Here is a 256,796-nt window from a genome sequence, read left to right as displayed (position 1 = left end):
CACAGGGTGGTTCAGGCTGGAAGGGACCTCTTGAGCTTTTCCAGGCCATCTCCTCTGCCTAAACAGGGTCAGGTACAGCAGGTTGCCCAGGGCTTTGTCTGGTTGGGGTTTGAACATCTCCAGCAATGGTCACTCCATAACCCCTCCAGCTGTTCCAGCTGCCCTCCAGACTGCCCTCACAGCCAAAAAGTCTTCTCTTGTCTGCACCATTGTGCCCACAAATAGCTCTCTATTAACCTAGGACTAGGAGGATATGCACAAGTTGTAGTTTTTCCATTGTTTACTTCTGTCCCATGGAGCCAGTTTGTCTCTGAAACAAACTTTAAAGAAAGAGATTATTAAAAAATCTCTTTGTGTTCATGTCTGATGAGGGTTGAAAGTCCTCTGGCACTCACACAAGTATCTGTGACTATGAAACCTTTGTTTTATTTCCTTTTCTTCTGCCTTTCATCGTGGGACATGTTTATTCTGTTTGGAAAATTCCCTTTTAAAAGATTCCCCTCACAAGTTACCAGCACACATGGGTGAAGAGAAGGGCAGTGTGGCAGAGAAAAGAGATTCCAAATTGGCTGAGGGCAAAATCTTCAAGGAGCCCTTCAGCCCCTGCTTTGCCAGACCCCCAAGACACAGCACAAACCCTCAGTATAAATATTTCACACACAGCACCAATGAGTAGGACACAGAAAACACCAGGGGAGTGTCGGGAGTTTAGTTCAAGCATGGCTTAAAGAAAAAGGCCACGAAGCCATGCAGCTGAGAGAAAAGTAACAGGTAGCTGTGAAGCAGTTTCAAAGCAGTTTCTAGCCTGACTTCTATAAACAATTAGTCTCTCTCAGGCATCCTTGTATAAGCAATAAAGTTCTCAGGCAGTCTTCCCATAACAAAGGTAACATCCTCTCTGGGAAAAGATGGCACCCTGGGAACAGTTATGGAAGTTTTGGGAACCGTTCGTATCACAGTGAGAACACTGATTTTGTTTGATGTAAACAATCAACGGTATTGTAAAACAAAAGGAGTGGTTAGAGTTTTCTCTGTTAGCCTATCGTAAACCTGGATTTTGGAATATGCATGAAGTTAATTAACACTATTATTTAAGGTGACGGATCGATCAATAAAGTTGGAGTTCGATGCATTATAGGATGGTCGTTCTCCCCTTCACTTCAACAGGGGAGCATTTCTCATGCTGGAGATGCCTTTGCAGTGAAATGCTACACTTTGATATATATTTCTCTTAAAAACAAACCCAACAACTTGTCTGTCAAGGCTTGGGGAGCTATTAGGGCTGAACACCAGCATGGCAATGCAGAGCTGGCTGGGAATGATGAAATCAGTCACTGGATGTGCTGCATCCAGCTCAGCCAGGTGTCAGAACAGCTTCTGCTGCTGGCAGGAGGTCCCTTCCTTACCCTACTGCAGGGGACAAAATTGAGTGAGTTTGATGTCAAACAAAGACAATGATGACCAGAATAATTCTTGAAAATGCTGAGAAATAACCTGTGAGCCAGCTTTCAGAGGGGTGAGAGAAGCTAACATCTCCACTCCCAAAGCAACACCTGCTGAGAGCTCTAAATGGCACAAAGCCACCATGTTCCAGGCTCACAGATTCTGGAGGGGAATTGTCCCCATCTGGGCACAGTGTGTGTCCATCTGCACTCAAAACATGTCATGAACCTTTTCACTTCTTTCTTTTCCTTCCTTCTTTCCTCTCCTTCCTGTGTTCTTTCTCTCCATTCCCAGCTCCAACCTGCAAAACCAAACTCCCAAAGTGTTAAAAATGCATCCTTTACTACAGAGAGACTTTTCATAGTTGGACCTGTCTCAAACTGCCATGAGTGCTGTTGGCTTCTTGGGAACAAGCTCCTTAAGATTACAAATCGCCTTGTCACCACAAAAAGTCACATTTCTATCCTTGTTCAGTCCAACAGCACTTTTGTGAGCAGGGAAATGCTGAGTTTGAGGGAGGAAAACAAAGCAGAGCAGGATGAGTAATGCCATTAGTAATGAAGTAAGTGTCTGATCAGAGTTAACACCTGACTCTTGTCAAGGCCAGTTCGGTGTTGTAATTCAAAACGAGAATTTCTGAGCACGGTGGGGAATGGAACCAGAACTCATCCTACATCTGTCAGCCTGGACTGAGTTGGCAGCTGCTGCTCAGACTGATAGATGTTTGCAGAGAGAGACAGCAGGGTCTGAATATGAAGGTGTGAAATCCGTGTGCAGCTGCTACCAACCGTGCTGGAAGCATTTTGCCGCATGGAGGAGTGAATGTTAGAGCTCTGTTGAAAAGGTACCCATTAAATTTGGTACTCCATCAGGCAGTGGTTTAAGAGGCAAGGCTGGCTTTTTGTTTCTAATTCTCTTAATGGCAGCAAGCAGTGTGGGTTAGGAGTGAGAAAGAGAGATTTGGGAAGGACTAAAACATTTCTAATCAAAGCCACTTCTGTTCCCAGGCAGATGGAAGGCAGAGCAGCTGTAGAGAAATGAGCTGGGTTTCTCTGGGCCGTGGTGCAAGCTGTGGCACAGTGTGCTCCTTCACACTCCATCAGGCTTCACAAAACTTCAGGTCACTAAGAAATGAGATGGGGAGGGTTTAAGCCCATTTGTGGAGTCCATGGATATCTCCAGAGCTACCACCAGGTTCTCATGTGAGGAGAACTACAAATGTCAGCTCACTCGCTTCCTGCAGGAACTCATTGGTAACCTCATGTAATATTTAACACACTTCCTGGGCTAATTAGGCATATTACTTTATATAGTAACTAACATATCTCTAATATGTATCAAAATTTAATTCAGTTTAATTCATTATCGCTGCTCAACGTGGGCCCAGTTCTATTTCCCCTTACAAAGATGCAAATCCATTAATTCTTTGTGTGCATCAGGGAGGATGATGGAGCCCTGGGTGCACCAGATACCTTCCACACACAAACATAGACAACTTTGTTGTTGTCTCTGCCCAACTTAACTGGACCAAAAGAGTTTCTTCTGAGTCATGCCCAGGCAGTTGAGAGCAGAAGCTGTCCCCAGAGGCTCCCATCAGGTGTCTTACAAGCTGGAGGGTCCTTCAGGCACAGTATTTGAGGGATTTAAGCAAAAGCTTGTCTTTTCTGTATGACTCTTCTTCCCCAAGCATATGTGGCTGTATAAACAGCATGGAATAGAAGGAAACACATTTCTCTGGAGAGTAGAGGGCAAACAAATCTCTGTGTCTGAGATTAGGAGAATCAGCAGTCTAGCTGACTTTATCTTGTTTGTTTGGGCATTTGGCTTCTGTGAAAATGAAAACTGGTGTCCCCAGGTGCTGGGCAGTGTTAGAGGGACAGTGTTTAGCCAAGAGGGTCTGAAGCTTGTTGTTATTCTCCCCCTCTCCAGTGGCTCCTGTGAAATGATGCAGCAGCATCTGCCCAGGCAGCACTCCTTCACCATCTCTGTTTTCTCTCTGGAGATGCTGCCATCTCAGGCAGGAATTTCAAGTGTTTGTGTCTCTAAAAGCTCTCTCGAGGTTGAGGGTCCAGCACTGAAGTGTCAGTTATCAAGTGCATTTTCTCCAGAGAAAGGTGCCCTTCCTAGGGAGAGGGTAACCCATCCCTCTGTCCTTCCAGCCCCTGCCACCTCTGCCAAGTTCCCTGTCTCACCCCTGTCAGCCACTGTGGCCACTTCTCCATTTCTGCAGGGGCTGGATTCTGTTCAGCTCCCTGGTTTGAATTTGCTGCCAGGGGGATTCTGCTGCCCTTGCCTGCCCATTGCCTTCCAAAGCCTGCCCCACACTCTCCAGATCACTCTAATTCAGAAAGACCTTCATCTGTACAAGGATTTTCCCTAACTCCTGGCTTTTCTCATAAAAAACCCCATGTCTCAAGCCCATCTCTGTCTGCCTGAGACAATGACAAGCCTGCCCTTGGATCTGTAGCAAAGGCAGATGGAGAATGTATTTCCTATTGAGCTGTGGTGTGCCTAATGTATTCCCTTCTATTAGTGATTGCTCTGGGTCCTGATCTCCAATTCATCATCTTTTCATTCTTTTGATGTTCATTACAAGGCACAGAGACTAACAGAGTGTGTCAGGCATCCAACTACAAAGGCATGGGGAAGAGGAGTGAAAAGGGACAGTGACAGGGGGAAGGTGAAGCATTTAGGAAGCATCAGCTCACTGCAGGCAAAGCTGCAATGATGCTCAGGGTGTTTCTGTAACAGCTTTCTGTTATCTATTGTCTTCCAAATCCATGTTGCTGAAGCTAGTTTGACCTCTAGAAAGATCATTTGGAGTCAGATTTGTGTAAAGATAGTACAGGGCAAAGGAAACAGAGCCCTCCTGGGTCTGGAGAACTGAGACCTCCAGCAGGTCTCTTTATTGGTCTGGCTTGCAGCAAACAGGGTTTTAGCAAATAAATCCATCTCATCAGCCACCCTGGGCTTTGCTGAGGCTTGTGGCCTGAAGAGAGGAGGTTTGCTGTGGCTGTAAGTAACAGGATTCTCTTTTATCTGACTGTGATGATGAGAGGGCTCCGCTTGTGAAAGCCGCCCTGGGTGACTCCAAACACTGCAGAGCTGCCATGGATGTCACAGCTGCTGTGATCTGAGTTCAGACCATCCTGGAACAAAAAAAAAAAAAAAAAAAAGGGAAAAAGAAGAACTGAAAGTCCTTCCCTCTCCAATGAGTAATCATGTCCTGCTGGCTCTGACCTGTGCTTAGCCACAGTGCAGCCGTGCTGGAGGGAGAAGGTGAGGACAAGGAACATTAATCACTTTCAGTGGAATTCAAGGGACTGAATAACACAGGAGCTGTAGAAAACAAGATGTGCAGGTGCTGGGTCATCCTCCTGAAGGGTGTTTGCTGCCATCCCCCTGGCTGTTCTGTGCCTCAGCACAGCAGGGTCACGGCTCAGATCCAACCCCTCCAGAGGGTGATGGTCACGCAGGGAATTTCCTGCATGGTGAAGAAAGAATTTGGGGGATGTAGAAGTCAGATCTCCTTTCAGTCTGCATAAAAAACTCATCCCAAAACCAGTGGCCACAGAAACTCCTCTTACCCCTTTGCTTCACACACATCCTCCCTGTGGAGGCTGAGAAACATCACCCTAGCAGGGGGGGGATGCATGAAATCATTCCCACCTCTTTCCTTTCTTTGCCAGGGCCTACAAGGTGCTGTGAAGCTGGGAAATGAATGTCAACCACACAAAAATCCCTGCCTTAAAACTTTTGCAGGCAGTATTATGCAATGAAGGCTGGGTTGGTGCTTGGTGGGTGGAGGATTCCTCAGTAATTTGCTTGGGAAGAGAGAAGAGCAGCAAAAATAGGAATGAGATGCAGATCTGAGCATGGAGTGAGGATGCCAAGGGTTCCAGAGGTTACACAGCTGCACTGGAGCCCAGGGGTGTCTCTGGTCACTGCAAAGAGGAGTTTTCCTACTTTCCAAGCAGATGTTGAAGGACACAAAAAGCAATGATGCCCCATGGGCACAAAGGTTCTCCTGGAGCTGTGGCTGGAAAAGCAGAGCCAGGACAGCTGGGAATAGAGCAGGGGACCCAACTGCAGCCAGGTACCATCAGCATCTTCTGGTAGGTAAAGGTTTGGGCAGTAGGTGAGGAACTGGAACATTTACCCTCCCCACAGGGACCCAGGCCCCACCACTCTGCCATCCCTCCCACGGTGCAATTTCTCTTTTAATATCTCCTTGTTCTGCTCTGCTTTAACTCTGTGAGTGAGGTGCTTTGTGGGAAGGCTCTGCCTGTCATTTCAGGTGCTATTTCCCTTTGCAGCTGCTATTTTCCCTTTTCCCTTCCCTTGCTTTATGCTGTCCATCAGCGTTGTCTGACAGCACGACATGGTTCATTAAAAAAGGGAAGGATCAGGTGCAAGATTAATTTTCTAAATAATTCTGCAAACGACTGCATGTAGAGGCACAGAAGAGCTTTCTGAAATAGAATTAATAATTCCAGTTGTTAATAATGCACCACTCACAGCTGATGCTGCTCCCAGCACCCACGGCCAGGCAGTGCTGATCCCACTTGTTTGCAGGCAGGTTGGGAAGGAGAGAGAAGTGATTCTGAATAATATTTCATGTGACATCTGGCATTTAAGAATATTATGGCATTGTTTTACAACTCTTCACAATCCTGCCAGAGATTGCATGTACAAAAATGTGCTTATTTGTTTCTATAGGTTGACTTTATACATGTGGTCTCCTCAGCTTGTCACAGCATTTTTTGAGCATTGGGACACACCACAGACTTCCCCAAATTAATTGTGCAAAGCGCAGGGTGTTTTGAAAAACAGTTCCTAAATAGATACTGGGTATTGAGCAAGAAAGGTGAGTAATTGGGAAAGCACATGAGTTGCTATTTGCAGCAGCTGGATTTCAAAAGGTTTTAACGAGCACAACCCCTCTTGAGAACAAGCAGGAAATATTCCACAATATTCCTTTAATTCAATTATCATGATTAAGTTGGGGCTTTTTAATGACACTACTTTTAGCAGCTCAGACCACCTGAAGTGGACCTCCTGCTCGCTGCCCTGGCCAGCAGGGCTGCAGAAACATGAAGGGATGATCAGGGCTCATGGTGCTTCAAAGAGCTTCTTTATTACTCTGCTCATCATCTTCAGAGCTCTGCTTGCTGTGTCAGGCTCTCAGCAAGTGTGGAACAGTGGAGAAAACAGAGCAAGGACAAGGAAGAGGGAAGATTGTGTCTGTAATCGCTGGCCTGTAGCTCTGCCATTGTGCATTCTGTCGCTGCCCCTCATTAGCACAGAGTGTTAATTGCAGTCCGTGGTTATCTGCGAGCGGAGCAGCGAGCGCAGCCTCTGGGGCTCAGGCAGTGATGATCGGCCCTGGTGGGGCTGGGAGGGGCAGCGGGGCACAGCTGCTGCAGATCGAGAGGCAGAATACAAATCAGGGGTGCTGGGCTCCAGGCTGGGGTTATCCAAGTGCTGCCATGAGCAGGCTGCTCTCTCTTCTTTCCTCTGATCACTGGGTGGTGGCAGAGGCCCACATCCCACTCAGCATCCCAGTGTGAGGCTGATTCTCCAAAGCATCCACGGCTGGCTGTGGGGACAGGGATTTAGGATTGCACCCTCCTGGCCGTGCCTCACCATCCTGTCCTGTGTGCAGTCATTGAACTGAAATTCAGCCCTGGGGTCGCACAAGGGCAGCGGCTGCCTGGAGAGGAGAGGAGAGGGGGGAACAGAGTTGTGTGAGGAGGAGTGAGGCTGAAGAATGCACTGAAGTCAAGCCATGACTTGCAGCACAGAGGCTCTGCAGCAGTGAGATGTACCTGGCCACAACTCACTTTGTGGGGGACAAGATGAATTTGAGTCGCTCTGAGCGGAGCAGCCAGAAGTGGAGGGAAAACTCTCAGACTTGACCTTCAGTGTGTCCTGCAGCACAGGGGGAGATGCTCAAGCTGTCCCTCCCTCAGTCCCTGTTCCTGTCACCTGGGCTGGGAGCTCAGTGTTCACCCAGGTGAGTGGAGCCTGCTGAGCTGGCTCAGGCTGGGGGCACACAGCTGGGTACCAGGGGATCCCAGAGAGCTCTCTGTGCCACAAAATGAGGGGTACCAGGGGATCCCAGAGAGCTCTCTGTGCCACAAAATGAGGGGTACCAGGGGATCCCAGAGAGCTCTTGGTGCCACAGAGTGGGGGGTACCAGGGGGTCCCAGAGAGCTCTCTGTGCCACATTTGTGCCACAAAGTGAGGGGTGTATTTCAAACCAATGCTCTCTGCTCTCAGCTGCCCTCTTCCCTGCAGGAAAAGGAGTTTTTCAATGGCCTGGCTGGATCTGTGCTCGGGAGCTGATCTGACCAGTGGAGAGGATAAAATCAACACTGCTACTTTGGCATGTTATCCTGAACATCCAAATCACCACACAGCTCTGCAGCCACCTCATCTCCTGCTCCCACTCCCACAGCCTCTGTGCTGGTGCCCTGAAACTCTGCCACCAGCATCAGACATAACAGCAGGCTTAATTAAAGGGTGGCAGCCTGCCAGCATCCAAGAGGCAGAGCTGAGCTGGCTGCACTGCTTTCAAAGGGATATTGGAAAAAAAACCACACTGGGAAATAGCAGGGCAAGCCTTGTCACACTGATGCTGCTGTGGGTCAAGCATCTGCTCTGCCTCAGGTCCAGCCCTTGGGAAGAAGATTTGAGTAGGGGGCTCAAGTGTGGCTGACCCCAGTCCCAGGATGCTCAAAGGGACCTTCCCAGTGGGGTGCACAGAGTGGGGCTGAGTCACAGCTCCATCCTGCCCTGCTGGAGAGGGAGATGGAAAAGTGCAGGCTGGGCTGGAGCTCAGGAATTTATTCCTTTCTTTCACAAAATGAGATGGCACAATGTATTTCCATGGTTATCAGAGATCTCAACACCTCCCCAGAGACCCCAGCAGGAGAGAGGGATGGTGACCACCTGAGCTGTGTCCCAGCCCTGCTGTGGAGTTTTCATGGCATCTCCTCCTCCTGATGGTCTCAGTGCAATCTGGAAGCTGGAGGATCCCCATGGATGGATACTGACAACCCCTCCTAGAGGAGAAAAAGCACTTTTGCATCTGGAAGCAGCTGCACAAAAGCAGGACAAGGACAGAGGCACAGTGGGAGGAGGAAGGTGCAGCCCTGGGTACCACTGTGCAGCAGGCAGGTCCCTGTGGCACATGAGCTGCTCGGCTCCAGGCAGATAACAGACAATGCCCTGATTATTGGAATGCATTTAGCACTGTGCAGTGCCTGCCTAAAGAATAGCTCTTCCAACAAAAAAAAAAAAAAAGAAACGACCAGAGAAAAAGAAATCAGCCTTCAGCTTCTGAGTCGTCACTTTGCTTCACCCTCAAGATTTGGTCTGCTGTGTGTCCAGCATAATTATTAAGCAAGTTCTGATGGAAGAATTTTATTTACTCAACCTCAGAAAGGAAGAAAGGAATCCTTAATAGTGGATTAGATCAAAAAAACCATAATTTATTTTTCAATAAGTGCTTCAGATGTAAGATCAATGGCTCGAGGCTGATTGATAGGAGCTGTTTGCAAAGACCTCAGATCTAATTGTACCCAGGCAATCACACAGACCTTTTCTTTGACCAGCACTAGACACCATCCCTCCTGTGCAGATGGGGGAAGGGACCAGAAAATAGCAATACTTTGCATTGGAGAGTTGCTCAGCAACTGCCCCATATTATTTTTGAGTTATTCTTGAGCACAGCCTCTTTTCTCTTTGATCTTCACGCAATTTTTGTTGCTGTTACCTCTCAAAAATACAATGTTTTAAAAGAATTGCATCTCCATTTGCCACAATATTTTTTTAAAATATTTTTTCCCTCCAGCACAACCAAAGCCTGATGACATCAGGAACAGCAATGCATTACTTTGCAGAGGAGAGGAGATTAATGTCCACCTACTCTGCTGGAGCCTTTCACAGGGCACGGGAGACAGAGGTTTAGCAGCTTTTTCTCTACATGGTTCACAGATGGTATTCAGAGGCAAAATAACTCCTGTGTTTAATTCCTGCCACCAAGCAGCCACTGAGCTGGGTTTGGGAGGCAAGGTGGTGTTGGAGCTCCCATTTTGGCAGCCTTTGATCAAGAAATGGCAGTGGGGAGATTTATCAAGGGAGGAGAGTGCAGGGCTGGGATTTCTCACCAGACTGTAATTCCAGACAGAGCTTGGCATGGAGAACATTACCCTACAGCCCTCCTTTGGAAGGAGCACCACATCTCACGCATCAGTTATGATGAGCCCTGCTGATAAATGCCTTTATGTGACACAAAAAGTGATGAAACCCTGAGCTGCTCAGCCTGAACCAGAGCTGCCTCCATGCTCTGGGCGTCACAGATCCCTCGTGGGGCCCAGCAGAATGGAGCTTCTGATTATTGGGGTGCATCTGATCCTTTTCTCTCTCATTCATTTTCTGCTATTGCCACACACAGAGGGAAACAAGTTCTGCACTGCTTTGGTCTCTCCTTGGTACCACACAGAGAAGAAAACAAGTAAAACACCAAGTCCCTGAAACAGATTAAAAAACAACCAAAACCCTTAAGAAACATAGTGAAGAAAATAGCCCAAGATTTTAAATGCCATTTGCAAATATGAGTCAGGAGCATCTCCTGTGAAACTGCTGCGAGCTCCACGGACCAATGATGGAAAGATTCCAGCCCAGCCCCTGCTCAGGGAGAACACAGCCACTCCTGAGCCAGGTTCCAGCCCAGCCAGGGGATGTTCTCAGAGGAAAAACCAATTTCATCACTCCTCTGCCTCAGAGTAACCCTGTTAGGCAATCCCTCGCCCAGGCAGAGCTGGGGATTTCTTCTTGCCCTCCTTCCCCCCAAAGCAGCTTCTTTGTTTTGCTGCTTTCAGGTTTGACCCCCTGAAGGACAGAAAAACAAAACCCTGAAACTTTGCACGCAAATTAACCCCTGAGGCAGCGGGAGGGAGCAAATTTCTACATCTTGTAAAAATCTCAGCTGCAAAGAGCTAAAAATAGGGGGTTTTGCCTGGGGAATTCTAGCCTTGCCTTGTGAGTCGTGGTGCTGCAGATTATTGCATTCATAATTTAAATGTTGGATGGGTATAAAATTACTGGTGTGGGAGTTATTCAATTTCTGGTGAGTACATTTACATCAAATAGTGGCTGCACACACAAAAGATAGGAAAAAGTCCTTCCACTTGTGTTTGCCTGAAGCACTGAGAGCATATGAAGCCTTGCAAGGCTGCTCTTGTGATCAGATAATGTTTTTTTTTCCCGCTAAAAACCTGTAATAGTTCACTCTGGCTGAAAGAGCACTTGTGTCTCCTCTCTTGGCATGGGGCTGCTCCAGGCTCATCCCTCTCCAGGTTAGAGGAACTCCCAGGGCTGATGTGAGCGCTGCCAAGGGTGGGTGATGCTTTGGAACTAAAGAAGGATTGATTCGGTGTAGATATTAGGGAAGAAAATTTTAAAAATTACAATTAGGGGAAAAAAAATTATAAATATAGATTCAGTGTAGATATTAGGGGAAAAATTATAATTGCAAGAGGTATTAGGGAAAAAAAATTACAATGAAAAAAATTACAAAAAAATTAGAGTGGTAAAATACCAGAACAGAAATGATGGATGTCCCATCCCTGGAGGTGTTCAAGGTGAGCTTGGACAGGGCTCTCTCTGAGCCTGGTCTGCTTCAAGGTGTCCCTGCCTATTGCAGGGGGAATGGACCAAAACTTCTACCCCAAACCATCCTATAATTCTATGACTAATCTGAGGAAATCCTATGATTTTGTGACTAATCTGAGGAAATGTGAGGCTCATTGGTTCCTTCCTCACCCCATTCCTTCCTGCCTCACTCTTCACTCCTTCTGGCTCCACACTCCCACAGAAAGGCTGCTATTCCTCACCTGTGCAAAGCCACTTCCAAAAAAAACCAGCTGGCTGCATCTGGAGAGCCATTGCTGACCCTGCTGGGGCTGCATGTGAGGGGCTGAGCAGCTCCAGCCCAGCTGCACTGCAGCAAGCAGCCCTGGCCACCCCACAGCAGCACAGCAAGGCTCCTGGGGCACCTGATAGCCAGGCAGCCTGGGGGTCTCAGTGATTTATTTATTTTTATTTTTTAGTGATGCTGTTTTAACTCAGAGAGTGTGAGCCTCCCAATGAATCACACCATGGTCAGTTAGAAGTTTCCTGTCAGTTGTGCCCTCTTGGACATTATTCCTGGCTGTGATGGTGTTCACAGGGGTTCTTGGATGAGGGAAGAGATGAGGATCTGACTCCATGTTTCAGAAGGCTTGATTTATTATTTTACAATATATATTATATTAAAACTATAATAAAAGAATAGAAGAAAGGATTTCATCAGAAGGCTGGCTAAGCTAAGAATAGAATAGCAAAGAATGATAACAAAGGTTTGTGTCTTGGCTCTCTGTCTGAGCCAGCTGACTGTGACTGGCCATTAATTAGAAACAACCACATGAGACCAATCACAGATGCACCTGTTGCATTCCACAGCAGCAGATAACCATTGTTTACATTTTGTTCCTGAGGCCTCTCAGCTTCTCAGGAGGAAAAGTCCCAAGGAAAGGATTTTCCATAAAAGATGTCTGCGACACCCGGCGGTGTAAATTCCACGCTTGGGGCCAAAACTGAGCTCTGACAGCCAGGGAGAAACCCTCACTTGGTGCAAATGAGGAGAGAGGACCTGCAAAATGCCCTTCAGAATGGCAGGGCTGGAAAATACAATAGTGCTTTGCCTCCAGAGCAGCTGTGCACAGGTAGAGCAGCTTCTCCTCCCTCCAGGCTCCCATCCCTGGGTCCATGGGGATGTGGAAGCGGCCCTGGGCAGCGCTCCCTCGGGAGGCTGAGCAGTGTGCCAGCTGGCAGGGCTCCTTCCTGCTGCCGTGGGGCTCTCCATGGCCAGCCCAGCCTGGCAGGAGCTGCCCTGCCAGAGCTCAGGGCCTGGATCTGCACCCCTGCTCCAGGGCTGTGCCCTGGGCTCAGGGCAGCCTTGATTTGGCACGGAAATGAGGACAAGCGGGGATTTGTGCCATCAGGGTCAGCTGCAATTTCCACCAACCTGCCTTCATCGTTAGAGATGTCTGATTTGACATTTAGCTTAGTTAGTTTAGCTTTAGTAAAAAGGTCAATTTTTTCAGACTGAATCCACCTCATTCTTCTGATACCCAATATACAAACACGAAACCAAAATTATTCATGGCACTTTAATACAAAATAAAACAAACTCCTTCCTCCACAACAGGGTCCTTTCTTTCCCTCTGACAGCCATTCTTCCACCTCATCACTTGTTTTCTCCCGTTTTCTGAAAGGGCTTCCTGGACAAAAATAATGCTGATCATGTAAGAAAGCATTGTGAATATCAATGAAGGTTTCTCTTCTTTTCCTTCTGCTCCCAGTTCCTTCTCTGGGCAAAAAGTAGAGTCAGCTGTAGCTGACACAGAAGCTGACAAGGGAGGCACATTAGTTTGTCCGCCTGTCGGGGATTTCTTGTGTAGCAGCCTTCAGATCCAGAGCCAAACTTCCAACTCCATCTGGGACAGGATCTGGGACAGGATCTGATTTTTTCCTTTTTGTTCATGCTCAAATATCTTATTTACTTCATTACCATTTTTTTTTTTGGTGGAATTTCATGATGAGACCTTTTTAAAACCAGTCTGTAGATTAGAATAATTTAATTTTTAACCACAGAAAATACAGAGGCACCATAAAATTAACCTGGATCTTGTTTTGATGCATATGTGTGAATTTGTAATTACTAATTAATTTGTTCTAGTGGCTGCCTAGGGACTAGTGGACAGGACTGTTATAAAGTACAGGAGACCATTCCAGCAAGTAATATTTGCATATAAATATTTGCTGGATCAAAGGTGCTAATTTTACTGAGCTAGGGAAAATTACAAGCTAAACCAATCCATGGTGTATCAGTAAACACAGCTGGCAGTTTGCTTTATACAGAGCTTTTTTATTTTTTCCTGCTTTTATTTATTTTTTTTCTTTTCTTAGGTGTTGTCACAAGTCATGGGGTTAAAATCCAGGGATTTTTTTGCAAAATTGCAGGGCAGAACTGTGCTGAGCCCATTCCTGGGGTCAATATGCATCGTGAGGAGGTGCCAGCCTGGGTGCCAGGGCAGATCTGCCAGGGGGGCACAGCGCAGATATGTCACCAGGAACACTTGGAAAATGCATGTGCATGCCACAGAGAACATTTCATTGCTGTGCCTTCATCCACAAAGCTGCAGAATGGAGAGGGAGCTGGTGCTGCCTCGGGGAAAGGCTGTGCTGCTGAAACAACAGCATTGAATTTGGTGAAAAATGAGGTTAAATTAGCCAACACCAGTCACATCTAACCTGGGCAGCAGGAATCTGGCAAAGGGAATAAGGAAATATCCCTTCCCCTGGTGCCTGTGAGGAGTTTTCCTGCCCACCCTCCCTGCTCATTCCTCCTCTGAGTGACATCCTGGTGGCACAGGGAAGTTACCAAGGAAGCACTCAGGTTAAATTTTACTCCCACGTCATTTCTGACCTTGCATCAATAAGTATAATTAACTTCTATTGACTTGAGTTTCCAGAAAGAAGCCTCACATGAGCTGCTGGATTGATTCTCTGCCGCCATAGAGGGAACTGTGTCCCAAGAGAACAGGGGTCACTTGCCTCACGTGCAGCTAAACCCACATGTGGGAATTAATTCTAAATAAGATGCTTCTGTGGCTAAGTTTGACAAATGAACACCTATTAGTGTATAAAGCATCACTGACTGAAGGCAGATCAGCTGGCAGCAGTGGTGCACAGGCATTGGTAAAATCAAATTCCTTCAGATCTGCTCCTGGAGCTCAGGAGCAGCTCACGTGTACCAGCCCTTGTTGGGAGGGAGTTCCTAAAAGTCAGGTTCCACAGCATCCCCCTAAGGAGCTTCCCAAATCCTACACAGGTGTGTGAAGGGTTCAAGTTGTGAGTTAAATCTCATCTATCCCATCTTCCCTCCCAAAAACCCCATGGACTCCCATCCCAGGGAAGATGATGTATGAATGTGAGCTACTTTGGCCCAAATATTTTTATCCTGAGAAAATTCTCCTGCTCATCTGTACTCAGCTCCAGGAAGAGGATTTTCCAGCACCAGAAGTCACACAGGGAACTGGGAGAATTCAGGGTTCAGCAGAGGGGTACATCATATATTCCAAAACCTGTGGATATGGCACTTGAGAAAATGTTTTAATGCTGACAGTTGGATTTGTGACCTAAAGGTTCTTTCCAACCTTAACAACGCTGTGATTCTGTGCTTGTGTCTAGACTTTGTGAGAAAAGATGTTTTTAATAAGCTTTCTGGCTTCCTGCAGAAAGCCCCTTGCACTCTCAGGTTTTTAAGCTTTCACAACTTTGACCACAGAGATTCTCAAAACTTTATTTTACATTGAATGGAAGCGGCTCAGCCCCTGAATCGCCCTCAGCTGAATGGGTGCAGCTCCCAGGGAAATTATCACTGAAGCGGAGGATCCAGCCCGTTGTGCCTTTTCCTTTCCATGCCACCACAAAGAACATGCTTATTCAGCCTTTTAACAGGCTGCCTATTTCTACTTATTCAGCTTTTGCCATGTTCCTCATTATTTACAGATTCCTTTTCCTCTTGAATTGCTTTTCTTCAAGGTACTGGTTAAAATTCATGTGGTTTCAGCATTACCACGTTTTTCATTACAGCCTTATCAGTCTTACCAATGTCTGATTTTTAATATTTTCTTATATTAAATAAATTTCTGTGACGGTAGCTCTTTCACACTATCTTCCCTTTTTCAGTGCTAGCAGCTCAAAACAATCTATTACTGCCAATAGAACTCAAAATTACTGTCTTTTAAAATGAGCTAGACTACAGGAGGAAATCTTTATTTTTCAGATTATGGAAAATTTATTTGTTTCCCATTTTGCAGAGCTGTGTCAGGCTCACTCCTATAGGCATGCAGGAAGACACAGACCTTGAAAACCCTCCCATCAACTGCTTTGATAACCTGGGGCTTTTTTGCCCAGAGATATTTTGGGATTCCCATTCTGCTTTCAGTTCCCACTGTCCCTCAATCCAAACAATCTTTCAAGTGTGGACAAGCCCCTCACTCCTCTAAGGTGTGGGTGCTCAGGAGGGCTGGGGGCATTTCCATGTGGACAGAGCTGTGAGGACTCTGCTGGGCAGGAGCAGGGCTGGGAATTCCAGCCTGGAGCAGGGACAGGAGCACCGAGCTGGAGCTGCTGGAGCCTTCACTGAACAAATGGGTTTGGTTCTGAAACTCCCTGGCGAGGAGCCAAGGACTAAAAGGAGCTTCCCAGAGCTGGACAACTTGCCTGAACACGTTGGGACTGAGTGACTGCTTTGGCTGCTGGAAGGTTTGGAGGAGGAGGAGGGAAGAGGCCTTTGTGTCCATGGGTGATGGATGGGCTGCTGACAATCAGCATTTCTGCTGCAACATTTCCTTGAAATATTTCTACATCAACATCTCTAGGTTTTTTGTTTTCCGTTCTGCCCTTGTATCACCATTTAGGATTCCCAAACCTGCTGCAGTGACAAGGGATCAGTTTTCTAAGGGGATTGTGTTTCTCCACAGGAGGGAAGCACTTGGGATTATTGTAGGTGGAGCTGATGGTTGCACCTATGCCTGAGACAGTTGCCCAACACTTTCCCCTCTAAACCCTCTGTTTAATTACTTTACCATTGCAAAACTTTGCCAACAAGGCAAAATTTCCCTGCCATCTCCTTTAGGAGGTAACTGCTCTCCTCCCTCAATGCCAATGCAGAAGGGAGACAAATACAGAGTTAAATTCTTCTCCCTGTTCAATTTTGGGGTTTTATGGAGTTAGATTGCTAGAGAATAGCCCATGAATATTTATAAAAGGAAGAAATTGTCAATTATCCTCATTTTTGCTAAGCATGGAAATCTAGCTGAAATGCTTACAAACTTGCTTGGAGAAGGATGCCCATGCCTTCAATTAAGAACCAGAAAAAGCTACAAAAATTCATTATATCTTGGTCATCTAATCAGTGGATTTGTCTTGCTGTGGTCCTTTTGGAGAACTCTTCCAGATCAGCTGCTCAGTCATGACAAAGGCCTGCACTGTCAGAAAATAATAATAATAATTTAAATTCCTGATTACTTTCTGTTTGTGGGGCTTTGCTTAAAAGCTGCAGCAGAAATATTTCTGTGCTTCATGTTGGGACTTCTAAGGTTGAGCAATCCAAGAGGGGTGGCTGAATTGGAGCTTATGGGGAAAAAATGTATTACTGGGCAAATAAGGAAAACATTATGAACATATTTGGAGTGATCCAAATTATCCTTTAGTCCCCAAGGTTTGTACTCCTTAAAGATGGGTAAATAAAGGGGTGAAATAACATGTGGGTATGGCAAGACCAGGCTGAGAAGGACCAAGAGGCATCCTTGGAGGCAGCTGTGCCCACCCAAAACACTCAATCCCAGGGTGTGTGAGAAATCCCCCTGGGGATTTCACTGAATGTTTACACTTGTGCCAGAGCAAGGAGCATTATCACAGGTAATTTGTGTCTCCTGCATTGTCAGCACGTGGCTGAGGGCCAGGAGCTGCCAGCCTGTTTGGGGGTGAGCAACACTCCAGAATCAACAGTAGAAGTATTTGGGGATAGCCAGAGGGAGCTCTGCAGCAAAGGGGCGGTTCAGATTTTGTGATGACTTTTGGTTCAGATCTTGTGATGATTTTTGGTTCAGATTTGCCCCGCTGCCCTTGCAGCCATTCCCTTGTTAGAGAACATCTGCATCCACCTCTGATGAGCGAGCTGCAGAGTTAATCTGCTCATCCCTCTGCTTGCTTTGCACTGAGAGCTGAATCAACAAGAGAAGATAATTTTGAGGATAAGTATTTGTGCCTCATCTCCCTCTTTCGCTCCCCACCATTTCACACTCATAGATGTCTCCGTGGACCATTTCTCTGGGGGTATCATTGGACCCACTCATAGATGTCTCAGTGGACCATTTTGAGGTGTCATTGAGCTGCTGTGAGTGACAGGACATGGAGGAGGTTGATGGGATGAAGGAATGGACAACCACAGGGATGATGGTTTATAAGTTATATAACCTCACAAACCTGCTTGATTTCATGTTAGCCCTTATCTAGTTACAGCATCTACAGGTAAATTTGCAGCTGGAGACCCCTGCCCTGATAAATTATCCAAAGACTGATGAAAGAAGGGGTTTTTAAATCTAATCTCTGTTTGAGAATGCCATATTTTCCTGCAAGGTTATGGCGAGCCAAACCTGCACTGTGGGATAACCTCCCAGTTAAAATGCCCTACAAATCCCAGAGGTGAGAGCAGCCACAAGGTGTTCATTCTTCCCGGGAGAACCCAAAAATCCTCTGGGAACTCGCTCGGGGAGGCGTCCCCGGCCGCGGGGACTGCCGGTACCGCCTTATCTGCATAACCACGCCCTTATTTGCATATGCCCTGCGCCATTGGCCAGCGGTCTCCCCAGCGGTGGCGCGGCCCGGGGCGGTCAGGCTCGGTGCCTCATTAGCATTCGCCCTGCCTCCCAGCGGGGAACGGGGAGCTGATTCGTCGTCTTGGCAACGGCGGGGCGCGGTCGCGCTCTGCGATTGGCGATGGCGCCTGTCAATCAACCGCGGCCAGGGCCGCACTTCCGCCTCGGTGTCCGCTGTGCCGTCGCTGGAGCCGGTGCAGGTAACGCCGCGGGCCGGGCCCGGGGCCGCCGCGCCGCGCTCCGCGTTCCGCTACCCCGGGGCTCCGCTCCCCTCGCCGGCCCCAACGCCCCCACGGCCCCGCTCGGGCCCGGCTCGGCGGTCCCGTCCCGTCCTCAGCGGGCCGCGGGCCGCGCTGTCAGTGCGGCGGGGGCGGGCGGTGGGGCGGCCGCCTCAACGCTTCTCTCCCGTCCCGGCGGCCCGGGGGGCCTTTATCTGCCGGGGTGTCTCGGGGCGCTGCGGGCCGCAGGCCCGACCTGCAGCGTGGGCAGCGCTGGGCTGAGGTGCTGAGCCCTGCCCGGTGCTGCGAATCCTGCCCGGTGCTGAGCCGTGCCCGTGCAGAGCCGTCCGCGGTGCTGTGAGTCCTGCCCAGTGCAGAGCCATGCCCGGCACCGCGATTTAACCCAGTACCGTGATTTAACCCAGTACTGTGATTTCCCCCGGTACCGTGATTTAACCCAGTACCGTGATTTAACCCAGTACTGTGATTTCCCCCGGTACCGTGATTTAACCCAGTACCGCGATTTAACCCAGTACCGTGATTTAACCCAGTACTGTGATTTCCCCCGGTACCGTAATTTAACCCGGTACCGTGATTTCCCCCGGTACCGTGATTTAACCCGGTACCGTGATTTCCCCCAGTACCGTGATTCCCCCCGTGCCGCGATCCCGTCCCGGCCCAGCCCTGCCCCGTGCCCCCATCCCGGGGCCGTGCAGAGGCCGCGGTCAGTGCCGCTCTGGCAGCCCCAGCCTTGGGATATTTCTGATTTTCCCAGATTTTTCCGATCGCTTTCGCAGCTGGGTGTTGAGCAAAGGAGGCTCCGGCGCCCCGCTCCCCAGAGGAATGTGCTGGGCTCGCTTTCAGCACATTGCAGAGCCTCAAGGGGCCTTTTAGGTCACAGCTGAAGCAGTTAGGGTTTATTTGGGGTTGGTTTTTTATTTTTAATTTTGTTTTTCAGTTACCTACTCGATGTTTCTCTTACAGAGAACAAGAAAAGCAAGATGGGAAAAATAGGAGGAAAAAAGGCTTTTTTTTAAATAACATGCCACCAGAACTTCTGCATGGTAATAAAGGTACAAGATGCCATTTGTTTAATTTGGTTATTGATCATGTTTGTGCTCTCTGTATGTTTGTGTTCAGGACTTCTTTTGGAAGCAGTTTGTTACTGTGCAGCACTTGCAGGCCAGAATTTCAAATGTAGTTTCAAAATCACCTCCTGGCTTTTATGTGTGCAATAACTTCGTGTTTCCTCTCAGAAGTAGCTGCCAAAGCGTGTTGAGTGCAAGCAGATACTTCTTCCATTTACTGTGAATTTTCTCAGAATTACATAGCCTTCATTTGAGATTCCAGGAAAGCAAAAAGGAAGCGTGGTAGATCTGCAGTGTTGATTTGCACCACTCTTCCCATAGTGTTTCCTTTTCTAAAGCTTTGCGTGCAAGGAAAAATAAATTTGGTCTTTCCAGCTTAACCTTCTGCAGTTCTATAAATCCACATTCATTTTGCCATCTGGGGGCAACCACATGTGTTATCAGCTTAACAAACTTTACACCAGCGTGCTCAGGGACTTCTGAAACCTCAGGGTAATTTCTGGAAGCAGTGACTTGGGTCACTTCCAAACATCAGGCGCTGTGCCGTGGGATGGGACCAGGAGAACTGGCTAAACTAGCATGGAAGCAAGAAATTCCAAGTGCTGATTTTCCCCTGAATAACCCCTTGGGTTTTCAGTTACAGTAAACACAGCTTTTTCTTAAAATAGTTGTGGAGCCATACACATGTTTGACCACATGACAGAGAGCTGAGGGCAGTCAGGGAGAGGACCAGCAGTGATTCTCATTGTTGCTTTCCTGAACCAACAGCACCTCATGATGAGCTTGTAACTTCAGGAAGTCCTCAAAAGGAAATGCTGAGATGTCTGCTGTCCAGGAAAAAATATGGCATTTTTCATCCAGAACTGGCTCTTCAGCCATGCCAAAATTATCTGAGAAACAGAAGGCAAAATTTGGAGATAGAAAATGGTGATAAGCCAACAAACCCTACAGACAGTTAGGGACTAGATGGGCTGAAGGTTTCAGTTGGTGCAACATTGAAAAGCAGAGTGGTTATTTGTTATTTGTTTGCTGACACATTTTGGTAACTGATCACAGAAGATCGTTTCCACCCTCGGATGGTTTTTTTTAAGTCACTTTCAGTACTGTTACTGCTTTCCATGATAGGTACTTGCTGGTAGATCTTATGACTGGAGCTGGTATTTCTTTCAGTCTTTCTTCTTGTGAATTCTGCTGTGTGAACTTCACATATGCTGACCTAGAACAAAGGTGGAAAGCTTTGCTTTCTGTTATCTCAGTCTTGGCTGGAAAACGTCCCAATCAGGCTTCTTTTGCTTTGATAAGGCTATATTTTTAAATCACTGTTTGTAGTGCCAGTCAGATGATTTTTTTTTTGTTTTGCTGTTGTTTGAAAGCAAGATTAGCCTGCAACTACGCTGAATTTTTAAGCAGTTAATTTATAACCTTTGATATTTGAAGTAGCTTGTCCTTGAACAAATGCAATGTTACATCATGCTGTTCATATCTAGGCCTTCTGTTTATGAGGTGCCATTTTTCTAGTCCTTCATTCAGCATCAATTTTGTCACCTGTCTCATGGAAATATAAGAAATCTCTGTATTTGACACTGATATGATGTTGTAAAATGCTTAGTGTTTAGTCTCTTCTTTGTGAAGCAACTAAAATGTTTGGTTCTTACAATTCTTGGAAGAAATGCACAAAATGAGGCATGCAAAGAATATGTGTTAAATTAGGAGTGCTCAAGAACTGGAATGTTGTTGCTGAGCTTGCAGATGTGCAGCTGATCACATGGATATCTTCTCCAAGCTGAATAAATTGGAAAGTGGGAGCAAGGAACAAATTGGTCACTCTGTGTCTGCCACTTTGGAGATAGGGGACTTTGATGTTCTTTCTGTTGCAAAAAAAAAAAAAATAGAAGTTATGCTTTATGGCAAATCTTTAATGAGTTTCATTATTTTATGGAATAGACCACCACAGAACTTGGAATTCAAGAATTCATTATCTCAGTCCTTGCATCTTAATAATTACTGTGCAGACAAACGTATGATGATGTAATTATTTACTTTGTATCTTTAAAGGTTTGTAAAAGCAAATTGCAGGAGAGAGCAACAAGCAATTAGATTGTGTCAAATGTGGCTTACCATAACTTTCAGTTATACTCTTTAAAAATGTATTGTTGATTCAGTGCACAAAGATAATGTCTTCATTTTCAGGATCAATAAGTTACAAGAATAGGCTAAGCTTACTTAAACTTGATTTTTTTTTTTTCTTTACTTAAATACAGTTACAATTGGAAATTCATTTGCTGGTCTAGACAGATCATTTAGATTAATTCAGTTTATTTTATTATGCACATGATTTAATGAGACAGGTTTGTAGTAGATTGCAGCAGCTCTCCATTCAGAAAATGCAGAGGCTGCAGAGTGTTGTGTTCCTGGCCTTGTTTGTCCATCTGCTGGGAGGGAGGGTTCACAAAAGGTGAATTGTCCCTGCAGCTGCAGAAGCAGAGCTGGACTTTTCAGTCTTGGCCCTCTTGGTTCTGCAGTCCCAAACTTGGGCTGTCTCTGCTCTGTTGGACACAGAGTGGCTGTGCTTGGTGTTAGACCAGAGTGCTCTCTGCTGTTCCTGCTCCAGTCCAGTTCCTTTGCTGTGCTGGCCAGTTTTGGATGAGATAAAGGCTCTTGGGGTGCTCTGAACCTCTGGGGTGTTGTAAAGTTTGTGTGCTTAGGTTATTTGTCAGGAAATGTGTTTTCGTGACTGGATAAATAATGTCATTATATTTTTATGAGTGTTATTTTTACACTTCTGAGTAAATTCTTTTAGGACTCCCGAAAGAATCTGTTAGTAGATCTCACAGTGTTTTGATTCTAGTGATAGTTACAGGCAGTGGAGGTTGAAGGTGGGTGAAGTGTGAGAATTCTGAGGTGTCTGTGGTTCACATCCCTGTTCAGCTCAGTAAATCACTAACCAGCTCCTCTGCTCCCTACAGCATGTCAGGGCAGCCAGGTGAGGATCAGAATCCCTTTAGTAGCTCTCAGTGATGAATCCTGTGTGTGTTAAGGCTGCAGAGAAATTCCCTCTCCCTCCTGTACCTCAGGGGCCCTTCAGCAGCCTGTGCTGGCTGAAAGGAAAACTTATCCAGGAGAGCAGAACTGCCCCATGCATGGATTCTTTCTGGGCTGTGCACTTGAACAGTGAAACTGCTGAGTGGTTGTTCAATAGTGGAACAGAAATGTTGCCCATCTTCAGAGGTGTAAATAACTTTGTTTACATGCTTTTGTTTTAAACAAAGTGCTAAACTTGTTACCCAGGTGGGTTAATGTTACTGAGCACATAGCTGGGTGGGTTCTTCATTAAAACTGGGCTCTAAATGGAGATAAATTATCCTGTTTTGAGGAGTCAAAGTTAATTTTGTTTCATTTTAAAGCAAAGAGAATGGCAACCTTATCCTGGAATCCAGTAGGTATTTACTGTAAATGCAGCTTTAAAGGAAATTCAATCATAGCATAAAATCTGACTTCTTAAAACCCCCTTCAGAAATTGTCTGTTAGCTGTGTGCAGGTGCTCATGCTGTGGAATCTGTGTGTGTGAGGAGTTGGTGGTAGGCATAAAAATATGATTTCTTCTACTGTAGGGCTTTGCACTGGGTTAGTCACTCTCATCCTCCTGCTTTATTTGCAATATAATTGCTGCCATAATTGTCTAAGAGTTTCTGTGAAAATTATTTCCAAAGTACCTTGTGCAGAGTGAATGTAAACCTGCATCTGCCTGGAGAGAATCCACAGAGACAAAGCTGCCTTTGAGGAGGAAGATCTATGAACTTACACATAGAACTATTTTTGCTGTTCTAGGGGTTTTCTCCAGTGATATTTTATGCTGAAACTGTCTTCATGTTCATAAGCTTTAGTGATCAATTTGCAGGGGTGGTTGCATTATGATGAGAAATACCCAAGCATTCTTAATTTAATCTTCAAAGAAGTGTTCCTAAATGATTAATGATGTATCCACTGACACTTGTGTGCAAAGCCACTGTGCTTGGAGTTATTGATTACTTCCCACCTTCTCTCTTGCAAGTAAGATAAAACAGATCCCCAGGAAACAACTAAGAAATAACTAGTTGTACAATACAGTATTGAATGATTTATTTTTGAACAGTGTGGCTAGAAATGAGCTGATTTATCACTCCTGATCAAACCTAGCATTATGCATCATAATGCTAGAGGTATGGAGAACAGAATTCTGTCATCTTTTACAGTCATGGGCCATGAAATAGTTTCCAAGGGAAGGTTGCAGAGTCTGAAAAATGCTGTATCAGATGCTCTCAGGTGGAAAAATGTCTCTGATATTGACGTAGTGTTAAGAAAGGAGAGCATTTACAGAATTCTGTATGAATTTCAATGAAGTGTTTTGTATAAAATTATTAATCTGCTGGAATCAAATTTCTTTGATCTGTTTGTTACACTGAGGGAAGTTCTGCAAGCCAATATCCTTGGCTATGGAACAGAACTTTTGGTGAAGTGAAAGTGTGGAATAGCCATTGATTCCATAGGTAATTGAGATTATTCTGGGAGGATTTTTTTCTGTCCAGATTCATCTTTACAATTTTTATGCTAAATAAATAATGCTTGTGGTAGCAGCACTGGAGCTTTGGGCTGGGACAGTGATTAATGTGTGGGACAGTTACTGTCATTTGTTCTGATGCAGAAACAGGTTTTGTGGCATTTGCTCCTTTGAAAGCCAGACTTGTAGTGTTCCAGTTGTCTCTTAATTCCTGTGAAGCATCACCAAAAATTGGTATTTCTGAGAGAACAGAATGTGATTCTGCCTGTCATAAATGGCTCAGCTCATTTGTTCAAAGCCAACCTCTCAGATGTTCAGTTTGTTGTCACCATTGTTTCAAGTGCTGGCACTGAAATGTCCCCAGGCCATTTAATAACTCCCAACTACATAAAAGCCTGTGGTAGGGACAGCTGCAATCTCCCAAGAAATGGAAAAGTGACAGTGGCCTGAGTGTTCAGCTGATCTCCTCCCTCAGCCTCTCTGCACTTTATTTAACAGATTTGAGAAGGAAGTTGCCCTTGTCTTGCTGTGGTTGCAGAGAACTTTATCCTGCCAAGACATCTGGCAGATAGTATTGCATTCAAACTTTGGACTAAAACAAATCTCACTTGGTAAAGAAAATCCTCTCCTGGGTTCTGCTGTCTGTGTGTGGCTGTTCTCTGGCTGAAGAGAACTGAAGTATGTAACAGTTCATCTAAATTGCCAATTAAATTTGCTTCTTGGCTAATTTTTGTGGATGTTTTAGATCCAGTGTTGCTGGTAACCTAATTTCATGAGTCAATTAAGATTCATCTTTGCTGAAGCTTTCATTCAGAGATGAAACGCTGCAGTTTGATGTTTTCAGGAGATGTGTATGAATTAAACACACATGAATATTTATCTGTTAGTTCAAGTTATTTATTCCTGTCCCTTGAAGTACTACAGCAATGTTTTATTTCAGCTGGCAACTCAAGAGATGATGGGGTTGGCTCTTATTCCAGCAGTCATGTTGTACACTGGGGGATTTTGTTCTTTTTTTTTCCCCATTTCTTATTTTTGCTGTTATTATGAAGGATGTGGATGTTTGATCTTCTTTTGGCTCTTTGGGAGTCTCTTTCTGGACAGAAGGTACATCCTGAACTGAGGATGTCACAGAATCACAGAATTTTTTGGGTTGGGAGGGACCTTAAAGCTCATCTCATTCCATCTCCTTCCATGGGCAGGGACACCTTCCACTGTCCCAGGTGCTCCAAGCCCTGTCCAGCCTGGCCCTGGGCACTGCCAGGGATCCAGGGGCAGCCACAGCTTCCCTGTGCCAGGGCCTCCCCACCCTCACATGGAAGAATTTCATTCTAATATAAAATGTAAACCTGCCCTCTGTCAGTTTAAAAAGTCACGTTCTCCCTTGTCCTTTTCATATCAAAGTAATGAAAATGTTTTTCATGAGGAAGGTCCCAAGTGACTTTTTTTTCCTTCTTCCTTTTTCTTAATTACTTGTGATTTTTCTCTTTTTATGTTAAGAAACTCAAATGATTTTAAAATTTTCTGTGGACATGCACACCTAACGAAACCTTGATAGGCATGTGAAAAAGCTGATGAATGTGCTAGTTCATGAATTCTTTGGTGGCACTCTCAATTCCAGGGAATTGAACTCCTACCACCCTACCTGCTCGTGCTGGTGAACCTCTGGGGTTATTTTAATGACTGCTTATTGATTCTCTACTTCCTTTTACTTAAAGGCTTCTGGATTTCACAAGTAGATTCAATATCTGTGTAATGAGCAGAACCAAGTGTTTTAATATATATCATGTAGAGCTAGAACATGTGATTTCAAAGCAAAAAAAAAAAAAAAGGATTTTTAATTTAGCAGGGTGATGTCAGCAAAGCTTTCCAGAACTGCTGCATGATGAGAAATTTCAGCTTGAGGTCTGGAGCAAAAAGGCACTGCAGCTGTCCCCAGTCAGCTTCAAACCTGAGCTTGCTGAGCCACATTCCAGCCCTGTGAGCCACTCATTGTAAATGCTGCTCTTTCTATAGAAATGTAAATGTTTCTTTAAGGAGGAGTAACTTTTGCTTATCCAGCTGGGTCTTTGTTGAGGATTAACCTGGAAGAACAAGTTAGGATAGAGGAACTAGTCAGTCAGATTAATTTAGGGTAGTTACAGGTTGAAATTTTTACAGGGATACAAATTTTTGGGGTTCTTTAATTGATGTATAAGTTCCTAGGATCCAGGAACATGGTTGAAATAATTTGGTTGTTTTTGTTACTTTTCTCCTGAAAAATGAAATTTGACAGGGAACAAGCCTACGAAATGACAAATTTGAGGGATTACTAATTTCCCAAGATAAAGGCAGTGTGTTCCCACACACTGGTTTTGGAAGCAGCCCTGAAGGTGGAATGTGCATCTCCTCACAGAAATGCTCACATGCACGTCACAGAATGCCTGGAGCACGTTAGGCAGTTTATCAAGTGATTTATAAAGTGATTTGCAAAGTCTTGCACTTTTGTTGTCCTGGTTTTAAAATAAGTTCAAGTGGGAGGAAATGGTTTAAAATAGGACTTGTGCAGAGTCTGGGACTGGTGTATTTCTGGAAGGGAATTTGTGTGCCTTCTGCTGCTGGGGACTGTGACCTTGTAGGGGACACTGTGACCTGCGGAGAGCTTTGCATGCAGAGCGTGTTATTGGCAGCCACATCAGCTGGGGCTTGTCACTGCCGAGTGACAGGTTCAGCTCTGTGCCTGACAGAGCACTTTGTGGGACATTATTCACCACCACTTTGTTCTTCCTTGCTCGTGGGCCCTGGCTGGGACTGTGGCTGGTGGGAATAGTTTGTTACATGCTCTGCATCCAGGCTGTGGAGAAGAGAGTTTACTCCTGAGCTCCTCCTGGGACCTGGCTGGTGTTTGGGAACTGCCCTTTCTGTTTGTCCCCTCTCCTGTGACAGATCTAGTTCTGGAAGGCAGGAATTCTGGAATTCTGAGTCATCTCTCCCCTCTGTAGAACCTATTTCAAGGTGTGCTGTGGATGTGTTCCTGCAGTTTTTACTTCAGCTGCATGCTTTGTTTTGTCCTTTGCATTTGCAAAATCCTCATGTCCTTTAAGAAAGGGGCTATCCATGGTCATCAGTCAGGAATGTGTGATGAACTATGAGAATTTAAAGGGGTTTTAATGTTATCACAGTGCCATAGGATGGTTTGGGTTGGAAAGGGCCTTAAAGCTCATCTCATTCCATCTCCTGCCATGGAACATAATAAATAAATTCATACCAATCCATTAGCCATAAAATATGAGGAAGTAGATAAGCTTTGTTGCTTATCCTGTTAACCATCCTGGTTGTGGCCAGGGGTGTGTTGGCATCATTAAATGAGGATTTTCCAGTTCTCTTAAGGTGCCTGTACTTGCAACTTTTCTCTGTTATTGATAAGATGGTTTGGTGGGTGCAGGTGGGCTGAGATCCCCTAAGAAAAGCACATTTCTGGGTGTCTGTCTCTCAGCTGGGCTGAGATCCCCTAAGAAAAGCACATTTCTGGGTGTCTGTGTCTCTCAGCTGGGCTGAGGGCTGAGATCCCCTAAAGAAAAGCACATTTTTGGATATCTCTGTCTTGGGCACCCAGGCCCAGCCCCTTGGCCCTGCCTGGAAAGTGAAGCCCCCTGAGATAATTTTAGCCTGTAAAGCAGCAAACCTCAGCTGCTGAAAGTGTTCTCTCAACAAGTGGAATCTGTGTGGAAACCTGTTTGTTACATTCCTGTTGATTACTGTGTATGCAGGAAAATTTCCAAGCTTTGTGTTCCTTGTGCTCTGTAGCACTGAAAGGTGAGACCATGACAGGATGTTTATCTGTGTGGAATATTTTCCAGGAGAGCAGCTGGGCCTGGGCTCCTGAAGGTCTGTCTGACACAGGAGTGGTGCACTCTTCTTTCAATGGCAATTTTGATAAAAGCTGCCCACCACCCTTGCTGGTGTGCAGGTAAATTCTTCTGGGAACATCAGGGAATGGAAGAGGAAATACATATTGCATATACTGAATATGAGGCCACCAGAATGTTTTTGTCTTCTGGTATTTCAGCCTAGTTAAAAGTAACTTTTGCTGTTACTCTTAGTAAGAGAACAGGATTTAATCCCATTGTTTTGGCTCATGAAAGCTGAATGCTGTTATCACTGTGTGTTCAGCTACATGCAAATTCATGTTACTCTCTGCTGTATAAAAGAACTGAATGTAAAAGAAGTGATGCAAGTGGGAAGTTATTCCTAGTTTAACTCAGCAAAGTACATACTTTTTTTTCTTTTTTAAAATGTTCCTAACACTTTAGGAAAATTTGTAACTGTAATTATTTAAAGTGATTTCAGTGTATATTTTGTATATAACTTACAGGTTATGATTGAATTTTCAAAGAGCAGTGAGCTTCAGGTGTAGTGTGAGGTAGATGTCAGGACAGCACAAGATAACTTTGCTTTTCATTTGTCTCTGATTCTGGTCACTTCATTTGTACTTGGTGAGTGTTTTTATAGGAAAGCTTTGTTGTCTCTGCAGTGAAACTGTGGGATGTAGTTCCACTTCACAAGGCCTTTTGTAATGCAATTATTATTGTGCAGGACAGGGGAGAGGAGAAACTGGCATTCATCTGTATGATCTTATTTATTCAAGGCTCTTAATGATATATGACAGTTTTGTAAATCATAATTTTTATTTCTTAATGCCTTCTATACAAGACTAAACAGAAGAAGGGAAGATGCAAGAAACCATGGAGAAAATAATGTAGTTGTAGTCCTGATCATGAGAGGGCTGTGTCTTGTACATATATGTTTCCTTTTGGAAATATTGCCAGCTGTTTTGCTAGAAGGATGCAGTGCTTGCAGACAATTGAAAGCATAAATGTCTTGCTTCTTCAAAGACACTTGGAGGGTGAGGACTTGTAAATATGATATTGCTGGTGCAGAGATTGATATAAAATCCTGTAGTAGCAAGGAGATGGGAGGTTCCTAAGGGAAAAGTGACAAACTGAAATACCTATCCTTGAAAGACATTAACCACTTCAAGGCAAACATAAATTCATTAATTTAGATGAGTCTCATAATGGGCTGGTTTAGCTCCTCCCTCTGAATGGACAGTTAGAAGAACTGAATGTATGAGACATTCAAACAGCTTTTGTTTTGGGCAGTGAGGGGAAAAAGACTTGAAACACAGTCTGGTTTCTTGCAGAGAAAAAGAAGGAATTGGCTTCAAACATGGTACACTCTTCTCCTAGGAGCAGAGTGCACTTCTGCCTTTGTTTCTCTTAATTGGAATGGAATTGTGCAATTATAATTACTCTGGAGAAAAAACTGTCACAAAAGCAGTGGAATCTTCAGGATCAGAAAAAATTGAGAGTGACAGATTGAGGTTGTTTTGGGGGAGATATTGATAGCATTGCCATACTGTCATTTATTGCTGTGTACTTGGCTCATTCTTGGAACCTGGCGGACGTTTGTAAGAATGAAAACAAAATTTTCTCATTCTTCTCCTTAAACTAAAATTGGGTGAGGTAAAAATATTTGCATTACACCATTGTCAACCATCTGGAAAAAAATCTAATTTAGTTCATCCATAAAGTAAAGGTGGAATGCTACATAAATCTGTAAGTTATTTGCAGAGTGCGTGGTTCTATTGAGGAAGAGTTTGTTGGTTCTTTACATTCCTTTTAAAGGGAAAAATCTCCAGTTTTCTCTTGGAGAGTGCATAGCAGTAGCCTGACAGAACTTCTCCCAGGGTCTCTACATATTGATTGCATGATGTAGAGTCAGGCCCAGCATTTTCATGCAGTGGTCAGACTTTGAGATACCAAGGTTCTTGTTCCCAGCTTTCTTGGTTAGAGATGCAGTAAGGCTTATCCTCCTGCTAAGGAGAATTTTTGGTTTGCCAGCTGGCTTTTTCTTCTCTCACTTCTCTGCTCCTTCTAGCTGCACTTGCCTGAAATTTAACTTGCTGTAAATAAGATACATTTTGCAGTAATGTGTGTGAAGTATTTATACAGAGAGAAGTGTGACACAGTAAATCAGCTGTTCTTGTGGCAGGTAGTAGTTGTCTTCAAAATTACTGTGGTTATCAAAGAAAGCTGTTTACTTATGAATGCAGAAATCCATCTTTTGCCATGGGAAGAAACAGGAAAATTAGTGTTTGTCAAGTGTGAGCGTTTGTACACAGGAGAAATGTGGAAGCTGCTAATTCTGTTTCCCTGTCTTGTCAAATAGATCATCTGAAGCAGCTGGATATTTGCAAAAGAAGACCCTGACAGCACTCAGATACTTTAAATCAAGTTCAAGGATGCATTAGAGAGCACTGCAGTGGCTGCACCAGATTTCACCCTGAAGGATGAACAGTGAAGAGGAGTTTTATGATGCCGTTACGGGTGAGTGGTGGGCACGGTGCCAAGGGGATAAAACCCCTATAAATTGCATTGTCTGTGTGGTGGGGGGCTGGTAATGTATGGCTGTTAATAATAAATCAAAAGTGAACTTGGGTTGGTAAAACTTGTAGTGCTGTCTTCTGAAAAGCAGAAAATTGTAGCTCGTGTTCAGGCTTGGAAATGAGGGGGTTTTTTGTTAAAGCTTAATGCCAGTTATTATTTCATCACTATAACAGTCTTTTAGTGGCCAGGTCTTGCTTTTATTTTCTGTGAAAATCAATTTGATAGCAGCTTGAGTAGTGGGCCCTTTGAAAGGTGAAGTATTTCCTGTGGGTTGTTTTTATTGTTATTGTATTTATTTTTTTATTTTAATGGAAAACTTATCCTAAAGAATTGAAGTAGAAAATGTTTTTCTAGTCAGAAACAATTTGCTGTAAAAGTATGTTTTCAAGATAGGGAGCCAAAAGTCTTTGCAATCCTATTTTCTCTAAAAAAGCAAACATGAATCACTTCACACTTGAGCAGTGTATCAAATAGTACTTTGCTTTCAACTAATGAGAATGAATAGTTATTTATAAGAGCTTTAGATGGTTTTAGTGGTGAAATAAAATGCTTGAAGTATTTTAATAAAGAAAAAGGAAATCCTCTTAAAGATTTCAAACAATTTTAAAGATTTCCACTGAAATGTCCCTCAAGAAATCCTGTAGCAGAGGTGAAATGAGAAATACTGAGTGCACAGTAGTTAATATAAAATCACAGGAAGGAAAAGAGAATAATGGTAAGTGTGAAAGCTGTAGGAATGGAAGTAGCGTGGTAGATAGAAGTGGGTAAGGTAGACTTAGACATGGTTGGTTGGAAATTCATGTGAGGAATAAACAGAGGGGGCTGGGTGAAGCAGTGTGACTGACAGCAGACTGTACAGGACTTGTCACAACTATGTCACAGAGGAGAGAGGAAATTTGGTTTGCATTCATGCCAGCTGGGAGTGATGGGGACTAGTACTCCAAATTCATCTGTAAAATCAAACCATTGTACCATTTCTGTGTGTCATTAATAATGGTGAGCTCAGGGTTACTGCCATAAACGAGCTAGATTTTTTTTTACACTGAAAAAGATGTGAAAAGAAATGTACCTCTAAACATGAGGTCTGTGTTGTTGATGGTGATGCATTCCTTTGTCCCTTGCTGCAGAACTGCACAGCCCTTGGTGTTTGGCTCATCTGCATTTAGACTCTCTGGTTTTGTCCTTTTTCGTCTTCTTCCTCTTTTTCCTCCCACTGGGGTGTTGTCTATCAGTTCTGTGAGCACTCCTTGTTCCATCCTCATCTTATTCTTCCACAGGGGTGAATGTGCTGGCAAGAGATAAGTTTATATCTATATGTATATATGTGTATATATGTATATATATATGTATATGTATATATGTTATATGTGTTTTTTGGAGCCTGGTACTTGGTTTAAGAGGAGTGCTAGGTTTGGAATACTTTGCTTCAGATTGGTTCTCCCTCAGGACTGTCTGTCTTTAAGGACAGATGCTCAATGCCTTTCTCCAGCTGCGTGCTTTAGGAGATGCTGACAGTTTGATGAGTTATTTGCACAGACCTAGTGAGGTCAGACCTGGTTCTTTGTGGCTCTGTCTTGTCCAGGTCATTCAGAAATGTGACACTAAGAACCACTGTGAATGGGCCTCTCTGCATTCATGTTCCCTGGCTGCTGATGTCTGTGGTAATTCTCTGCTCCTGTTAGCACTGTGGATCTTTCACGTGGTGCTTTAGTGAATTTTTAGGTGTAAATGGGGCCTGGTAGTGCCTGCCTGTCTCTTAGTTTTGTAATGGTCTGGACATGGCAGGTGTAGGTGCAGTACTCCTAGGAGATCAAGTCCACAATCACAATCCTTTCTGAGCCAAGGTGAGCTTCCAGGTTTCCCAGTGAAAACTTCAGGATCTGAGGTTCCAAATTCTGATTTAAAAAAAAATGAAATTCCCTTGGCAGGCTCCTCAGTCTGCTCTTTCCAAGGATGCTCTCCTTGTTTTTAGGTCAGATCAGTGGAAGGGCAGAAGCTGCCTTCAGATGTACTTAATCTGCTCAAAGTCTAGGGTTGGGATGTGGCTGCCAGGAATGAGCAGATTTTCCAGCTGTGTTTTAGTGTTGAGATGAAAACAGTGTGTGCACCATACTTTTCTCTTGCTCCTGCTGCATCCTAGGCCCTGCTTTCCCCAGAAGGAGCTGCAGTGTGTTCCCACAGTTCACTGGTTTTAGGAATTGGGTGCTGGCATTTGTTTCCTGTACCAGGCTTAAAGCATTTAAACTGTGTGGGAGTCACTCCAGAATTCTGCAGCACACTCAGCAGCAGCCCAGATAGTTTCCTGCCTCCTTTAAGGTAGTATGGACTCACTCCTTGAGGAAGTCTCAGCTTTTCCATAGTTATTAATTAATGACATCCACTTGGAGAATACAAATGTCTCCTAAGGAGACCCCTGATTTTTGTAGTGCTGGATTTAACCCCTTGGCTGAGAAGTTTCCTGTTTCTGACACTCCATCTCATCCAAAGGACATGGTCGTGGAGGGCATTGTGTGCTGTGTGCTTGGGAATCATCCTCCTGGCACATGGTTTGTCCCTGACAGGATGATGATGGCACCTGGGGAGCTGCAGCATGGACTGGGGTGTTGATGAATCAAGGGGATGGATCAGTTGGTGACAAAGTTTCATGGGGAGAAGTTTCTTTGCAGTCAGAGGTTATTAGCATTGCTGACACCTGACAGCCTCCCCTGGTGAATGAGTCCTCCCCTAGGGAATGTTTCCTGTGATCTCAGTTCATTCCAGACATCACAGCTGCCAAGATCCTGCTTTTTCTCAAATTCCAGTGGCCACCTTCTCTGAGGCTGGATCAGGATAAAGGTGGTCAATCCTTAGATTAATTTCAAATTCTTTGAGGTTTTCTGTGAGACAAGGTGCATATAGCTTTGCTCTCTGTCACCTTGGGTGTGTTAATGCCATTACAGACTTTGTAAAGACTGTATGCCAGCAGGGACCTCTTTTGAGCTGTATCCTTCATTAACATTGTCAGGTATCTTTTTGCCAAAGTGTTTTGTGGAAGTGTTGCCACAAAGCAGGAAAATACCTGGCTGTTTAGCAGGGTAATTTATTTTTGAGAACACAAATAATTTAATTTTGCTTTTTTAAATATTAGCCTGCAGTTCCACAGAAATGTGTTCTGTGCCCATGAGGCTCAGCTGGTTCATCCAGCCAGGTGTATTTGTGAGGGTGTTGTTGCTCTCAGGTGGGGAGGAGGAAGTGAGGCTATCTGCCAAACTGATATATTTTCCTTCTGTCTGGATCAGACTGAATCAATGCCTGTGTAAGAACTGCAGATGTGAAAGGCCAACCTGCCTCCATCAGCTACAGCTTGTGACAATGGGCTTATTTTGGAAAGGGGAGAATGGTTAATTTCTGGCAAAGAAAAACAATCCCTCTTGCTCCACTTGCTGTCTGCATTCCAGCATGTTTATCCCTATTCCTTTTTTATATCTGAGGGCTCTCAATGCCCAGGTGTTTTGATTCCCCTTCTGCCCTGGCTGACAATAATTATTGCTCAGGGAAGTTGCTGGGTGTCCCAAGGGGAGGTGATGTCCCTGCCCATGACTCAAGCAGGGCCTCTGCTGCCTTGGCTCATGGGCAGCACACTCTGAGTGGACTCAGTTCATTTGCAGGATGTGGAAGAGGAAGGCCAAGAGAACTAAAGTTACTGGCAAGTCATTTTTCTTTAAGCTCTTGAAATAGATTTATGTTGGCACCCAACTTAAGTATTTTACTTTGAAAGTTTAAGACTTTTTAAAAGCTTTTATTTCACTCTTAACACATGTAAGTGGGACTTCTGATTAAGCTAATTGTATTTCTGTCTCTGGTTCCCATCCTCCTTTTAAATCTCCATTTTTATCCTCACTCCCAGTGGCTTTTCAGTATGAAAACTGTCCTGTAAGTAACTCTAACCTACTTAGTTTCTCAGCTTCAAAGCTTTATTGGCAGCTGGTGTAAGGCTCTTTTTGCAACTTAGAAAAACTACAACAATCACTTCTGTTTTTCTTCCAGATCTACTCCCTCTGCATAAAACAGTGTCTGGATAGTTCTTAATAGAGCTATAATACCTAGAACTTCATTGAGAAGCACCTTCCTAATCTTTCTCTATGGGCTTGCAGTGGATAAGTCATGTAATGCCAAGGTGGAAAGTGCAGCTGCAAGTCTGTGATTATCTGGCTATGTACCACTGTGGTTTTGGTTTGGTGTTTTTTTAAAGTAATTAGGTGGAAGTGCAGTCTAATAAAAGTAGACTTACCCTTCTGATGTACTTCCTTTTCTGGAGCAGGGATTTAATTTTTGTTGTTTGTCTCCAAGACACTCATTTGAGTTGGCATTTATTTACTTACCAATGACATATTGTTGTCCATAAAAATATATATACTCCAAATTCCTCTTGTGCTTTACAGGAACAGAACAAACCAATTCTGAATCATAGGAAGCAAACACTAATGTGGATAACACAATGAGCATTTGATAGGATTAGCAGGGTTTCAGGTGCAGTATAAAGAGTGAAATTACAGTAATCTTTTTCAGAACTATTCCTCTATAAGCCAGTGGACTATCCCTGTTGTGAAGCTTTACTTTTACATTTAGGTGTGCTAATCTCATTGAAGTGATGCTGTTCCTTGTTGTTGTGTGACCTTGATCAGTTTTTTGGGTGAGGGTATTGTACCAAAAAGCTTTTTTTTTTCCAACTTATAGTTAAGCTGATAATTTTGCTGCGTGTACTGTAACAGGTTCCAAAAAAATCTAATATGATTAAAAATACTAGTTTAAAATCAGAACTATTTTGTTGTCAGTTGACTGAAGGTTTTTTTAAGACAGGTGTTTCAGGGCAGTCCTCATTTTAATGACCTGAATCTATATGTGACTGTCATGCTTCCCAGTTGAGTACTAAGAGTACCAAGGTGTGGTTATTGCTGTGTAATTACATTCTTGTGACACAAAATGTAGGAGACAGGGCAAGACATGACATCACCCATTGCACCTGCTGTTTACCAAATAAGATCATATCACTGAGACTTCCTGGTGCAGTTCTGGATGTTATTGCCCTGGTCTTGATCCCTGAAAAAAGTGCAGCTTTTTGTTTCTGGAGTGTGTGCCTTGCATGAATTGCTCTAATACAGCAAAAGCAGCCATTGGAAGGTTAAAATAAAGTTGAAGTACTGCTTTGTAAAAAAGTTAATGGCAGAAGACAGCATTTAGTCTATTTAAAATGGAAGGAAAAGTACATAACTGCAACAAATTACTGTAATTACAGTGCAGCTCTGGAAAAGAGAAAATGCAGCTAATCTCATTAGGAGCTACTCAAGAACTTTTAAGATTCTAAATTAGTATTATATTCAGCAGTGTGAAGATGATAATTCTTGATTCTAATGCAATAATTGGCTCTTAATACTCCTGGAAATTAGGTCACTTAATAAGGGTCTTCACTCTGCTACTCTTTGGAATAAACTAACCTAGTCTAAGTGTACTTCAGGTGTGACACTTGCAAAATGTGAGTGGCACTCTGTGGCATGGTAAGGCTCCTTAGAAAACTGTTGCCTTTTGGTTTTTATACAGGCTTTGATTCTGACAATTCTTCAGGAGAGTTTTCAGAAGCAAATCATAAATGTCCAGAAGTGCTTGATCTAGAGCCACACCAAAGCAATAAGACTGAAAAGCATAATGGAGAAACAGAGATACAAGAAAATGGGATTAAGAGACACAGGTAAACACTGAGAGCTGCAGAGGAGATGGGAGTGGAGCATGGGCTGGCTCACACCTTTGGGGCATTGCTGTTCTCATGGGAGAGGGTGATCCTCTGGGCCTGGAACCTCATTTCACATGTCTGCTTCCTCTGCCAAGCCTGGGGTGATGCTTTGCTTCCTTTAGAAGTTGCTTCAATGGAAAAGAAAAAGGTTTGTTGTTTAGTGGGCTCATAATGACAGCTGGATTTTTTTTTTCCCATTATAGGACATCATTACCTGCCCCAATGTTTTCTAGAAGTGATTTTAGTGTGTGGAGCATATTAAAAAAATGCATTGGACTGGTAAGTTGGCTTGAATGAAGCATCTGTATTAGGTCTCCTAATGTCAGCTGATTAATTTTATTGCTTAAACATCAAGACACAAAATAACATATGGTGCATTTTCCTTTTTTTAACTAGGAAACAACAACTCCCAAAATCTCAACATTTATTTATTTACAGTACTATTTCCATATCTTCTTTAGGTGTTATAGTATGTGGATTGCATTTCTGAGACTGTCCTATAAGAACTAGACTAAAGCCATTAAAATATAATCAAATATGTTTGATTGACACAATGCTCTCTTACCTGCTCTTTTTTTTTTTATTCTTTACTCAACAAAAGATGTTTTAGGAGTTTGTTTTATTAATTCATATGATCTAGGAGATACAGTTGTTCTCTCAACACTCCTTTTGGTGGGATGAGTGACCTATCTACTCAAACTTTTGCTTGGACCAAATCAGTTGCAGTCAGTTAAGGTTAACATTTTTCTCCCCTTCCTTGTGCCAAAGTGAGGAAAATGTTGCATTAACTTCATCTGGTGGCATTCTGCTTTCTGATAATTTTTAAGCACTTACATAGCTGTTTTAATGCCCATGAGTGCAACTTTAATCAAACAGCCAAATTTGCTTGGGTGTAGTAAAAGACCTGGGGAGTTGGAAATCTCTGTGTGAACTTCGTGTCCGTCTTTATCCACACAGGGAACCAGAAATGGTCTGACACAAATAACAGGCTGCTTAAATAAACCACTAAAATCTGTTAGAGCAATTCAAGTGCTATTCTCTATGTAAATGTTCCTTTAAAAAAATAATTTGTGGTTGCTGCAGTGAAATAGATAGATTTTATGCAAATAAGCAGGTGAGGTTTTCTAAGGAGTGTGTGGCACTTCAGTATCAGCACGGAGCTGCTTGGCACATTATTGTTGCTACCTAGGGAAATTTAACCTCTTCTGCTTTACACAGAGCACAGCAGAGAAGGTAACATTCTCTGTGAATTCATTAGGTTAGCTGGATCAATGTTTTAAGTTGTTATTTCAGATTGCAAGTGGGGTTCTGCAGTTCTTTCAGCTGTAGTACTTAGAGGTCTGTATCAGGCTTGCCAAATATCCTTTGAGGAATACTATAAATAAACTCACCCACAACATTTTTCCAAAATTCTTGTTGTTGCCAGTTGTTTACTTAGTGTTGTGTCTAAGAAATCAACCTGCCCTTTGGTTATGTAGGAGCTGTCCAAGATCACAATGCCCATTGTCTTCAACGAGCCCTTGAGTTTCCTTCAAAGGATAACAGAATATATGGAGCATATATACCTCATCAATAAGGCTTGTAGTCACACAGATCCCCTGGAAAGAATGCAGGTAAGAATCCCCACCACCTTTTGGGTAATTCACAATTTTTTTTTTCTCCCAGTCTTTGATTTTAAGACAGTTTCTCATTTGAGTGTATCTCTTTCTCAGGGGCTATGGTAAGAATATCCAGTTTGTGTGTCTAGATGAGTTTCTTCTTTCATAGTGGCTGTGTCAAATATTTGTGACACTTTGACCCTTCATGCATGCACAGAGTTTAAAAGGAAAGTGCCACAACTGACCATGCCTAAGGATTTCAACTCATTTCTTTAACTGTAACTTTTTTGTGGTTTTATGTGTTGTGAGGATGAAATCTTGGCTTCATGTCACTTTAAATTGGTTTGTTGAGTGGCCTCATGATTTGAAAGTTCCTGGATGAAAAATTCTTGTGAGAGAGACAAATTTACCACAATTTTCTTCTCTACAACTGGTTGTTATTGCCTTGCTCTCACACCAAGGCAGTGAACATGGTGACACCTGTGTGCATCAGGTTGTGCTGGTGTTGCTCACAGCTCTGCTTTTACTGGAGTGTAATGGAGAGTTTCTCTTGGCTCCTGTGTTTGTGTGTTCCAAACCTCCATTTCCCAGCCTGCAGGAGCTCCTCAGTGGCACCTGAACCTGCTGGCCTGGCTCAGGAAGTCTCATCTGTGCTAGAAATGGTTCTTTCCTGGCACTAGTTAAGTGAGGCTCTGTTCCCAGTGATCTGAAGATGAGGGCAGTTAAAGTTGGGGGAAAGTAGATTTCAAAAACCAGGCTGATCTTGTAGAAGTAGGTGAGGCAAAGTATAATCTGGCAGAATTTAGCACAGACAATAATTCCTGTTGGAAATGAGATTCTTAACAAGTGCTTATATTTCCCCATTTCTCTGTCATTTATTCTATGGCTTACAAATGGTTTTGCCTTAAGAAATAAATATAAAGCAATTCCTTTTTGGAATAATAAATAATGTAATGTGCAACAAATAAAGTACAATAAACTTAGAGTTTTAATGCACTATTCTCATAACAATGTGTTCTTAATTTGCTTACAGGCTGTAGCTGCTTTTGCAGTTTCTGCTGTAGCTTCTCAGTGGGAGAGAACTGGCAAACCCTTTAACCCACTGTTAGGAGAAACCTATGAATTAACCAGGTAGTAATTACTTTAATTTGGGAGCTGGGGCTGTTTGTGTTCTTGAGTTAGCAGACTCTCACACTGGTCTGGTTGTAGTAAAATACCACTAAAGTAGATTCCTGAGTATAGGTAAAATTCTTTTCCTCAAACTATCTCAGAATTTCTGAGAAGTTGATATAAAAGCAAATAATTTTATTTCTAAGTCTAGGCAGAATATTCTTTGAATTATTTAGAGAAAAATTGGTTCATGTTCTTCTACCAAAGATGCTTCCTGAGCAGACTCTATTAATTAATTTAAATATTGTTTTGTTGATCATGTCAGATAGAGAAATTAGTCTGAAGGACTTTGAGATTTCTCAAAGAAATGGGTGATGTCTGCAGTAAAGAATTTTCAGTCAGACCTTTTCATGTTGCCCAAAGGGTTTCTGTATTTTCATGAGTTATTTCAGTGAAACTTCTTCTGAGGCTTTTCTGGGTAGAAATCTGGTTAGGGGTATAAAAAGAAAGTGTTCAGAGTAGAAATCCTTTCATTTCATTAATTGTAAATGTGTCACAGAACTAGAAAAGGAAAAGTCTCACCTTCAGTTTAATCTAAAAATACTTCACTTTTTTTAAAGTATCACCTCTTTTCTCTTGCAATATTAAAAATGTGCTTACTGTTTAATGCTCTTTTTTTGTTGTTGCCAGGGAGGACTTAGGATTTAGGTTTATATCTGAGCAAGTCAGCCACCACCCACCTATTAGTGCATTTTATTCTGAAGGCCTCAATAAGGATTTCATATTTCATGGATCAATCTATCCCAAACTAAAATTCTGGGGGAAGAGTATAGAAGCAGAGCCTCGGGGAACAATTACCTTGGAGCTTCTGAAGTGAGTATGAGAAGTAAATAACGTTTTTTTTTTTACTTTTTGTAATAACCCAGAGGTGATTACCTGAAAACCCCTTGCTGAAGAGGTTGGAAGAATTGATTTACAAGTTCATTTTCATTGCTTAATTTCAGAACTGGGTTTTTTTGTGTTATGTTTCCATAGCTGTAGCAATTTGACCCAGTTTTTCCATCATGAAAATTAGCATTTCTTACATATTGGTTGCTACTGAAAGCTACTTCTGTGAAGGCATTTAAAATTTAAATATAGAGATAAAATTCTCTTACTGGGCTGTTCACGCTCATCTCAATTTTCAGTATTGCTGTTGGTTTTGGTGGTTTGTGTGGAAAGAGCTGCATCTCACAGTAACTGTTTGTGTGGTCAGGGAACAGGAGGAACTTGTCAGGATTGCCACTTCCAGAGCAGGATCAGGCTCTTGCTGAAATCAGGAATGCCTCTCCAGCCTGCTCCAGGCCTGTCCCTCAGGAATTACGTGATGTCCCACGAGTTGTTTTGTGTCCTGGTGGCACAAAGACTCTGCAGCTTTTCCAAGTGGGACATGAGGATGCACTAGAACAGTTGCAAATAAAGTATTCTGCATTTGGTGCTTTTAGAAAAGCCTTTCTGAGACCTAACTCTGAGGTGGTTTTGAAATGTTGACTTAAAAAAGTGCTAGACATTTGGTTTCAATAAAAACCAACTTGCTTTGCATAGCAGGCAGTGACTTTACTTTCTTTGGGAAGTAGTTTAATTTTTCAGCTGTTGGTATCTAATATTCCAAAGTTCATAAAAGTATGAACTGGTCTTGGAGATTAATGATGATGGAAATAATGGAAATTTCTTCTGAATGTAGAAGGAAGCGTGAATATTAGTGCAGAATGCAAGTGTTACTAAAATAATGTTTGTTCCTCAAGAGCCTTTCTTTAGAGGACTATTAAAACTCTTGTTGAACCTAATCAAGGCTGAGATTTAAACTGGAATATAAACAGTTAAAGCATTTATTTTACATAATTGCTTCAAGTTAGCAGCAGAAGTTGAAATCAAATTTTGAGCCTCTCAGTGTTGTGATTCAGACCATTCTGTTGCTTTGAGGAGTCTGAGAACTGCTCAAAGCCTAAGTGAACAAGGAGCTGTTTGGGAAGCAAAGCTGTGAGTCAGTATTAAATTGTGCCTTTATATTAACCATGACTGTTTTTTCAGAGCATTAGAAGACACTTTTCTCTCACTTCTCCAGCACAAAAAGTGCTTCAATTCATCAGCCCTGACCACAAGTGCTTTGTGTTGTGTTTTGGTTTATGCTGTAAAGCTTGTGGTGTCAGAATAGTTCAGGAATAAAACTATGTTTAAATAAAGGCTAGGGGATGAATTGGAGGGATTCTGATTTTCTTTCCCCCAGCTGAAGAGTAATTATTGTTCTAAAGACTCCTTGAAGAAAAGGAGCTGTGGGAAATAGTGAGACTTCAAAATGATCTGTTATTTCTCTGTACTGGAAAATGACAGATGGGTTGGAAATGTGACATGGGAGTGTTCTCTCCACACTCACTGGAAGTAGAAATACAAGGCACTTTTTACAGACACTGCTTTTTCTCTGTTTTCTGTTAAAACAGAGTTTACAAACTTTTTTAAGATAGACTGATTGCCTACCAAGTAACTTCAGTATTTCCCTTACCAACATGAAAAGATGACTGTGAATAGATAGCTTTGATTTCGCTAGTGATAGTAGGAATCCTGTTGTTTAACTTTTTGATCAATTGTAGAATAATGTCTTTTAAGGATTTAGAATCTGTAAACTCACTTTTAAAGCTTTTCACAAAACAACAAGCCAAAAATAAAGCCAAGTGGAAAATCAATTCTAGAATCTTTGGGGAAAGGATGGAATTGAGTTGTGAACTGAATTTTAAAATGTCACGTTTGTGGAGCTTGCAATTGTGCTGTTGTGTCCCAGTGGTGTTGAACAACCAAATAAAAAGAAGCCAAAACCACTCACACCTCCAAAATTACCTTCAGTGGCACTGGAACAGGTTGCAAATACAGATGAGAAAACTTGTGGCATGTTTGTGGAAACCACTTGTGCAATTTACTGCTGCTGCAGCAATTGAATAGCAGACACTGTTAGGCATTAGTTGGTTAGTCTGGTTTCCTGCAAATACTCTATTTTATCACTTAAAACTAAAAAATGCAAATGAAAAAGATGAATTCCTGCACTGCTCTTTATGTTGGGCTGAAGTTTGTAATCCAGAGCACAGCAACTGTAAAACTCATGTGAGAAGGGAGAAGAATAAGGACAATATCACTTCATTAACTTGCACTAATGCTTGGATCCAACACATGGTTGGCTTGTAAAGAAAAGCCTGTTTCTCTTCTGTTTTGAAGCTGAGTGCTGGCTGTTCAGAGGAGTGCTAAATATTTTGCCTTGCCATGAACAGAATTGAAAGCAGGCTTCCATCTCAAGCTCAAGAAAATGATTTCTTTCTCTCATTTCCTTGACAGGCACAATGAAGCTTACACATGGACAAATCCAACCTGTTGTGTACATAATGTAATTATTGGTAAACTGTGGTTAGAACAGTATGGAGTGGTAGAAATCATAAATCACAGGTAATGCTGATCATGAACCCAGGGGCTGTAGGAATTGTTGTGGTCATTTGTGTTACAGAGCAGATTTTGATTTTTGTCAGACACACAGGAAGCTTTGTTTTGTAGCCCCAAAGTCTTCTGGGAGATTTTTGTCTTTTTGTGGGGTTGTTTTTTGGTTTTTTTTTTCTTCTCCTGACAAACTCAAACTCTTCCTAGGCCTGGGATTATTATCATAATATTATTAATGAAAAGGCACAAAGCCAGATGGCCTATGGAGAGCAAAGGTTTTATATTTATGAGTTACCCATCCAAATTCAGCACCATTGCCAGAGAACAGAAATTAAATTTAACTCCAGAACCATTCAATGGAATAATTGTCAGAGGCAGGTTGGACCTCCATTGTGTTGATTGTAATTTGTCACTTTTTAAAGTTTAGATAATGGACAGTGTCTTAAACTGAGGGCACAGCACAGAAAAATGACTGCAGAGTTGGAGAACTTGGAGAGTGTCAACTGCTCTGCCAACTGCCTGTATCAAAGCTTTTTACTTACATAAAATAAATTACCTTCTAAATGATGAGTGAAAGAATTTTGTGAGCAGCATTACTCCTGCACACATTGCTCTGTCAGTAAATGAGGGTTTCAATCCAACAAGCTACTGTTTGATACTTCTCATAGTATCAAATCTGTAACCCTGTCTCTGTACAGGATTTGTTAGTTCTGTGGAATTTTAGAATTTTTGTGCCCTTTTTCATGTCCTGGTCAGATAATAAACCATAGTTAAATCAAAATAATTATATATATATATAACTAACCAACAGCTAACTGTAACTATATTAAAAAAGCTAAACAAGGTAAAATAAATTTTCTGATATATTTAGGGGCTGGCTTTTCTAAGCATGTATTTATTTCCTCCACAGTACTGGAGATAAATGTGTCCTTAATTTTAAACCATGTGGACTGTTTGGGAAGGAGCTTCACAGGGTAGAGGGATACATCCAGGACAAGAAGTAAGTGAGAAAAGCCTCTTGGTCTCTCTATTTTTAACACTGGGGCATTTCTTTTGCTGGAAATGTAGTTTGTAACCCATTCTTGTTCTCTGTGTCATTTTTAAACCCCGTGATTCCAGGATGATAATTTTTAAGCATTATTAGAAAAACTCTCCAGTCCAGGTTTTGGAAATAAAGGGAAAATGCAGAGTAGCTGCAACTGATTTACTATTGTACAGTCATAATTCCAGTCTTCAGTTTAAAATAATGAGAATGTGGTTGTTAAAAGTTTTTAATTAACCCAGACCTGTTTTGTGACTCTGAGTTTCTGTATTAAAATTGGCTTTGATGTACCCACATTCATTTAACAGTGGCAAAAGCATGTGACTGTCATGAGGATCTGCTCTGGAGAGCTGCAATGAGCTGAAACTTTTTCTTTGCCTATCAAACATCTGTGTTTTCTGAGAATCACCCATTCTGTGATTGTGTGAAATCTGCAAATAGAAACATAAAACGCAGCGAAGTAGGAAGCAGAGTATTTAATGTAGATCAGAATCTGCAAGGCTTGGCTTAGCAGGCTCACTCTGAAGGAAGAACTCAGTGTCCTTTGCTTTCTTTGCAGCAGGAAGAAGCTGTGTGTGATCTATGGCAAGTGGACAGAATGTCTGTGGTGTACTCACCCCACCACATATGAGACCTACAAGAAGAATGAGAAGAGGGGCAGTGAGCCGAAGAAGAAGTCGGTAAGGTGAAGGATTCTTTAGGGAGAAAAGATTCTGAAATGTCCAAAATTAAATCAAAACGTCTTAGTTAGGTGAATGGAGGATAAAAGCTGTCATTTGGTAAAGGTTGGATGGAGCAGTGAGAAGGCACCTGGCACTTGTAGTGTGAGCTGCTGGCATGGAAGGGAGCTCGTAGGAATGGTGTCTGCTGGAGATTGGTCAGAGAAATTATCAAATATCAACCCCCAAGCTGATGTTGTCCAGTCCTTGAATGAGGAAAGTGGCTCTACTGCCAACTCCAGCTGTAAAAATAGTAGGATTTGGGAGTAAAAACAATAACAATTTTGTTTAAGTCAGATATGCTTTTTGGTGATGCAGATTTTCAGAATTTAGGATGTAGAAAGTCTTTACAAAAAAGAGGTCTGGAAACATGCAGGGTTTTTACTTCACATGTAAGCAGTGTCAGGGAAGTTGCTGCCAAGACCTCCTTATGGAAAATGGGAAATGTTGTATGGTGCAGCAGAGGACTTTGGGTTTCCTTATGTCAACAGTTACTCCCTGAAAATGAAAAGTTAAACAGAAGCTAATCACTCTTGATGTTATGAGTCTCAAACTTTAAAAGTATTCACATCAGAAGAATCTAGAGCAACAACAGGCCTTGCTTTTGGCTCTGGATTCCATCATGGTAGAGGCTTATATTTTGACTCTTAAAAAAAAAAAAAGGTTCTGTTCATCTTAAGAAAATCAACTCTTTCTTTCCTTCCTTCCTTCCTTCCTTCCTTCCTGTTGAGATTATTTTTAGATGGGGAACTGTCTAACAGTAAACCAGATGTTGACATGGAAAGTAGCCTAGAACTGTCTTTTTAAATAATGAATACTCAAACCAAATGATTGAAATTAGACTCTTAACCATATGGAGCTGTTTTCTGGTGTATAAAACAGGCTCTGTTTAACCTAGTAGGGTATTTGTGATTGAAACAAATGAGCCATGTCAAAGAGGGCAGAAAGAAAATAGAAAAGGGGTGGGAGTGGGGAAAATTGTTACTGTCACTCCAGGATGTTATTGCCTCAAACTTCCCTTCTGGTTGTTGTGGTTTTAAATGGGTTCTCATGGTGAAATCCTCTGAAATTCCACAGTGCTGCTGTGTGTGTCCTGCAGCAGTCAGATTGTCTCAGATTCTGAGAGCAGCCCCCTGAACCATTGGAGTTTTACATGTGCAGCACAGCAGTGCAGCTGGTAACAAAGGAAACTTTGAAGGAAAGTCACTGCATTCATAAACTTAAGGACACAGTCTTCACTGTGAGAAAACTGTGATAATTGTGATTGGATCAGACTGAAATGAGGGCCTGTCTTTTTTTTAACCACACATCTGAATGTTTTGCAAATGGTGAAGCAATATCCAAAACCAGGTGTGCCCTATTTATGACTTAAGAACTAACTTGGGAACTGGTTTAAATTTCAGTCTTGGCTCTTTTGCATGACCATTATTTGTAGAAATAATGGTCATGTGAGGTGAAATTAAGCTATGGCATAGGAGAGAAAGGAAAATTCGAGAAAACATTTCTGAAAGACATTCATTTATAATTATTACTATTACTGTTTTTTAAACAGATATTCAAGTTTTATTTAAGTGTTGGGAGACTATTCAGGGATATCAGGAGCAAAACATGATAAAAATGAGAGAGGCTGTGTACAGAGAAGCAAACAGGAGGGGTGAGGCAGAAGTACAGGGGTGTTCAGTATCTCAAATGTGAACAGATTCTTCAACAGTCACTGTAGAACCTGAGATGAAACCATCCAATGTTCCTTTGTTCCTCTGCCAAATGTTATCTCTGTTTCAGAGTGAAGAAGATCTTAAATCTGAAAATGATGAGGCTGATGATATGCCAGAGGTTCAAGACTCAGTGCAGTTCATACCAGGCAGTAAATTGCTTTGGAGAATAAACTGTAGGCCACCAAACTCATCACAGGTAACTGTTTCAATCTGCTTTGCTCTTGCTGGTGCCTTGTCCAGGAGAACACCAGGAATGGTCCAGGGACCCTTGTTGAGTGTCACTGCTTGGCACAGGAGCAGGCTCTGGCAGTTCTTGCTGCTCTGAAATTCTACTCCAGCAAGCTGTGCTTTGGTCCTGTGCTGAGAGCAGCCCTGCTGTGCCTGAGCTGGCACAGGGAATGTGTGCTCAGAGTGCACCTGGAACACGGGGACTCAGCTTAACCTGTCTGGGAGATCTTTGCACTGAGAGTGCTGAAATATGGATACACATACCCTTCTGCTGGCCGTGCTGTTCCAAGGCAAGCTGCCACAGGGTGCAGTAACTGGGCAGCAGGATATTAATTTCCATAGTTTCAGCAAGACTTTTTGGTCTTTTAGGTGTGGGTGGTTTTGATTTTTTCTAAAAATGATGATGTTAAATATCAATATCATAGGAAATCTGTCTTAATCCTCACAAGCAAAGACTGCTTAAAAAATGAAAGCTGTGATTTCTATCCCCATCTGCCTTTTCTTGTTCTTCCCCTCCAACAAAAAATCCAGCTGGTGTTGTATGAACCTAACCTTGCCTTCAGGGCAGCCAGCAGGGGTTTGACTCAGCAATTTCTGTTGGAAGTTTTGTATCCATTCATTGTAATGGACTCAGCACTGCTTTGCTGCAATAACTTGTGTGTTCTCTTCCATTTGCTTTTCAGATGTACAATTTCACCAGTTTTGCTGTGAGCCTCAATGAGCTGGAGAAGGGCATGGAGGCAATCCTGGCTCCCACGGACTGCCGGCTGCGGCCGGACATCAGGAACATGGAGAATGGGAACATGGGTACGTGTGTGCTGCAGGGAATATGGCACTGCTCTGAGATTTGGGAGGGCTTGCTGAAGGGAGGTTGATGCAGGAAACACTCTTCAGTTTCTCATTTTCAGAGCAGCCTTAACTCTTTTTCATCCTGTGCACTGAACATGCTTTTGAACAGTGTATGATGTCTGTTTTCTCCCAGAGAGCAGATGCATCCCAGGGCTGCTGTTCTGTGTTGTGATGTGTTTGCATGTTTGTTAGCTTGGGAGGAGCTGCAGATGTGCTCCACTTGCTCTGGGGTTTGTCTGGAGAGACATGTGGTGAGCAGACATGCTTTGCTGCTCTGGTGTTTGTCAGAGGAAACACAGGGCCAAATAGTGAAAAAAATCACTCTCTCTGTTATTGCCTAATCTCAGTTCTTCCCTGCTGTCTCAGTGCAGTGTTTCTGAAAGAAGATAAAACCCCAACATTTCATTTCAGCCCTGTGTAGCAGCAACTTCGCTGAAATGAGTTTTAGGGTTTTGTTGTTAAAGACTGTGTACAGCAAATGCTTTCTCATGCTTAAATGAATTCTATTTGATTTCTCTGGTCTTTCCTGTGTTTTCATCATCTTTGTTTCTTTTTTGCTAAATTACCAATTTCTCTTGAAACATTGGCTAGATGTGGCAAGCAGAGAGAAGGAGAGACTGGAAGAGAAACAGAGAGCTGCTCGCAAGGAGCGTGCGAAGGACGAGGTGGAGTGGCACACACGGTAAGGGGCAAGGAGGAGCAATTTGTTTAAGCCTTCAAGTAGGTTGGGTACACTGCTTGAATTGTTTTAATTCAGGACAGCATGTGTCTGATTGCTTCCATGACAGCACAATTTGTAGTGTCACTTAAAGCATTGCTGGGTCAACAATTAAATGTGTAGCCTGAAGCCAAAATCGCTGATAAGTCTGTCCTGGAAAAAATATCTAACAAGAAATGCTGAAACCTGTCATAATTAACTACTGTGGTAATGCTGGATTTATTCTTTTTTTTAACCTACAGAGGTCATGTTTTTGTTAGAATGAATGTTAAAATGTTGACTGTCATCCTCCTTTAACCAATTCCTGTCCAGCTTTTGGTAGTTGAGCAAGACAATGTGGCCCTCTAGGACCTTTTATTTTCAAACTCTTTGGATTTCTTGGCTTGGATACTTCAGAAATTGCTTTTTTGATTGCATATTCAAGTGATTTCCGAGTCACAGAGTGCATCAGGGAGTGATGTGTGATTTGGCTGCTGCTCCCACAGGGTGCTTTTCACAGCTGCCAGTGCTGTGCACTCAAGTGTGTGCTCATGGCCAGTTGCTTCCTTCAAAGGCAAGAACTTTGGGATGCTCCATGATTTTATGAAATTCAGAAAAGAAAGCATTCTTTTCCCAATGCCTGGAGGAATAGCTACAGATTAATTCCAGTTAATGCTTTGAAAAATCTCTTCCAGAGAATATAAAATTGGTTTTGGTTAATGTGGTTAAAAGTAAGCAGCTGTTGATGTTCTGTGCAGGGCACAGCTCCATAGAACAGAAACTGTTTCCCCTTGGGAGAAATTTCCCAAAATGATTGTGTAACCGATTTGGCATTCTTTTAAAGTAAAAATTAATATATATAATCTAGAGTGTCAGTGTTATTTTTACTTGGAATAGGACAGGAATTTTAAAATCCATTTAATTCTCCTAGACTTTATGCTAAAATAAAAGGTGCTCTACAAGGTGATGATAATTGTGTCGGAAGTTCAATTATTTTCATGTTCAGAATATTTCCTAAGAATTTTTTAATAAGAAATACCAGTGTATTTTTAGAATGTTTTGTGTAAGAAGCAACACTGGGTTTTTTCCCTGTTAATAACTATTCATTCTATTTGCTTTTTTTTCTTTTATTGTTTCTCTTCTTTTTTTGTTTTACAGATGGTTTCATCAAGGCACTAACCCATACACTGGGACTCCAGATTGGCTGTACTCAGGTGGCTATTTTGATAGAAATTTCTCAGACTGTCCAGACATATACTGAAATTCCAGAAGCAATTGCTCATCTCATCCGGACATCTAGTTACTAGATTTCATTCCAAGCCAGTTACTCTGGTTTTGTTGATAGCAAAAACCAGCTTTTCAAAGTAAATTTTAACAGAAATTCTGTAAGTCAACAATCAATGATTTAATTCCCACTAACTTTGGATTGCCAAATATTTAAATACTGTTGTGCTTATTCTGTAAAGCTGCACCTGAAATCATCAAGTTTTCACTAATTTTCAGAGGGACCTTTGGTTCTCCATTTACTCCCCTAGTTTCTTTGCCAGGAGGATATGCTGTATCTGTAGAACACATAACATCCTTGAAAACTACATAACTTAAATAAACTAGAGATAATATCCTTGATATTTAGTACAATAGAGAAGCAGCTGAAGTTTTTGGCACTCGGAGCAGGGATGAAAAGCCAACATGGTACCAACAGGATCAATCCCAGTCCTGTCACACTCCCATACTGTATGTAGCACTCCCTGGGGACAGGAGCTCCTGGCCCCACTCTCAACAATTCCATAACTGAGAGCCTTGGGATCACAAAACCCAGCCTGGGGCTCTCACACTGTAGTTGTCTGTTACAGAGTCTTCACAACTTTGGGACACTGTGAGCATTAAACTGTATACCTGTGATAAATCCCATAGAGCATACCTTAGGAGAGGGGAAGGGCACACCCCAAATGTGCTTTTCCTCAGGTCAAATGCTGTTAAATGCTGTTCTTACCATAGGAGAAGCTTTGGAAGCAATAGCAGGAATGTCGAGGTGGTTCCAATGTACAGTATATTGCTTGCTACCACTTGGAGGCTTAACTCTTGTGCACTACCTTTGGCAGCTTTGGCACTGTGTATGCTTCTAGACTAAACTTTCCTTTGGAAGCACTTCCGTGTGTGTGTCCACGCAGGTTCATGTTTGGGGAAGTTTTGGTTTGCATGTTTCTCATTATTAGGTCATGTCTGTTTTGTATGTTGTGAAAAAGCAGAATCAATTTAAAGCTTTGGCAGAGTTATACCTATTACAAGTTTCCTGTGAGCACGTGATGTCAAAAAGTGGGATTTTTTTTAAATTTCTTTTTGTTCCATATGAAACCATCAAAGCCATATAATACTGGAAATAATCAATTACTGAACTGATGCATTCATTTTCTTTCAAGTGGTATACTTCAGGGGCCAGGGTGTGGAGAGAGGCTTGAAAAATTTGGTCCAGTAATTAAAATTGATCCTTATGTTGCTGCTTCTTTTATGAAAGTTTTTAATTGAGTAACCAGGCAAAAAATGGAGAGTGGCTGTGGTGCTGTGAAGTTTACAGTAATTTAGAAATTGTTGGTGTTAAGTGCCAGTAACATGAGCAGTTCAAGAAAGAATTGGTCTGATTTGTGTCCAAAACATCTGTGATTTCATTCAGAAAGTGGATTTTTGAAGTGTTTCTCTCTCAGAGGATTAAAAAGCAAAAGAAAATGTATTCATAGAGAAATTCTTCCAGCAAATCATGTGTGCAACAATTGGATTACATTTGGGGAAAATTTAGTTGTCTTCATTGGAAAAATAAGAGGAGCTGTAAAACTTCAAGACAGTAAGGAAGGGCACAATCTGACTCTTGTTCATGGCAACTGGATTCTGGTGCCAAAAATTGTAATTTGTGTGGATGGAAGTCCTCAGAATTTGAGGTGGACTTAGTGGCACAGTGGGGTTGTGTTTGTTCCTGGTATGGGCACAGACACTTCTGAAAAGACACTGCTGATTCTCATGGAACAGCATAAAAACAGTTTTTATAAAAACCTGAGCTTTAATGACAGTGTCAGGCACTGTTAACCCCTTTCCAAACGTGCTGCACGTGCCATAGGGAATTTTTTTTGTTAGGTGAGGATTGAAATGAATCACATATTTAGACCAGTGGGAGTTTAAAACTTACTTTAATTACATAGTGTGTTCAATGCTGGAGTGATGTTTTTAAAACAATGCATATAAATAGAAATTGCCTGAATGGAAGAAACTGTACAGATGTTCTAAGAGGAGGTGTACAGGTTAGCATCCCTTTTGTCTAAGCCAGGATTTAAATTCAAAGACCTAAAGCCTTGTCATTATGTGAAAGCATGAAACAATTGTACCAATGTGTTTAATCCAAACTTCAGTATAGAATCTTCATGGGATATAAAAAGAAACTGGGAACATTTCCAGTGTAAGAACACTTCAGTAGTTACATCTTCACCCCCGTCTTCCTTTCCTTTCGTCTGAAGTTTTCAGAAAAATTTCAGATTAGTTCCAAACCCATTCTTTTAATTTATTATTCTTCATTGGCAACACTTTCAGAACCCTTTCCCTGCGCTGCCGACACCGCTCTGCTTGGCCAGCCCTGGCATTCCTAATGCTCTCAAAGTCCAAAAGTTTTTATTTTCAATGCAGATCTCGCCTCAGTAGTTTACGTGTCAAAACATTAATAACTTTGCACCTTTTGAAAGAATGTCACTTTTATAACTTGATTAAACACTGTATATAAGATAACTGTGTTAGTATATGTTAATACAGCTACATAGAGAAACCAGCTAGAAAGAAATTATAATAAATACTTAATAAATAAATATCCTTTGGGCCTCTGGATGGTGACAGATTTTTGTGAGACCCGTACAGAGCAGCCTGGTGGGGGGAAAGGAGGGCTTTGGCTTTGCTCAGCCAGCTGTGGGGCTGTACCTTGATTTCATTGTGATGGCCACAGGACAAAGATGATTTGAATTGGAGCTTTGGACACCTCCAGCCGTGGGTGGAGGTGCTGGGTGGGAATTGTCAGCGGGAAGAGCTCGGGAGCGCTCCCAGCTCTGACCTCACCTTGTGTGATGGATGATGGTGATGGAGAGGCCAGGTGTGAGCTGGAGCTGGGGAGAGAGTGGGCTTTGGTAAAAAATATTATCAATGTGAAAGTTCACTTGGTAGTTGCTGATAGCATTTGTATCTTCGAGGTGATGTCCTGCTGTAAACGGGGAGCAGCTTTTCACACATCCTGCATTTATAGAACTCTTGGCACCTAGATTAACGAGGACAGAGATTAACGAGGACATCTATCCTAGAAGAGACCTAATGAGAACTATTTATTCTTGTTCAATAATTTAAAACAATTTCCCAATAAATTTTTCGCCCAAAACCGCTTTTAAAAAGCCAACCCAAGACTTCACCCAGCGCTGCTGTTGGGAACACACCTCCATTGGCTCTTTGCAAACACCTGAGATTTGGGTCAGGGAAGCAATGCTGAAATACTGTGAGGCAACCCTGGCTTTGGCCATGAGCCCTGCGTGCCTTTCGTGGAAGGATTTATTTTTGTAACCATTCCCAGGAATAGAGGTGCTGTTGGAGACGCGCTGGGCTGAGGGAGGGGATGGGGCCGGGGGAGTCATGAGGGCCTGGGGGGAGTGAGGGGGGAGCGCCGCCATGTTCCGTGACACAGCAGGGGCGCCTGGCCCCGCCCCCCTTGATTGACAGCCGCGCCAGCCAATAGCGCGGAGCCGCGGCGGCGCGCGCCCCGCGCGGGGCGGGGTTCCGGCGCGCGGGGCAGGAAGAGCTGAGGCGGCGGCGGAGGAGGAGGAGGCTGAAGGCTGAAGGTACCGCTCGGGACCCGCCGGGCACCCCCGGGACCGCGCGCCCAGCGGAGCCCGGGCTGGGGGTCTCCTGCCGGGGGAAGCCGCGGGGAAGGCGGCACGGCGGCATCGGGGGGCCCGGCAGAAGATCGCGGCCTCTGGGCGGGTGGGGGGTGGCCGCGCCGGGCCGGACCGGACCGCGAGCCCCCCCTTTCCGTCCCGGCTGGGCTCGGAGTGTTTGCCCGGCGGCGGGGCCGGGGCCGGCCGGGCTGGGAGCGCAGCGCCGCCCCGGAACAGCCGCACAGCCCCGCGGGGCCGGCCGGGCCCGGCAGCGCCGCCAGGCCCGCGGCTCGGTCAGTGCGGGAGGGGGCCGCGGTCACCGTGAGGGCCGGTGGAGCACGGGGCAGCCTGCGGCGCTCTGCGGGGTCTGGAGCCGCAGTCTGAAGGTACAACAGCGCTTTCTGCTTTGAAACATGGCTCGAACTGAAGAAGGAAGCGCCGGGGCACGGTGGCTTCATTTTCGAGTGCCTCAACACACAGGCTGTCCTTTATTAGTGGAGGGCTGTGTAGAGCCTCCTCTCTGCATCCAAGGTTCTGCTTTAGCTCAGTTGAATCACCCTGGAATTCTGTAGAACAGATTGCTTTTGTGAAGCCACCTGGTAAAGGTTGAAATTTGATACTGGAAAGAAAGGATATGGGGAGGTTTTTTATCACACCTGCTGCTCCCTCTTTCCAGGATGTCTTCAGGTGCATTATTTCCAAGCCTGGTGCCAGGCTCTCGTGGTTCCTCAAGCAAATACCTGGTGGAATTTCGGGCAGGGAAGATGTCCCTGAAAGGCAGCACCGTAACTCCAGACAAGAGAAAAGGCCTCGTTTACATCCAGCAGACTGATGATTCCCTCATTCACTTCTGCTGGAAGGACAGGACTTCAGGCAATGTGGAGGATGTGAGTATGAGCTGGTGTTTCAGTGCTGAGGTGTTATGTCATGTTCTCATCTGCTGGCACTGCAGGAAGAGTTCCTCCAGGACAAATTAGGGTGAGAATGTCACTGACAGACCTGCACTTCCACATGCTCTCTGCTCTGAGGAGCTGATGGAAGAAAGTTTGTGGAGGAGGGCAGAGGGATTTGGGAGGCGAAAAGAAATAATATTGATGTATTTTCTCAAACATTTGTTTCTTCTGACACACTTTCCAGGATTTGATTATTTTTCCTGACGACTGTGAGTTCAAGAGAGTCCCACAGTGCACCACAGGCCGTGTGTATGTATTGAAGTTCAAGGCAGGATCCAAACGACTCTTCTTCTGGATGCAGGTTGGTGGGAAGCCAAAGACAAAGGTCTTGGTTCAAAATCCCCCCAGCATGACTCACACCAAGAGCAATTCTCTTGCAGGAGCCCAAGACAGACAAGGATGAGGAGCACTGCCGTAAGGTGAATGAGTATCTCAACAACCCCCCCATGCCAGGGGCACTGGGTGGCAATGCCAGCGGAGGCCACGAGCTCTCAGCACTGGGAGGTACAGTCCATTCTCTGCTCCTTCATGTCAGAGGCTTTTTTTTTCTTTTTAAATTTATGTCTAGACTAAGCCCCTAGAGTTCCCTAGGAAGAAATCCCTGATGGCTGTGGAGGGTGAGCTGGGGACAATGTTAATACCAGAAGCGTAAATGTGCTTTTAGCAGAATAAACTGTGCTGTTAAATAGGTGTAGGCTGGAAGTTAAGACTGCCAGGAGAAATCTCTTTGTTTCCAGTAGATTCTCTGGAGTCTTACCTCTTTGTGAAACCAAGTTACATTTATCTTTTATGAAGATCATGAATCAGTAAACACTTGAAACTGTTTTTCCGTACAGAATGTGATGCCAATTAATCTCCTGCTGTTTGAGCCGGAGTGCTGTGAAAAAACCATGTGAATATGTTGTGTTTCAGAATGTTTTTGTTTTTAGGTGAGGGTGGCTTGCAAAGCCTTCTTGGAAACATGAGCCATAACCAGCTCATGCAGCTGATCGGACCAACGGGCTTAGGAGGACTTGGTAAAATGCTTTAATATCTTTATGCCAAAATGGTATTTTCTCCTGCCAGGTTAAATCTTACCTGACAATGTTCTCAAGCAGTGCTATTGATCTCAATAGCACTTCTTTCATGTGAGTAGGCAAGGCCCTGCCTCAGAGATGAGCTCAGGGACAGAAAAAGGGTACCAGATTCTACACAGCACTCATCTCAGGGCTTGATCTGCAAGGAACTGTGGTTCTGCTCCTTGCTGCACTGAATCTTCTGCTTTTTTTTTCCCCTTGTTTTTTTCTATTCCACTTTTTCTTCCCAAATATTCACTGGAGCAGGGGCTGAAAGCCAGTGATTTGCTCCTGGTGAATGTGCTGGTTACCAAGCTGTGGAATTGCTTATGGAATATTCTCTGATTCAGTGAATATTTGTGTGCAAAGTAGAAAGAGTTCAAGAGGAAGGTCGGAGTGGTCCCACCCCACAGCACTCCCCAGTCAGGGGGACAAGGCTCAGGGCAGGGCTGTCTCTCCTGGGCAGCCCTGGGGAGAGCTGGAATCACTGGTTCCAGAAGGGGCTGTGGTCTGTTCTCAATGCCATCCATGCTCCAGGAGCATTTTCTGACAGGTCTGGGCCTCGAGTGTAAATAGGCGAAGGAACACAGCAGTGACCAAGGTTCTGTGCTTAAGCTCAGGAATCCATTTTTGTGGAGCTGGCTGATGTCTTTTTAGCTTCAGATGCATATTGGTGGGATGTTCAGAGGCAAATCTCATGGTGGTGTTGGAAAAATCTGGCCTTTTAGGATGTGTTTGGGAAAGATCTTCCTCTTGAAGCTTCACATAATCCTGAGACTGTCTTCCTTTTTTCCACACTTTTCCTCAGCAATTCTTTCCTTGCCTTTACATTCAGCCATAAGTCAGATTGACATGTAACAGAAAGAGAACCATCTGCTTGCTGCTGCAGACAGTGGTTGTGGTGAATCCATCCCTGGGGATCATTTCCCCTGGGAATTGTCTTTGTCACAGCTGGTTTGCATCGCTTGGGGCTTTGCAGAGCTCCAAAGGAGCTCTCTTCTCTTGGGTCACTTTTACTGTGAAATGGAGCAGAGCAGTGTGTGGTGAGCTCCACCTGCCATGCCTGCTGCAGGGGAGCTGTGGGATAAGTGAGAGGAGGTGTTGGTTCCATGTGGTTGTACCTGTACAAGGAGGGACTGGCAGGCTCACTCTGACCTGCAGGATCTGTAGCTGTAGTTGGGTTTGCTCACTGAGTGCTGCTGTTCTGTCCTCTGATGCCAGGTGCTCCCAAAGGTGGGTGAGAAGTGCAGGTGCTGTGTGTGTAACCAGGTGTGGTGCAAGGAGCTGCTATGGGAAATGGAGTGTTTGGCTGATGTGGCTCAAAGGAGTTGACAAGTCCCTGGCAACTCCAGGGGGGGCAGCAGCCAGGCCTTTTCCCAGCTGAGGTTCTTGACCCTGCCATAAGTCCTTGGTAGCTGGGAAGTGATGGAGGAGGCTGGTTCTGCTTTCTTTGGCATAAGGGTGTTGGTTTCCTGCTGGCTGCTCCCCTGTGAGCGCTTGGTGTGTGGAGCTGTCCTTCCTTTGCCTGTGACGTGTTTAAGAGCTTGGCTGGTTCGGTTGCTGCATCTCTGCATTAGGTTTGGAGCTGCAAACCCCAGGTCTTTGAGGAGAGAGTGGTGGTGGCTCAAAGATGCCTCTGAGATCTTCTGCTGAGGGCCTTGGTTTTGAAGTTCATAGAAAAGTTGGGTTTTTGGTGTGGCAGATAAGGAGAGGGCTGTGTTACAATGATGTATACGTACAGCACAAACTGGAGTAACTTCATCCTTGTGTACACCTAGAAACTGAGTCATTTCTGAGATGTTCAGCTCTCTAATGGGGATGCAAGATCAGAAAAGAAGATTCTGTTAATTTGCAGAAGGGGATAGGAGGGTGGGTTGGGCTCTTTCACCCCCTCCTCTATTTTAGCAAATAAAACCTTTCAGGTACAAGAGCATCCTCTCCAGAGAAGAGAGGTGCAGAAAACCTGAAGAAATAAATGTCTAAACCCATTCTTCTTTCATATTCATGGAAGGTGGGCTGGGTGCACTGACAGGACCTGGGCTGGCCAGTCTGCTCGGGAGTGGGGGACCTCCAACCAGCAGCTCATCATCAAGGTAGGAGGCCTTGTCTGCCCTGGGCTGTTGCAATGGGAACTTGCCACTGCTGTGGGAGGAATCATGGCTTATTATATGGGGAATGTGGTGGGAATCAAGGCTGCTTATTACCTCTCTAAAATGAGGTAGGAGTTTTTCATACTGTAAGGGTTTGAAAAGAAGCTTTTCAGAACAGAAGAGGTTTCTGCAGGGAATTAATGACCCTGATTCTCTTGGCCAGCTCTCGCAGCCAGTCAGCTGCAGTGACTCCATCTTCCACCACTTCTTCCACCCGTGTAACGCCGGCCCCGTCCGTGCCCGCGGCCGCCTCGGTGACCAGCCCCAGCCCCGTCCCCAGCTCGGGTAATGGAACCAGCTCAGCCACAAGCCCAACCCAGCCCATTCAATTGAGTGACCTTCAGAACATTTTAGCTACTATGAATGTGCCATCTGGAGCAGGAGGACAGCAAGGTAACAGTGCTCTGACCAAGCAGCTGCTGGATCCAGGAGTCCTTTGGAGCTGTTTTACTGTCCTGTCCTGTTCCACATTGGTTTGAAAGGTCTCTTAATTTTTTTGTTCCTGTTTTTTGGTGGCTTTTTTTTTATTTATTTCAATGCTGGTTTTGACTGCTTCAGGAGACTTAGTCTCAGGAAAAAAGATGGTGGTAGTGTAGTGGTAATTTTTATACTCAGACCCTGACTAGATAATTTGATTTACATGACAAAAACACAGGATTTTGGATGTAGCCTAATGGCCAACCCTTTGTTTTCTCCTAGTGGACCTGGCAGCTGTTCTGACTCCCGAGATCATGGCTCCCATCCTGGCCAACGCTGAAGTCCAGGAGCGATTGATGCCTTACCTTCCCTCAGGGGAATCCCTGCCGCAGACTGCTGAAGAGATCCAGAACACCCTGACGTCTCCTCAGTTCCAGCAGGTAGATGCTGGCTCTGGGGGGAAGTGCACTTCTTCCCCCTTCCCCATCATCCTGATTCACCTTGCCCTGCTTTTTCCAGGTTCCTGGCACTGTTCACAGTGGGAAGTTGCTCAGTAGAAGTGGAAAGGAGGAGGGACATGGTTTAATGGAGCATTAGTTCTTCCTGCAGTCACTCAAGGGCAGAGGGGCACGGTTTTTACTTTTTCTTTTGGAATTGGGCTTTACCTTTCTCTTTACTATAAATGTGCTCTGGCAGATGACAGGAGTAGTAGGGAATTCATTATTCCCTTTCACCAAATGGCTCCTTAATTTCAGACTGAAGGGAGGAGATGCTCGTGGTTACTACACTACATCCCTTGAAACACCAGTCCTTAATTGCAGGACACTGTGTGTGATAAAAGTTGGTGTCTTACAGACCAGTCTGAACTAGTAATTTACACCAATTGATTGAAATTTGTCCATTTGCAGTATTTCAGGAGCTTAAATGGTTTAGATTAAACTGTAGAAACTTCTGTGCAAAAGGAAGTGAGGAGGTTTATTGCATATTTTATATGCAATAAAATAATCACATGTAATTGGTGATTATTTTATTGCGTATCTGTTCCCAAGCCCTGCCCTGACAGGACTACTCTCCTCCTGGGGTTACTGCTGCAGGATACTGATGCAAACTTTATTTTGATGGTGTTGACTCCAATCCACAGGCTTTGAGCATGTTCAGTGCTGCCTTAGCTTCAGGACAGCTGGGCCCACTCATGAGCCAGTTTGGGCTACCTGCAGAGGCAGTAGATGCAGCAAATAAAGGCGGTGAGTGCTGGTGCTGGTGGGAGCAGGAGAGAGGGGTTGTTGGGGGTGTTGGCACTGCACATGACCACTGAATGTGGGGTGTAAGGATCAGCTTCTCTCTGACTCTCCCCCTCTGAGAGTTGTGAGTCTGCAAGGTGACTCTTGCACTGATGTTTACAAGGAAAAGGTGGGTGGGACAGGTGTTCCAGCACACAGAGGGAGGTGTTATGTGCAGAGATGTATTGGTGTTGTTTCCTTGCTAGAGATGCAAAAGACTCTGGAGATGTCACAGTCACCTTGTTCAGGAATGCCTTTCTTGTGGGAGCCTTTAGTGATTCACATGAAATCAGTGATCACAGTCAGGGCCAGCTCTGGCAGTGAGGCAATCCCTTTTCCCTAATGAGCTTTTGGCATCTCTCCCATTACAGCAAGAATTCTGGTCTCAGGATGCCCATGCACAATTAAAGTGCATGAAATGCTGTGTCAGAGAGATCTGCATGTGTGTTACCATTGTTCAAAATTTTCCTCCCTGCTAATTCATACTGAAGCAACTGTTTGCTTTCTAAGTAATGAAGCTTTAACCTTGTGTGGACAATGAGCTTCAGCCAGGAAATGCAATAACTCGTGTGTTTAACTTCTAGATGTAGAAGCCTTTGCCAAAGCCATGCAGAACAGTGTCAAGTCAGACCAAAAGGAAGGAGACTCTAAGGACAAGAAAGATGAAGAGGAAGATATGAGTTTAGATTAAGTTATTTGCTCTTCCTTACAGATACTCCTAGATACTAACTTAAGCAACTGCAGTAGGATTACTAACTTCATATTATGCTTATATAAATCTAAAAATAAAGCAATTTTCCTTATCTGCCATACTGTTCCTTCCAATCTGTCCAGTATCCCTGCAGTGCTGATTATCCCTTTTTCAGCTCATCAGCCTGATACTTACTCTTCCCCAGGTAAAGTGAAAGAGAGTAACATAAAATTTTATTTGACTCCAAAGTATTTACCAGTGATTTACAAAGACCATCTTTAATACTACAACTTTAAAAACAGGTCATAATTACATTTAAGATGGACATGTTAAAAACCCATTTTACAATATTTACCCCTCATAAAAAAACCCCCACAATATAATGATATAAGTTACAAGTCCATTTCAGAAGCAAGATTTTGTCCCCAAGTGGCCAGAGATATATATACACACACAAATATATATATGACGTGTAAGTGCACAGTGAACTGGGTGTCTTGGGAGGAAAAAGCTGCTTCAAGTGGAGACTGCACTACAGCAGGGCTGAGGGAGGCTGAGCAGGAGCCAGGGAGGGTGAGGGCCAGGTGTGGAGGTAACCTTTCTATTTCTTCCCTTTAAAGCAGTGGTTTCTTGCTTCACGCAACAGGACTTTTGTCAGTGTACTACCAGTGCTGAATGCAAGTGCAGAGCCAGTGGTGGTTGTGCCTTTCTGCTTCACCTCAGCAGTTCTCCCAGCCTATTCTGTTCTTTTTTTGATTCTTATAAATTATTCTGATAAGAAGATGCTAATTCTGTGAACAGAATTTTGTCCAAGTTCCCCCTTGCAGAACTCTGTAGCAGTAGCAGGTGAGCTGAGACTGCCCTTGGGGGGAGGTTAAATGTGCCCTTGCTTATAAAACCCCAAAACCGACAGAATTAATCCAGTTTGTCCTAATTGCATTTATTATAAACCAGAAACCGCCTGCAGCCTTTATCAGCAGACAGTCTGTGACATTTATTAACAGCCTCAAGTGTTGGGTGAACTAAATCTGTGTGCCTGGTACGTGTGGGGTGAAGGGAACAGGATTGAGGACGAGCTGCAGGGCTGCTCTGAGCTCCAGCCCACGCTCCCAGCACGAGCCCTGCTGCAGATCCCTGACACCCAGGAGGACTCACCTGTCACCACATCCCACTCCAACTTTTTGGTTCTATTTGTGAAACATCCCCAGAGTGCCCCCTCCTCCCCTGCCCTCCTTCCCCTGGGATTTGTGGCCCCTCTGGTTTGGCCCAGACCTGTGCCTGCAGTCACTGGAGATAAGTGTGTCCGAGCACGGGCAGTGCTCTGGTGGTGACACTGGGGCTGCAGCAGCGTTCTGTCCCTCGGGCTGTCCCTGATGTGGCACTCAGAGCACAGGGCAGCCCTTCAGGCTGACAGAGCCCCGCGCAGTCCCAGCTCGAGGCAGGTCCACGTGCCTCTGGTTGATCTGCAGGTTCCTGACACAGCCCACGTAGTGAGGGAGGGGAGGTAACAGCAGCCCTGTGCTGGCCTTGTCTGTCTCTGCAAAAAACACAAGGAAAAGCAGGCATTAGTCTGGCAAAGGCTTAACCCCTCCCTCACACCAAGAATAGTATCTCCATTGTCCTTGGGGTATTTCATCCTGGAGCTCATCTTTCCTGACTCACCTGGCAGCCCTCCCAGGGAGAAGGTTGCCCTTGTGCTGGGTGCAGGGGGCTGGCTGGGCCCCACTGTGTGGTTGCCTTCTGCGTCCACATCCACCTGGATTACGTTTTTCCATTTGGTAACTTCAAAAGAAAACAACGGTCAGTGCTGCTTCCTTACCCAAGGAGCAAGCCCACCTCTGCTCTCCAGCCTAGACCAGTGCTGCAGCAAGTGCAAAACTACTGAGGGTCAAAGGGCCTGGCCTAGCTCTGGGAAATGCCCAGAGTTGGGACAATCGCCCCCAAAACCTCACCCAGCGCTGGCTGAACAAGATGAAGGTTTGAAATAGAGCTGTGCTGAGATGGGGCTGCAGCTGTGCCCCCACCCCAAAAAGGGCTTGATAAAAAACAGCACTTGCTGCATGGCAGCTACATTAAAGGCTGAGTTTCCTGTACAGGTATGAATTCTGCAATCCCCACTCCCAGCTATGGGCTTGGAGCCCTTTGGACACACTCGACATCAAAGCAAATTGGGCTTTCACTTCAAGATGGACACAGTCCAGGATGGATCAAGTCCTGTGGCACATCCTTGGCCTCGCCAGCAGCTCCATGAAGTAGAAAAACAACCTGCCTTGCCTGACTACCAGAGCTGACAGTGGTAAGATCAGGCAGGAGTTCTTGTTAATTAGGGAATTGACCTCATGGCAGATACAGACTCCCAAATTAAGTGCATACAGCAGGGGGACAGGGTTTAAATTGCCAAGCCTGGGCTTGTCCTGAGTTCCCCTAGGAGATGTGGGTTGAGCAGAGCCACGGAAGCAGGGGAGCTGTCACCTCACCTGCAATGGTGTGCCACTGCCCGTCACAGAGAGCTGAGCTCGTCACCGACGCTGAGAACTCATCAGCCCCAACGCCTGCTCTCACAGTGACCTGGGGTGAGAGAAACCCATCAGAGCTGGAGAGCTGAGAGCGACAGGCAGCAGACACCCACCCCCTCTGGAACCTGTGGGGAAGCCTCCTCCCAGTACCTTGGTGTCCTCCATGTACAGCAGGAGATGGTGGCTCCTCCTTGTGCCGATGTGGAAGATGAGGCCAGAGGCACTGCGGGGACGCACCTCCAGTGTCACCTCCAAGTCCTGCTCAGTCACCACTGCATCAGCTGAAACAGAAATGCCATTGGTGAGGAGAGGACCCAGGACATTCCCATGGAATGTGACCCTCCTAGTCCCAGCCCACAGCGGGGTACCTAAGGTGATGGAGCCACCATCCATGGTGAAGAAGACGCCGCTCTCCAGCACGCCCTCATAGCACGGCGTCACCCCAAAAGTGCGTGAGGGGGGACCCAGGGGCCTCCTGTCCAGCTGGGGGTTCCTCAGGCAGCCATCAAAGCTGGAGGCTGATGCAGCCTGTGGAGAGAGGCCACTGAGAACAGCAGGGCAAAAACTGGGAGGCACCAGGTGATGCCATGGGGCTGGGAACAGGCTGAGACAGGGTGATGCCATGGGGCCAGCAAGCCCTTACCGGTATGTGAGCCTTGGCTTTTCCAGCTGGAAGCCCCCCCATATACAAGGGGCTCTGGGCCACAAAGAGCCCTGTGATGGCCACTGCAGCACCCTGGGCTCGCAGCCCATCAATGACCAGCTGGGCCCGGCTCTGGTCTCTGCTGAAGAAAACCTGCAAAGAGCAAAGGTCAGTGCCAGGACTGGGTTGGGAGGAGCCCCAGCAAAGGGAGGCCCCGGCTCAGAGGTTCAGCCCCAGCTGTGATTTCGCTGTCCCCTTTGCTCCCCTGGGACTGCAGCGTCCCGTGTGCAATTGAGAAGCAGCACCCAGAGCAGGGCCGGCCCCTGCAGGGACACTGACGTGGTTCAGGGAGGTGCTGCTGAGCCCGTGCCCCGCTCACCGTGTGCCACCGGCGGTCGCGGTACTTGTCCCTGCTGCGGATGCGCAGCCGGCGCCCGCCGAGCTCCAGCAGGAAAACAAAGCGCCCGTTGGACACAAAGAGAGCCATGGAGGAGCCCCGCTCGCCCGCCACGTAGAACAGCAGCCCACTGGAGGAGTTCAGCTTCACCTCCAGGGAGAAATGGGACCTGCAGGGACAGGGAGCGATGGGAGCACCGGCTCTCCTGCAGCTGCATGGCTCATGCGCTTCCAGGCCACGACGCCAGGGCCAGGATTGCAGGGGGTGGGCACGGGGCCAGGCTCACCTCCACCCAAAGGAGGCTGGGATCTCATCAAACTCCCAGCGGCTGCTCGGGGTCCCCCCGAAGCGGGAGGAGCCCCTGGCTGTGCGGGGCTGAGGGTGCAGCTGGCACAGCCCGTCCTGGTTGTGGCGGCGGCCCTTGGGCGCTGGCTTGCCCGGCACCTACACAATGTGCACCAGGGAATGGAGTGAGGGGAGCATCCTGCCCTGCCAGCAGAGCTGAGCACCTGAGGAGGATGAGGAGGAGGATGTGGGGAGTTGTGGCAGCAGCTGGTACCTTGGGTTTCCGCCTGTCCTTCTTCGGAGTGACTCTGAGTTGCTGCGACTGCTCACCCATGGGACAGCTCATGGTGACATTGATGCTCTCCACGTTCTGCTGCAGGTCCACCACCATCTGTGGCTCTGACATCCTGCTCATGGGGAGAGAGAAGGTCCCTGTCACAGCAGCTGGGAGGTGGGAGGGGCTGAGCCCTGCTGTGTGGAAGGGGCACGGTGTCACTCACCTCTTGACAAAGACGTTCCCGATGCAGCCGCTGATGTTGCTGAGGGCCCCTGGCTCCGGGGAGCCCCCGAGGTGGAAGAGCCGACGCTGCTCCTGGCGCCGCTGCCGCCGGCTGCGCCCAGGGCCCGTCCTGCTGTCCTGCAGCTCGTCATCCACGTACAGCCTGAGTCTGGGGGGGCAGCAGGGGCTCAGCAGGACCCTCTGGCTGTGGGCACCCCAGCCCCATGGCACCCACAGCAGGACACGTACCCACGGGCATCGCTGTAGAAGGCCACGTAGTGGGCCCTGCCATCTGCATAGGCACTGTTAGTGGTGATTTCACTTCCCAGCAGGTTCAAGGCCAGCTGGCCCCTCTGGAGGGACACCTGGCATGTCCCCTCCTGCAGAAAGCATCACGCAGCAGCTCAGCTGCTGAATCCCACTGCCCACCAGGAGCTCAGGGTGCAGATCTCACTGCAGATCCACACCCTAGCCCCACTAAAATCCCCTCTTTCCCAAGGTGAAGCAGCACTTCCCCAGCAGCCCTACTGCTGGGATAGCTGGGGGCCTGCAGGTGCCCACCTGGGTGGAGTGGTGGTAGAGCAGCCCCTCAGGCTGGCTTGTCTGGAAGCTGAAGCCGCTGTAGAAGTCCCTCAGCCCCGGCACATCTGTCAGAGCCAGGGTCAGGTAGCCGTGGCCATGGACACTGACTGAGCGAGCAACCTGTGAGAGAGCACAGAGGCAAGGTGGGAACTGGCCCTGGCCTTGCTGGGGTGCTGGGATATGAGTGAGCAGCTCTCCTTCCTTGCTGGCTCTGGCTGGTGCTATGGCCAACCACGTGGAGCAAGCACCTCACCACGACCCTTCTACACTGAGGATGTGGGAGGTTTATGCTTGTTTCTGTGTCAATGAGGGGAGATGGGGCCTGTCCTGCTCCCTTTCCCTGCAGACCCTTCCCCAGCAGGCTGGCCAGGCTGCCAGGGCCCTGTGCTCACCAGGAGATCCGAGGTGCACCCGTAGCTGACGCCCATGGTGTTCATGCGCTTCAGGTCCACGTACTTGCCAAGGGCCTTCAAGCCCTTCATGCAGCCCCGGATGGGCCCACCCGTGGGGAACAGAGATTTCAAACTGCAGGAGAAGCAGACAGTGTTACAAGGACAGCCCCAGGCAGGACACAGCCCTGGGCAGGATCTGGCCCCACAGCTCTTTCAGGCAAAGGGCCTGGGAATGAATTGTGATGGTCACGGGTATCTCCAGCGCCAAGGCTGCTCCAGAGCACTCAGCATGGCAAAGGAGGACTTGGTGACACCCACCAGCACCTCATCCCTCACCAGAGATGGAGAAGTTACCATCCTTAAGAGCTCAGGATGATGGACAGGGAGAGGAAAACTTCCCCCCCAGTTTCAGCAGTGTTCAACAGCCCTGGATGTGGCTGAGAAAGGGCCAGGGCCACCACCAGGGACTGGAGGGGAACGTGCTGACTGTCCCACCCCATGCAGGCTGGACCCACCTGGGGGGCAGCACAGCTGGGGGCACACCCCCCAGGTAGTAGGAGACAGCGTTCTCCAGGGAGTTCTCCTGCTCCACCACAAAGATGGTGAGGCGCTCCACCCGCACCAAGATGCGCTTCTTGTTATTCATTTTGAGGAGGAAAATTTGGATCTGGAGACAAAACAGAGAAATGATCTGTCATTCTAGGGCAGTTAGGTCCATCACAGAGGGCAGACAAAGTGTCAAGTTAATGGCTCAAGTCAGAAAACTTCTTGCAGCTCTGCCCCCCTCAGAAACAAGGGTCCATGTGCCTCCCCACCCTGGATGAGAAGCCTCCCTCCAAGAGAGCCCCGTTACCTCTTACCGCTTTGTTTGTGGTGCTGCTGATGGTGAGGGATGAGGAGTTGCTCGGTTTTGCCATCTCCAGGCCAGAGCTGAAATCATAGTAAAGAGCCAGCTTCCCATCCCGGATGGCCAGACACAGGAATTGACCCTGGGGAGGCAGGATGGACACTCAGCAGGTGCCCAGGATGCAGCTGTGGCACTAAGCCCACCTGCCCTTCAGCACTGGTGGGAGCAGGTCCCACTTCAGTGCCCTGGTCACTGTTATCTGGGATTTAATTTCCAACAGCAGCCCTGTGTTGGGGCACAGGGATAACACTGCAAGCTGGAAATTCTCCTTGCAGCACTGCCTGCCCCAGTGAACCCTGGCCCAAGTTCTGGGGAGGCCCTTCAACACCAGCCAAGTGACTGCTGTGAGGTTTGGGTCCAGTCCTCTCACGGCTTTTAACAAGTGCCAAAATCCTGCTCCAAGCAGCCCTGAAATCTCCAAAGCTCTCCTCTCCCATGTGTCCTGAACTGCGAACACCTATGAACTGGGACTGTCCCCTGAGAGATGAAGGCTCCCCAGGGCAGCAAGCACCTGCCTGGTTCTCCAGGAAGAAGATGATGCCGTTGTAGGAGACCACGCGGATCTCCTGCTCGAAGCGCTTGGTGGTGCCGAACTGGCTCTCAAACTTGATCTCGGCGTAGCCGCTGCCGTCAAAATAGGAGCCATCAGTCAGCCAGGGGTCTCCCGTGGACTTGGACCTGGCACACACAGCAAGAGGCATCACTCCAAGGCATGGAGCCACAGGGCTGAGCTCTAAGTGCTCCGGGGCAGGATTTCTCAGCAGCCATGAGAATCCTTTCTTCCTGAGGTGGGATGGTAGGGTAACTCCAACACGGGGTTTAGTCTTCAATTTTTGGCTTACAAGACCAATGTTTTTATAAACTATTAGAGTTAATTAGAGTTTGAGTAGTTTATTCTGTAGTTTATTCTCAAGGGGAATAAAACTAGGATGACTGTGACGTAGGTGAATGAGGCTAGTTGGCCAGTGATAATGAATGGGTGTTCTACTGGTTGGCTGCCTGCTGTGGTGCCCACCTGGCGCAGGGTTTCTCAGCAGCCGTGTCCAGCTCGAAGGTGTGCTGGAAGTTGTACAGGCTCACCACCTCCTCATTCAGCGTGTCCAGCTCCAGGCACCCGCGGTAGTTGGGATAGCGCAAGGCAGGAGGAGGCTGGGGGTTAAACACAACACTTACACAGGGTTTCCCCTCCTGTAGGGGCCTCCTGAAGCCCCCTCCCCGCTGGCTGCCTCACCGTGAAGCTGGAGGGGTAGCCCCCCACGTAGAAGACCACGCTGCGGGGGTCCAGGTTGAGCAGCCCCTGCTCTCCCCTGGCCACGCTGTCTCCCTTGATCTCGTGCACCCTCTGCCTCTCCACAATCACCGACATGTGCCCGTACTGCAGGATCCTGCAGCAGGAGGGATGGTCAAGATAAGGGACACCCCAAAAGAGCAAACCCTGCCCTCCCTGAGGAAAGGCCCAACCTGTTGATGCTGATGGTGACAAACTGCTCTCCAATATCCTCGTCGACACTCAGGGAGGTTGGTTCCTCATCTCCCAGCTTGTAGATCCAGTGCACTCTGCGGTCCTTGAGCACAATGCCCAGGTAGTCTCCAGTGGCCTGAACTCAGGGAGAGACAAGGCCACGTGTTGGCATTTGGGACAGGCAGGAGCTCTCCCTGATGCTCCCAGGGCTGCACTGGACAAACAGCCCCTATTCCACCAGGCTGATGGAATAGCCTGCATCCAGGGGCTTTGTGTCCCCCACAAAGATATTCAGGGACCAGGTGAGGGGCTGATGTCCAGGCATGGGCATCATTGATTCAACAAGGGCTCCATCACCCTCTGGCCCCATCTCACCTCCTGGCTGCCCAGGTACAACACGAACCGCCCCTCCTCTGCCTCGTCCTGCTGGCCCCTGGGCTCAGGGTTTTGGATGTAGAATTTGAGGGATGTGTAGGCTGCTAAATCCTGCAGATTGCTGGGCATCCGGACCTGCACCCCTGAGCTGCCATTGAATTTCATGGGCACTTTCACCTGTAGGGAGAGAAATCCAGCCCTGTGGCACTGAACCCACTGCCACTGCCTGGTCACTGCCAGTTCTACCAAACCCCAAAAGAAAGGGACCTTTCCTGGTGGCCCCAAACACCCTCCCCTTTGCATGCCACCCTCAGGGAAGCCCTCCTCCAGCCCCCAGCCTCCCCTGAGCTCACCTTGCTGGCAGCGTTCCTCGCCTGCGTGATGAGCTGCCGGATCCTCACGATGTTCTCTGACACGGTGGCATTTTTGTTCCTCCTGTTCTCCAGGCTGCTCAGCTTCTCCAGCAGCAGGGGAATGGTGCTCTCCAGGCTGGACACTGGGGTTGGAAGAGGAGCCAGGAGTTTTGGAGGTTAGCAAGGAAGGGAAATGCAAATTCCAGGCACTTTGAGAAATGCGAGTCAAAGCAGTGGTAGCTGGGAGCAGTCACAGAGAGATCCCCCTAAATCCGTCATCCTGAGGGGGTCTGAGAATGCTCCAGTGCATGCAACCTCCTGCAGTAAAGCTACAGGTGATACAGACATTGCAAGAGAGGAAAATTAAAAGGGCCAGGACTTAAAGTATCCAGGATTGGCTACCTCCCTCTGCTGTTGACCTGGAGCTGCAAAGCACAGCTTTCAAAAACACTCTGGGGGCATCTGTGCATGCAGTGGCTCATATCAGACTCACCCTGTGGCACACCAGGATCAGCACTCACCAGATTTCCTGGCATCCTGGACTGCCTGGTTCAGGTCTTCATTCCGGAGGCCCCCATACTGATCTTTCCACTCATCCAGGTTCTTCTTCATGGTGCTCAGGGCATCCTCCACTCTTGCAGCTGTTTCGTTGGCCTCAGCAGCAGCTGCTTTGGCATTCTGGATTGTGTCCTTTGTGTCCTCTGCAAAGAAATAAATATCTCTGGGGTGTCCAGGAGCAGGGAGGAAGCACCTTGGATCACAGTCAGTGCACAAAGAAGGGAGCAGAGAGAATCAGCCCAGCCACCCCAGAACAAACCTTGCTCCCTGCCCAGCATGTCCTGCACAGACTGCAGCTGGCTCAGGAGCTGCTCCTTCTTCACACGGAGACCAGCCAGCTTGTCCTTTGCTGTCTGCAGAGTGCCTTTAATAGCTGCAATTAAAGAAATGCTGTTTGTGGAGCTCAGTCCAGCCCAAAGGACAGCAGATCCTGCCAGGAGCATCTCTCACCCCCATTGAGTTTGCTCTGCTGTCTCCTTGCAGCCTCCTCCAGGCTGCTGCTGTTCCTCTTCAGTGTTCTGGAGGTGGCCCCAAGGTTTTCTTTTATGACATTCTGTGAAACAAACACGGAACTCTGAGGAGGAATTCGGGGCTCTGGCTCTGACTGCACACAGAAATGCTTGTTCAGAAAAGGGAGACCCAAACACTGAGTGTGGCCCCAGCTGTGGCAGACTCTGCTCTCAGGCACAGAGCACAGTGCCCCGGTGTCAGAAGGAAGCGAGTTTGGGTTTTGCCCGTCTCACAGGGCTCCCCACAGCACGTACCATCAGGGCCTCGCTGGCTGCCTTGTCAGCATCGTGGGCTGCCTGCTCTGCTTTCCTCACAGCTTCAATGATGCTGGCGTAGGCATTGGAGGCATTGACTGCCCTCTGGATGAAGCCATCCTGGTTTGTGTCCTGGATAATGCTGTGTTGGAACATGAAGCCATCAAGCGCATGGAAAATTTGGACTCACAGACAAACCCCTCTGTGCTGCTCCAGTATAAAACTGTGGAGGTGACACACCGCTGTTCCCCTGCCACGGTGGGGCTGCAGTTCCCATCCCCAGCCCTGGCAGCAGACAGCCTGAGCAGTGGGGCTCAGGACAGTGCCTCACCCAGACAGGTTCCGTGCGAGCTCATCCAGGAGCCGGGCGTGCTCCTCTGCCTGCTCCACCATGGGGATCTTGCTGCTGGCTGGGGAGAACTTCTTCACCCGCTCGGTCAGGGGCAGCTTGGCCCCATCCAGCAGTGCTGCCAGCTTCTCAAAGGCCTGCAAGGACACCCGTCACTGCTGAGGGCTGCCTCACCTCTCCTCTGCCCATGCCAGAGTGCCTCTGCCACTCACCTCCTTGGCACGCTCCATCATCTGCAGGAAGTCAGAGACCTGGGCAAGGGCATCCCTGGCCATCTGCAGGGTCTCCTGCACCAGTGCATGCTGCTTCTGGAGCTCCTGGCTCTTTTGCTGGACACAAAGACCCAGGGTTAGGGAGCAGCAGGGCTGGGACAGCCCCCCTCACTCCATAAATCAGGACACCATGGTGAAGGTCTACCTGAGTCTCCTCCAGGTTGTTTCGGTTCAGGCTGTTGAGCTCCTCTGTCTGCCTGGTTTTGTTCACGGCCTCGTTGAGGGCATCTCGCAGATCCATGAGCTGGGAGCTGTGCTGGGCCAGTCTCTCCTGGATGCTGCTCAGCAGGTCCTGGTTGGACTGCCAGCGGGTGTGCAGCTCGCTCCTCACACGATGCAGCACTGCACAGGGGGGAGGAGAACTCTTGCTAATTTCTCTGTTAAACACTTTCTGTCCTGGCTGCCTCAAAGCTTGGCTCTGGTCTTGGCAGATATCAAGGCCAGAAGTGACCATATTCCACCCCTCCCTCCCTCCTTTTCAGCCTAGATGGCACAGGATCTTGTCCATGACTGTCTACAAACCCTCATAGAGATGGGATCTCTTTCAAAGACACCAAGCCATTCCCAAAAAGATCCAGATGATGGACCTGAGGCCTTGATTACTTCCACTGTGAAAAATTACTTATTTCCAACAAGAGTCAGTTTATAATTCCAGCTTTCAGCGACTGAGTTATGCTTTGCCAAGGCCTGTTAATCAGAAGTGTTCTCTTCCTGCAGTGCCAGCACCCCTGGCTGGGCTCACTGCGCTCACTCCTGCAAGGATGCCCTCAGGACAGCAGAGCTACTGTGGGAGCTGGCTGCTGTTGTTACTCTATGGGGACAGCAAATAGGAAGAAACATGGTGTGAATTACTCCTATCCACGTGTGATGTGAACACATCACATAATAATGGTGATTCCTGGTTCTAAGTGTTGTCATTTTTGTTCATCAAACAGAACTACCCACTTAGTTCTGCTCTAAAATCTGCCTTAAGGGAAAAGGAAGCACAAATTATCCTGTTGGAGTGTCACAGGGGACTTTGTAACTCCTGTAAAAATGGCTGGGGGTACCTGGTTCTTAACAGCACTCTAAACATGACCATGATGTGCAGTGGGCTCCAAGCCAGAGCCAGCAGGACCTGGGCAGCCCTGTGCCACCAAGGACTCACATTTCTTAGCCTCCTCGTGCTCATGCCTTGCCAGCTCCTCCTGGGCTCCCAGGCTCCTCTCCTTCATCTCCCTCAGCATCCTCTCCACCTCGGCCAGCTTCTGCCGGAACTCCTCTGCGGACGTGGTGCTGGCGTTCTCTGCCCCAATCCTGGCCTTCTGCTGCACCAGCTCTGCAGGGAAACCCACAGACCATCAGACTGAGCAAACCAGGGCCTCACAGCTCCCCGAGGCTCTTCTCACAAACCACTGACAGCTTTCAGGACAACAAACTGCTTGAGATCACCCAGAGCACTGCCCCGTGTTTCAGCCTCCTTGGCCACTACCAGTAACACGTTACATCCTGAGCATCTTTCTGTGGCTCTACCTCTTGTCCAAGATCCAGCCACTCTGCTCTGCTCAATCTCTCCTGAAGCTGCAGTGCAGACTGCCCCCATTTTATGCATTTTAGTAACATTTGTGGAAGTTTAATATGTTTTTTCTCCAGACTTATGTTTAGCTGAGAATCACAATAAGGCTGGTCAGGGTAAAAGCTGGGATTCTGCAGGGATCTTCCTTTATTTTTTTGTTTTCTTTGTTCCTCCATGGCTTTCTCTGAGCACTGCAGTGCTTGACATATCACATAGGGAAAAACCCCAAAGTGAAGACCCTTCTTGACATACCTGCAATGCCCCTGTGGATGCTCTGGATGTGCAGCAGGAGCTGTTCCCCCCTCTGGTACATGTCCCTCGTGTGCTGCTCAACACGAACTGCTTCTCTGTGAGTCATGGTCATCTACCACAAAAACAATGGCTTAGTTCAAGTATGAGATGGTATTTTATGTCATTTGTCAGTGGGACTGTTGCTCCCAAAAGGCACAAAAAGCCTGGGAATGCGAGGTCCTTGAAGGAGCCTGTCCCACAATGTACTGAAGGATGATTATTTAGCACCTTCAGAGAAGCACAAGCATTAAATACAGCTCCAGTGCAACAGGCTCTGGATGCTGGAACAATCCCAACACCACAGAGTTCAGCACTGCTCTGTGCTCTTAACACAGGGAAAGCCCCAAAGCCTGAAGCCAGGCACACCTGGGTCCTGCTCAAGAGACAGGGGGCTGCAGTCTGGCTGTCGGGTACACACAGGGCAGTTTGTCTTTGCAGCTGTCTGGGGAGATATGTCATCAAGTAGAGATTTTTCCCTCTCCCTCACATTAGGAACAGGCAGTTTATGAATCAAATCAAATGAAATCAAATCTTGCTCAGTTTATCCATTCTCTGAAGATGTGACTGCTAGGTTTTAGGATGAATATAGATTGCATCCATGATGGACCCGGATGTTTTGTCTTCTTACTTATATGTCCCTTCTATGAATGATATTTGATTGAATTTATTTTTACTGCTAAAGTTGGAGCCACCTCAAAAGCAAGCAGTAAATTAAGAAAAACTATCAGTATTATGAGATGCTTCACAGCTCTCCATGGAAGGAAAGCAGGTTATCCAGCTTGACCACTTAACAGTGCAATTTAGTTCTGGTCGAGCTGGAGACCCAACCTGCCTGAACTAGGCTCCTCACAGCCTTCAAAGCCCTCATTTTGATAAAAGGGGGATTTGTGCTCTGGCAAAGAAAGATGGAGAAATACCCTACTTTGTGCTGCAGAGCATTCAGGTCCTGTGTGAGATCCATGTTCTCATCCTCCAGCTCATCAGCCCTTTGCCTGGTCCTGCTCAGGGCTCTGTGGTACTCACGGAGCTGGTTCTAGGGGAAAAAAAAAGAAAAATAAAAATGAAAAGAGGCTAAATCAGGCCAACAGGCCAGGAAACACGGGCAGAAGGTGATGTGAAGCCTTCCACATACAGCAATGGCCAGAATGGTGCCGTTGAGGCCGTGCAGGCGAGCCCAGGCGATGGAGCTGGCGTTGAGGGTGACCAGCTGGCCGCGGATGGACGGGAAGGACATCTCGATGCTCTGCAGGTCCTCCAGCAGGAGCAGGACACAGCTGTCACACACTGCAGGGACACATCAGTCAGCACAGGCCCTCTCCAGGGCTGTCCTTCCCCAGGACAGAGGCACACAGACCTTCACACTTGATGCTGTCGGGGCCGTTGGCCACCAGGACCTCGTGCTGGCGCAGGCAGACGTCGCACTGCTTCCCTGTGAGCCCACTGGGACACGTGCACTCCCCTGTGCGGGGGTCACAGGAGCCCCCTCTGCACTCACACTCTGCAGGGAAGAGAAACACAGAATCATTTTGGGCTTTTACCACTCTGGAGCCTGCTGGGGCATGTGCACTTCCCAGTGCGGGGGTCACAGGAGCCCCCTCTGCACTCACACTCTGCAGGGATGAGAAACTGAGAATCATTTGGGGCTTTTACCACTCTGGAAACAGGGGAAGGAAAGGTTTTACCCCAGCTGTGTCCTGCTGCTGGGGGTTCCCTGTGCAAAGCAGTGTCCCTCAGACAGCTGCCAGCTGTTTTCTACCTCCAACAACGGGACCAGCAGCACAGCCCTGTCCCAATGCCCCTGGCTGGGACCCCACACTAGTAATAGCAGCTTCTTCGAGCTAGGTATTATAATCTTTTGGAGGTCTATTTTTCACTTAAGACAGCTCAGCGACCTTTGGAGGCGTAAAATTAGCAGAATGGCTTTTGCTGCAGTGCTGGAAACAAAAAGGTTTTAAAAAAGGCAAAATAACAAACTCCTTACAGATAAAAACCGATTTAGGTGCAAGAAGTTCTTGCTCCTAGTAAAACAAACACCTCACAAAAGTAATTCGTTTCTTTGCTCTCTTCTTTTTCTAGCAAATTGCCCAAGCAAGACTTTTTGGCATTTGTCTGATTAGCCATCCTTAAATTTAAAGTGAAGACTTTTACACCTATGAGATGCCTTTTTTTTACTTAATTGCCAAGAAAAACTTCTAAGCTTCTTTCCGTTTTAAAAAAAGACAGTTTTGTCACTCCACTAACCAAAAACCACATTCCCACACACACTCACTCACTTGTGCAGCCGCCCCGGCCCAAGCCCCAGTAGCCCGGGGCACACTGGTGGCAGCGGGCGCCGCTGACCCCGGGCAGGCAGCTGCACTGCCCGCTCTGCAGGTGGCAGCTGCTCCCCACGGCGCCCACGTCGCACTCGCACCTCCGGCAGCCCGAGCAGCCCTCAAAGCCGTAGTACCCGTCCTAGGGAAAAGAGCAGGATAGGGATAACCTTGGGTTTTGGGGTTTTTTTCCATCTAAAGGACAACGTGGAGAAAATAAAGGTCCTCCTCATATTCTAGGTGTAAGCCTAGGTGTATATACACCTAGGCTTAAACCTAGAATATATATATATATGTATGTATATGTTTTTATATATATATGTATATATATATGTAATGTATATATATATGTAATGTACATATATATGTAATGTACATATATATATGTATATGTTTTTAATTATCTTGTTTAGGGGAGGGTGAGAATTTTTTGTTAGTTTTTAATTTATTTTGGTTTAGTTTATTTCTGTTTTTATTTAAGAAATCTAAAGGCAAGCTCATTCTTAATTTCTGGTTGATTTACAGGAAAACATCAGGAAATAAACACAAGACTAAGGTTAAGTTTTATACTGTGTGGGATTAGTTGGTTAGTTATTGGAATACAACGACTACTGATGCCGTGGGATTTAGAGGGAACTCCTTTCCTTGACTTGTACGAACAAGGTCAGGTGATATGAACCTCTTAAACTTGACAGGTCAGCAAGTGTGCCTCTCTCCAGGGTGAAGTGATGGGGGACCCCCATTTCCTTTCTAGGTGTGTTTTGACCACCACAAAATTCAAAACAGCATGGTAAAGATGTGGAGCTGCAGTGAGAGCACAGGCATGCCACAGCACTGCCCTGTGAACCTGCCTTTGTCCAAGCTGGATGCACTCAGGAAAATGGGGTTTACTGCAGCTTCACAAATGATGCCACTTTACTGGAATGCTACCTGCACTGCTCGCTGCCAGATCTTTAATAGGCTTTTGCCATGTACTCATGCAAATTCAGCCTTCACCAGCTGGCACCAGCCCTGCTGGGCTCACAGGCCTGGGGGATGGCACACCAGGGCTGTCCCCATCCCCATGGCAAGGACAGGTGCCACCCCAGGGCCCAGGTGAGCCTCACCTCGCAGCGGTCACAGTGCTGGCCCGTCACTCCAGGCTTGCAGAAGCACTGCCCAGTTTGTGGATGGCAGGAGTCAGTCCCACAAGGTGAACAGTTGCACTCTGCCAGGGAAAAATACATCCAGTATTACACTGAAGAGCCTGTCAGCCACTCACAGCACTTACTGCTAACAGCAAAGCTGCTTTTCCCCCTTATCTATCAAAGTTAAGACAGAAACTCTCTCCTCTTGGGTTTGCTTCTCACAACAACTTATGCCCATGACTGTGGTGGTGTTTGAGAGTCCCCAGGATGAGGGAAGAGATGAAAATCTTGACCCCATGTTTCAGAAGGCTGATTATTTTATGATATATATTATATTAAAAGAAAATGATATATTGAAACTAAACTAAAGAAAGAGAAAGGAGACACCAGAAAGCTACAAAGGAATGAATAATAAAATCTCGTGACAGACTCAGCAAGTCTGACACAGCTGGCTGTGACTGGCCATTAATTAAAAACAATCCCCACGAGACCAGCCAAAGCTGGTAAACCACCTCCAGACCACATTCCACAGCCATCAGACAGTTATTGTTTACATTTCTTTTCTGAGGCTTCTCAGGAGAAAAATCGTAGTGAAAGGATTTTCATAAAGCATGTCAGCGACACACGACCCCTTTCGCACGCTGCATTTGGGCTGCTGCTCCTCAGAGGGAGATGAGTGCTGGGAACGGGCACCCTCTCCCCTTTCCCCCTGCCCCCGTGCTGTCTGTCTGCCCACTCACGGGTGCAGTTCTTGGCCAGCACGGCGTCCCCGTGGTAGCCGGGCGCGCAGAGCTCGCAGCGCGCGCCGGCCGTGTGGTGCATGCAGCCCGAGCAGGCGCCCGTCAGCGGGTCACAGCTGCTGAACAGCATGTTGGGATCCGTGTTCCCGCTGCAGTCACACGGCTGGCACGAGCTGCCGATCACCAGCGGGTTGCCGAAGTATCCCGGGGCACACCTGGGGAAATGCGAGTCACAACACAGTGAGGATCCTGCAGCCTGGAGTTGCACAACTGGAACGGCGTGAGCATCCAGCACTTGTAACCGCTGCGACCCTCAGGGATCTCAAAGCACTCTGTGTTTTGCCCCAGGACACCTCAGAAAGGTGCCTGCATCACAGGCTGCAAGTCAAGGCAAAGCACACCTAAGCCATACACCCACAGTAACAGAATTTCAGCAGTCGGGCATTTGCAGGTTTAAAAGGACTGAAGGAAATGCTGCCAAAACAAAGCAGCTGTTTCTCCTGCAGTCCTTAATGAGAAAACTTCTCTGGCCCAGCAGTGGCTGCACAGGGTTAGTGAGCCCCCCCAAACATGGGTGCCACCCCCTTACCGCTCACAGTTTGGTCCAGCGTAGCCTGGCTTGCAGAGGCACTGCATGTTGGAGCCCTTGTGGACACAGCCAACAGCAAAACTGGAATGAGAATGGGGACACAGGGAGGAGCACTTACTCCTGGATGCGGTGCCAGGGGAGCTGGTCACTCATTGTGGGGTGCTGGGGCCTCAAGTAAGAGGCCATGAACATGGTTTGGGGACAAGGACAATGCTGGTATTGGGACACCTGCCCTGGTCAAACAGGCAATCCCATCCTGGGGTGCTTACTTGTTGGAGGCAACTGAAAGAGGGCATGGGCACCCAACACACTGCAGGGGCTCCTGGGCAGAGGGGCTGCCCATGTAGCCATCTTTGCATCGCTCACAGTGGTCTCCTTCTGTGTTGTGCTGGCAGTTCTGCAAGGAAAAGGCAAACCCTGGGCTCAGCACTGACAACAAGAATGGTGGATGCACTAAAAACTCCCCATTAGGATGCCTCAGTCCTTCCTCTCTCCCAGAGCTGCCCTGCACCCTAAGCTGACCCTGAGCAGGGTCACCACTGAAGCAGTGAAGCCAATGCTCTGACCCAGGCATGGTTCTGCCAGCCCAGTTAGTATGTAAAGATGTTTTGAATCGCATGCTACAGACCTCCTAACCCCAAAATAGCACACTGCTCCACTGTTTACTTACAAGGCATATCCCAGAGCCTGGCAGGCACTGATCTGAGTGGCCATTGCAATGGCAGGGGATGCATTTTCCCAGGAAGAGCCCCTTGGTGTCCCTGTAGTAACCTGGAGCACATTCCTGAGGAGGCAGAAAAGGCAGAGATCTGAAAAACAGCCTGATACTTTTGGGAAAAGTAAAGAAACTAAATTACTTTCCATGACAGAATTCCCACTGGGTTGTACTGATGGAGAAAAGATTATAAGCAGAGATGCAGATTTTTCAGTGCAGTTCCTTCCTGTTCCTTTTAACCAGGACAGAATTGGCCAGAGAGAAGGATCCATTCCAAGGTACTGCAGCACCTGAATGATTTCCCCATCATGTCCCTTCCAAGAAGGCAGATTAAACTTTTGCATATCTCACAAGTGAATGGTGTTGTGATGTTCCTTCCTTTGGAACAAGCCAAGCTGTCACTTCAACTGAAGCCCTCAAGAGCCAGCTTGGAGGCAGCTGCCACCCAAAACATGACACTCTGACCTCTCTGACTGGAACAGCCTGTCCACTCCCCCTCACCTGGCAGGAGTCCCCCTGGTAGTTAGCTGGGCACAGGCACAGCTCCACGTTGCTGGCACGGACGCCCGTGGCTGTGTCTGTGGCCATCTCCAGCACCACACGGCGCAGGGACACGGAGGAAGAGAGCTGGGAGAACAGTGCCCGGATCTGCAGCTGCTCCAGGTTTGCCAGCACCATCATCAGCTCCTCTCTGGACACAGGGTTGTGAGTCTCTGTGTGCCTGAAGTTACCCTGGGGGGAGAAAACCTGGCATAACTGGCAGGAAGCACAAGCATCTGAACATGCAGCCCAGCCTCCACATCCCTGCTGCTGGAATCTTTCCCCTTTGCATGGGTGAAAAAGCCCTGCAGCACCTAAAATGCTGAGCTCCAAGCACCTGTCCCTCTGCCTGCATGAGGTCTTGTATTCTATTTGCTGGGTTCCCCAGATGAGGGAAGGAATGATGAATCTGACTCCATGTTCTTAGAAAGCTAATTTATTATTTGATGATACTATAGTATATAAAAGAATGCTATACTAAACTATACTAAAGAATACAGAAAGGATTCTCACAGAAGGCTAAAAAGATAATAATAAGACTTTCCAGAGCCTTGACACAGCTTGACCTTGGATTGGCCAGTAAGTCAAAACAATTCACATGAAACCAATGAAACAACCGCCTGTTAGTAAACAATGTCCAAATGCATTTCACATGTGAGCACAACACAGAAGCAAATGAGCTAAGAATTTGTTTTTCTTTTTCTCTGAGGCTTCTCAGCTTCCCAGGAGAAAATCTGGGCAAAGGAATTTTTCAGAAAATATGACTGTGACATTCTTGTCCTTTCCTGCATTATCTGAGCACCTCACCTGTGTGTGCAAACTCACCTCCACCAGCTGCAGCTGGCCTTGATGTGGCTCCCCTGGGGACGGGTAGGCACCTTCCAGAAACATGATGCTCATCTGATTTCCCTGGGAAAAGCAAGGAAGGTGTCAGACATCACCTCACCCTGCTCCTGCACTAGCAGGGGGCACCTGGGCACTTTTTGGGCTGCACCTTGAGGATCACGTCGGGCCGGGACTCCATGGGAATGAACACGTCACCCCTGCGAGGGTTGGAGTGCAGCTCGTAGCGAAGGTGCCCTCCATAGGAGGAAACCTGAGGGAGACACAAATCCCATCATTGCTGCAAGCCCACAGCACTGAGACAACTCAGGGATGACCGTGCTCAACCAGAGTGTGAGCAGTGCCTGCAGGTGAGGTCAGTGTGTTCTCCATTCTCTTACCTGGTCCCCAAGGTAGGAGCTGGGTGCAACCCAGTAGAGCTCCTGGTAGGCATCTGGGAGGTTTTTGAGGTCAGCAGTGACGAGCTGCTCCCGTGGGCTCAGAGCTGTTGGCACCTCGTGGCGGTCGCTGCTCAGCAAGAGCCACCCGTGCATGTCGACAAACTGGAGGGAAAGAGAACTCTGGGTCTTTTGGTGGAGTTACAGAAAGTATTTGTGTGTTGATGCTCCAGAAGAGCAGATCCCAGAGCAGCAGAAAGGGCAGTAACAGGCTCACACCTCACATGCATCCTGATGAAGCCACAGGAAAGCCAATCATCACCCCCGCCCAGCACATGAGACCCCAGAGACCAGAAAAGGGGGCTGAAAGCCGGAGATGGGCACAGGGAGTCGAAGACAACCCTCCCCATGGTATCTTCAGCAGGATTAGTGCAGCACAGAGACCCGAGGGCAGCAGGGAGCCAGGTGGATGGGACACACCTGACCTGCAGGCTCTGGGGGACCCAGCCCCTCTCACCTCAGCCCGGTGCTTCTCGGCACTGCGGCAGCGGTCGGTGGCACCGAAGCAGAAACACTTGGTGCAGCCCTTGGGGTTGGTGGCATCCAAAGAAAATGTCCCCAGGCGGCACTGGTCACACCTCGGGCCCTCCACATTTTCCTGAAAGATAAGCAAAGCTCAAGTGTCAGCAGTTTCTTCTCAGGGCCTCAGTGGAGGACAGGGATGGCTGTCTGAGTAATCAAAGCAAAGTGCTGTGGTGCTGGAAGATGTTAAAGCAGTTCCCCAAACAGGTTTGCTTGAACAGCACCACCAATGTTAAATTCACCTAGAGAAAGCACTTGCAAGCCCTACAAAGAGGCTGGAGCAGGGCAGCTCAGAAGCTCTTTGAGTTACTCTGCTGCCATGGAGCCAGGAGCCAATAGGGCTGACAGCTTCACCTGCAACCAGCTCTGACACAGGGCTGGACTCAGACTGGCCATCTTCCCCAGAGACAGCCCAAGGAGTGAAACTTCATAGCCAGGAAGGATGAGGAGATAAGAGCTTTCAGGGTGCTCTGAACCCACCACCCCATGGGGCAGGCTGGGCACACATGGCCTCTGCCAGAGCAGGAGAGTCAAGTCAAGGAGAAAAGCACCAATGCAGGCACTGGGGACTGACCTTGCAGTGACACTGCCCTGTGACCGGGTCGCACACGCTGGCCTGGGTGCCAGCCTGGTGGCAGTCACAGCGCCTGCACTCAGGGTAGTGGTAGTAGCCAGGGGCACAGAGGTCACACTGCCGCCCGATGATGTTGGGCTTGCACCTGGAGGGACACGAGAGCCACAAGAGCTTTCAGAGCTTTCCCCATTCTGCACGTTTCTGCACAAGGTGTCCCAGCAGGGGACTCTAGCAGGGAGCCCAGATGTCCCCAGCGGCAGAACAAGGCTGCCCCACCTGCACTGGCCGCTGTGCACGTCGCAGCCTGGCTCTGCCAGCTCCTGCACGCCGGGCCGGGAGCAGTTGCAGTCCTCACAGCCGATCAGGGGGTGGCACCCGAACGTCTGGGGCTCACACACGACACACTCGGGCTTCAGGGTGTGGGGAGGGCAGATGCACTGCCCTGTCACCTCATCACACAGACGTGTCCCGCAGTCACAGGCTGCACGGGGCAGAAAAAGGCTGGGTTTGGGTGAGCCAGAGCCAGGAACGCAGGGCGGGCGTGGGGAACGGGCAGAGAGCAGGGGAGGCAGGGGGGGAACTCACGCCTGCAGTTGGGGAAGCCCCAGTATCCGGTGGCACAGCGGGAGCACTGGCGGCCGATGACGTTGGGCCTGCAGGGACACTGTCCCCCGAGGGGCTGGCACTGGCTGCCCCGTGCCCCCGCCTCGTGGCAGGCACACGGCTGTGCCCCATCGTTGTAGAAGAGGGACAGGGAGATGGCAGAGTCACGGCAGAACCTCGACGACGTGCTGGGGCTGCAGGGGGAGGCAGGAGGGGTCAGTGCTGCATGTCCCCAAAGCCTCCACACCACCCCAAATCCTGCAGCCGTGGGGGCTTCATAGGACCCACAGCCTCCACACCACCACAAATCCAGCAAGTGGGACACACAGCCTCCCCACCACCCCAAATCCAGCATCTCCTGCAGCTACGGGGGCTTGGTGGGAGGGAGAGCCCTGTGACACTGAGAGCTCCTGAACAGCCACATTTGGTCAACAGAAGGAAAACCTCAACCACTCCCTGCCTGCCACACAGAAGGGAAGGGCTGCTGCTCCCTGAGGAGTGTGCAGCTTTTGGGCACCCAAAGCCAAGCATCTCACTTGATGTAGAAGCTGTTGATGCCACAGCTGCTGATGAAATCATAGGACTTGTCCAGGGGTTCCTCCTGCAGGTACTGGGGGCTGTAGCTGTCCTCAGGCACCACCAGGATGTAATCCTGCAAAGCAAGGGCGAGCTGGGTGAGCCAGATCAGACAGACAAGCACCATCCGAAATGACTCCAAAGTGCAAATGCACCTTTAACCTTCCATGCCTTGCTGGGACAGAACGTAACACACCAAAGGCCAGGAGCCACCTCTCCACTGAGGTCTGTCCCTCAGGGTCTACTTAACCTAAAGCTCCACATGAGGAACAGCACAAATTCAATGGACTAAAACCAGGCAGATACCCCCAGAGCACAGCCCTGGCTGTGCCTCAGCAGGGAGGCAGTCTTTATAATCTGAAATTTCTACACATGAAGGCACCAGGGTTACAATTCTGTCTTTCCATTTATCCAAATTTTGGTCAACCTTCTAGTCCTGTGGCCTGAGAATAACAAGGGCTACCTACTCTCATGATGAGGCCTGCCTGAGCAAACAATATTACACAGGTTTAAAATACTGCTAGAGCAGGAATAAGGCTTATTCTGGATTATGACAAACCATGTACGCAAAGTAACAGCTTCAATTTCTGCCTGGCTTTGATATCAGAACCAGACAAGGAAGGACATTGTCATATGCAGAAGCTGCCCCTGTAAATTCTGCCCCCAAGGGCATAATCTCCTCCACTAAGGCTGGAGACTGCAAGTTCTTGGGTAGTTCAGAGATGAGTGATGGTGGGGAACATTCCTGAGGTCACACAGTGACAAAAATCCAATGCAAAGCCCTCTGCCCAGCCTGCTCTGGGAGGTTCCTGGAGAGAGGCTCACCAGCCACAGCTGCTTGCCCTCTGGCACTCGAACCACCACAGTCAGATCATTGTCAGTAACATCCAGGATGGTTTGGTCCTCAGAAACCACCAGGCTCCGACACCCGTAGCCATGAGGGCAGAAACTGGCATTGGTCTGACCTGAAAAGACAACAAATGTGTTGGTCCCACCTGTCCCCTGAGTCCTCATCCTGTGACTGTGTTCACAGGGGTCTGAGGATGAGGGAAGAGATGAGGCTCTGACTCCATGTTTCAGAAGGCTGATTTATTATTTTATGATATATATTAAAACTATACTAAAAGAATAGAAGAGAGGATTTCATCAGAAGGCTGGCTGAGAATAGAAAAAGAAAAGAATGATAACAAAGGTTTGTGGCTCAGACAGAGTCTGAGCCAGCTGACTGTGACTGGCCATTAATTAGAAACAACCAACATGGGCCAATCACAGATGCACCTGCTGCATTCCACAGCAGCAGATAATCAATGTTTACATCTTGTTCCTGAGGCCTCTCAGCTTCTCAGGAGAAAAAATCCTAAAGAAAGGATTTTTCATAAAAGATGTCTGTGACACCCATCCCATCCTCCCACTTTGGAAGGGTAAGTCAGCCTTCCTTCATCTTTGCAATCCCTAAAGCGCCCACAGTCATCCCCTGGCATGGCAAACCCCCAGGGCTCCTGGCACCCAGCATTTCCCCAAGTCCCTGCTGCTCTCACCTTGCCAGATGCGCCCTCCATTGATGAGCACCTCCACGGGGAAGCTGGGGTGGCTGGGCTGGTACAGGTGCAGGATGAAGGCGTAGCGTCCCAGGCTCTGGATCCTGCTGCTGAACACCACTGCAGCCTGCCCCAGCACGGGAGAACGCAGACACAAACCCATGTGAGACACCTGCACACACAGCTGGCATGTTCCTGAATTATTGCACAGATTTGTGCTCCTATTGCTCAGCTGCCAGGTGCTGAGAATTCAGTGAATCCAGCCCCCCCGTGCCTTCACACTCTCCTCTCTAATGCTGCCTGGGATCCCAGAGAACCAATAAGGTTGGATAAAACCAAGACTGGTGAGTCCACAGGAATTATAGGTTCAGGGAGAAGTTTAAAGCTCAGATTAAATTCTGAAAATGCTAATTGATAAAGCATTAATCAACAGGTAAGGAAAATTTCTCCCTGCCCCAGTGGTTCAGTGTCACACACCAGCAAACCAGCTCAAGCCTTGCCTGTGCCCCTACCTGTGGGGACTGCAGGAGGATGAGCTCTGCAGAGGGGTCCATGGCTGTGGGAGGACGAGGAGCAGGCTCCACTGGCACCCCAGATGGAGCCACATGGACAGCCTGAGCCAGGGGCACCTCTGGGGAAATGGGCAGAGCCTGGGCCCCCTCCAGAATGATCGACTGAGAAAGCTTCAGGAACCTTGAGGGGACACAGGAGCTGCTGGAAAACAAGGAGTGAACAGATGTGAGTATCTCCAGAGAGAAAGAGAGGAGGGAAGCACCCCCTGTAACTCCTGGTGGATTATAACCTGTGCCTGCTGAGGGAGAGCTCACTGCCAGCACCCCTGGGGCTCTGGGACAGGGGCTCTGCAGGGAGAACAGGAGCCTGGCACAGGCCAATTCCTCTGTAAATATTTATCTGAAGCAGTGTCAAAAATTTGGATACAGCAAGGTGTATGTGAGCAAGCACAGAATGCCTGTTTGGGACTACACTTGATGTCTGCCCCAGGAGGCAAAGTGGGGCTCAGGCAAGGACCATCAGCCTGACCCCAGTCTGTGCTCACAGGACACAAGCAAGGAGCTTCACCTCAGCTGGAGATTTCCTCATCAAAAACTTTAAAAAGTCTCTGAGCCTGAGGGAAGCAGGACAAGCAAATGTTTTTGGAAATAGTCCCATTGATGCTAAAGCCAAGGGGGACCTGAGCCCCTCACCTGTTGGATGAGAAGGTGCCATGGACACTGATGCAGTGCACCTTCGGCTCGATGAGCTCCATGGTGAACTGTGCAGCAGGGATCAGGTACACTTTGTGCTGCACAAGGGAGAGACACACCTGGTTATGTGACAGCCTGTCCCCTGAAGCCACAGCTGGCCCTGTGCCCACCAGCCAGCAGCCACTTCAGCCAGTGCATGGCAGTCACACCTCTGCTTAGTCCTTGGCACAAGCATTACGGCATTTAGAAGCTCCACATACGGATGGGATTCTTCCACCCTTGGCTAAACTAGGAATGTCTTCAAGATAAAATAACTGCCCCACTGCTACAGAACTCTCTCTGCAGGAGCAGCTGCTTCTCCCCATCTCCTCCTCACTCCCAGCCCCATGATCTACTTCAAAACACCGCACTGACCGCACTCTCCACTTGGATTGGTTGTGACATAGACTAACATCCAGGATCCAGTCCAAACAGGACTAGAAAACCCAGACTAAAATCAGAGATACAATCCAAACAGAACTAGAAAACCCAGACTAAGATCCAACCCAAACAGGACTAGAAAACCCTCCTGCAGGCTGGGTCCCAGTCCAGCCTTTCTCCCTGTGACCTGTTGACAGAGCTGCCCTCAGAGGAAGCCTCACCAGGAAGAAATCAGCCAGATCAGAGGTGAACCGAACAGTGGCCTCTGAGGTGAGTTCAAAAGTTGCCATTCGACTCTGGGAATCCACAGCAATCCCTCGACAAAGGAAACTGTAAGAGAAACACACATTTTGAAATCAGCCTTGCACAGGGTCATGACCCGTTTCTTGTCCTGTCAGCTCTGTGTCCTGAGGGGATTTACACAAAGTCCCTGGAAATCTTTTGATGTTTTTTCTGGCTGCTCGCAAGAGCAAAGTTTTCCAAGGACACCCCAAACATTTGTTTCCTACCGCAAAGGTCGCAATCTGAAGCCAGACAGGGTTTGACCTGTCTCCAATAAACCTGCCTGGAGGCCATGCCCTAAGTCAAGGTCCCTACCAACAATTCAGCTGCAAACAGATGCCCAAGATTATCTCCTGGCAGAGGCAGGTACATCTTTGCTGAGATGGGGACTAAAATCTGTGTCCAGCTAGAACGAGTCGGGACAGAGCTTAGTGGACAACACTGGAGCTTGCTTTATTTATAAACCCAAAAAACTTCAAGTGGAGGGGAAGTTGTCCTTGCCAAGGCAGAGAACTGGACCCTTTCTGCCCTGAGGTGCCCTTACCTGTAGGCACAGGGGTAGAAGGTGAAGGTGCCCGGCTGCGTTGGCGAGCGCGGCGAGCTGACGGCGATGGCCACGCTCTGCAGGGCGTTGGTGTTGGCATATTCCACCAGCAGCACGTGCTTCCCAGGCTGGGCCACGGCCAGGGACAGCTGCACTTCCACCTGCAGCACAGAGGGAGGGCTGAGGGAGGGTGTGCAGGGCGCTACAAACCAGCCTCCTCTGCAGCTCAAAGGACAACGCACCAAACCTCATCAAAGCCTCGCAAACATTTACAGGTGAGACTCTGGGTTTGGGGGCCCTGAACTGCAGCAGGGGTGCAAAGCCTTTCTGGTGAAGGTAAAAATATGATCAAATGAAATGCAATTGAAAACAATCCAAAAAAAACACAGAAAAATGAGAGATTTAGTGACTACGAGAAAATGGTCTGGGGGGAAATGGGGTGCAGTGCAAAGGACCAAAAGAGGCCAAAACTGACCTCAGAGATGCTGCAAAAGCAGGGGGAAAAACCAAGGAGGAAGACACAACTTTGAGGGGAAGACATGAGGGACATGGCATGGATGCTTAAAAAAGTAAAGCCCCAGACAGGAGGGACAGGGTGGCCGGAGGGGACAAAACAGAAGTGGCACTCACATCAGTGCCACTGCAGGTGGCCATGGGGGGGTGGGAGGGGGTGAGCTGCTCCGTGGGACACAGCCTGGGGAGCCTGTTGTCCATCCTGCACACTGCATCCACCCCTGGCACAGCAGGGAAGCCCTCCACAGACAGGTACTTGTACAAGAGGCAGCTGGAAATACACAGAAATAAATGGTGAAGTACAACAGTTACAGCATGGTTTTAAAAGTTGAGAGCACCCACACAGCCTGAGCCCAGCCAAGTTTGCAAACGGCTTTGGTGTATCAGGAGGGCCAAGGAGCAGCTCTGGACAGTGGGGAGCAAGGGACTGGGCATTACAGGACCAGGGAGAGCAGTAACAACAAAAAACTTCTCCCTTGGCAATGGGCTTTATGCTGGGGATCACTACTCCAGTGGATGAGACAACCAGTGTCCAGAGCCCAGGCAGCCTTCTTGCCAACATGGACAGAGAGGTTCTGGGCAAGCAGAAGCACTGAGATGCTCCAAACACTACCAGACTGCTCATTGTAAATAGTCCAGCAAAACCCACTCATGGCAGCTGTTTCTGAGGACACACTGGGAACCCAGCCCAGCAGACAGGGGAGCCGTGGTGTCACTGGGTGAGCTGGCCCTCCAGGGTCCATGACAAAACACAGACTGGCTGTGCCATGGATGAGGAGATCTATGGGCTGGCTTTCTGGGCTGGTGCAGGTTCCACAAGCCTTATTTGCCACAGCCAAGTGCTCTATGAGCAGTTTTACTGCATCACTTAGTATGGACTATGTATACTCCTTAAGCCCAGGCCAAGAGGAGCTGAGCAAGCCCCACACAGCACAGAGATGTGCAGATCCTTACTTCTGGGTGGCTTGTTCAGGGGCTGGCTGGTAGACACAAGGCTCTGTGACCTTCAGCTGCAGGATTGGTGCTTCGTAGTATGAGCTGGGCAGCAAAACCAGGTAGTCCTGGGAGGAGAGATGGGAGAGGTGTTATGCTTGGCACACGTGTCCCCAGGGGGCTGCTGAAGCCCCCAGAGTGGGTGGAGCACAGGGCCTTACCAGCAGCACCCCCTGTGCTTCCACAACCAGGGACCAGGTGCTGGGGTTGAGCACGAAGGGCTCCCCGAAGCTGTTCTGGGGCACAGTGACAAAGGCTGGCTCCGTGCTGGGGGCAAAGACAATCTGCTTGGTCTGTTCTGTACCTGGAACGGGAGGGGATGAGAGGCTGTGAAGGGACTGGAATGGAAAACTGGGGCTGGACATGGCAGGGAATGCTCAGGGAAGCAGCTCTGTGGTGCAGTGGGCAGTGACAGGTTCCCACTCTCTCGGTGCACCACAGTCCCACACTGTCTTGGAACAGAGACATCCACTCTCAATCTGCTCAACAGCCTAATGGGAGAAATAAATGTAAATCACTGCAATCCTTAATGCAAATCCAGAGCTCTCAGTGTGCTCTGCATCCCCAGGCTGCAAAGCACAGAGTGTTGCAAGCCAAGGAGTGTTTTGCCAGCTAGAAAAGGAAAGAACTCATCTGTGAAGAGTTAATTGTGATACAGACAAAAAGAATTGCCCAGATACATTTTCTTCCTCAGGGAAATTCTGACCCCAGCTCCACAGGCAAGACACCTGTCTTCTGGCAAACCTTCAGGCCCCCAAGGTGTGCTCCTGCCTTTCTTCCTGCCAACCACAGACTCTGCACTCGAGATTCAGACATTATTTCAAACTGACGGAACAGAATGGGTGCAATGCTGATCCTGCTGCTGCTGAGCAGCTCCTTGGCTCATCTGACAGTCCCACAACCTCTTCATTAATGGATGCCATCACCATACAGCACCTAGAAGCAGACTGTGTGCCTGCCCAGCAGGTTTTGAAGAGCACAGTGAGAGGGATTCACCAGGAATGGCTGCACGGCGAGTGGATGAGATGAAGGAAGTGGAGAATGTGGCACACTGACTGTCCTGCTGTGCTACATGGACATCAAGGCACAACACACAGGGCCAGAAGCTAAAGCAAGGGCTTGTGCTGCTGCTGGGATGGTTAATAACCCCTTCCCATGGGTGGCAGCTCTGTGACATGGCTGGCATCAGCTGAGGCTGGGACCTCACTTCTCCAGATGGGAAGCAGAGGTGAGGATTCAAGGAATGAAGAGATTCCCCTGAACTGGCACTGGGGTGGATTTATTGACTGAAGTTTCAGATCCCTTTGAGCCAACACACAGCTCCAACTGAGATGGCTTCTGGAGGCAGAGTGTAAGAAGCCAGGCTGAAAATCCCATACTTGGAAAAGGCTTCCCCTTTTGCCAGCCACATCTTCCAACTTCTTTCCACACTGCTTGTTCTTTGTCACATGAAGCCCTTTCCATCCAGACATGAGGTGGCTCAGCACTCCTGAAATCTCCCAAGGATGCTGCTGTCCTGTTGTTGGGGCACCAGTTTGGCTTCGTGCCTTCAGCACTAAAAAAATCATGTTGCTTCTGCACAAGAAGTGAAGCACTTTTCAAGGCAAATGAGCTCTGCTGCTTGGACAGGACAAGTTAAATACTTCCTGACCTTTGGTGGGATCCCAAAACATGACCATGGCTCCTGCTCTTCTTTTTCTTTTGCTCTGTAATACGACTGGACATAAAAAATAAGCCATTTTTCCTCTCAAAAAGAAAAAAAAAAGGCAGCAGAAAAATAATATTTTGGCATTTTAAACCTTGCATATCACATCAAAGGCAGAACCTATGCCAGCTCAAGACAGAGGAGAGAACTTCACACATTGATAAATTAGGTAGTCAGTGTTGACAGCCTTGTGCTGTGGATGTGTGGCCTGGAGGAAGAGTTTCAGCAGGACAGTGTGGCTGTGGCATCCCAAGGGGTAAAATCAGCCAGCCAACCACCCACCATGGCCTCAGGTGTGTTCTCAATGTTGTCTTGCTCAGATTGTTTCCCAGAAAACTTGCTGTCCAGATTTCTAGGCTTGTTCAGACATCTCTTGGTGACTCTTCTCCATCAGCTCATGGTTTGATGAGAGGACACTGCACCAGAGTGCAATGCCAGTGTAAAATGTGTGTAATTCCATGGCACTTCCAAGCCTCACACCATGTGTGAAGCCAGCAGTCTGGTGTGGGAGAAGCACACAGGAAAGGCAGGACTGCCACGTCAAGGCATCTGGCAAATAAAACCACATCCAGCTGCCAAAGACTGGAACCATTCTGCTCTTGTGGAAAGTCAGCTCAGCTTTGCCTGGGGCACTGGGGTGATCTCGTCCTGTGTTGGGAAGGTTGTATGGAATTGTACAACAGCTTTATCTCCCACCGGCCTGGCTGGTGTCAGTCCTCAGTGTGCAGCCCCAGGGCTGGGCCCACCTTGCTGCAGCTTTGGTAAATAAAGGGGGCTGCAAACTCAAATCAGCCTTTCAGCTGGGAGAGCAGGACTAATGGGTAAAGCCATATGGAAGCGTCTTCTGGAAAGGATGATGCAGGAGGCTGCCTGGGATGGGGAGGAGGTGGCGATGGCACAGGGAAGCAGAGCAGTCTGGGATCCTTACCTCTCCTTCGTGGCTGATAAGCTGTAATTGTGCCATACACAGTGGCCCCTCCTGAATTAATATACCTCAGGATGACATGGAACAGATAGAGCTCTGCCTCCTTCACGTCTACAGTGACTCTGATCTTATTCTGCAAAAAGCAAAAGAGCACACGGGGCACACATCACTGGGGGGGCAGCTCCTGAGTGCCCACCCGCTCTGGGGAGGGCCTGGCCCGCCTGCCCTACCTGCCTGCCTGCCTGCCTCTGCTCCCCCTCCCTTCCAGGCCAGGCACGGCTCTGGCCGGACGCCTGACAGGGGCACGCTGGGGACGGACACACCTGGGGGCAGGAGAAGGGGCACAGGAGCAGTGTCGCAGTGTGGGATGCTCTGAGTTAGTCCAGAAGTGAAAAATGCACTTACAGTTGGCACAAACATTAAACTTTCCTTCCTCAAGGACCGAGACCCTCCCTTGCACACTGGCGGGCCCCCGGCTGACGTAGCGGAAGACGAGGCGGAAGAGGTCGGGGGAGGTCACATTGACAGTCACCACTACCTTGGGCTGGTGGGAGAGAGAAAGGGGAGAGAAGCAGAGCACACCTTCAGTTACCTCCACCACCCTCACTGCCAGCCCAAGCACAGCCCTCACTGCTCCCAAAGCAACATGCCACAGCGCGAGGAGGAGACAAGCACACGGACCCTACTGCTTATGGCACCTTGTGACACTGTCCCTTGCTCTGGGGACACCTGGGGACAGCCACCCAGGGAGCAGCCTGCCTGCAGAAGGGGGTGGGAAGGCTGTGATCACACCTGGAGGATGCTGGGGCACAGCAGGGTGGCTCACCTGTTCTGGGGCACACACAATTACACGGGAAAGGTTATGTGGAGTTGTTGCTTTTGCTGTCAGTGTGCTGCAACCAGCCACCAGGTACCAAACCCTGCCCTTGTATCTATGGGGCTCTGCCCAGCTGCCTACAGAACAGGCTGGGAATTGAGCTGGTGCCTCATCCTCAGCAATGTGCAGTGCTAAGGACCAGCAGGGCAAATGGACCATACAACTCACAGCACATCTGCTCTCCTCCTGCTTGGACAAGGCCCTGGCTAAGGAGATGCTCAAGTTTGACCCATTCCAAAGAGATCCTAGGCTTAAATAACCTCCTGCCCAGGGAGACTTCTATTGAGAGCTGTGCTCTCCAAAGCTCCAGTTACACACCATCTTCCCATGGAGAGCACACTGGGAGGGTTTTGATGATAACAAATTACAGGTGAGACCTGCCAGACAAAAGCCACGTGCCAGCCCTCCTATCAAGGTCCATTTCTAGCTAAAACACCAATGCAACACTGCAGCTATGAGCTTGAGCTCCATCCTTAAGCTTTAAGGCTGGGATTTTCTCAAGGGAGCCCCACTGGAGTTCGTTGCTTAGCTCCTACCTAAAATTCAGTGGGAAACAGCCCCTTTGTGATTTCACCTAAGCACAAAAATGTCAAGAAAACTGAAAGTACATGCACCAGAGTAAGGAGCATCTTACATGGAACAAGACTGTCAGAGAATCACTGCCCTGTACTCCATCCCCAAACGTGCACACACTTCGCAGAGGCCATGCAGAAGAAACCACCCAGGAGAGAGAAAAAGAGTCAACAGAAGAAACAGCTTCACTTCTAGGGCTTACACAACTACAGGTTAGCATAAACCATTGTTACAGCAAACCAGCTAACAGCAAGGGCAAAGGCTGAAGAGTAACAAGAGGTCCAAGCTGAACACGGGAGCTGAGGAGGAGATACTTATTTTTGGAAAGGGGAGGAAAGGTTATGCAGAGTTATAGGAAAGAGCAGAGTCAGTTGAAGGAGGAACAAGGAAACGGAGAGACAGTGTTTATAGACATCCCTGTAAGTAATCACCATGCTGCCACCTTTGTCTAAATAGATTAGGATGTCATGGGATTCCCAGTTTAGGATCTTTCCCCTCATCAGTCTATGCCACCCCCAGCACTACAGGAAGTATCTGCACAAACAGGCTATATATACACTGCGCTGTTTATGTTGGCCATCCTGTGACTTGGGGGGTTTCAGGAGCACTTGGGGTCAGAGATGTGTGCCAAAAGCACATCAGCACTCCACTGGCCACATCCTTCCCATGGGGAGCTGGGCTGGGCTGCAGCCAGCAGCATACCTGGATGGAGGACATCTGTGCATAGCCTCGCCAGCTGAAGCCCTCAAACTCCAAGGGGTTGTAGCCAAAGCGCACAGCCCGGCCCGACGGCGTGGTGCCTTCCTCCAGCTCGAATTTCAAGTGGTGAAGGTCAGGGAAATAATGATCCCGTGCTGGTCTGGGGAACAGAGAGAGAGCACCATCACCTGCAGGGTACCGGAGGGAGCGGCAGAGGACACCTCCGCCAGGCTGATGTGACAGCAGCCCGGGCGATGAGGTCCCCATGCCCGTGGTGGCAGAGGGCACCGTGGGAGGCAGAGCATGCCCAGGTGCAGCTTACTGTGTGCAGGTGGGACCCCGTGTGCCCTGCCGGCAGCGACAGGCTCCGCTCCGCGCCTCGCAGGACGGCCCCAGCGCCCCGCCGACGTCGCACCGGCAGCCTGCGGGAGGAAGCGCCTGTTTACATTCCTGCCGTGCTAACGAGCTCCTGCTCGCTCATCAAAGGCACATCCCCAGCAGGCCCACAGCCTGGGGCCACTATTTTTATTCCATTGTATCCGTTTTCATATCTGGCCCTGGCCCCGCTTGGATGGACACTCTCCTTCCACCTCAGCGCGGAGCTATTTCCAGCGGATGATGGAACAAGGTCTGCAAACCCTCAGGGTGGCCACGAGCTGCAGCCCTGCCAGTGCTGCATGGGATGGCTCAGAGCAGCCCACCTCCTCCTTCACCTCTTCCCACAGACAGAGGGGAGAGCGGGATCTCCTCCTTTACCTCTTCCCATGGACACGATGGAGAGTGGGATCTCCTCCTTTAACTCTTCCCATGGACAAAGTAGAGAGTGGGATCTCCTCTTTTACATCTTCCCATGGATAAGGTGCAGAGTGGGATCTCCTCCTTTTCCTCTTCCCATGGACACAGGGGAGAGTGGCCAACCCCACGTATCCGTGCCCACCCTCTCCCAGCAGGAGGAAGGGGCATTGCAGCAAGGATGTGACCAGTGGTTCAAACACACCAGTTTCTGGTACCCAAAGGGGTACCTCACCTGGCTGTTTGCTGCCCAGCCTGACAGACCTCTGTCCAATAGTGGAAAAGCACAACCACAGGTCTCCAGAGCCACAGTCCATGCTCTGGGCTGTGGTATAGAATCACAGAACCAAGGTTGGAAGTAACTTTTAAGATCATCCAATTCCAACCATCAACCCAGCACTACCACTGTATCCTTAAAATGCTTAACTGCATCACCCCAAAAACGATGACCCAAAACAGAAGGTGGTTATCTCTTGCCCCTTTTCTCCAAGGTCACCAACCAGTCAGTCTGTGCAGTGGGGTCAGTTCTTGTGGCCCCTCACTCACCAAACACCTCAGAGAAGGGGCTCACCTTGGCAGCCAAAGTAATTAGCATTCTCCATGTTGAAGTAGCCATCCTTGCAGGCTGAACAGAGCTTCCCACACACGTTGGCTTTGCAGAAACACTGCCCATCACCCTGGGAGAGAAGCAGGCATGGAAACTCATTCCCTCCTGTTGCTTGTCATGGCTAAGCTGTTCCTCAGTTATTTGGGTTCTGGTCTGAGACACTGCAGAAGCAGCAGATTGAGATTCATGCTTCACAGTGCTTCCTGCACGTGGGTGGGCCAGATAAGGGCCAGATAACTTAAATTACCCAACAATGCAGGCAAACAAAAATCCAGGCATCCTGGGACAGACACAGAAATATTTAGGTGCCTAATTTATGACAGGTCTTAATCCCACATTCTCATGCGAGCCCAGATTGTGGTGCAAGAGCTGAGAGCTCAGTGCTGGGGCCTCTCCAGCAGCTGCTGGGACAGACAGAGCTGAACACTCCCAACACAGCACACTCAGGGGAGCCTGGAAGCAGAGAACAAACCCACCTGCCGGCACTCTGTGATCCCACTGATGGTGCCCTTGGTGTCACACTTGCAGCCTGAGGAGAGGGACATGAACAAGAAAGCCAGAAGGTCAATCAGCCCCTGAGAAATAACCTGATGGGGTCAGCACCCACCACACCAGAGGACTGGCTGGGGTAAGTGGAGCCAGGAACTGCTTAAGCAGAAGGTAGCCCTGCACAAGGGCTCAAGTTTCATTTTGGACAGCTACTGTTGAGGACACAGCTACCCAAGATATTTGCCTTTTCTGCATATTTGGCCATGAAAAATTAAGTGTCTGTAGGGAGGGCTGAGAATGGCGTAACTCATTGTATGAGCCCTATGCTTCATCCCAAGCAAAAAGCTCCAGGCTCCAGTCTTTCCCCTTTCCACATGAGGGCCACCCAGAGGACTCCAGCTCTGACACATCACTTCTGGGTGAAGATGGAAGGAAGGCCATCACTTCCAGTCCTCCAGTGATGGTGCTCACTGGCTTGGGTTTAGCTCCTGCACCACAGAGGGGAACTTGTGGGCTGTGCAATTGCCATTTTCTTACTCAGGCAGCCATAGGGGTTCTCTGGAGTCAGGTTCCAGTATCCAGGCTTGCATCTGTCACAAGCTGGGCCTTCCACGTATGCCCGACATGCACAGGAGCCCTGGGGAAAGGCGGGGGAGAAAAGAGCAGGTGAGAATTTGCAGTGGTTGAACGTGGGGTCTGCTGCTCTGGCTGAGCCTAAGGAAGGACTTGGTCCAAAAGGAGATAAAGTAGATCATACAGAATGACCTGCAGGGGTTGTGGTAGGTTCATTTCATACTCACTGGGGCCAGCGAGGGATCTGCAGTCTCCAACCCTGCTGGGTTACAGGAGCCCACTGGAGAAGAGGGGTAGAAGAACAGATTTACAGTGCTAGAACTGGGGTTATTTCTCCCCCTGCAAAGCTTTTGGGGGATGCTGAATGCGTTTACCACACCCAAGAGGCTGGGCTGTGGCAGAGATGAGGGAAGGGGTACCTTGGCAGTGGGGGAAGCCGTAGGCACCGGGCTCACAGCTGTCACAGCGCAGCCCCGTCACCCCGGGCCGGCAGCTGCACTGCCCCGTGTCCTGCTCACAGGAGCCGTGCAGGGACCCCTCCCGGGAGCACTGGCACGCTGCAAGAGAGGGGAGAGAGCTGCTGCACTCAGGGCTGCCCAGCAACTGCCTCCTTTGTCTGCCTGACCTTCACCAAAATCAGGATTATAAATAAAATTCTCATTCTTTGCTTTCGGTAAAAAACGCCCCATCTTTTAGGAAAAACAATAGAAGTCTCAATGTTTATCACAGCCATTCACGTACACTTATGTGTATTTCAGAGGCAGGGAAGAGTTTTGGTTGAGAAGAAGGGGTGTGATCTCATCCCCCAAAAGTCAGCTGCCAGTGACATATCAGACCCTACAAAACTCCAAACACTCCAGAGCAGCATCTGGCAATCAGGGTCTGCCCTGCGGATGCTGGGCAATGGTTCCACAGCTTCTGCAGGACCTGCTGCCCATGAATGCACAGAGATCCCACTGCCCTATCACAGGAAAGGTCAGCAAGCTGCCAGGAGCTGCCCAAGCCTTCCTTGCCCAGCCAGCACACCTCAAACCCCTGCCAAAGGAGACATTCCAGGCTGACACCCCCACACTGGCTAACAGCTAAAGACTGCTCAGGAAACCACAGACTTTAAAAAAAAATATAAAAATCAGGTGGTTCTTTTCTTTCCTTGCTGTGGGTCTTCTCCAGCTCTGCAATTTGGCTATGGCTTTGTGAGACCAAAAAAAAAAGTGACTACTGAAGTCCTGTGAGAGCATTTCATCTCTGCCTCCAGCCTCTTCAAAGGCATACTGCCGGCATCAGCATTTGGGAGCAGAGCTCTGCCAGCTGGCAGGGCTCAGAGTCCACATTTAGGACTGTGCAAGAGGGTGATGATGCTCTTTTGTTGCTTCATGGAAACTGTATCACAGATTACTTTTTAATGAGCAGTAAATTCTTGCTGGGAGACATGAGAGTACATCTGGCTTCTAGTCGGGGCTGCTGACAGGGAAGGAGGTGGGGACACTCTGCTCAGAGGACTTGGGGCTGCAGGCACCAGCAGCAATAGTCCAGGAGTGATGCAGTGCCCCGGGAAATGGATGGGAGCAGAGAATCATTAAGGTTGGAAAAGACCTCTCAGATCATCACCCAACTGTTCCCCCAGCAGTTCCAAACCCACCAACAAACCATGTCCTCAAGTGCCACATCTACATGATTTTTAAATCGTCCAATGATGGTGACTCCACCACTGCCCTGGGCAGCCTGTGCTAATACTTGACAACTGTTTTGGTCAAGAATTTTTTCTTTTCTTAATACCCAACCTAAACCTCCCAGGGTGCAACTTGAGGCCATCTCCTCTTGTCTGGTTACTTGGCAGAAGAGACCAACCTCAGTGTGGCTACACCCTCCCCTCAGTGTTTGCAGAGAGCAGCAAGGTGTTACTCACGTGTGCAGCTGGGGAATCCATAGAAGCCCAGGGCACACTGGCTGCAGGTGTGCCCTGCAAAGTTCCCGTGGCATCGGCACTGCCCCGCTGGGCTGCAGGTGTTGTCCACTGCACCCCGGGGATCGCAGGAGCAAGCTGCAAGAGCGGGACTCTGATCACCCCTGAGATCTGTGACCAAGCACTGCTGCTCTGAACCACCATTCAGCCCCCAGGAATCAGCCACCTCCATCAGAAAATATTAATTTCTTAATCCCTTGGCCAATGGTGCAGTATTTTCATAGCCATACCAGGAAAATGCACTGAGGGGTCTTTACAGCCCATTCGGTATTCCCCAGCAGTTTAGTAGGCTAATGCACTAAAATCACACACACACAAAAAGGGCATAAACTGAGACACCAGGTCACAGCAGGGCTGTGATGAGGAAGTGTGACTGATAAAAACGGCTTTGTCTTCCAGGCTTTGCTATGATCCATGACCCCCAAAACAAGCCTGCCAAATTCACAGTGCAAACCACATGGATTTGATACCGAGAAACACCAAAGTCTTGCAAGAACAGCTATGTTCTTTAGAGCAGCAGGAGCTGAAGGTGCAGGTGCTTACCATAGCAGTGGGGGTAGGAGTGGTAGCCAGGGCTGCACTGCTCACAGCGTGGCCCTGCAAACTCAGCTCTGCAGAAACAATTCCCAGCAGAGTCACAGCCTCCTGGCAGCGTCCCCACAGCACTGCAGCCACACACTGCAACACACAGAACACCCCCTGAGCTGGGAGCACGGGGCAGAGCTCATGGCAAAATGCCTTTTTCCTGGGGTTCTCAGGCAGGCATCAGGTGCTGCTCTAAGCGTTCACACCATCAGTCTCTGCCCATGGCACATAATTTCCAAAACCACTTTCCAGCCCTTCAGTCCCCTGCCAGAGGATTCTGGCTGTGTCCCCACCCAGGCCCATGAGGGACAGGTACTCACACTGGCACAGAGGATAGTTGAAGTAGCCTGGAGCACACTGGTCACACGAGTGCCCTTCAAAGCCCGTCCGGCACAGACACTGCCCCGTGTCACTGTCACAGGTGCCATCGTACTGACCAGGGCCAGAGCACTGGCAGGCTGCAAAGCAACAAGGCCATCAGTAATTCAGCAGGTTTTTTTGTCTTTAGCCTTCCCAGGAAAGGAGCCAGAGCATCTGGGGTAGAGGAGCAGTGGCTGGAGAAAGCATGGGGAACAGAGCTGATAGTGAGCATGCCTGGCCCATAGTGAATTCCTCCAGAGTCCCCCACAGCTTGGGAGGATGCTGGAGGGTCAGGGCTGGGTGGAAAACAACAGCAGAAGTGCAGAAGTCATGGGAATTTATCACTTGGAAGCAGAGCTGTGGAATTCCTCCTCCCCAGCGCGGGTGGAGAACAAGGAGAAGGCCAGCAGGGCCAGCCTGGGGACACTGCCCGCTGGGTACTCACGCTGGCAGCTGGGCCCGTAGTGGCCTGGGGCACACTGGTCACAGTGTGTGCCCTGGAAGTTGGGTTTGCACACACACATCCCCACCCGGGGGTCCTTGCGACAGGCGTTGCCCTCTGTCCCTCCCGCGTAGCAGTCACAGTCTGCAAGGGGACAACAACACACACTACACAGGGATGTCAGTCCAACTCTGTCAGCCCAGCCCTGAGGTCCCACAAGGACACAGAGGCAGCTCAAATGCTCAGGCATTTGTTTCCATACCCTTCCTATCAGATAAGAATGCTTTAACCACCCACGCCTGGCTGGGAGGGCTCAGCACCATGATGCTGTGAAGGTGCAGGGTGGGCAGCAGGGCAGCACACAGGGCAGGCAAATGCTGCTTCCACAAGCCCAGGCAGAGCTGAGTCAGGGTTGTGTGGGAATAAGCACAGCCTTGGGCTAATCAGGCAGCTTCTCTCTGGTCACTCCATGCTCAGCTGCACCCCAGACCTTCCCACTTCCAGGGCAGGGTGTGCCAGGCAGGCAGTGCCAAGGCTCTGAGCCAGCCCTGCTGTCACCAACAGCAGTGGTGTGGGGTGCTGGGCTGGGCGAGGCAAGGACAAACATCATCCAAAAAGCAGAGGGAGGGGGAGGTGAGGAAATGAGAAGGGAAGTGAGAAATTCCAGCTCAGGAAAGAAAAAACCTGTCTGGAAGATACAGACTTCAAAATATCAGAAGGAAGGAAAAGGTTATCTGGAGTGTGCTGAGGAGCATGAGACAGGGGAGGATTCGGTGGGAAAAGAGACTGAAAAAAGCACAAGGGAGTAGTTGAACTGAGAGGAGTGAGCATGAGAGAGCAGGGAGGTGTGGGAAGCAGGGATGAGAGCATGGATGAGCTCTCTAAACAACAGAGGGAGCGACACAGAGTGATTGGCTGCCTGTGCACGACCCTTCAGAGGTTCCCACAGCTCAGCCACAGCCCCTCTGTGACTTTTGGGGGAGGTTCCTCACAGGGAGGGCAGAAGGGACATCCCCACATGGCCTGGACCCCAGGAAAAAAATCACACTCACTCTAGCCTAGAGCTTCCACATCTGTAAAAAGGGGATCATGAAACTTCCTTTCCCCCAACTCAGCTGATGGTTGTACTGTCCTAAAACCACTCAGGGCTGTCCCATACAACGTATGTGCCCAGTAAGATCTAATCTTGCATTGGATGGGAGGCATAACAGAAATGACAGCATTGCCCAAGCATCAAGGAAAACTGCACTGCTTACTTATTATCTGTCCTGCAGGAAGCACTTGTTCTCCAGTACTGTTGTGAGAGAAAGCTGGAATGGCTGCGCAGAGAAAAGACACATTGGACATGTCAGCACACACACTCAGAGAAATCCTGATGGAGTATCAGAGACTTGACAGTCCCAAAGCTGAACAGGCTGAATAGAAATGTTGAACATGGAACAAAGCACAGATAACCATTACAGCCCTTTTTAGCCTATCTTTCCTAAGAAAGTGGGAGAAGAAACTCCAGCCAAATGGGAAGCTCCTGTTGACTCTGTGTTCAGAGCAGCTCAGCTCTGCTGCAGCTCCCACCCAAACCAAACGTGAAAGAAGTCCCGGTGGGACAGGAAAGCACATCCCAAGAGCCAGAACTGGAGCTGCTGGGTGTGTGTGCTGCCAGCTGTGCCCCTGCACTCACGGTAGCAGTGGGGGAAGTTGAGGTAGCCCTCGGCACAGGCGTGGCAGTGCTCCCCGGTGTAGTTGGGTTTGCAGTAGCAGCGCCCGGTCAGGTCCTCGCAGGTGCCATCGGTGAAGTCAGACTCACAGTTACAGCCTGCAGAGAGGGACAAATGGCACTGAGCGAGCCTCACACTGCCTGCAGCAGGAAACCTCCCAGCCCAGCCCTGCCCAGTGTCACCCAGGCCAGCAGGATGTCACACTCACGGTAGCAAACGTAAGGAGAATCGATGGGATGGTCGGGGGAGCGATAATAGCCAGGGATGCACCTCTCACAGTTAATGCCGGTGGTGTGGTGCTGAAAGACAGTGGGTTGGAGAGGCATCAGTTCCTCTGCCTGCAGGATTCACATTCATCTGCTAGATTTACTAACAGCTCCAGGTTACAGAGGAAGCAGCACACCAAATACCCAAATCTGCTCAAAATTCCACATACACTGACTTGGGAACAAAGCGTTTCCTGCCAACTGCATCCTCCCATAAACACAGAGTGAGTTTTAGGTTCATACCTGACCTTGAGCCCATTTCACTTCTTTCAGATGGTAAAATGTCCTGACCACTTTGTGCTCCAAGGATGGGAGCAACCTGTTTCCTTCCAGCAAGGAAGCACAGCCAGAAGTTTCATGCCAGTGCATGAATTAATCATGTCACCGTCACCTTGGGAAGAGCTATGTTCCCACTTTCACAGAGACTGAAGACTGGCATTTTGGTGGGCAGAGAGACATCCAGGGAGATGCCAGAGCACTGTGAACCAGGCAGGGATTACACAATGTGCTGGGCAGCAACCTGTGCCTCCCAATTCTGGTGTCTCAGCAAACTAAAGCTTTAGGAAGTAGTGGTACTACAAGGGTACTAACAGCGAGAAACCCAAGTGATGTTCTCATTACTGGTGCACACTCCTTTAATCCACGGCAAAGAGACTAAATTTCCAGGCAGAGACCTAATTTAGATAACAGAGGGGCTTGGTGGAGAGGTCCAGGAGGCTGAACTCCAGGCTGACAGCAGAAACAAACACAAACATTTGCAAAAGCCTTTTCCAGAGAAGGAAAGCTCTTCAGGCCTACCTGGCAGTCAATACAAACACCTCCTCCTTCAAACTTGTCCTCACGGCTCCTGCTGGCTTTGTGTCGATCCACCTCCGGGTCGTAGTAGCAGTCGTAGGCATGGCCATTGCAATTGCAGGCTGGAACACAGAGAGAAAGGAGCTAAACCACCTCAGAGGTCCTTCAGTCAGCAGCTGCATCTCCAGGTGTCAGCTCTCCCTCCTGGGTTTGATGGGCTGGTTTTCCGTGAGGAAAGATGCCTGAATGCATCTGGGGGATTACAGGATCTCCCAAGCTCTCTCAACTCTTTCAGTTCAAAAGCACAGAAGCAGCAACTCCTTCACAAAGTCTGGTCTGCAACCAGGAGAGTGCAGTGGGCACAAAACCACAAGTAAAATATGTGCAGGCGTGTATGGACGAGAAATAAAAATCACCACACTGTGGGGCGTCGACTAGCCTGGTTTGGAGAGCAACATTCTTGCCTCTTTTATCCCACCCTGGATAGAGGTGAGCTGTAAAACCCAGCACCAGGTGAGGGGGCTTTAGAAACTCCCAGGATTTAAGATCCTTTGCCACCCTGTGTTTCTAAGACACTGTGTGGAGCAGCTCTGTGCCCCCAGCGCAGCAGAAATTCTGCTGTTGGCACTGACCAAAGGTTCCTCTGGACTAATAAAGATGTCCTGTATGTAAACACACCCAAACCTAATTCATCTTGCAGACAGAATTGAGCAATGAGACTCACCTGCACGAACCCTTGGACATACTAGAGGAACTGGAAGGCAAGCAGACCCAAATTCCCACAGGGACCTCAGAGACCTCCCTGTGTGAGCCTCACCTGAGCACCAACACCTGCTGTGCAGGGTCCTCCCTGCTGTGTCACTGCCCCCAGCTCACCCAGTCCTACTCAGCATCACCCCAGCAGTGCAGAGAGCAGCTGCTCTGCAGCAGGGCATGGGGCTGTGCCTGGCAGGAAGGGAGAGCCCAGCCCTGTCACCATCATATGTTCTGAAAAATCCCTTTGCCTGGATTTTTTCTCCTGAGAAGCCTCAGAGAAAAATGAAAACAATAATTATCTGATTGCTTCTGTGTTTTGCTGCTTTGGAATGTGATCTGGAGACTGCTTATCCAACAGGTGGTTGTTTGATTGGTTTAATGTGAATTGTTTTTATTTAATGACCAATCACAGCCAGCTGTTTCAGGACTCTGGAAGAGAGAGCCACGAGTTTTCATTACCATTCTTGTTAACTTTCTGTCTGCACCCTTTCTGTATTCTTTACTATAATTTAATAAAATAATAAATTAGCCTTCTAAGAGCATGGGGCCAGATCCCCTCGTCTCTCCCCTCATCAGGGCTGTCTCAGGCTGACCCAGCCCCACTCACGCTGGCACTCGTTGGCGCTGTCGGCGGTGGCAGGCTTCCAGGGGAACTGGTTGTAGCCAGGGCAGCAGCGGTCACAGGAGCCACCACAGGTGTTGTGCTGGCAGTCACACTGCAGCCTGTGGGGACAGGAAAGGGCACAGACAAGGTTGAGGTGATGACAGGGATGTGGAGCTGCTGTGTGACCCTGCTGTGTGACCGTGTTGTGCATCGCTGTTGCTGATCTGGTCCGCGAACAAGTGGTATCCCAATATATATTCTAATCCCAATATTCTGGAAAAGAGGCTTCTAAGGCTTTTTTTCCCCAACTTTTTAATTTATTTGTTTTTTCTGAGCCAAACTTTGCTATTCCAGCTGCATTCTCTCCCTTTCTTCTCCTCCACCATCATTCTTTTACTTCACAGGGAGACAAGGATAAGAGAAAAATCTGCTGCTGCCTAGCCAGCTCTGCAGAGAGTAAAATGTGAAATGGTTGGAGGTGGCAGTGGTAGAAACTGAGCTGAAGCTGATTATTTGAGAGAGTGCAGCGTGGTGCAGGGACACAAAGATGTGTCCCCAGCATTGTGCAGGGGCAGCATGAAAAGGAAAAAAATGATAGCCCAGAGCTTGGAGAGGGATGGGGATATACAGGGGCTGTCTGCTCCTCCAGGCACACCTGTGCTGCAGGGAGGAGGGCATGAAATTTGAATTAAAAATTTCAGTAGGTGCTGGCCCCATACTCCCCGTGCACTGCATTCCTGCTTTCCAGGCAGGGCTGTGCTGGGTAAAGGAATCTCGACAGGCACCCGATGGATCTCGTCCCTGCCCCACCACCGGGGTGATTCATTAACGTCAGTGACATCAGCCCCAAAGCCTCCACTTAGCACAGGGCCATTCCCATCCAACACAAACGCTTTCTGTTGTGTTAGACTTATGGCTAATACAGCATGTTCCAGCTTTTATCTGTGCAATTACTCATTTCCCCTCAGGGCCAGTCTGCCACTCCCATCTCTCCCTCCCTCCAATGCTTTTCCATTCAAAAGCAGTGTGTTTAAAAATAAATGTAATTCTTTTAAAACGTTAGAAACAAAAGGAGCAGTCATTCAGGGTGAAGTGTAGGAGTGCAGACACTCTGCAGCGAGCTGAGTGCCACAGCTTCCACCTACATGTAATTTTAAGACGTGAGACCTGAAAGTCTACGTATAGTGAATTGTCAGACAGAGGCAGCAGCACAAGTGACCTCATTTTAATGAAAATAATGGGATGATCTGAAAGTTTGGGTGAAAGCAAGCAGGATCCACACTCAGCATGTTTGCTTCAGGCAGAGGGGTTCCCAGCCCTTCCCTTGCAGATGCCATGGGACACGTGGCTGCCATCAGTTCTCCAGCACTTGTCATGCCCCATCCCTGCCCACATTCACAGGCTGGGCTGTAGCTGGCAGAGTCCAGGCATGAAACTGAACCCCTGGCTGGAGCTTAAGTGGCAGAAAACAGCCCTGAAACAACCATTAGAAAATTTGTTTTTTAAGTGTTTTGCAGACCCAAGGGGGAGTCTCAATGAGAGGCAAACCTTGGCCGTGTCGCCAGAATGCAACCACCCACAGACCTCTCACCTGGCTGACCAGCACTCAGCACTCCCAAGGAAACAAAATTTTATTGTTTTTTCCACAGCAGCAGCTGGAGAGCAAGATTAAGATCCATACACATGCGTGTGGAGAAAGATGGTCACTGAGTCAGGGAACTTATAAACCTGCAGAGCAGTGTTAATCTCCCTGACTGGAGGACGTGGCTCTAGCCACACACCCCAGGCTCCTTAAGGCTCAAGATGTTTGAAAAGAACTGGTTCAGTTCCCAGAATGCAAGAAGATGGCACTGCATGAGTAAAGTTGCTCATTTCAGAGGAGAAGGAGGTATTTATTTAGTCTCTGCTGTCCAGAGTTAGCAATGACCTCTCCGAGAGCTCAGCTATTGCAGCTTCACTGCACCTTGTGCCGAGTCTGTGCTGCTAATGAATTACAGGCCAATGTGCATAAACCACAATATTTACATGTTTCATTGACTGAGTATATACAAGGGAGAAGAGGGAGCGGCTGTGTGCACACAGCACATATTTCCTGGTCATCCTCTGTAAGAAATGAAACCGCAGTCCTCCCGCTGGAATTGATGCTCAACAGCGGAGACTAAACAGTTTCCAGTGAGCAGCTGTGGCAGAACTGAGAGCAGCACAAACACCACATCATCAGGATTTGGCTGGAACATCTGAGAACAATCAAGGAAAAAAAAGCCCCTTCCTCTGTTTCTGACTGTACTGAGAAAAAACCACCTGCAAAAAGAGACTGATGGATGGCACAAACCTGGCACACATGGTGCTTTGCCTTCCAAATGGGAAAGGGGAAGCTGGAGTTCAGGGTGCAGCAGTGGGAAAGCATCTTTCATCTGTGGATGTGCTTCTCACCAGCAGCTGCTGCTGCCTTGGTGGTTACCTTCAGCATCAGGCACAGAAGGAGCAGCTGGACTCTGTGCGTGTCTCCTCTCCTGCTTGTGGCATCTGTGACAGGGCAGTGAAGCCACAGGAACAGCTGCTCTTATCAGGCAGATGCAGAACCCTTGTAGGGCTCTCCTGAGCTCACTCAGTCTGTCAGCACACAAGTCCGGTCTGGGCTCTCCAAGGCAGGTCCCTGATGATTCTGATCTCACTGCTCCAAGGGTTTGCCAGGAGAAAGAGTTGTGCCTCATCCTGCTGGTGTTCACCTTTAAGCAGGAAAACATTCCTGCTCTCTGTTTCACTCAGCCCATTCCAACACAGGGCAAAGACAGAAAGCTCTGAGAAGTGCAGGGAGCCTTGAGGAGGCTGTACCTGCCCACAGGTCCCTGCAAACAGGGCTCACATGTGCTGCCAGCCCAACAGCTGCACGTGCAGCCTCTGTAGCCTGACACTTCACACAAACTCTCCAAAGTTGCACGAATGCTATCACTGACGGCCAGAAGTCAGCTCATGGACATGCTTCATCATGTCCTGAGCCTTTGCCAAGATTTCTAGCTCACCTCACCTATCAAAGTGCTCATCCTGCCTTTCTGGGCAACAGGCACAAGAAACATGGGGATGTGCAGAAGAGGGAAGCTAAAATGAACAGCAGAGACCTTCCCCCAGGCTGAGATTGTTGGGTTTTTAACAGGACCAGGCCAATCCACATCCCTTTATCTGCATTTCGTTGCCCAGCTGCTGTCAGACTCTGAAGAGGCAGGACATGTGCAGGGGCACACCACACAGACTGCTGAAGACAGGATGAGTTCCTGGTAGCTGGGCCTGTGTCTCAAGGGGGTCAGTGTGTCTGAGCCCCAGCTGATGTGGCACTACAGACATCCCCAGGCTGGCTCTGTGCTGTGCCAGGGCAGGAGGGCTGGGATCCCAACCAGCAGTGCCCACTCCAACGGAGGGCTGGACACAGCTGCTCCCACAGCCTGGAAATGGCAGCATTTCATCAATTACTCATTTTCTCAACTGAAAGGATCAGATTTCTGCTGACTTGCCCGTGCTCCTGGGCTTGCTAAAGGGTACAGCAGTGCCATGAGAAGATCCATTTATCCAGCACTTTTCCCTGCTGTATCCCAAAGGACTTACAGCTGTTGTGCTCTGACTGTAGAAAGCACACAAGTAGGAAATGTTTCCTCCCTCAGGCCAGCATGATCTGCTCTGGGTGAAATGCAACAGCTGCTTACCAACATGTGCTGCAACATCAGACAACAGCCTGGGGCCAAGAGTGAAGATGCCAAATGCATCCAAATGAGAGTGGAGGAGAGGAATTTCGGGAGACAGAGATGGTTGCAAGCAGAAGTGGCACTCAACAAGGATATCCAACATATCTCTCCGTGTTCAACCTTCCCTCCCATCCTGGAGAGCCCCAAGCCACTGATACACCCAAGAAAGGTCCTGGCATTTCCATGTTAAAGAATCCCTTGTCCCCATGAAGCCTTTTGTCCCAGCACACAGGTGCACTTTGCATCCAGCAGCACCAATGTTTAAAAAACAAGAACTGTACATTCAAATATTTATGGACTTCCTTTTGTCAGAGAGTTTGGCAGACTCGGGCAGGCTTGCTTACCAATACATCTTTGTTTTAATACTTAAGAGCTTTAACCTTGGCTGGGACCCACTGGAATTTTATTTTAGATGATCCAAAAGTTCTACATGATCCTGATGAGAAAGAAATACAAGCTCCCCTCATCCAGCTGAATCTACCCAGCCCTTTCATGAAGGCAACATTCAAGCTGCAAACAGATGGCTAAAAGCAACACTTCCATGGTCTGAAGCAGCTCTTTGGCATTCCAAGTTGCCAAGGCAGATGGGAAGTTCCATTAGCCAACATGTAACTTCTTTACACACTCTTGTTCTTTTGCAAAGAGTTGTTCAGATATGTACACAACCAATCTACGGTTCTTATGAGCAGAAATGGGAAGCAGTCTCTGGTTTCATGGGAGACCATCTATTTATGAGAGCATTGCCCCAGTGCCTAAGAAGCCACATGGGAAGCAGGAGACTCCTCGGCTCAAGTTCAGAAATGGAACTTTCTGAATTCCTGAATGGAATTCAGGACTTTGATGGAAAATCTCCCAGTTCTACATCAGTATCCCTCCATCAGTATCCTCACACTCTGCTCCAGTGGGATGGCAAAGCCGTGGGCAGGGAAACTCAACCAGAGAGCTGATCTGGCTGAAAAACAGTCTGACAAAAAGTGTGATTTTTGCTACTTCGTCTGGAGCAGTTTCTGCTGCTTTCTCAAGGCAGAGCCACGAGCAGCAGTTATGGCACCATCACAAGCTCAGAACAGGACACAACTAACTCTGTTATCTTTCATTCTTAGAACAGCAGTTCAAATGCTTTCTTTTTCAAAGGCTTCTGGGATTTGTACCTGTAAGGGTCGTTGGGGTCTTTGGCATCGCAGACGTCGGCGTGGCCGTGGCACACGCAGCGCCCTCCAATGCTGATATCCTTGATGCTGTAGTAGTACTGCAAAGCACAGGAAAAGATGGCCATTACTATTTTTACAAACCAGATTCATAATCATTCTACTCAAGATTCAGCAGAACTTTGCCGAGTAAAACGATGTGCAGGGATATTTCCCTTTCAGTGACATTGCAGGCTGTGGTTAAGATCCACCACCTCCAACAGAGCCCATCAGCTGTGCGTGGGGGCTGCCAGCACAGCCAGAAAGCCACATGTGACACCAAGAGGTGTTTCCCAGCTCCACACTGTTGGTGTCTTCTCCATCTCCAGCCACAGCAGCACCTGCTGCAGATGCCTTCAGCTTTAGGGGATGCAAGACAGAAATTCCCCACAGGGCATCCCCTCCCAGAGGTGGCTTGCACAGCCCTCCAACAGCTCCACCTCAGCAGCACGAGGTGCCAAGGCCTGCCTTACCCTCCTGGTGACCGTGGGGTCCCTCAGAGCCTTGCCCATCAGGTGGCCCAGCAGAGTGTTGGTCTGCAGGAAGCGCAGGCGGATGTTGGTGGCCTTGGTGAAGTTCCGCAGCAGAGGGGAGTAGGAGAAGTTCATGGCTCCTGGGCGCCCGTTCACCAGGGAGACAACAATCTGTGCATGGAGGAGGGAAAACAGCAGGTTGGACTCCCACTGCTCTAGGGGAAGCTAGAGCACTATTGTGTGAATGTGTGAGAACAAATCTGTACAACCCTGTGGGGTGGGAGGAGATCAATTGAAACAGGGTCTCCTTCAGTCAGGTCTCTTGGAGATCTGGAGATCCTCAAGATCTTGGAGATCTATTTCACACCCAAGATAGCTCAGCTACCTTAGGTATAAAATCAGCAGGATGGCTTTTGTGGTAGTGTTGGAAACAAAAAGGTCTTAATAAAAGGCAAAATAACAAAACTCTTTACAGAGAAAAACTGAACCAGATGCAAGAGTTTCTTGCTCCTAGTAAAACACCTCACAAATTCCATTAGTTTCTTTGTTCTCTTCTTTTTCTAGTAAATTGCTCAGGTGAGAGTTTCTGGCCTCTGTCCAATCAGCTACCCTTAAGTTTGAGAAGTCGTCCCCCAAGTCCTACAAGGTGTCTTTTTTGCTAATTGAGGAAAGAAACTTCTGGCCTTAGATAGTTCTGTCACAAGATAGTTTTGTCACTGTATCAACAAGGAGCACATCCCTACAACCAAGCTCTCCATCAATCCCATCTGGTCGAACTGAACACTTAAAAGTGGTATCCACAAATGGAGTTAACAGGAGTACCAACAGCCCCTGAATGACCCTGCACACTCCAGGGATGGAAACAGGCACATTTCCAGGCTTACCTCCCCATTCTCCAAAGGCACAATCCTGGAGTACTCCGTGGTGCAGATGGCGTGGTCATCCCTGGTGATACGGTCCACGGTGTGCTGGCCAAACTTCTCAATGCAATCCCTCTTGGAAGCTGTTCACCAACCAGAGGTGAGAGCAGTAAGAGAAAAGGAACAATTCCCAGCCCTCTCTGGATTTTCCCACGCTGAGCACAGGAGAGATGGGTGTACAATCTCTGTTAAGCATTTACCACACAGAGATTGCTTTGTGGCATTAACTCTGTCACGGCTCCATGTCCTCCACTAAGGGAGGGTGTCACTCTGACAGTAACAGGCAGGAAACTCCCCAAATCACCTCCCTGCAGTAAATGAGAAAGGTCAGAACAGCCACTGCACCTACTGCCACCACCTGCAGAGAAAGCCACCCCTCAATTTTGGCATTAAGCTCACAGTTTAACCAGCCTGAGGTCTCGCTCTGGTCTCAATCTGCTGCCGTGCTGGCAGTGGATTTGCTACACTGCTTCCACTTTGCTGCCAGGGTGTGGGAGCTGCGCCATCATTTCACATGGATCCTAAACCTCCTGGGTCAGTCCTGAAGGCAGCACAGAACTCACGACAGGAGCAGCCACAGCCACTGCTGGGACATCTCTCCCCAGGCAGGGTGGACAAGCAGACATCCTGCAAGCCATTGCTTTGCCTCTCCCAAATGCTGCAGGTCCTCCTCACACCTCACTCTGAGCTCTGCTCTTAAACCACTGCCACAAAGCAGAAATGCCAAGGCCACCCAGAAACACTCCTTGGGGACAGCAAACCAGGGCTGCTGCCACTGAGTGGCAATGCAAGGCTGGAGAAAGCCAGAGAGCTGGCATCACCAGGCAGCCGCTCTGGGGGCTTGGTGACCTGCTCTGGGGACACACACTGAATGCCAAGGCTCTCCTTGCAGCTACAGGAACGGCCTGGCTTCCCAGCATGACTGCTCCTGCAAGTCCAGCACCCCTGTCCCCAGATGTGAGACATCCCTGTGCTGGCAGAGCCAACCAAACCTCTGCTGGGGCAGCTCATGTGCAGGGTGGTGAGCACCTGCATCTACCCATCCAAAAACAGTGCCACTCTCAGGGACTGTTCCCTCAGGAAGAGCCAGGACAGAGGCTGCTGCTCCTTCCCACTCCCTTTTCACCTGTGCCAGGAACTCACAGCAGAGCCTGCTGAAGTGACTGTCACTGCAGCGCTCCTGAGGGTGCCTTCCATGGGGAGAAAAAGGAAGAAAAGGCAGCCAACACAATCTCCTGCTCCTGCCAGAGCTGCTCAGCTTACACAGGAAACTGAAGGGGAAATGTTAACACAATCCATGGGAATAAGCCTCCAAAATCATAGGAATAATTCATGGAAATAATCCCCCAATCCATGGGAATAATCCCCCAAAATCATGGGAATAATCCCCCAAAATCTGTCTCAGTGTGCCTCCAGAAGGCAGGTCCCCCACTCCATGTGCTGCATGGGTAGGCTGAGCCAGGCAGAAGGGACAGCAGAGGTGGAGCAGGGGATTTCTGCCTCCCTGCCTTCACCTCTGGCTTGCACCCATCCACACCTTGTCTCCAGAAAGTGGCCTTGCTCTGGGAAACACTCTTTTGGCAACAGCAAGAGCTCAGTTGCATCCACAGGAAGATGTGGAAATATTTAACATCAGGTCTCTGGACGAGGTTTGCTTCACCAGGTGCTTTTGTAAAGGCAATTTATTTTTAAAGCCCCAGGCAAGGAACCTGTCACCACTGGCTCCAGATGATTGATTTCCAGAACACTGCCACGACTGCATGCAGACAGGATGCTCAGCCCAGGGAGCTACTCAGGAAAACCAAAGAACTCCTCCAGTTATTGCAAAATCTGCACAACCACATGAGCCAGAATCTGGGCATTGTGAGCTAAAACAGAGCAACCCAATGGCCTCAAACTCTAGCAGTGCTTTAAGGAAACAGACAAGGACAGAACCTCACCAAGCAGTCATTTCTCTCTCCTCTCAGAGAACTAAGCCCAAAAGCAGCCTGGCACCTCCTGTGATGGGCAGTGGGTGGGCAGTGCCAGTGCCACCCCTGGCAATGCTCACTGCCTGCTCTGAAGAAACCCTGCATTTCTGCCAGCTGCTTTTAACCCTGGTACTGACCTGGGCAGTGCTTTCATTAGACCACCTACAGAACTCCCCATGATAAAAATAAACCTCTGCAGAGGACTTCTTGTGCTTGCAAATCTGGCAGGTTTTGGAGCAGCCACCTCTTTATTTCCATGGGAAATTTCCACTGGGCTGTGTCACTGCATCTCCCTTCTCCAGGGGAGGGGTGACAGGGAGGGAAGGGGACTCCAGATGTTTCAGCACTGCCACTACACACAGGAACACACAAGTGCAGCTCCAGACCATGCAGGAACACGACTGTAATGGGCCCCAAGAGAAGCTTCAGAGCTGGCAGGGAAATTCTCAGAGATGACAGAAAAAAAGCAAAGCAGGAATTTGACAGCAGTAATTCCCCACCAGCACACAGCAGACAGAAAAACATCCACTCCAGAGAGCAGCTACCACACTAAGGCAACACAGGGTAATACATCTGCAGGTCCTTCTTGCACAAGGAGAGGCCAGAAATCCAAAGCACAGCCTGACAGGTAAGCCAAAAATATGAGCCTTTAGGGACAGCCCAGGGCAAGGCCTCTGAGTGCTCCCAAGTTCTTTCTTGCCAGGTTTTAAGCTCTGGCTGTAGATCTTAACTCACATCTTCTCCCAATTACTGCTGCTGCTTCTGGGAGGAGCTGCTGGTTAACAAGTTCCTCGCATCCGGCTACCCCACAGACCCTCTGGGAGAAGAGTTTTGCAGAACCAGCTGTTTCTTAAGGTTTTAATCAGAGAATTGGGAAGCCAAATGCACAGGCTGGATCTCCCTTCCAGCCAGCTGTCTCTGATCCCACCTTGCACAGCAGCAGGACAGCAGTTCCTGCCCTGCACAGGCTGGATCCAATCTCCGGTACTGATAAGCACAGGGGAATGTTTGCTGCATCCAGGCTTTTCTGTGACAGCAGCCACTTGGAAGTGAGCTGCTGCTTGGCTTCTGGAGGAGATGAAACACAGCCTGGGATGGTAGAGGGAAGAGACTGAAAGAGGAGGGCAGGGAGGAGATGATAAGAAATCTCACCGTCAGACCTAGAGCAACAACACCCAACTGCAGACACCGGTGCCAACTTTGGGACTCCCCATATGTCATGACAGTATTTTTAAAAATACATTTACTTTTAAATGCATTTATTAAAATTACCAGAGAGTAAAACAGCTCTCTTTTCCTGAGGAGCATTCAATCTTCAACTCTTGCAGCCTTACTGAGCAGATGAAACAGAAGACATGCACTGCATCACAGCAATGACACAGCTCCAAACCCACCCCTGTATTTGCACAGAGTTATCTTCAGTATAGCCCCACTCCCTGGCACTGAGCTGCAGCCCCTATCATACTCACAGGCAAAATACTGCCAGGGCTCATAGGTGAGGCCAAAATCAGTCGATCTCTCCAGCACCCAGAGGTCAGGACGAGGGGAGTTGGCAAACTTGATCAGGACATATGCTACGTGGAAGAGCTGAAAGAAAGAACACAGGGTTAGCTGGCTGCTTGAGGCATCCTGAAAAGCAGAGAGAACTCCTTGGGATCCAAGTGGAATAAATGAGCTGGCACTTTGCAGCTCCTGCTGCTCACAGGCAGCCTGTGGAGCGAAATCCTCCGTATCTAAAGGGATGGTGATACAACACGGCTGCTGCAGAGCCAGATTAGGGAGCTCAGCTCCCCCTGAAAGCAAACACAGCTCAGACTTTGTGGCTACAGCCTGAGCTCAGGTTGTGCCTGAGCAGGCTGCACTACAAGCCAGCTACAATGCTGCCCTGAGGACTTGGATTTGGGATCTTTGTGGGGTAACAGGTGACACAATGCCCTGCCAGCCACGGAACACCCAAGCGTACCTTGCAGACAGCACCACAAAATCCTTCTTTTTGGTTTTTTAAAGCATTCCACGTACCACCCCTGCTTCACCAACACAACCTGTGTTTGGAAGCCTGTTCCAGAAAAAGCCCAGCACAGCTCCTCTCCCCCAGGTGCCACAGGGAGGGGAGAGCAGGAGACACACTTGGCTCCAGCACAGCTCCAACACGGGGCTGCTCCCATTTGTCTGGACACTGACATGTGCACACACACTCCTGCCAAGGATAAAACAAACCCAGTCTTTAAAGAGCTCCAATGTCAGTGCTAGAGAGAAACAAAAGCCCCAGCAGAATTTCCCTTCCCCGGCTGGCACGGGCTCGCTCCAAGAATCCCCACTCCATCATCCTGTCACAAAGCGATATTTAAAGGCAAATAAAGTTCTCTTATCAGAGGAAATTCCTAATGTCAAAAACAACCCAAAAGGGAGTTTAGTGCTTGAAAGGCAGAGATTTATAGCCCAGGAGTCCCTCCTCATGCAGAGCTGGGGCTGTATGAGCATACACCCCCCTGAAGAGTGACAAGCATCCAGAGGGACATTTCTGCAAGGGGAGGAGGAGGACGGCTCCGTGCCCATCTCAGCCATGCAGGAGCCAGAACAGCAGCCAGCACCCCAGCCCTGCCCTGGCCACACACATCACTGAGCCAGAGGACACTCATTAATAATAACATGCCTCCAAAACGGCCCTGACAATCCACAGATTGGGCAAGAACTGAAGAAACAAGAAAGAGGTATTTAAATTTACCAAGCCATCTATAAAGCACAGATCTTGCTGGGGTCAGTCAGACAAGGGGTCTGCTGGTGTACAGATATGGAGCAAGGGGATGTGGGCAGCCCTGAGGACTGGCACCAGCTCAGTCCCCCCTCAGCAGGACATTCAGGCAAAAACCTCCTCAGGAAACTCCCAAATGCTCCTCAGGCTCTGGGGCAGCCTCTCCCCCACTCACCAGGAGGATTGGGGTGGTTCCCACTGCAGGCTGGTGACACCTGGGAACACACCTGGGTGCAGGCTAAGGGGGCTTGGGGGGGATGCTCAGGGAGGAGTGAGCCACATCCAGCTGGGAAATCCACATGAGGATAAAGCACAAGGAGTCAGAGGCTGCTCTACAGCTGGGAATAGGCAGGAGGGTGGGATTGTCACCACTCTCAGGGTTTGCACTGCTAAGGACTGGTGCCATCCAGAATAAAGAAACCAAAGCAGTCACCCAACTCAGTTCTCTGCTGCCAAAAGACTTTCAAGCCCAGCCAAGAGGGAAACAGGCATCCTTTTCAAAAAACTGAGAGGAAACAGACCTCAGTGCTGCCCCGGTTCCCCTCAGCCACATACGTGCTGTCAAGGCACACAAGACCAGGCTTTTTTTGAGGAGCAGCTTTTTCTGCCTGAGAGCTGGTATTTGATAGGGAAGCCCAAGAGGCTTCAGCCCAGGCAGCTGCTTTCTCTGCAGGACCAGTTCTCACAGCCCAACATCTGCCTCTTGGCATGGGAACAGGGCTGAACACCAACCAGCCTGTGAAGTGACACCTTCCCTCTGCTCTGAACCCCCCTCCAGCTTTATTCCACAGGGAATAAATGAATGCTCCTGCTGGAATCTAGCACTGCCTGTAGCTGCACAAAATTCCCTGTGGCTCAAAAATACCCGTGCATGTTCTGGCCTCAGGCACAGGGGGTTCTCTGCTCTGAATGAACAGCAGCCACAAACACAAATTCAGAAATGTGAGGTGCATCCCTCTCTTCTGCCTTTCTTTTTGCAAAGCAAATAATGAATTGACTGCCAGTAAATCCCAGGGAATTTCTAGGGGGTTCTCTTTGTTCTTCAATTTTAACTCCAGCACTGCTGTTACTGCTGCTGAATTTTATTCCAGTTGTGACCACAGTCTTGAGACACAAATAAACCAGCCAGCACTGTCCAACCACTCCCCTTTCAGCATGGAAGGGTCATTCCTAATGGAGCACAGAAAATATTCAGGAGTCTGTGACCACAGTGACCCCAGACCTGGAGCAAGACCCATGTCCTGGTATTCTGGGGGATTTTTGTCCAGTCTGGTGAGTTCCCTGCCCCTCTATCCAACTTCCTTATCTTGCAGATGATCACAGCCTGGCCAGAAAAAATTACAGCAAATTGCCTGTTTCCAGTGCATCTGCTGAGAAAACTCAGATGCAGAGATGGAGCAGTGGCTCTAAAAATAGAGCTGGCAGAAAAGCCAGACTTTTCATTCCATGTTTAGTTCCAGTACAGTTCTGCCCAACCAATATTGCAAGAGAAATGGTTGGGGTTTTTTTTTTTCCAAAGCCTTTATTTAGCTCCTATTATCAGTCAGATGAATAAAAACCTCTATGCTCTCAGCCACTTCAGACATTTTCTTCCCTTTTTCACAGAGAAAAGAGGTGAAACACCAGCCTTGATGCTCACACTTGTCTCCAGGCATGCAGATCCCTTACTTTCCCTGCCTCTGAAAACATGCCAGGTACAGCTCAACCTTTGACCAGCCTCTGGAATTCCATAAAACGACCTTCCAGCCAGGAAATTCTGACACTGCTTTAATTAGCAACCAGATTTCTTTGAAAATAGTAACATCTCCACATGGAGCTGATGTTGCTGTTTGTTACTAAGGAAACTTGCTTCAAAAACTATCTCTTGCAGCTGCCCCAGTGCCTGGAAGGATGGAGGTGGGGGCATTTCCTCTGTGTCCCACACTCCATCCATTTTTGCCTTTAGATGGTGGGCAGCTTTATCCAGCACCAAAATACCATTAAAATATAATAAATGCCATTAAAATATAATCCTGATTATTACCCAGTGTGACAGTGCAAGGACTTAATGAGTAAAAACAGATTCCAGAGAATCAGGAGAAACTCAGCTGCTTTTGGAGCAGCACCTTCTCTGCCCATTTGTTCATCCATTCTTCTGTGTAAGCAGCACATGATGGAAAACTCTCACATTTTTTTTCTCTATTCCTTCCCTCAAGACACTGACTTCACTTTTCCAGCTCTGGAAGGTCCATGTGGGAAGAAGAAAACTGGCTGGACCAGGTTTGTATCCTGTGTTGCTTTCATGAGGCAGTTCTAGGGAAATCCCATTGATATTCCAAGGCACCTCAAAGCCTTGGAAATATTCAATAACCAAAATAAATCTTCACATTGCTGTAACATTGATAACCACATTTCCACCAGCAGCAAGAGGGGCTGTTTTTGGTTGTGGGATGAGAAGGTCTGAGGCTGTGCTGGCTGGGAGGCAGACCCAGCTCTGCTCCCAGCCCCTGCACGAGGAGTTTACACAGCAAACCACTTGCTAATTTTCCACAGGACAGATTTATTACCTTTGGCATTGACTTATGAAAGCAGCACCACGTAAAAACAAAGCAGTTCATGTCTCCTGACCACTGCTCCAGCCCCCTGTGGGGGGTGTGTGTGTGCAGAGCATCACCAGCGCTGCTCATCCCTGCTGGGCATTTCCCTCCAGGGAAGGAAGGACCTGCTGAGCCATGCCAGGCTATGGGCAACAACAACTCCCACTGTTATGGGGCACATGCAAAACCTGCAAGCAGGGAAAGTAGAAAAGGAACTGCTATGGAAAGTGTGGGGAAGCGTTAATTTAATTTTGCCCTCTTTCAAAACTCAAACTATTTTACTCCCTCCCAAGCCCATGCATCCCCCCAGGCACTGCCTGGTCCATCCCTGCAGCCACAAGCCCACCTGGAAAACATGGAGATGTCAGAGCCTGGATGGGGTTATCAATCCACAGGAAAAGCAGCTCTCAGGGAGCATGGGTCACCTCTGCCCACAGCCATGGACCAGCCCTGGAAACGCTCAGCAGCGCTGGCACCACACCACTGGCAGCAGCTACAGCTCATAACGTGCCTTTCTGTGCACCTTTTATCCCCACAAACAAATATGCAGGAGGTGGAAAAGCCCTGGAAAGGCAGAGAGCTTCTATCTCACTTTGAATTTCTCTAGGTCAGTGACCTGCTCCCTTTTGCATCCTCCGCCTGTAATCATTTATTCTCATAGAAGCAGTGAATTTACTCATTAACAACTTGACTGTCCCCCTGCTGAGCCTCTGCAGTCCTACAGCAGATTTATTTCTCCCCAGCCCATCCATCAAAATCCTTTAATAAAATCTCTCACATTTAGTGTGTGCCTACTTTTTATTTTCAATCACACAAGAACTGCTTCAGCCCTCCCAGGCAGCAAACAAAGGTGCTTCCCCTCCAAGTGGGCACTGCTCTTTATCCAGTCATTTTTCTATAAAATACTCAAGTGCCTGAGTGCAAACAAACCCCACACATAAAAGCACAAAAGTCTGTGTTTGAAAGACGGGTGTGCACTGAAATATGCTTTGCCCCCATTTTGCTCTTTTCCTCACAGCAGCTCCTGGCTTGTTCTTGTATGTCTGTGTCTCAAATCCTCACTCCTAAAAATAATGTTTTTCCAAGTTTTTAATGGAGGATTACAAGGTTCTGAATGAGAAGGTTCCCTATGCTTGTATCTCAATATTTTAACAGCAAGGCTTTAAAAACAACTAGCCATCCCTTTCACCACAGGGGAAGGACAGAGGTGCAAAGTGGCAGCTATTAAACACCTCAGTAGGGCAGGGGAGAGAGGTGAGCACTGAGAATCCATTTTGCACCAAGCTTTTTTTAAGTTTTTCTCTCAAAACTCTGGGGTTTTATTGAGAGAGATCAAAGAAAACACTCTCCATGGAGCCACAAATTCAGAGCTACCAGCCAGCATGAAACCTGCTCCGTGCCACAACAAGCAGCAGCAGCAACCCAATACTTTATGCTGTTATTTTCTAAACAGTGCCTGTTCCCTTCCTAAGCAGCTTGGCTTAGATGAACAGCTGATGGAGCATTTTCCACAAAGGATTTTTTCTTTAAACACCACTTCTGAGAAGGATTTGGCGCGCCCACCCATTTCACACACAGCACTGCTTTATCTCCACAGCATCCTCCTGTGCAAGTTGTGCTTCCCCTGCCAGTGCCACACACACCTCCTGCCAAAGATCCCTGGGGCACTAAATCTGCAGCACTTGGCACATGGCAGGGCAGAGCAGTGCCATCCCTCGTGGCCTGCACAGTGCTCACAATCTGGACAGCCAAGTTTTAGAAGTGACCTCCAACAGGGCAGCAGCAAGAGCCCGACTGGCAGCAGGTTCAGCCAGCTGGCACTCAGGAGAGGCACGGAGGAGCATCCTGTTAAATCCCTGCCCAGCTGGAGCTGCAAGCAGCAAATGCCACACAGCCACAGGTGCAGCACCCAGGGATGCTGACACACCAACCTGGCCATGGTCAAACACAAGAGTAAAACCCCAGCAGGTGGGTCCATCAGCCCTTCGTGTGGGCCCAACAGCCCCCAAAGGTCACCCCAGTAACCAGAGGCATCAGAGGAGCAAAACTGGTCAGGCCAGAGGGGCATGGCTGGAATTCCTTGGGATGAGGCCTCAGTCACTCTCAGAGAAGGACTCTGCCCACAGCAGCTCTCACTGCCCAGTAGGAGATTCCTGCACTTGACTGGAACTTTGCAACTTTCTCGGTTGCTGGGCAAAGTGTTAAGTAACCCATTAAAGACAAGGCTTCAATATTTCTCTTTTAGCCCAAACCTGAGCTGCAACACCCTCAGGGAATGGCTACATGGACTCCCCTGTCCTTGGGCACCTTGTAAGGGATGCAAGCACTGCTCTGCAAGGCCAGCTCAGCCCAGGAGCTGACTGAGCCCAGAGAATGTGCAGAGGGACAGGTGCCTCCAACAGGACTCCCACCCTCTCCAGCTGCTTTAATCCTCCTGCAAACACCATCAGAAACCCAGCATGGGGTGGCTGTAAAGAGGCCCTTAAAACTTCCTGGTGCTGCAGAGATAAGACACTATAACTGCATTCAGGATTTCAGACTATTTACCTTGAGGTGTCAATTGTCCTTGATGCTTAAATGCTTCTAGGAAGCTTCTGGGAATGTTTGGTTGGGGTTTTTTTTTTAGGAGTGGTGTGTTCTGGGAAAATACATGAATTAATAATTAGCTGGCAGGATTAGCAGCAGTTCATACCAGGGTCTTCCTCCCAGTAAAATATAGTATTACATGAGAAGAGGGATAAGGAAAAAAGTGACTAAAAGGGGAAAAAAAAAATCTCTTTTACAGAGACAAAGTGCCCTGATGGCCCTCACTGTGAGGAGCCCTGTGCTTGAGCTGTGCTGTGCAATGTGCAGAAATGAAAAAGCCAAAGTTCCTGCAAGCAGCTTCATGCAGACAGGTGAGCAGTAAGCAGGAAATTTGTCCCAGGAAAATTTGGTATTCTAGAGGAATTTAACTGGAAGCCACTCAAAATCAGATAGCTAAATAAATCCAGCCACCTACTTCATGAGAGAGAAAAAATCCCACATGGTTCTCCAGGCTGATTTTTGAGGGGCCTTGGGTCCACTGCCTTAATTATCTTCCCTTAAACCAACAGCAGTTTGAGACTAATTTTAGCAAAATGAAAACTACACCATAGTAGAAACTCTTGTAATCCCAGAACATACAGGAAAAAAAAGTGCCTTCCTATAAATAGAAAAAATGGGGAATTCCAGCTTGCTAACACTAACTGGTGTGCTTGCAGCCTCAGTCTGAGATTGCTAAGAAAAAGGCTGACTTGAGGGATGTCATCTGCCTGCAGTTATTTGAGACTGTGAGAAGCAGAGTCTCTTCAGGGAGCTGTCACTCCACACTCCAGGAGAGCGGGGTTTTTGTGACTAATGGGAAAGAACTGACTCAGCTTTTAATGCCAGACAAGCTTTGAAAGGAAATAAACAAATCTCCTTGGAGTGCCCCATTCTCCCACAGCAAATTCTGCACAAGGAGCACAGCTCTGCCCTGGAAGGAGAGGAGAAACCCCTGTGCCCAGGATGAAGGGCTCAGTACCTCACACTGAGCTCCAGCATGGCACTGAACTGGGAATGAACATTTAAAGTCCATCTGGGTCATCCTCCAGAGTTCACATGGACAACAGCCCTCAAGAGCAGCTGATGCCAGTGCTGCCCTTGCTCAGGGAACAATCTCACACCTGTGAGATTTGTGACTCGAACAACAGACAGGAGACATGAAGGAGAGGGTGGCACTGCCACAACCTCTCACAACGTGGCTAAAAAAACCTGATCCATCCATTAATTCTTGGGGAGGAAGTGCAGATTTAGAGACAAATCTGTCCCTCTTCTCCTCCCCAGTGCCTGGCCATGGCTGCACAGCCGGGGGAGAGCCCACCCCAGCCCCTTCCTTACTGCCAAGCTGTGCCAGCAGCTGTGGGTATTGTCTGTGAGGCCTCCCTGGGCATCTGCTGCTGGGACAGACAGCAATGGGCTCCAAGTCAAGAGCTGTAATACTGTGAGCAATCACAGCCCTGCCTGGTACCTCCTGTTACCAATGTCTGACAGGGTAGAAACAATGACCTTGAGCACAAGGAAAAGAATTCCATTAAAAACCCACCTTCACTCCTCTACCTGCCAGTGACACCACCACCGTGACAGGATTTCACCCAAAGTTCATCAGTCTCCGCTGCTCATCTTTCCCATTTCCTCAGAGAACGACTGAGCAGCTCTGGGTTCATTTGGCTGAAGTGTTCCCCCAGCTGCCTGCGTGCTGACACACAGGGAGCAGTGTCCACAGTCACGGATTGTTTGCTTTTAAAACCTATAGGAGGAATCTGTGGCTCTGGCAGCGAGGGTGATGGAACCCAGCCATGGAACCAGGGCACATTCCAGAGCCAGATGTATGGGCACAGCTGACAGGGCACAGCCCAGAGCCTCTGCTGTGCTCAGGTCTGGAAGGAGGCACAGGGCTCTTCTCACACCTCCCACAGCACAGCCTGCAAGGTGCAAGCCACTCGTGCCCTTATAAATAAAACTCTGGGTGAAGCCTCCATGGATCTGCCTCCCCCAAGCTGAAGCTCCCACACAACCCAGCAGGAATTTCAGCCTGCAAGGGCCAAAATTCCTCAATTTCCTCCAAACAGCTACTCAGTAAAAAATCTGGTCTGACCTTTTGTGCCACTTAATTTCTTCTGCTCTGCAATTAGAAAGTGGTACAGCCAGGACATTGATTTTTACACCATTTCTGTGTGGAAGCAGCGTGGGCTGCTGAGGATCTGGGAGTACTGAGGCAGATTTGTGTGGCAGATTATGTGGTACCTACACTGTACTGCTGATATCTGAACTTACCAAACCCTGTCTGGGGGTAAATTACACCCCAATAAAGATGGGGAGCCTACAAATACAGAACCCCTGCAGGCATTTCAAGCCAAGCAAAGAAACTGGCAGATTAAGAAAGGAGTCTGCCTGGTTCTCAGTTTGGGTTCAACCTGAGAACTGAGTTCCTGAGAGATGTAACACTCAGCAATTTTCAAAACCATCTTTCAAGAAAGGATTTTTGTTTGAACATGCCTGAAACCCCCTGGAGCCAGTGTAACCCTGCAAACCAGTTCCTGCAGCTCGCTGTACTCCCCATCACCACCCTGCCTTCAACACCTCCCAAACCCAGGCACTCAGAGAGAGAAATGCAATGCACACAGGAAGGAGACCTCTCTCCACAGGGTCAGCAAAACCCTAATGATCTAACACCAGCTTCCCAACAAGCTGGGGTGGGAGGGTGCAAAATCAAGACAAAATGCACAGTGATTAATTTCTCCTCGTTGTGGAAGTGTCAGATATCACAAGATGGATTCGTGGAACAAGAATGCAGGGGAGGAAAAGCTGAGGAGGGTACATGAGAAACCTTTTGATTTAGGCCAGGCATTAAGAGCAAAATCCTTTAAATGGACCAATATTAAAATAAAAATTAGTGAAGTAATAGATATGATGTCAAACAACTCTGAACATAATGAACTTGTATCTAACAGGTGGTCCCAGTTAAACTAAAACTAAAAACTAAAACTAAAAGCTGTCTCAGGTACCTCACAAGCCAATGCTGTGCAGAGCAGCTGGTGGGAAAAGTAATCATCCTGAGTGGCCAAAAGTTCAAATTTCCTTGAACTTTCCACTCTGCCAGCTCTCATATTCTCTGAAGTACATTATCTCTGCTTGCATGGCTTACTCCAGCCTTTCATTGTTGTCTTATCTCCAGCCTCTTCCTGCCCCAGCTTCAAAAAGAACATAGAGCATCACAGAACAATACGAATGAGCTAAAAAAAAATATAAATATAAATATATATATATACACACCAGCCCAAAATCTTTGTCAGCCAGGCTACCCAGCACACTTGGAGAGGCAAGAGGGGTTTTGCATGAAGAGATGAGGAGAAATAATCTCTCCTGGCTGATGACGACAGGGTAACTACAAAATTCCCCCAGATCAACCTATTTGCAGCCCATCAGTAATGTTAAGCTAGGCAGGGAGCAGGGAAAAAGACAAACACATCTCAGTTATGTTTGTGCCAGCAATACAAACTATGGTCCATTCTTGGGTATGATGGACTAAAGCAGCTTATCTACAACTCACAGTGCAAACTTTCTGGACAACGACCCTGTAAGCAGTGGGTTCCTGCAGTTGTGTTTGTGAGAGTGCCCTGAGAAGGGCTTCCCAGGAGCTGGAGAAAACAACCTTCTCTGTCTGGCTGAGGAGAGCACATCCCAGACAAGACCCTTTCCCTGGAAAACATCCCTGCATGACTGCTGGGAGAAATCCCCATGCATGTCAGACCAGCAGGACACGCCTCAGGTGGTGGGCAGCTCTTTCATGATGGCCCAGCAGGATCCACACATCTGCACAGAGCCAGAACAGCAGCCAGGCACCCAAGAGATGCCTCAAAACACACCTGAGCTGAGCCTCTCTACAGTGTCCAGAACAACAGGTCCTGCAGATCTTCTCATCTGCCAGTTAAAAAAAAAAAAAAAAAAAAAAAAACCAAAAAATGAAACCAAAAAGCCCCAAACTGCCTGGTCCCAGCAGCTCCCACACAGTCCAGGGCTTGTGAGTCACAGCCCCATCAGATCCCAGGCTGCTGCTGTGGGATTTTTGCACAAACCTATCTGCCCAGGAAAAGCAGAGTTATGACACCAGAGGAGACTGGAGACCAGCACAATCTCCCAAGATAAGGCCTGGCTGTGGTGAAAGGAAATTGGCTGCTGTGTTTCAAAGCAGAGCTCCCTGGCGAGCACCTTTGTGCACAGCCTGCCTCTCCTCCCAGCCCTGGAGCCCAGCAATAAATCCTGGGCTGGGCTCTGCTGTGAGAGCCCTCCCTGGCACCTGCTTAATTGGGCCCTTCAGACTCACTTCACATTTCCAGAGAGGCCACTGTGCCCCAGCACTGTTTGCTCATTGAGGGAGCAAACCCAGAGCCCCATCCATCAAAGGCTGATGCTAATGAACAGCACACAGCAATTAGCAATCCCCCAGCTGACTCATCAGGAGCTCCTGCATCCTGCAGGGTGCTCACCTACTCTGACTACACTAAAAAGTCTCTTGAAAAGCAGCTTTGAGGTCATCCAGGCTATTCACATTTTGGGTTATTTTTAGGGCTCCAAATGATGTCGGGATATCCGGGAAGAATTCACAGATTTAGTCCCATTCCCACAGAGTTCAAGACCAAATTGCTCACAAACTCATTTTATCCTCAAGGGTTTTCTCTTAATGCTTGGCTTATACCCTCCTGCTTCTACTGGTATGTTAATTAGTTAAAAAAAAACTTATTAAACGTTATTTTAATGTGAAAATATGCTGTAATTTTTGTGGTCAAAGTAGATATTTTAAAGCATTTCCCATACTGGGAATAAAGCTCCAGAACATCTGAAAAGTCCCATCTTGCCTTTCCCATCACTTTTGAGCTGTTGCCACAGAAAATGTGAGAAGCAAAAAGAATGGAATCATTTTTAAAGGTACACAGGCAGGATAGAGCACAACAGGTGATTTAGAATCCAGGTTGGATTTGTAGAGATGGCAAGTACAACACCAACAGTTGTGTTACAGGAGGCACCTTGCCCAACATTCCCATTTGGATACCTGTGCCTCCTCACACTCCCCAGAGGCCACATGGGCTCCATGTGAGCTGCCCATCCCAGGGGCAGAACAGGGATCACAGCAGAGATCTGGAGAATTCCCAGCCCTGGGAATCAACCACCTTCCCCAGCCACTGGGCTGCTCCTGCATTTCCTGTCAGAAACACTGCAGCTCTATTGTCCAGCTTGGCTCTTTCCCTTCTGGGGCTCATTCTGGCTCATACTCCTTCAAATTTTAATCAGTCCACAGCATTTTTGATGTTTTTTTTTTTTTTTTCCTTTCACGCTACAAATTATCATCCACAGCATCAATTGCTGCTGTTCTGCTCCCAGGAGTCCTTGATGGACTGTAACCCTGGTTACAGCACCACCGCCATGGTTTGGGTCAGGGGTTGCTGTTACCATCAATGACAGCTCCCATTTCCACCTTATCCAGGAAAATCCCCTCAGATCTGGGCACTGTCACAGCTGTCCCTGGCATCACCATCCCCTGGCATCCCCAAGCTGGATACAGTGACTACAAACTCTTGCAGATGCCCAAATTTATCTGTTTTAACCCCACACATCTTCTTGACCAAAGAGGGAAGTAAGTGCCAAACTTAAGCAGCTCAACCACCCAACATGAGCTGGAATGAGTGCTGGATGATATCCTGGAATTCTCTAATCTGTGGAAGTGCCCAGGCCATGCTGGCCAGGAGCACCAGAAGGAAGCTGGAGCATCCTTGCTAGGACCAAAGCCAATGCTGGCAGAGGATGGAGTAATCCACAGAGCTGGAATTCACCCCTCCTCCTCTTAATCCAAAATAGCCCCATTGCTGGCTCACCAGGCTCAGCCCAGAGCTCAACTGCTTTGGGGTCAGATGAGGAGAAAGGAATTGTAGGAGGCAGCTCTAAGTGGCAGGGCTGGGAAGTTAATGCACAGGGGCTGCTGAGGATTGCTGCTGGTCTCTGCTGTGGGGCTTGGTTCTGCAGGCAGAACCAGACACCAAAATCCAACAAAGCCTGGGGACAGCTGAGTCCCTGCCCTGTCCATCACACTGGTGCTGGCTCCCCACAGCAGCCATCTCTGCTGCCCAGAGAACAAACCACACTAACTCACTTGTCCACAGCAGATTATCCTGTGGAATATTTATTGCCTCCCCGATCGGAAGAGAGAAACATTTCTCTCTGGGACATAATGAAGAACACATTTCCAGCCCTTAACAGCTGGAAGCTGGAAAGGTGGCCAAAGAAAATCCCTAACTATTTTTTTTTTCCCTTTAAAGTAAGCATCTGGAAAGCTAATTTCTGGGGAAGAGAAACCTCCCTAAATCAATCCAAGGAAAGAGTCAAACTTGGTCACAATTTACAGGCAGGGGGCTGATAAGATCATATTGTGAGTGTGATATCAACAACATGGTTTTTGTCTGCCCCTGTCAGCTTGACTCCAAGGAGATGAGGAAAGGCTGTTTTTATTTAATGAAATGCAGCAACTCACACTGGCAGAGATTTTCAGTATGGTTTTGATCATGGACTGAAATATCAGGGAGTTTTTAAATCTCCAACCCACATCGCTGCAGCTGACACTCTGGGTGATGCTGACATGTCCCCAACCCCTTGGGATGACAAGAGAGGTCCCTCAGCCCCAAACTGTCCCTGGGACCAGCTCCTCCAGCATGAACACAGGGAATAACAACTGGCACATGTTCTTGCAAGCAAAACACTGCTCTGCCCAGGTCAGAGTCTCATACTAACCCTTCCAAAGGATGAGAGGGTCCCTATTCCTCTCCTTGCATGTTAACACCATTAATCCTCACATCCTCAAGATCCAGAAGCGGTCATTGATGATGCTGCAGGGCTACACATTATCTGCCAAGGAAACCCTGTGCCATGGCTGGTTCACCACCTGAAGCCGATGCCAGGCTGCCCAAAGGTGCCTCTGCCCAGGCTGCAGAAGGTGCTGCTGGATGGGCACTGCCCAGGCCAGTGCTCCTTGCCCCCACAGCTCAGCACACACTGAGGGCTCTCCCCATAACCACAAGCAGCTAACGAGAACAGAAATGCTCAGAAACTTTGGATGAGATGTCTGGGAAAATGTTTCTCCTCTAACTTTCATGACAGGTTCAAATTCTTTCAGAGGGAGGGCTAACGCGGGTTGTTTTTAAACAGGGGCTGTGTTGTTGTAACCAATAACAGGAAATTGATAGCTTGCAGTGTGCTGGGACACAGGGCAGTCCCCCTGGGGCAGGCAGGCTGCTCACTGTCCCCAGCATGGCCATATCCTGTGGGCTGGCTGTCACTGCTGCCTGTGCAGCAGAGCCTGCACAAAGCACCAAAACACCCAGCAGAGGGAAGGCAGAATCCAGAGCCAAAGCCTTTCCAGATGCCCCATCCCATGTGTCCTGTAGCTGTGGGGAAAATGAAGCCTGAAGCCTTTGTCCAGGTTTGTTGCAGCTATGCTGAACACCGAAGGCACTTCCAAAAATGAAGTGTGCCACATCCCCTCCCCTCCTCAATCCCTGGCTGCACACACCAGCCACTGGGAGAAAAGATGCTGCTGGCAAATTCAGGACTGCTCTTAGAGAAGCAGGGTTAGCTCACGCTGTTCCCCAGCATTATCCACCCCAGCATGGGCCTGGGCTGTGCCAGAACAAACAGCACAGCGAATAAACAACAATGAACACAGCGCACGCTGCGCACACGTGTGGGCACCCTGCTCTCCAGACATCCCCAGCAGCTTCACTGTGCTCCCTGTAAGCCCCAGGCTCCTCTGACCTGCCCAAAGCAGGGCTTGCTGCTGACAGAGGAGCCCAGCCCAGCTGCAGCAGGCTCACTTTGTTGAGGACTGGTGCTTTCAGCACAGCTCCAGCCACGCTGCTCACACAGGGTTTGGCACACAGAGGAGCTGCAAAGCTCATCCCTGGAGTGCTGCTGCTCAGCCAGCCCCAGCCAGGGCAGCACTGACCCACCTGCTCACATTTCTCACAGAATTCCTGGCCCAGGCAGCAGCCAGGGACCGGAGGAAGCGGCACAGCCCAGCACTCCCAGCCCATCCATGGGTGCGTTCCAGGTCAGGCTCCTGACCCAGTTCCAAACCCAGGGGGGTTTTATTTGCAGAGCACAGGGAGCTGCAGCACCAGCCATGCACCTGTCACCCCCCTCCCTCCCTTTCAGCAACCTGAGCCAGGGCCACCACGCCATGAACACGCTCACATCCTGTCCCAGCCCTGGGGACACTGAGGCACACAGGGCAGGAATGCTGAGCTGCACCACGACTCACTGCTGACACTGGGATGGGGGAAATAAACCCCAAAGCCTTTCCAACACCAGCACCAAAGACACCACCCCAGCCATCTCATGTTTCCTCCTTCCTGGTGGTGTAGGGACATGATAACTGATCAGTCCCTCACTGCAGAAATCCAAGTGCTTATCTCCATTCCCTGCCCAGAAAATAACATCACCAGGGGCAATTCACTATCCCTCAACACAAGGAAAAAAAAGGAGCAGAGCTCACACATCAGTTATGGACACAGCATGAACAGGGGATTGATTACAAGCTCAGCAAGCCTGGAACACCCAGTGCATGTCCTCACTGGACATGTGTGCAGCCACCAGCACCCCAGGCACAGGGAGTTCATTTTGATCAGGCTCTGGGATTTGCTCTGGTTCAGGCAGGGACAGTGCACCCCACACTGCTGCTGAAATCTGGGATCTGTGCTGCTCCTTGCAGCAAGAACCAAGGACACGAGGCTGGTACTTTGCAGATGGCAGTAGCACTGGTGTAGCACATCATGCCACTAGGAGATCAACAAGAAGTTTTTATTGATCTTTTATTGGTGTGAATGTCCCAAAATCCCTTTAGAGCAGCCAAATAATAATAACAATAAAATACTTCTACCCTTAAACACTCACAGTTCTTTAGGAGGAAGAGCCCTTTGAGAGCAATTTAGCATTGAACACAGCCCCGTGTGTAACAGTGACACGAACACCATGGGGTCTGCAGTAAGTGGCTATTGGGACCAAGTGGGATACACAGGACACCAACCTGAGCAGCCAGACAGCAGCACTTCAGTCCACAGGAGGCCACTGTACTGTAAGCATCTGCTCCCAAGGGGAGCTTTATAAATACTTTCCAGGATGAACATTTGTAAATAGTGTCTTTCAACACGTCTTGAGAGCAGATTCCTGATGTCCTGTTTTCAAAAGAGAATCATCATCTTCAAAGGCAGGGAGGGAAGCCATTCATGCAGACAGCACAGTACCAGCCCTGCAGTTTGGCACTGCCCTCCAGGGCTGCTGAGGTGGGTGCTGGCACTAGATGTGCCAAAGCCTGCCCTGCAGTGCTCCCAGCCCTGTTCCAGCACAGGGCACATCACCCTGACAGCCCCCAGCAATCCGATCTGCCTGGGGAAACGTGATCAGCTCCAGTCCCTGCTGCTCAGGGACAGGGTCACACTCTGTGTGCCAGGATCACAGCAGAGCACACTGGCATCTGCCCTGGAGCCTCACGGCTCAGGAAATTAATACACAGGCCATGGGAGTCATTTTGTCTCCTCCACTCTCTGAAGAATTCCCTCCCTTCCTTCTCCCCAGCCACAAAATCCTGCTCTGGGTGGTCTCGTCTAAGACTGAATTGACTTGTTGAAAGCCTTAGCAAAAGCAAGGTCAGATGCCTTACAAACACAGAACTGACAGTGCTGTACAACTGTCCAGACGTGATTCCAAGGATATGCACATGCCCACAGCTGCTTGCACCACAGCAGGCACTCACACCTCATCCAGGTGTGCTCACACTGCACAGGGCTCCCCCAAAACAGCACCTGTAGGTGCAGCACCTGCTGTCATGGCCCAAAGCTGCACCCCTGGGCATGGCCCAAACTCTGCACCTCACCTCTGCCTACAGCCTGGGGTAAGGGTGGGGAGAGCTGTGGAGCTGCTGCCCTTCCCTGGGGATGGCAAATTCCACAGGATTTCACAATATCCATATTCTGGTTGTGAATAAAGGGGACAGAGAGCAGTGACAAGACCATAGCCACACCTGGCAGCAAGCTGCAAGACAGTTTTCAGTCTTTTTCTGTCACCTGCAAACCTCACAAGAAACTGCAATTCTGGACTGCATCAACACACTACAAATCCCACTGCCTCAGACCCTAAAACATAAAATCACCTTGCAGAACCCCCAGCTGCCCAGCAATTTGAGAAAACCCAAGTGTCCTACAGGTGCTCTCAGCCTCGCCTGTTGCTGTTAAGCCCCACAGCATCACTGCAGGGCAAACAGGCATTTACAGCCCCTCCAGGCTCCCTGCTCCCACTGCCCAGCCCTGGGAAGGAACAGAGATAAGGGGAGTGCTACAGAAAACACAAGGGCTTAAGAAAGCTCTGATTTAGTGCAGATAAGAGGTCTGGGTGGGTAAGCACACACCACTGAAATAAAGACCACTGCTGAAAGAAGGGCAGGCATATGAGATGGCACAGGTCCAGGGAGGGGGCACAGCACAGGTGTGTCTGACTTCAGAGGCTAAAAACCAAGTTTAGTTGCCATGTTGTCATTCTCATGGCAACTCATCCTGATGAAATATGCCCAACCAGCCTCGATGGAAGGGGCTCTCTGCAGATGCCTCGTGGATGCCAGAGCAGCCCAGAGTGGGCACTCACACCTTTCAGACAGAAAGCAGCCCTGGTATAAAACACACGGTGCAGAGCAGCATCCAGCCCTGCCCTGGCTGATGTGTGTGAGCACAGCCTCACCAAAAGCCCCAGCACACTCTCCTATAGCAGGGGCACAGACCTGCTACCAAAACTGCTGGGGAGCTTCCAGCAATGAGACACATGGACAACAAGGTGGTGAGGGAAGAAAATAAAGGATAAACTGGATAGAAGAATCACATCTCCAAACACAGGGCTTGCTGTTGCAGAATGAGCTATTTGTCAGGTGCAGTGAAAACTTGGGACACTCAATATGAGATCAGCAAGCTCCGCTTATTGAAGAGAGCATCAGACACTTATACAGCAAGTAATAAGCTCATTAATATTCTGTAATTTACACTGTCTATTGGCCACACCACAACATCAGCTCTTCTTCATTCTTGAAAAGTTACATCTCTCTTTTCTCATGTCTCTTTTACTATTTGTTATCATACTACAGCTAAGCTCAAAGACACGCTATCTTGCAAGTGACTTAGAATTACCTACAGCCTTGTACTTTTCTAATTCTTAGCTACTTTCTTGACAGCTTGCTCTATCAAGAGGCAATCCCATGTCTGCAGCAAGCTCAGAGGCAAAGGGAGCCTGCTAAAAACAAAACTGCAACACCTGGGGCTCTGCAGGGTCTAACTGGGCTCCACTCTGTACCCAGTGACTCCAAACCAAGCTGCCAGCCCCAGGGACAGCACAAGCCAGCTCAGCACAGCCCTTACCCTGAGCACACAATTCCCCAGGCTCCTTAATGAGACACACTAATTTTTCACACTGTTAAGGGCAAAGCAAACAGCTCAGACATTTCTGTTCCTACACCAGGCTCTCGAGCACTTTTTGCTGCGTATCTTATCAGCAGCCTCAGCCTCTCAAAGCCGTTTCCAGACTTTGGCCTTCAGAAACCTGCAGAGGGTGTGGAAAAACCCTCCATTCATTCTCACCACAGCACAGCACATTTTCAAGAGGACATTCCTACCATCCAGAGCAAACAAATGTTCTGTGGGGTTGTTTGAGTTGCAGCAAGTAAGATCAATACAGGTTCACTGCACAAGGTATTTAAATATTCTTAGAGGAGTTCCTGGGCCAGTTTGGAATTAAATGGGAGAAGCCAGACAAAAGAATACTTGTCTGTGCTTCAGGCAGCTTGCAGGCTGGTTTTTACACCCAGTTTTACAAGCACAGCTCCATCAGTCAGGACAGGCTCTCCAGAGCATGCTAGGAGCTGTACAGATCTGAGACCTGCTCCATCCACACATGCCAGGCTCTGCAGTACTAAAAATAAAATTTAAAAAATACTATAAAAGAGCTATAGTAAGACCCTTTTCAGCACTGCCAAAGCCTTGCTGATTTGCTAAGTTTGGCTAAATCACAGGCTGAAAAAAGAAACACCCAATACCCTTCCATAGGATGCAAACAGGATCTTGTGCTTTGGATGGGACTTGAAACAGCATCTGCTGCTTCTGTGGCCAGCAGTGAATAACATCTGTGACATTCCCAGTTTTCTGCAGGTCCTGGGCAGGGATGTCAGGATCTCACTAAAACATAGAATGTGCACAGATAAACGCCACCTGATCTGCTGGGACAAACAGGAGCCAATTCTTGTGTCCCACAGGGCACAGTGGGCAGAGCTGTCTCACCCCCTCTACACAACACCTCAAACATTGCTTTGGCCACAGCAAGGAGTTAAGTCCCAGACACTTCAATTCACCGCTTTCCCTGCCATTATCAATACAGCTCTGAATTTGTGACAAAAATGCCTCATGCCTTCATGGAGCACTCAGGAATGACTAAGCAGAGCCTCCAGCTATAACACACAGAATGGCGTACGGTCAATCAGCATTTTCACCACTAAATTATACTTCACCAGTGAATTATACTGGAAACCCCAGGCCTGTTGCATCTCAGATCTCAATTCAACTAAAAAGCCCCCAAGACCGATTTCAACCTTGACAAGGCACAACTTGTACATCTGTGACACAGCAATTTCCCATCAAAGAGAGGATTTCAGACCCAGCCTGTCTGTCACCTACCCAAGTCCTCTTTTTCCTTGCATTTATGGGATTAAAAAAAAAAAAACACATGTCATATATTTCACTTCCAGAGCTGCAGGAAATCCACTCTGAGTTGCATGCCAGCTCCAGCTCCAAGGGTTTCCTTGGGCTGTTCTCTCAGCAACCAGAAGAACAAAATCTTGGCAGCAGGCCATGCTACAAGTATTTCCCCCAATTCCTGGGATGGAGTGGATATCCTGTCACAAACCTGCATGCATAGGAAGGGTGAGGAGAGGAAGGAAACAAGAGGACGAATTAGCTAAAAACTGGCACAACGTGAGAGCTCTCTGCTTGCCACCAAAGCCCCTGAAAGGCTTTTCTTTTTAAATGGCCAAGGGCCAATGAGGAATGACTCACATGAGCCTCAGGAAGCCCAAGTTCTCCAGCACCCAAAAGGAGAATATTTAAATCCTCCCTCCACTGGATTTGGGAGGGCACATGGATGCTGGAGCTCTGAAACCTGGTTACGAACCCAGTTCTCAGAGGTGGCAAATGCCTGTCTTTCCTTGTATTTCTCAGTTCACCATTTCCAGGGCCAAGTGGGTTTGGAAAGCCCCTCTCTGGATCACTGTCAGGCTCCAGATCCCACATGTACCAAGATGACTCATTTCCAACAGGAAAAGTGTATCTTGTATGAGGTCTCTGCACCAAACCCCAGCACCCCCAGCTTCCAGCAGCACTTTCTGCCTTTCTGGAATTCCTGCAAGCCGTGACAGTGCTGGCTTTAAAGCCTGGTGGTTAGCAGATTTCAACAAAGCCAAACTCCACACATGCAAGCAGGTTTATTCTTCTAAAAATCTGCATCCCAGCCGTGCAGCACGTTGGCATTTGTCAGCAGGTTTCCATCCCCACTGTGACACAGCTGACCCAACAGCAGCACACAGCAGGGTCACAGCAGGATTAACATTCCCTACAGCACTGCTAACACCAGCACAGATCTGCAGCCACAGGGCTTCTGTGGAGTTCTTGCTGCTGGCCAGACCTACAAGGATCACAAGAACACAGGGCTTGCCCCCAGGACCCCCTTGTATTTCCAGCCCTGTTTGCAGAAACTTGAAGCAAGCCTGCTCCAAGGCAGAAAACAGCAACTGGTAGAGAAAGAAATAATGAAACCCCTTCCTGGAGTCCAGCCAAAATCTTTGTGCCCACTGAGTTTGGGTGGATGCAGACTTTGCCAAAGCCTGGAATAGGATTAAGGAACAGCTTTAGCAAACAGCCAGGACAACACCAGTGAAGTCACGATGAAACCAGCAATACAGATTTCTGTTTGCAGTCATGAGCCCGTGTTTACAGTTTGCAGCTATGTGCAAATACCAGAAAGCCATTCTTTTCCTCTTCCCATTGGGGCCTGGCATTAGGCACATCTAACCAGATCCAAGAGATGCCTACAGCAGCATGCCAGCTGGATTTGGGCACAGGGCTTCAGCCCACAGTGATGGGAACTTGCAGGAAGCCATAAATAGAGCTCAGTTGAGTGTGTGTGTGTGAGGGAGAGCTCTGCATCAAAGCAGGCAGAGAGAGAAATGGGAAAGAGAAACTAAAAATTAAATTGTGGCATTCTCAGTTTGGCTGTTTGCTTGTCCCTGCATGGGTTACACAAACAACCACTGGCACGACTCAGGATGCCAAGCAGAAGATGCAAAGTGATTCTCAGGCAGGGCACAACAACTAGAGCAAGACATACACACAAGCTTTGCCAGGAAATCTGCTCCATCAAAGGCACAGTTTACAGCACACAGCTTCATGGAAAAAGCCATCAGTGATATGCAGATCTTCAGGATAAAGGCAAGTTCTTCTAAGGGAAACTGTTGTAACTTCCAGATAACCATGCAACAGGAGCCCAGCTGGTTTAACCCTGCTGCTGAGCCCAGGTAGGTGCACACGGCTGGGAACAAGAGGCACGGTGCTTTCTGCCACATCACCTCCCACAAATGTTCTGTTGTTTGACAGAGGGAAGGACAAGAATGTCAGGCTACCATGGGAAGGACAAGAATGTCAGACTACCATCCTAACAGTGTTCTCCAGGAGCTCTGACTGACAAGTCCTGGCAGGACGTGGTGCAGCAGCAATTGCTGCCCCAGTGCCTGCTCATCCTCTCCCTGCCTTGCCAAAGCCCCGGGGCCAGGCTGGGGTGCCTGGAGGAAACAGCAACGTGGCTTCCTGCTCTGCACAAACAGGAGCTGGCACCCTCCAGACCCACCTTCCACTAGCACTGACCTCATGCTAACAAAGGCGTTTTTATAGTTATGCTTGGCAAGTGCTCCAGTGGGGAACAAAACATCATTCCTCTTGTTCTTGTCAGTGACCAAAGAAGCCCCAAACCAGAGCTCAGCCCTTGCCTTGTGCAGAGTCATGCATGTGTCAACTCCCAAGGCTTTGTCCCTGCATCTCCCAGAATGACTCATCCCTGCTCCCATCTCTCCTCTCCAGGATGCCCCAAGAAACAAAACCTCAGTTCCCAGGTCTGTGGGAAGAGGCCACATTTCCCTCATCAACTGATCTGGAGTCTGCTCTTAATCCATTTAGGAATATTCCTCCCCAGCACACCAAGCATGTGCCTTCCCACTGATCTCCATTTTCATCCCATCAAACGGGAAGCAGTGAAGTATTTATTGCACTGCTTGGCATTACACATGGGAGGGGAAGTCTGGAATTTGAAGAGCACTGATTCCAGAAAACAGGAAACAACTGAGGATCAAGGCTGGGCACAGCCTGAAGGGCCACGTTTATGATTGTAATAAAAGGATAAGGCAGAGATGAATGCAGGGCTGAGCCAGGCTTGGTAAAGCATCAAAAGAAAGGTGCAGGGGGCTAGAACAGGCTTGAAAGAGCAGAAAGCTGAGTAGGCAGATGATCAAGAGTGTGTTTAGCATCCTCCCTGCCAGCCCTGTGGATGTGAGCCAGGACATAGCTGTGCTGGAGCTGTGGAGGGCAAGGACAGCTCCTGGAACCGAGCCCCAGGAAGCAGGAAAAGCTCTTGAGGGGCTTCTCATCCCAACCAGGACAGGCACCAAGAATTGAGCTGGCTGAGCAATGCCACAGGATGAGGCTGGCTGTCCCAAAGAGCAGGGCTGGCAGTGACTGCAGGACACGAGTTCATGGACATAGAGCACCCACAGGGCTGAGGGATACTCTCACTTGCTCAAAAAGTGACAGACAGGAAAAGGGCTGCACAGAGCCAAGAGCCTGACTTAAGGAATCATTGATTGGGCTGGTGCTACACAGGCTCCTGCACAGAAAATGATGGAGATAAAACACAGTAATCCTATTCTGCAGGTGGGACAGAGCAAAACAGAAAATGCTAAACCACTTGATGTGACGCCAGCATGCTGTGTGTCAGAGCTGTCACCTCTCTGGCTATAGAGACCTCCTCAAAAAGCTCCCTGCACCATCACCCTGTACCATCTCCATGAGGCAGGCAAACAGCACCAAGAGGGGCTGACCCAGGCAGTCCCACTCTGATTTACCTCCCCTGGCACAGCCAGGCAGGGCTGACCCCGAGCACGTGGAGCCACACACACACACCCCAGTCAAGGCACACTTGTTTTCCAGCCCAGCCAAGCAGACACTTTCCAGGAGAACAGCAAGGAATTACCAGGCTTGCCTTCCAGCTATTCATTACAAACTAAAGCCTGCCCTGCTCCAGCCTGACCTCTCTCCCCAGCCCACGCTCACCCCAGGGCTCTTTCCTCAGCTTTGAGGAATCCCAGGGAGCTCAGAAGAAGGGACAGGCTGGAGGAAATGAGAAGCTCCACGGCAGGAGAGCTCACTGTCAGCCCCTTTGTTTCTCATCACACCAAGGTTATAAATAGGCAACAACACCTCGGGAGAAACTAGAATGGAAATCTTGCATGCATTTCTCAGAACCAGCAATTATCCTTTCATCAGTCATTACCTGGAGCTGCTCTGGGGGTGGGGGAGAGGCTGAGGCTTATTTTAACACCTGGTTCAGGTCTGGGCAGAGCAAGCACAGCCTCTGGGAAGATTAAGCTGTTGAAGCACAAGGGTCATTTGTATGAGATGCAAAGAACAGGCAGAAACAACCTCCCGAGGCCACAGAAGGTGCCACAATGCTGAGTGACCTGCCCAGAGCCTCCCTGTGCTAGCCTGGCACACGTGAGCCAAGGCAGGTCTTTGGGGATTCACATGCTACAAGGGAAATCCTACTCACTGCAGCCCTGGAAGACTGATTTTAAGCAGCACTCGTTTGGTTCATAACTTGCATAAACATAATATACAATTAAAATTCACGTGTCACCAATGATTTACCCCACACCAGTATTCTGCACATCTTTTCCTTTAACAGCAAGCAGCAAAGAGGAAAGAAGTTCCAGCCCTGGCTGCTCAGGAGCTTGGCATCCAATTTGGCAGGGCTGTTTGTAAAGGAGAGGATGGCTCTGCTCTGGCTGCCAGAGGAGACAGATCCCCACTTGATTAACAACCAGCCTCTCCCTTCCCGCTCACCTGAGCAGCTCCCACGCAGCCCCTGGAGCCAGGAATCTGGGGGGAGCTGGCACATGGCCCTTCTCGACCTTTCTGTGCTAACTGAAAGCAAAAATCAGCACCAGAAACGAAAAAAAATTTCAATAGTTGCTGGTGCAGGTCAGGGGAACCGCAGCTTTGAAGAAACAGAAGAGACTTCACAGCTAAGTTAATTTAAACAATAAAGTGTGAAATAAATGGGGAGAGAAGATCCATTCACTTGGGCTGGGTGCCAGCTCCCAGTGCTGCACGCTCTCCCAGTCACACCTTTTGTTGCCCAGAGGAATTACAAATGTACAGCTGGCTTCTATGCTACATCCAGCACTGAACACTCTCTGCAGTTAAATGTGAGCCACAGACCATCTCAGATCAGGGAGCTACAGTTCTAAAACCTACAAAGATCCTGAGTTACTTTTGAAGGATTTTATGGCAATTGGAGAGGACTCTACACAGGAGAAGAGACCACAGGCTCAGCTGCTGAAAGTAAAAAAGATTTCTGCTCAGCCTACTTAATGTGCTTTATTTTTAATGCTGCTTTTGCTGCAACAGCCAGAGAACAATTTGGAGAAAGAAGGTCTTTGTTAGAGATTTTACGCCCCAGCCCTTTATTTAAGGTGCAAAAGCTCACAATAAATGTCACTAAGCTCTCCTACCCCTTTCCCACAGTGGTGCCCCAGCACAGTGAGGACCAAGGAGGAGTAAATACCAAATAGCTACTCCTCAGCAGTAAGAGAAGCTAAGAAAAGTAAAAAACATGTACCAAAAAAAAAAAAATCTGGAATCCTGATCCATTCTTGCAATGCTCCATGGAAAACACCAGGCAGGTAAAGCCTGAGAGAAATGGACACTGTGCATTTTCCAGGGGTGAGTGCTGAGGAAAATGCTGCAGGATATATCCCCAGTGAGGGGAAGGGAAAAAAGAGACTTCAACTTTCCCCCTGTGCACAGCAAGAATGAACAAGAGTGCCCTTGAGGGAAATGTGAGCAGCAGCTTCATCACCCAGAGGCTGTAAGGGCTCCCAAGCAACAGAAATGAAGTTGCAAAAGGAACAAAGTGAAAAAAAGGGAGAAATTTAAACAGTTTTCAGCTGGAAATGCTTGGATGACCATCACCCCCTATCCCACACCAAGCAGCCTCCAGGACATCATCTTTATTCATGAAGAACCCTGAGTGCTCTCTTGGGATTTCATGAGGTAACTCCCTCAAGAGGGGTTTTTCAATTAATTAAGCCAGAGAATGAACATCAGATTCCTCCTCACGTTGAAAGCTTTTGCTGGGAACAGGGAGGTGAGCCTCAAGCCCATGACTCTGCAGGGATTTCCTTCCAGCTGCCTTTCACAGAGGGCTCCTGGATACCTCCACCAGCAGCTCCCACCACTATTTCAACTAAATGGGAGGTAAGAAACTGAGGTGAAAGAAAATTTCAGTGTTTTTACACCCAAGGCACTATGCTCTGGATCAGTGGTGCTGCTTTAGCATTAGGCCACATCTAACCCAGTCCAGATCTGCCAAAGATAAGCAAGAATTTAATACTCATTAACAAGAACACAGCTCACACAGCAAGGATTGGGCTGTTCATGCAAGTCAGGCATTCAGCTACACCTGCACATCAAACCACTGTGCAAAGCTGGTCCTGAGGGACCACGTCTGCAGTGCCAAAGGGAAAGGAAGCAGGTTTATGTCCTGAAAATCCACCACAGGAAAAACACCCAGCTCCTTTAGAGCCAAGTCTCACACTGAGAGACCAGCAGCCTGCTGCCAAGGGCTGAAGCACCTGGTGTGTTTTGTGTAACAACACCTTCACTGTGGAGCTGGGAGAGCCTGGCAAGCACAGGTTAACCTGTTCAGAGGCCAGAAAATGCAGCAGCTCTGGCAGATCCCCTTGCAATTACTGGAAAACTCAGGAGGTTCTTCTCAAAGCACCCCAAAAGTTATCAATTACTCCCTTGCTGTGACACATCCCAGTGACTACAAACCCCATCTTGGCACTGGCCCTGGAGTGTGGCTCACAGTTCCTTTCATTTCCTTTCCACCTCTGTGAATTACCAATAAATGCAACTCCCTTTCCTCCTTCTAAGTCCAAAGGGAGCTGCATTCAAGGAGCTCTGGAGGTCTCCAAAGGAGGAGGAGGCTTCTCCTCTCTGCTCAGCAGAAGTGAATGGATGTCAATGTCTGTCAGGCAACTAAATACCTCTGGGGTATCACCCAAAACTCTCTGCACAGCTTCAGTCTGGAATCCTGCTGCTCCCTGGTGTCCCCAGGGCCAGCAGAGGAGATGGGGGCTGCTGCCCAGCCACGCTCCCACTGCAGGAATTAACCCCAAGCAAGCACTGGCACGAAGCTCCTGCTCTTGCATGACTGCAAGCATTCCTCCCCCAGAGTTTATCATAAAGCACCAACTATCCATAAACATCTCAAGGAAGGGCTGGCCCGGCTTCACCTTCATGCAAGGAAGATGTCAGGCTCTGGCAGGGAGCCAGCCATTCATGTTTCCCTAAACCTTGTCAGCTCTGACTCAAACGACCTTTTTGGTGGGGGGGGAAAGACAAAAAAAAAGAATCTTCCATCACACCCCTTCCTCCCCCTCCACCCACTGTGGCATTTAATCACAGCAGGATCACAGGGGACAGGTCCCATGGTGGATGTGAGTCATGGTGTCCTGTCCCTCTGCAGCAGAGGAACGTTCCCATTTCAGCTGGCTGGAGAACCCAGGCAGGAGAAGAGCCTGGAGCTGAGCAGCAGCACAGCAGCTTTAGGAGCCTCCACCACAACATGGACCTCTGCCCTCCAAGCCAGGCAGGACAGCCACTTTTTGGGATTTTGACAAATCCAGATTGTCCAGTGACAGCAGCGTCTTCTCAGTTCTACTCCAAAACCTGAGCTGTGCTTTATGGTGTATTTTACACCAAATTCATGCAGTGGCCCAGCCATTTATCCTAAATATACTAAGCAAAAGGCCATGATTAAAAGCAAGAAAAAAAAATTCCCCCTCCACACTCCTCAGCATCTCCTAAAATCCATTTAGCTTTCCTCCCTGGCGCTGTTCATCATCTTTCTGGCACTAAGACATGGAAACCTTCAAGTGACTTCTTCTCTTGTAGTCTTTCTCCCCCACCAATTCTGACAAGAAGAATCACTCCTCCCCAAGGAGGCAGGAACAGACAAGGTACCAGCAGGAGCAATTCCCATCCAACCCCCAGCAGATACCTGCACACAGCCCCTTCCCCAGCCATGGTGGGAGCCCTGACCCACCTTGCTGAGGAAGCCATTAAGCTTGGGCTGTGAGGAGAGTGTTCAATATCCTCACACCGGCTGGGTGGCCAGCCCAAGCCATGCTGGAGCTCATTTGCTGGCTGTGAATATTCCTCCTTCTCTCCTTCCCACAGGATTTTAACACCCCTGTGAGGAGAGCGAGCTCCCAGCCAGCTTAAAAAGCAAAGAGCAACAGGCTGCTTAATGAACTGCCCCTCTCCCAATTGCCACAGCCTTGCCAAAGGCTGGAGAAAGCCAATTCCAGCTGGTAATTATGGCTGGAGAGGGATGGAGGCAGCAGGAAAGCAGAGCAGCAAAGGAAGGGACTGACACCACAACCCCTGTGCCAGCCCTGGGTGCCCCCAGTGCCATCAGCACCCCAGGCACTATGAGCTCCCATAGGGACAAAGGCTTTTAGTGGCTGTCAGTCCCTTAAATTAAACATTAATTGGTCCAAGAGCTCTCTGGATTGATACACAGAGCAAGGAGAGGCTTTGTTTGCCAGCCAAAAAATGCCCTGCTGTCAGACCTGCCTAGGAGAGTGTTGCTACCTGTGCAGCTCTCACTGGAATCCCAGGAATTTGGGAAGCCTGGCTGCCAGGTACATGGCCTGATCCTGCACCTGCCCTGCTGACCACACTGGGGCCCAAGAACTTCCCTCTCCTCTATCCTTTCAACCAGAGTCAACTTCAAAAGGAGGAAATTGGCGATTCTCTCACATTTAATCTGTTTCTATTGCCTGACCTACCAAAACAAAGCAGTTAAAAGCAAAGAACTCTCACCAGGAGCATAAACAGGTGATTATAGCAATTACATGCAATGAGGCCGTGTACGAAGGGGAAGCCACTAAAACCAGCCGAAGATTTATTTAGGCTTGTGCTGCTTTTGGCACCAGCTGGGTTTATCACGTATTGCAAAGGTGACAGGGAAGCAGAGGGTCTGTGAGCCCAGAGAAAATGGCAGAAACATTTCACACCAGGTGAAGCATCTGCCACCAGCACGACACATGCGAATTCTGATATTAGTCCTGCAGAAATGATGGTGCAATCCCACCTGCCTGGGTTCTGAGGGCAAACAGACTCAAGAGAGAGAATGTCAATGTAGACCAGCTCAGTTTTAACACGGTTTTAACTCCCAAATGACTCCAGGTTCTGGCTCCCAGCACAGCAGCTCTGAAGGCTGCAAACCCCCAGGAGAGCCAAGCCCAGCAGCTTGCAGGCACACTGGGCAGCTGGGTTAGCTCTGGCCCAAAGCCAGAGAGCTGTCAGGGACAGGGACAAGAGGAGGAGAAGCTCCATTGCAGGCTGGCCCTTGGTCACAGGGGAGTGAGTGCACAGCCATGCACATCCCTGCCAGCTGGGACGTTTCTAAAAGACAGACACAGCAGATGCCACCTCTGCTGGGGAGGGCTCAGCTCCAGCAGGCTTTGCCCACACAAAGCTGCACTGCAATGGAGAGTACAAAAAACAACATTTAATACTGGCCAGAAAAACATGGTACAGAGCAGTCAGGTGTCGTGCAATTCAGAAAATAGAGGGTTTCATTCATTTCAGAAAATACAGCTTGCTAATGCCAATCAAGACACAGAATGTGTTGTTTGCACCAATTTAAAGTGTGGGTGCAAAAAGGTACATGAAAAGACTCAAAACCCCCACAACCACCCAGTGCAGAATGCTCAGAGCAGCATCTCTTCTGAATTTCAGATATGCAGTGAACATGGACAAAGGATCCAGACTCAAAGGACTGGTTACCAGAGGCAGGAGTGTCTGAGGGAGAAGCTGCACTGCAATGGAGAGCAGAGGCTCAGACTCCATGGTCAGCAGCAGATATTTCACTGCTGCTGGTACAGCACAGCTTGAGGCAGCTGGCACTCATGGAGAGACCAAATTTATGAAGGGTGTTTGGCTCCACAGTTTGCAGACTCCAAACGAGTGCTACAGCAAGGCAGGGAGCAGAGCACTTGAGCCTGGGGACTCAAGTGTGTGTTTGAGGCACCTAACTGAAGGGTACACCATCACTGCAGACTGGCCACCTCTGGATGTAAATTTGGAGTCAGGCACCGTGCAAATTGCACTGACAAATGAGCCTTTACTCTAGCAGAGAGAGTGAAAGATCCACCTGAGAAGTCACGGTAAAGTTTTGGTATCTGAAAAATCTTGAAACCCCTACAAAACAAAGGAAAGTCCCAAAGGGACTGTGACTCAGCCCCCAAAAGGCTGCTGAGCAACCACAACAAACAGGTCCGCTGGGGAGAGGTGACCTCCAAAACTGCCCCATCCACAGACTCCTGTGACTTACCACCATTAGAGAGCAAACATCCATTGTCACCCTTTGTCTTTTATAGGAAGACCTTCAGCAGGGACTTGCTGTTTTTTAGAAAGTTGTAAACACACCAGTTAAAAGTTTCAGAGCCTTGAATTTCTCAGGGCTCTATTTTCCCATTTTGGGGTGAGGCTTTGCTAAGTGTCCCCGTTTGAGAGGCAGGTACCCTCTAAGGGGAATGGTATCTGCATAACCTAATGAGTTTCCACAGGAGACTCAGCTTTTTGGGAAAATCTAAATAATAACAACAAAGAGCACAATGTAGTTAATATGACAGACAAGAAGTTTTCCCTTCTATATTTTAACCAAACTTAACCCTGTCATTAAACGAGTGGATTTTGTTCCACACTTCCAGCGAGGTCCACTAAAGGATTTCAGAAGCAGAAAAGCAGTTCCTCACCAACACAAAGAAGAAAGGATTTGTGTTACCTGTCCAAGGTCCAGGGTGACGTTGACCTGGTTGAACTCCAGCCCCCGGGACAGAGGGGGGCTCTGCCACCAGCGCTCGGTCCCATCGATGGCATTTGTGATGGGGTGGGCCTTGTTGCTGTTTGCAGAGGAGCAGATGTCACAGTACTGGCCCTGGCAGAAAGTACAAAAAAACAACATTTAATTATGGCCAGAAAAATGTGGTACAGAGCAGTCAGGTATCACAGCAATTCAGAAAATAGAGGGTTTCATTCAATTCAGAAAATGCAGCCTGCTAATGCCAATCAAGATACAGAACGTGTTGTCTGCACCAATTTAAAGTGTGGATGCAAAAAGGCACATGAAAAGGTTCAAAACCCCCACAACCACACAGTGTAGAATCTGGGCTGCTCAGAGCAGCATCCCTTCTGAATTTCAGATGTGCAGTGAACATGGACAAAGGATCCCAGACTCAAAGGTTACCAGAGGCAGGAGTGTCTGAGGGAGAAGCTGCACTGCAGTGGAGAGCAGAGGCTCAGACTCCATGGCCAGCAGCTCCTGTGCTGGGGCTGCCGCTCTCACATACCCCTGCCCAGCACCATTCAGTCATTTCTATGGTCTCAGACTGGCAGCTCCTCTGCCCAGCTCCCTGCAGTGTGTTTCTTGCCCACCTATTCAGCTCACAATACAGCTCTTTCAGCTGCATTTTCAAGCTCAGTCTCGCAGCCAAGTTCCTTTTGCTGCTGATGCTGCAATGCAAGGCCAGAAAGGGACAGCCCCAGCTGTCAGCTGGCCAGGGACTGCCACCACTTCTCTGCCTTGCTTTTGTGGCCTGGGGTGGCTTTGTCAGCTCCGTGGACACGCTGCCAGAGAAAACAACCCCACAACTTCAACAGCACCTCCTGAGCAGGATCAGACAAAGCCCTGAGCTGTTAGGGGCAATTCTTTCTCTCTCATTAAAGGACAAATGAATCTGACCCACGCTCAAAGAAACCTGCAAAGCCCCCTGAAAACTGGCAAATTGCTGTGTGGAGCCACTGTTGTGTCACTTGAATCGCTGCTACAAACAGCCTGGAAGGGAGCTGTGTTAGAGGCAGTTTTCCTTTTAAAGGCACAGTTATCCCCAGGCAGGAATGCTGCCCTTGCCTGCCCCAGCTGCAGCCAGTGTTAATATTGCACCAGGTACAAGATCTCAAGACAGGCAATCCCCTTCCTGCCCCTGCCAGGGCTGAGGCAAGGCAGGGCCACTACAGAGCATCTGATTTTCCAGATCCTCCAAACTCTGGAGCAATCTCAGTGCAAATGAAAGATTTCACAGCATTAGTCCCCACTACCACATATTTTGTTACTTACAGACAAAAATGCAATACAAGTTATCCTGAACAATAACACTTTTAAATTAATTCCTCCAAAAATGAGGGTAAGCACAAGGCCAAAGAAAAGGGGAGCTAAAGCCATCCAGGTAAGGCTGACATAGATGCAGGGAGCACTCAGTGTACAGAGAGGTCACAAGGCTGGTTTGGACATGCTTTGAGCCAGGAGGGAGAGCAGACCAGATAAAACTGACCCAACTCTCCAAGCTCAAACCTTTAATGGGAACCGGTGCAACAGGTTGTGTGGAAATTTCAGCACAACACTGAGGTGGGGGGGAAGTGAGGCAAGGTTACAAAACAGGGATAAATAACAAAAAAAAAAAAAAAAAAAAAAAAAAAAAAAAAAAAAAAAAAAGTGCTTTCATACTTTAAATTCTTGCCACAGATGTAAAAACCATTTTGAACCCAGACTTCACATTGATGGGAGACAGTCACTTCAAGCTGAGTAAGAGAGGAGTAAAAATTAGGATCAGCTGCTCCACATTTATAATGCTGCTGTTGTCCCTGCTGGGCTGGGAACACATCCACGGCTGAAGCAGGTTTGCTGTTCAAAGTGTGATTATCCTCTCTGATGCACCAGGTGCTCATTAGTTTTTCATTAGAGCCAAACCTAAACCTGACCAGAATCATTTCCAGCTATTTGTGTTTTAGAGCAGCTCAGGCTCCTGCACATTGGGTCAGGTTCTCTACAGGGAAGTTCTGACATCAGCAAGAGGATTTTAATTAAAAAGCAATTGTGAGCAGTAGGCTTAGCAGAGACTGCAGGTAGCCAGAGCAGTTCAGGGGTGGACACTACAAAGGTATGGCCAAAAGAACTTCAGCAGCAACACAGGGAACTGCAGGGCAGCTCAGAGAACATAAAACTGCCACTATCAGAGCAAACTGCAGAGAGATAAGGAGGGGGTTTCAATGAGGGGCAGCTTCCAGAGACCTGCAAGGCCTGATCCTGCTCAGGGCACTGGGAGCTCTGAAGTTTCCCCTGAGCATACAGAACAACTGGGCACCCTGCTGGCCCCTCTCTCAGGGGACACAGGTGGCTTTGTGCCAGTTTATCTGGCCCTGCCGTGACCCAACAGCAGCTCCCCTCACCTGATTTATCAGAAAGCCACAGGGAGCACAGGGCTGCTGGGGATGAGGTAGAAAGGGCAGGAAATGGGGTGTAAAAAGTTCTGTTTGAGACAAAGTGCCTGTTGCAAGCTGCTCCCAGGGCTGTCCCTGCAGGTCAGCTGCTCACACAGCGTTAGGCAGAGGCTGTCTCACCATGGGCAACAACTTGTTCCAAACCTGTGCTTTCAGCCAGCTAAACCACTGAAATCCAACACTATCATAGGTGCAAACACAGAAGAGACACCTACAGAGAGGTACAGCACCAATGGTCACCTGGAGCACTGAGGACTGAATCAGATTCCTTCTGCCACACACCAGGTGGAACACGGGATACAGAGGCACCAGCACAAATGGTCACTGACACCACAGTGTATCAAAAGAGAATTCTGAGACATTCAGGGATGAAACATCTCCATATTCCATCTCTTATCAACACCTGGAAGTGTGAGAGGGCCAGAGCTCTGGTCAGTGCCCACACTGGCAAGGACAGCTCAGGGCTTGCAGCTCAGTGCTGTGAACAGGCTTCTGAGGAAGGCACAAGCAGCACTGCTTTGAAATCACTCAAATTTATTGCGCATTCTTAAATTCTGAGGTCTGTAATTGCTGTAATGAATGCCAGTAACCAGCCTCACTGCTACAATCGTAATCTGCAACAATAATCTGCAGCCCTGCCCCACCCTGAGGAGCAGTGCACCGTCCTCGCTGGCTCTGGAACAGCCCCCAGGCACAGGCTGGGATGGGCAACACGAGCACACAGCTCTGCCTTTGCAGGCTTGTCTGCCTTGGAAGACAGCGCCTCCAGTAAAGCTTAAACAAAAAAAAATAAATCTATGATCTCTCCTCTGCCTTATCCTCCAGATATTATCATTAAAGCAAGGCTGGCCCATATGAGGAGTGAATGTGACAAGCAAATCTCCAGGGCAAGTCCCTTTCAGCACACCTCAGCCTTGCTGTGCCTCACATCCTTCCAGACTGAAAAGCCCCCCACAGTTGGAAATGCAGCCTCCTGCCAAAAAGCCCTGAATAAAGCAAAGGAAACTCCTTGAAAAGGTTTACAGCCTTCCCACAAGCTGTGCCAAAACCACTGCAAGTGTCTTTAAGGCAGTTTGCTTCAGAAAACTTAATGATTATTGACATTTTAAGACCATCATGTTTAGAAGTCAGTGAACTCCCTTTTTCTGAAGCCTTCCATAACGTCAAATTAAACCAGCAGAAAATAGAGAACTAACTCAACTAATTTATTAGACAACTAAATTAATGTTTATCCCAGGCCTTTAACCAAGCAAATGTCCCTTCACCACCACAGCACGTGGATGTCCCTTGGAAGGTCCCAAGTGGCATTTTTCCAGTATTCCTGATGACAACTCCTTATGCCAGAGCACATCACACAGCAATGAGCAGGTGAATGGAGGGGGGCAGGGGCTCTGGGCTGGTGGGACAGCAGGCAGCGAGGCCATGCATGTGGAGCTCATTATTGTTTCAGCCTGCTCAAATTGAACACTTCCCTCCCACCTCCCTCCTTGCTTCAGTCACCGGGTGGTGCCAGGACCCCCGAAGGGGATGAATTGGGAACTCTGACCTCTGCTCTGATGCCTCCTGTTTCCTCCCCTCCCTTTTAGGTGCTGCCTGTGGTCATGGAAAGGAGCCACTACAAAAGGAGTTTTCTAAAGCTTTCAGACTGAGTGCAGCCCGCTGGCCTGGGAAGCGGTGCTCAGATCAAAGCCCCCGTGTGCCAGAGCTGCACAGGGGACAGGAAGGGGTGGCTGCAGAATTCCAGAGCTCAGGAGCTGTGTTTGGCACTGGGGGGATGCTGGGGCTGCCCCCAGAGCTGGGACAGCCTGAAGGGGTTATTTCAGTCAGCAGCATCCTTAGTGCTGCGTGTCATGCTGAGCTAGCAGGGTGGCCAGAGCACAGATGGACACACGTGGAGTGATAAATGCACACCCACATTTGCCAGCTTCTCCAAGCAGCTTTATCCTCCCCGTTTTGCTTGGCACAGTGTTCACATATTTGTTTGCAAGCGCACAGAGCATCAGTTACTTCTTCACCTTTCCTTACTCCTCTGCCTCACTGGAGGCAGAATTACTACATGGAGGTCCCTGTAAGCCTCCTGCTACTGGGACTTCAGGCAAAACTTCTTCTATTTTACAGTGCAGGGAAGTGAGACATGGGGACTTCAAGCAAAACTTCTATTTTACAGTGCAGGGAAGTGAGACATGGGGACTTCAGGCAAAACTTCTATTTTACAATGCAGTGAAGTGAGACATGGCTTTAAAAGGTGGCAGAGCTCGCAGGAGGATACGTCAGGTTTTTGCCATCCAGTGACATCTTCAACCATTTATACCACACAGACAGCAAAATTCCGTGTCACAACCACACAATGGCTGGAAAATTCCTAGTGCAGCACTAACTCAGGAGAATGTGGGCCAGAATGAGAAAAATGCTTTAGAGATGATCTTGTAACAAAGCCACCCCCACCGAAAGGCTGAGAAAGGCTTGGTCAGAGAAACTGACAGTTTTCCTTTGCTCGTCCTTGTTATGTACAACAGGGATAACACCACTGCAACAGGTGAGTGGCACCACGGCTCTCACAACTCTCACAAGCAGAAAACACCGAGCAGCAGCTGGTGGCTGCATGGCTGGCTGCAGGAGCATTTCAAATCAGAGCTGCTCTTCCCGGCTCGGGCTGCCCTCAGGGGGGACACTGGCTCTGGAGTTCCTGCAACTAAACGCGGTGTTTTACAAGCCCCTTTACAACTGTTCTTTCCTCCCTTCAAGGGAGCCATGGCTGTTGCACTGCACTGCAGCTTTTACCGTCCGCATTCCTGGCTGCAAGCTCCCTCTGGGCAGCTTAAAATGGGACCCCTGAGATAAATCACCTGACACTGGCTTGTAAAATCCACTCTTGGAACCTTCCCCTCTGCTCATCCCAATGCCCCACCGAACGCACCGAGTTAAAACACATCAATGTAAATATTATCAGTTCGAGGCGCATCGAAGTAATCACTATCACATTCACCGTAACAATTCCCTGACTACCAAAGGGAATTTAGGTGCTGGTTTGCCCGCGACTTTATAAACACAAAGAACCCACAACTTTAAAAAGAACGAGCCGCGCTCCGTTCGAGCAACTCTCGGCAGGGCTGGGAGAGAGCCCGAACACGTGCGTGCCCCCAGCCCCGCTGCTCCGGGGGATGCCCCGGCACCAGCTCTCCCTGCTTGTCCCACAACCAGAGCCCCCAGCACCGATGCCCCGGCACCAGCTCTCCCTGCTTGTCCCACAACCAGAGCCCGCAGCCCCGACCCAGCCGCGGCCGCTCCGCCCGGGGGATGCGTGCGAACACCCGCGGGGAGCGGGGCCCTGCCCGCCCGGCCCCGCTGCCCTCAGCGGCGCACAAAGGGGGGCTCCGTGCCCTCATCCCCGGCCCGGCCGTACCTGGATGGTCTGGTTGGGGTCCCCCCCGGCCACCGGGCCCCCCACCAGCTTGCAGTACAGATCCTCCACGGCGCGCCGGCTGCCGGCGCCCGCCGGCTCCTCGCCGCAGGTGGCGGTGGCGGAGATGCGGGTGCCCTCGGCCAGGTTGAAGTAGGGCGGGTGGAGGCTGTGCCCGTTCACATCGCTGGGGAAGGAGGCGGGCGGCCGGGCGGCGGCGGGCAGCGGCAGCAGGGACAGCAGGGACAGGAGCCACACACCGCCCCGCTCCGCCGCCTTCGCCATCTTCGCTCGGCGGGGCCGGGCAGCGCTGCGGCACCGGCTCCGCTGGCCCCGCTCCGCTCGGCTCTGCCCCTCTCCGCCGCCGCCGCGCTACTTCAGCCCCGGGCTGCGGGGAGGGGCCGGGCAGCCCCGCCGCCCCGGTTAACCCTTCACGGGAACCCCCGGCCCCGCCGCCCCGGTTAACCCTTCACGGGAACCTCCGGCCCCGCCGCCCCGGTTAACCCTTCACGGGAACCCCCGGCCCCGTATCCCGGTTAACCCTTCACGGGAACCCCCGGCCCCGCCGCCCCGGTTAACCCTTCACGGGAACCCCCGGCCCCGTATCCCGGTTAACCCTTCACGGGAACCCCCGGCCCCGCCGCCCCGGTTAACCCTTCACGGGAACCCCCGGCCCCGGTTAACCCTTCACCGTCCCGGGAACCCCCCGGCCCCGGTTAACCCTTTGCAAACCCCCGGCCCCAGAGGAGTGGGGTGAAGGATGGCGCCCCCTCCCCAGGGAACAATGTGCCCATTGTGTCTGCGGGGCTGCGCTGCCCGCGGCGGCTCGCTGGGGTTTTAGCACGGTAAACTCCATTAAGCGATAGATCGGGTTATCTGCAGGAAGAACTCGATTACTAATTAACAAAACAGGGGAACTGGGCTTGACCGAACCCATTTCGCGCTCCTCGAGGTGCGCTGTGGGTTCTCATTTAATTTGGGCAGTGAAACTTTTAGTTCCACTTTCCCCGGAAAGGATGGCTGTGGGGAAATGACTTTAGCTGCTCACCTACGGGGGAAGGAAGCAGCTCAGCGATAACCCAACTTTCTGCCATCCCCTGGCTGCCCATGGACAACCCCTCCGTGGTGTGACACATGCACTGCCAGCTCTTTATGCTGCTGGGGGGAAGACATTTTACAGATAAAAACCTGAACATAAATACAGACCAAAATATAAATTAACTCATCAGACCACTGCTTTGATTTTCTGACAAACACAGACTGTTTTAAAATCCAAGAATTAAATAATACACACAAAATGTTGTGCCTGAATTGGACAAGCCTGCATCTTTAAAGTAGGACATACCAAGAGACCAGGTCTGGACTCCAAACAGTTGGATTGCTGCGGTATTTGAACCCCCCCAGGATGCAAAACAAGCTCTAAAGCATGTCCAGATCTTCACAGGCTGCTGCTGGGCATTTGCTCCTTGCATCATACCATCCATCCTCTTTGTTTCCTATTTTCTGTGGACAGCCTAGGAGGTACCAGTCCTCTTGGAAAAGCTACTGTCTTAAGTATGAAAAGCTTTAAAAAGAAAACAATCAAAAAACCACCCCATTGTGGTGTATGTGGCTCAAATATGTAGCTCCACAAACTGAATTTCCGCATGGTGAGTACCAGCCAGGCTCTGCAATTACACTGATTTCAGCACTTTCAGGGGCTTTTGAAAGATCCCTCTTACTGTATGTGGAGAACCATGGATAGAAGTGTATATATGGATATATATTTATATTTATATTTTATATTTATATTAATATTTAAATATATATTTATATATATTTTAATATATTTACATATCCACTTATATCCACCATGGATGGATAAGTATATATATGGATTTAAGTGTATAAATGGATATAAGTGTATGGATGGATTTATATATATTTTAATATATATTTTTATATATTTATGTTTATATATATTTATATATATCCACTTATATCCACCATGGATATAAGTGGATATATGCATTTAAGCGTATAAATGGATATAAGTGTACATATGGATTTATGGTCAGGGTTCTGCAGGCAGTGGGGCACTGGCAGCCCTCCAGCCAGGTGCTGCTCCGGGAATTCTGCTGGCTCCGAGCATCGGGAAGGGGAGGATTTGCCATTTTGGCCATTCCTTTCCTGCCCCACGCCATCGGGAGCATCCAGTGCCAGCTGTTTCCCGGGGATCACATTGTCATGACATCAGGGCTTGAGAGCCAGGGCGGTGAGAGGTGCCCGGTTCCACATGGTGAGGCAGCACTGAAGCACGGCCGCCAAACCCATTCAGTCAGAAAGATTTCCTAAAGCGCTTTCAGACATCTTTTAACCCCTTCCTGCTCGCCCGTCTCTTTGGAGACCTTTCCCCCCCGGTTTCCCCACTTAATGCAAGATCTTATCTCCAAGCGGATGAATGTAGCCTTTAAAAGCTAAATACAACCTTTAAAAACAAATTCTTATCAAGAGAACAGACAGTCTTTGCCCTTTAAACCGTGCTTGAAAATGAGTAGGTTCCGCTGGGAACAGCCACCTTTGAAAATATTTCTGCTCTGCAGTAATCGTTAACTAACATGTTTATGTGGGGGAGACCAACACTCCACAGGACAGGAATTAAAACTTCCTTCAACTTTATCAAATGCCATATTTAATTAGCTACTTACACCCCATGGCACCTGTAAATACATAAAAAGAGTTAACAAGGAAAGCAGGGCACAGATTAGGAAAATAACTTTCTCCCACCCCCACAAGAGTTTCAGGGCAAAACACTTGGGCCAGTCTAATATCTGTAATCCCTCTAGTGGCAATATAATTAATCTCCCTTCCAAAATGCAATTAAGGAAAGTGAAATCACAGTTAGCACGTGGGTTTTGTGGCACAGACTCAAGAGCACCACGCAGAAAAAGTGACCCTTCTGCAGTCTGAACTGGCCTCCTGTTGACTGTGCAGTCAAAGAGAGTTTGGAGACTGAAATCATACTTAGGCTACCTGTAACTGAGGGGATCTGAAGTTTTCCAAGAAGCAATGGAACTAGTTTAAAGACAGGGCATTCTAAGGGTCTTTATCCAGCAACAGGAAGAAAAAGACAGAGGGTTAGGGTTGCTAAACGTTTAATTTAGAGGTTAACCAAAAAGTTGAGGTTAACAACTTAAACTCCTTCCCTGATGCCATCTCTTTTCGGCCACACTCAAGAAAAAAAGTCATATTTACTAATTTGAACTGGACACAAGTCCCATCTGGCCTAACACCTCACCTGAGAGTCACCAGAGCAAACATTTCCAGTGAAAACCCCCACGGGTGGCTGAGGAATACTCTGCTCCCAGAAAAGATTTATAACAGCTAGAACTGAGCTTGAGTAGTGAAGCCTTTCTTCCATTTAAGAGCTTTTTCTAAGCATAAATTTCAACATCCCTGGACATTTGCCATTCCTTTACTGCTCTGATCCCTCTTTGAATTTTACTGGTTTTTGAGCCTCGCACTGGTGCTTCTTGGCTCGGCCTCACAAAGCTGGTCACAGTGACATGCTCTCAAATAAGAGGTGTTGAAGCAGAAGAGACTTTTTATTTTAAATCTAAACCACGACCAGTGAATGCAGAGAAAACTGGAAAAAAAAAAAAAAAGAATCCAGCCTGTAGCATTCCTGCTCCAATCTTCTGTGAGCCTGCATGTAGTAACACGACCTCAGCCATGCTGTTATCCATCTGCACCCGCTACAGGCATCCCAGTTCCACTGAGGGTTTTGCTTTTGCCTCCCTAAAAACTGCAGGGCCATGAGGAGCTTGCCCAAAGCTGCCACCAGAAACCACAAGCTCTTTCTTCAAGCAAGTTGTAGAGTGGCAGAAGGGGTTTGGGGGCGTGGAGGGACAGGAAGAGCTTAAAAGAAATCTGAGAACAAATTCAATGTATGGGCTCCAAACAACTTGTCTCGATGAGGGAACCCAGTGCCTAAATCTGAACAAAGATTCTGCAAGTTACAAGTGAGAGTTTTCCTGTCTATACAGAGCCTTTGAACCTACAGCAGGAGCACAGGGAAGCATCCCACAGCCAGGAGAGAGTAATTCAGCAGTGACACAGACACATTCTGCTTCCTGTGAATAAATTCTCTGGTTTTATCTAGTCTATTACACTGAGAAATGTAAGGAGCTCTCCTCACTCCAGGAAAAACAACATATGGCCAATGGAGAAAGACCCATTTCCTTGCAGTATTTCCTACCAAGGCACCACCACAGCCAGAGCCATCACTGAGAGCAGGGCTTGAGCCAAGAGAAATGAGTGAGCCCATGGTTTTTGTATGGTGTAGGGTCAGGAACATGTTATCTCAGGGAAGATTTAATCACTTTCCTGCTGCCCTGCAACAGGCTGTGCGGAGGAAGGTGTTTCCTGAGCTGTGCTCTCTGCTGACCCCAGAACTCCACACCATTTATAAGGGTGTTGTGCCTTGGCTCAAGTGTGTCAGGAGCAGCTACCAGGAGCTGAGAACTAATTCTGCATGAGCTGGAGTTAACTAACACAAGCCAGAAGTGCAATCAATATCCTTCAAGCACATCTCCAGCTTTAAAATTTTACAGTCTCCGCAGGCTCTACCTGAGAAAGTTGTAAAACAAACCCACAAAAGGCATCATCAGCAGGTCCCATGTGAGGTTTGCAGGGGTTTGCTGAGCTCACAGAGGCTCCAAGGAGCTCCCCTCGTGTTCACACAGACCCCCACGCATGCACATACAGACAGCTCTGCAAACAGGCCTTAAAGTACATTTCCCCTGTTTGTTCTTCAAACTGACAGCTCAATTACAGCTTTTTAAACCCTTCTGCATCGGGGGAGCTGGGGCACAGCTTGAATCTGCAGTGGGAAAGGGCTGGAGGGTTTTGTTGAAGGCATGAGGAATTTACCAGGATCTGCCTCGGTTTCTCAGACTGGTTCTTAGGAACACATAAAGCCAAAAGCCAGAGGGGATGACCAAACTCATCGCACTACCATCTGCTGTAGTCTGCTTTCATGAAAGAATTCCCGGTGCTGGTTTTGCCACATTGACAGAAATGGTTAAGCCTGGACAAACCAGACCAGAGTGATAAGGAGATTCAATGGGAAGCAACTCTAGGAAAGACATAATTCTTTATATCTTTTTTGGAGTTGAATTACACCATGTGAAAATGCAGCCCCCTAAAACTGCCAAGTACCAGGAGGATTGGCAAGAACCAGATTGGGAGGCATCTGGAATGAGCAGTTATTTTTCCTCTCTCAGTAGAATTACTTTAATGTGTTTTATCTTTGTTTCCTTTATAGTGTTCCTCCTTTAACATTTATTCAAAATTGAAAAAGACTGTTTTGAGACAGAGCTGGTCAATTTGCCATGCCCAAGCATCACCTTTTAGTTAAAACCAAAAGCAGCAGACATCTGTGTTCTGTCTGCTGTGGACATTTTCACCAAGAGATCAAGAAGATTCGTAATGCAGCAGGACATGTTACTCTACACCAGAGAATTCAATTCCCTTTAAGGTCAGCCCGTACCTTCCCGGTAATCAAATGGTTCCAAAACCCTCCCTAAGCCAGAACAGGTGTTTCATTCATGCTGTCTGTCTACCTGGCAAGGTCCCAAATACTTTCTTTTAAAGCCTGAACTCTGTATTATTCCGGGGCACACCTAAGTGCTGTCTCCCGGGCACGCTCGGGGCTGGGGCATCACTGGCTGTGTGTTTTTCCTTGCACAGCTCAAACAGGAGCACAGCTGCTTTTCTGTTAATAACTAAATCATGCTCTAAATGTGCCACACAGCCCTGCCTCCAGCCAGAAGGGCCCTGCAGATTTAACGAGCTGACATGTCAACAGAGATCAGTTCACCCAGCAGAAAAGTGCAGCTACTCCTGGGGTGAGCTTTGGTTCTTGCTCAGCACTGCAGGAGGACCAAGAGCTCTGTGTCAAGCTGAACCCATGGAGGAAGCAGGGGGTGAGTGAGTGTGCTCGGGGTGAAAACCAGAGCAATGCTGGGGTGTCACAGGGGTCTTAGGATGAGGGAAGAGATGAGGATCTGACTCCATGTTTCAGAAGGCTTGATTTATTATTTTATTATATATATTACATTATAACTATACCAAAAGAATAGAAGAAAAGGTTTCATCTCAGAGGGCTAGCTAAGCTAAGAATAGAAAGAAAAGAGTGATAACAAAGGCAACTGTCCCAGACTCTCTGTCCAAGCCAGCTGACTGTGATTGGCCATTAATTACAAACAACCACATGAGACCAATCACAGATGCACCTGTTGCATTCCACAGCAGCAGATAACCATTGTTTACATTTTGTTCCTGAGGCCTCTCAGCTTCTCAGGAGGAAAAAATCCCAAGGAAAGGATTCTCATAAAAAGATGTCTGTGACACTGAGGTTACATGCTCCCCTGAGTGTGACAGAGCACTGGGGGCAAACTGCAGACACGCAGACACACAGACAGACAGACAGAACATGATTTTGCTCCTTGTCTGAAAGGTGGGACACATCCAGCACTGCAAATGGGAAACAGACTCAAGCCTGACTCAGAGAATAGGACTTCTCCTGCTATGTCATTGTAACTTCTTTGAATGCCTGGAAGTTCATCCTCCCACAGATTACTTCACCCGGGGCCGTTTCTGTGCCCTGTGGCTATGTGCACATAAATACTCTTCAGGCATGGGGTCATGACATGCCCTTGTTGGCTTCCACCAACTTCATATCCATTGGAAATTACTGGTAGCAGATAAAAACCCAGTAGCGCTTCTAATCTCTGCCATACAGGGTAGTTGTATCGCCATTTTCCTATTAAATCCTGTTTTATTAATGAGAAATAAAACATAATATAAATAATAATAAATAATACACAGCCAATGAAAAGTGTAATTCGGAACAAGCAACAGACTCCTGCTGCTGGCCCAGAGGAAAGAACATCTCAAGCAATATCCCACACCAGAAGATGCCCTTTTATTTTCACGTTTTCCCAGAGGAAGAGGATGCCCAGTGCAGCACAGAGGCTGTGCCTCCCCAAGGGAATCACCAACAGCTCTTGAGTCAGTGACAAGGAACACAGTTAGGGGAAGGTTATTTGCTCCCCAAGACTCTCCTCAGGGCACAAGGCAGTGCTGGATGACAGACAGAGTTTAGCTCCAGCTGTGCATTGTGGCTCTGCCTAAGGGAAATGTTTTACCTTTTATTTTTTCCCCCTCTGGGATACATTCAATCCAAGCAAAATATTGACAATCAACTCTTCTTTCTGAGATTCCCAGTCCTAATCCATGGGACTTGCAGAGGGCAGGAGCATTGTAATGAAATATTAGCAAGAGTTGCCTTGGAAACTGCCCAGATGAAGCCCTCTTATATTCACTGAAGTCCTCCCAGCGTGACTAATACCTCCTGGGCTGCAGTTACACCAGCCTGAACATCCTGAATGCATGACCAAGTCAGCAGAGCAAACACACTCAAGCCCCATTTATACAGTTATGGCTTAATCTGATTATTTGCAGTTTGACCAAGTGCAAGAGAAATTTGTGGAGCTTCCCTCTGCACTTTCATCTCACCCCTCTGGATAACACAGGCCAGGGTTTCCCATTCTCCAGTTCCTAAGAGAGAAAAGCCAGCAGCTTAACAGCTGAGTGCAAATTGCAGTCATCTGTTAGAGTGCATTTGGTAACATTTTCTTTATCCTGTTAACCTTATCAGAGAGCAGAACGCGTGGGGAATGCTGAGGGCCTTCATGCAATGCAAAGTGAGAAACGCTCCATGCACACATCCCAGCTGCCCTTCTGCCACAAAATCCAGATCTGAGCAAGCCTCTCCCCTCCTGTCCCTGCCTGGCACTGCAGGCACACTGCTCCCCATCTGCTGTGTGCAGTCTGAGGTGTTCAGGTCGTGATGCTGACCATGTAGAGCTCAAGGCTTGCACAAAACAGAAATTTTCTGTTTGAGCAGATGCCTGTGAAGAAAGCCCTGGTTTACAGCCCACAAAGGCTGTCCCCATCTCACCCACAGGGCATTGACAGCAGGAGAAAATTCAGCTTCAGTTCCCTGCACCTGACAGCCTGGAGTGCCATCTCTGCCCCAGACCTGGGCTTGCTCCCTGTGCTGGCTCCCTCTATCCCCCCTGTCCACTCCAAGCCTTAATTTCCATTTTGTGAAGCTCCTTTCACAGCCAGGATTGAGGATTTACAGGTCCCAGAGAGAACAGCTCAGTGAGTGCCCTGATCCTCCCTGCCTCTCACTCTTGCTCTCATTTCTGGGAAAAGGATTCATTTCCCCGAGTGGGATCAGGGCAGGGTGCCTGCAAGAGAGGAAGGCTTGCAAGAGCAAGAGTTGTCATCATTCACCAGCTGACTCCCACACTAAAAGCACACCACAGGCTGGGAGGTCTGCATAAAATGGATATTTGTGCTTTTCTTTAGTGTGTGTTCCCCATGTGCAGCACAAGACACATTTCACACCTGTGTCCAGCATTGATAAGAACAATGCATGGTTTGGGCTCCACATCAGGAAAAGATTTTATTTATTTCCATTGTCACAGCCATTAATCTGAAATCTAAATGACTTCCTATTTGGGAAAGCATCCGAGGTTTTTTTTTTCCATGCAGATTATTCCTGCAGTAGCTTAATAGGAACAACCAGCTGTTTTGTGCTTAAAAATAATTCCCTCCTGTGAGAAGAGGTAGCAAATAGGAAAATAGGTGCTTTTTCCACAACAGAAGAGCAATAAGCCTGTTTCAGACATCACAGAAAGAGATGGTGCCACAGTCAAGAACTTAAATTATTTCTGAGGCTCAAGTCCCTTCACTGCCGCTTCCCTGCATGACCCTGGACACATCACTGAACTTTTTCTTTCCCTCTTTACATCAACTCAAAATGAAGAGGAGTAGCAGTTGTATGGGAATGATAAGAATAAAAGCTGTAAGATGCTCAACCATTCAATGTAGGAGCATTTTGAAGTTTGTAAAAAATGGATTAAACAGCTAAACCCTGCTTAGACCCCAATAGATCCCAATACAGGTCCCATAGACTTCAGTGAAAATCCCACAAATTCTGCCCAGCCTCTTCCCCTTCCAGGAGGTCAAACAGCAAGCACAAGAACTGCTGGTGTGCCAGGGTTTACATTCAGAAAAATACAATGAGCCCTAAACTCAGCTCCAGGGGCTGGTGAATGGAAGGGCCGTGGCCAGCTCTGATCTCAGGGCAGCTGAGGGGCTCTCCAGGCTGGCAGTTCAGGATCTTGCAGACATCACGAGGGATGTTTCTCTACAAACACCCTTGATATGCTGGAGAATCTGGGATAGTCCCAGAGGATGAGCTGAAGTGCAGAGTGGCTGCAGGCCTGGAGGTCAGGGACCCTTTTTCATACCAGGGGGAGGCACTTTGGGGTCCTTCAGTGCAGAACTTTGAGTGCAGTTTTGCAGCCATAACACTTCAAATAAAAATAAGGCAGCTGGAAACAGCCCTGGGCTCCTTCTCTGGCTACTGGTTTTCCCTTGCCATAAGCTCCAATTTCCTCAGCACTTTAGGGAAGGTTTATGTTGTGCATTACCTTTGTACAGCTCAAGTAACCCAAGAAATCTCAAACTCAAATGCCTGGTTGCTGGGATAGATCCTATTACTGCTTTTAAATGCTTTGCATTCATATAGAGGATGATATTTTAATAATGAAAAAAGAAACCTCATAATCACAGCCAGGCTATTTGTGGGAGGTTTCTTCTCAGTTTTCAAAGATCCTTGAAAAGCTGGCAAGGAAACCAAAAGCTATTTTACTTTCTTTGGGAGCACTAAAGGGAAAAAGGTACTTTGCGGATTAGGAGATTAAAATTACAAATACACTGTCTGATAATTTCATAGTAATTAAAGTAATTAACTTGATTGTGTGCTACCATTTCAGCTGGCTTGGGCTTTTAGAATCTCATTTAAAGGAGCCACATCATTAAAGAACTTCAGATGTGGAATCACTGCTGAAAGGTATCCACTGTGGATTGATCCATAGCTCTCATAAGAACTCATAAGGACTCCCAAGATGAAAGCCACTTGGAAACTCCTCATGTGATTTATGCATATAGTGCCTCGTGTGATTTATGCATATGGTGCCTGACATCCTCATCCTCATGGCAGGGGATTTATTCCTTGCCTGATGAGGTGAAGGCCAGGCCTGCCACGCTCCTTGTGGCAGCAGAGAGGGCATGGGCTGTGCCCATTGGCATTCCTGCCTTCGGCTCTGCACTCCAAGGCTGAATAAAGCAATTTAATTAGTCCTTGTCTGCTTTAAACAGCACTAGAGGGAGGGATGCAGAGACAGTGCAATAGGGAGGATATGTGATTTGCATGCTAATAAAGGCACGCACACTTTCTCTGGACAAGCCTTGACTTGACACCAAGATCAGAAGTTGCCCCAAACCCAACTGTGTTCCAAAGTGAGCCCGCCACACACAGCAGCAGGAGTTTCACAGGGTTTAAAGTTAATTACACTGCGTTCTGCTTCTGCTCTTTCATGTCTCTCTGGCAGCAGCTCCCTGAAAAAGCAGAGTAAGTGCTTTGGGGTGTTTATCAAACCCTTATTATTGCAGGCTGGCTTTGGGAGAGGAAGTGCCAGAGCCCCTTTGGTGTTTGTGGATGTGTTTGGGGCTGAGGGAGTGCAGGGGACCTGCTCCCCACACAGGAGGGGCTGAGGCTGTGCCTTCACAACGTGTTGTGCTTGGCAGCAGCACTGACACCATCAGTGCTCACCCTCTGCCGAGCCCTTGGTGGAACCAGGTTGTGAACTGACCCAGCTATAAAAAGGGGTGTAAACAATTCTTTTAGAGTTTGTTTTTCTAAGCTCTCCTAACCCATTTAAGGAATAGCCCTCCGTGTGGAAGCACAGCTATTTCTGTGTGAGGCTGTGAACACAGGTAAGCACTGCAGGCTGCTGAAAGGCACATCCAGCTCTTGCTGATTCAAGGCAGGAACTCCTAATATTAGGAGTAATGATGTATAGCCAAGTGGAGTGTCATTAGGCCAGAACTGAAAGTGATCCATCTGTTTTGTAGGAGAGAAAGACAGGTCAATGCACTTAAAGCAGAGTTTTTAATTCTTAGAGCATGCATAAGCTGTGCTGTTTCAGCCAGCCTTACAGATCTTGTCAGGGCAAAATCCCAAATGTTTTGCTGGAGTAGTCTCCAGCCAAATCCAGATTTTCAATGGGGATGGCTGAGTTTGTCAGGAAAGATAAATGAGCTGCAGTAATCAGCAGCTAAAAAGAAAAAAACCAAAATATTTTAAGTGCTTATCTGGAGTCTGGATTAAGTCCTTGATTTTCATGAGTTTCCTACGTGGTCCTGGAAGGATTGCTTGCCTGCACCCCAGTTTCCCAGCTGGAAAGCAGACACATCAGACTGCAAACATACTGAAGTAAAACTCTCCTAGGAGAACAGGAAAAAGCCTCACCAGCAGCACATGGCAGCAGCTTGTACCCACTGCAGGGGCAGGATGGCAGCAGAATCCCACTGGAGTTTCAAAGCACAGCCATGTTCTCAGGGAAGAGTCTGGGTGGTCTCTGCTGCAGCTTACATTGATAATTTGCAGTAAAACACCCTCTTGGCAGCATACCTCAAACACCTTCCTCCTAAATGAAAGCCTGACTCTGTCCCTGGAGCTGTTCAACCTGACACAGCTGCTCTGAACACAGTCCAAGGGCCCTGCAGAGCTGGGAGGTACCTGGGAAAACCCTGCACAGGTGTAGGTGGAACAACCTCCTCATTTCCCCCAAATCCCTCACTCCCAGCCCAGGCATGGCTCCTGCACTGCTGCTCAGCCTCCCCACCAGTGCCTGATGCTTTGTTCCCTGTAGGTATTCCCCGTCCACCAAAGCACCTGCACCAGCTGGAATTGGGACCTTCACCCCCAGACGCCAAAGGATGGGAGCATCTCTTTTTGGGTGCATTTTCCCCTTGCCCAAACTGCCTTACCGTCACCAACCAGCAGAAACTTAATTTCAAATCCAGCAAATATTCCACATATGCAGTGGGGTGGGTTTTTCAAAAGCTGCAGCTGTCATAACCCAGTTCCCAACTATCCCATTTTTGGGAAGATCCACCTTCACACGTTTTAACCCCAGAGTATTTCACAAACTGTACTGAAGGACTGAGCTTGGGTTTTTTTTTTTTGAGAGAGATGTGACTCACAGTCTGCATTTGTACACTGTAAAATGGCCACATTTTAAGGTAAACTATTGTTTTGAACTCCTGAAAATCAGACGTGCGGCACGAGACACAAGATCAATGGTTGTGTTTGGCAGTTCTGCCTGGTGTGCAAAAGACTGGGAAAAGAAAGGATTCCACATGAACACTCTGAAATGTATAGCATGACAGAGAGTTGCTGTTCTGCCAGAGAGCAGAGATGCTTTGGAGTCAGAGCTCCTTCCCTGAGAGCACCAAACACGACCTGAGCCAGCAGAAAAGCCCCAAATTCTTTGACAAGCACACACATCCTGTTGCCCTGCTTCACAAGGGGTGAGCAGCAGTCATTTACACGAGGTTACGCTGAATCCATGCCAGACTTCTTTAGAAATACTTGAAAATCCTCCATGAGCATCTCCAGACAGCCAGTTTGAAAGGAGATGAGCTGGGGAACAGCACAGGCCCCACCAAGGAAAAAGGAATCCCTGCAGAATTCCTCAGGAATGCAGAAAAACCTTACAACTCTTCCCAATATTTTTTCTGCTCTTTTGGTGATTACTAATCTTTATGGAGTTTACATTCCATCTATCATTTTTATAACCAGAGATCAGAGAGGGATTATGGCTGGGGGTTGCAAGCTATTCACCCAGGAGACCCTGTTTATCCAAGCAAAGAGAGCAGCTCTTCTACTTTAACCATTTATAACGTGGCAGAAACACCACGTGGGACATGTTCAGAGCTAATTTTTTGTCCTACACCAGAAATTTAGGTGGTGCCATTTCTATTTTGTCAGAAGCGGTCAAAACAAGGACAAGCCCCAGCAGACTGTCGTTTTTACATTCAGTTCACATCCAGCTTTTCTTTCTTTTTTCTTTTTTTTTTTTTTTTTTTTTTTTTTTTTTTTTTTTTTTTTTTAAATCAACATCAATAATTGCATCCCCTCTCCCACACTGGGAGTGTGCTGGGAGCTGGAGGTGCTCTGATGATGGAGAGCTGTGACCCCAGGACCTCTGGCAGCCACAATTTAGAGAAGTCACAGTGCAGATCTAAATTCGTACTAAAGGTCAGATCATCCCTTGGGGGCTCCGGCTGCCCAAACCGACCAGAAAGGAACTGAAATCCAGCCCCCTCCGCTGGATTTGGCGTGTCTCAATCGCCCGTGCCTCGGATGAAAAGGTTGCTTACTTAAAATGCGGCTGCCACCTCTTAAGGGTAACAATGATGTTTGAAAAGGTTCCTTTGATCTTCAGCAAACGCTACAGCCCCTGATAGCAGAAATGCTTGAGCCACCCAGATCCCACTTCCCGCGAAGCTGAGAGGTTGAAAGAAAAAAGGAAAAATTGAAAGAAAACAAACATCAACAAGCAAAACAAAACAACAACAAACTGAGGAGCAAGAATGTTTTTTAAAAATAAAATATCTGTAAATATTCGGTGGCTAAGAAATGAAATGGATTCCCTGATGCACAGCAGCATCCTCTTAAATATCAGGGAGAGCTTTAATCCATCAATTTACATGTAATGAGAATAAAGCAACTGATGAAGGGAAGGGAAAGGGACCTCAGGAGACTTTTTGGAAGAGAAGGGGGTTCCAGGTTACAGCAAGAAGGGAGAGGTGGGGATTTAATGCTTGTCAGCTCATAGTGCAGACTTTCTGAGGAGTGATTTTCCCCCAGTATTTTCTTGCAGAGAGCCCTGATACCTTTGAAGTGTTATATAAATTATCCAATAACCACGAAGAGTGGGACTTACTGGCCTGATAGTGAGGACTTTCCCCTAATTTAAAGAGCACTCCCTGTATGCAGATACTCCCAGGAATACTCACACTCACTTCAAAGGCAGCTGGCACCCACTGCTTTCTCCTCCAGGTGTGTTTTTTTATCTCAGAGCCTCAGCAGGCACCAGCCCACCTTCAGCCACTGCAGCAGGGTGGGATTGCAGCCTTGGAATGGGCACGAGGCCCTTCTGATGTGCTCTGCTCTAGGATAAACCACAAGATTAAGCTGCTGTGCAGCATTAAATAGAAGATCTGAACATCTTGAGTTGATGGGGAGAGGAATATGTTTTTATAATATATATAATATATATAATATAATATAATATAATATAATATAATATAATATAATATAATATATTTATATTTATATAATATATCTATATAATATATATAATATATACAATATATATATTATACATATTATATAATTATAATTATATATAATAATATAATTATTTATATTATATTATTTATAATTATATATAAATATATAAAAATATATATTATATATTAATATATATAAATATGTATAAATATATATATTATGAATATAATGGAATATAATTGAATATAATCAAATATAATATAATATAATATAATATAGTTATATTATATTATATTATATTATAATTATATATAATATAATATAATATAATATAATATAATATAATATAATATAATATAATATAATATAATATAATATAATATACATATATACTTATATAATATATTATTTCAAAGCAGAACTTGAGCCCCAGCATTTAGGAAGGAGATGCCTGTTTGCAGCTCTGGGAGGTCTCTGCATCCCACAAAGGTGAGCAGAAATCTTCTGAAACAGCCCTGAGCAAACCCAGCCCTAGGGATCCCTCCCACAAACCAGATTTTCAGTGTGTTTGGGGGCAGTGTCAGCAGTGCCATTGCAGAGAGGAGCTGTGCTGGAAGGGCACAGGTGTCCCCAGGCTGCAGCACACCCTGCCAGGCAGAGCTGAGCCCTCCCAGGGCACCCTCCCCACGCTCCCCACTGCCAGCCCTGCAGGTCTGAGCAGCCCCAGCCCCTCCCCACCTCCCCCTCAGCCCACGGGGGCATTTTCAGGCAGAAACAGCCGCGGGACAGCCTCAGACAGCTCTGAGCAAAGGTTACAGGTGTGAGCCCGGGGTGACAGCTTGATGGATGGCATGCCACAGGAAGGCTGGCAGCTCCCTTGCCTGGGAGGAGCAGGGAGGTGCAGGAGCATTTTTCTCCTCTGAAATCATCTCCCTGCCTGCCTGCCATTGCCATTTCTAGCCCCTGCAGCTCGGGTTTTTTCCCCTTAATGAAATGTTTTCAAGGCAAAATGTACCAGGAGAAGATCCTCTCCTTGAGATGAAGACAGTCAGCATTCCAGGGATTTCCATACTCCATGGCTGGCTGTTTTCCCAGTCACCTCCTGGCCCTGGTGACCTGGCACTTCCTGCACCTTTCTTTGGGAGAAATAGGAGAGAGAGGACAGACTCTCATCCCACAGGTCACTCCTGGTTAATCAGAGCACTGTAATCTGTGCATATCTGCTTTATCTTCTTCCCAGTTTGGATACTGGGAAGAGTTTGGCTCTTTTTAGCCCTGAAGAGGACCTAGTGAGGAGAAGTGAAGGACATTACCCTTCACTTGCAGAACAGGTGGGAGCAGAAATCACAGCAGGGCAAGCCATTAACTCCAGACCCATTCATACTCCAGGCAGAGCAGAGAGATGCTGCCTTATGCAAACCTGAGAGTTTCACTCCAGCCCTTTCCTGCTATAGAGGAGAGGCATTCTGTCAGCAAGAGCCTCCCCAGGCAGCTTTGGATCAAACCAGGGATCTGCACAGCCCCACCATGCAGCCTCAGTTCCTCAGCTCAGTAACAAATGTACAGAAAAAGCCAAGTGCACATAGAAAACCACTATTTCCTCCTTGAAACTGAAGATGTGAAATAAGCAAAATTACAGAATTCTTTTTACCGGTGGAAAAAAGCCAGAGCAAGGAGCACCAAGGGAAAGCCTGGCACCTGAGGCTGCAGGCATCACTCAGGCAGCTGTGCTGCAGCAGGGACACACATGCATGGGAGAGCACAGCCTGCAGCAGGGACACACACACATGCATGGGAGAGGACAGCCTGCAGCAAGGGCACACACACATGCATGGGAGAGGACAGCCTGCAGCAGGGGCACACACACATGCATGGGAGAGCACAGCCTGCAGCAGGGACACACACACATGCATGGGAGAGGACAGCCTGCAGCAGGGGCACACATGCATGGGAGAGCACAGCCTGCAGCAGGGGCACACACACATGCATGAGAGATGACAGCCTGCAGCAGGGACACACACACATGCATGGGAAAGGACAGCCTGCAGCAGGGACACACATGCATGGGAGAGCACAGCCTGCAGCAGGAACACACACACATGCATGGGAGAGCACAGCCTGCAGCAGGGGCACACACACATGCATGGGAGAGCACAGCCTGCAGCTCTCCAGCACATCCAGGAGGCCCAGTGCCCACCCCCCTCTGTTCTGGCAGCTTCAAGTGACATCTGACCATGGCTATAAATCTCAGCTAAGCAGGGCATTTCCTTAGGCCCTGTATCTTTGTTTAATCTCTGTCTCTAGACCAGGCTGACTTCCCAGGTCTTGCATGTGATAGCTCAGCAGTTCCAGCAAGTGGCAGGAATGAATGATGACCCCATGAACCACCCCAGGGCCCCATGTTCCAGTCCAGGGCCCCATGTACCAATCAATGAACCACGCCAGGGCCCCACAGATCACCCTATGAACCACCCCAGGGCCCCATGTCCCAGTCCAGGGCCTCGTGTACCACCCCATGAACCACTCCAGGGCCTCACATATCACCCTGTGAACCACCCCATGGCTCCACATCCCAGTTCAGGACCCCATGTACCACGCCATGAACCACCCCAGGGCCACATGGTCCACCCCAGGACCCCATGAACCACCCCAAGAACACCCCATGGCCCCACATATCACCCTATCACCCACCCCATGACCCCATGTCCCAGTCCAGGGCTCCATGTCCCACCCCAAGAACCACCCCATGGCCCCATGTTCCACCCCAGGACCCCCTCTCCCACCCCAAGAACCACCCCAAGAACGCCTCATGGCCCCACATATCGCTCTGTCACCCACCCCATGACACCATGGTCCACCCAAGGCCCCCTGTGCCCCCCCAAGAACACCCTGTGGCCCCATGTCCCACCCCAAGCTCAGGCTGCTGCTGCCCCTGCTCACACACCACACCATCTGCAGCCACCCCGTGCTCCTGCTCAGGGCTCACAGCACTGCCCCACTGCCTGCACAAAGCTCCACTGTTCCACACAGGCTCTGTGTGGCTCACCATGCCCCATCTCCCATGATGACAAAGATTAAACGAGTCATTCTTTAGCAAGGGTTGAGCTGGCCAAACACAACCTCGTGGGGCTCTCTGATTGTAGCTCAAGCTGCTTAAATCTGTTCCACATTAGATTCCCCTCAGCCACAGAGGGTTAATTTAAAACTTGTGCTGGGGTGTTATCACAGCTTTCACTGCAGATTTGATAAAGCCCGCAGTGCTCCAAGACCCAATGTGGTAAAAATGAGTTTTCAGGAAGGTGCCAGAGTCAGCCAAGCAGTGTGCTCTTCTGGGAGAGAGGGAATCTGACTCAAAACGTGCCTCACTGAGATCATGTCTGATACCAGTCCATGGGAAACAGTTGGTATTAGCAAGGCCCAGCAGCAAAGGGTTGAACTTGTCCAAGTCTGGGGATTGTTCTTTGAGTTTTCAGTGAGCGCCTGCTATTAAAATCCTTGTGCTGTAAATAGTCCAAAATCAACTATAATTTTAGCCTGTGACTCAAGCAGAATTTTAAAAAAAAATAAAGCAAAACAAAACCACCACAAAAATATTTTAAAAGCAAAACAAAAGATGCTTCACTTTCATTTCTGAGTTACAGAGCAGCTGAGACTGGACTGGGGGAGGGGACACCAATTCACCTACAGCAGGAATGAATGAGGCAGTGACTTGTATTTAATGAGTTTTAAACATATTGGCCATGAAACTGCAGGGAATACAGTGTCCCATCCATCCTGGCATTTTCCATCATTGGAAGACTCCAGCCTAACATTTAAAAATTAGAGATTGGTGTTTGCATGGGATAATAGTTTAATCTTTTTGACAATGGAGCTGCCTGCCTGGCAGTGGCGGGGAGGATTAGGTATTAAGATGCAGTTTTATGAATGGGGACAATCAGCCAGAGCTCTCAGGCTGGTTTTGTCTGGATTATCAAAGTCATATCCAGAAGTGAGGGTGCTCATAGGGAGCCAGGTGCCAAATGCAGCAGGGCTTTGCCTTGCAGCAATTAGCAAACAGGTCAGGAGTCCTTACAAAGGAAACTCACCCTGTGCAGACACAGACGCGAAAATATTTGCAAACAGAAATAAACAAGGCAAAATACTCTGTCCTAGTGTCACTTTAGAAAAGGACCTAGTACAGATCTCCCAGTTGTCCCAGTCCCACTGGTTACCCTAATCCATGAATATTTACCTCAATATGAAGCCATAAAATGGTGCCCTGTGTGCTGATGAGCACCACACCGTGATGAGCTGCTTCCACATGCACAGGGCTCCTGCTGGGGCAGTGAAGTGTTCAGGCTGTTGTCTCACATTCGCCTCCACACCTGCTCCTCCTTGGGTGAATCTGCTGGCAATTGTGCAGTCCCAGCCAGAACACAGCCACAGCAGGATGAGGTGGGCTCTAATATTAATTTCTGACTCTAATATCAATTTCTTAATATTAATTTCTGACCTCTGTCCCCTGGACCAGCTCCTGAAGGGAACATTTCTCCGTTCACTCAAAGACATCACACTTGTCTGGGTACAAGCTGATCTTTCAGAACACTTGGGGGGAAAAAACGACACCACAGATGGTACAGGAAAGATATTTTCAGCTGCCTCCATTCCCAACAGTGCAGCAAAACATGAAACACATGAGCAGGTGAGGTCAGAGCACAGAGGCAGACCCTGTCTGTCATCAGCACAGCACAAATGGCCCCTGCAATTAAAAGCACAGGCTCTGTCTGGTTCTGGCATCATTCATTTCTCATAGCTGCTGCCATGCAAGAGGCTCTAGGTGAAACTAAACCTGGAAAACCATCATAATATATCACTTTTATCCCAATATCTGAAGTGAAAAGTATGCTTACGCTGGAATGTGACAATTTAAGTGCTGTTCCTGTCAATCTCCAGAAGCATTTGCAGTCACATTGAGCTGCCCAAACTTCTCTGCTCCATTTGGAAATTTATGAGTAATAAAAAACTCATAAGTGTTAGGTGATGAGCAGAGGGGACAGGCGATGCTGAAATGGACTGGCATATCAAGTCTTGGGGACTTCTCAGTACCTCCTTACTATATATATCAAAATATACCTATTTTGATATATATCTCAAAATATTTGATATATATAATATATAATATATAATATATAATATATAATATATAATATATAATATATAATATATAATATATAATATATAATATAATATGTAATATTATATATTATATATTATATAATATATAATATATATTATATATTATATTATATGTTATATATGTTATATAATAGTATAAATATATATGTATTTATATAAAAATATATATTAGATATAGAAGTATATATATATATAAAAATATATATGTGTGTATATATATATGTATGTGTATATATATATCTATCTATGTGTATATATGTGTACATGTGTGTATATATATATTCCAGGCACCTGCCCCTTGGAATATTTTGATATATATCTCAAAATATTTTATGTGTGGTCGTGGTTTGGAAGAACAGAGGCAAGTGGGAGCAGCAGGGAATAAGTGATATCTGAGCATGTCTGCGTTTGAGGAGCACTGGGGTGGAAGCAGGGAAGAGAATGGGTTCAGAGCCCTGGGGGAGTCACCGATGGGCGACCTGCAGAGCCTCTCCTGTGTGATGGTAACCAAACAATTCCCAACACACAGGGGGTGGTTTCTCCTCCCCTCCAGAGCACACTGTGTTCTCAGCCTGAGCACTCCCATCCCCACACACCCTTTTTCCACGTGGGAAGCCTGAGGGCGGCCAAACAAAGGGATTTTTCAAATTTCATGTGCTGTAAGTGCCACGGCCGCAAACAAGATGAAAAGAGGCCCCAGGCTCTGTGTGCTGTCCAGACCCATTCCTGCAGGGCCCTGCCTGTGCCAGGGCTGCTGCGTGTCCTTTATCTGCGCAGACAGGGTCCCCACTCCCCATCCAGCCCGGGACACCCAGCACAGGGTCTGGTTAATCATCCACAGCAGGAACACAGCCCTCTTTGTCAGAGCCCGCGGGTGTAAAGGGCTCCCCAGGGACGGGGTGGGCATCACTGGGAATTATGACACTAACGAGGGTCAAACACTGCTTGTTCCCCTTCCATTAGCCCCTTTGAGCCTGTGCAGCGCTGTGGAAAAGCTGCATCTGGAGCAGGGTGCCCACAGAGGGGATGCTGCCCACCGTGGACAGGCTGGAATGGGTGGCATGAGGCCAAGCACTCTGTGCCTCTGGCTGCCTGTCCCAGCCAGAGACACCTGGGCATGGCACCATGGGCTGGCAGAGGCTCCCAGAGCTCTGGAGGTGGAGGGAAATGCATGTCAGCAATGCTACACTGTCACAATGTCACAGACATCTTTTATGAAAAATCCTTTCCTTAGGATTTTTCCTCCTGAGAAGCTGAGAGGCCCCAGGAACAAAATGTAAATAATGGTTATCTGCTGCTGTGGAATGCAACAGGTGCATCTGTGATTGGTCTCATGTGGTTGTTTCTAATTAATAGCAAATCACAGTCAGCTAGCCTCAGACAGAGTCCAAGCCACAAGCCTTGTTATCATTCTTTGCTATTCTATTCTTAGCTAGCCTTCTGATGAAATCCTTTTTTCTATTCTTTTATTGTAGTTTTGATATAATATATATCATAAAATAATAAATCAAGCCTTCTGAAACATGGAGTCAGATCCTCGTTCTTCCCTCATCCTCAGACCCCTGTGAACATGGCCACACTACAAGCCTGGCTGTCACTGAAGCTCAGCTTGTCACTGGGTGTATAAAAATCTGCATCCACATGTGCCTGGCAGCATCCCTCAGGCTCAGAGGGGATGGAGCAATTTGGATTTTCCAAATTTTTGGATTGCTGTATTGAAAACTGCAGTGTTCTTTCATCCCTTGCCTTCCCACTGCAGATGTGGCCTCCCTTGTTTTGGGGTGAGGCACAAATCCTTCATTAACAGAGAGGGGTTTGATGTGAACCCCATCAGCCTCTTCTCAACCAACTACACCATGACAGCTCCTTAGCTCAACATCTTCTTGAAAACTGAATTTTTTGGCTGCTAAAGTGCAGCAGCTCAAGCAACAGCTTCTAGAAGCTCCTTTGGGGCTGGACCTCAGAACAGCCCAAACCACTCCTCAAATGCTCCCCACATTTCTTGTGTTCAATCACAGATCCTAAGGAAAGCCCAAGCCATGGTGGCCTGAGGTGAAGCCACAGTGGGCATGGTGACACCAGGGCTGTGTACACTCCCAGAATGTGTTTTCAAACCCAGAAATGGGGACTGAGGTTGTGTTGGGGTGGGCTGGGGACTGACCACAGGCTGCCCTGCGTGGGCTGACCCTCTGTCATCCCAGGAGCTACAGCAGCCAGGAGAAATGTGCGTGGGCAGAATTCCTGCATCCACAACTGGCCTCAAAAATCAGATAACACCATGGGAAAATGCAGGGACGACCCCTGGGAAGCAATCCTGTGTCCCCAACAGCTTTCTGAGAGTGGCCCCGGAGCTGTCACCCCTGCACGAAATGCCCCTGGGCTTCTGTGGCTGCAGCAGATGCTGAATTGTTGGAGAGCTGAATCCCAAACAAACTGCCTGGATCTGAGCAATTAGAGAGGAAAAGAAGTATATTCCACCAGCCAACTGCTTAATTACCGAGGGTATTAAGCACAGCATGCAGCTAATAGCAAAGCTTTGGGTTTTCAGGACAAGCCTTTCTCCCTGCTCTGTTTGTTGGAAAGAATCTGAGAAATAACAGGATCACCACTCATTCCCAGGAGTGCCAGCCCTGCTGTGGGCTGGGATGGAAATGCCACTGCTCTGGGTACAAGCTCTGTGCTCTGCTCCCAGGGGAAAGGGTGGACTTTGAAGAACTGGGCAAGATTCCCATGGTGGAGAGAATTCCCTGGGTAGGTTTGTGCTGCCCTGTGACCACAGCTGGCTTTCTGTCATTCCCTGAGCCCCGGGATGGGCAGGGCAGAGGATTTGGTGGTGTGGAGAGGGCAGAGCCCTGGGAGCTCTGGGGATGTCACGCTCTGGGAGCCCTGCAGGGAGATGATGCTGTCACTGGGTGATGAGCCCGCTGGCACTGCTGACACAGCATTTCCTTTCAAATGTAAACACTGCTTCATGGTCCAAAAAAGCATTTCACACTGCCCAGCCCAAACAGTTTAATAAAAACCCTCCTCTCCCTGAGTCTTGTTTAAGAACTCCATTTAATTTCCATTAAGATAATACACTTTAGTGTTTGTTATCTTCACTTTCTGGACTGTCTTTGGAGAGTATCTAAGTTTTTCCCTACAGATTTCATGAGAAGTGCTGCTTTTTAAAATAATGCAAGAGGAAAAGGAAGCTAGCAGTGAAACATCTGATACTGCAAGACATGATAAAATCAGGGGAGCTGGCAGAGCTGGCAGGCTGCCCTCTCCTCCTCCAGCCTGGCCTGTGTCCCTTTGTGAATTGCCCTTTGTTTGCTGCAGATTCACTCTAGCGGTTTCTCACACCAGAAATTAAGCCCTATTTTATCCAAACCTGGCCCAGAGGGCCTTTGGCTCCCAGCCAGAACATACAGAGCATTTCTTTTTATTTGCTCTTCTTTTCTCAGTCTCTCTCCCTGCAGGGTACTGCTATTATTATTATTATTATTTTAAATCTTGCATTTTACTGATTGAAGCGCTTACATTCGTGTTGATACATTTGTTTTGTGGTGCCTTTGGGGTCATAAGGAAGCAGAAATTATTCTGGATTGGAAGTGAGCTGGGAAAAGCTGAGGAGAAAACCAGGATATTATCAGGCATTCCTTCGGTACTGACACAGGGGCACTGATATCAGCCTGCTGCTGATTATTCAGGGCTGGGGAGGAGGGAAATTTGGGTGGAATGAGATGGGCTGTGATGTGCCTGAGGAGGGCTCAGGGACAGGCTGTTATCAGCAGGATGTGCTGTGTGGGGTGGGACAGGCTCGTGTCCCTGAGCCCACCACAGCACCCCTGCCCTCAGTGCCACACCTCAAAAACTGCAGGAAAACAGCACCCAGGGGCTGCTCTCAGTGCAAACCTTGCACTCAGGGAGGAACACACAGTTCCCCAGAGCTCTGCCAGGTGTGACACTGCACCTGCAGCCAGGGCAGAGCTGCTGTGCTGCTGCAGGTGTCTGTGCTGCAGGCTGTGCTTCCCAGGGCTGCTCCTGCCCCTCCTGCACATCCCTGTTCCCAGAGAGTTCCTAGGGCTGCTCCTTTCTCTCCTCCTGCACATCCCTACTTCTAAAGAGCTTCCAGGCTGCTTCCCATGGCTGCTCCTGTCCCTCCTGCACATCCCTGTTCCCAGAGAGCTCCCAGAGAGCTTCCAGGCTGCTCCTCTCCCTCCTGCTGCCCATCCCTGGCTCTGGTTCTGTTCCCAGGGGCTGCTCTGCACACCAGCAGTTCCCCAGGGCAGGCAGGAGCCCTGGGAGGTTTTGCTGGTGCCCTGAGAAGGAAGGGAACATCAGGTGAGGAATCTCTAAGTGGAGAGTGGCTGAGCAAAGCTACACCTGCCCTCTCAGCTGGGCGAAAGTGGCTTCAGGAAGGGGTGAAAATCTGCATCTGAGAGACAGTGAGTTCTGACAGTGAATCCAGGCATGGAGAGCAGAGAGCTTTCAGCAGCTCACAGGTGCTGCCACCTTCCCAATTCACAAGGTTTGGGGGTCAGGAGCATCTCAGAAGTCACTGAGTGTCCCCTGCACTCTTTGTGCCCCTCAGGGATGCAGCTCCTTGCTCTGCCTCTGGCCTCTCTGGCTCTGCTGGGTCTCAGACCACAAGGTGTAGGCTGAAATCTCTAATGGGGAAGAATGAACAGATTCAAATGGGGAAATATTAGAGGATTCTAGGACAAAAAAGGTTTTTTTTTAACATCTTACAGATTTTCCTTGCCATCCTCCTGTTATCTCAGTTCCTTGTTCATATCTAGTTTCCATTTCCACCTTCAAACTCTCTTTCCTGATCGTATAGATCTGACTGTGTGCAGGCTGTTTCCAACAGATAACCAGCTCTCCCCTATCACTGACTGAGCCCTTTGCCTCCCTTCTGTCCCACCCTGGGATGAGATCTTGTGCAATTGTCTGGTGTTTGCCCCCCAAGGGCTGTCTGCCTTTGCCTGATAAGACCTGGACCCTGTAAACCTTTTTTTTTTTTGCTGAAAAGCATGGAAAAAAATAACTGCATCTACAACAACCTCAAGCAGGGCAGAGAACAGTGACTTTATCCAGATCTGGAGTCCACTGTCTCCTTAAATCAATTTAAACTGAAATAAGATCCATTCCTCCCTCGTTCCCTATGCAAAAGTCAGCTGTAATCACAGGACACTGAGTCTTGCACAGGCTGGGGAGCAGAATGTGCCTCTGACAGGAGTGCTGGGCAATTCATCACAGGAGATTACACTCGAGGGTGCTCATGTGACTGGGATTTAACAGTCAATTAAATTACACCAACACTTCTAACAAAGGAGCTGGGGTTAAGGAAGGACTCCAAAATTACTCCTTTTCCTTCCCAGCTCTGATGCCAGCCCTGGGAATCTCCCTGTTATTAACCCAGATGTTCAATTAAAGCTGACAGGAACAAATAAAATTGTTCTGGAGTGCCCCTACAATGGAGTCAGGCAGCAGGTCTGCCCCTGGGGCACTTTGTAGGAAGCTGTCCCATGTCTTGGGACATGCTTTATCCCTCCTCACAAGCAGACTCACCCCCAGTGCTCAGGAATCTCCTGCTCTGGTGTGTGGTGTTGGGACGGTCCCCAGGATGAGGTGAGAGGTGAGAATTTGACTCCAAATTCTCAGAAGGCTGATATGTTATTATATATTATTATATTTCATTATATATTATTATAGAATATATTATTATATTTCATTATATATTATTATATAATATATTATTATATACAATTATATACTATACTATTATATATCATATTATATGATATATTATTATATTTTATATTCTATTACATCATATCACATCACATTACATTATATCATATCATATAATTTCATATCATATCATAAATATAATCATATTATATGATATTATATTATATCATATTATATCACATTATATCACATTACATCATATTATATTACATTACACTAATTATAAATGATATCTTAAAACTACACTAAAGAAAGAGAAAGGATAAATCAGAAGGCTAAACAAGAATCACTAATAAAAACCTGTATCATATTATATTACATTACACTAATTATAAATGATATCTTAAAACTGCACTAAAGAAAGAGAAAGGATAAATCAGAAGGCTAAACAAGAATCACTAATAAAAACCTGTATCATATTATATTACATTACACTAATTATAAATGATATCTTAAAACTGCACTAAAGAAAGAGAAAGGATAAATCAGAAGGCTAAACAAGAATCACTAATAAAAACCTGTATCATATTATATTACATTACACTAATTATAAATGATATCTTAAAACTGCACTAAAGAAAGAGAAAGGATAAATCAGAAGGCTAAACAAGAATCACTAATAAAAACCTGTATCATATTATATTACATTACACTAATTATAAATGATATCTTAAAACTGCACTAAAGAAAGAGAAAGGATAAATCAGAAGGCTAAACAAGAATCACTAATAAAAACCTGTATCATATTATATTACATTACACTAATTATAAATGATATCTTAAAACTGCACTAAAGAAAGAGAAAGGATAAATCAGAAGGCTAAACAAGAATCACTAATAAAAACCTGTGACTGACCAGAGTCCCAGCACAGCTGGACTGGGATTGGTCATTAAGTTAAAACAATTCACACGGAACCAATCAAAGATACCCTGTTGGTGAGCAACCTCCAGACCACATTGCAAGCAATCAGATAATTATCATTTGCATTTCTTTTCTGAGGCTTCTCAGGACAAAGATCCTGGTGAAGGGATTTTTCAGAAAATGTCATGGTGACAGTGGTGGCATTAACTCCAGCCCCACATTTCTCTGCTCTTTATCTGACTGCCCAGCCACTCTGTCTGTCCTCACAGCTCCCCTCTGGTGCTCTGTGGGGTCCCTGTGCATCTCCTGCACCTCCCAGGCCTGCAGCAGGATCACACACAGGCTCATGGTGTCAGCATTCACGTGAGCAGCTCCTGTCAGGACAGCAAGAAGAGCTTGCTGCTCTATTCACCCTTCACTAACCACCAAACCTTTGCATCTGTACTTATATTCCAGTGGCTTTTTACAAGAGTAAAGAAAAAAAAAGATATTTGTGGCGCTTTTTGCCCATTTTATCAATTTTCTTCCCCTAAATTCTGCTTCCCAGGGCTGTTCTTTGGGAATCCCACTTTGGCCTGGGGATTCAGAGCTGTGGCAGCACTGGGTGTTAGCACACAACAACCCTTCTGCTTGGGCACAAACAAAGCATGTTTAGAAATTACCTGATAAATAGAAGGACACAGATTTTGTGACCCAAGTTTGCTCACCACAGCAGTCAGAAAGGGCTGTTAGACTCTTATGAAGCTGGCCAAGATGCTGAATTTTTTCCCATGGCAAAATAAGCAACCTTCCCCATTCCATACTCTCTCTCTCATGGGGTGAGCCCAGAGTTTTGTTTTATAGGTTCCTCTAAAGCATCAGAGCTGTTCCCGGTGTCCTGTTCTGGACAATTCGTCCCAGCAGTGTGTGACATGACATGGTGTTTCCCTAAAAGACCATTTTGTAAGGTCACTTCATCATCTGGTCCCTGTTCCACGAGGTCATTCAAAAGTCACAACACTGGAGTCAAAATCCCCTCATGCTCATTTTGGTGTATTGGAAACTACCAGAATGTTTGCTGGAAGAGAACAAATGTGGCTGAAATAAATCCACAGATTTTCCCCTAATAGAGTTGCTAGAATAATATCAAGATCATGACTCCCCCTCACTCCTCGTAATTGCTGCAGCACAGCCCTAAAGGGGTGGCTGACCACAGTACAGATATTTTTTTTCATGTAGGAGGAAGGAGTTATTGAGAAATCTCTTGGAGCATGTGAATGTCAGCCTGATATTTTACTTGGGACTAGCTCTTTGACAGGATGCTCATTTTCTCACATCTCCATCATTTAACACCAAATCCACACCTTTCCCTGAAGGAGCTGTGGGATTTTTTCAAAACAGTAAATGTGTATTTTCTGCCTTGTTTGTATTAGGATGTAGTACCTAAAAACCCCAAACTAATGCTTGAGGTAAAACTAGAATTAAGAGTCCAGACCATGGTGTTGCAGACATCTTTTATGAAAAATCTTTTTTTAAGGATTTTTCCTCCTGAGAAGCTGAGAGGCCTCAGGAACAAAATGTAAACAATGGTTATCTGCTGCTGTAAAATGCAGCAGGTAGATCTTTAATTAGTCCATGTTAATTGTTTCTAATTAATGGTCAATCACAGCCCAGCTGGCTCAGACAGAGTCCGAGTCACAAGCCTTTGTTATCATTCTTTCCTATTCTATTCTTAGCTTAGCCAGCCTTCTGATGAAACCTTTTCTTCTATTCTTTTAGTATAGTTTTAATGTAATATATATCATAATAAAATAATATAATATATATTTTAAAATAATAAATCAAGCCTTCTGAAACATGGAGTCAGATCCTCATCTCTTCCCTCATCCAAGAACCCCTGTGAACACGGTCACACCTTGGTGTGGTCTTGTGTCCTTCTCCTCAAATAATCTCCCTCTGCAGGGACAGGGATGGCACCAGAGGGTGACAGTGACCAGAGGAGGTGGTGTCATCCGTGTGTTTGTGCTTCAGAAAGGGCAGGGCTCTCAGGTGTCTATTTACAGCTCCTGGGAGAGACACTGACCTTGTGTCTTCACAAAGACTTCATATTCCACCAGACACTTGAAGCTCAGACCCAAAAGCCAGCACTTACACAAGCTCCCTGCTTCTGGCATGTCGTGCTTGCCGATATTTGCTGCTTCAATCACAAGTGACAGCCAAGCAGTAATTTGGGCTGTTCATTAGAGCAGCCCCATGTTCTGCTCCTTGTGAGGCCACGCAGATATTCAGAATTAGCATTCCCACACGGTTTTCCAGGAAGGGGTGGCTGCTGGGAAGCTGAAGGATAGAATGGAAATTGCTGATCGGAACAAGGAGCTGGAACTCCCTTGAGGGGACACACAGAGCAGCACGGGATGCTGCTGACACTCTGTTTGAATTGGGTGGATTTATGAGCTTTTCTGATAAGAGCTGTTATCTGGGGCTGGAATCAGACCCTGCCCCCTTTGCTGGAATTTCTCTTGGTTTGTTCTGTTCCCAACTCTGAGCGCTTCTGGAGAGTGTCCACCTTGTCTGTTGCAAATTCACGAAGATGGGAATCTAAGGCTAATGGTGTCCTGTGGATTTGCATTAAGGCTGCTCTGACCTTAGGGATGCAGGAGCTCCTCAGGCTGGCAGGAGCAGCAGGAGCAGCCTGGCAGCTCCAGCTTTGTGCCCTGGGCTGGGCTGACAGGGACCAGCCCCTGGTGGGATTTGCACTCCTGGGTGCCAGCTACTGATACCAGCCAGGGCTGACTGAGAGCAGGCTCCCCACTGCACTGCATTTTGCATTTCAGAGTCTCCAAATACCAGAGGCATTATCTCAGGCTGCAAAGCATTGTAAATCAGAGTTAATTCTTTCCAGCAGTCAGCTTTGATAAGGCCCTCCCTCTCATTACCCACTCCCTAAAGGAAGAAAGAACACTCTAAGGGTCCTACCCCCATAAAAGTTCCTGGATTCAAAAAGACAAAAATGACACTATTTTATTTGCATGTCCAGAAAATTGGTGGTGTAAAATTCTCCTGCAGGATAGAGGATAAAACCAGGAGTTAAAAAGCAAATTAACATACTTTCCTCTGGCTTAACTCTACTGAGTTCATTGCAGATCTTTAAAGTTTATCTTCCTTGTGTAAGTTATTTAGAGAACTATGCACCTCCTAGTATAAGGTATTTAGAGAACATTTTTTGAGCACTCTTTATATTGATTTAAAGCTTCCTACTTTTTAAAATCACATTCATTTGAGAGATGGGTAAATTCTGGTATAGGATGTAGCAGTTGACAGGTCTTGCTCAAAACCAGCACCACTGCTGGAAGCAGAAATAAGTCTCCTGAGCCTTGGTCCCAGTGCTGCAGTTTTGTGGAATGCCTGGGATGCACACTCAGTGGGAAGCACACCAGGAACAGTTCCCTGCTCTGCAGAAACAAACAGAATTTTTTTTTCTTTCTTTTTAAAGGCACTGAAAGCAGTGAAGGCTGAGTAACAGAGCAGGCATGAGCCTCGAGGTGTCTGATGAAATGGCATCGTTTGAGATTTTTATGTAACCACATGGAAAGCTGTGATGTGTGCATGAAACTCTCCTGGATATTCAGTTTTCAGGGAATTATGACTTGCAGCAGTGAGTCAGCACTGTTTCAATGAGGCAAGCATTAACCTTCCTGTCAGGACAGCCTTAAACAAGCTCGAAAAAGCAAAACCACAGAGATAGGTGACAAACAAAAGATCAGCACCTGGGGCCTTTAGACCAAAGCAGATCCTTATCAACCATTCAGCCAAGATCAGAAGTGAGCAGTGGCAGGCAGGTCCCTTCCACCTGTCCCACACCTGCAAAGCCCCCTGTTTCCTAGATAAGCTCAGCATTTGGGAGAAGGTCAGAAAAAACCTGTACAATTGTCTCTCTTTAACTTGAAAGGGGTTCATCCCTACTGCAGTCACACTTGTACCACTCCCCAAGAAGGCTGCTGGGATGTTAATTCCCTATTTAATGTAAAAAATCCCCAAAGTTTGGCTCTGTTGTCTCCTGCAGGATGCTCTCCAAAGGCAGAGCTGTGTCACCACGTGCTGGCTCCCAGCCAGATGAGCTCTGAGCACAGTGATCAAGCTCCCTCTCAGGTAATATACATCCCAGCCTGAAAGCTGCTTCCTCCACCTCCCTTTGTAGTGCGTGTTTTAATCAGCACCATCTGGGATTAGCTTCCTTTTATTTACTTATTTTTGGGTACAGGCTGTCTTAGATCCTCAGATTTTGGTCAGCCTGCCTGGAAACTCTTCAAAGTTTGGGATTACCAGCTCGTGACTGGGGACTGGGATGGGGTTCCAGGCACTTGAGAGCAGACACAAGAAAGGAACACAAGTGACCCATCAGCACACACTGAACTCAGCTGCAGCATCCACTTTTTAAGGTTATTTTCTCAGCACAGCTGGCTTGGGGGCTGCTCTGTCACACATCCGTGCTTGGCTGAGTGATCCAGCACAAATGACCCCATTTTCCCAGGAATGCAGAGGGAGTTTTCTGCGAGCATGGCTCCACTGGCCACAGCAGAAATCAGGCGTGTAAATCTCTTTCTTTTAGCCTCAAAGTGGTCAAAGGGACAATTAAATCCTCAGCCTTTCTAGCCCTTGTAGGGGAAAGAAGCTGAATGAAGCAGGGACAAGCAGCAAGTAATGATCTCTGCCACCTCCCCTGTGCACTTCCCAATTTATTTTGAAGTGCTATTTTTGTTCAGCCTCAGACATTTGAAACATTTTGCCTGGAGCAGGAAATATCACATTTCCCAGCTCGGTGAGCAACCTGCACAGAGTTGTGCTAAACACTTTATGGAAACACTGTTCTGTGAAATAAAATGGTATTTTAGCATTTTTGCTAAAAAAAAAACAAACCCGACTTACCTGACAGGCTGTGCAGGTCATGAGAGGGAGACGGCCTGAGTGACTTCACATCAGGGCACCAGTGCATTGTGCTTTGGGATGGATGGATGGATGGATGGATGGATGGATGGATGGATGGATGGATGGATGGATGGATGGATGGATGGATGAAGGTGCTTGTCTGGGCTCTGGTGCCCTGTGAGAACAGCAAAAAAGTTATTGTGCTTAGAGCCAGATAAGCAGCACCTGAATTTTGATGGATGTGTTGTGTCCCAGCACACAGCTTACAGCTCACCAAAATACAGTGTGACTCTCACTTCCACCCCTGCAGGAACTCCCAGTCAATGCCCCACAGGCCCTGGCTCCCTGCACAAGGATTGCCCTCCACCCTCTTGGAAGGGCACCTGAATGAACAGAAAATATATGTATAGCTCTGGGGCTCCCACAGTCTAATCCTGGTGCTATCAATCCAGCCCTGTTTTAATAAGCAATAAATGGATTTTCCTGTTTTGCTCATGATGGTAGCTGGTAAGTGACCCCCCTGCTGTCACCCATGTGTTTTTCCACCCTGATTTATGCCCTGCTGTGGAGGGGGAGAGGGGAGCAGCTGGGTGGGCACTGGCCGCTGGCCATGGTCAGCCCAGGAGTGCAAACAGGAGCCAAAGGGGCCCCAGTCCTCAGCAGAACAGGCACAACCTGCTCTTCTCCATGGTCCCAGTCCTGTAGAAACAAGCCATGAACAGGATTTGTTAACAAATTTGTTAAGTTTGCTCATTTGTTAGCACGCTCAGGTGTGTACATTGCAAAATACGCTTGGTTCAGCCTGGTCACAGTAGTTTTACTCATTATCAGCTATCTGAAAATAGATGTTAAAATAATACCTTTTTCATCATAATTAATTAAAAAAATAAATCCCACATGGACCTTATTAATTGTTCTTAATTCTTAAAATCTCAGTACCTGCAGTTCCTGCTGAGGATTTAGCCAAGCAGAACTCCTGTCTGATGTTAAACAAAAGTGTGTTTCCTAGCAGGAAAAAGAAGCCTATTTAATTTTCTTTTGTTTTTTTCCATGGTTGATTAGTCCAACATGCATAGAGGGAATGCCTCCCTAGGGATGCCTCAACACAAACAGCCATAAATGAATTAACTAAAATCAAAACCTCCCCATACCTGCTCAGAGTAACATTTGCAGCAGAGGTGTATTTATCTCTGTGTTTTACTCAGAGTGACAGCAATTGTACAAAACAGGAGCCGGGAATAGACAGCTCTCCATAACATCCAACTGGAAAACAGAACTGCTGCCAAACCCAGTGGAACCAGATTATCTCAGAGCCCTAGGTGGGCTTCCAGCAGCCTCCAGCACCAGCACGTGCTTTGGGAAAATAAACACCATCCCACAGAGATGTCCCAGGTTCCCTCTGCTCCAAAAGCTCTTTGGGTGCTTGGACACACACGGAGCAAAGGGACAGCCCTTTTTTGGCCTTATTTCACTCCTCCCTGAGTGTCCTCTGTCTCAGTGTCTCAGCATCCTCTGTGCAGAGACCCACGAGCAGTGCCAGGGCAGCATTTCTGGCAGGGCTGATGCTGTCAGAGCTGCCACCTCTGTGCCAGGGTGACAGCAGCAGCAGTGACCTCCTAATCCAGGCTCTGATCAAAGCAGGCTCACAGCTGAGACCACTGAAACAGCTTTCAGCACTGTGGAGTTCATTGGAAGAATGTCAAGGCTTAAAAAGAAAAATCAGTGTTATGAGACATCAACAAGCTCCTACCAATCCCCCAGGTGTTTTCAGGAGTTTCAGGCTCTTGTCTGAGCAGCAGAATTTTGGCTGAAGACACTAAAATAGCCCCAGTTAAATCAGATGTCTGTAGGATGCCACTGCCAAGTCCTCGTAAGTAACAGCAAAGAATTTCACGACTTGGTGCAGTGTAACCATGTAAGGGCAACTCTGTCCATCTTGTACAGTAGAGTACAGTTCATTCCCTTTCATGGCCCTCAGACATCTGAACTATTCCTGTTCCAGGAAAACAAAGAACGTTTTACATCACAATACTAGAAAATGCAACTGAAAGTGGATTTTTAAAGGGACACATGTCCTGTCCCCCTTGACAGGATTCTGCAGGGATTTTGGTAGGACTCACATGCAATGGTGCTGGTGATGATGGTGTGAACTTCAGGAAGCCTCTGGCACAGCATTAATTCATTCCCAACTGAACTGCTTCAGCATATGGCACCATTAACATTTCATATTTTGACAAAAAAAAAAATTAATGAGAGAATAATTTGCTTCAATTTTTTCTAAAACTCCAAAAACCAAATGGCAACAATCAGTGTTACAAAGCACAGAACTTCTAAAATTACAACATAATCCTTAAACACTCAAACCAGAAGTGTAATTTTGGGTCAGCTGTATACTAATGGGGTTGTACTGCTTAAAAAGACATCTGAGAGACCTCAAGTTCATCTTGAACTTTTAAGCTGTCAGTTCACTCTGCCTTATGGAGGAATTCCACTGAAATCCACATGGATGAACAGAGTCTCAGGGGATTAGGAACAAGTCAACAATATTTAAACTCTTTGGTAAACCAGGCATTTATCAGCAGCAAACAGTTAAGGGTTTTATTTAAAGTTCTACCCTAATGCCAAGGCAGAAGCAGCTAATTTAAGATATGTCAGAAGAAAATATCAAGTCCAATTAAAAGTTATCTCCTCTTACTGTGTACAAAGGAAAGTAATAAGGATTGGACCTAAGCCAAGCTGAAATCTTTCCAGTTTGAAAACTGTATCAGTCTTTCCAGAAAAATGTTTTCACAGATTTATCTCCTGGAAAAATGAATTATTTCTAGGAGAATCACAGCATTGTCATCCCTCCTCCCCCCCTTTTTAATGCATCTTTCATGGTTGACTTAGATGTCAGAAGAAAATAGCTCAAAAATAAAGTATGAATTAACTTCCCCCCTTGTTTTAGTATTTAAAAGGTTTCTCTCATGTGCTTTGTGTATTAAGATCAATACTAATTCAACATGAACCAATTTTTTTGCTTTTTTATTTTGGCTTGAGTTCCTCCCTACTTGCAACACCCAGGAGTTCATGCTTTAAAAGTTCTATCAGCTCAAGAGTAGTAGTAAATCCAAGTGTTATCAGTGGGAAGGGAGACTGTGCAGCCAAAGAAGTTTCAGGTTATGGCTCTGATAAAAAGGGTTCTCAGCCTGTCAAGTTCTGATTCTCTGCTGCAACTGCTCCTGGAATAAAGGTTTAGTTATGGATTTTATTGTATCTATACAATAGCTTACACTCTAAATCCTAATTCATGATTTGCAAAAAAACTTAATAAAATTACTAAAAAACATCACACCACACTGTAACTCCACATTAACATGGCCAGATTCACTCTGCCAATATTCAGCAGGTATCTACAATGCCAAAACAGGACCTTCCAAACAAATATGCTGCAATTGTCATGTCTGAGAAGAAAAACACAGATAAGGAGAAAGATACCACACGTGGGTAGCTCAGCCATTTTTCTCAGTGCAGAGGGAACAGCATCCCTGCTCCAGGCTGTCCTGAGAGCCCTGAGCCTCATTTCCCACGTGCAGCCACAGTAACTGGCAAACAAATCAGAAATAAAGCACATGGTAACCCCTAAAAACGGTGACAGCTTGCAGCATAAACAGGAAAGCATCACCAAACAGCCTCTGTCACTTGGAGCAGCTCTGGGAGGGCCTGGGCAGAGATGTGAGGGTGGAAACTGCAGATGTTAACCCAGAGATGACCACAGGAGGGAAGTGTAATCTGGATTAACCTCTGAGCAATGTGCAGATCAGGACAGGCCCTGTGTGGTTGTGGGTATTGTGGAACTGGTAAAATGCAGCTGACAGGGAAATTTACCTTATTACCTTATTTTATAACCCAGACTCATATATGACATTTATTTCAGTGATAATCACAAAGTGACAAATAAACCTGCTGTGTGCAGATGAAATCTACCAACAAACAGAAAAGCAGCATCTGAAGAAAGGACAGACCCATTCTTGAATCCTAACAAGAAGAATTCCCTCAGTTTTTCCAGTGAAAAAGCAGCAAGCTCAGTTAGATTGCTACACTGCAAGTGTTCCATTACAGATGTAAAACTTATTAAATCTGGAAAAGAACAGTGAAGCCAAGAACAAAGTGGAACTCCTTGACTCTGGCACTGCTTTACAAGCTGATTTGTTTTAAAAATTCACAGTGAGAATCTGTATATTTTTAAGACACATTTCCAAGTCTTTCAACACTAACTACAATAAACCCATTTGTGTTTATGACTTGAACAAAAGACACAGCACAATTCAGTTTTGAACTGTTTATTTCACATGTTCCATCCTGGAGTTTCTTCAGTTAAAAGTTCCTACAAGAAAATGAAATAAACATTGTTACAAATGAGTCTGCTTCAACAGCTCAAGTAAATATCTTTGATCAACTATGTAATCATCCCATAAATACAATGTACAGATTGTCCTCCTAAAAGCTGGATTTGGGAATGGAAGTTCCCCCTGCAGGAGTGAGAGGGTAAGATAAACATACGTACTTGGACACAATTCCATCATTTTTTGCCAGACGCAAAATGGAGTCATCTGATTCACCCTGTAAAGAGAAAAGGAAATATTCTCAAAGGAAATATTCTCAAGTGTCCAGATAATTGCTGACACATGTGGAAGAGAGGCAGCTGCAGTAGTTAGTGCAGATTAGTGTTTTCAAAATAAGCTGTTGCTTTTTTGTCATCCTTAAGGATTAGGAATTGCTTTAACTGCATAAAAATATACATTTGCATGAACAACATGTATTTATAGATAAGTGGACTTGTGATGAACTCCTCATTTTAAAGTTAAGTGATATCATCTACAGTAATTACAAACAACAGATAAAAACCAGAACTAGTAGCTTGATACACATTCTTAGAAGAAAATAATTGGCATATTTTACTTTAAAAAAACAACAAACATCTCCAGAAGAAATTGATTATTCCAAGCAATCCCAGGCCCTGGCACAGGTGCCCAGAGTAGCTGTGGCTGCCCCTGGATCCCTGGCAGTGTCCCAGGCCAGGCTGGACAGGGCTTGGAGCACCCTGGCACAGTGGAAGGTGTCCCTGCCCACAGGAGGCGTGAAATGAGATGATCTTTAAGGTCCCTCCAAACCAAACCTTTTGTGATTCTGTGAATATGTTCACGTGTTTACTCTGCCCCAAAAACCCCTGTGGAAACACACTTCCCACAGTGTTTTCAGGGCCAGACACACAGCTAATTAATGACTAATCATCAGCAGCAGCAGCACAGCATTCTGCAGGTCAGCAAGGCACTCACCATTCTCCGGATGGGGCCGCAGATGGCGTAAGTCTTGAACTGCCCATTCACCCTGCCTGTCACCTTGTCCACCTGCAACCACAGCAAAGTTTTACACTCTCACAGCACACCTGACAAGCACCCCAAAGGTAAAAATTGCAGAAAAATACTTGCAGTGTTAAGAAAATAAACCACAAAACCTCAAGGCAAACAGTGGAGTTAGAAAGTCAACTACAATGATTTTTGCACGGCAAATGTGTAGCTACACAGTGCAGCCATTAAATTTAGTGGATCACACAGACTAACAAGAACTGGTAGCTAATAGAAAAAAATATTAAAGTTCTGAACAAAAGGAAAAGCTCTGTGTTAAGTAGATTTTCCTGCCTTTACTCTTTTTTTTTTTTTTTTGTTTCTCTTAACTGAGGTCATATAATGGAAAATTGAACTGAAGGGGAAAGGGACAGAGTTGATACATGGGTAGGAAAATGTCCAAGCTGAGAGACAGAAATTGTCTCACCACCTCAAACTGCTGAGACATTTAGCAGGAAAAAGACTACAATATATAAATCATTGATTAGAACAGTGTAGTGAACCCTGTAATACCAGGTGGGCTCATTTCCATGTCCTGCTAATCTCTGATCCTTGAAAACAAGGAAAAGGGATCACTGAAGGAATGAAACATGGTGAACAAGAAGAGTACTTGTCTTAACAACTACAGAAAATCAGAATCAGGGTGGTTTTTTAAAGGTTTCTTTTTTTTTTTTTTTTTTGTGAGATAATTCAGGAGACTCAGATTTTTAAAAGATGTGGGGATGTGGTCTCCCATTCAAGAGCCAAACCAAGCTCTGTAGCTCATAAGCTACAGGAACATTTGTGTCCACAAAATTCCTGAAAGCTGAATTTAATAAACAATTGGGGAAAAACTCCCAAACCATGCTATAATGAACTTAAATTAATTGGAACCCACATGTATTAACTGGGAACCTGCAGGAGTCAATGTGTATTGTACCTTTCTTTACTGAATTACTGAAGATACATCACAAGCTGTTTAATTCTGTAACTTTTATCAAAAGTTTAAAGGTCTAGCTCTTTCATCACATACTCTGTGGATAAACTTACCTCAGAAATGTTTATCTGAATGGAAGCATGATCCTTAGCACCAATGATTCGGTTGCTGGCAGAGCTGAGGAATAAAGCAGGACAGATTTAAACAAAAGGAAACAGGCAGTGACAATGACAAAGAAAACCGCTGGAGCCATTTCTACAGGCAAACCAAAACCGCACAAGAAATTCAGTAACAGTTTAAGATTTCATTACTTATAAGATTAAAATGCAGTTTTAAGTACATTTAAATTATATTTACACTTGTAGCACCACACTTATTAGCCAATTTTCTCTTCACTTTGGTTTCTATGTGCCCAGTTCACCTTCATACACTGTACAGGGCAGTACAGGCCTTCAAAACATACAGAATGTTGTTTTCTTTTCTAAAATGCAAAAATGCAGTCAAGGTAATTAATAAGATTAGTTCCTATGCCTTTTTTGCTGAGAGGCACTACAGCTGTCAAAGACACTCAGGTTGGAAATGCTCAGGAATCACAGGCTGTAAAACATATTTGACTTAATCTAATGAAATTCATACAAGTAGCTTATTTTTAGTGACTTTTTAAACTGACAAGAAACTGATTTTTTTCTCCCCCTACAGATATTCACTGCTGCAAAAAGGTGCTGCACAGGTGAAGGTTCCAGGGATGTTTTTGGGATGGATTTTGGGGGCCCCTCCAGCCCTAGCTCCCTGCTCACCATTTCCGAGGGACATAAAGGTCCACGAACTCGCCGGCGTCGTTCTGCATCTCGCTCTGTTCCTGCTGAGGCACTGAGCAGAGACACCTGCAAGGAACAGGGAATATAATGATTTGGAAGGGACCCACAAGGATCATCGAGTCAAAGTGCTGGCCATGCCCAGACCCCCAACAACCCCACCCTGGGCATCCCTGGCAGCGCTGCCCAAACGCCCCTGGAGCTCTGGGGCCGCGCCCATTCCCCGGGGCAGGGCCTGGTTCTGGGGGAAAACCTTTTCCCAAAATCCACCCTCACCCTCCCTGACTCAGCTCCGGCCTTTTCCTTGAGTCTCCTCGGTGACCACGGTGACCAGAGCCGTGAGGCGATGCCGGACCCTGGTCGGGCCCACGGGCTGCAGCCGAACCTCTCGGGCAGAACCGTCCCGGCCCTCAGCATCGCTCCCGGGGCTCCACCACCGCTCCCGGCCCCGCTGCCCCGGCCCCATCGCTCCCGCTGCCATCGCTCCCTGTGCCCTGACCCCCGTGGCTCCCTCCGGCCCCGCCGCCATCGCTCCCGCCGCCATCGCTCCCTGTGCCCTGACCCCCATGGCTCCCTCCGGCCCCCATCGCTCCCGCCGCCATCGCTCCCTGTGCCCTGACCCCCATGGCTCCCTCCGGCCGCCATCGCTCCCTGTGCCCTGACCCCCGTGGCTCCCTCCGGCCCCGCCGCCATCTCTCCCACCTCGCGCGCGGCCCGGCGGAAAGGAAGGGGCGGGGCCGGACGCGGAATTACATCACAGCGCCGCGAGCTCTTCCTGCGCGGCCGCGTGACGTCACGGCTCTGGCCAGCCCCGCCGGGGATCGGAAACCGAGAGAGCGCTCCGAGCTACTGCGGAGGGTCCGTGGGGACCCAGCGAGGATGAGGGGTCTGGGGCTTCTCTCTCAGGAGAACTCTGGAGGAGCTGGGCCTGAGAGAGGCTCCTCAGTCGGTACAGATATCTCAGAAGGGACTCTGAAGGAACTGGGCCTGAGAGGTTCCTCACTCCTTACAGATGTCCCCAAGGGCTGGCAGAAAATGTCAGACTCTGTAGCGGTGCCCAGCAACTGGACAAGGAGAAATGGCCATAAACAAAACCACAAAAAATCCCACCTGAACTTGATGAATTCCATCAAGGGTGGCAGATCACTGAACAGCTGCCCAGGGACATCAGGCGGTCTCTGTCTCTGGAGACATTTCAGACCCACCTGGACACATTCCTGTGTCACCTGCCCCAGGTGACCTGCCTCAGCAGCAGGGTCACCTGGGGCAGGTGGGATCCCATCCTTCCAACACCACCCATTCTGTTACTCCAAAATGAGACATTTGGTTACAAACCATGTACCAAAACCAGGTTTTATTTCACAGCATCTTAATTTCACAGAAGAAAAAAACAAACAAACCCAAAATAAAACAAACAGGCTACAACTGAGACTTTTAAATAATGGAATATGACAAAACTAGAAGGGTTTTTGTTTACAGGAAATGTACAGGCTCTTCTCAAGAGAGTTCTCCGTGCTGAGCCACCCCGGCAGCACCTTCACAAAGCACCGAGCCTCTCTCGGTGTAAAGCTGTTTTCTCTTCAAAGCAGGAGGAGCTTGGCTGTGCAAACGTGAACCGGCAGCTCTGGCTCTGGGTCCCGCGCTGAGTTTGTGAACACACAAGGTACTGAGAGTCCTTTGCCACATGGTGGCAGCTTTTAGGTGAAAAAAGAGAGATTCCAGCACGGGGCTGCGAGCTGCGCTCTGGGAAGGGCGAGCCCGGCGGGCAGAGCGGGCGGAGCTGCGGGAGGATCCCTGTGGAAGGGCTGGCTGTCCCTGCTGTCCCTGCTGTCCCTGCTCACACACAGGTTCCTGCACAAGCCCCAGGCTCTGGGCAGCATCACCCCAAGCCCCAGCTCTGCCAGACACAGCTGGCACAGCCCTCCCTGCCCTGCGTCCTCCTTGGCTTCCCAACTCGAGTGCGTGCCCGAGCCAAGGGCTAGAATGACTGTCAGACAACATTCAGCTTTCTGTAATTTAATGCTCTTTTATCCCAATTTGTTCTCCTGGAAGAAAACAAAAGCTTGCCGGTTTTATGACGTAAACCCACGGGTTCTGGGAGTGTAATTTCAGCCCAAATGGCCACTTGAACTAGACAAACTTCCACTGAATACAGACTGCAAAGTGTTGCAAACCAAAGTGCGTTTTGTTCCCTCAGAAAGTTAATTTTGTTACAGAAAACTCTTTATACACCAAATAAAAAAGTTCCCAGAGAAGGACACGTTCAGATTTCATTCAGACTAATCAAGCTGTTCTTTGAGAAATTTCTTTGCTCTGTTGTACCTCTGGCCCCTCCACAATGCCTTGGGAAGCGGTGGAGCACCTCAGCTGTCTGCACCACTTGTTTTCTAATTTGGAGGCTCATTACACACCAGATGTTTAGTACATCACTATTTCTGCATGCAAGGACAGTTATATTCAGTAGAAAGTTTAACTAGTAGGCAATTTTTTAAACCTTTTGGAAGATAACTGGCAAGCTTATTGTCTAAGCTATTAGCTACATCTTACTTCTGGAGACTGGAAATTCCTTCTGTGTTAGAGAAATCACAAGCATATTAAATTTTACACAAATAATTTGAAGCTACATACACCTGAACACAGTTACAAAAGGTTTGATAGTCACTGTAATTATTATATATGAAAAATACACTTTGGGCCCCACTTAGACAGAAAGGGGCTCCAGTAAAGTTTGCTGCAATTCTAATGAAGCCAAATTAGCTTCAGACAAAACACAGCTGAAGAGCAAGGATTCAGCTTTGGTTTTGGCTACAACCAATATTTAATACAAGGAACAGGAATTTACATTACTTACATATTGGATAACAAGTCCCTGACCTCAGCACGAGGTCTGGCAGTTTATGAGTCAAACTTAAATTACAACTTTCTCATTGGAATAACCAAGTATCAGTTTTGTTCCTTGCAAAGGGACCCAGTAACTTGTATCAATAATATTGCTTCAGAAAATAAACCCAAGAGCCAACACCACAGAAGGTTCCACCTGTAATCAAGAATTCATTCCCAACCTGGATACTGTAAAAATAAAGGAAGGAATAAGCCAACGGGCAGAGAAGTTCTTTGAACTCTAGAGAGCTGCTGGGCACCAGCCAGTAGTGGCTGCTCAGATGTGCAAGAAATGCCAGTTTTATGAGGACCATCACAGTGATGCAATGCTTGGAAGAACAGAGAGTAAAAAATGTAGCATTTTAAATACCGAGCATGCTTTGTTTCATTGGCCTCTGTTGGCAGCAGTAACTCTACTGGCTTCATATTTGCTCAGATAAGACCATCTATAATACAGTCAATCCTAAAAAAAGGTGCTTATTTCAGGCTACAGAACAGAGAAACAAATAAAACCCCTAAATTATACATTTGACAGCAAATTGCTCTTAGTCAAGTGCTCATCTTCCACTCAAGAGTGAATTAGGACAGCAATCACTTCCCAGCTACCTCACTCAATGTGTGGTACTTCATGACAGGTTTTCAAACCAATTTTCCTTCTAAAGCAAAATGTATATTTTAAAGTTATTTATAGTAAATAAATTGAAATGGAGTAATTTCAGTCTTGCTACTTATAGATCATAGAATAGATGCCCTGTATATTATTAGTGCAGATATACTGGAATTGTTTTCCTTGTATGCAAGGCCAATGCAGGTAAAGAATAAATGGCTATACAAATTCAGGATTCCCCACTAAATAACAGAACTAACTTAAAAAGCACTGGTACCAGACCAGCCAGTTTTAGGCACATCTTTAAAAAAATAAAGTATGCATTTCATTAATGTAAAAATGTGAGAAGGTTCTTAGAAACATCTGAACTTTATGGTGCACTGGAATGGAAGTGATGTTCCTTCAGTTTCAAGGAATACAATAAAGGCTTAAAACAAAATAAAATAAAAAGAACCAATACCATAGTATTCTTCATAGGGAAGAACAGTTTTAGTAAAACCAGGAAGATAAATAAGGAATAATAAGCAGCCATGACAGCTGACTGGTGAGTATTTGTGCTTTAAATGTCCGAAAGAAAACAAAAGTTCAATAACTCTTCTCGTACCATGCCCCAGATTTGGCATCTGTGTCCACAGACCTCGGCAGTTCCCATCACCCTGCAGCCTTCCCAACGAGCTGAGCCAGTGGCAGCTCCACAGGCAGCATCCTGGGGTGGGATCCCAGCACAGCTGGATGCTGGCTGGGAGGGAGCTTTGGTTAAGATTGTTGTGTGAGCCGTCTGTAATGAGGTAAAACTTGGTTTTCAGGGAGATACAGAGCCAGTTCCAAAGCCACGAGGACGGTGAATTCAAAACCAATGAGATCCCTTCTGTTGAATCTGAATCTCTCTTCTAGTTTCTATCACGGTGGTAACAAAACAAAACAAAGGAGGGGAGAAAGAATCAGTTAATCCAGGTGATTTCAAGGCATTGTTAGATTAAGTCTGTGATGCACAGCCTGAGCTGTATTTTCAGAATCAAACCAGCTTATCAGCTCAGCTGTGACACCCACACAACTGTTACTGCATATCTGGCAAACATATACTAGTGCAAAAATAACTTTACTGGAGGATCAGTAAGACACTAGCCTGCACCAGGCAGATAGTTTTAATGAATTAAAAAAAAACAAAGCAAGGAAGAGTCCTAAATGAGACATAAAACTGAAAGAGCTGTGCCACTGAAAAGCACGTGCCACTGAAAACCTTGCATTTAATCTTTGCCTATGAGCTAGGGAGGAGGTTCTGAGAGCAGCTGGAACAAGGCTCACAGCACTTACATCTATTAGGTGTTTCACTTCGTGTTTCCTGAGGTCACTGCTGATCTTGGCTGCGAGCAGAACACAAGCACCAGCGCACAGTTTGCGGTTCTGTTTGTTGAGCTTGCCTTGGAGCACGAGCTTCTCAAAGTAAACGTAAGCCATGGAGACAGTCACTGGCTCCAGACTGCATTCCTCACTCAGGTTTCTCATCTCTCTCTTTAAACTGGGAATAGGAGAAAAGACACCCCCCCAAACACGACAGATTTTATTACATGCTGTAGAAATACTGCAGCACAGCAACCCAGAGGAGCATATGGGCAAGACTCCTCTTTGGAAAACCATGACAAGTATTATCCTAGAGTGGAAAAGCCCAGCTGGTGCTGATGCACAAAATGATTTCACCTGGCTGACAACATCCACTGTGGTAGAACAATTCCTCATCTGCCCATAAACACGACAGCTTAGCTGCCTCACTGACACACAGACTATTGCTGTAGGATCTCTTCTGGGTTCCCAAACTGGTTTGTGATTCAGATGATAAGAGTGAACCCCTCTGACCAACAGAAAACCACAGCAGAGCCCTGCAGATGACAGCAGTGCTGCACAGAGACCTGTCTGGTGGACACCTTGTGTAAGAGCCAGGTGTGAGGGGAAGGCAGCCTGCTTTCCACACTCCCCACACAGCCAGCCCTTCACCTCAGCATTCAGCAGGCTTGGAGGTGGATGGGTGCTCCCAGGGCTGCCATCCACACTGCAGCTGCATGATCCCTGCAGGAACACACTGCTCTGAACTGCTGCAAAGAGGAGCATGCAGGACTCAGGCAGGACACACTGCCCAAGCAAACCTTCCCCTGGAGCTGAGCTACACCTGGCCCTGGTGACTCAGCAGAATCATGTTTAAGCTGCCTATTTCAACAGGCTTTGATTGCATCAGTCTCCCTGTAACACCAGCAAGATTACAGCTCTCTGAAGGTGCAACAGTGCATATTGGTGAGGAGCAACCAGATGCATTTACTCAAGGATGAGGAATGCTGTGTAGCCTCCACAAAAAGCTTTGCTTTACCAAGTCTCCACAGATCTAACACTCTTTATCCACAACCTTGTTAGAGTCTGTAGTCATCAGTAAGTCTGGTAATTGAAAGGCAAAAATAGCCAGAGGGCCCAGAAAGCCAATCCAGTTGGAGTGGGACTGCACTGCAGCCAAGCAATCAGGTTACAAGGGTTTGTTTCAAAGCTAATGCTACTCCACTGTTAATTGGCTCCTGGTGTTAGTACACCACAGTTGGTGAAACAAAACCCTTGAGGTGGAACTTTGAAAACCAACTGTTACCCTTTCTCAGCATCCTAAAGATTCCAGTACAGGGCTGTCATCCTACAAGTCAGCTCAACTGACAACAGGAGATTAGTGTTTAATCATATATGCTATTAATAGGTTCAGTATTTGCTGCATACAAGTGCAGCCTCAGACAGTGTGGATGATGACGCCCTTGTTACTCAAGGCTTATTTCTTACCTCCTAATTTTGCTCAGTGTCAACTTGATATGAGGAAACTTCTCTCTAAAGGTTTCATTCATATCCTTTTTAAGGTCTGAGGGTTTCACATACTCTATGACTGTAGTCTGAAATGCAAGAAGCAAAATGTATCATTTGTCTTGTGAATGGGACTGACAGCCAAACAACTCTTCCAAAAACACTAATGCAAAGGCAAACCTGAGTTTTATTATTCACAATTTAACATTTCTGAAACATCCCAAAGTTGAATCTCAACTACAGACAAAGTCTTTAAAAAAATAGTAAGCAAATGGTTACAAGAAGTAAATGACAACATGAAGACAGGTGTCAGGTTGGCCTTTGACAAGCTCAATGTACAAACTCAACTGTTTGTAGTTTTCCTAATCAATTATCAGCAAAAACACTTTTTCTTCCTAGAGGAATTTTTCTTCCTCAAAAAAGCTCTTTACAGGAGGATCTGTCAGGGAATCTCTCCTCTTTCAGGTATGCCAGTCACTCACCATGTATGAGGCAAAGATGAGAACACGTTTATGTTTTCCACAGGGCCACTGAGGATCATCCAGAAGATTTGGATCATACTCTGCAGCTTCTCCAGCTTCACTTCCTGAGGGAATGAGGAAAGTGCATTGGGTCACCAGAAAAAGAGCTTTAAACTCCCTGTTTCCTCCTTAAGAAAGTTTTCAAATAGCAAATGTTAAGTGTTGGCAGATCTCACAGTACAAACTGCAGCTACAGGCACATGCATGCATTTCATAAATGCACCAGTCACAAATTAGAGCAATTAAATAAACCACACAAACTCTTTCTCCACCACACACACATCATGCCTGACACACCATTGTAGATTTAGTGCAAACTGAGTTTGCATCTACAAATATACCCAGAACACAATTACCCAAGACTGAATTATTTTGCCTGTAGTCTAAGAGACAGCAGAGTTGTTGTCAAATTTGCTCTTTTACACAAGAGAGGGGATTCGTGGCACAAACTCTGGCTTATGCATTGTTACCTTGCTAGAAGGCAAGGAGAACCACCTGGATCTATGTACACCAGATGTTTATTGGTGAGAAATATAAAACTTTACATTCCCAAGGAAAAGCTTTGTGCCTCCTGAATGGCATAAACAGAACTAGGCCAGATATATGGAGGCTGTAAGGAGTTTGTGGAAGCCTCAGTCCTGAGGCTCATCATCTGCACTGCACTAACGAGCTGCAGCATCTGCATCCCTACAACAACCTGCAGTTATCTCAGACAAATCTCTGCCTTTTCTGCTGCGTGCAGCAGTGATGACAGAGCTGGCTCTGTCCTTACCAATGTCTGTCCCTGCTGGTATTGTTTTTGCTGTCACAGGTTTGTATCTGGACCCAGGAAGACTGCGGGGAGCACTGGCTCGACAGGGGGGAACAGCACCGTAGGCGTCGGCTTTGCGCACAACCAGAGCGTTGGTCGGGTACAGGAATTTTGCATAGGACACAACCTGAAAGAAGAGGAAGTTGTAGTGGTTATGGAGGGGAAATTTACTGAAAAGATTATTCCCAGACACCTAGGATTTTCCAAATCAGAGTCCCCCAGAGTCTGGATTTGGGAGTGGGGAGCTTGGAACTGTGAGACAGGAGGAAGGGAAAAGTTGGATGAGGTTTGCCTTGTTTTCACAACTTTAAAATGAAGAGTTGTAGAAGATTTGGTGGGATGGCAAAGAAAAGGAGAGAATCACAAGTAAAATTCTGGCATTATAAATTTAACTCAAGCAGTATGAGTTTCATCCATATTTCTATCAGAACTTCACTCACATGTTGCCTCAGATAGCAAAGCCAACTCAATTCTCCAGAAACGGAGGCAGAAGTGATAACAAGCTTCAGCAGCCTTTTCAGAGGTAGCATTATCACAAGCCACAATTTCAAACTAGAGGTTTAAAACTTCCAGTGCTCTGAAAAGCCAAAGCTCTCACATAATGGACAGCAAAGCACTGCACAAATTGATTTGTCCCAGCATGAAATGGTCCTGGGGTGAAAAAATAAATGTCCTTACCTTGCCATCAGCACCCAGCTCTACTCCTTCCAGTCCAAGCACCATCTCAGTAGATACTGAAACTCCTCCAGAAGGATGTCGCTGTTTCTGTCCTTCCATTTTCAGATCACTAAATGCAGGTAAGAAAGAGCACAATTACAGAATGCAAGCCCAGCTTCCCATGGTAAACACCAACCAACAGCACCAGGTCAGAGTTCTCCTGTGTGGAAACAAGCCAACCCTTCCATGCCACCTCCAAGAGAGCATTAGTTTTTAACTACTCTTTTCAAAATGTGGAGATGTTCATTAACCAAAGAATCAGATTTCATTTCAGTTTAACACAAATCTACCAATCTACCTGTTGAAGGTAAACTGTTTTTAATATGATCTTTCTGCACAAGACCACACCATTCCCAACCCTCTAATGTTCAAAAACATAACAGCAAACTTGATTTACATTACTTGTTTTCCAGGATTAGAAACCTGCCTTTCAAGAGCAAATTTGCAACCCCTGTGCACACAAGCTCAAGTTCAGAATGAAGCTGCCAGATCCCTGTGCCAGCAATGGCAGCACGTGGCTTTGTCACCAATATTCCATGAAATCCAGTTTTCAAGTGAAGAACTGCCTTGCCAGCTTGCAAGCAGAACAGCACAGCGCTCAGAACTGCTCTGAAATAGCTCCAGTGACCTTGCTGCCTTTCTATTATGTGGGAGAATATTTTCCCATCAACTATTTTTATGGCAGGTATTTGCATACAATACAATTCCCACGACTAAGCATCCGTTTCCTTTGTCCATAAGTTACCGACAGGACAGAAGTGACAACACAATTGTTTTGCCAGAACAGAATTAGTGTTTTGTATGGTATATTTGTAGATAACAGACCTTCACAGAATGGACTTAAACTTCACAAGGGACTGAAGAAAGAGGCAGGGAAATCCAGTTTGTGGGTTTTGTTTCTCATAAATGATCATACTGACAGTTGTAAACAAAAATGTAGTCCAAACACTAAAAGCAGTGTGAATCAGTCCAAACTGTTTCTGCTTTTCTTAGGTTGCAAATAGTGACATTCATGGCTTAAAACTGAGAAACAGAAGAGCATCTTTAACTTGTTTAGTTGTAAATTCACTATAAAACCTTGAGAATTTCCACTGAAGACAACAGCACCCTTCCCTGAAACTCCCTGTGCTTTTTTGCTGACACCACTGTTTGTGGCTCTAAAGACAATTGATTTCTAACCACTTCAGGAGTATAGAAAACCTACACAGCAGCCAATCACATTATCTGTTCAAAGTTGATTTCAGAGATTTCACAGGACTGGAGTGCTTTAAAATGTGAATAAACACTGGAAGAAAAATCTGCCTTTTCCAGTATTTTTCTCTTGGAGTTGGAACGAACACTTTGACACTGTGGCAGTGTCTGGTTTTCCTGCTCTGACAGCAAACTCTTGTCCTTACACATGAATGGCAGGTTGAATAGGCTCACTTGCCCCAGAACAGGAGACACCAAGCAGACTCATTGCAGGAGATCTTCTGAAACAGCAGAGCAGACATTTCCCAGAGCAGCTGGGGAGACTCACCTGATCCGTAGCCCCTCCCCGTAAGGTAGGATGGAAAATGCCACGCACAGGGTTCGTTTGGCACAGATCAGCACTATCCTGTAAGCAGATGGGGAAAGATCAGGGTATGAATTAAGATCCAGAAGTTACAAAGCAGCTTTTTATGGGGTATTAACACAAGGCTCTTCTTATCTTGCTCTGCAAGTCATAGATACTGCCATGGATTTAACATTTTCAGAAAGCAGCAGAAGAGCAGGGGTTTAACATTGACCCTGCAGGTCCTTGGGGCTCTCTATCAAATCTCAGTGTTTAGGACCTGCCATCACCTTGGGAGCAACTCAAAGGAGATCTCAGGCCTTAAATATATATCTATGTAATTTTTACATAAACCTTGTGAAAAAAGTAGATAGTATTTTACATTTAGATGAAACCTCACACTTCTATTAATAATAAACATGGGTTAAATGCAGCCTCCCTTTCTCTTCTGCTCAGCAACCAAGAGCCAAGAATTTGCCTAAATCAAGCCATTCTCCTTAATGGCTTCTCCATTTCTTCTCCATTCTCAGCTCTGACCTCTCTATGCCAGAGATAAGAAAAGTGAGAGAAATAAGAAAAGTGAGAGAAGAAAAGAGAGAATGATTTAACCTCCTCAGAGTAGGATGGCAGAATCATCAGTGCAAATGTAGCAGATATGAGCACCTACCACCTTTGACAGAAGTCTGGATAAAGCTAACAAGGCCCCAGGGGCATCCCCTAATTCTCACTGATGTTAAATGTCTCACTGCGTGGAACTGAAGGCTGCTTCCTACTGCACACAAGTACAGGGGGAACATCGATTTCCACACGTTACCTGCTGTTCTTGGTGTCATACTGCCTCATGTTCTTGATGAAGTGCATCTTCTTCAAGCTTTTGTGTCTTGGAGACCCAGATATATGCTTGGTTCTGCAACGATAAAAAAGAAAAACAAAACAAAAAAAGCCAAATCTGTTAAGTGTTCTGAGAAAAATTCATGCCAGTTGTATGATCAGATGGCAGCACCAGCATGCAGGACCTCAGATATTGGCGTGGAAGAGGGTGGAGGGAGGAGAGGAGGGCATGCAACGAGCTGAGGTTAATGCTGCTTTTGAAAACAAGTACCTTCGGACACTGGCATACTCCACTATGTCTTCTAAAAAGTCTAGAGAGCAGCGCTGGGAGATAAAACGCCTTCTGCAAAATGCACAACACCACGAAGAGTGAACAGCATTAGTTCATGGCCTCCGAGTTTATGAACTGCAACAGATCTACGAGCTCTTAGGATGCATGGCAGGCTTTCTGGATTTTTGTTTTGTTGCAAGAGTGCTTAATTAAGAGTTTAAAGTTTCTTAAAAGGCCAAGAACTTGTCTCCCCCTCTAGGACCCTTGAATACTTATTTTTACCAACTTCATCAACAAGACCATTCATTATCTGCCACACAGAAGAACACCTACCTATAAGTTAAACACCTAAAAAGCTTCCAAATACTCCTTTAAGATCTGACAAGAATGTCACAAAAAGATCCTCCCATCAAGGCAGGGGAGTAAATAATTTTATATCAATTTAAGCTCAGCTACAGGTACATCTGTATGATGACCAAACATCTGTGTGCATTCTCCATTCAGAACAGCTGTCTCCAGCTCCAGGAGTCAGCAGACTGAGAGTCTGTGGCTGCAGCTCAATAAAACTGACAGATCTCTCTGAGAAACAATAGAGAGGGTTATTAGAGGAAGCAAAAAGTATTTGGCACCCATGTGAAGTCCCAGAATGGAAGATGCAAGAATAATAGTAGGGCTCACGTGAATTAGTGTAACAGTAATAGGATATTACATTCAAGCAAAAAAATCCAGACTTTGCCAAAGTAAGATGCATTACTATTGTCCAAGTCAAGTCTTTCTTTGTTGATAGAGATTTACAAATGAATTGTGCAACTCTGACTGCAATTTCTATAGGAACAATGCACTCCACCAGCAAAAAGCTGACACTACAACTATCAGAGTCTGTATTTTCTGCCTTTGTTTGAGCATGCATTATGCTACACTTTTAGCACAAGCCACGTGTGCTCAAGCCCAAGGTTTTCTTCCCAAGTGAGACAGGAACTCAACTAATGGGCAGTGCTGCCATGGAAGTCAATGTAGAAACAACACAACAAGACAAAAGTTACAGGACTCTGGTTTGACAAGACCAGTTTCTGCCAAAAATAAAAAAAAAACAAAAATCAAACCTCAAGCTGCAGCAGAGCAGACTCTCAGCTGCACTGTTCAGGCACTCTTAAAAGGAAGAAAAGCTCAGAACTCAAACAGGTAGGAAGATGGAAAATTAGTGTCCCTTTCTGCAAACACAAGGGAGGCAAGCACTCCCACAGGACTAACACCTTCAGTATTGCTAGAGACTGCCTCCTACAAATCCACAGCCATTAAGGTGCAACTGGAGAACTTTCCTGGCACAGCTTCAACACCCTCCACCAGCACTTCAGTTTTAAAATTATTACTGGTTTTCTGCTTTTCAGCAAGAATAGCACAGGAACGTTTAACACTTTCACATTTACACAGCTCTCCAGTCTAATCTAGCATCTAAAATTCAATTAAAAAAACCCTTCATGAAATGAGGAAGCAACTGCAAACCTCCTGGCTCTAAAGCAGTTTGTAACATCCACAACCTTCCTCCCCTCCCAGGGGAGACCTGGCTGGATGGAGACAGAGAGACGCCGTTTATGGCACACAGAGGGAAAACACAGCTCATGCCAGTGGCACTGGTACAAAAAAAGCACATAGTTCTGTTAAAGGATGCTTGGTGTGACGAACAGGATGGACTGAGACAGCCATGGCTAGATCCTAACTCCTAACTCCATGGTGGAGACTCAGTGAGGTTGTCACACCTTCTCAATATCCCCTTGTTTTCTCAGGAAAGAGACAAGAGTGCCAAACACCTGAACAGAGAGCAGATCTGGAAGTAAAACCCTGCTGCAGCAAGGGGAAGATCCCTCCCCTTGACTCAGAACCACAATGACTCATCCCCACTCTGCCAACAGGAAACTTCATTTTTAGCTACACTTGTAAATAATTTCTGCCCTCAGCGGAGCTGTCACCTTGGAGGAATCCCTGACGCTGAGCCAGACACTCTCCCTCAAATCCCAAAACGGGGTGTATGGAAAGAATTCTCACTAACCCACAGTACCTGAAACAGTTTGGAGGCCCAACCTAACATTTCACAGCAACACAGCACCCTCAGCATGTTCTGAGAATCACTAGTGCAATCCCTGGAGAATGCAGCAGAATTTGACACTTTGAGCAGTCGGCACTTATAAATATGCACACACACATGTATTTGCTTTAGTTTGAGTGCTTTTCTCATGCAGCCAACTCACACTTGCACAACAGGCTGCACTGGGTCACTCCAGTGACTGCTAACTTTGATGGCAAAAAAATGTCAAGTCACCTCTGCTGTGCTAAGCAGCTTCACCCAGGATAACACTTCTTGCTTTGCTCCATGGAATTCAAAGGATTTTAAGTGGTTTACACAGTGTGTTTGTTGCTGAAAGCAACCTAAATACCAAGAATACTAACATCTCTACAGATGCTGAGTTATGCTATGCAGCCTTACCCATGTGTGACCTGGCAATTTGCAATTGAAATACCCAATATTAAAATGTTCATGGGTTCCATGGAGCTGGCTGTAATTCCAACAGAAAGTCCAAACATGCCTGTTTGCCAGCACCAGCCACCGCTGTGACAAGCTATAGAGGGTTTGGGTGCTTGCATGTCCCTGACTAGGAGCTCTTTTTTGGGTGCTTCCCAGTTTTTTATTTCAGGAGCCAATAAAGCCAAAGCAGGACACTCTCGGGTCATTAAAAACAGCAACTGTGTTTACAGAGCCAGAACCTGAGGGGACCCATCAAGAGCAGAAACACAGAGGCCCCATGCCCAGAGATAAGGGGCTATCAAGCAGAGGAATTCTGGATTACGCCTTGGCTCCTTATCTCCGTGTGCACACATGGGCTCACACAATCCAACACTGCTGCCAAATCCCTGACCAGCTGAACATGCACTTAAAAAAAAACCCACAAAACCCCCTTGTGTTCAGCAAAATACCCACCAAATTATCTTCAGAGCTACATTTTGACTCCTGCCCTGGGAAGCAGGAGCCAGCCCACACATTTATTCTTCCTCCCACTGAGGAAACCCAATGTTTGAGTGCTTCCAGCTTCAGAGCTGTCCTCTTCTGGTCCTGCCAGGGTCCCACTGAAACCCTGCAGAGGCTGGGCACTGGATAAACAGCAGTGGGATCCCCAGCCCTGAGGGTGACACAGCTCTGCAGTGCTCCCAGCAGGACAGCACACAGCTAAGAGCAATCTATGTATAGCAATGGTAATCCCTACACGTCCTGTCTTATGAATGGAAAGAAGAAAGCTTGTTAAGTCACAGCTCCAGATTAGAGAACACTGACCTTTCTGCTGGCTTGCCAAGAGTTTTCCCCCTCCTCCCACCTGCACTGGGCTACCTGCAGACACCCAGGAGGACAAAGATGTTCCTGCAGCTGGAAGTGTGCAAGTTCTTTAGCAGGTACTGAATGCAAGGGACGCTGGCCTTGTGCTGTCAGATGTGGCTTCAGGCACAGATCAGCCTCATCCACTCCTGCTGCTGGGCCACTAACAGTCCTCTAAGGCACTCCCTTGGGCACCCATGGCCCCACTCTGCACACACCAATCTTCTTTTAATCCCCTAAAGCTGGGCCTTAACCCCCAGTACTGGGCCTGCCAGTGGCCAGTGGTGCAGCTGCCATTTGGCCACTTGGAAGCTCCTCTCCATTTTGCCCTTCTGGCTCCTGCATTTCTGCCACAGCAGGTGAATTGACCAGCTGGCCTCCTGAAGGGTGAAACTGAAAGCTTCTAAAATCTCACAGTATTTCTCACCCATGCTGATGAACCCCCATCCCTCTCAGGGACAGGGCTGCACTCTGAGGCACCACACAGCCAGAGTTCAACCAACATTCAGATGTTTCCACCAGCACAGCACCCCAAGTTCATCTTACACTGATCTCTTGTTCTCATCACCTCCAGGATCACCAAGCCCTGCTCCAGGACTGTTCAAAGGTGCTGCCAAAGCTCCCCCTCCTCCAAGGGGCCCAGCAGTGGATTTGTTTCTGTTGGAGCTGCATCCATAGCCCTGCAGATGCTGCATGCACACACAGGCACACACCCCAGGCACTGGGCTAAAATTAGCAGCAGGGCTGATGCCCTCTGCTGCTCTTTAGCCATCCACACTGCCAGCAGATGAGGGGGATGGGGGAGGTCAAGGATTTTTAATTACTGTGTAAAATTAGGGCCTAATAGAATTCGGTTTCCTATTTCTCACTTGAATTTTATTTTAATATGATGTCCCTTTCTAATGTCCTTTACAGGCCTCAGTATGACCACATTTGTCAAGAGGTTGAGTTATTAATATAACAAGGACAAAAAAATCATTTATTGGTTTTTGGAAGCACTAGCTTAAAAACAACTGTCAAAGGTAATTTGCACAAGAAATCCAGATCCCAAATCCTGTTTACAACAGGAAGCCATACCTGTCAGCTTTGTTTTTCCAAGACATATTTTAAAGCTGTATTGTTTTCACTCCTTAAGGCAAGACAACAAACAGATATGAACTGTGCTTGGGCTTCACTAGGTAAAATCCAGGCACTGGGGGATTAAGAAAGCTACTCCTTGTATTTAAGCTTACATTTTAGCAGTTTCCATTTCTCCTGCAGCCCAGGAGACATCCAGAGATCTCAGAGTGTGTGAGTGGGAGCATCCCTGTTCTGCTATCAGTGCCCTGTGCCTCACCACCCTCAGCACTCACACTAATGAGTTTCCTGCTCAAAAGCAGATTGAGCACAGCTCACTGGGAGCAACAAGTTCTCAGTAATTAAAGCCAAAAGAAGCCCAGACTGCATTTACACTGAATCACATCAAAACCATGTCTTTGGTAAAACAAATGGCTTCACAAAGGATGTGTGTCATGAAGAGCCCAGCACTGAGCAGGCCATTTTCATGGCTGGATGGCTGCAGCTCAGATGCTCGAGAGGCAAAGAAGAAAGAGACTTTGCATCACCAACAGTAAGTGCACAGCTCAGTGCTCCTTCCTCACAAAGCCAGCTCTTGCTGTTTTATGGCACCACAATCATGCATTTGGATTGCAGGCCTGTCCCAAGAGCTTTCTGACATTTAAGTACCAGCTTGCCAGAGAATTAATACAAGTCTCACAGCAGGGCCAGTTTAACTTATTAATTTTAATCTTCATTTAAAAGGGTAAACTGAAATCAGCCACATGAGTATGAAAAATACTTTTAGGCTACAGAGCAGGTCCCTCTGTGAGAGCCCAGGATGAAGGAGGAGGCCTAATTCCTTCAGCTTTGTGCTCCTAACTCAAGGTTTGTTTGCAAAATTGAAAGGGCACCGGGGGCTTTCCTGCTGGTCCCAAACAGCCAGGAGAAAATCCTACACTCCTCCACCAGTAAAGGGAAGAATGTGTCACACAGCCTGTGGAACAGATGAGAATGAACAGAAATGAAGGATAATTTGAATGAAGGTGGAGGCCGAGTAAGTGGGAAGCTCACTAAGCCTGGAGAGTTTTAAATACTAACAAGGAAAGAAATTAGATAATCTTCAGAGCAGCTGCTGCTTCATTGCTGATTCACAACCACATATGATTAAGACCTAATAGAGAATGAGCTTTATATTCATTGAGTTTCATAAATCACATTGTTTTGGTGCTCAGAGTGTTTAGACAATGCAAGGAGAAAATAATGCCTTCCAGTAAGTATTGTGAAAGCCCAGCTGTTGCAACAGAACCACCAAACCAGATGTGAAGTTTGCTGTGCCCACGGCCCTCTCCTAAAGCTCACTCCTAAAATCCCTGCTGCTCTCACAAAGCATTCACCACCAGAAGTTTGGAGAAATTTCTCCAAGTTTCTCCCAGTTTCTGGAGGTGTTTGTAGCTTACCAACCTGGCTGCCCCCTGTGCTTTGTGCTCTGCTTACTCAGCACTGAACTGCTGACCAAAACGGGCACGTGAAATGCAGAGTGTCCTTGATGACACTCTGGGCATTATGCTAGAAATATTCATGCACTTCACTGAGAGATGATGCTGTCATTTCATCATGTGCCTTGCTAAATAAAAGCCTTCAGCACAGTAAACTCCCAAGCTGAAAAAAAAGGAAGAAGAAAAAAAAAAAAAAAAAAAGAGACAAAGAGAAAAGCTCTTAAGTGGGAAGGAGAAAATTAAAACTGGTGACTGGAGGAAACCAAATCAAATAAATAAATAAAATTTAGAGAGGTGCCACAGTGCTTTTATGGGCACCTGGTTTTTCCCATTTCATCAGCCATCCCCTTCAATGCACAGTCAAGAGGTTGCAGCTTTACTAGGGCAAAATTTTATGCTTAAACTGCATAAAACCACAACAGAGCAAGTGCAAATCTGTCCTTGCTGTTGAGCAAGCAGCCCTGACCAGCAGCAGTTCAGCCCATGCTGTGGGGACTCCAAAATGAACCAGGTGCCCAGCTCTGAGGCAGGTCTGCACCTGGGTACCTCCACCTGAGCAGGAGCTGGCACAAGAGGAGCATTCCCTGGACAAGAGCTCCAGGATCACAGCCTCAGCAACGGGGTCAGATGGCAGCAAGCTTTAAGGGCTTGGAATGTGCTGTGAAACAGAGGGCCAGCTGAAGGTTCTTCCTTTAACACCTTTTCAGGAAATAGGTAAATTCCTCTTAGAGTAGGTTACAGTAATTCCAGGTGAATTCCAGTTACAGTAGGTTAAATACACAGCTGTAAACCAAAGGTCAGGAGTTTGGAGCTCAGTCTGAAGAACTGGGCTGACTGAGTGGCTTTAGCTGAGCACCCTCCACCTGCAGTCACCTGCTTTATCAGCAATACCTTGTGCTCATTAAAGAGCCTAAATTTCATTGTGCATTTTTAAAACTCCAACTACAGAGCCAGACACCTTCAGAACCTTCAAAAGAAGGCTCAAAAATATCTTCAAGCTCGCTCAGCCTGACAGCCTCACAGCTTTAACTGGCTGACAGATGGAAAACAGGAGAACACATTATTTAATATATTATATATCTAATGTACTGTATATAACTAAATAATTACTTTTAATATACTATACTGTAACACTCCTACAGGACTTGCTCACTGGAGGTCTGAATGGGATTCCCAAAATTAGGTTATTCTGGTTTTTATATTTAATTTGGTAGTGTTTTCATTCTTGGCTGACGAGTCCTTGACTTGAAGCAAAACATCATTCTGATCACTCTCATCACCTCCTGCAGAAAGGAGCTCTGAGCTGGAATCTCCAAAGCTGCAGCATCCTGAAACCCACTGCCAGGCCTCCTGTATCACTCTGAAAGGCTGCAGAATCCATCCACAGGTAAAATCAGCTGCAAGTGCAGATAATTGTGCACAGACTACTCTTGCCTGGAGAGCAAAGATCCTTTAAAGCCTCTGGACTGTCTAAATTGAAGAGGTCAAATGACCTTGGTGTTGGAAGTGTCTCGGATTGCCTGACCCAGACCCACTCACAGGAGTGCACAGGATACAAGGACTTGCATGTTCTGATCTCCAAGTTTCCTGCCAGGCATACAACTTACTTCTTCTGCTTAATTTATCTGCCTGGGAATGTCCACAGGCAGCTATAAAACACTTAATAGTGGACACATGTAATTCACCTGCAGTCAAGAATATGAGAGAAATCTGCTGAAGCAACCTGGGGAGGAGATTGCAGCCTTAACATTCCAGCTGACTTTTAAATGAAGTTCAGGCTTAGAATATGCTCATTTTGAGGCTCGAGCAGCACATCCCAGTCTGCTGTTCACCTCTGAAAGGTCAAAGCTTGTCATCTTTGACAGAGCTCACTGCTTCCTGAAAGGCACCATGTGCCCAGCTTGTTCCAAATTAGGTTCAAAATTTAAGCTGAGACTTTTTATTTCATCCATCTCAACAATTTCTGTTTATTAGCAGAGGGGTTTTTATAAAATATTTGTATTCCTTGAAGTGACAACAGCAGTTAAGCTGACAGTAGGACAAAACAACACATTAGCCACCATAAGTATAAAATCCTGACGAATCATTTTTGGTGTTCCACCCACAGAACTCATCTGATCACACCTATGTCAGCAATCTGGCATCCAATTAACACTCAAAAGCAGAGTAGGTCCAGAGTGTTGCTGTTATCAACTACTGTTTAAACTCCCACTTTCAAAATGACCTAAATTTGCTGATAAATCAGAAATGACTGAGCTATCACAAACACTCAGTTCAGCTCCCTGACCACTGAACTCCAAGGACATTAAAGCACCAGTCACAAATAATTTAGTCTCTGTGTTTATTCTTAGGCCCAGCAAAATGCAGCAAATTATGGCAAAACCAGCTGCTTTTACATTAGGCTATAATGAAACCTCAGAAGCACAACAAGCATTGACATCCAGGGCTGTTGTTTCCATTTTTCATGCTTTCACAACCTGGCTATTTGCAGGGCTCTCTGCTATCTGTGTTTCCCCAGAAAGCTCTGCCAGTTTCAGACCCAGCTGCAGAAATTCATTAGAAATCTGTGAATGCAGATTTGTTCCCTGTTTGCTGCTCCCTGCACTGCTTTCTGTGAGGCTCGTTCTCTGAAAGGACAAAAGAACAGAGCAAGATGGAAAAGGAGAAGGGAAGAGGGATGGCAAGCAGATCAGGCAAGCTGGTATAACACAGCATTGTAATTTAAGATCCTGTAAACAGAAGATTCCTTAGGAAAATCAAAGTGGAAGGTTAAAGTCATTCAGTCTGTAACGCTCAGCCAGCAGCACAACGAAACTGAGCATCCAGGTTTGAATGGTGCCTCCTCTAAGTTTCCATCCTAAAGGACCTGAGAGCTATGGAGCAGCTCCAGGTTACATCAGGTGAGCAGATGTGTGGTGCAGATCCTGCCTGTTACCAATAACCACCCCCCAGCTGGAGCAGAGCTGTCACACCCTGCCGTGAGCCACGCTGGCCGCTCTCATCAGCTTCTTGCAACCTCTCAGTCAAGTCAAACAAGGTCAAGTTTTGTAATAAAACTCTGCCCAATGATACTGTCAGTAGATAGAGATGCTGATAGGAGATGGAGATCTCCATGGATCAGGGCAAGCCCCAGCAGGATGAAATTCCCAGACATGGCACAAGACTGGTCACTGAACACAGGCAGAGTGAGTCTGGGGACCCTGCAGCCAGTGATCCTCCTGCACCTGAGCAAAGTTCAAAGCAGCTCTTGACAGTGCCTCAAAAAGCACTCTGAAGAGAACATCTGCCTGAAGTGGGCACCAAGGATGAAAAGTCCAGGATGGCAGAGCAGATTCCACTTCCCCTTCCCTCCACCAACTTCACTGGCCTGTACCTCTGCATGATGCAGTTAATGATCTAGAATGGCAACATCACTGTATGGCAAAACAATTCTCAGATTCCCAAGTCCTGATAAAAGATGATCCATTTTGTAATTGCTGACTTTGGAATCTTAGTTTGCAAACAGCTCACCCAACACAGAAGGGGATGAAGTAAAAGCACAACTGTCCTGAAGGACATTCCTCCTGTGATTCCCTGAATTATTCCTCGTGTATTTCCAACATGAAGAGATGCCTCTGCTCAGTGGGGATGGGAGACATTCTGTCACAGATCAAAGCATGAAACTGTCCAGTGAAAAATAAAGAGGTAAGTCAGTCATTCTGTAAGTTGACAGTGAAATTGTCATTACAGAGGGACGGTCCATTTCACCCACTGCTGTGCCCAGTGTGACAGGGGTGAGGTACATTGGCTCTAACACATCTCCACAGGCAGCACAAAACTGTCCTTTTGTCAGGAGATGTGTGTGTCCATGTGAAGATGTGAATCTCCTGTCTGATGGCTTCAGCAGATGCTCTTTTTCTTTCAAGATGAAAACCAGATGAACTCTCACTCTACACCCTCAGAAGTAGTATGCAAAGTGATCAATACAATATTCCCTTCCAGCCAGATCTTCCATGGTTTATTTTGTCATTACTCAGACAGAAGCCTTTTGATTCCCTTGGTTGCCTCTTGCACTTCTCTCTACCTTTTATTTCTGATTCATCATTCTTTCCAGCCAGATTGATTAGAATTACCGTAGTGGAACAGCTCAAACCTAATGCCAAAGAAAGAGGCAGGAAGGACATCAAGTGAGAAGATCCTAGGAATATTTTCTTAGTGTGCTATTGACTTGGCATGGGAAGGGGAAGGATCATCTCTCCAGAACTCTGCATGCACAGGCACAGCGAAAGCCACATCCACAAAGGGAACTGTGCTTTGAAACTCTTGATGCAAAACCTGCCCTCCAGAGCTTTGCCTACAATATAAAAGCAATGAAATGAAACCACACAGCACCTCCTGTGCTGGCTTTTATGGACCAGGAGTGCTGGGTAGGAGCTGTTCCACAGCAGCACCTCACCCTCCAGGCTTTCCTGCTCAACAAGCGGCACACAGCTACAGAATACAGGGCACCCAGCTGGAGCCACAGCTTCAATTTCTGCAACAAACACGGAGGGAAAGGTCTCTTCCACGACAAGAAAAGCAATAAGTGAAAATAACGTTTCAAGAGGAAAACACCCCAGGAGGGATGACACATGAGGACACCCCACATTACTGACAAACAGCTACTTCTCCTCAAACTCACCTGAACCCCCAAGCTGGGGATACACAGGACATCTCCACCATGAGATGCACACTGAAAGGGGATACCCATCAACTGCATTAGCAAACTCTCTGGCTTTAAAGGTCTATTTCAACATCTCTATTTCAGCTCACTGACAAAGCTCTCGAAGCCACTGTAAAGACCACAGAGACTTAAAGCCTTTGATACTGCTGCCTATCTGCAGGCTCAGAGGGCCAGCTCACTTTACAGAGCTGTTTATGCAAGAAACGGCCTGAAAAGAGTTCTTTCAGAGCTCAAATCCCCAAGATCTGAGCAAGAGCCTGCCTTCCAGTCAATTAGAAAAGCAACACTTTCAGCCTGACAGAAGTCCCTTGGAATTGCAATGGTAATCCTGCTCTGAAGGCCAGAGCATCCTCCCCCGAGGCTGACAAGTTCCCTGTGCACAAGCATTCATTAATACACAGTTGCAGAGACAAGCAGCACAAGAACAGGAGAAGGCACGACACCAGCAGTGCAGGAAGCGCTCTGCCTAACAGTGACCCTGACAGCTTCATCTGGAAACAGAGAAACGCAGAAACCGGGCTGGGGAAAAGCAGAAGGAGGGTTCAGGGTACCGCAAACCTGCAGACAGAGCCTCAGCGAGGGATCCCCTGCGCAGATCCCCCTCACCATCCGCCGCGTCCCCGGCCGGGGCATCCTCGGCGTCCCCGGGCCCGAGCGGCGTTGCCGAGGCGGCGGCAGCGCGGGCCGGGCAGCGCTCCCGGGCCGGATCCCGCGCACCTCGGGCCGGGCCGCCGGGGCAGGTGCTGCCTGCCGGGGCCACCGCGGGGCCGGCGCCGCCTCCCGCGTTCGCTGTCCCCGGGGGCGCCCGTTTCCCATGCCCCGCTCCCCCTCCCGGAGCCCCGGCCGGCCCAGGGCCCTGGGAAAGTCCGGCTCTTCCCAGGCCCGCGGGGGGTCCCGGCGCTTCCCACGGCCCGCGGGGTCAGCGCGGCGGGGGCGGGCGTGTGGGCTGGCCCGGCGAGCCCCGGCCCCTCACTCACCTCTGCCGCTGCGCCTCCAGAGCGAAGCTGCCGCCCGCCGCGCTCTGCGTGGGGCTCAGCAGCCCCGGGGCGCCCGGCTTGGGCGCCGCCAGCATCCCCGGCAGGGCGGGCGGCGCCGGGGGCGGCGGGCACAGCGGGCCGCCCAGCAGCAGCTGCGGCAGGAAGATGCCCCCGCGGGCGGGGTCCGCATCCCCCTTGGCTCCGGCGGCGGCGAGCGCGGGCACGCCGGGCAGGAGCAGGGCGGGCGGCGGCTGGCATACGGGCGGCGGGGGCAGCAGGCGCGGGGGGGCTCCGGCCGGCTCCGCCGCCGCCTCTTCCCCGTCGCCCGGGCCGGCGGGCAGCGGCGGCTTCTCGGCGGGCGGGCAGGGCGGCCGCCCGTCCAGGGAGATGTTGTTGAGGAAGAAGAGGGCGGCCTGCCGCCGCCGGGAGTCGCCCCGCTTGCGCGGCGGCGGCTGCTCGCGGGGCGGGCGGGGAGGCGGGGAGCCGCACGCCGTGGCCGCAGCCATTCTCCGAATGAGCCGCGGCCGCTCGGGCGGGGCGCCTGGAACGCAGCGCGGCCGGCGCCTCGCGCGCCCATTGGCTGCGTCGCGCCCGAATGCAAATGAGCCCGGCGGTTTCCCCGCGGCCATTGGCTGCCCTCGGCAGGCCCCGCCCCCAGCCCGCCGGTGCTGGCGCCGCCGGCGGGGGGCAGCGCCCGGAGCCCCGCGGGGACGGAGCGGCCCCGGCACCCCCGACCCTGCCCGGCCTCTTCCTCCGCTCCCTCCCTGCCGCAGCCGCGAGCCGACCGTGCCCCCGCGTCCCCGCACGACCACCCACCGTGTCCCTTTGTGTTACTTTCAAAAAACTTCTCCTCCCCTGGTGTTCCCACCCAAACCATCAGTAGCGCTGGTGGCCCCCTATTCCCAAGAGGTCCCGGCTTTCCTGGAGGCAGGGGTCACATCTGCTAAACCCATCGCGGGCGCTGAGCACGTCCAAGCGCTGCTGTAAAGCGGATGGAGATGCTCTTGCTCCATTCCAGCGGGCTCGGAGCCGAGGCTCAGGATGGCGGGGCTGGAACGGACCCCGATCCGCCGGCCCCGGGCTCACACCCGCGCACCGCCCCAGACTCACCCGGAGCCGCGCCCAGGGATGGATCCGGACGCTGCCGGCTCCTGAAGCAAAGCCAAGGCAGGGCTGATCCTGGGCCGTATATGGGCAAGGCAGACCCGGGGCTGGGAGCACACAAACTCAGTATTTATCTCCACAAAGTGACTCGAGGCATCTCTCTGCGCAATACGTTGCTTCCCGGACTGGTGTGTTTATACTGCACGGGATAAACATTCCCCTCAGGCACTTCAACCCCAGTCTGTCACATCCCGGGATGATGCTCTGCCCTTTCCTTTCCTCGGAGGACGTTGATATGCATTGACAATGTCCATGCCACTGGAAGGGGAGGTTTGGGAGCTGTGCTGGGCGTGATGGAGCCTTCGGAGCTGAGAACAGCAGTGTGTGGGTGCTGGTGGCCTCTGTGTTCCTCTGAAACCGAAATGAAGCCTTCCCAAGCTTCCCACCTCTCATGCCCTGAAGCAGCTTGTGCTCCCAGGCAGGATTTTGCCCACACAGAACATATTTTAAAGTACAGACCAAATCTGCCATTTGAGATGTTTACCATTGAAAATCGCAATTTCTGTATTTGCAACACTGGACCCTTGGAGTGGTGAATGCTTTTGCCAAATAGATTTAAAGAAGCCACGTGGCAACTCTTAATATCACTTGCAGTCTACACCAACAATCAAACTGATGTCTGATGATACGGCCTGAAATATGGGCACTGAGTAAAAGATGATAGGTTTTGAAACTGTCCTATAAAACACAAACAGGTTCTGTGTCTTTTCTTATGGCTGTTTCATAAGATCCTTTTTTGTATGCTGTTTCAAGTGGGCCATCAACACGTCTTACAGTATTAGTAGCATATAATAATAATAATAATAATAATAATAATAATAATAATAATAATAATAATAATAATAGGATTAAGATAGGAGATGTAAGACAATGTTTTCTTGTAGGCTTCCATTAAAAATCCTACAGTGAAATACAGACTCTTCCCTTAAAATCCCAAAAACATGCTCAGCATCTTATACCATTCAATATAGGTCAGATTTTGAGCCTAAATTATTTGGCAGAACCATTTCATATCACAGCTGTGGAAAAAATAGTTTGGGATAAAAAGGAATTAAAATCCTTCCTGCTGGCAAGCTCATCAAATAAGCCAGGGGATGAATAGGCATGGAAACCTATCTAGGCTTGCTGCAAACAATTCTTTAGAACCCAAGACTGGATTTTGAAAAATAAATGTGTGGCTTTTTTCTCATTCTTTGCCTGTAAAAATAGCTGTGGGATGTAAATGGTCCCACTGAGTCAGCGCAGAGAGGAGCAGCCTCCATGCCTTAGTGGGTTGCAAACTTCAAAGCTGAATTTAGCGGTTGCAGTGTTGCTGCTGTTAATGTTGGGGAGCTTTTATCTGTGTCTGACAACTCGCAGCGAGCACAACGCTGTGTTTCAGAGATTCTGAGACAAGTGGCACATCAGCATCCCTCCCACAAAAGGCAGAGGCTGGGTACAACCCTGAACAACCTCCTCTCCCTGTCTTCTGCAACGAGGGAATCCCTGAGTGGGGAACGAAGGAAGCCCAAGCTCAGGGATGTTCTCTCCTTCACACACAGGGATGCTGTTTGGAGAAAGGCTGGACTCTGCTCCCTGCTGCTCACAGCAGCTTCAAGCCCTGGTTGAAGCCTTTTCCAACCTGAACCACCACAAAATCCTGGACAAAGTCAGGCAGTTCTGCATCTACAACAACATCATTGCACAGATCTGAAATGTTGCTCTGAATCACCAATACTCAACTCACACTCATTTTGCTCCTGGAGTTTCTGCTCTACCTTAAAGGATTCTCTGCGTTGTTTGGATACATGTCTGGACAGTCAGGGGCTGCTGGAATCAGGAGCTGGTGTGAAACAGGACAAGCCTGCAAATCCTTATTCCAATACTATTTAAGGAGCAGAGTCACCAAGGTCATAAGGATTTTTCTCCATGCAAGAACTGCAGGATCTGGTCTAAGCATCTGATATGAGACAGCATTTTAAAGTACTTATGTGGGCTGGCTGTTATATTTTTTGCAAAATCATGGCCCTGAATCAAGCGAAGATAAACAGGTCATAAGTATATTTAGGCTGGGAACCAGAAGTGCAGCTTCCAGTTGGAGGAACGGCTGGTATTAAGATAAGGCACCAAAAATTGCTGTAGACATTTTTCCAGCCTAAGCAGGGTGGGAATGGGGGTCCAAGAGACCTCACGGGACCAGGACAACCTCTGGAAGTCTGGGAGGATGACACAGAAGTGCAATGTGCATCCAGAACTTACTGTCCCTTCTCTGCTGAACAAGCTGTAATCCTTGTCCCAAATTTCCTATCATAGTTTACTCTGTTTCCCCGTTCTCCCATTTCATAGTTTACCCGGTTAAAATTCTCTCCTGAAATCAGCACACCTGGGGACCCCAGCACTCTTTGGAGCTCAGCCTCACACTCATCACATCCATATAAAGAAGTTTTTAGGAGTACACATTCCCCTAAACTCACCTTCTCCCTCCTCTTTGATCTGCCTCAGAATGACAGGTGCCATTCCCTGCTTGTGTTCCATGTATGGGGAATGATGAAACCCTTCCCAGCCACATTCACATGCTGGACCACTCCTGCTCCCTGCTGGCACATCCATCCCCACTGCTCTCCTCCTGCATCCCAAACCTGTGAGGGAGGTTTGACTCAAGCTCTCAGAGCCACCAGCTGTGCAGCCTGAGATGGTTTTAATGTGCATCATTTTAATCTGCCTCCAGTGGGTTCCAGCTGGGGGTCCTGGTGTCCCCTGGCTGCTGCTGCTGGAAGAGGGTAGCAGAATTCATTCCCTGGATTGCCATGGGCTCACCCTGGTGGTTGCCACAACCCTCTGCTCTTGCTGTGTGTCACAGTCACTGCAAAATCAGCTGCTGCTCCTCAGGAGAACATTGCCAGCAGCCCTGTGTGCCTTGGGGAGCCACTCTGGGTCTCCTGCATGACACAGAGCATCTAAAACACACAGAGCTGATTGATTTAGTCCTATTTCTCTGCACTCTGAAGGGCCCTGAGATTCAGGAAAATGTTGTGTGCTGTTTACAGGAGGATTTGTGAATGAATGGATCAAACTCTCTTCCCTGAAGCACTTGGTGCTGCACTAAAATGATGTTATTAATAAATCAATCATTTTCCTTGGGAGAATCTTGGAAAATGTGCTTTCTGAAGAGGTCCCACTGGAGTTCAGCCCATCCAGCAGCAAGTTTGGTATGAGCAGGGGGTGCAGCACAGCCTAGGAAACTCCTGAAGTGTTGGAGATGACATTCAAGGCAGAGCAGAAAGCTGTGATTGATACCCAAGGGATGCAAGAGGAACTTGCATTTTGGCTCCAAAATTCCTACAGTAAACTTTGCTTGAGATAAAGGAGCCAAGGAACTCCCCAAATCTCTTCCTTCCAAGAACTGCTGCTGCTTGCTGGATTTGCTAAATCTATCCACAACTTCACAGCCTCCTTGCAAAAGTGTGAAGGCTTGTCCCTCTGCTGTGTTCTGAACACCCAAGCTGTCCCTGTTCCCTCTGAGCTCCTGGCTGTGAACTGCAGAGCTGCAGGAGACTGCCAGCATCCTTCTTCTGCCTTTTTTCACACCTTCAGGGCACATCTGACCCTACACAAAATGCCCATCCCACTTAAATCCCCAAAACAGGATTGAAGCAAGGCTTGAGCAATGCTTGGAATGAGTTTTCCTGTGGTGGACTGAGGGGTGAAGCTGTGTTTCCACTGTAAATGGGCACTGCTCACAGAGCAGATTGCAGCTAAGAACGTTTCACTGCACAGAAGGGGGTGTCTGGCTCATGAAAAGGGCATAGGTTAAATCACCTGCAGATTTTCTACTGCCAAGAAGGCAATGCCATAGCAGAAGGTTGGGAGGGGGAAGAATCTGATGTGCATATCTCTATTTCTGGAGCTTTTGGAGCCTGCATTGCAGCCAGCTGAGTTCCCAGCTCAGTTCCCTCTTGCTTTGAGCTTGTGGGACTTCCTACCTTTCCTCACATATGCAACAGAGGAACTGTTGTAAGGAGAGGAATGTGTAAGGAAATTTGTGTGTGAGAGATTTTTCCCCTTGAGATGGAGATTTTTGCTCATGGCTCAGCTTGCACAAATTTACTTCTCACAAAAATTTTACCAATTAAGCCTAGGGAGAAACAGAAATGTCATTTTACTGGTGAGTTTGGTGGGAGGCTGATGCACAGGGAGGCCTGGAGGGTCTGAGAGCTGAGATGCTCTGTGCTGTGAGGATGATTCAGCATGTGCAGATCCTTAAGCATTGAGAAGAAAAGGAGTTGCAGTGGTTTGTTACTGGAATTGTTTGGTTTGACAGGCAATAAAGGAACCACTCATTGCTGTTTCTGATGGACTAAAAGTGAGCAGAAATGGTGACATCCTCTCCCTCCCAGATTTCTGTGCAATTTCCAATCCAGGCCCTGACCTGGGTGAACCCAACTCCTTCCTCTGGGCAACCTCTGCACTGGCCCACGTGCCCTGCCTGCATCACGGCCCTCAGAACTGAAATGTGTCTGAACAAAACAAGTGTGAGCTGCCAGCCTCCCAGGAGAACTGATCTGCTCTCGGGACAGCTTCCCTTCTGCTCTGTGGGATGTAACTCATGCACTCTGAGGGCAATTTCAGTGCATTTTTGAAGGTTATTGTGTGAAACCTCCTTCTCATACTGAACAGAAGTGTGGCAACAAAAGGGATTAACAGTGCAAAAAGCAGAGACTGCTGGGTCTGGTACACAAATGCCATTTGGAGCCATTAACCAAACTCCTGTGGAGTTATGAAAAGGCTGCTGTGCTGAACGCTGCCATGTGTGTTCCTGCAAACAGCACCTCAGGCAGGGCTGAACCTTCACATGGAAACCTCTGCGGAGCTCCAGAGCTGCTTGCAGGGCTCAGATTTCTTCCTTACAGCAGAATAATTCAAGTCTGAGGCTGCCTGCATATCACCAGATCAATACATGCATTTACCTGTCAAGAATGACTTGAACAAAAGACTGACAAGCATAATTTTGAGAGTTAATGGACCTGAGCAATTATCCATCTTTCTGTAGCATGGTGGGGAGGTAACAGCAAGCCAGGGGAGGGTAGGAGCACAGGAATTCCAGGGCTGGATCAAGTGGATCAGCATATAAAGTTTAATTTAACTACAACACTTGCTCAGAGGAGCACTTTGCTCAGAGCTGACAAAGCTATATTTTGTTTTTTTCAGATATGGGATTGCCCTAAGTGTGAAATGTGTCCTCGCCAGCCCCTCAAACACACCCAGCACAAGATATGGGTGAAAACTTCTAATGATAAAAGTATGAAAAGCCCACTAATTAAAGGTAATTAACCAAGGATTTTGTGGTGGTGTCATGCAATGTGAGGGGGAAAATCTTTGTGGGAAGAAAAGGAACCGAGGACTTCATTATTTTTGGCAGGACTTCTGCATAGTTTGCTTATCAAGGGACTGTCATAGGGAGGTGATTATTTCATAGTCCATGAAAGTTCCCTCCCTCCTTCATTTCTCCCCATCCCAAGCAACCTCCCTACAGTCTGACAGGCCTCTTTATGGGATTGTATTTCTACTTCTCTTCTTTTTTCCCTTTTCCTTGCTGTGGTATTTTTAAAAGTCAGATTTATCCAATTCACCGCCGTGGTCAGTGGGTCATTGCTCACCCCTCCAAGCTGCTCTGAGAAGGGACAGAGGTTGTGCTGAGGGGAAGGCATCAGTGATGGCCCCGATCCCTTTCCCATGGCCATGATCCAATGAACGCTTCGAGCAGGGATAAATCAGCCCTGCAACCCTGGTGACCCCCCCACTGCCCTGGGCAGCTTGTTCCAGTGCCTGATGACCCATTCAGTGAACATTTTTTTACATAACATCCAATCCAAACCTCCCCTGGTGCAACTTGAGGCCGTTTTCCTCTTGTCTTGTCACCTGGGAGAAGACACCAAGCCCCACCTGGCTGCATCCTCCTTCCAGGGAGCTCCAGAGAGGGAAAAGGTCCCCCCGAGCCTCCTTTTATCCAGGATGAGCTCCCCCATTTCCCTCAGCAGATCCGCGCTCCAGACCCTTCCTCATCCTCCGAGGAGCTCTTCCAAGCCGTGAGGACAGGAGGAAGATGACGGCTGGCTCAGTAATTTTTCAGTTTCTCCTGTGAAGTTCCGTCAGCCCCGCGGGACTCCCCCGCTCCATCCCCGCTGCTGGGGCTGCCGGCTGTCCCCGCTCCTTCCCGCGGCTCCACAGCCACCGGAGGCAGAGCTGCTGTGCCCTGGGGAGGCTGAACCGCATCCCCCGCGCTCGGGGAGCGGCCCCGGCCCGGCCCGGCGCTGCCCAGCAGGCGGCACCGCCCGCCCGCCGCACCGCCCGCCCCGCTCCCGCTCCCGGTCCGTCCGCACCGCCCGCCCCGCTCCCGCTCCCGCTCCCGCTCCCGGTCCGTCCGCACCGCCCGCACCGCTCCTGGTCCCGCTCCGTCCGCACCGCCCGCACCGCTCCCGCTCCGTCCGCACCGCCCGCACCGCCCGCACCGCTCCCGGTCCCGCTCCCGGTCCTGGTCCCGCACCGCTCCCGCACCCGCTCCCGTTCCCGGTCCTGGTCCCGGTCCTGGTCCTGGTCCCGCACCGCCCGACCCGCTCCCGGTCCCGCTCCCGGTCCTGGTCCGGGTCCTCCACCGCTCCCGGTCCCGCTCCCGGTCCCGCACCGCTCCCGGACCGTCCGCATCGTCCCCGCTCCCGGTACTGCACCGCCCGCACCTCTCCCGCTCCCGCTCCCGGTCCTGGTCCCGCACCGGCCCCGCTCCCGATCGCGCACCGCGTCCCGGTCCCGCTCCCGGACCATCCGTACCGCCCCCGCTCCTCGTCCCGGTCCCGCACCCCCCCCCCTGTTACCGGTCCCATACTGCTCCCGGTCCCACTCCCGGACCGTTCGCACCGGCTCCGCTCCCGGTCTCGCACCGCCCCAGGTCCCGATTCCGCATCGCCCGCACGGCCCTCGGTCCCAGTTCCACACCATTCCCGGTTCCGCACCGCCCGCACTGCTCCCGCTCCCGCAGCGCTCCCGCAGCTGCCCCGGTCCCGCACAGTCCGCACCGCCCACACCGCTCCCGTTCCCAGTCCCGGTCCCGCTCCCGTTCCCAGTCCCGGTCCCGCTCCCGCCCGGCTGGGTGATGCGCGGCTGCCCCGGGCAGTGTTGGACCCTCCCCCGCAGCCGGCGCTCTCTGAGGGGGATTTTAGGGCTGTGGAGATGGGAAGATGCTATGAGCAAAGGGGGCTGCTCGTGGCTGGCTGTGCTTTGCTTCGTTCTTGTGAACAGGTAAAAAACCTCACGTTTAAATAGAAATAACTGCAGGTAAAGGGAGTGGGAGTGCAATATAACAGGAATTGGCTCTGGCACTTTTCTGCTGGTTTCTGTTTTGTCCCTCTTCCGTCCACCTGTGTGCCAGGAACAGCCCAGCCTGGCTCCTGGATCAATGCTGTGAGCAGGGATGCTCCCTGCAGCCCTTCCCATCTCATCCCATCAGAGAAAGATTACAAAAAGCAATTTATCCACGTGAACAATAGCCCCCAGCAATGCTGCCAAGGTCAGTGTGAGCTGCTGAGCTGGTGCTCTGCTGTGAGCTGCAGCTGGGTGTCACACACTGACCTTTTCCAGAACACACTGGGGAGAGGGAGCACCCAAACCCTCCCTTCCCACGCTCTGCTCCCTGCCCTCTCAGGGACACATCCCCCTGTCTGCCCAAGTACTTGCTCCTCATTTAACTAGAAGAGAAAACTGTGTACTTTCCCCAGGTCGGACAATACCCACGTGAGTATGAAACCTGGTAGGGATTTAATTGAAGCAGGTTGTGCATGGGGCTCTGCAGTGTTTGGTTTGGTCACCACCCCTCAGCCACTGGGACATCCTTCATGAGGAGAGGGCTCTGGAGGTCTGCTCTCCAAGTGTGAAATCCCAGGGATAACGGTTCTGGTGCAGGGTGAGGGTTCCAAAGAGACATCTCCTCTTCCCAGCTCCAGGGAAGGATCTGCTCTGGCACAGATCACTGACTGCGGGGCTCCACCAGCAGTGACCTGGCTGCTCCAGGTGTCACCTGCTTGGGTCATCCTTGCCCAGCCTCTCCTGTGGCATTGTGAGGACTTTCAGGGTGCTCTGCTCACAAACGAGTCCTTATGAATTCCCCACTGCCTGGCTCAGCATGACAGGATTCACTCTCCAGCATGGGTGGGATTCTGAGGGCTCTGAGCTCTGTCCTTTGGTCTGCAGCTGTTCCATCCTGCCCTGCTGTTAACTGTCCTTGGAGGGATCATTGTGGGAAGCAGAGCAATTCTCCAGCTCCTTTGTGATCCCCACTGGGCATTGCTCCACTTTGATTTTCTTTTTTCCTCTCATTGACTTCTTAGATCCTGTAAACAGCCAGGTGACAGCAGGAGTTAGCCACAGAGAAATGGATTTACACTTCTGGAGTCAGCATGGCCTCATCCCAAAACAGGGACAACACAGGAGGAAGCAAAGCTGAGCACAGGAAAGATGGAGAGAAACCCCTCACATGTGAGATGTGTGGGTATCCAGAGGAGGCTGTTGTGATCCTGGACACAAAACAATGTGAAGCAGAAACAGGCAGAGGACTGACCTGGTGCAGAAGCATTGCAGAGCAGCAAGATGCATTCTGCGGCTTTCTCCCTGTTCCAGTGTGGCTCATGGCTCATACCACATGCTGGGAGAGCTGCTATGCCCCTCCATCACCCCATTGCTGCCCCAGCTGCACCCACCCCTCACTTGGGACATTCCCATCCAGTCCCAGAGGGTTGTGTGTGCCTGCCTGGGGCTGCACAGCACTGCTGTGCTCTCCCCATTGCTCCAAGCGTTTGGTTTTGTACAGCAAACCCTCTTGTCACCAGCTGTGCTGCTGTCCCCTGAGCCAGCAGGGCCCTCTCAAGGCCAGGCTGGTAAAAAGCTCCCTTCAGGCTTAAGCAACAGCCCTCTGTACATTAATGGTTGGGCCAACACTTGGCTGGTTTTGCCCCCAGGACAGAGTGGTGAGCAGCAGGGTTTTCTGACAGAGCATTTTTTGAGGCCTGACAGACAAACTGTCTTATCCCTTATCAGGAGCAGTTTTCTGCTTGTTCACCTGGAGGGAACATGGGTACAACACATTCCTCTGTCAGCAGGGAAACCTCCACAGCCACACTGGAAGATCAACAGAGCTGGCAGGAACCTTTCTCTGACTGTCAATAACTCACCCCTGGGAATTTGGCCTTCCCCAGTCACCATCCCCCTGACCAGATAAGCAAACACAAGGGGCTAAGCTCTGTTAGCTTAGGTGCTTGGGGTGCTCTCCTGGCCACCCTGCCCAGGCTGTCCTGGCTAACCATTAGCTGGGGCTCCTCTGCCTGGAGCTATGAGTGCTGCAAAAACACGGCTCAGAGGAGAACCCTGCTCTGCCCTGTCCTGGGGCATTTCTCACAGGAGTCCCTCTGGAAGCAGCAGGAGTTGTAGCCTTGAGCTGATGCCCCAAGGAACTTCTCCTCCCTACCTTTTATCCAGGGATCTTGTCCTCTTTTTCTCTTCCTCTGCTGCACGTGAACTTTGTCTTTGGTGCAAAAGTATTTCCCGTCAGCCTCAGCTTCTTGTTGGATCTCATCTTCATACTTCTCCTACACCAAGGAGAAGAACAGTCAGTCTACAAACCAGCCTGGCTTTCCCAGGGAGCTGGTGGCTTTGCCAGGGACCTTTGTGACCATTGCTGTGAGTGATGACAAATGCAGTGCTCATAAAGACTTGACTGGCTGGAAAGAGTGGCACTTCTGCCCCTCAGCAGCAAGTTGTGCAACAGGGTGGGAATGAGGTTTGGCACCTGGTGCAGGAAGAGCCATCACCTTCTGGGACAGCCTGTCTGATATCTCTGGGAGCCACCAGCCTGAGCTGATGGCTGAGAACAAACCAAACAAGCAAACCAACCAACCAACCTCACTGTCCGTTGTGTCTGGCTCATCGGATTCTTGCTTCCCAGACTCGGCATCATTGTCATCTAAAGAAACACAAAAGGAAGATTTTTTGGCTGGTGGCAGGCTTGACAAGCTCATGAGCAGATGCAGAGCCACTGGCCCAGGCTCACAGAGCCACTGAGGCAGAAAGCAGCTTCAGCAATACACTGTGGTGTGAAGCAGAGGCACTGGAAGCTACATGGCCTGGAATGAATGTTTAGGAGTGATCCAACAAGACTCTGTTGGGAAAGCAGCTCCCAGGAAAGCTGTGTCCACTGGACTTTGCTACACCAAGGTCACAAGAGCTGTCCCAACATCTGTGGCTACATACAGGAGGGAAACTGGGGGGTATTTCAGCCCCAGATTGCACTTTCCTGTTTGAGCCCCCGGTGGGGAGAAGCGTCTTGGGGTGAAGAAGCCAAAAGGGACAATCCCACATTTGCTGCTGGTTCAGTCAGCAGCCTTGGCAGGGAATGTGTGCTGAGGAGCAGAGGAAGGAAAGGCAGGGGAGATGCTGCCCAGGAAAAGCATTTCAGTGTGCACAGCCCCTGGGGCTGCACAGCCCCAGACATGTGCCTGCACACACCCCACTCTGCTCACACTCATCTCAGGGGCTGGTGGTGGTGGCATCACCCTGTCTGCACACACAGTGACACACCTCAGCTGGCCATGGTGGGCACAAAGGGCTGTGCCCCGTTCTGAGGGGCAGGGGCACCCCAAAGCTCAATTCTTATTGCTCATCACACCCAGCTCTAGCCAGGATAGAGCTCAGCAGGGCAGCCCCCTCCTGCTGGCCCTGCAGAGGTGGGAGAGCAGGTGATGCTGCTTCCAGGCACTCCTGGATTCCCTGTAGCCTGATCCCATCCTCACCTTATCCTCCTGCAGGTTAAGGTTCACTAGAAAGTGCAGAAGTATTTGTGTATTGTTTCCCGGGCTTTGTGTCAACCTTAAGGTGAGAACTGAAGAAAGTCCTGTATTCCCACACCCAGAATGTAATCAGCTGAAATTCTTCTGCTATGATGATATCTCCTTAGCATGTAAATCACACAGGACTCTTTTTTTTTTTTTTTTTTCTCTCTCCACTGTGAAAAATCCTGCTCTGGAGAATGTTCCCAAACCACTCGGACACGCCCAGACCAACTAATCCAGGCGAGCTCAACTTTCTGGCCGAGCCAGTAAGGCTGGTACTGAGCAGCAGACGTGCTTCCCACCCTGATCCCCATGGCTGCTGCCTCCCACCTGCCTGGACAGACCTGGCACCTGTGGCCCTGGGGGTCAGGTGGGAGAGAGCCCTGGGAGGGCTCTTGTGGAGGGTGGGGCAAAGGAAGGAAGGAAACCATCCTGATCTGCCTGCTGCAGGTTCCAGCATCCCTGGCTCTGTGCTCAGCCCTCTGTGCTGTCATCACAGGACACGATTTGGAGCAAGGGGACAGACAGGGGTGGTTTTCCAGTGCTAGTCCTGCAAACTTCTTGCATTTTCCCCATCTCTTCTGGGGCATTCTGAGCTGCTTCTTCCCTGAGAGGAGTGGGAAATGCTGGAGCAGCAACTTTGTCCTGTTGCTGCTCATTGTGGAATGGGTTTTCCGCTGGAGCAACATTTTCCTATTCCTGCTCATTCTGGAGTGGGTTTTTCTAAGAGCATTTTTCCAATGCTGACTCCTCAGCTCCTGGAGAATTCCATGTAGATGCTCTGCTGAGTGTCCAAGGACACCCCAGGGGTGTTGGACACAGACACTGGGCCTTTCTCCAGAAAAAACAGGATTACTTTCTCCCCATTTATACTGAGCCTGAATTTTGGACTTTTCTAGGGTAGAAAATTGAGCTCTCAAGGACAGAAATGTGAAACCTGAATTTCCCCAAAGGCCCAGAGGAGCTGGGAGCACTTGGTGCCTGGAGGGTGGGATTGCAGGCGTGTGCAGAGCCCAGCAGAGAGCTCTGGGCTGGGAAATGCCTTCACCTTTCACTCCTGCCTTCTCAAATGTCACATTTGCCTGGGGCTTCTTACCTGCATCTCCCTTCTGTGCGCTGACATCCCGCCTCAGCCCGGCCTCAGGAGGGGCCTCTGGGTCACTTGGGGTGGAGCTGTTTGTCAGATATGCCCGTGAAAGCCTCAGCTGTGGGACACAGGGACACAAACACCGCTGTCACCAGGCAGGAGAGGACTGTCCCCAGCCCTCAGTTGATGACAGTGACACCCACAGGGACGAGCATCACAGAGATGCTCCTGTTTCTGTAGTGTGTTTGCAGGGAGCCCAGCACCCCCTGCAGCAGCCTGTGGGAGGGGGCACAGCCACTGCCTGCCCTTGGGCATGGATGGAACCCTGGATGGGCACTGGAGGAAGGTGTGGAGTGAAGCCAGGGCTGAGCAACCACGGCTCTGCCATGTGCAAACTGGCTTCACACACACCAAACCCATCCTCCCACAGTGCTGCTCACAGTGGTCCCAGCAGCAGTGCAGGGGATGCCAGCAAGAGCTGTACTCACCACAGCTGCATCTTCCTCCTCCTCCTCCTCCTCCTCCTTGGCAGCCGCGGGCAGTGCCCAGCGGTAGGGGCAGCGCAGGCGGTCCCGCTGTGCCCTGTGTCCCCCTGCGGGCACGGCCGGGCTGTCCCCGGGGCTGTCCCTCGGGCTGCCGTCCGTCTGTCTGTGCCTGGGGTCGGACAGGTCCAGCGGGGCGTCCCCATCCTCGTCCCTCGCCTCCTTCCCCCTGGCTCGCGGCTCGGGGCGCTCCCTGCCCCGCCACAGCTGCCTGGAGAACAAACTGCTCAAACTGATTAGCTCTGATAATTGATAAAAACATTGGTCTTGTAAGCCAAAGATTGAAGACTAAACCCCCTTGTAGAGTTACCCCACCATCCTACCTCAGGAAGAAAGGATTCAAACCCTCATCTCCAACTGCCAAAGTTTTAACTAAACCACTTCCTGACCCTTCCACTAAAGAGCCCGAATCGCCCCCCGAGACAATCCTCACATGAGCTCCAACACCACAAACAGAGTAAACAATGTGGGAATCCATAAAATTAGAGGGTTTTGGGAAAGCTGCAAAAGGCAGGCCTCAGATACCGCAAGAATTGTGAGTAGAGCTAAAGCAACAGTCATGAGGTAGGTCAGCAGAAAAATTATTTAAACTGTAGGAAAAACAAGGGCAAATAGAACAATAGCCTGTGTATTAATGCTTGTCTGAATAGCTCTCTAAGCTGCAGAAAGTTTATCTAGCAAGACATTAGGAAGGGTAAAGCTTAAGAATGGAGCTCAGTGCGTTGAGGCTTACGAGTGGGTATCGTATTTGAAATAAGTAAGCATTGTTTTAACCAAAGGTACCTGTGCTTATGGTGATTGGATAGAACTACTGTCAATGTGCTTTTGCTTTGTGTGATTGGTCAAGAAGCTTATAAAGTATGTTGTAACATTAAGTTTTCTGGCCTGCTGCCTGGATTGTGAGCTGCTAGCATCTTCCCATTATCATAACCATGTAATGAGACTGATGCTGAAAAATAAACAGCTCGAGACACTTTCTATAGTAGCCCCGTCTCGTTTGTGTCTGTAAATAACCCCCCTCTGCCGACATCAAACAACAATCCTCACCCCTCTTCCTTCCCGTCCGCAGCATCCTCCAGGAACACCCTCTCCTCCTTGCAGCCCACGGCCATGCCCAGCCACGGGGACAGCGGCCGTGTCTCGGTGTCACCGTGTGCCCGCTGGCCCGGCCGTGTCTCGGTGTCACCGTGTGCCCGCTGGCCCGGCTGGCACTGCCGCAGCAGGAGATGCTGCAGCCGCTCCCGCTGCTTCAGCAGCTGCAGCTTCTCCTCCAGCTGCTGGTCCCTCACGTACACCATGGTGGCAGGGAGCTTCAGCAGGGCTGCCTGCTCGTCCCAGGTGTCCCGGCAGCGTGTCCTGCCCTCGGCAGCCTTGCTCCTGAGCGGGTGCATGGGGAAGGTGCCGCTGTCCCGCTCGCCCGGGGCGCAGGGACCCGCCAGCCCCAGCTGGTGCAGGGACAGGTGCTTGTGCAGCAGGCACAGCTGCTCTCTCCGGGCACTCAGTTTCAGGTTTTCGTAGGACGGAGCAACCTTGGGGGAGTCTGGGTTGCTCGCTGTTAAATAACTAAAAAAAGGGTGGAAAAAAAATTACATTACAGATCATGTCAGGAAAAACCCCTACACATTAGCACCAGAGCTTTCCTGTGGTTTCCCAGCTGTGCAGGGATGTGTGTGGTCTCTCCTGCTCTTTCCATGCCCTGTTGCAGCTCTTGGTCAGTACACCATGTTTGTGTTTGGGGTCTGTGCTGGGGAGGAGGGTCCTGGTGGCCAGGGGCATCAGGCAGCCAGCAGTAGGAAGCCATTCCCATCCCACACAGCATGGGAAGCCATTCCCATCTCACCATCCAGCAGCAATTCCCCGTCCCCAGGCCATGGCAGCTCAAGGCAGGGGGTTGTGTTAGGGTAAGGTAAGTGACCTCTCACATCAGCACTGCTGCTGAGAAGTCACTTTTTGAATAAAGTCGTACAGCCAGCAACATCCTTACTAACCCCCTGGGCTTTCTTAGTGCCTGAAGACCCCCAGGACAGAGGGACAGCCCACCCTCCCCTAATCCCACTCAATGGGAAACTCTTACATCTATCCTAGGAAGGTTGGGGCAGTGCAGGAACCTGCCCTGCATACCCAGTCCCTGCTGCTGCTGGTTATTTGGCAGCTTCCATGAGTGCAAGCTGTTCCCAGGCGTGCTCTGCAGAGCTACTCACACTCTGGGAAACTCTCTGTCTGCAGGTGAACTCCCTGGCCTTGCTCTGTGCTCCTGAAATCATGGGGAGGATAAGCCTGGGAAGTGCTGAGCCCTGCAGGAAAGCCCATTAGAATAGATAAGGGGGAGGAGCAGGAATTGCTGCCTGCCTGGGACAGTCCTGCCTGGATGTGGGGACACCTGGTTCACTTTGTGGGTCTGTCTGAGGAGCTGGAATAACGAGAGCCTGACCTCGTTGGGCTGGATTCCAGTCATTTTTCACTGCTGCAAACTGGGATATCCCCCCCTTCCCGAGGCTGTGGGGGAAGTTTGGGGAGGGAGGAGGGCAGGCACAGTGAATGCTGGCACTGAGGGTGCTGCAGCGGGTCAGCCCATGGCTCCCAGGTACTCACGCCTCCAGGCTGGGGCTGTGCTCTCGTTCTGGAGGGAGAGGAGCTTTCCTGGCTGGGGGAGACACTGCTGCCTCTGAGGGACTCCTTTCCAGGAGGCAGGGTCTGGAGCCAGCTCTCACCAGGGCAATGGTTCCGTGCAGCTGGTTGGAAATCCTCTGGGATGCCTGTGGCAGAAAGTCCGGGTGAGCCATTCTGGAGGGAGCCTGCCTGAACTGGGACACATCTCCTCACCAGTGACAACGAAACAGACAGCTCCTGAGTGCTCTGCTTGATATGGTGCTGGGCAACACCTCTATCAAGTTTTTTATTCATTTTTCCAGGAAATTTTCCCTTCGTGTACTCTCCATTTTCTGGCTGCACTGATTTGTAGCACAGGAAGTTTTGCATCTCAAGTCATGATTCAGTGGCTTAACCAAGATAAGACCCTGCAAATTCCTTGTCCCATAGTCAGGCCTTTTTACTCATGCAAGGCTTTATTCCTGCAAGCTCCTGGCACACACTGCTCTGGTGGGTGTAATTCTGCTGGTCCAGGACATCACTGTCTCCATCAGCTGTCATGAAAGGCTCCCCACATGTTCTGACTTGACTTTCCCCTGCCCACCTGGAGATGTCACCAAGCCGTTCTGTGATCCCTATTAATTATCCCCACAGCCTGCCTGCAGCCTTACCAAAACCCCTTTTCACCTGCTCTTTCAAGTTTTTTTGTGGAGGTCGAGTAAGCAAAACCTGTGCCAAAACAGAGGTATCTGTGTGGGTGTGTGTGTGGACTTGAGTTCCCAGGAGCAGGTCCAGGTCCTGCAGTCTCATCTCCAGTGCCCAGTGTCACCATGTCACTCAGCAGCCCTGGGCTGACACCCTCTCTGTGTTTGTCCTTGCAACCACTGAGTGCCAGGCTCTGGAAATGACAAACTGCCCAAGTCTGGCTGATTGTTCCACCCCCCAAGTGCCTCCTACTCTGTCCCTGTCCCAGTCTGATCCAGTTCAGATGGCCACGGCAGTGGGGACAAGGCCTGAGGACATCAGGCTACCTCTGACAACTCACTATTTCTGCAAGGCTGACTTCTTGGAGGAGAGTGCCTGGAGAGGTCCTGCTGCTTGGGGAGCTTCTCTGGAGCTTCTCTGGAGGCTTTTCTGCAAAAAAAAAAGACACAACCAGCTGCTGTAATGGTCCCCCAGAGCTGCTGCAGCCCTGCCCTGAGTGGGCTGGAGCCATGCAGCCTCCCAGGGATGCCACTGGCTGCTACCAACCACTCTCAGAGAAGGTTTTGAGTCAAAATTACCTTTTGGCTCAAGCCAGCACCTGGCTGAACGTGCCTTTTGTTGCATGTGTGGGTGGCAGGAAGGCAATGCCATGCTCTCTGCATGAATTTTCTTTCATTGGGGGCACCAAGCACTCTTTAGCTCTAATGCAGAGCAGGGTGTTTCTCCCCTGACCTGCATTTCCCCCCCATCAGCTTTTTTGCCCGTGGCAATGCCCATCTGCCAACAGCTTGGTCCTTGCCCTCCAGACCCTTTCCCAGGGCAGTTTTGCACCATGGCTCAGTCACTTTTGACACCTCCAGGTTCCTCAAGGGTGGCAGAAGCGGCAGCACCCACCTTCACTGAGCTCCAGCTCTGGCACGTCCTGCTGGGCTGCTGCTTCCCTGGGCTCTGCCTTCTCTGTGCTGGCATCCCTGCTCACTGGGGACAGCAGAGTCAAAGGGGAGCTTGGTGTGGAGCAGCTTTCTCTGGAGGACACTCCTGGGGTCTTTGTCCTGTCCCTGTTGGAAGGAAAAGAGCATGAATGAAGGAGAAGGAAGGGTTTGGAGCCACTGTACTGAGAGCTCTGAGCCTGATACACAAATACACGTATTTATCTATGTGTGCATGTGGATATTCCAGATCCTCAGCCTCACCTCCCTCCACTGCAGCTTATCAGCAGCCCAGCTGCAGTCTGGAGCATGGACAGCATGCCAGCCCCACTTGGAGGTGTGATTGCCCCACTTGGTTGTGGGTAACGTCGGGTTGGGTAAGGCAGGACCCAGCTGTGGCTGTTGCAAAAGCTCTGTGGGAACCTGGCCCTGCCTGGGCTTTCAGCCTGATGGAGGGGTGGGTTCAGCACAGGGATGTGGTGTCTGCCCCGTCACCAAACCAGGATGGAGAGGGTGATGCTCAGTGCCACAAGGAGTGCCTGAGGCTTGGGGACACACACAGAGCCCTGGCTGGACTCTGATGCTGAGGTGTGGATGTTTGGCTGAAAATCCTCCTATCCAGCATCTCAGGGGAGAGCAGAGCAGAGCAGAATCACTCAGTGCTCAGCAAGCCCAACCCACAGCTCTGGAAGCACTGGGGAGGAAAAGCCAGAGCTTCTCTTTAAGCAGATGGTGCTCCCGTGCTCCAAAGAAAACACATTTCTAAACTAATCCCTCAGTGCTAATTCCTCTGGACTTTAAACCCTTGAGGAATGAGCTGATTTGTATATATTGGCCAGCCTGGCAGGTTACTTGGCTTCCAGCACAGTGCGCTGCTGGGCTGTGAACCTGTTGGTGCAGATCCCTTCTCCCTCTTTAACCCCATCCGTGTCCCTTGGGTGTCACTGTCCTTCCCCCAGAGCCATCTGCTTCCTGCAGACCCTGTCTGGCTGCTGCAGGAGGGGAGCTGGTGCCATGGAAAAGCCATGGAATGCCAGGCTGAGCTCCATGCAAGCTGCCCTGGGCTTTGTTTCCAGGGGGTTAAATATCTTTGTTCCCCAAAAATTAATCACTGGATGCTGGTGAACAGGGCAGTGAGCAAAGGTTAACAAGGATTTTGAGACTATTAGGGATTTTTCCATGTCTTACATACACAGGAACCCATGGGAATTAGGTGCTAAAATACCCCTGAGGATGCCCCAGTGTGGACCTTGCCCTGCCCAGCTCTGGGGATGCCCTTGCCAATGTCCCTTGTAGAGAATGAAACCAGGAAAGTGCTTACTCCAGGCTCTGGAGCCTCTTCAGTTCCTCCTTGAGAGTTTTGTTCTCCTCCCTCAGGCGATTGGTCTCGTTTGCTGCAGGGACAGAGGAGGGGCTGTGAGTTCAGGTGCTGCGAGGATGCTGCTCACAGCTCGCCGGGGCGATGGAGCGGGAGGAGGGAATGGCACCGACTCTGGGAGGGATGCTGAATTTCCTTCCCTCTTTGTAAAAGTGCTGGGGCTAGGGGATGAAGGGGAGCAACTTTCTGACTCAGGTTTCATCAGGATTGGGTCTGCCTGCAGATCCCCAGCTCAGGGGAAGAGCCAGACCCAAAACCAGACCCAGACCCAAACCCAGACCCAGAGGAGGCAGTGGTGGGTTGGGCACAGTGAACATCTGTCACAGACATATTTCATGAAAAATCCTTTTGCTAAGATCTTTTCTCCTGAGAAGCTGGGAAGCTTCATCTCCTCCATGTTTTGCTGCATTAGAATGTGATTCAGAGAATTGTTCACCCAGCATGTGAAATTGTTTTTACTTGGTGACCAATGACAGCCACCTGTGTGGAAGCTGTAAGCAGTCACAAAATTTTATCATTCCTTTCTTTGCTAGCCTTCTGATGAAATCCTTTCTTCTAGTCTTTTAGTATAGTTCTAATATATAATTTTCTTTTCATATAATATATATAATATATAACATATAATATATACAATATATTATATCATTAATATAAATAATATGAATAATATGAATAATATATATTATATAATATATATAGAATATAGAATATAGAATATAGAATATATTCCAGAATATAGAATATAGAGTATAGAATAATAATAAAATAATATAACAATATAATAATATAATAATATAATAATGTAATAATATAATAATATAATAATATAATTATATTATTACATTATATTATAATAATATAATAATATTATAATATTATAATATTATATTATAATAATATAATAATATTATATTATAATAATATAATAAATCAGCCTTCTGAAACATAGAGTCAAAATTCTCATCTCTTCCCTCATCCCAGAACCCCTGTTAACACCAGGGCAGGGTGGTGAGTGGATGCTGTGTTAGGGGCAGGCCTGGGGGTCTCAGGGGGGTCACACAGAGGCCAGAGGGAGATGTGAGCACCCAGCCCTGGCCACAGAGAGCATGGCTGGGCTCCCAGGCATGGTGCCCTGCCTTGCTCCTGCTCGAAAGCAGCACTCAGGCAGCAGTGCCATAGCAAGGGGAGATAAACCACGGGCTCTTGGCATCTCTCCATCCCTCCTAAATGCCTTATCTCCTTCACCCCATGACCCTCCCCAGGCTGGTCAGATCCCCAGGGAAAAACACCCAGTGCTGGGAGCTGTGCCAGGGGCTCAGGAGAAGATCCATCACACGTGTTGCTTGATTTCATTTACCCGTGCTGAGCTGCTGCTGTGACTTTCCTGTCTTTGCCAGAGTGTTGCTTCTGCCGTGCCAATGCATCCTTTCCCCAGGCAGCTGACACAGCCTGGAATCTCTCATTTTTCTGGAGGTGGGGAGGGCTGCGACCCCCAGCTCTGATGATTTGTGTGAAGGGTTATGTCTCCTTGCTCCCTCCCTTCTCCCCATCCCCAAGCCCTTCCCAGATTCCTGCTCACTGCGTACAAATATCTGGGAGAGGGATTAACTGGCAAAGACTCAGCCTGCCAGAGCCAAGCTCACAGCAGGTGTCAGTACGTACAGAGGATGAAGATGTGCTGCAGGCTCTGGAAGTGAGAGGTCTCATACTCATTCTGCTTCTTTTTGGCCAGCTCCTGGGTGACCATGCATCTGTCACAAAGGCCAGCTCGCAGCCTGCAGGAAGGAAACCCCACAGCTTGTTACCACATGAGAGAAATAAGTTCCTGCCCTGCCCATGGGGAAGTGTGAACACCCAGACCATCACTGGGAATCACCCCCACAGCCCAGCACTGGCCTTTGCACCCCTCCAGCCCCACCACACCAGCCTAGGAAAGCTCCTATGCACCTGCCCAGACTCCTCCAGCTCTCCCAGCAGCTGAATATAGGAAAAATAGAAGTTCATGTGCTGCATCCCAGTCCTGGGGAGACAGCAAACCCCAAACTCTCCCCCAGGATTGTGCAGTCGCTGCCACTCAGCAGCACCCTAATTAAAAACAAATCCTACCTGTTTTCTAACACCTTTACATTTTCTTTCAGGACCTTCTGTTGTTCTCTTAATTGGTGATTTTTAGCAAACAGCTCTTCAATTCTCTGAGCATCGCTAGTTGAAGAAGCACAACAAAAAAAGCAGGGTTGTTAGATTGCTTCCCAAAACCCGTGCCTTCATTCACAGCGCCCTTTTTCTTGTGTGGCAGGAGGGGAAACAAATGTGTTGGAGCCTGGATCCTACCCCTGACACCCCAGTTTATTCCTCCCACTAATTGTTCTCCAACGGGGAAAGCACCGGGTGGCACAAGCATCACCTGCCTGTGGGAAGGCAAACTGGAGCTGGGCTGGGATCACCCCAACCCTGCCTGGAGCCAAAATTTGGCAGTGCCAGAAGAACAAATGGTGGTCTTTAATGCAGCAGTGTTGGAGAATAAGTCAGAAGTCTGAAATTGCAGTGGTGTAACCACCCCTGTGCCCCAGCATCGCTCACCGGCACTTCTCTGTGGTCAGCTCCGTCACCTTGCTGTGCAGACCTGGAATAATGGACAGACACACAGACATGGGTGTTTGTGGCCAATGCCCCAGCACTCAGAAGCAAACAGCACTGAAGGAATTTCAGGAAGGTTCGTGGCTTTGCAGAAATCTCACCCATCCACAAGCCTGAGCTCTGATAAGGAATAACACATTGCATGTGTTAAACACAGCCACAGTTTAATGTAACTGGGAAAAGCTGTACAGAATGTGAGCTCCTTTTGTATCCCCACCATTTAATGAGTCTGCATATCCTTTGCAGACCCAAAAAGTCTGGTTTAGTTTTGTTTCTACTTATTTCTCTCTGCAGCCTGCATGTCCCAGGTGGGCAGTATTTTATAGCTTTCATGGTTGGAAAGCATCTTGGAGAATATTTACAGCTGGATGGCTTTCCTTGATGGATCTGCAGACATTGTATCCTGTCAAATCCATTTTATGCAAAGTAGATGTAAACATGTGGTTCAAATTGCTCAACAGTTTCCTCTAACTCTCACACGGCTTGAAATTACACAAGAGAAGAATGAATTCATAAGCCAGAATCACCCAAAAGTGCTGAAGTTTTGTTCATAATATTGATACTGGGAATTATTCTAATAGGAAAACAGTTGGGTTTGGCACTTGGTTGCTTAACCTAATGGGTTTTATTTTAATAATGTATGGCCTGAGAAATAATTTATTCCCTAGACTATCCAACCTGACTCAAACATTTTCTTTAGCAGAGCTTCATCTCCTGCTGCTTCTGTCTTATAGATTATTGCATCTCTGTGCTGTCCCTTTGATCCCTCAGTATCCAAACACACTGCAATCCTCACTGATGGAGCAGATGCCCAGCAGGTGTGAGTGCCACCCCTGCAAACTCCCAGCTCACCAGACAATGACAGCAGGGGCAGGAGGAGCCAAATCCCCCCTGGTTAATGCTGGGAGCACCTGGGATTCCTGCAGGGGCTGAGCACCTCCATGGCCTCCTTTCCACAGCATGGAGAGCAGGAAAGTCCTCTCTCTTCTGAGAGAACAAGTTACTTCTTCATTCAAAAAGTCACTTCTTCCTCAGTATGCCAACGAGAGGTACAAATGTGCCACCAGTGGGTGTTGTCCCCTGAGGGGCAGGCTGTGACCTCATGTCCCAAGCCATCCCCAAGGGTGCTGCTTGCTCAGCACTAATCCCCAAATCTCCTTAATCCACCCCTGCTCCTCCTCCCTTCAGGTTATTTGACACCAAAGGGATCAAGGTGGTTTTACAAAGAAATGGATCTTGGCCAGGTTTTGGTAAGAAAATTTTGTCTCCCTACCTTGAACCTCTTTCTCATGGATTTCCTTGAGCTTGTTCAGGAACTCTGCAAAACTCTCTGTGGTCATGGTCAGGGCTGAGCCACACACCAGGCTGTGTCCAGTGTGGGGGTGTCCTTCTGCTTCAAATTTCAGCCTAAAATAGAAAAAAAAGTCCAACAAAAGAGATGTGCCTGGTGCATGTGGTGTTCTGGAAAGGACAAAGCCCAAAGCTGGGAAGGGAAATTGTTTGCTAAACCATGGGAGGCATTTTTGTCCACCCTGCCTCAGTGCTGAGCATAGCAAAGAGCATTTCTTAGATACTGCAAGAAGCCCAGCTGGAAAATCAGGCTTTTCCTCTACTTGTTGAGCTGTTTAAATTGCATTTCTTTGGGATGAGGTGGGGCAGGGCATCTTCTTGAGCATAAAGAAGGGACTGCAGAACTCGTGCTGGGATCACATGGGGACTGATGATGGGGAAATTCACAGCAGATTTGGTGCTTGAGCCTGATGGACTCATCTGCTGGGATGCTCCCTTGCATCCCTCATCCCTCTGGCACCAGGCACAGCTTTTACAGAGGCAGCACACAGCACTCAGGCTTCCCAGTGCCATCACCCAGCCTTCCTGCATGGCCTCACTGGCTGCAGCCTCTTCCAGCCCTTGGGAGACACCCAACAGAGCTTTTCCACCCAATTTTACAGAGAAACCACCAGAGGTGATGCCCAGAGCCAAGAGCTGCAGGAAGCTGTCATGGGCACATCCACGGGGTCCTCTGGAACCACCAAAACCACGCTGGGAAAGAGGAACTTCCACATGAAGGCGTTTAGCATCTCCTCATGGGGACTTCTCCCCCCAAATCGTTCTGGGTTACTGAGTCATGGTGAGTAATTCTGATCATAACAGAGCACCTGTTAGGTGCCTTCAACCCCAAAGAGATCGCCCTGGAGCTGGGCAGTGAAGGGTGGGCTGGCACCCAGGCTCTGCATCCCCACAGGAAGGTTGTGCTGGGTTCCAGAGCTCTCCCAGCCCGGCTCCCGCCCGTGCCTTTATCTGCATGTGCAGCAGGGACGTGCCAGATCGCCTGCATATGCAACATGTGGGCACGCAGAGCTGGAAGAAGAAAGTTTCCCCTAAAGCATCTGATTTTCAAAAGAAATGAGGCACGTGGCAGCAAGCAGCAGCAGCGAGCTCGGCACGCTCGGGTCGGGAGCGGTGCCTGAACACGAACCCTCCTGAGCCACCCTGCCTGGCTTGGAGCAAATCTGCTGCAAACTGAGTGCAGACCTCATTCTCTGGGGAAACAACTGAAAATATTCATCACTCCTGCCTCCCTGGGCATAACTCATCCATTGCCAGGCCTGGGTGATCGAAGCCAGCAGTAAAAGCACAGTGTGGCTTGTCCAGCTTGGGATCTGTGAAATGGGGTTGGGAGCTGATCTCTGCCCCAAGAGCCACAGTGAAGAAGCAGTCAGGGGAAATAATGTGCAGCTCTAACAGCAAAAACCCTCCTGGTGTTAATGGGATGTGTCGCAGACATCTTTTCATGAAAAATCCTTTCCTTAAGATTTTTCCTCCTGAGAAGCTGAGAAGCCTCAAAAACAAAATGTAAACCATGGTTATCTGCTGCTGTGGAATGCAACAAGTAGATCTGTGATTAGCTCATGTTAGTTTGTTTGTAATTAATGGCCAATCACAGTCAGCTGGCTTGGACTCTCTGTCCGAGACAGAAGATCATTCTTTGGCATAACTTTGATCATAACTCTTTGTTATCATTCTTTTCTATTCTATTCTTAGTTTAGCTAGCCTTCTGATGAAACATTTTCTTCTATTCTTTTAGTACAGTTTTAATGTAATATATATAATAAAATAATAAATCAAGCCTTCTGAAACATGGAGTCAGATGCTCATCTCTTCCCTCATCCAAGAACCCCTGTGAACACAGTCACTTCCCAGGATCACTGAGTCCTAAATGAGGCTCTGCCCTGGGCAAAGCACCTCCCCAGGGCTGAGATCAAACCATCACAGGGCTGACACCTCAAGTGCCAGCTGGGAAGGCTCTGCAGGCACTGATTCCCACTGCATTCCCCAGTGCTGTAAGCTGGGAAGGGATTACAGCTGGTGGCTGTATGTGCTCCTGTTGCCCTTGCTGCTGCTGGACCAGCTCCTGCCCACCTTGTACCAAGGGTTCAGCCCTGTCCCCAGGGCTGGCATCTCCTTGGGCTGAACCCAGAATTGTGAGGCACAGGGGTTCAGCTCAGCCATCCCGGGAAGGTGACACCCTGGCTGGGACTGTGCCAGCCTCTGCACAGGGAGTGGGGCTGGGCTGGCCCGGGATGGCAGGAGGGAGGTGTGGGGGCAGCCCAGGTGTCGCTGCTGGAGCTGCATCCCTGCAGCTGTGACTCAGTGCAGAGCCCGCAGATCAGGATTTGGGGCTGGGCTGTGGCGGCAGCTTCACTTCCATGCACAGCTGAGGCTGTGGTGCCACCGGGATTGGGGTTTACTCCTGATTTTCTGTTCCTCTGAGCCCTCAGGTGAGTGGGGACCTGCTGCAGATCCAATCAGCAGGGAAAAGCTGCCACTTTTGGTGTTTTTCGAGATGCCAGAGTGGGGACCTGCTGTATATCCAATCTGCAGGGAAAAGCTGCCAGTTTTGGTGCTTTTTGAGATGCCAGAACCCCTCTTTGCCTGCAGATGGAACAGCCACTCTGCGGCAAACCTGGTGAGGACCTCAGCTCTCCTCTGTGCTGAGAGATCCTTCATGAGCGTGGCTCCCAGGTGTCTTTTGCCAGGATTCAGCATTTTCCTGCAGCAGAACAGCCCCAGTGACAGCACAGGCTCCCTGAGGGCTCAGCTTTGCTCCCTCTCACGCTGTGGATGGGTGAAGCTGTGAAGCTGCAGCTCCTGCTCTGGAGGATTTATTGAGGGAGATTTACTGCTGCAGCCCAGAGCACAGAGCCCCAGAGTGTGGAGCTGGCTCCCTGAGACAGGGATTTCATTGGAGCCCTTTGCAGAGCTGTCACTGTGATGTAGAGCTGCTGGTGCTGCATGCAGCCCCGTGGCAGGGCTGGAGCAGCCCTTGGGCACCCCAGCAGGGCTGGGAGTATTTCACAGTGACAGTGCCCTCTGCAAACAGAGCCCCAGTGGCAGAAACCAAAGGCAAACTCCTCATGCAACCCTAAACCTGGAGGGTTTGGGAAGCCCAAGATGGGGGGAGCTGCTGTTACCTGCTGTGTCTTTGCTGCTCTCTGCATCCCTCGATGCTCACTCAGGGTGGGACAGGGCTCCAGTTTGGGTCCCTGGGTGTCTCCTCTCATGTACAGGGCTGGAGCAGCCCCCAGCATCTCCTGGGTACCAGTGACAGGGTGCTCCTGTTGTGAAGGGGAAGCAGCAGGGAGGTTATTTCTGTCCCATTGAGGGGGCTGGGGAAGGGGTGGGTTTGGGCAGCTGGCTCTGACAGCACAGCCAACCCTCATTCCTTGGTCCCCAGGGAGTTCCTGGCCTCTCAATGGCATCCCCAGCACTGCCTGTCACACTCACAGTGTGACATCCCACCCTGAGCCCTGTCTCCTTTCAGCAGGATAAAGCAGCTCATTAGCTAAACGAGCTTAAGTCATAAAAAAAAAAAAAAAAAAAAAACAGAAAAGAAAAAGAGGAAAAGGCATGACAGTGACATTCTGAAACTGTGGGATCAGTGAAGCTTAATGGATTTGCCACCAAGTATTTCCACCAGCAGTGCTGGAGCTGCTCATATCCAGGCTGGATTGATGGCACACACCTTCCTCTGGGCAATGCTGGGCAGAGCTGCTCTGACCAGCCAAACTTTCTCTCCTTGGCTCCCCTGCTATGTTCCTGATCTCATTTTAGAGTTACAAAACAAGTGTGTACTCAGAAAAACTGCCTGAACACTCATGGAAAATCTGCAGTCCAGGAGTATTTCACAGGCCAGTGTGGAGCTGATGCTCTTTGCTGATGTACTTCACTTGGCAGCTTAGAGAAGGCTTTTTTGGTACATTGGGGGATTCTTCTTTTTTTTTTGCTGGGCATTTATTTATTTGCATGACTTAACATGGCACAGACTGCCCTGAAATGGAGCCCAGTGCCTGCTCTCCACCGTGCTGGGTTTGCTGTGGGTGCCAGATTGCAAAATTACCTCCCAACAGGTGAGACAGGAGGAGCAACCTTGGCTCTTGCCTCTCCAGGGGGGAGGATTTGCTGCCTTCCTCTACGTGGCACAACCTGAAAATCCTCCCCAGAGCAGAGCAGAGCAGAGCAGAGCAGAGCAGAGCAGAGCAGAGCAGCTGCTCCGTGCTGCTCCACCAGCCCAGGGCCCGTTTGCTGGCTGCTGCAGGGGGGTCCCTTTGGGCTGATGTGGGGCTGAACACTGCTCTGACCTGTCCCAATGGCCCTCTGGGTTTGTGGCACAGCCCCCTGAGCCAGCCCAGCAGGATCAGCAGCACAGGGGATGCTGGCCCTGCTCACAGACCTGTCCCATGCAAGGAGAGCTGAGCTGCAGCAAACCCTCCACCATGCTGCTCCAGCCTCAAGTCCCAACCTGCACCCTCTGGGGCACTGATTTACTTCTAGCCCAGAAAGTCTCTGTTGCCATAACAGAGCAGAGCCCTCGTGATCACAAATTCAGCAGCTCCATTTCTTCCCACCACCCTGGCCCTGTGCTTTTCCAGCTTCTGCGGCAATCACCAACCCCCGAATTTGAGTTTTCTTCCATTTCCTCATTTCTGTTAAGAGCCCTTATTCCTCTCAAGAGTCCTTGATATTCCTTGCCATAGGTTCATCCCTCCCCTTGTTATTCCTTGCCATAGGTTCATCCCTCCCCTTGTTATTCCTTGCCATAGGTTCATCCCTCCTCCCAGCAGAGCCTTGGCTGCCCTGGCCTTGCAGGGTCACTAAAACCAGAGCTGTTGGTCCTCTGCAATGCCTGAACACACCCAGGGGTCTGGCTGGCTTTCACACAGCAGGGTGGGCAGTCTGGGGGTCTCTCCTTGCACTGGCCCCATCTGGAAGGGAGGTTTTGTCCTCCCACTCTTGCTGCTTTGCTGAGGTTTGACAGTAAATATTTGTTCTCCTCCCCACTTGAGGACCAATGACATTTGGAGCCACCAGCCGTGCCATGATGCTCCCCAGAGCCTGGTGGGCTTTGGGCAGATCTGTGGGCAGCCCTGCGTGCCCACAGGAGGATCCAGAAGATGATTAAAAGTATTCACTTATCTGCCCGTGCATCTCGGGGTAACCACAGCTTCTATAAGCGTTCCTCAATTAACACCTCAAAACGCTCTGGGAAGTGGCTAATGGGGCATTATCGGGTTTTTTGGGCGCTTTAATTGAGGAGTGGTGAGGCTCAGGAGTAGCTCAGGGCCCTGTTGGGATTGGAGGCACGTGGGCACTGCCCATCCCAAACCCTTCCACTGCCACCCCCAGAGCCCTGGCTGGGCAAAGGGGCAGGGAGATACCCTGGGAAGCTCTGAGGGATGGTGGGTATCACCCAGCCTCTGCTTGTGGTCCCATCACACTGCTCGTGGTGCCTGGAGAGCATCTTGGTCCCTCTGCCTTCTCCTCCCCAGCAGCATGACTCAGAGCCCACGCTGCTCCTGACATGGGGAATTCACCATTCCTGGTCCTGCAGGGGAAAGATGTCCTGTGTGGGCACAAAGATTCCTCCCAACCACACTTCCACAAAGTGGCACCTCAGCTGCTGCTGTGTGAGGGTGCATGGGCACCCTGAGCCAAGATAATGACATGGAAATGGAAAAACCAGAGCTCTCTGCCCTGGGTATGGAGATAGCCCTGGATATCCCCAGAGGATGGAGTCCTGGGGAAGATCAGCTTTTCTCTTCAGCACCATTTAAAAAAGGAGAAATGTGTTAGGGAGAGCTGGCCCTGCAAACCCCTCCTGGGTGATCAGCCCTGCTGCAGCACCAGGGATGAGTCTTGGCAGCTCAGCCCCGTGCTGTGCTGTCCAGCAGCTGGCACAGACAGAGCTGGGCATTTTCACAGACTGAAGCATCTCTGCACGTCCCAAATGCCTGGTGACACACATGGCCACCTAGGCTGGGCCTGGAATCAATGCATCAGTGTCCTGCATCCTCCAGAGGAGCATCTGTGGCCATCTCAGGACATGGCCCATCGTGCCACTGCTCCAGCAGAAGGGACAAGGAGGGGGCAGTGGGGACAGCTCAACCCACAGCAGCACAGCCCCGTGCAGTGTGTGGGCACATCTCTGCCCGGCAGCAATCCCACCACCACTTCCTTCCTGCTGGGCTGGAAAGAGGGAAGGAGGATGCCAGCCCTGGTAGCACTGCAGATCCTGCCTGGGGCTGCTGCAAGACCAGGGAGCTGCAGCCTCTGAATATCTGTGCTGCCTGAAGGAACAGATCTGGACAGCCCAGGAGGGCCCTGTCAGGATGTCCCACAGGGGACCTGGCCCAGCTAGCAGGAGTCACCACAACCCAGCTCCAAGCTGACACTGAGGGAAAAAGCAGCAAATTTTTCCTCATCTTTGGCAACAGAGATGAGTTCAAGGTGTGAAATAGAGTGGGTAGGGAGACCGCCAACTCCATTTAAAGTATTTACTGCCCAGCATGTGCATGGCTTGGTGCAGGCCAGGGCTGCCTGAGGTGCTGCCTGGAGGTGGATCAGGTGTGGAAGGGGGTGATGCCCCCAGCACTCACAGCCAGTGCTGCCTGCCCAGGATGGGCACGTCCTGGATCCCACACAGCCCCACAGTCCATCCCATATGGCCCCAGCTCTGCTCCCCCACGGCTGTCACACTGCTGGATGTTTGCTCAGAAAGCTTTTCTGTTCCTGCCTCTGCTCCCCCCTTGCCAGATGCAAACACAGCTGGGGCTCCCTGGTACCCACACAAACCCTGACACCCACAAATTGCTCTGACCCTCCACAGCTGTTTCACTCCATCTGAGTGGAACTGGGTGCTGTTTCTCAGCATTTAGGGTCGCAGGGATATCCCATTACCTTTCATGCTGAGGTGGAAGAAGCCAGAGGAGGAGTTTTTAAGAGGAGAGCCTGGGGTCGTGGCTGGGCAGTGCTGCACAGCCCAGGCAGGCTCAGGTCTGCTCCCCACCGACCCCCAGAGCTGCCACTGCCCCAAAACACCGGCTACACAAACCCAAATGTCCTCCTTGAGCCCTCAGAGGGGACAGAGAAGCAAGCAAACCTGTGGCACACCAACCTGTGCCCATCAGATGGGAGCTGGAGCAGGCTCCGTGTGCCGGCACCGAGTGACAGCTCTGCCACGGCTCTGCTGAGCCCATTTTGGGCAGCTCCCCATGCCTGGCTCCCTTCATGCCAGCTCCCTTCATGCCAGCTCCCTTCCCAGCTACACAGCACTGCCAGGATGCTGGGGGACAGATAAAACCAGTGCAAGCACGATACTCACTGTGAGCCCTGTGCCTGTGTCTCTCCCTCGGCTCCTGGAGAGGTTTGGGTCCCGATCAGGAGTCGGTCATCTGGGACACGGGAGGCGGGAGTGAGCAGTGTGGGTGAACTTGCACAGACAATAAGCCCTAATTTTTTCCTTGCAGCCTGACTGGTTCTACTGGTTTGCGTTTCTTTGCCCCAGCAGCAGAAAGGAGGCTCAGCTTGGCTAAAGCTGCCCAACAGGTTCTGCTGCAACACTAAAAGCGGCAAGACCAGTATGGTGTGAACCCAGATAGAGATTTGATTGTTTTCCCATAATTACAGCTCAGCCTGTGCTGTTGGTTGAAGTCAATCACATTAGCAAACAGACCCTTTTAAATAATTCATCCAGCATTAAGATGGGAAGTTCTTTTTGTACGAGTTTTATACAACTTGGCGCTTTTTGAGAAGAGGAGAAAAAAGAAAAAAAAGGAAAAAGGAAAAAGAAAAAAGAAAAAAGAAAAAAGAAAAAAGAAAAAAGAAAAAAGAAACAAGAAAAAAGAAACAAGAAAAAAGAAAAAAGAAAAAAGAAAAAAGAAAAAAGAAAATGTGACAGCAGCAGCATTGACTAAACTAGAGTGGCTCAGCCCAGGGCACACAGCAACCTCCAGCCCCAAAACTCAGGAGGTGGAAAGGGATGTGCCCAAACTGTCACAAATGGTGCTTCAAGTGCAGCATGAAAGCCCATGATCATACTGGATTTTCTTCTGAGGGCTCTTTGCAGTGGCTGGGGATGCTTTAGGGACCAGTGAGGAAGGGTTGGGTGACTTGGGCTCCAATCCTGGCCAGCTCCAGCTTAGCCCGGGTTTCCTCCCAGCTCCAGCTGCTGACACAAGCAGCTTTCACCCTAAACCGTGGGCTGGTGGAGCCCAAGGCTAAATGGACACTTCCTGAGCCTTTGAAGTGCAGCCACTTCAGCATCCCCTGGGGAAAACGCTGGCACGGATTCCCCTGGCCAGGCCGGGCAGGGACAGCCTTCCCCTGCAGTGCTGCACACAGCAGGAGATGCGCTCGCTCCCCATCAGCCTGGCAGCGATAAAAAGGAATGGAAAGTTGTTGCCCACGTCTGTGGGGCCCAGGCAGCACATCCTGCTCTGCCCAAAGCTGCCCTGCGAGGAGCGGGCCCTGCTGAGCTGGCGCAGCCACTCTGAGCGTCCCTCTTGCCTAATAGGACACGTAAGCCATAAGCTGAGCAGGGTGACTTCCCTGCGACATTTCCAGAGGAGAGGAGAGCTCCTGGGGAAGGGCATTTGGAGCAGGGAGGCTGAGCTGCTCCTCCTCGGAGCCATCCATCCCATGTCATCCTCAGAGCTCGGTGCCATCCATCCCATGGCATCCTCAGAGCTCAGAGCCATCCATCCCATGGCATCCTCAGAGCTCGGTGCCATCCATCCCTTGGCATCCCCAGAGCTCGGTGCCATCCATCCCATGGCATCCCCCGAGCTCAGTGCCATCCATCCCATGGCATCCTCAGAGCTCGGTGCCATCCATCCCATGGCATCCCCAGTGATCGGTGCCATCCATCCCATGGCATCTCAGAGCTCGGTGCCATCCATCCCATGGCATCCCCAGTGCTCAGTGCCATCCATCCCATGGCATCCTCAGAGCTCGGTGCCATCCATCCCATGGCATCCTCAGAGCTCAGTGCCATCCATCCCATGGCATCCCCAGTGCTCAGTGCCATCCATCCCATGGCATCCTCAGAGCTCAGTGCCATCCATCCCATGGCATCCCTAGTGCTCAGTGCCATCCATCCCATGGCATCCCCCGAGCTCAGTGCCATCCATCCCATGGCATCCCCCGAGCTCGGAGCCATCCATCCCATGGCATCCCCAGAGCCTGGCGCCATCCATCCCATGGCATCCCCACAGCTCGGTGCCATCCATCCCATGGCATCCCCAGTGCTCAGTGCCATCCATCCCATGGCATCCTCAGAGCTCAGTGCCATCCATCCCATGGCATCCTCAGAGCTCGGTGCCATCCATCCCATGGCATCCCCCGAGCTCGGAGCCATCCATCCCATGGCATCCCCAGAGCCTGGCGTCATCCATCCCATGGCATCCCCACAGCTCGGTGCCATCCATCCCATGGCATCCCAGAGCTCGGTGCCATCCATCCCATGGCATCCCCAGTGCTCAGTGCCATCCATCCCATGGCATCACAGAGCTCGGTGCCATCCATCCCATGGCATCCCTAGTGCTCAGTGCCATCCATCCCATGGCATCCCCAGTGCTCAGTGCCATCCATCCCATGGCATCACAGAGCTCGGTGCCATCCATCCCATGGCATCCCCAGAGCTCGATGCCCACCAGCATCTCAGACCCTCTGCTGCTCCAAATCCCCTCCGTCCCCCAGCAGTGGTGCCACCACGCTGCCTCACACCCCAGTGCTGAGCTCTCTCCTCAGCCCTCGGGGTCTCTAGCTGGGCAGAGTGACCCCAAGAAAAGTTAGAAAGTGTCTTTTCCCAGCCTGGTGGTCAAAGGAGTCAGAGCTCTTCATTTCTCGGTCTCAAGGTTGTTTATTGTATCTTATCTATAAAATTCTTTCTCCTGTCCTGCCGAGGTCTGGTCAGCAGGACAGACAGAGGCACTCTGCCTCCTTTGGGGCGGTGTTATCTTTTTATACTAAAAACTATGTGTACAATATTTACAATTTCCAATACCTATCACCTATGTTAGACAGTGAGCTTCTACTCTAAACCAATCTAAAAGTGCCAACATCACAGCAGAAGATGGAGGCCAAGAAGAAGGAGAAAGGCTGGACACACCCAGATCCCTCCATCTTGCCCCCTGAATCCTCACTGTAAAAAACCCTAAAAATCTAATTTTTCACCCCATGATAAATTCACTATCATTCCACTTAATTTATCGTGGCTTGCAGATCTTCATCTAAGGTTGGTAACTTGCTCCAGGGGTCATAATCAAAACCACAGGGGCATTTTGGGCTCTGTGCCAGAGTCTCTGAGACCCCTGGCAGGGGTCTTGGCTGCTCAGGACAGCCATGGGGATGTCCTGGGTGCTCAGCCAGCCCAGCAGAGCTCTGAGCATCCTTGGCAGTGTTTCCCTGTGGCAATCACATCTCAAACGGTGGCTTGGGGCTTTGGTCCTGCTCATGGACAGGTTGGGCAGGTGGGGGCAGCTGGGGCTCCCAGGAATGTGGCTGCACACCCATCCCATGGAAATGGGTGCCTGTAAACAAGCAGCTGCTCAGCCAGCCGTGGTCCTGGGCAGACCTGTAGGGGCTGTTTGGTGATTGCTCTACGTGCATGAAATTCCTGACTCATTCCTCTGCAAGAGGGACCCAGCACAAGGTTAAGGGGGTGTTTTCCATCCAAGCCTTTTTATGAGCCACCTGCAATGGGCAGAGGGAAGCTCTTGGCTTTAATAGTCCCTCTTTCCTTTTGAACTCTTTGTTTTATTGTCGGAAATGACAATTAGAGATCGACTGCTTGATGTGGGCTGGCACCTTGGGCTGGTGCTTGCGGTGGTGGAATTAATGGCAACCACATGGAGGAGAGATCCCTGCTCAGACCAGTCTGGTGACACCACGGGAGGGGCACTGGGGGAACTGGGAGCTGTGGGGCTTGGGGAGATCCCCTGCAGCAGCCAGAGCTCTGAGCAGTGACACGGGCACCCGGGGCACCGAGCCGTGGGGGCACTGACACCATCCCACACCTGCTTCTGGCTGGAGTATCCATGAGAGAAACACCAAAAGAAAGGTTTAATGGGAGCAGCTGCTCGTGGGTCTGGGCAGGCTTGAGCAGAGCAGCTGTCTGGAAGTGTTGTGCTGGTGCAGAATGGACATTTCTGGGAATCATCTCCATGTTACCTCCTCTTGTCTTGCAGGTGTCTACTGATGATCACACAGATTGCTCACAGAAACCAAGGTCTGTCTGCTTCCTGGCAGGTCTGGGCAGGAAGGGATTTCTTTACATTTACAGACTTGGGGAAAAAAAAAAAAATCAAGCCCTTTTTCTAGAAGGAAAACAATAAGATAAAAAAGGGACACAAATCCACTGATGCAATGTGAAGGTGTTTGATTGAAACTGAGACAGGTGGATGCAACTGGAAAGCCAGGGAGATGACAGAGCACCTTTACTGGGCAAGATGAGAAGGACCTTCAGTAGATTCCAACCTGCTTTCTGGATATGTAGTGGGGAAACTGCTCTGATGGTGACAGAACTCATCCCCAGAGCTGGGTCCTACTGACCCCCACCCAAAGGCAAAGGATTAGAGCAAGTTAGGCTTTCAGGAAAAGCAGGTCAACAAATTTAACATCTGTTATGGATGCAGCTTACTCTTCACTGCACAGGATCAACAGAATGGAATAAACCCTGTTTCAGGAAAGAAAGCACATGGTTTGTTCCCATTGAAGGGGACACCACAGGGCACTAAAGACACCCAGGGGAGGTGTTCCCTATGGGCTGGGCTACCTGAGCACAGAGCAGAGCTCTGATCAGATGCTGGCACACCCAGGAGCCCAAGCCAGCAGGTGATTTCATGGGGACATGGCCAGAGCTGGGGACCAGCATCCGGCAGCATCCCTGACAGGAGCTGACAGCTGGGCTGGAATGGGCCATGGATGTGCATGGAGGCCCCAGGTGAGGATTTGCTAAAGCCGTTCAGGGTGCTGACAAAACCATCCCCTCATCACTGGCATGAGGGATCAGGCAAACAGCTCCTCTGGGCAGTGTGTGCCAGCACCTGGAGGATTTCTCCCTGATATTTAACCTAACCCACCCTCTGCCAGTTTGGAGCCTTCCCTCTGGTCCTGTCACTCGTCACATGTCAGCCTGAGGGCACTTCCCAGCCCGATCCTCTTGGGCTTTCATCAAATCCCATCCGAGCAGACCCAAAAGAGTTCCTGCAGCAAGAGCAAGGGAACAGCATCGCTGGGCAGACACTACACACGTCAGACACAGGAACAAAGGCAAAAATGTGAAGAGGAGGTAGATCAAGGTCACCAGCCTAGTTCTGCAGGGAGGGAAGGAAATATCCCCTGGATGAGGGAATTTCCATTGGCAGGAACCCCGAGCGGCTCCGGCAGACACAGTACGCACATAGCAGGAGCTTCCACCAGAGGCTGCTCGATGGCTTCGAAACATCTCTGCCTGCAGCTGCCTGCCCAGCACACAGCCCCGGGACACGGCCCGGGACGGGATTTGGGAGCCACGAGCTCGGAGGGCTCCCATCACCCCGGGCAGCACCCGAGGGATGGAGCATCCTTACCTGCAGCACCAGGGCAAGGGGGTGCTGGCTGCTGTTCTCACCTTGAAAGGGTGAAAAGGCTCTGTAAGAGTGAGACAAGGAGAGGCTTAGCTAAGCCGGTTGTTTTCTGGTGTTCTGAGCATTTAAATTACACTAAATAACAAAGGCAGCCTTTGTGGGCTATGGTTGTGCCACTTCTCCCTGGATTTGCATGGGGTGGCACTGAGTGACACAGGGTGCAGGTGAACAAGAGATGCTTTAACCCTGGAGGTGACCACCCATCTCAGAAACATGCACAGAAAAAGCCACCTTGAATTTCCATTCCCAAAAGACACAAACCCAGATCAGCTGGGAAAAGGGCAGCCAGGTGTAAGGGTTTGCTCTCAGCTGGAAGGAGAAGCAGATGAGCCCTTTCCACTCTGTCTGAGCTTTCCTTCACCTTCTCCAGCCTCCACCATCTGGGCTGCACATCCCTGGGTGTGCAGCTCTTGCCTTCCAAGGTGCTGGGAATGTGCAGCAGAGTACAAAGCGTCATCAGCCTGGGTGGCAGCTGTTCCCAGCGAGCTGCAAAGGGGTGCTGGGAATGTAGCTGTCCGTGCCAGGCTTTGGCACAACCTGTCTGGTCAGGAAACACCTTGTAACTTTTTGTGATCCCACCTAAATTCACCTGTTCCTGTTCCTCTTGGTCACATTTTGCCAATAAACAAAAGTTAAAATATTTTATACCCTGAAAAAATTTGTCTGTTTGTGTGGATGGTGTGGCTTGCAGAGCTCAGGGTGCCTGGCTCCCTGCTGAGGATGCTGAGGGCTGGGTGGGCTGTGCCAAAACTTGAAACAAACACTTTTAAACTTTACAAAAATGTTCCTTTTTTTGTCTCATGCATCTTGATGCCAGCTCTCAGCCAGCAGAGGCTCAGCCCAGGCTGGGGGCTCACAAACGAGCTGAATTGTTGGGGTTCTTCTCTTCACCTCTGCCTTCCCCTCCCTCTGCAAGGAGGAGATTAATGCAATTGGGGTTTTGTAACCATTTCCTCTCTCATGAAAACACGTAGGGGGAGTTCACAGCTGGCTCCCACTGCCCAGGGATGGAGGACAGCCAGGCAGCCCCTCTTCCAGCTTGCATTCCCATCCAGGCTGCACCAGGATGCCAATCTTGGCAAATCTTGCCCAAAATTCCTCTTTTTTTTTATTTATTTTTTTTCCTATGGGTAGAAGGGAACCAGGTCTTTTTCCAGCTGGCTCCCACTTGACTAAACCAAGGAGGACCCTGCTGTCCTCTGACACATCCTGGCTCTCTTTTAAGCAGTCATGACCCATAGTTTGAGAAACTCTGCACTTAACAGTTCTTCCTGTCTCTTACTCCTCCATCTCTGCTCTGTCTCCTGCAATATCCATTTTCCCTTGCCCCTCCCTCCTCCCCTGGCCAAAAAGAAGTAAAAAATTAAGTGTGAATTTCAGAGCAAAAGATGCTTTTGGGTTTTGTTTTTTTTGCAGAGACACTGAGAAGTGAATGCAAAACCCTTCCCATAAATTACAGTCCCATGAAAATGGCTCAAATTGCACAGAGTTTGCAAATTACAGAAGATGCAAATGTCAATTGAAGAAACTCTGGCAGTAAATATTTTTCTCAACTGCTTCGTTAGCAAAGCTTTTCACTGGAAAGGCTCCTGCTCTCCAGAGCTGGGGAAGGATGACAGCTCTTAGGCTTTAAATGGTTTACCCATAACACACAACTGTGTCATTTATCCCTCTGTAATTAATTAATCAATAATATATCAGCATTAAAGACAAGAAAACTTATTTTGAACTTCATTTCTGGCAGAGATCCTTGGAAAGAAAGAAGCTCCCTAGCTCTCCTTGGCTCCCCCTGATGTGTTATCTCCAGTGTGGCAGCACCTGAATACCCAACATAGCAACCCTGAATGTGCCAGAATTGGGTCATTTTTCTGTTTCCATCTCCTCTTTCCCATGATGGAAAACCAGCAGCAAAGTGCTCATGCCACAATAAAAAGCAGGAATGAGATGATCTGCCTGAGTCCAGTTGAAGTGGAAAGAGCAAATGTCAAACCAGCTGTGGAGCATCTAATCCACTGATCCATCACTGGTTTTTCACCAATCTCTAATTATTAATAATTTTTAAAAGAAAAACATCCCTATAAAACATAATTATTTGGTTTGCAGGGGTGGGTGATCAACTTTTAGGCAATCTACAGCAGCTCTCCACCAAGCGTGGCACTGTCAGCGAGGTGCACACGGTTCTGCCATGCCTGGGATTTACATCCCTTCCTCCTGAGCACAGACAAAGACAACACCATCACAAGTATTTAAAAAACCTCTGCAAAATCCTTCTCCAAATGTGAAAACCCCTTTGTGGAATGTGCTAGATTTGGGCCAACTTCTCCCCCACAAGGGCTGTGTCCGATTCAGAGCCTTCCAGGATGGGTTATTGCAGGCTCCCCTTGCCTTGCTGTGGGTGGGATGGAGCTTGGCACACGGGGGTGGGATGGATCCTGCAAACCTTCCCTCTGCCCTGCATCTGCCTGTCCTGCATGGAGGGCCCTGAGCACATCCACCCCATGAAACCACTGCAGCCACACACTCCTGGGTGCCCTCCAGGAGCATCCAACTCCTCATTGCACATCTCCTATCGCACAGGTCCTTTGGGGAAGTGTTTTAGCACGTTCCTCTCCATCACCTGGTGAAAGCAACACCCACTCCATGCTCTTTGCAGCACTGAAAGTGAACCTAGGAGTGAAGGGCTTCACTGCCTGCCCCCACGCTGGCCTGGCTGCTCCCATGATTTATGCTTTGATTTGGGAATGCCTCTTCCTGCCAGGTGATCACATGGGCCCTTGCCTGCACATTATTTTTATATTTGCTTTTGATTCCCTTGCCTCCCTGCTTCCCCCTCGAAATGGTTTTCATTTTTATTAAAGCAATTTATTCTGGCGGTTGCCAAAAGCTTATCGGGTTCGGCGCACGTTCAGACAAGTTGAGCATGGTGATTTTGGAGCTGGGGGGTGCTTGGGGTGAAGAAAATGAAGGAAAGCAACTCCAAAAAGGCAGTTGAGCAGAGCTGGAGTGATTGTGGCCCAGCTCCAGCACCAAGATTTCAGCTCCAGTCGAGGGTGGAGGTCAGGAGCAAGACAGTCTGCATGGAGCTGGGGAGGAGCAGAAAAGGGTCAGAGGGAATGGGGAGAGCTGTTTCCACCCCCTAGAGCTGCTTGCCATGTGGCCACTGCCAACCTGGAGCTGTTGGTATTTAAACTGGCACGTAGAGAGGCGTGCCTCCTCCCTCAGAGGGATGTTAATGAGCATCCTGTTAAGAAACTCCTTGGAAACTTCAAACGAAGACAAATCCTCTTGGTTGATAAATTAATTTTCTCCCTTTGCTTGACCCGTCAGTCTGTGCTGCCAGCAACGCTCCCATTAGCTTTGGCGGAGTTTGCCAACATCTGCTGAGATCCAAGACCCACAGAAATCCACTGGAGCCTTTCCATGGGTCTCAAGGAGCTTTGGGTCAAGTCTTCTGCCTGTGGGATGATGCCTGGGGTCTGTGCGCTGGCTGCCTGCACGGAGCCTGCCGGTGAGTGATGAGCTGTTGAACAATGTCTTCATCTCTGGGCAGGGCCGGGAGGAGGGCTGGGGATGCTAACTGGAACCAGCCTGCAATGAAGTCATTTGTTTCACCGTGCTGTTTCCCTTCTCCTGAAGGTTCCCAGGCAGCGATGGCTGCAAACCTCCAGGGCTCTTGTGTCGTTGTGTTAAAGCTTCACCGCCTCCGAGGACGTCACCCAACTCCAAATATTGCCCCACACCCTCGGTCCCACCACAGGAGACCTCCCACTGCTGCTTTCCTGCAAACACCGTGGCTCTGCTGGGAAAGGGCTGTGGCAGATGCCAGCAGCATGAGGCAGAGCACAGCCCCTGGGAAGGCTGCCCTGTCCTGCCCAAAGAGAGTGAAAAATCTCCCGAGCGCCGGTTTTCGAGCGCTCCTCGCGAGGCGGCTGAACACGGCTTTTATCAGCATATGAGAGCTTGCAAAGATAACACTTCAAAGGAAACACGTTCTAAACACACCTTTAAGAGCCTTAAAATGTAATTCCATAAATGTTTGTGTTACTGGGGCAAGAGATAAACCCAAGTGGTATTACTGAATTGTAGTGGGGCTCAATACCAGCAAACTTCCCTCGTGTCCCTATCAGATGAATGGTTCACTTATTAATCTGTATCTGGGTGCAGTGGAGCCCTTTCCTCTCTCCATAATCTTTTTCCCCCATCTCTGTGTGCTGGCCACTTTGCTGCTCTGACAGGAGCTCGCTGTGGGTGTGAATCCCAGCAGGATTGTGTCTCTGGGTTGATACAGAAACCCTGTCCCTGCAGCTTCACCCTGCTCCTGAAGATTAACAAAAACCCCAAGGCTGTGGGGAAATAACAAAAAGCAATTGTCACTTAATTGGTGATGCTGGTCCCAGTGGTTAGGAAGTGGTTGATTCCCTTTTCCTCTGCTGTTGGTGGATCAGGACTGTGATGTCTCCCTGCTCCAAAGGATGGAGGGGCCATATTTACATAGGTTTAGATAAGTGCCATATTTACGTAGGTTTAGATTAAGGATTAACAAGAAATTCCCTCCTCTGAGGCTGGTGAATCTCAGGCTGCCCATAGAAACCATAACTGTCCCATCCCTGGAAGTGTCCAAGGCTGGATTGAATGGAGCTTGGAGCAACCTGGAATAGTGGAAGGTGTCCTGCCCATGGCAGGGAGTTGGAAAGAGATGGCTTTTAAGGCCTCTTCCAACCCAAGCCATTCTGTCATTCTATGATATTTCAGCATTATAAAAATTCTAGTAGAGATTCCTGACACCCAAGGACTATGGGGTACAAATATTCAATTTCACGTGTATTAAAGAAATAATAAATAATAATAAATCAGAAAGACAGGACAGAAGCAGCCTGAATTTAATTCCTTCCCAACACAGTGATCAAATGAAAATGACTCCCACTAACACAATTCCAGAGAGCCTTGGCCCTGCCTGGGGCAGGAGTGAGGGAAATCCATGAAATCTCTGCTTTTGTTTTACTGTAGGTATGTGTTCACATTGGGCTGAGAGTCTGGGGGGGACTGAGAGTTTTCCAATTAATGAATTAATTTCCCTGCAGCTTGTTTGGTGCCTGCAGTGGTTATCAGGGAAGGCAGCACATCAGAACAAAGCATTGCCCTGACACCTCAGAAAATGTTGAGCCCTGGGAGCATCAATCCCAGAGCTATTTTAGGAAGTGGGTCCACCCACGCTGGCACATGTGCAGCCCTCCAGCTGTCTGGGCTGGCAGCAGGATTTGGCCATTAATGGAAGATTTTGTGCCTATTCACCCAAGCCATCCTTGACTCAGGCTCAGCAGTTTTCCTGCAGCTCAGGATGGGGGGATCTGCCAGGGGTCCCACACCCATCAGTGACCAGGAGCACGTAGGAGCCAGGTAAAGGGGTTTGGTTCTGAAGGGCTGCACAGCTCTGAGGGTTTTTCCTGTGTGAAGAGGGGAGATGAGGAGTTTTCCAGCAGAGCTTCTAGCCCCCACCCACAGGCACATCCCTGGCAGCACTAATGGCCCAGGAGTGGAAATCAATGGTGGTGCAAAGGCAAAACAAATTGATCCAAACCCTCCTCTCATGGACAAAAATTTTCCAGTATATCATTCAGTGCATTTAGTCTCAAATACTTAATTAATTTCTGGAGGTGTTTTCTTCTTTAACCCCCACATTCACTTTTCTTTAACCTGTCAGACCACTTTTCAGTTCTCTTCTTCCTCCCAAAAGAAAACCCTCTGGATTTCTTTGGATGTCAGAAATCAAGTCTTTGAATGTTTGGGTTTGATCCAGAAACACTTCACTCACTCAAAGCCAAAGGAAAGGCATTTGCAATTGTTTTTTTGCACTGCACAGCGCAGAAAAGAGAGAGCAGGGATGAGGGGTGGCCCAGGGTGTGCCACATCCCTGGGACCTTGTTTCCACAACTAGGACCCAAAAATCCAGCTGTTTTCCCCCCTAAATCCACCCAGTCTGTAGGGAGCCCTGCTGAGGATGTGGTTTGCAGGGAAGGCTTCTCCTCCCTGCAGAAAATCAGAAAATGTCTCTGTCATCCCTGAGACCAAGGGAGCTGGGAGCCATCCCTCCCCTGGGGCTGGGAGATTGCCATCAGGAGCCAGCAGAGATGAGGGATGGCAGAGGAGAAATCCTGTGTTTTCTCTCCAGGAGGTGTTTTCTCTCCTTTATCTGCTGCACAAGCCATCCAGACTCTGTGTGTGTGTGTTAGCTCTCAGTGCCTGGGACACTTCACATATTCCCTGCTCTCAGCATCCCAGGGCAATCCCAGAAAAGGCACTGGCTGCCTTTTGGCAGCACCATTGGCAGCTCAAGAGCTTTAGCCAGGGCTGTGAGCACCTATCCTTCTCCAAAATTCCCTTTTGGAATCCTAATTCTGGGCTTCCTCTGGCTCCTGGTGCTCAGGATGAGTCCCCAGCCTGTGGGGTTGACAGGTCAGTGCCACAGCACAGTAAACTCAGCCATTAATGGTAAAAAAAGGCTTAATCATTTGTGTAATCTTCCTTAATTACCAAAGAAAAGCAACTGCTCTGAGCCCACCCAGAGGCTGCAGTGTCAAACACTTCTCCCCACGGTGATTGATGTGATTGATGCTGGGTCCCCAAAACTCAGACTGATAGGAGCCTCTTGAGGGGATGCTGATGGGCAGGAGGAGGCACCTGGAGGGCACCTGGGCTTCATTTTCAGCCCAGAGCTCCTCAGCCCATGGCTGGTTTCCACCAGGGCACTCCATCATTCTTATTGTAGCTCTCCACTCATGAGAAGAAAACCCATTAAAATGCCACTCCTATTATTTTTGCTTTCCTTTCAGGCCAGGAAGAAAGCTTCACCCAGTTTCATTGCAAAGAAGCTACTTTTTATTCCATTTTCTTTATATGCTTTCCTTCCTCTGAGAGCCAAGTGCTGTCCATGGGCACTGCCCAGGATTTTGGATCTCTGTGTCCATCAGTGCTCAGTGGAAATGAGGGACAGATTTCTTTAGTTGTGTGACATCTTTGCAGCACGAATTGCCTCGTGTTTTACAGCCCTGACTTGCTGTGCACGCACGCCAGAGCTGATAATTTTTGACTAACAGTGGTGTTAAATCATCAAATAAAAACTAATGAAGGAGAGAGCCTGAAGATGTGATGATGATGAGGGGGAGGAATTCAGAGTAGCAGAGGGCGCCAGGCATCATCCACGCAGGGCTGCTGAATTTATGTGTGTGTTAATTAACATTTTGATTCATTAGGCTTGGCTCGTGGTGGGGATTCATGGATGAGAAGGCAATTTAGGGGCTGGTGCCAAGCAGGAGAAGTTTCTCCCTCTCCCATTCTCCCCTTCTTGTGCTGGTGAGGGATAGAAGTGGATCTTAAGCTTAGGTGGAAATAAAAAGAGGCTGTAAATGGGAAAGTTTGGGGGCACAAGGCAAGAGTTGAAGCACTTGAGAATGGCCACAGAAATGCACAAACAAGGCTCCTGCCCACACCAAGTTTTCTGAGACATGGCCATGGGTAAGAGAGCTCACCAAAATCTGGCTTTTGGGTTCCCAGCCTTCATTTAAACCTGTACAAAGAAGCACTGCACATCTTCTCCTGGATGTCATTCCTTGGCACAGAGAGGTCACTGCCATGGGCAGAGCCATGACCACATCACTCATGTGCAGCCAAGTGCTGAATTACCTGGGTCACCTCATGAGATGCCATTGATATGTGTTTTATATATACATATATATATTTTTTCTTTTTTTTACAGAAGGAATATTTCCAGGGTGTTTTACAGAGCATCAATATCCTTGATATGTACTGCTTCTTTTATCTCTTTGCATAAAAAGCCACGTGTACATTTTTTTTTTTTGCCATGAATTTTGGGCAGCCGGGACTGTGAAGAGAGAAGAGTTAAAGCCCAAACATTTCAGAAATCTCTAAAATGCACCTGTAATGGTCTCCTCATCCATCACTGCACTGTTATTTTAAGCTGCTATACCCTGGGACATGCCAAGGCTCCAAGTGAGCATTGCATGTACTCTTTTCACAGCTTCCTAAAAATTATTAACCACAATTAAGAAGGTGGACCAGCTCCTCATGGGTGTAAATCAGCCCAGAATACTCCAAGCTATCAAGCTTTGTCATTGTACAGCAGCAGAAGATTAGACCTGAGATCCAGACAAGGATACACTGATCCAAGAACCAGAGGGAAAGGAATAATTCTCCCTGAGGCTTCCATATCTCCTCGACTCATAAACACAGAAAATAACCTGATTAATTCTAACTCAAATTCAAGAAACAAAAGGCTCAAAATCAGAAATTGGTGGTTATTGTGGCCATTCTGTTTTGCCCAGGGCCCATTGCCCAGGTTTTTTACTGATAATGCTTTTCCTTCAGATAAAAAGCCCAGCCAAGTTACTCTGCTGGCTCACTGTACTTTTAAGAAATGCATTTGGCCTCATGAGGATGCATCAAAATTTTGATGTTTAGCAGAAAATAAAAATATTTGCACTCAGTTCATTTATAGAGCTGCACATAAAAATCCTTCCCCTCGGGGCATTTCCAAGGAAAAGACTGGAAATAAAAATATAAATTCTAAACAGCAGTAAAATGTTTATCGCTTTGGGGGTTATGAGTGTTCAGCTTTTATTACTACAAAAATCAATTTACTGATCTTGGGTTTACTGCAAAATCACAAAAGTGAAAAGCTGAATTCATTTGTTGTCCAGGGCTTTGCCGCTTCTCCCTTCCAGTGTTTGGGGTGAGATGTGTCCTGCACCTCCCTGCTCTCCAGAATTCCCTCCCTGCCTGGCTGCCCACCTGAGCCCCTCCCACTGCACCTCTCCAAGGAGACCAAGAGCCCAACCTGAAAAAACAAAGTGGAAAAAATAAGGAAATGGCCAATTTCCTCTGGCAGGGGTTTTGGTTGTCTCAGGAGCTGCAGTTTGGGATGGGGGTGCAGGATATTGCTGAGGGAAGGGGCTGCTGGAAGGATCCTGTGTGTGAAAACATTCATGTGGACTTCACCTGTGGGTTATCTGCTGGGAAGTGCAAATCTCCATATGCACAACGATATTGTGATGTTGTGTTGGTCATTCCAATGGGCAAAATAATAAAATAAGAAGAAAGAAAGGAAAAGAAGATGCTCATATGTCACTCTGCTGTGACACTTCAGTGGCATCATTCAGTGCAACCCAATGCTCCCATGTAGCCACTCCTCTCTTTTAATTTCCAGAGTTTTTAAGGAAAAAAAAAATCAATGCATGTTCTAACAGATTTAGTGGAAAGCAGTGCAAAGAGTTTGGACAAAAATCTTCAAAAATCTTCAGGCTTGCTGTCCCTCAGCAGTGTCCCAGAAGGGATTCATGGCTGTGCTGCTGTGATGGTAAAACTTTGCAAATCCTTCACAGTCTGACACATTCACCTTCCAGAGTCCCAGCCCTCAATCCAAGTATTTCATACAAAGAGAATTTCAGCCCTACTGATAATTCCTGGGGGAAAAAAATGTAGCAGAAAATTTTTTTTTCTCCAAATATTGCAGGAGGGCTGGGTCAACTCTACAAAAAGTCAAAGCAAATGTTTTGGGGAGTGATGAGGAGGATGAAAACCCAGTGAGTCAGCAAATAGCTGGGGATAGCAGCAAGTTCTGGGAAGGAGAGGAGCAGGAGAGGCTGTTGGGGTGGGAGGGTGAAACTCCCACCTGATATTAATAGCTTTGGCCAGCCCTCCGTGCTGAAATGTGATCAGAAAGTCATGGAAACGGTGTGCAGGAGGGAAGGTTTGTATGTGCTGTGCTGGCACTGCTGATGGACAAATTGATTTAAATGCTGTTTTGCCCCAGCCTGCGGCCAGTGGCACCCAGCAGCCTTTGCCCTGTGAGCTGAGCTCACTTTGCTTCCACCCTCCCAGGAGCCCAGGGCACAGCCTGGGTGTCTGTGGAGGGGTTGGTGTCACCTCTGTGGGCTCTGACAACAGGAACCTGGTGTGACAGTGCTCACAGGGGTCTGAGGATGAGGGAAGAGATGAGGATCTGACTCCATGTTTGAGAAGGTTTGATTCATTATTTTATTATATATATTACATTAAAACTTTACTAAAATAATAGAAGAAAAGGTTTCATCAGAAGGCTGGCTAAGCTAAGAATAGAATAAAAAGAATGATAACAAAGGTTTGTGGATTGGCTCTCTGTCTGAGCCAGCTGACTGTGACTGGCCATTAATTAGAAACAACCACGTGAGACCAATCACAGATGCACCTGTTGCATTCCACAGCAGCAGATAACCATTGTTTACATTTTGTTCCTGAGGCCTCACAGCTTCTCAGGAGGAAAAATCCTAAGGAAAGGATTTTTCATAAAAAGATGTCTGCGACAACCTGGCCCACCCCAGGTGCAGATGGGACTCCTGCCCTTCCCTGTGCCCTCCCCACTTCCCCAGCACTGCCACCCCAGGTGGATTTTCCAGCTCTAAGCAACCTCACAAGGTTTATCTGTCTATCTTGCAAAAGATGGAAAGTGCTTTATAATTTTTTATTTATAAAATTGTAATTTTATAAATATTATAAATAGTTATAATAAATTGTTATAATACATTATATTATAAATATAATATTATGTTATAACAATTTATAATTGTTATAATATAATACATGATATTGTTATATATTATATTATACATTATATTATAACAATATAATATATTATATTGTTATAATATAATGTATATTATAACATTATATTATAACAATTTATAATTGTTACAGGGGTCATCTAAAAACCCTGTCAGGATTAATTGTGCCATAATCGAATCCCCCCCTCCATCCCAGCCTGGCACAGGGCTGGATGAATCAATTGGGAGCAAACACCACTGACAGATCCCACCAATGTGGGAGGCACGAGTTCACAAATAATTCATTAAAAGTCTGCATGTTGGAGAGGATTAATCTTCATTTCCTTAAAAAAAAAAGGTGTCTTGGCTTGGAAGGCAGCAAATGAGATGGGAAAAGCATTAAACTACACCCTGAGGCACACAGACATGCTCCTCTTGGCTCTGCTCTGCTCAGAACACAGGAATCCCACATCCTGCACCACCAACCCTCTGCTGGCAGCTGGTGAGAGCAGGGGAACGCCTTTCCATGCTGCCACAGCACCCCAGTGTGAGCAGTGCCCCCATTTCCAGGCTCCTGTGACAATCAACACCCGAGTGTTTGTTTATCACATTTCACAGTAAATGCCCCTATTCACCCAGCTCTGCAAGCCAACGGGGATTCCACCATAAATATCCCCATTAACCAACCTTCCAAGCTGCTGATTTCCAAACAGAAAAGTGCAGATTTTCTGTAGATTATTTAACAGACTTCTCCAAGTCCACCCACCCCTCTCTGCTCCCTCAAACCACGATGAGAACCACAGTGACACCGAGCTGTTTCCCATACAACTCCTGCAGAAGTTCCACCAGAGAGATTTCATTTCTTCATTTCCTCCAGGAGCAGGAGGAGCAGCTCCCATGAAACATGGGAGGTGAGTGCCACCTCCAGCCCTGCTCCTGCTACTGGAGCCAGCAGCCCCTTGGGGGGAACCTGGAAACTTGCTTTACTGCCTGCTTGTGCTGCAGAGATAAACACTGGGGCTGGAGAGCAGGAACACGAGATGGCAATTAGCCCAGAGCTATTAGCTGGGCCTCAATATCATACACTCCAAGCTTTCCTTGATCCACTGGAATTTATATGACTGTTAATGGGCACTGTAAATCGCTGTCAGCGTGGATAACTCAATCCTTGCCTTTTTGGAGAGGTGAAGCAATGGGGGGAAGTGGAGGGGAAGGTGGCCTGAGATGGACACAAGGAGCTGTACAACAGCTTTAAGGCGCTGCTGTCTGCTGGCACATAGCAGATAATAAAAATATGCTTTAATTTAGAATGTAAGGATATGGTGTCAAAATAAAATGTCTCAAGGACAAGTAGGGAACATAAAAAAGTCACAGCCCATGCTGTGAGCATCAGCTGCACATCATAAAGATACATTAATGGTATATTTCTTTAAAAGAAATTTTCATACTTTGGAGTTTTATGAGAAATAAGATTTTTAAATATCAAAAGTGGAAATTTTACAGTTGGAGGGGAAAAAATGTTCAGACAAAGGTGATGGGAACAGCAAGAGCCCAGAAATAAAACATTGGTACCTTTGGTGGTGCTGCAGTGACCAAGGGGGTGACCCTGCTGTGCTGAGCCTGGTGTGCCAACCCTTCCCTCCACCCATTCTGCAGCCATGGAACCAGTGGGATTTTTTATTAAATGGGAGCAGGGCCAGGCCTCAGAGAAACAGGCACAAAATAATGTTGGGTTGTAAAACAACAGGCAAGCAAAGCTGCTTCAACCAGATCCACCTTATGTGCCAGTGGTCAAAAATAAAATCAATGAAAGAAATGAGGTTTTGACGTAAAATTCAAATGTTAGAGATAAAATCTTTTAATCTGGGTGTGGATTATTCTGGTATTATTCTGAGATCAGAGAAATGTTATAGAAAACACATTGGAGCATCTTTGCTTCCTGGGTTCATCTGGGCTCTGGAACAAGAAAGAATCCCACGAGTTCATTTTTATCAAGGGAAAAAAGCATTTTTAACCCAGTGACTAAAATATCCATTCCTATTGTTCCACCTCTCTGTCAGCCACTGGGAAGAATAACCTGGCATTTCCTTCCTGTGTCCTGCAGCTAAATCTGCAGGTTTCAAGGGAAAGCTCTCAAAAAATGGGGAATTTCTAAAAATTTGATCCCATGTGCAAGCATCAGTGGCAAGCAGCTGTTGTTGGACACTGCTCATCAGCATGGTTCTAAAATGGATTTCAATGACATGATTGTGAACAGGATCAGGGTGCTGGGATGCTCCTGAGCTGGCTTGCAATCATTGGCTGCTTTAATATTTGGCTTTAGAGAGTTAAACTGGAAGAGGGGAGGTTTAGAGGAGATACTAAGAAGACATTTATCTCTGTGAGGGTGGTGAGGCCCTGGCACAGGGTGCCCAGAGGAGCTGTGCCTTCCCCATCCCTGGAAGTGTCCAAGGCCAGGTTGGATGGGATTTGGAGCAATCTGGGATAGTGGAAGGTGTCCCTGCCCATGGTAGGGGTGGAATGAAATGAAATTAAATCCCTTGGAACCCAAACCGTTACAGGATTCTATGATATTTTTCTGCAGCTCTTCTAATTCCTAAAGATGAAGAGGTTTTGCTGCAAAGCAGAGCGGAAGGGTCTGAAAAGGATGGGCAGTGCTTGCCCAGGTTGCATGTGGGGTCTCAGGTTTGCAGGATGGTGCCTGCCCTGCTCCAGCTGCACACAGAGAACTGTGCCAACCCAGGCTGGGAATGGCAGATCTGGAGCAAGAAGGACTGAAATTCCATCCAAACCTCTTAGACATTTCAACTATAAAGCCAAATTTGCAATGTCTTGGAGAGTATATTGTGCTTGTGTAGTGTGGCTACACAAGGACAATATACTGTGTGTATGTATATATATATGCATATATATATATATTGTATATATGCAATGTCTTGGAGAGTATCTTGTGCTTGTATAGTGTGGCTACACTCATGATGAGTGAATATCAATGTCCTGCATCCAAAACCTCTCTCAGGGCACTCAGTGTCCATCAGCAAACCCTCACAAGAAGAGATCCCTCCCTCCATCCTGGCTTTTATAACCTGTGCACAACCCAGCTGTGCAAGAATTGCCACTGTGAGCATTTCCCTTTTAAACCTTTTGGGAGAAACATCCTTAAAATAAACCAAGCCCTGTTCTCTTGGGCTCCTGATGCCACCACAGCACAGCCCAGGACCAGGAGGATTCTCCATGAGGATAAGGTGGCACCTCTCTTCCCCATGGTCCATAAAACGTGCCTACCATTCATTGCTGGGCTGCTCAGAGCCTTGTGTGGTCCATTATATTTTATGCCAGTTTCCTAAACATTCACAGTTAAATAAACTATGATAACACTTCATAAACATTTTTCTAACATGCGGAATGTTTGACATGAATTTCAGCTATTTTAAAACTAATAAACAATTGTCAATCGGATGTTGGAGACTAAGCAGAAGCCACAACTGTTCTTATGGAACATCAAAGGCATAATAAATATCTGATTTTTTTCTTTTTTTTAAGTGGGGCTTTTGTACTTT

General features: G+C 48.3%; 6 protein-coding genes across 9 annotated transcripts; 2 read left to right on the top strand and 4 right to left on the bottom strand.

Moving 5' to 3' along the window:
- The first annotated feature begins 18,087 nt into the window (after window positions 1-18,087).
- OSBPL2 (oxysterol binding protein like 2) lies at window positions 18,088-51,256 on the top strand. The gene is made up of 15 exons (XM_058815003.1): window positions 18,088-18,142; window positions 19,145-19,233; window positions 29,996-30,153; window positions 35,791-35,938; window positions 36,184-36,259; window positions 37,459-37,593; window positions 38,612-38,709; window positions 39,379-39,561; window positions 42,049-42,156; window positions 43,055-43,144; window positions 43,746-43,866; window positions 45,688-45,816; window positions 46,532-46,655; window positions 47,289-47,379; window positions 48,553-51,256. Exons 3-15 carry the CDS (start codon window positions 30,117-30,119, stop codon window positions 48,653-48,655), a joined length of 1,443 nt encoding a protein of 480 aa, XP_058670986.1. The 5' UTR covers window positions 18,088-18,142; window positions 19,145-19,233; window positions 29,996-30,116; the 3' UTR covers window positions 48,656-51,256.
- A 942-nt stretch (window positions 51,257-52,198) lies between these two features.
- ADRM1 (ADRM1 26S proteasome ubiquitin receptor) lies at window positions 52,199-59,121 on the top strand. Of its 4 annotated transcripts, none has more exons than XM_058814953.1 (10): window positions 52,199-52,250; window positions 52,963-53,173; window positions 53,424-53,540; window positions 53,620-53,743; window positions 54,169-54,255; window positions 56,306-56,387; window positions 56,608-56,729; window positions 57,144-57,301; window positions 58,003-58,105; window positions 58,726-59,121. In XM_058814953.1, the coding sequence occupies exons 2-10, from the start codon at window positions 52,964-52,966 to the stop codon at window positions 58,830-58,832; spliced, it is 1,110 nt and encodes a 369-aa protein (XP_058670936.1). In that variant the 5' UTR covers window positions 52,199-52,250; window position 52,963; the 3' UTR covers window positions 58,833-59,121. The 4 variants fall into 4 exon arrangements, with proteins under 4 accessions (XP_058670936.1, XP_058670932.1, XP_058670935.1 ...); XM_058814949.1 differs by having other exon boundaries at window positions 56,608-56,837; window positions 58,726-59,116; XM_058814950.1 differs by lacking the exon at window positions 52,199-52,250 and adding an exon at window positions 52,431-52,672 and having other exon boundaries at window positions 56,608-56,837; window positions 58,726-59,116.
- On the bottom strand, window positions 59,080-146,441 carry LAMA5 (laminin subunit alpha 5). Its single transcript, XM_058814954.1, has 80 exons — window positions 146,160-146,441; window positions 140,265-140,417; window positions 110,588-110,705; window positions 107,113-107,231; window positions 106,229-106,399; window positions 105,720-105,817; window positions 100,835-100,950; window positions 99,475-99,593; window positions 98,619-98,709; window positions 98,374-98,508; window positions 97,952-98,014; window positions 96,699-96,839; window positions 96,214-96,351; window positions 95,852-95,986; window positions 95,252-95,386; window positions 93,765-93,902; window positions 93,573-93,625; window positions 93,310-93,409; window positions 92,760-92,812; window positions 92,248-92,353; window positions 91,207-91,306; window positions 90,888-91,044; window positions 89,141-89,279; window positions 86,267-86,409; window positions 86,067-86,173; window positions 85,230-85,383; window positions 84,600-84,760; window positions 83,995-84,103; window positions 83,354-83,451; window positions 82,661-82,862; window positions 82,149-82,275; window positions 81,436-81,575; window positions 80,571-80,686; window positions 80,017-80,228; window positions 79,708-79,912; window positions 79,432-79,576; window positions 78,793-78,933; window positions 78,279-78,440; window positions 78,050-78,151; window positions 77,881-77,964; window positions 77,017-77,247; window positions 76,471-76,584; window positions 76,070-76,197; window positions 75,801-75,881; window positions 75,212-75,426; window positions 74,451-74,551; window positions 73,306-73,486; window positions 72,387-72,530; window positions 72,165-72,316; window positions 71,955-72,065; window positions 70,994-71,105; window positions 70,334-70,504; window positions 69,332-69,528; window positions 69,127-69,243; window positions 68,897-69,051; window positions 68,566-68,707; window positions 68,252-68,354; window positions 68,061-68,174; window positions 67,765-67,944; window positions 67,244-67,386; window positions 66,891-67,067; window positions 66,515-66,651; window positions 66,285-66,438; window positions 66,069-66,202; window positions 65,569-65,731; window positions 65,007-65,135; window positions 64,662-64,813; window positions 64,147-64,279; window positions 63,734-63,874; window positions 63,422-63,552; window positions 63,174-63,341; window positions 62,948-63,080; window positions 62,675-62,832; window positions 62,371-62,557; window positions 61,992-62,144; window positions 61,717-61,876; window positions 61,499-61,629; window positions 61,310-61,400; window positions 60,495-60,614; window positions 59,080-60,369 (listed from the first exon to the last, which is right to left on the bottom strand). The coding sequence occupies exons 1-80, from the start codon at window positions 146,439-146,441 to the stop codon at window positions 60,215-60,217; spliced, it is 11,067 nt and encodes a 3,688-aa protein (XP_058670937.1). The 3' UTR covers window positions 59,080-60,214.
- A 34,968-nt stretch (window positions 146,442-181,409) lies between these two features.
- RPS21 (ribosomal protein S21) lies at window positions 181,410-184,954 on the bottom strand. The gene is made up of 6 exons (XM_058814883.1): window positions 184,924-184,954; window positions 184,204-184,290; window positions 183,520-183,583; window positions 182,422-182,493; window positions 181,650-181,705; window positions 181,410-181,469 (listed from the first exon to the last, which is right to left on the bottom strand). The coding sequence occupies exons 2-6, from the start codon at window positions 184,251-184,253 to the stop codon at window positions 181,460-181,462; spliced, it is 252 nt and encodes an 83-aa protein (XP_058670866.1). The 5' UTR covers window positions 184,254-184,290; window positions 184,924-184,954; the 3' UTR covers window positions 181,410-181,459.
- A 606-nt stretch (window positions 184,955-185,560) lies between these two features.
- On the bottom strand, window positions 185,561-207,302 carry CABLES2 (Cdk5 and Abl enzyme substrate 2). The gene is made up of 9 exons (XM_058814612.1): window positions 206,797-207,302; window positions 194,932-195,024; window positions 194,103-194,180; window positions 192,545-192,653; window positions 191,828-191,993; window positions 191,017-191,120; window positions 190,517-190,623; window positions 189,023-189,227; window positions 185,561-188,605 (listed from the first exon to the last, which is right to left on the bottom strand). Exons 1-9 carry the CDS (start codon window positions 207,300-207,302, stop codon window positions 188,465-188,467), a joined length of 1,509 nt encoding a protein of 502 aa, XP_058670595.1. The 3' UTR covers window positions 185,561-188,464.
- An 8,886-nt stretch (window positions 207,303-216,188) lies between these two features.
- RBBP8NL (RBBP8 N-terminal like) lies at window positions 216,189-230,080 on the bottom strand. The gene is made up of 14 exons (XM_058814946.1): window positions 229,951-230,080; window positions 228,621-228,663; window positions 228,147-228,242; window positions 227,703-227,815; window positions 225,984-226,056; window positions 224,628-224,785; window positions 224,074-224,162; window positions 223,032-223,195; window positions 221,487-222,002; window positions 220,386-220,650; window positions 219,907-220,015; window positions 217,884-217,945; window positions 217,451-217,571; window positions 216,189-216,320 (listed from the first exon to the last, which is right to left on the bottom strand). Exons 1-14 carry the CDS (start codon window positions 230,015-230,017, stop codon window positions 216,202-216,204), a joined length of 1,995 nt encoding a protein of 664 aa, XP_058670929.1. The 5' UTR covers window positions 230,018-230,080; the 3' UTR covers window positions 216,189-216,201.
- Between the last annotated feature and the right edge of the window lie 26,716 nt (window positions 230,081-256,796).

Source organism: Ammospiza caudacuta, chromosome 15 (assembly GCF_027887145.1).
Source record: "Ammospiza caudacuta isolate bAmmCau1 chromosome 15, bAmmCau1.pri, whole genome shotgun sequence".
NCBI classification, from domain to species: Eukaryota; Metazoa; Chordata; class Aves; order Passeriformes; family Passerellidae; genus Ammospiza; species Ammospiza caudacuta.
The sequence above is the reverse complement of the archived record's forward strand: the minus strand, read 5'-3'. Positions and strand labels throughout refer to the sequence as shown.

What these genes read in the sequence shown, in the direction of transcription:
- OSBPL2 (XM_058815003.1), top strand. Translation starts at nt 30,117, where the DNA reads ATGAACAGTGAAGAGGAGTTTTATGATGCCGTTACGG. An exon ending in ATCCCCTGGAAAGAATGCAG is followed by an intron (nt 37,594 to 38,611) that starts GTAAGAATCCCC and finishes ATTTGCTTACAG; the next exon opens with GCTGTAGCTGCTTTTGCAGT. An exon ending in GAGGTGGAGTGGCACACACG is followed by an intron (nt 47,380 to 48,552) that starts GTAAGGGGCAAG and finishes TTTGTTTTACAG; the next exon opens with ATGGTTTCATCAAGGCACTA.
- ADRM1 (XM_058814949.1), top strand. Translation starts at nt 52,964, where the DNA reads ATGTCTTCAGGTGCATTATTTCCAAGCCTGGTGCCAGGCTCTCGTGGT. An exon ending in CGAGCTCTCAGCACTGGGAG is followed by an intron (nt 53,744 to 54,168) that starts GTACAGTCCATT and finishes TTTTGTTTTTAG; the next exon opens with GTGAGGGTGGCTTGCAAAGC. An exon ending in CGTCTCCTCAGTTCCAGCAG is followed by an intron (nt 57,302 to 58,002) that starts GTAGATGCTGGC and finishes TCCAATCCACAG; the next exon opens with GCTTTGAGCATGTTCAGTGC.
- LAMA5 (XM_058814954.1), bottom strand. Translation starts at nt 146,441, where the DNA reads ATGGCGAAGGCGGCGGAGCGGGGCGGTGTGTGGCTCCTGTCCCTGCTG. An exon ending in AGCACTGTGACCGCTGCGAG is followed by an intron (nt 73,487 to 74,450) that starts GTGAGGCTCACC and finishes TCTTTTCCCTAG; the next exon opens with GACGGGTACTACGGCTTTGA. An exon ending in ACAACCTGGAGGAGACTCAG is followed by an intron (nt 69,244 to 69,331) that starts GTAGACCTTCAC and finishes CTTTGTGTCCAG; the next exon opens with CAAAAGAGCCAGGAGCTCCA.
- RPS21 (XM_058814883.1), bottom strand. Translation starts at nt 184,253, where the DNA reads ATGCAGAACGACGCCGGCGAGTTCGTGGACCTTTATGTCCCTCGGAAA. An exon ending in TTCAGATAAACATTTCTGAG is followed by an intron (nt 182,494 to 183,519) that starts GTAAGTTTATCC and finishes CTGTGGTTGCAG; the next exon opens with GTGGACAAGGTGACAGGCAG. An exon ending in GCGGCCCCATCCGGAGAATG is followed by an intron (nt 181,706 to 182,421) that starts GTGAGTGCCTTG and finishes TTCTCTTTACAG; the next exon opens with GGTGAATCAGATGACTCCAT.
- CABLES2 (XM_058814612.1), bottom strand. Translation starts at nt 207,302, where the DNA reads ATGGCTGCGGCCACGGCGTGCGGCTCCCCGCCTCCCCGCCCGCCCCGC. An exon ending in CTGGAGGCGCAGCGGCAGAG is followed by an intron (nt 195,025 to 206,796) that starts GTGAGTGAGGGG and finishes TTATCGTTGCAG; the next exon opens with AACCAAGCATATATCTGGGT. An exon ending in GGGGAGGGGCTACGGATCAG is followed by an intron (nt 192,654 to 194,102) that starts GTGAGTCTCCCC and finishes ACCTGCATTTAG; the next exon opens with TGATCTGAAAATGGAAGGAC.
- RBBP8NL (XM_058814946.1), bottom strand. Translation starts at nt 230,017, where the DNA reads ATGACCACAGAGAGTTTTGCAGAGTTCCTGAACAAGCTCAAGGAAATC. An exon ending in GTAAAGGTGTTAGAAAACAG is followed by an intron (nt 227,816 to 228,146) that starts GTAGGATTTGTT and finishes TCCTTCCTGCAG; the next exon opens with GCTGCGAGCTGGCCTTTGTG. An exon ending in ACAAGATCCCTGGATAAAAG is followed by an intron (nt 216,321 to 217,450) that starts GTAGGGAGGAGA and finishes GGCTGTTTACAG; the next exon opens with GATCTAAGAAGTCAATGAGA.